At 31.7% G+C, this 288,358-nt stretch overlaps 6 protein-coding genes and 2 long non-coding RNA genes across 14 annotated transcripts; 3 read left to right on the plus strand and 5 right to left on the minus strand.

Moving 5' to 3' along the window:
* Positions 1–1,308: 1,308 nt before the first annotated feature.
* Positions 1,309–22,398, minus strand: LOC143085654 (transmembrane protein 272-like). 2 transcript variants are annotated; one of them, XM_076262136.1, is made up of 5 exons: positions 20,678–22,398; positions 10,297–10,413; positions 8,612–8,671; positions 4,670–4,876; positions 1,309–1,824 (listed from the first exon to the last, which is right to left on the minus strand). In XM_076262136.1, exons 2-5 carry the CDS (start codon positions 10,409–10,411, stop codon positions 1,607–1,609), a joined length of 600 nt encoding a protein of 199 aa, XP_076118251.1. In that variant the 5' UTR covers positions 10,412–10,413; positions 20,678–22,398; the 3' UTR covers positions 1,309–1,606. The 2 variants fall into 2 exon arrangements, with proteins under 2 accessions (XP_076118251.1, XP_076118250.1); XM_076262135.1 differs by having other exon boundaries at positions 10,297–10,447.
* A 146-nt stretch (positions 22,399–22,544) lies between these two features.
* Positions 22,545–31,033, minus strand: LOC143085655 (transmembrane protein 272-like). 3 transcript variants are annotated; one of them, XM_076262138.1, is made up of 7 exons: positions 30,819–30,925; positions 28,207–28,225; positions 26,202–26,231; positions 25,151–25,264; positions 24,193–24,252; positions 23,477–23,683; positions 22,545–22,752 (listed from the first exon to the last, which is right to left on the minus strand). In XM_076262138.1, exons 3-7 carry the CDS (start codon positions 26,215–26,217, stop codon positions 22,568–22,570), a joined length of 582 nt encoding a protein of 193 aa, XP_076118253.1. In that variant the 5' UTR covers positions 26,218–26,231; positions 28,207–28,225; positions 30,819–30,925; the 3' UTR covers positions 22,545–22,567. The 3 variants fall into 3 exon arrangements, with proteins under 3 accessions (XP_076118253.1, XP_076118254.1, XP_076118255.1); XM_076262139.1 differs by lacking the exon at positions 28,207–28,225 and having other exon boundaries at positions 30,819–31,033; XM_076262140.1 differs by lacking the exon at positions 24,193–24,252 and having other exon boundaries at positions 30,819–30,926.
* Positions 31,034–50,392: 19,359 nt separating this feature from the next.
* On the minus strand, positions 50,393–55,636 carry LOC143085656 (uncharacterized). Its single transcript, XM_076262141.1, has one exon. It carries the CDS (start codon positions 55,396–55,398, stop codon positions 54,058–54,060), a length of 1,341 nt encoding a protein of 446 aa, XP_076118256.1. The 5' UTR covers positions 55,399–55,636; the 3' UTR covers positions 50,393–54,057.
* A 4,041-nt stretch (positions 55,637–59,677) lies between these two features.
* On the minus strand, positions 59,678–74,011 carry LOC143085657 (uncharacterized). Its single transcript, XR_012981396.1, has 8 exons — positions 73,951–74,011; positions 70,199–70,320; positions 68,449–68,626; positions 66,939–67,139; positions 65,436–65,822; positions 63,148–63,228; positions 62,191–62,313; positions 59,678–59,905 (listed from the first exon to the last, which is right to left on the minus strand). It is a non-coding gene; the product is annotated as an uncharacterized LOC143085657 (long non-coding RNA).
* Positions 74,012–81,951: 7,940 nt separating this feature from the next.
* LOC143085658 (arginine--tRNA ligase, cytoplasmic-like) lies at positions 81,952–202,315 on the minus strand. The gene is made up of 15 exons (XM_076262142.1): positions 202,165–202,315; positions 200,106–200,252; positions 186,819–187,007; positions 185,985–186,074; positions 184,867–185,045; positions 184,080–184,263; positions 182,873–183,002; positions 180,959–181,063; positions 179,725–179,903; positions 177,601–177,710; positions 103,549–103,654; positions 100,467–100,580; positions 99,247–99,305; positions 95,813–96,060; positions 81,952–82,175 (listed from the first exon to the last, which is right to left on the minus strand). The coding sequence occupies exons 1-15, from the start codon at positions 202,204–202,206 to the stop codon at positions 82,066–82,068; spliced, it is 1,992 nt and encodes a 663-aa protein (XP_076118257.1). The 5' UTR covers positions 202,207–202,315; the 3' UTR covers positions 81,952–82,065.
* LOC143085659 (uncharacterized) lies at positions 132,278–152,143 on the plus strand. 3 transcript variants are annotated; one of them, XM_076262145.1, is made up of 2 exons: positions 132,278–132,490; positions 148,500–152,143. In XM_076262145.1, exon 2 carries the CDS (start codon positions 150,329–150,331, stop codon positions 152,078–152,080), a length of 1,752 nt encoding a protein of 583 aa, XP_076118260.1. In that variant the 5' UTR covers positions 132,278–132,490; positions 148,500–150,328; the 3' UTR covers positions 152,081–152,143. The 3 variants fall into 3 exon arrangements, with proteins under 3 accessions (XP_076118260.1, XP_076118258.1, XP_076118259.1); XM_076262143.1 differs by lacking the exon at positions 132,278–132,490 and adding an exon at positions 147,163–147,299; XM_076262144.1 differs by lacking the exon at positions 132,278–132,490 and adding an exon at positions 147,171–147,270.
* A 204-nt stretch (positions 202,316–202,519) lies between the features above and the next one.
* LOC143085661 (A-kinase anchor protein 17A-like) lies at positions 202,520–219,627 on the plus strand. Of its 2 annotated transcripts, none has more exons than XM_076262146.1 (5): positions 202,520–202,608; positions 213,099–213,940; positions 214,706–214,854; positions 215,835–216,075; positions 216,899–219,627. In XM_076262146.1, exons 2-5 carry the CDS (start codon positions 213,176–213,178, stop codon positions 217,196–217,198), a joined length of 1,455 nt encoding a protein of 484 aa, XP_076118261.1. In that variant the 5' UTR covers positions 202,520–202,608; positions 213,099–213,175; the 3' UTR covers positions 217,199–219,627. The 2 variants fall into 2 exon arrangements, with proteins under 2 accessions (XP_076118261.1, XP_076118262.1); XM_076262147.1 differs by lacking the exon at positions 202,520–202,608 and adding an exon at positions 203,810–203,882.
* Positions 219,628–280,800: 61,173 nt separating this feature from the next.
* Positions 280,801–285,208, plus strand: LOC143085662 (uncharacterized). The gene is made up of 2 exons (XR_012981397.1): positions 280,801–281,130; positions 281,751–285,208. It is a non-coding gene; the product is annotated as an uncharacterized LOC143085662 (long non-coding RNA).
* Positions 285,209–288,358: the final 3,150 nt, after the last annotated feature.

Consider the following 288,358-nt stretch of genomic DNA (forward strand, 5'->3'; position numbering starts at 1 on the left):
GAAGTTCATTTTTATTGTGATGGTTGGTTGCTGTGTTAAAGAATTTCTTTCAAATTTTATTTTTTATTTTTTAGTAACATGCTAGCTGACAAATAACTAATAACTTTGGAAGACAACAAATTGAAGTTTTAAACGACCTTTAATGGCTATAAAGACCTTGCACGGTCGGTACTTTGGCGGGTGTGTGCTTTCAAAATCTCATAAATTTTTAATATTCATTCATATGCATGTATAGAAGGGCTGCAATCGACATATATTTTTGATCTAAGGATATTGAAATAAGACACGATACTTAAAATCGATATTTGCTTTAAGACTGAGGAAATTGAAATAACACACGATACTTAAAATCAATATTTATTTTTGGACTGAGGAAATTGAAAGAAGACACGATACTGCTAAAATCTAAAATGAATGAACTAGAAAAAACAGCTGAATAAAAACAATAACAGAATTATAGACCATAAAAATAAGATAAAATACAATATGACTTTTATCATATCGCATTGACTGAGATATATAAACGCTATGCTACATTTCTGTACTTAAGAAAGGGAAATTTGGAATAAGAAATAAAGCTTAATAAAGTCGTAGACCGTTGGGTTTCCTGTTTGAATAGTTTTACACTAGTCATTTTGGGACCCTTCAAAGCACGTTGTTCGTAGTGAGTGAAGGCTTCGTGTTTAAGACCGCAATTTGACCTACAATGGTTAATTTTATGAATTGTGACTTGGATGGAGAGACGTCTCATTAGCATTCATACAATTTTTTCATATATATACTTGAAAATGCTTTTTTTGTGAAAAAGTTCGAAAATATTAGATAACACTTAAAGTTGTATGTTTGCGCATATATTTGACTGTAAACATTTGTTTTATCATATTAAAACCGAGTAGGGCTATTTAGTTTGACTTTTGTCGTATGATATTGACCACAGAATTATTGTTGGCTATATTAAGATTTAAGATAATGAAAACGTCAATATGACAATTGAACAAACTAATGCTAAAATACGTTTATTATTGTTTCTTAAGCAAATACAAGTAAATAATGAGTTGCATAGAAAATAAAAACAGACATGGTGTTAAAACGTTTATTACTTTAGATATAAAATACTCAAACAAAACTACGGAGCCCCGCTAGGGGCATGCAAAAAAAAAATTACACACATATATATATATATATGAGTCTGAATATATATATATATATATATATATATATATATATATATATATATATATATATATATATATATATATATATATATATATATATATATATATATATATATATATATATATATATATATATTGTACGCACAAAATAAAAGATTGTGCTCTTTTTTTATTATTTACATATTATAAACTCTTACATGCATAAGACAGATGGTATCTGTAGGAGAGGACATATTTGAATTCAATAATATAAAGTGTTCTATATCTATCCTTTTCTCCTTATTAATATTTCCACTCATCTTCTTATAATGAAAATAAATTGACTGATACTTTTTTATGAAAAAAAAACATCGCTCGTGTAATTCTAATGCCATAAATGCAGTGTCATGCACTAAACTACAAAAATACCAAATACTGTCACATTACGTTCCTTATACACCATATTCACTAAATGAATCGTATGAAGGCTTATTACTACAGCATACCATTGAAATACAACATCCACAGCAGAGGAGAATAATGAGTCCCGTAACTATGTGTGTACCAGTAATTAACCAAAAGGAGAAATAAAATAATGTTGGTTGACAATATTCGTCACTCGATTCATCTGTTGAGAAGTGTTTATACGTCGTATAAACCCAGTAATTACCTGAAAATATATGAAAAGCCAAGTAAAAATAATCCAAAGTTGTTATATACAGTTGAAATCTAGACAACAGTTGCAAAACAAAGTAAATAACCAATAAAACATATTCTGGTGCGATCTTTTTATATTAATGTCTTTAAAACACAGGTTGTTTCCAAAAAACGATATGATTAATCAATAGTCCTGAAGAAGATGATTACCATTATCTCCTAGAATGTCATTATCTAAATCACTGACATTTTAATCAATGATTTAACAAAAATGAATGCACCATATACATATTATTTCTTATTCAATGTAATGCATAGTTGTCAACCGGAAGTGGCAAATTATCTAAATTGTTTTATTTGAAATGTATAAAAAAAAATTATGTATATAACAAACACATTTAGTTTGCTTTAAATGACAGATAACAACAATTAATATTAATACCAATAAGAACAATATTCAAAGATCTTATTACAGCGTATAGAAGTTAACTTTTTATAAGATGTTTATGTAAAGGATCGATAAATTTACCAGGATCGTTCCTTTATTTTCAGGCAGTGGAAACAACATCTGCGTAAAATGGGGATGTGATATTTCGCTTGAAATAGGTTTTCAGGTATAATCGAACAAAACCAAATCTTTATATCAATGGAAATAGTCAGTAAACGTTTTAAGCAATTTGTGGTTACTTAATCCCTGACTTAATATAATTTACAACGATTATATTTTGTACATATTAATGTTGGTAAATTACAAGACACAAAAATCTAGCAAGAGTTAAAACACCTATCAGATAACCTAATAATTGACGACAAAAACCCAATATCAGTCAATGATGAATGGCAGCGCATACATGAAATCTACACTGAAGCCAATAAAAGGAACAAGAATTCAATAGACAAGTATACAAAGAATGGAAAAACACCTGAGACTTGGAAATCGATATATGAAATAAAAGAAGTGAACAACAAAATTTGTTAAAAACATTCTTGGAGAATTAAGGAAAAGCTGTGAACAAAATATACAGAATGCAAAAAAAAGGTAAAAACAGCAACATTAAAGAACAAGCGAGATTTTCTGGAAGACCTAGCAAGAGAAGCAGAAACTGCAGCTTCAAATCAGAGAATAGGACATATTTATCAAGTAACTAAACAACAAACATGACAAAGTGGTAAAACAAGCTACGATAACTATGCCAATTAAAGACAAAGAGAACAATAAACTAACACCAGAACGAGATCCATACTTCAGATGGAAGAAACATTCCATTTTCCACCTTCATAACAACAAATACAGAAAGCCTTTAAAAGCTTGAAAAACAAAAAGGCATCTAGCATAGACCAACTTAATGTAGAACTTTCTAAGATAGATCCAGTGCTATAGGAGGATACTTTACACCCAGTATTCCAGAAAATATGGAAACAAGCTGTTATTCCGAACAGTTGGTCTGAATGCAACATCATATATATACCAAAACTAGGAGACTTAACAAACTTCCACAACTAGAGAGAATCACCTTACTATGTATTCCAAGTGCTGTATTCTGCATAATTTTGATATCAAGGATTATAGAGTCTGTAGATAAGACTAGAATCAGCTTGTTTCAGAAACGAGAGAGGCTGCATAGACCACATATTTGTCCTACAAAACATATTAGAACAGTGCCATGAGTGGCAGAGAGAACTGCTTGTATTATGTGTGGACAGCTTACACCGGGAAAGTCTTTGGGAAGTTTTGAGTAGCTATGAAATACAAAATAAGATAGTGCAACGCATCAAGCAGTTTTATACAAACTTCTCTGACACTAGTTTCCTTGTAAAATCTGGAGTAAGGCAATGATGTGTTATATCATCTGTGCTTTTCATAATTGCCATTGATTGGGTAATGAGAACAACACTAGTACCGGACTTAGATAAACATTTTGTACCACGCTTGAAGACACAGACGATGCAGATGATACAGCAATTTTATCCAATACCATAGACCATATGCAAGAGAAGACTAAAAAGCCGTGGTGAAGTGGAAAGGGCATCAAACACCTTACACAAAGGTTCCTGGTTCGATCCCTGTTCCGGAGTGAACATTTCAGGGAGTAAATTTTTCGGCTATCGCTTGAAACCATGGTCTTGAAAATGATGATAGTTCGTCGAAATGGGACGATAAATTGCTGACCCATTGTTAAGAGAGAGCAATATCTCTTGCACGTGAAATAAACCCTTGTAGATTTTGAAAAGGAGCACACTAATGCCGCTACAAGGCAGCACACGCACCCGCAATGTAGAATGGGATTATTATAAGTTGCAATAAATTGTTTCCAAATACACTTAAAATAAATATATTTAAATAAAGAACAAAGAGCTAGAAAAAACTGCTAAAATGATTGGACTTAAGATCGATGCCAAAAAGACAAAGTTAATGTACTTCAACACAGAGAGACACCCTGCGTAAATCATTAAAAAAAACACGTTGATGACGTCAGTCATATGACAAAATTATGTCTATGAGATGATAAACAAAATACTGTCAGCCAATCATAAGTCACGTTACATGAAAAATTTGAATTATAGATTGTATATAGTTGTTATAAGTTGTTATCACTTGCATCCAATCCTATCGATTAATAATATAATCAGTAACTGGTAATAAAAATTCAATTTTCACATTATATTGTACCAAATATTTCCCTTTTCCCGTTGTTCCTTTTAAAAACAGGTGACATAAGTAATTTTGATTATTTTGTTTCAAAACGCCCTTCTAAGAATATGAATTGATATTGTCCAATCAGAACTTGTATTTCAAATTGTGATACCTTGCATTTTTTAATTTACGTATATGAATATATATTTTACTTGATACACACCTAGAATAAACCATATACATAGAAACAAACCAATGATTGCATCACATGCACCTTTAGGTTTGCTTTCTTCCTGTTCTCCAGCATTGTTACTGGCTCTACACTTGTCTCCCAAACTCAACAAAGCTTTCACAATGGCAAAAGCGCCAAATACGATGAGGTAAATAGGAATATATTTCTGTTTCGGACAGTCATGTAGGTATAGTCCTCCTGAATAGGAAAAAAAGGAATCAAGTTAAGGATATTTTCAGTTAATATAAAACTGTTTCCAAAGATTATATAAAAACGAAAACTTCAAGAATGTAATATGTGAAAATAGAGAATTGCCTTAGGGTTGGCTATTTTGTGTTGATTTATAACTCACGTGTTCTAGTGTTGTTTTGTTTTGTGATTTACACTATTAAGAGAAGAAACATTTTTTTATATGATAGATTGTAAAACTAAAACAAATCGTGTTATCTGTTGAACGTGTACAATAAAACGTAAATCGGTGATAATTAGATTCGAATGTCATGTAAACCATAAGATGATAACTGCAACGCTAACTTATAACATGTATTATGATGCCTTTTACTCTACAATTGCATATCAATCAAGAGATGTTTCGGTCGTCCATCTCTCAGATTAGCAATTAAAATTCTATGGCATAGAATGAAAATCTATACTATTAAACGAGAGGACCTCATTTTGTGTGTCGCTTCTCTTCCTTCAACAATAAACTAATCATTATACCTTTGTGTCCTATAGGTACCATGCATAGTCGCATTTGTCATCCTTGCTTATGAATATTCAGTTTGGGTTATTTTGGGTGAAAATAAAGGCGTCCGGATATTGTTACCGTCACCGGACGGAATTTTAAGTCATAGTATGTATGTATGAATGTATGTAGATCCCTCCGTCTACGGAGCACCCCTTGAGGGCTGCGAGGGTACAGTGGAATCCGTGTACACTACCTATCGTGATTAATGGAGATGTTTCATTATAGTATTTACCACGTTTAATTTTTACAAGGACAATCCCCTCCCCAACTCCAGGGAGTGGTAGGATTCCGGGCAGAATATGTTATTATGGTGGAGGAAGCCGAAGAACTCGGAGAGAACATAGACAAGACGTCCGTTTATAACTTTTAAATTTTTTAATTTAACAAGTACTTTGGGACTGGACTTTCATTTCGCGTTTTACTGTATACTATGATCATACATATATACGTATACAATACTGATTTGATCATGTATAAGTATACTATATATAAAATGTATTTGCTGTCTACTGTAAATTCCAAGTTTAATATCGAGTCAATATATACTATATAAGTGATTGCCGTGGAAAGTAAGCTTGGAATTTATAGTAAATATCAAATACACTTTATTCATAGTATATATATGTTCATAGTGACAACGCGAAAATAATTAAAATTAACAGAAAAAATAAGGGACTTTTGAAAAACGGGGCAGGGCCAACAAAATTGTCCTGTTCCCAAGTACATATGACTTTTTATAACTTTCCTGAAATTCTCCACTTATAAAATCATTTACAAAATTTCATCCTATAACAGTTAACATACTCTCAATCACGCTCTATATGCCCGCGATTTCGAGGGTTGACTATAGTATACTTGAAATACACACTTTGCCTTGAAAGTCACATTTAAAATTTAAAAGTCTCAATACCGATATCCGGTAGTTTAGTTATGCTTATAATATTAAAGAGAAGATGTGATATGATTGCCAATGAAACAGCTCTTCACAAGTTATCAAATGACAATAAAATTAACAACCATATGTCACCTTACGGCGTTAAATAGTGAGCAAAGCCCACACTGCATAGTCACCTATAAAAGACCCCGAAATGATAAATGTAAATCAACGCAAACGAGAAAACTAACAACCTTATTTATGTAGAAAAAATTAACGAAAAAATCAATATTTACCAATCAACAAATGACAACCACTGAGTAATAGGCTCCTGACTAGGGACAGGCATATGCATACAGAATGTGGCGGGGTTAAACATATTAGCGGGATCCGAACCCTCCCCAAACATGGGACAGTGGTGTTACAGTACAACATGAGAGCGAACTATCAAAATCAGTTGAAAAAGACTTAACTCAGCTTAGATGGCCATGATAAATGAAAATACATCTAACAATAACACAAAGTAGATGTCACCGGGTACTTATATATCGGAATAGCAAAAAGACAGGAAGTACTGATAAGAGAGTACTCGCAATTACTGACAGCTAGTTCAAAGCCACTAACAACAAATGAGACTAAATTATCAATCAGTATATATAAAACATCCCATGGATTTAGTGTAAAGGCGTCATACTCAGTCAGAAAAAGAAATGACATTGTGCAATGTCAAGATACAGATAGTAGATCCATGAACGTGTATATGTATGTAACAATAATATTTAGTTTGCTTTTAATTAACTGAAAAGAAAATCAAAGTTCAACCCAATCAAAACAATATTCAATGATATAATTACAGTGTTTAATTGGTAATCTTTTATAATACGTTATTGAAGGATTGATCGATAAGTTTACCCGGCTCGTTTTTAAATATCTGGGCACGATAAACAACATTTCCGTAATAATCAGTATGTGCTATCTCGTTTGAAGTAAGTTTTCTTCAAGTATAACAAAACTTCAAAACTAAATCTGAATATATCTATGGAAGAATTAAGTAAAGGATTTAAGTAATTTATGGTATCGAAATCCCTGGCTTAGTAATTTACCAGTAATACATAGATTACGTTCGGTAAAGTAAAAAACACGGGCATAGCGAACAAGTTGTGAAATATAAACACCGTATGATGGTGCCAAAGGAACTTCAATATCCAGAAAGAGAAAAGTAATAAAAGGGAACGCTCTTTTGTCGTAAATTTTAGTTTGGAGTTTCCTTTGTAAAACCGAAATATCTAAATCTAGGAAATGAAAGTATGACCGTTAAAAGTTGATTTATATAAAGTAAGTTCCTTTGTGTAACTTTCGGCAGTTTATTTAGAAAATTCTTGAATTTTTAACGAAAAAATATCATCAAGATAACGGTAAGCTGTTGAATGTTTTGTTTTTATATATGGCTCTCTGTGGAGCGCACGGACTTGAATGTAGATGAATATAAAATTTCACTCGTCAGGACGTCCATGTAGTATTTACGGCATACCACCGACACATTGGTGGCTGCTTCGTCGACCGTAACAAACATAATCCGTTTTGAAAAATCTTGAAGTTTATATCTTTTTTTGGAAATAGGCGTATCTTGTACCCTTTTATTTATTTCTACTTTATGTTTCAAATGCGATATTCTAATATCTACAACATCCATACTTTTATTTGAATAAGAATAAAGAGACTTTTTATCAGATTTTTCCCGTTTTCACCAATTCAATGTTCACAAAACGAGGAAAGAGCGACTTTAGTGACCTGAAGACACTTTTTCCAATCTATTTAAGATGGAAGACGATAATTTCGTCCTTTTTCCAATTATTTTTTAACCTCCCTGTCCTAGACGATAACGAGCCCCTCCCCCTCTCCCATAATAACATTGTCATAAGGATCATAGCCTTACTTCGATGATTCACAATTTCAAGTTTAAGGAGTATTTTGTTTCTACATTGACGTCTGATGTTACCGACGTATAATTAAAAATTAGACTTCTGCTGTTGTTTTTATGTGTATGAAGTAATAGGTACTTCTGTATTATCAAAATAGGAAGGTATAAAGTTTTAAACGGTAGAATCACAAAATATACTCAATAAGTTGATAAAATCAATACATCGGTTAATATATTTAATTTTCAGACAGTGCCGTTTATAATCTTCAATTTGTCGATACGCAGGAATATATTTAAAATTTTGTGTTTCTGCTCTTTGCATAAGAATTACAATTCTGTTTTGCTACAATTATTCACATATTTTTTTCATACAATAAAATGACAAATTACCTATTACTATGGCTGCTATTGGCACTGCTAAGAACACAACTAGGAAAACTGTGGCAATCACTGAAACCAAAGATAGACCAACGAAGTGAGTATTTCTATTAATTTATAGAAAATGCCACGAAATAGTAAATCTTACAAATAAAATACATATCAAACACAGATAAAAAGGATGAGAGAGATAACAAAAAACACCTTTATATTACTTAAGTTAAAAGCTAACTATAAATATTGTCGCATTTTTACACAGTACACTATGCCATTTGAGCACTAGAGGTTATATACATTTATTGAAGACTAAAGGGTTGGTTCCTAATCATATTAAACCAAAGATTAATTAAACGTCTTTACTATGTTTACTGCGTCTGATGTACATGATTCGATATAAGACAAACTTTGCTTGCTGGAGAAAAAAAACCTATAGTCTACAAATTAAATCAAAAGGAATAATCATTATGTTAGAATATACTAGAATATTGCCAAAGCAATCATACCTTCTTGATTTTTGATCGTCGGGGACTTACAGTCCACGTTAAATAGTAAGGAAATTCATAACATTGTTTATTGCTGTCAGTTTCTTAATAAGGAAATGGGATAAATTAGGTGGAGTAAACATTGATCAATGAAAGGTTTATTGTATTTTCAAATTGCAGTAAAAACAAACATGTTTAAATAAATTCTTTCAACTTTAAGAATTAAAATACAATGTTCATAAATACGTCGCTTTTACTTCGCAACCAATATAGAATCTTCCTAAAGAATGCCTTTATCAGTTGTTTCAGGATATTAACGTAATATGAACATTTAATCTAAAGATCTAGAGATGCACAAAACTAACATGAATATGAATGACCTGGTAAATTTAACCCTCTTAACCATTTATTTACAATAATCTTATCAAGGGCCTATCCAACCATTTAATGTATATTTTGCGACCATGCCCATATAATAAAAACAAAATGCTACCAATTCGCAAATTTACTGCGTTAATAAAATTCTTTTATACAAAAGCATCATAAATGATATATTTCAGATTAAATCATTTGTGAAAAGAAAATCACAAGAAATACCGACCTCCGAGGAAATTTCAAAATTGAAAGTCCCGATAAAATGGCAAATCAAAAGCTGAAAACTTATAAAACGAAGGGATTTTTGACTTGGTAATGGCATTTCATTATGTTGTAAATTGTGGATTAAGTCTGAATTAGAAGTAATTATAACTTTCACGTATTATTGTTAAAGAATTTGGGGGCTCGGTTGCCTACTGGTCTACAAATTACTATTAATGGTGGGGTTCGTGTTGCTTATTCTTATATGTTGTGTCATGTGTACTATTGTTTGCCTGTTTGTCTTTATCATTTTTAGCCATGGCGTTGTCAGTTTATTTTCGATTTATGAGTTTGACTGTCCCTCTGGTTACTTTCGTCCCTCTTTTACTACTGTAATAATTCGGCATTAATAACTGAGGTTGTGAGTACGAATCCCGCTCGTGCCTGTGCACTCAACTAAAATGTAAATTAACTAGGATTTTCAGTTTTCCTATCGAAGGTATTAGCGGTTTTCTACAGGCACTCCGGCTTCCAATCACCAATAAAGACTAGACGCCACAAATTAGCAAAAAAGTGGTGCTTAAAAGTAGCGTTAAAACATAAAAATCAAATCAAATGTTAATGAATTGTTATACTTACCCGAATTACACACAATTCCTATTGATTTACGTGCGAAATCGACATTCCCACCCGAAGTAACCTTTGCCTCAATAATTTTACAATATAAAGAGTTATAAGATGGTGGTGCGTCCATGTCTAAAATGTTTATGAGATGCGATGAAATCACAATCTGGAATAGAGGAAGAAATCATTATCTTTATCAATATTTTATACAAATTCATTACTCAAATTTATCATAAATCATGCTACTTACACTACAAACTGCTCAGAGTCTGAAAAGACCAGATTTTGTGCTCGACCAGTAAAATCAAGCACACATTTTACTCGACAAGTCTCGACATGTCTCGAGAGTACTCAGCTGTACTCGACATGGTCTCGACTATATGTAATAAATATGATGCAGTACTTGATGATCTTGGTGTAGACTGAAATGATCTCGGCCAAGGCTCGACCAGTTTTGACTTGTTTTGCTCTGTCACGACCTGTCTCAACCTGTCTCAATTCAGTCTCGACCAGTTTGGACCTGTTTCGACTAGTCTTTAAATGTAGTCTTGACTGGTATACATCAGCCCATCTAACTTAATTAGATATATATCTCACAAAATTATAGTTCATTTGGTGGTTTGGTTCATTGCTGTGAAATTAAAGAATTTTCTCAAAAACTCTACAGCTAACTCAATTATACTTTGATCTTACAGAATGTCAGGTTGTTTAGTAATTTGATTAATTGCTGTCAAATTTGAAAAAACGACCTGGGAATCAGAAGGATCAACATATAGCTAAGATAGCTGTATAGTTTGATGAGAATTCCAGTTGATTTGAAAAATTGATAAAAAAAAATAGGGTGTACGTTCTGAATACAGTCCGAACTGAAAATTATAGCTTTGTTTTACCTTGATACTGTTGAAACAATTTAGAGACTAGTCGAGTAAAATGTGTGCTCGATTTTCCTAGTCGAAAGCAGTTGTAACGTTATATCAAGCAAAGAATACTGTAATTGTACATTTTTTACGCGGGTACTTATTTTCGGCGAATTGCGTATTTCAAACAAGTTCGCGGGTATTTATTTTCGCGATATTTCTCGAAAATGTAAAAAAATAATTTTTTTACAGTTGTAATTATTGCCTCGTGTGTAAATCTGACCTGTATTTAAAGTAAAAGCGTAAATAGCTGTCGTGTATACTGTATTTAAGTAAATGCTTAAATAGCCGTCGGGTAAAATATTTGTAGTAAGAGTACCGGTAAAAGTGAACTGATTTCAATTTTAATTTATTTGTTTGTCATTCTTCATTTGAAATTCAACATGTTAAAAAGTTGGTTAATTCAGGAGAAAGACAAGCCTCCTATTCGTCAGTTTTTGCCTGATCCTCGTGAGGCTTCTACACCAGAGAAGGGTTAAATGGTTGTGTCAGCGGACGAAAACGTAGATAAAACTATGACAGCTTCTTCAAGTAAAAAACGCAAACGAGGTGAATACAATCATTATGACAGTGAGCAAAAGCTGCAAATGGCAAAATACGCATGTGAGCAGGTTTCGAAAGCAGTACGGCATTTTAGTACACAGACAGGAAAATCCATAAATGAATCTACAATAAGAACTCTTAAAAAGGGATACTTGCTAAAACTGAAAATCCAATCGTCTGACTCTGATACAGAAATATCACTTGAAAGTCAAAGATGTGGATAGCCACTGATTCTCGGAAAATACGATGCTGAAGTTTAGGAATACATACGAAATGTATGACTAGCTGGTGATATTGTTAATCGTCCAATTCTGGTGGCCGCTGCACGAGGCATTATAATGGCTAAAGACCGCCAGCTGCTTCATGAATTCGGAGGATGCATTGAACTCTCTTATTCTTGGGCTCAGTCATTTTCCCGGCGCATGTAATACGTAAACAGGAAAGGTACAAAAGCAGCACGTAAAATCCCAGATGATTTTGAAAAACAAAAGGATTAATTTTTAACAGCTATAGACAATGATAGAGTTACAAGTTCAGAAAGATAAAATTCCGAGTGAGCTAATCATAAACTTTGACCAGACAAATGTATATATTTAAGGTGGCACTGTAGTATTTGCATTCCAGAATTTAGGTTGCTTTTTTGTGTACCCTACTTAGGTAAATGTATCTAAACAGTGTGATTGGACAAAAAATACAGTATCAACTAAACATACTTTCCCAAACTGAGGGATGAATCAGGTGTAGAGAAATATGAAATAATTTTACATACAGATGAAAATGAATTTTTGAGAAATTTTTTTTTATTTTGTATTCACTGCACCATAAAAGACCTAAAAGTACTAGTGGCCTTAGGTTTTTGAAAATAGCAAAAAAAGTAAACGGTCATGATACATATTTAAATTCATTTCTGAATAGTAAAATGAAAGTACTTCAGTTAACTGTGAATGTAGAAATTTTTGCAGTGTTAGAAAGTGGTGAAAATTCTAAAAAGGCTATCATTGTCCCTTATGGGCAAGGAAATACTACCGTGCCACCTATACCTGTTGGTGACTATACTTTAGAGGAAGAAGGTAGCAAACAAGTGTCTATTACGGGTCTCGAGGACAAGCGACATATTACAGTTTTATTGGGTGAAACATTGAATGGGAAATTTATATCGCCACAATTGATTTACCAAGGAAAAACTGGTCAATGTCATCCTAACTTTAAGTTTCCTCAAAATTGGAACATTACACAGTCAGAAAATCATTGGTCAAATGAAACGAACATGCTCGAGTATGCTGACAAAGTCCTTATTCCGTACGATTAGTCCGTCCGTGATAAATTGCCGTTATCCAGAACAAAACAACCCGCTTTGTGTATTTTCGATGTTTTCCGTGCTCACAGAGTTGAATCATTCATGACTAAGTTAAGCGAGAATAACTTTCGCACTCGTTATGTACCAGCATCTTGTACAAACGAGTTACAACCATTGGACGTTTCAGGAAATGATGAGTTCATACAACTGGTGAAATCTAAGTTCACTGAATGGTACTCTGATCAAATCATGACTGGAATAAAAGCAGGCAAAAAAGTTAATGACATTAAAGTCGACTTAAAACTTTCTACTTTAAAACCACTACACGCTGGATGGTTAGTGCATGCATTTCAGAATGTAAAAGTTGACAGTTATAAAAGAAGTTTGGTTAAGACCGGTATTGCTGGAGTGGCACTCAAATGATTACAGTAAAGCTTTCAAAAACATTGTCTGCTACTATACACACATGTTTGTAAATCAATCAATAACAACAACAATAAAAAGTCATATGGTTCAAGGTAATCTCGAGTCATTATCGTTTCTTTGATCTTTAATTGGTTTTTACTTGTCACCTGTTGATATTAATCTAGTTTGTTTATTTATCGGATTAAAAGGATTGTAAACATGTCATGTCATCGATGTAAGGTCAAGTTTACATGCATTGATGGACAGCAAGTTTTTAGTCAAAAAGTTGGATTTAAATTCGTGAGTATTTATTTTCGCGATAATAAACCAACCGTGAAATTCGTGAAAATAAATACACCTCGAAAATAAGTACAATTACAGTATATGCCAAAGTAGTTTAGACAGTCGTTAATGGTACTGCCGGTATGAGAGGATTTGTGATAAGCATTTCATGTGTAACTATGACTTGTAACGTTTGTTTATTAAATTATTATATACAATTCATGCAATTGTATAAATCATTTTAAAAGTTGTAGGTTTGTGGTTTTTTGAGTGTTTTCTTAATCATAACTAATATTAACACACAGGTTAATAACTTGACTTTCAACAAATATCGTTCATAAAGTATTGATTTTATCTTAGGTGCCCTCTATTACGTTTTATGCATTTTTATGTGTTTCCATTTACCGGACACGACTACTTATAATACCAATAAGGAATATCTCCTGTGATAAACAACGTTTTCAAAACTTCTTTCTCGTCAATCGATCACGTCAATCGTTCATGAAATGCTCAAAATGGTAGCAAAAAGTATCAAAAGTAATAATTCTAAATTACTATTAACAATTTCAAGCCAAATCAAGTTAAGGAATACATATGTATCGAGAGGTTAACGATATAAACGACATCATTTATAAGTGCACAGCACTAATTACAGAGCGACCAATCCGTTTGGTGAGTTACAAAACACGAGAAGTGGTAATGTCTTAAGAGATGTTATGCAGGTAAAACAGCAAAAAATTACAATCAATAACAATATATTGACAATACCGTGATCAGAAGACAAAACCATCAGTCGTAGAAATACAGACAAAACCGTGACCAGACGATAAAACCATTTGTCGTAGAAATACAGACAATACCATAACCAGAAGACAAAACCATCAGTCACAGGAATTTAGAAACAACCGTGACCAGAAGATGAAACCATCAGTCGTAGAAATACAGACAATACCGTGACTAGAAAATAAAACTATCAGTCGTAGACTGTGACCAGAAGATGAAACTATCATTAGTAGAAAAACAGAAATAACCGTGACAAAAAGATTAAACCATGAATTGTAGAAATACAGACTATACCGTGACGAGAGGATAACACCAAAAGTCGTCGAAATATAGACAACGCCGTGACCAAAAGATTAAACCATCGGTCGTAGAAATACAGGCAATACCGTGACCAGAAAATAAAACCATCGGTCTTAGAAATACAGACAATACCTTGACAAGAAGATAAAACCATCAGTCTTAGAAATATAGACAATACCGTGACAAAAAAATTAAACCAGCATTCGTAGAAATACAAACAATACTATGGCCAGATGATCAAACATTGGTTGTAGAAATACACAAAATCAGCTATCAGAAAATAAATCTCCAATCGTAGAATACAGACAATACTGTGACTAGAAGAGAAACCATCAGTAGACGAGATACAGACAATACCGTGACAATGCTGTGACAAATGATTAAATCATCAGTCGAAGAAATACAGACAATATCGTGACCAGAAGATAAAACCATCAGTCGCAGAAATACAGACAATACCGTGACAAGAAGATAAACCATAAGTCATAGAAATACAGACAATACCGTAACCAGAAGATAAAACCATCAGTCACAGGAATTTAGACAAAACCGTGACCAGAAGATGAAACCATCAGTCGAAGAAATACAGACAATACCGTGACTAGAAAATAAAACTATCAGTCGTAGACTGTGACCAGAAGATGAAACTATCAGTAGTAGAAATAACCGTGACAAAAAGATTAAACAAATAGTCGTAGAAATACAGACTATACCGTGACGAGAGGATAAAACCAAAAGTCGTCGAAATATAGACAATGCTGTGACCAAAAGATTAAACCATCAGTCGTAGAAATACAGGCAATACCGTGACCAGAAAATAAAACCATCGGTCTTAGAAATACAGACAATACCTTGAAAGAAGATAAAACCATCAGTCTTAGAAATATAGACAATACCGTGACAAAAAAATTAAACCAGCAGTCGTAGAAATACAAACAATACTATGGCCAGATGATCAAACATTGGTCGTAGAAATACACAAAATCAACGATCAGAAAATAAATCTTCAATCGTAGAATACAGACAATACTGTATATAGAAGATAAACCATCAGTAGTAGAAATACAGACAATACCGTGACAATGCTGTGACAAATGATTAAACCATCAGTCGAAGAAATACAGACAATATCGTGACCAGAAGATAAAACCATCAGTCGCAGAAATACAGACAATACCGTGACAAGAAGATAAAACCATCAGTCGTAGAAATACAGACAATACCGTAACCAGAAGATAAAACCATCAGCCGTAGAAATACAGACAATACCGTGACCAGAAGATACAAACCATCAGTCGTAGAAATACAGACAATACCGTGACCAGAAAATAAAACCATCGCTCTTAGAAATACAGACAATACCTTGACAAGAAGATAAAAATATCAGTCGCAAAAATACAGACAATACCTAGACAAGAAGATAAAACCATCAGTCGTAGAAATACAGACAATACCGTAACCAGAAGATAAAACCATCAGTCGTAGAAATACAGACAATACCGTGACCAGAAGATACAAACCATCAGTCGTAGAAATTTAAAAATTTTGTGACCAGAAGATAAAACCATCGGTCGTAGAAATACAGGCAATACCGTGACCAGAAAATAAAACCATCGGTCTTAAAAACACAGACAATACCTTGACAAGAAGATAAAACCATCAGTCGTAGAAATATAGACAATACCGTGACAAAAAAAATTGAACCAGCATTCGTAGAAATACAAACAATACTATGGCCAGATGATCAAACATTTGGTCGTAGAAATACACAAAATCAGTGATCAGAAAATAAATCTCCAATCGTAGAATACAGACAATACTGTGACTAGAAGATTAACGATCAGTTGTAGAAATACAGACAATACTGTGACAATGCCGTGACAAATGATTTAACCATCAGTCGAAGAAATACAGACAATATCGTGACCAGAAGATAAAACCATCAGTCGCAGTAATACAGACAATACCGTGACTAGAAGATAAAACCATCAGTCGTAGAAATACAGACAATACCGTGATCAGAAGAGACAAACCATCAGTCGTAGAAATTTACAAATTCTGTGACCAGAAGATAAAACCATAAGTCGTAGAAATACAGACAATACCTTGACCAGAAGATAAAACAATTAGTCGTAGAAATACAGAGAATACCGTGACCAGAAGATAAAACCATCAGTCGTTAAAATACATACATTACCATGACCAAATATGTGGTTGACTTTATTTGTTTCCCTCATGACGTGCTCGATAAATATAAACTGTTTGAAGTGCTAACGGCGGAATATATTGTTAACAATAATTCATTGTTTGGATTATAAGGTGGGAAATCTAGACTACCCTACCATTCAGTTAAGCATTTTGAACTTGCGGTTTCGACATATAATGAGATGAAAAGAGCACGATTTAAAATTAACCAAATCCCATTACACTTTATGAGTAGTGAGATACGGAGAAATGCTCTGATTAATATCATCACCGACATCGAACACTCGGGAGAAACTCAGGAAAACATTGACGTAATTTATGAAAATGTATGCCCCGATATAATCACAGAAATGACCGATAAATCCCACAATTTTGTGACAATAACTCTAAGAAGCGTTTTCGAACCTTACTAGAACGAAACTTTGACTGAACTTTGGAAAAACATGCGTACATGTGAAAAAAAAGTTCTTTATGTATTCTGAGAGGAGAAATATTAGAACAACTTTGCGCAATATAAACTACATGAAAGCTAGAAAATGTTGTCGACAAAAATCTGAGACGGGCAGAACGTACCTACAAAAGGACAGCAGCGGAGGAATTAGAGACAATGTCGAGTAACATTCCAACTGACTTTTGGGAAGAAATACGTAAATAAGGACCTAGAAGTAACAAATGTATACCACAGGCAGTAGTTGATGATAACGGTACTATAACTAGATCTCAACAAAGGAAAGATGGCGTTGTGATTTTGAAAATTTATACAAAAAATATGGTTTGTCAAGTGATGAATTTGATTCAGAACACTATATTCAAGCTAAAGTACACAACAATCTATTAGAGGAAAATATGAAACTCTTGTATGTGCCGAATAATCTTTTAAATGTGAACATATCAAGAAATGAATTAAATTCTATAGTATTGCAAGCTAAAACGATGATCTGCAAGTGGATATGACGAAATACCATAACATTTTACTTTACGCTGATGGTATTGTTATTTTCGCAAAAATTGAGGATGAACTTCAGCAAATGTTGAATGTAATTCATAGTTGGTGTAAACGTTGAAAGGTTCTGATCAACACTGACAAATCTAAGTTCGTGCATTTTCGTTAAGGACGTTAAAATCAGAGTGAATTTGACTTTTCAATCGTCAATAATGGGTTGTAAATAGTGGACGATTATAAATAATTAGGAGTAACTTTTTAACTGTAAAGGTAGCTTTAATTTAGCAGCAGAGACTTTGCTAAGGGTGCAGAGAGAGCCCAAGATAAATTTATCTCGAAAATCCATAGATTAAAGGATTTTGGATATCAGTCTCATGAAAATTTTTTAATTCGTGTGCAATCCAATCCGCGACTATGCATCTGGAATATGGGGAAATAGGAAATTCCAATCAATAGATAACGTACAGAACAGAAAATTCGCTATAACTAAGGCGTTTACAAATTGGCATCAATTTTAGCACTGTATGGGGTTACATTGGGGATACCAATTCAGTTTCGGCATTAGGTAAACATCATTTGCTCCCGGAATAGTCTATAATCGTTTGAAGACGACCGATTAACGAAAGTGGTGTTCAATATGGATTATGATCGTTGCACAAACAATTGGTGTAGTGACACTAAAGATATTATCACTGAACTTAAAGTCATAAGAAACGAGTGACCGGTGAAAAAAAATGTTTATCCATTCTTGAACCATGTAAATATCATTAACTTAGACTTCTGTGCACGATTTTATAATTTTTTACTCAAACATATCGTGTAATCGTCTCTGTCTGTTATGAAGTGAAAATATGGTAGCTACTTAAATGTTGTGTTTAGAAACCAAAATTTGCCGATTGACATCTTAAAGTAAGCAATCAACAATTAAACGTGGATATTGAGCACGTGTTTAACATGTACAATCAGATAATAGTTTATTTTAAGGACAGATCCATGTGTATTGCAATCACCGGATTTTTACGAGGAGGTCACTTTGCATATGGAAAATATATCGGCGAAAGCAATTCAAATAAAGTAAACATCTTCTAAATATGAACAAATTAAAGATTTTTTTCAAAAAAAAAGTATATGTACATAAGTTTTATAATGAAAATTATCAATTTAGTTATAAAAAACATAAGCATTTTATTTTCTAATTTGAGGTTTCATATGAATTTAATATGTCACATTATTACGAAAGTAGAACATTGGTGGATTTAAAATCTTTTAAACAAATTGTACGAACTTAATACTGTGATATATGGAGAGAGTCCTTGAAAAATAAGCCAAAGCTACGATCTTACTTAAACTTTAAAACAAATTTCGAACTAGTGCACGATGTAAAAGTAAATCATACGAAACACGAGTGATCTGTGCGGTTTTAGATGCGAGATATTTCCGATCAGAATTGAGACGGGTAGATATATTTGGAAACAAGTAGAAAATTGAATATGTCGATTTTGTATTTCTCAAAATGCTGAAAGAGAGCTACATTTTCTTATAAACTGCAAATTTTTTAAGGATAATAAATAATAAATGCAATATTCATAGAGCGCATTATATAATAACAACAATTACTCTAAACGATTCACATTCAAAAATAAATAAAATACAAAATACACAAAACATGAATTACAAAGCACTTACTTAAAAGAATCAAACAAGCAGATACAAATTTATAAGATACTAAAAAAAAGAAGAAAACAAATAAAAAAATAAAACATGCATGTACCGTAAAATATACAAAACAATCTAAAACTAATGCAATCAATTAAAAGTATATAACCTCTACACATCTACAAGAAATCTTTAAAAGCAGTTCGAAATAAGTGAGTCTTGAGTTGCTTTTTAAAAACATCTTAAGAATTTGCACTCCCTCAAAGACGATGGCAAATTGTTCCAGAGTATAGGTGCTGCCTTGTCAAAATGCCTCTAATCGTAGCTTTTCGTTCGGACGTCATTCGGAGGAGGTATGAGCATACTTTTGATTAAGGATATCAAACAAACTGCTTTAGCGAAATATTAATGGTGGCCGACTATACGCAGCTAGATGACCAGGGACAGTTAACATTTCTAATGGTGAATCATCCAAGGAAAATAGCTAAACACTTAGCAACGTCCCTTTTCCGTAGAAAACAAACAGTCTACTATCTATTTAACATTCTTAAAAATTTTCACAAACTTTAAATGAATAATATATGAACTTTTACAAACGCTAATTTTTAAAGTCCCAAACTTTCTGTATTTAAATCTAAATTAACAATAAACACGTTATGTTAGAACATTTATATTGAATTAAAAATAAAAGGTGACTTATTTGTCCATTGGTCCGAGTGTATTCATATATGTAATTATATTTTGTACAAATTTATATATCCATGCTGATTTACATATGTGACTATAACAAACACTTACTAACAGAAGTTAATTCGTGTTTTTACCAAGGCGTTGTCAGTTTGTTCTCAGTCCTATTGATTTACTTTTGAATAACTAGTAATATAATTAATTTAGGTTTCGTACAACAGTGAAAAATTAAAACGGTGATAAACAATGCCATATTTTCATACAATGATTTTTGAATTATCATTCTAGGCACACACATGACCATTTAAACATAATATCAGATGATAAAACGATTTCTAACTTCGAACAGAATAAAAATGATAAGTTTTCAACACTGACCTTTTTCTTCTGATTCTTGTGTGTATGACTATTCTTATGAATGTGGTTTGATTTTTAAATACCTAACAGTTAAAAACATGTTTGAACCTTAATATTAGGCATTTACAAAAAGTCTCAGTTCTGACTATTGACTCCGACTCTGATAGCAAAAAATACAGGGGTCGTCTAAAAAACTAATTTAGGAGGCGCACTAGATTCATTATTAGTCAATAAACGGGACAAAATTTTCTTCACCGACAATAAAAATAAAAATTTGAATCAAGAGTTTCGTAACAGCACATTTCAATCGGATATGTCTATATGCTCATGCACATGTAAATTAAGCCTGATTCGTCATTTTGATTGTTTTTTCCCTTCATTTATGCCATAGTTCTATAAAAATGTATATATTATAAACTAATCTTTGATATAAAAATAAATATTTGTCCAAGTTGCTAAAAAAACTTTTTACAATTTATGTCGATAACACGTGGAACTATAGTAAATTTTATTTGAATGGAAAAGGGTGCACCCAATTGTCATTCCCGATGTATAATAAAAAGGATATAGGTTTCCGGAACTTTGTTTCAAACCACAAGTCCATGTATCTGCTCATCTATTCGAAAGTTGATTTCTAAAATAATGTTGTAGATAACAATGGATCATGTTAGAATACATTTTTTTTTGGAGATTTTTTCTGTTTTAAATCTTCACCCTCCTGATTCATCGGAGTGTCTGTAACTATTGATTCTTTTAATTCTTTAATGGATAACTTTTATCATAATCGGCATCTTGTAATTACGCCATTTACTGAACAGTAAATCAACAGAAAACCTGATCACCAGAAATGTCAGGGTAAAATTTAGATAAAAATTGCAAAATATAAAACTGTTGTCAAACATACCATGGGTGACTTTAAAAAAATAAAGTGATGGATACTTTGTGGAGGCACCCAAGATAAAACTCAGACAAATGGTGGAGACTTGTTTCAGGAGACAAAATAAATCGTTGTGTAAAATCTCGTTTATCTGTAATTTGCAAATTTTACCTCGAAAAGCTGATGTTTAGTTCCTTGTATTATTTTGAGACGACCCCCTTCATTTTAACTGTCAGAGTCGGTGTCAACAGTCGTTACCGAGACTTTCCGTAAATGTCTAATAATAATATCTATATTAGTACTTTAATATTTTTCTTTTAGATGTTCAACCTACATTTAAAGTATTTAAATAACCGTTACGGATCAACATTATTTCGTCAAATATTTCGGTCTAATTAGGTTTTTCCACTTATCTGTGGAAAAACTTTTGGTTTACTTCTGATTATTAAGTCTTTCCAGAAAATTGGAATGACCTAATTATAGACTATCAAATTAAGACCAATTACAATTATGATATGATATTGATATGCGGGAGAAAAACGTTTGCTTATAAAAACAAGCTTAAAGTACTTATTTGTTATATTGTATATATATTTTAAGATTTACAGTGGGATGTAAGAAAAGAATAATGTAAAACCTAGAGAAAGAAATTGAAATCATTTGTGTTTATTTGAATTTAATAATGATATATTAAAATATATAGCTGTCGTCGGGTTGTAGTCTGAACGAGGCATATACACGTCTTCTTTTAATCATGGTAACGCACATTGTTTGTCCAAACAACAGGGATATTTGAATACACAGGTACTTTATCAACACTAAAACAGAGACCTCTGAATTGTGATAAAACAAATATCAATCCAAAGTCACGAATAAACCGGAAGACAGATCGATCCCCGTTAGAAAAAAAAATAGAATTTAATTCAAAACGATGAAAAAGCAGAAAAGATTACAAACAAATACAGATATCATAAAACCAATCAACTACATGTGACAAATTATGTGAGACAGTAAAATATGATCAACTTTATTTATCAGTCATCCTTTGCACAACAAGCGAAACTGACACCACAGCAACACAAAAGACAAGAGATTCCAATAAGGATGTAAGTTGCATTGAGTAACCAAAAGGAGAAATAAAACAGTACTGGTTCACAGAAATCTGCTTTCGTGGAATCAGTCGAGAAATGGTTGTGTGTACTGTATATCCATACGTTCCCTGCAAAATAGAAAGGCAAGAAGATGAATATCCGCACAAACTTATTAACTTGACAGTCAAGTCATCTCGATCATAGTTCGTACTTTTGATATATTGTTGGCGTAAATTCAGTGTTAATACTTTTACAAATTGTGACTTGGATGGAGAGTTGTCTAATTGCCACTCATACTACATCTTCTTATATCTAATAATTGTGTAGATTGCTGTTTGACTAATGCCCAGTTGCAAATATGCCATGCATATTCAGGACGAAAACAAATCAAATAATGGCAATCATGCATTCAGTACAGTATACGAAACTGACTACCATCTAAAGCATGAGCTTATAACTTTACATTGGAAGGTCATATTTCTTTCCATTTTCTACCATTATCAGGGTTTCATTAGAAAGAAAAAGCAATTAAGTTGATGAAGCTTATACTATCGACGGTACTTTTATGTTACAGTAATGACACATGTTAAAATCAGGTAAAATGAGATGTTAAACGACCTTGAAATTTATCTTAATATAATTGCAATGCGTTTTAAAATGTATAATGTTTACAGGTAACGGATACGTGCGCTGAACTAATTATCATTACTTCTAGGAACAAAAGTTTTCCTTAATGTTGATGAAAATTTTATTTATCTAATTTTTAAATTTCGCGCTTTTTCTAAATTAACATTCATCGCGACAGTTCAATTTCAAAAATTTGGTAGAAAAGAATTTATAAATGTCACATACCACAAATAAACCAAGCAAATAGAAAACAACCAACCAATCCATCAAAGAAATTTGTTGGTGCACCTCCTTCTTGTTCTTCCTCAGTTCTCTTGGCTTTGCATTTCTGTAGCAAACTAGACAGATCTTTTACGAGAGAGAAAGCACCTGCTACTATTAAGTAGATAGGAATTAAACGTTGTGCTGGACAATCATGCAGATACAAGCTTCCTGAAATAAGTAAAGAACAGTCAAATTCAAACCGGTTATTACCAATCTCCATTCTATATATATTTAATAGTCATGTATATTGACAGTGATGAAATTAAAGTCATACTAATAAAGAAGTTGCATACTATTCTAGCTTATTCGCTCTGCTCATAATTGAATGAAAATTGTTTTCTTAAATACAAACCGTTACGTTTCAATTAACTTATAAGTAAAAAAATCAACGTTTAAAATCTTACTAATATTCTCAACTAATTTGCTGCATGCCTGTTGGATGTATTTTTGCTATTTTTTTTTTTGGAAGAAATCGTCAAATTAACTATGCACTGTCACCTTTCAATATAGCTAGCTGATTCACTCTACTAATAATTGGATATAAATTTACTATTTTATGAATTATAAAGTCTTTATTAAGTATATGTAAATAGACTTGAATATATATATATATTAACCACCTTTTTAATACAGGTGTTTGGTTCCCTCTGTTCATTTAGATATCCTATAATACATACCTATGACTATACAAGCAATTGGTATTGACAGGAACAGGACAAGCAGAATGGTACAGATCGCTAAAATAATATACATTTATTTACACGTCAATAATTTTACATTTAAAAGGCTTTCAAAAAGGAGTAGGGGCATTAAGTCCCCTTTTTGGCCTATTTTTTTTCGGAAATTTTAAAACACATGAAAAATTAAAAACTTGTACTTTTTGAATACTTTAGGATGAAAGCTTTAAGTTTTGATATTATTTTTCCAACATTTTTCGTCAATGACGTCACAATAACAACGTTTTCGTGCCTATTTAAGACGTTTTCCCGCAAAATTTATGAAAATTTGTCAAATTTACATTAAATAAACTATGTGCGCATGCAAGAAACAACTTCATATTTATACACAATCTTTCAAACGATTGAACACATAACATACTCAAATATCTTTTTGTTTCTTTCATGCGCACGGTATGAAATTTAACGGAATGTGAGCTGATTTTAAAGGACAATTGCACTTGTTAAACGTTGTCGTCAATTCACGAACAGGTTAGCCTATTTCTTAACATAGAAACAGTATGTATATCTAAAAAATACGGTGGTATTGTTGCCAATGCGACAACATCCGTTAAAGAGCGTACTAAGACAACCGCATCTTTCTAATAATAGTACTTATTTCAATGCCGATCAATACTTTTTATTATGACGAGAGTAAAAGGTTTTGACTCAGCAGAAGTAAAATACTTCAATTCTTTTTTTTTTTTAAATAACTTGTAATTTTTTTCTTCTGGTATTCATTTTTTTGGTGCCAAAACAAATGCAAATTCTTAAAAACAAATTATGTAAAATTAACAAACCTGCTTCTCAGATAAACGAAATTTTATCTCTAATTTTGATCAACGGGCTGATTTTTCGATAAACCGAATGACACTCTTAGTTATCATTGATTGGTTTTACACTAATAAGTGCTACTTACTAGATCCAAGGATGATTGTAAAACCTCTCTTAGCAAAACTAACATTGCCATCCGTAGTATGCCTTGCTTCCTTAAGTTGTCCGTAAATGGAATCGTACGAGGGCGGTGGCGATTCTACAATAATAGCATAGACCACAATGCAGCATAATTGGATGTATTTATTTCTAATGAGACAAACGGTCTAATGCATCAATATATCTTTAACTTAATAGTACCAAAAGTAAAAATTGAAATAGTTGAACTTTTTCTTTGTATATAGACTAAGGAAATACAATATATAAATGTTGTGCATCTATATTTTCACAGCAACCATGATTTTTTCCAATTTTCAAAATAACGAATTTTCATTAGTTATTTATCATACTGTATTGATGTTTATACATTTTACTGTTTTAATTGTAATCAAAGGCGGATCCAGAACCATGGCTTTTTATGAAGTGGTTGACTGACATAAAGAGGGACGCTCGGAGCCATCATGCTTCAGTGATTTACTATAAAATCAACCAAATTTTTCCAGGTGACAGACCGAGCTCCCAGCCACCTTCCCATCCCCTTGATCTGCCTTAATTGTGCATGTTTAAGAATGTTATTCTAATATTTTGTTATTTTTTAATTATTTACTATAGATAGCAAGAGTTCCACATAAGTTTATGCTTTAAACCATGTGTCGTGTGTTTCACATACATGTTAACTATGGCCGTTATATTTTTGTCAACTTAACGTTCTAAACAAAAACTTTCTTGATTAAATGATATTAAAGAAAGAAAAAGATATGGGTTATTTTTTCATTGAAAAAAAATCAGAACAAGCACAGCAAAAAACAATATATACAAGATTACTTTTAACAAATCAAAAAATATGTCAATTAAAGAACGGTGATTAAGTTATAATTAAGTCATGGGGGCTTGAAATTATATTCATTTTGCCACTGGTTAATCATTAATGCTAAATATTTTACCACGTGTGATAGAGAGGACAGATACTTTTACAATCTTTCCTCCGAGGTGCTATGCGAGGAGAAAAAAAAACACCATTTAATAGTTTTACTTACCATCTAATAGAGACATTCTGTGTTTTCAATCTGCAAAAAATGTATAACAAGTTTATAAGCAACGAAGAATACATGCATATGGTATAAGGCAATTGTATCCCATGACAAGTATGATATCATAAAGTACTTTCAAGTACACACACACATACGTATATGTAACATAAACACTTTTCGGTCATTAATATTTGTTATACGTGTATTTGTAATGATTCAAAATATGCATGATCCTATATATTTATCGAGTTCAGTAAAACAAATGATGTATTGTATTAGACTTTTTAATTACACAACATCAGATTAAAATAAGCATTCAGACGACAAAATATAACATGAGGTGACATAAATATATATTTTTAATATACCGCATTAAAAGATGTTTTCAAGGACACTATATCCAAAACTTTTAATAAATAGAGTTGGCGGCACTGACTGTCATAAGAGGGGGTCTACTACAGTCATGTTTCAGTGATTATTTCAACCAAAATTTACCCACGATAGGGATGAAGGGCCCCCTCCCCTCCCCTGGATCCGCCTATGAACTTTCTAAATACATTTGACACTCTAGCACATACATATATATGAGAGTTCGACAGCGTTAAAACTGGACAACGCAACCTTTTCAGTCAAATACACAACAGGATCTTCTTGGCAGGAAGGCACAAGAACAATCAATTAAATAACACTTAGTCTAGCAACAACTCTGTTGTTATACTCTAAAATTTCTGATCGGACGTTCCTACAAGAGGGAGTTGAAAATTTATATTTCATTCTTTTTGACGACTCTGTTTTTGTTCATTAAGAATCAAAGAGCAATCATATGAGTACCTCCGATTTCCTGTTAGTATCTGCGAGCATTCTTTAATTGGTTTGGGTTAAAACTATTTTGTTTATATTTCTTTTTTCCGTATCGCTGTTGATAAACACATTGTATTTTGGAAACGTTTATATGTAGAAATGATAGTAAAGTCCTTTCCCTGTAACAATATTCATCAAACTTTAATTTATGGACCTGTCGTTATTATATGTCTGTCCTGGTATATGAAAGATCGCGAAATGGTGACGACATATCTAACAAGAACTATCTTTAAAAAAGATATCCTACGTATTCAAATTTGAGTATATGTTTAAAACTATCATTTCGATAACCTTCAGAAGCACAAAGATACCATTTAAATAACGTTTTCTCTGTTTGTGTTCAGTATTCTCGGTCCTCGTATCTTTCTGTTTACATTCACCAAAACCCCGCGGAAATCTCACATGCGTAGGTGCGTTCTAAAAGTCATGTACGTTCGTACACCAAAGTTTACATTAAAAATTATATAATTGTTCCGAATAAACAGCTGTCACGGATGCAAAGAGCAATTGGAGAAACAATTATTTTAATAAAAATATAAATATTTGTAAGATCTAGTTTAAATATGTATAGTTTTTCACTTGCTTTCCATCACGATATAATTAACGAGACGTTTTTTCAAACACAACCAAATCACCCACCATGACAGCATTTTGTCCAATCACAGAAAGGATTTTCGAGCATGCGTATTCTGTTGCCATAATTAAGCGTCCTTAAGTTCAAAGGGCACAAACCGAAACTATACCGACTACGTCGGAAAAAGTATATGAAACTAATCAATTTTTCACAGTAGCTATTAAAACCTCAGTCGGAAATGGATCAAATATAATTTAGTCAAATCTAAGATGTAAAAGTTTCTACATGAAATAGCGCAATGTAATCATCATAGATATATGTATATATGATTTTTTTTAAATATATATATATGATAGGGTATGTATTATAACAGTACAAAACGGATAGGGCATTGGTGGTATCAGTTGCTCCCTATCCTACCACGATAGAATTGAAGTGTCCTTGCACCCCTTATATCCCTTCCTTGAGTGTATCATTGGGGTCATTGGTTCACAATGATCATTTTTTATTCACATGTTCACATGTTCGTTCAATACACGTAAGCATTTCTTCATTGAATGATAAATGTTTACTTACCCTTAATTTTTCGTTTAATCTACAATTAGAATCAGTTCTTATTCAGATATTGAATGTTATAAAATAGACAATCTAATACAAGTGAACATTTCCGTTCATTTTTTCACTTCCTGTTATTTGTTTTTGTAAATATTTTACTAGCGATAAATAGTTTAATCGAAATTTTTCAATTATTTCCATATCTTTTCCCTTTCAATTGATCTGCCCTAAAAAAAAATCTTTTTTTTTAAAAACGATATAGTATTTCTTGCATTCACAGCAGAACAATGCTCTGTGCCAAAGACTAAGACCGAAGTAAAAAAAAAAATGGCAAAAATTAAAAATTTGATTTCATCACATACGCTTTTGTTATTTTCATTTTTTTTTCAAATGATAGAACTTCTAAAATGTAAGAAAACATTGAAGAAGTTTGAAATATGGCGCAATTGGATAAATCTGGAATCATTTCAATCTAGGTTTAATCTGTGAGTCATGATTGAGAAAATCTTACGAATGCGTTTTAGTGGTCGCAGTTATAAAGAGGTACGAAAGATACCAAAGGGACAGTCAAACTCATAAATCTAAAACAAACTGACAACGCCATGGCTAAAAATGAAAAAGACAAACAAACAACAGCACACATGACACAACATAGAAAACTAAAGAATAAACAACATGAACCCCACCAAAAAACTAGGGGTGATCGCAGGTGCTCCGGAAAGGTAAGCAGATCCTGCTCCACATGTGACAACCGTCGTGTTGCTTATGTGATAACAAATCCGGTAAATAGTCTAATTCGGTAGGCAGGGTCGTAACTAGGGTTCTAATTCAGGAGAGGCAGGGATTTGGGGCCGCTGACTGAGTGAGGCCCCCAAGAGAGGGGGTGGGGGTGGTAAAATGGCTAAAAATAACCCGTTTTCCTTCGATTTCCTTACTCTAAGAGACATCAGTATTGCTTGAAGTTGGAAACAATTTTATGCAAAGACAAGCTGAGATTGCTGTTTGGGGTGAGCCAAGGCTCCTTCTTAAATGCTGTTATTTGGCCTATAATTATTAACATTAAATACATTGTGACCATGGATTTTTTTCTCAATATGGCTATAAATGACCCGTTTTTCTTCGATTTCCTAACTTTAGGAAATATCAGTAATGCTGGATCCTGGAAGCAATTTTATGCAAACAATTATTACCTGTATTTAAAGATATTTTTATTCGAAATCAAACTGGTAAGTTAAAAAAACATATAAAGCAACTAAGATCATGGAACGCAAGATAATTTTTTTATCGAGGACCTTGAATTTCAATATTGTTGAAAGCTGAACAGACATGTATATTACTAAAAACAGGGACTTTAATAACAGTCAAGTATATACTTAGTATAGAAAGTCCCTGCTACAACGAATGGGGATGAACTACTAAGGCATTAACCATAATGTTCTCGTACGATCGGGAGAAGCGGTTAAAACAGCTGATTCAGCCGGTAACGAATTCCCGATATCATAAAAGATTCACAATTCAAAGGGAACTTCTGCTTAATTGAGCCCCTAAATAAATATGAATAGTTAAGTTTTATTCAAAATTGTCGAAAGCAAAGTTTCTTATGTGTTTTCGTAAGAATACTGAATAACAGACGGACGGCCACACAAAAAAAAAAACAAAATACAAATACTGTAACGGTTCACTTTCGATCAAAAATCCGGAAAATGACACATATATCACGTATCATGATAACACTGTTAAAACTGTAAACTTGTGTTGTTTATTATATAAATTCAAGTTCTTGGTGTACATAATGTCAAAATTTCATTTTATTACTTCAAAAAAAAAAATTGGTGTAGAAATTTCAGGGGAGGCATTGCCTCCCCTGCCTCACAGGTATTTGCGGCCCTGGTAGGTCACATTCATGAAAAGGGAGGGGATTGTAATTACGACGTAAGGAACATATCCGATATCATTTGTGAAACGGTTATTCCATAACGGTCAACCAACTCGTGATGGCGTCCGTAAAATTTACGAAGGGATCGATGATTTCAACTTCACCATTTGGAACTCTTGGTTTAATAGCTTCCTTGTGAGCAGCAACCCTCTATCAATAAAATCATGATAGGAAATGCAAGAACGGGAATATCGTATCAATTGGGAGATATATACCGCGTATGTATCTCCCAATTTTATACAAATAGTATATTTAAAAATAATCCTAGACACGGCATATTAGAACAAAATTAGCTCAAAGTACCTTGACATTGGACTACATACACACAAGCTGTGTTTGTTTACCATGTTTACATAACACAATACCTGTGGAGTATCTAAATTGAAATCTGTCTTCATTCTAAATAAATGACAAACTCTTAATTTGGATAATTTGTTGTTTAAAGTCTTTCTAACAGACACAGGTGATATGTTGCAATCAAGTCATGATGTTCTTTTAAAAGAATCATTCATAAAATTGAATTATAAAATCAGACTAGGAAGTAGAATATGCCGAAAACTCAAACATTTGAATACGAAAGTAGATAGAAAGAATTTTGTAAAAGTGACTAGAAGGATAAAATTACATTTTTATACGTAATTTTCTTGATCATGTGTTATTTTTTCATAATAAGAAAGCTAAAATTATCATAAATTACCTATACGTTTCTTCCTCGACTACATTAAACTGGTGCTGTATTACATCTGTTAAATCACAATAAGATCTAACGTGTCATATCGATATAAAAGATTTCGAGGACAAAACGAAACTAGTCAACTCTAATCTAAAAACATTTTGTAAAACATGATAATGAATTAAATGGGATGTTTATAACTTTTCAGGCAGATTCAGTAACAAAGTTTCAATCATTTGTTTTCAAACTGATTTTTTAGTTACTCAAACTTACCAAAAACTTTATGAAGCGTTCCAAAACATGAGGCTGTTCGTGATAAGAAAGTGAACTACACCTAGAGTTTTACGAAACAAATCTTTTTTGAAAATAATGTTCTCATTTTTTTAAGTTGAATGTTGCCTCCTTTCTATACAGAGTTTTTAGTTAATATTTTTTGAAAATGAAATGAAAGTTTTATTTAAAATCAAATATCGATATATGACTACACCCAGTGAAGTTATGCATAGTGAATTATTAAAAGCAAAGAAAGGAACTATTAAACTAAGAGTATATACCAATTTCTAGCGACGCTGAGTAATAGCCCGAAGCCATAAGTCAGCATTTTTGTGTTGACATGAACATTATCGAGATGTTAATTGTCTTTACATCTAACGTTTCTGAAATCACGATTTATTGGAATCACTAAGGCTTTATAGGATCTGGTTTAATTTGTCCAACTTTTGGCTTGTTATGCTCATAAACCTTGTATTTTATTTGGTCCAAATTTAAGCGACGTATGAAATAACATCATCAATATATTAATCTGAGCACACAAGTCCGCATTTTTACCATATAAATGAAAGCAAGAGGGCTTCAATATGCAAGTCAATAGCTATCTTGATGGTAAATGTAGCCGGACAAGATTTGTTTTGTGTGATTTATTTTAAAGGTCATGCCTTTACGTCTTTATATGTAAGGGTCTCGTACTTTGCATGCATCAACCTCCATGTAAATCAACTCAGTTAAACTGTAATAGTCGGTAATAGTAATCGATAAAATAAAATTTCAATTCTTGTATATATATAATCGTCAAAGTCGTCGACAATACGTCGCTAAAATAATACAACAAAAACAAAGATAAAACTACTGATGACAGATTATATATGAAAAAACATTAACATTGGGATTCATAAACTGGTAATTTACCTTACATTCCAAACCAACGGCGCAACATGTAGTAAAAGTACTTGAAAGAAAAGTAAATGAAGTACGATTTGGTTTTTTTTTCAATTGATTTATGAATTTCGAACAGCGGTAAACTACTGTTGCCTTTATTTAAAGTAATACAATCTGTGACAAAAGTTTGCAGGCTGAAATGTATCGTTCAACTTCGTTGAACTCATATAATCACATGAGTGTGTGTCTAAATTCCTGGAAGAAAAGAAGGAAAATATCAAACGGGCATAACAAACAAAAAGAATGGAACAAATATTTGCAAGATATTGATAATTGTAAAGTACAAGATGATCATTTGGACAAGTTATGTATCTTCAGTGATGTTCGGGGTCAAAATATTTCAAAATCCGACAACTTAAACATACCTTTTAGCATATGTACTTAGGAATTAGAGAAATATGTGTTTACACTTAATCTTTTTTGCACTCTTCAATCGATGTCTGCACTTTGGAGCAATGTTCAGACAGCTAAGCAATACATCTTAAATGAACACATAACCTGCTGCAAAACCGATGATTTTTTTTAATGCAGGAATATAAAAGAAAAACATTTATTAATTTTCCAAAAGCACAATACAATATTACTGAAATAGAAACACTTTGTATAATCCTGAATAAAATCTTCTTTGTTATATAGGTGATTATAAAAACAATTATAAATCAATTACCATTACACAGCTCTTTTTCTTACCTTTCGAAACACATGCAAATACTCCTTGGTTTTGTTGGGTGTTTTTTTGTTTTTGGTTGGAGACGTGTTGCTCAGTGTAGGTGTCTATGTCATGATTTGTAGACTATAATTGTTTGTCTTTTCGTCGTGTTTTTTCCTGCCAAGGCGTTCTCATTTTGTATTCCATATATGAGTTTGGGTACCACTTATATATAAGAGAGGGGAGAGAGATACCAGAGGGACAGTCAAACTCATAAATGGAAAATAAACTGACAACACCATTGCTAAAACGGAAAAAGACAAACAGACAAACAATAGTACACATCATAATATACAGCATTCTTATGCTTAGTCTTGACATTGAATGATCCCTTAACGCTTGGACATATAACATTTCTTCAACTCGGTCCTTATTTGTACATCAAAATAACTGTATATAAAGGGATTAACTATGTGGATGAGAAGGTAGATATGATAAAATATCGGCGATAATTAAAGCAAAAAACATGATTGTTATTCTTTTTTTGACGAGGTCTTTCCTTATTTCTAAATAGCCAACCGGTTTAACTTCATTGTTTGGAGACATTATTTCTAAAGTTTGGGTGGTATTATATCATCCGTAGAGGGCTCGCTATTGGAGCTTATGTTTGAAAGTTCCTTTATCTTAAACTTCGTCTTTGTCATATCAATTCCGCTTGTTATTATTTGTTTTGATACAGACTTTCGTGTTTTGGAATCAATGGAACACGTATCGGTGGACTGAGAAGTCGATTCTGTATTAGATGACGTATCATGGTTTATGTAATACTTATTTTTCAACATCCTTCCAGAAAATGATACTTGTATTCTCCTTATAAGAGGAATGAGGAGCGCTGCAGTTATTGTGATATTGACCAAACTGATCAATCCAAGAAATCCAAAGTACGCTGTAATGTTTGGTGTATTAACAACGGCATAATATTTACAAAGCGTCGTTTGAACTGTATGATTAAGAAAAATATCATCCGTGGTTTTATTTCCTGATATTACTAAGAGTGGTGCAGAATAGAGCAATGAAATAAAACCAGCAGTTACAAACGATATCTTTTTCCAAAATAATGTAATTTTCGGCCCGAAAGGTCTGCATACTAAAAGGTTTCTTTGAATACAAATTACCAATAGAATGTGTCGTGAAAATCCTGCCATGAACGCTTGTAAAAAGGTTAAAATCTTCAATTATGTGAATTGGATGATTATAGTAGAATGTATTGTCCATTATATAGAACGGAGAACTTACAAAGCATGCAACCAAATCCACAATTGCCAGTAGAGGAATAAAATAACGCTCACCTCGCTACTTAATTCAAAACAAGTAGAAAAATATAACGACACAGTTTCCAAATGTGCCTATAATCGTTTCAATGACGATGTAAATTGAATTTCTGACATAAATAGAACGAATATCTGTTCCGGAGGATCTCGTCATTATCAGTATTATTTATCATGCTTGCTTGTTTGTGTTTACATACACGTGAAACTCTACGTTTATATATTATACATGTCAGTGTTAATATGCACCCATTTATGAATTACTTATAAAGACACTGCTTCATCAATTATTCGAGTTTTCTTTTCAACTTTTTCCCTTATATGTCTGTCCCTTGTTGTTCTACATGACAGCGGTCTCAATGTAATAGCTACTTAGTCAATTGTTCATACGAAATTACTGTAATGTAATAGCGAGCTAAACCAATAGCTTAACTAAACCTCCTGTTTTTTTTTTTCAAAAGTGCAATCTCAAGATAGGTACAAATATAGAATTTTGTAGTTACTTCCTGATGCATATTAGTCGAGAGTATAAATTATAAATCCCAACATGCAATGAATGTTTAGAAATCTTTGTCATATAAATACAATACAAGAAGATTTTGTTTTTTGTTTATTACGAATGCTTTGTTCTCATAACTATTTGGAAAGTGTTGCTTATATTAAAGATAGAATAATAGATATACTGGATATTACTTTCAAAATATGCTTAAAGGAAAATATCGAGAGAAAAAACGAAAAATATTTCATTTTTGATTTACTAAGAAATACTTGAAATATTTGATTCTACATTATTACAACAGGCATTCGATCATTATTAACTATTTAGTCAATTAAACTTATTCATAATTAATACACGATGGTTGTGGCATGCAGAGCAAAATCTGGTTACCCGTCCGGAGAACCTGACACCTCATTGCTGGTGGCGTTTGTTTTGTTCGGTTTTAAGTTTTTTTTTTATGTGTTTGTACACTGATATTTGTCGTTCAAAGATTTTCCTCTTTTGCTTGCCAATGTAGTGTCAGATTGTTTTCGACTAAGTTACTTTGAGCATCCCTGATGCGATAAGGTCTAAAGATAATATTTAGATGTCTCAGGTCTTTTGATATAAGGTTGTTTTCATATTGTTTATCCTTATACTTTTGTATTACGTCAATATAAAATTATCCAAAAAGTGGATAGGGCTCGAAGCAGAGTGTTCTAAGAAGTAAACATACTGTATCACTAGCCTGTAAACACTGATGTTGTAACATCAAATCCCGCACGTGGCAGGTGCACTTGACTCCATTCTTAATTGACAAGGATTGTCAGTTTTCCTACGTAGGTCTGTAGTTCTCGACAGGTACTCCGCCTTCCTCAACAAATTAAAACTGACACCTCAAAATGGCACAATTGTGTTGATAGTTATCAAAGGTACCAGGATTGTTGAAAGTGACATTAAACGCCTATCAATTATGTAAGTGTATATGAAATAATGTTTCACTATTCTTTCTGTTTGAAATTTAAAGCCATTTGTGTTTGTATGTGTTCTATTTATGTTCACACAGTTTTGTCCCTGGGTCTAAATATTTTACTGTATCTTCTATCATCATTAAAAAAGATTCTATTCTTTAAGTCTTTATCAGCTGTTTTTTTTTTTGTGTTTTTTAGAATTTCAAATCAGTTGTTTTTGTATGACTCTGATGTTTGTTTACACAGTTTTGCTTGGTACGTTTTATTGTCATTTTACTAATTATGTCAAATTGGGTTGCTTAACCAATTTTGTCATTTAAGGGAACAATAAACAACTGTTATACAAATTGAAGGTTGAGCTAACTATACAATCTGGTTTAACTTATCATCTTCTTCCGAAAGGTCTGCACCAAATCCGGCTTATGACAACTGTTTTTGTTATTTCCCTCAGTTGTTTATATGGTTGCGCGTTTGATGAGTTCAGGATTTATTGACTTCGTATCTTTCGGACAGTTTAAAAACGTATTACCATAAACATGTACGACGATATATTTGTCAAACTAATCATGATAAATATACGATTTCCTAATTAACTAATCAATGTTCCAATACTAATGAGCACTGACTACTCAATAGACAACTTTCGAGTTCGATGCATTTCCGTCAAAAACTCTGATTTTAGTGAACGTCATTTGTGCGTTTAGGGGCGTCGTCACTTCCATTCCAATGATGAGAGAGTGGTTGGAAAACTATAATTCTTTATTGTACGAATTATTCGGCAAATTGAATTCTCAAAATTGACAATCAGCATTGCAGCCATTAGGAAATTGTCATTAAGTACCTACAGAACAATCATTATTTCTAGTTTATCCTGCACAATGACAATCACTAAGACGCTTGATGAACGTTAATAGAGCAGGGATACAGACGACCCCCTCTATCTGTTAAATGACGTCATAAAGGCGCGTATAATTGACGATTTTTGTCCGGTGACGGATGAACTCGAAAGTGGTCTATTAACACAATTGTTTTTAAGAATTTTTATTTTCCATATTCATTGCTTTTTTTGTTTGTTTGAGAAAACAGAAAAATCTTAAGACATCATCAACATATATACACACGGAAAAAAGTATTGCAACACCTTGATTTTTTTAAACTTGAAAAATCAGTCTCTTATTTTGGATGGAATATGATAAAATAGTTGTAAAATAATATTGAAACGTAGTTAATGATAACATTGGCATTAAAACGATTAAAAGTGTATGAAAAAAATGTTTTATTTAACCAAAATTTTCATAACAAAATGAAGTGTTTTTTGTACCAAAAAATGCATTGTATAACTTTTACTGTAGTCGGACTTTACAATGTCAGACATTTCAAAATTAATCTTAAGATGATTGTTCACATGATGGTTGATCGTTATACACCAACGAATTAGTACTTTATGCGCAGCCTCCATTCAAACGGATAACCGCATCTTTACGTCTTCTGATTCCTGCCAAAAGTCGACTTATTTGTTTGCTAAGGTAGCAGCAACCATTCTAGACGAAGGTTATTGTTTATTTCATAACGTGTTTGAACTGGGTTGTCCTTTCGTGCACTTTACGCACAAAAGTGTCCCATATATGCTCGATATGGTTCAAATTCGGGCTACGATCGGGTCAAGGAAAATAAACCTAATTCCATTGAAACAATGGTTCTTCCTCCACGATGCTAATTTCCCACTTTGGTGAACTCTGCACTATATTTGATACGGGCAACTGTGTGTCTGTTCCTATGCAAAGGTCCCCGAAATGGTATTATTGCACGATAACCAGTAGCGATGAACCGATCCTATAACAGTTCTTGTTTAAAGGCTCATGTATGGTCATCGCTTTTTTAGGATGTATTGTTTGCAATGGGTTTCAATCTGACCAACCTTCATTATGCTTGATTTTCCATAGCAGATGTTATAGGGGATCTTCTTGATCTTGGAAGGTCTTTAAAATCGTTTGTTACCTGATTTTATTCTCAAAACGAAATATAGTGGAATGGTGATTGTCACAGCGACATACCTGCTTCTCTCATGCCGATTATCTGCCATCTTGCTGCAGTTATGAGTTGTGGATGACCAATCACAAGGTGTGAATCACATAACTTTATAAACGTGGTTATTTGAAGTGTTGAAAACAATGACGATAAAAACATCTGTTGTATTGTTTACGAGTACAGTAGTTGCATGTGCATATAAGAACTTATCGAGTCGATATCTATTGATTAAACGCAGGTGACATTTAAATAATGGTTCTATTTCAACAAATTATATCACAAACAAATAAAGATAGTTTTTTAATTTGAATTTCAATTTTGTGCTGCAATACTTTTTTCCATGTGTATATATGACAAAACGTACATTGCAAGCATATAACGTATTCTGTCAGCAAGGCGAGTATCTTGAAATTGAACATCTAAATCTTCTTATTAACATAATACATTTATATAATTACAGTTCATCAATGTATTTTATATATACAATGTACTTTACTGCTTTGTTATAAAAGGCTGAACAAACAAACGACATATACAGTTTTTAGTAGACAAATATAATTTCACTTAGAATATATATATATATATATATATATGGGGATGGGGGGACTTCAACATTACTTAAACTAAACTTCTTATTTGAAACAAAATTTAGCTATGTTACCATTCTGTATATTAAACATACCTTTATACATAATAGTAATTACAAACAAAAGAAAAATGGGGCTTACAAGTTGTTGAACAGCTATTGAACAAAACTAATAACTAACAAACATCATATCAACATAAAAATCATGTGCACATTAATTTCTGTTAGACGCCAAAATACTTGTAAATTCAACTGCTAAAACCAACACTGAAGAATTTTTGGTCACATTTTCTTTCACATATCCACACACAAAATGGACGATCTCTTTTACTTTTAGGTTAATCTGCACTCTGAAATTAATTGGTTTCTGCAGGTCTTAGTAATCTGCAGACAGAAACACCATTAATCTTACAGGAATACATAACCTGTTGCAGTCCCAAACATATTTTATTTTATTCAATGTGTTGAGTTTAAAAACAGCCCGTTATCAAATAGCTTAGTATATATTTTTTTTATTTAATTGTATATAATGATACACATGTCAGTATTATAAATACTTACTGATTTACTTACTATAGGTTGCACTTTGTAAATACAGCCGTTTATCTTTTTTTTTATTATTTTTATGTCTACCTGTGCGAATTTCAAACGCGCAATTTTACACCAGTAATGAAAACCTTCTATCATTTATGGGTAGACTTTACATAGATAAATTCAGCCGTATTTGACGTGAAACTGTACTTATGTATCCCGTCATACTTTGAACCACACCATTATTTTATTTATTATTTTTACTGTAAGTCTGTTTTTTGTTATATCTACTTTACGTGAGTATGCATTTATGTATGCCGTCATACGACAAAATTATTTTTATGTCTACCTGTGCGAATTTCAAACGCGCAATTTTACACCAGTAATGAAAACCTTCTTTCATTTATGGGTAGACTTTACTTAGATAAATTCAGCCGTATAGGAAAAGCAAATTGAGAATGTTGAATTTGATGTATGCCTTTTTGTGCTACTTTGTTACATTTGTTGTTTATGTAGTGATATTAAGATGATAACACAATATTGACTGTTGTACCCCTATTTTTGACATTTTTACTCTTTGAGTATGTTTGTTTTGTTCATGCATCGTTGACAATGTAATGGAATTTGATGCGACTGTCATACAAGTGAGAGGTTTAGCTAGCTATAAAACCAGGTTCAATCCACCATTTTCTACATTAGAAAATGCCTGTACCAAGTCAGGAATATGACAGTTGTTATCCATTCGTTTGATGTGCTTGGACTTTTGATTTTGCCTTTTGATTTTTGATTTTCCTTTTTGAATTTTCCTCGGAGTTCAGTATTTTTGTGTTTTTACTTTTTATCTAAACACGCCTCTTTTGGGGAGATCTTGAATATTCATAGAAAATTAATTTTGTTTACATACTGGTTCCCAGTTATGCTCTCTTTGTTCCATCTCACAGAGACATAACTTGGGAATGTTACCAGTAAATATATACGTGCATATTTTTTACATTGAAATCTGTGGTAACCTTTCATTCGAGGTAGGGGTAGTTAAGAAAATTTGTGTTAGACTAAACTCTGAGAAGTTCAGGGCATATATATAAACGTTGAAAATATACCGCACAGCCCTATATTTTGACCTTTGAAAAAAATTGTGGTGCATTTGAACTTTCAATTCTAGGATAAGATTTTTTTCAAAACTTCATAGTAAAAGTGGTACAGTTTTAGCCGTAAAAGGAGTTCCTATGGGAAATTGCATTGTCAATATTTACAGAAATGCAACCTATAGATGAATGAAATAAATCGGGACCAATTTAATTATACGATTCGGTCCCATTCTACATGTCTTTACCCCTAATAAATAGGTTGTTATTTCACATAATAATTTTAACCGTACAAAATAGTGTTTTAAGTGCATGTAACTAGGAAAAACATAAAATCCGACAAATTCTATAATTATGACACATTACAATAGCCAAAGAATAGTAAGCTTTTCGTTGAGGAAACGTATCAAGTACGTTTGGGGATGTCATTACACCCTTGCTTTGTATTTCCAATAAGCCGTCGATCATATTTTTATAATAAATATATTAGAGTATTTTTAAAAGGTGAATTTGCAAACGTATGACGATTTGATTGACCGTCATTACATATTTATTTCACAGATTCCGAAGGATTAGTTCAGTTGTCGTACGTACAATTCCGTAATGTTTTCCTTGAATGTAATATAGCGAAAGGAGACTTATCATCGCACTTGTACTTATATCAGAAACACAACCGTGGTAACATGTTCGGCACGTTATTCGTGTCCTTACAGAACACATTATATCACTCCTTCTTATTTTGGTTGGGTTCGTGTTGCTCAGTCTCTCGTTAATCGTGTTTTGTAGACTATCGGTTTCGATATTTGCAAAAGCGTTGGCAGTTTGTTTCTCACTTATGAATGTGAATGTTTACGAATGTCCCTTTGGTATATTTCACCTTTTAATTTTTTTTTTTTTAAATAGATTGAATTCTACAAATTAAGTTTTGACTTTGACTGATCACTTAACGTTTGCACATGCATGAAACATGTTTCAGTTCAGTTCTAAACTTTACATCGAAATAACTATATATAAAGGGGTTCACGATGTGGTTGAGAAAAACAATTCGGGAAAGATACGTCCAGGCAATTGTTTCACCCTCTGTAAATGTTATGAAATTAAAATCGGGTTTAGCATAGGCAATCATCAAATAAACAAAAGAGGGTAGATGTGATAAAATATAGGCGAGAACTATGACAAAAAACATAACTGTTATTCTTCTCTTTGCGAAGTCGTTTCTAGTTTTTGAAATGCTCTCCCGTTGGATTTCGAAGTTCGCAGCCATTGTTTCCTCACTTTTGGTGGTATCATTGAAAGATGTATCATGTGCACCAGCATCTGTTTTGTTTGTTGACCGACATAACGATTCAGTTTTAGATGATATTTTTTTGTTGCGGTTACCTTTTGCAACTTTTCCAGACAAAACGACTTGTATCCTGCTTATAACTGGAATATAGAGCGCAACAGTAATTGTAATATTAGCCACCATGACTAAACCAAGAAGACCAAAGAAAACTAATATTTTTGTTGAAGAATCTCCGGCATAAAATTTACAAACCCTGGTTGCAACTGTATGATTCAGAAAAATTTGATCTGTTGTTTTAGTTCCTGATATTCCTAAGAGCGGTATAGAATAAACGAATGAAAACACACAAGCGAGTGCAAACCCAATCTTTTTCCAAAATACTGTCATTTTTGGCCCGTAAGTTTTGCATACTAAGAGGTATCTCTGAAAACAAATTACCAATAGCATATGCCCAGACAATCCGGTAACGAACACTTGTAAAAATGATAGAATCCTGCAAACTATGTCACTTGGAGACTTATAATAGAATGTGTTGTGCATGACAATGAACAGGGAACTTGCTAAGCATGCACACAAGTCCACAATGGCCAACAGAGGAATAAAATAACGCTCACCACGCTCCTTAATTCGAACCAAGTAGAAATATATTACGTTTAGGTTTCCAAAAATTCCTATAATCGTGCCTATAACGATTAAAACTGTATTACTAAGATAAATTCCCGCATCTCTGTCACGGAGGACTTCGCCATAGTCAGATTTATTAACCATTCCTAACTATATATATTATTGTTCTTTAGGTAAACATGAAGTTGTATGTCTATATACCATGAATGTGATGTTAAAATACTTCCCAGATTATTCGTCCTGAAAACGTTCTCAATGTAATCACAAACGAAACAATAGTTTGATCGACATCTCGTCACTCAACAACCCACACTTTAAAATTTTGATAAAAAAATCATATTCTTATAGTTATAGTTATTACCAATATCCAGCGAAGAGATCATATCCGTTCCGTTTAGTTCTACTTCACGCTACATTCATGTATGAAACAGATATGAGCTCTGCGCCGGAGATTCGATTATTTCATGATGCAAACTCCTCATCCGAGTCGTTTTTTAATAATCCCACATAAATAAGAATCTTTAGAATATATAATATCAAAGGTGCCAGAATTATAATTTAGAAATTTGTATCATATTAATTTAATGAAAACTGTTTTTGTTTTAGGTTTCATGACCAATATCTTTATTAAAATCTTAAGGATTAAGGCGGAAATAACTAAATTTTGTGGTGGGGTTCGTGTTTCTTATTCTTTAGTTTTCTATGTTGTGTCATGTGTACTATTGTTTGTCTGTTTGTCTTTTTCATTTTTAGCCATGGCGTTGTCAGTTTATTTTCGATTTATGAGTTTGACTGTCCTTCTGGTATCTTTCGTCCCTCTTTTGAACATATTTTATTGTCAAAAAAATGGAAAAGGATCAGACACAAATTCCACGATATAGATAGTATTCTACCTTACAAATAAATAAGAAATAGATAAGAAAAGATTTTTAAAAATGTGAATATCGTCACACACAATATATTTATTGTGATATGAAATGAACAAGATTTGAATCGACGCAAATCATCGACTTTTAGGTCGAGTTGACTGTATATTCATTTAAAATGATCATTTACATATGCCATCACTGTTATTCCTCTATTATGTTTTGTAAGATTACAAGTTTTAAAAAAATGTGACTATTTTATTCTTTGTTTCAAATAGGGAAATACTATGCATGATTAACGTTTTATCCAGTCTAGTACTACAAACAAAATTTAACATAAAAAAAGTTCATTGCATATACGATAATACATGTAACTAACACTGGAAGTTAACCAATCAAATGCTCATTCCTTGTTTTCAATTTCAAAAACGTTAGTAACCATTTAACCTCATGTTTCCAAAATATTTATAGAATCACTAAATTAAAAAAAACGGGTACTTTGAAACTCCCAAGAATGAGTTCTCAACTAAATTTTCGAATTCTCATGTACAGTTTTTTTCATACATTCCGTGAAATAACTAGGAAATAGCATATTTCGATGAAAAGATGCTAATTTTGAATAATTTTTCAAAGTTTTTCTCAATTTTTTAATTGCTTTCATATTTTGCATAAGGTAGCATCTTCTTATAGTACGTATGCTGTGTGTTTTATTTTATATGCTTCCAGCATTAAAATCGATGTAGATGCTGTTGTTGAAATAATAATGTACTGGCGTATTTTACTATTACTGGGATGCTAGTTTTGCATATATATTTTTTTTAAATATTTTTTTATTTTTTGGGGATGCTGGATTTCCTATATATTGAAATGCTGGCATCCAGTCATATTGGGATGCTGGCATCCCGTTTTATTGAGATGCTGGCATCCCGTTATTTTGGGATGCTGGCATCCCGTTTTATTGAGATGCTGGCATCCCGTTATATCGAGATGCTGGCATCCCATTATATTGGGATGCTGGCATCCCGTTTTATTGAGATGCTGGCATCCCGTTTTATTGAAATGCTGGCATCCCGCTATATTGAGATGCTGGCATCCCGTTTTATTGAAATGCTGGCATCCCGTTTTATTGAGATGCTGGCATCCCGTTTTATTGAGATGCTGGCATCCCGTTTTATTGAGATGCTGGCATCCCGTTTTATTGGGATGCTGGCATCCCGTTTTATTGGGATGCTGGCATCCCGTTATATTGAGATGCTGGCATCCCGTTATATTGGGATGCTGGCATCCCGTTTTATTGGGATGCTGGCATCCCGAAAAAGCTGGATGCTGGCATCCAAAACTGTGGTCAGTGCAGACATCGCAAATATCCAAATGCAGTATAATCCTTCAAGTACTGTTTGATATAGCGTTGGCCGAATTTCTATAGATGTACTCCAATGCATAATTTTGTGTAATGCAAAAAATAAAACAACAACAAAAATCCGTTTGTTGTTTTCTTCCCAACACTTTATCTAATGACGTCAGGGATATTATGACGTAAGAGTTGGTTTACCATCATGCGTAGAGATTCGTGCAGACACAGTAAACATGATAATGAATCAATTCTCAAGAATCACTTATACCGATATAAATATTTTTTGAAAAGTAACTCAAACAGATAACCCTTTTAATATTCTCTTATTTATTAGTTTTTCTTATGTTTAATACTGAAAGCGCTTGCACTATTTTTTTTTACGCTAATTGCGGTAAATCCCACCCGCATGACGTCATGTAAAAAGAATGTTTAAAATCGGCGAAGTGGACATGGTTTCAAGGGGAAGGACGAAAAACACTTCTTTGGACAGTAATAGAACGCTATTCATACAGTAAGTAGATTTGCTTATATTTTACATGCACTTCGTAGTCCGAGATTTCTCAGATTTAGCCATTCATAAGGAATGTTCTACTCAACTCAACAGCTGTATCATGTATGTCTGTAATGGTTTCATATATATATTATCAGATGTCGAATTTTTCTATAGGAGACGATTTTACCTGTGCCCGTCCGAGATTACTCTGACTTCCTACGCTCATGGGCCTAGCTTGTCTGGCAAAAACAGCTGTTTGAAGTCCGAGTAATCTCAGACGCATATTTCAGTGACTTGATACGCCAGCCGGATAATATAATTCTGATTACTTTCCAGAGGGAAAATTACAGGCTTAAATGGTTAGGCAACAATGATTAATGTCAGTCGCCAGATTCTCCAATGTCGTCGGGGAGGGATGCACTTCGATCCGTTTGTGGTTGCAAATGGTGATTCTACAACTTTCTATAAATGGGATTTCTTTTTTTTTGGGGGGGGGGGGGGGGCACTGACTGCCATAACAGAGGTCCCCGCTAAAGTCATCTTTTAGTGTTTATCTGTATAATAAACCATTTTTTTTCCACACGAAAAAGGAGGGGGGCTGACCATTTAACTTGTGCCCGTCCGAGATTACTCTGAGTCTTGACTTCCTATGCTCATGGGCCTAGCTTGTCTTGCAAAACAGCCGTTTGAAGTCTGAGTAATATCTGAGTAATGGTATGATTGCTAATAAGACAACTCTCCACCGGACTGAGACCAAATAATATAGCACTAACATGACTAAGCAGTTTACAGTTAAATGTCAGCATATGGCCTCCAACAATGAACAAAACTCATACCGCATAGTCATATATGAATAAGAGTGAATGTAAAATTTGAAATACTATGTTTTAAAAGAAAGAAACGCTTACCATACATAACAGATTTACCGATTTCAAAATAAATTTACTCTAATATATATACATGGTCATACATTTGGTACTTAAGTTACCTTATTGGCAGGAATTAATATAAAAGGTTACATAGTTTTATCGGTCAAGCTAGTCTTACAAATATGCCTCGGAGTCATCTTTTCATTAATGATTTTAAGCTGATATTTTCGTGATTTGTTTCTTTTTTTTTTGTAAAAACGAAGCTCGGTGGAAGCTTGGTAATAAAAGAAATACATAGCATTTGCAAAATGAATGAAAAGAAAATACGAAAATTTAGGAAAATGTAAATATCGCTACAAGAGTTTTGTGTTCAAGGACTAGGCTAAAATTTAAAAAAAAAACACACAAATTAATGTGTTAACCGAATGCAACCTTAGATGGGAATTAAGGAGGTAGACCTAGGTTAAGGGAAATAACTCTTAAAATCATCAGTACGTTTGTGTCAACCATTTTCAAAAATATATTCTAAGCTTCTAGGTTACATAGATTATTATCAATCTGTTTCAGGTAAATGCTTAAAATACATGGATTAACTTGACTTTTACAAACGCTTAACTGATTTAAAGAGTTATCTCCCTGAACCAAGGTCTACCCCCTTAAGGGCATACGATACAGTTACAGGGGAGGTAATGACGTTGCTAACGTAAAATGTTATTTTCGCGACGTCAAACTAGGACATATCGGGAAAAGATGCATTTTTCTACTATTTTTTATCATTCAAACTGATTTAATTTGAAAACGAGTGCATGGACCCCTATTTGTTAAAATGACATTTTGTTTCATTTTGCAGGGAGATTATGTGGACCAAATTTTTTAAAACTGAAAATAGAGGATTTTTTTTAATTTTGATAAATATACAGCAAAAAAATACGATTTTTTCTTAATTCATGACCATTTGATAAATATGAGTTATTTCTGAATAAAAAATGCATAATTTTTTAGGATACTTATAAAATACAAAAAATACAAATTATCTAACAAAAAACAATTTGTGTTTATCTTTTAAAACAAAAAAGTTGTGGCTTTCTTTCGAAAGGGAAAATACGGCCACAAATCCGAATTTTGAGCAAATATACAAAATTTCGACCTCATTTAACTCAAAAAGTAGCACATGAAGGTATATTTTTTATTACATTTTTAATTTAAGCAGGCAAAAAATAGCCTATATGGAAATTTTCATCAAACTGTAAATACAGGTTCAAAACTGTATCTTAAATTTCACGAAAGTCACTAAATACATGTAGGATGTTTTTCTAAAAAAAAAAAACTTCGATGAAATTGAACACTTTTCTCCCTTTCATAATGTACAGTATAGATCTGGATGTTGTTCCATAAAAAATCAATTGAACTAGTGGTTCATATGTGTTTTGAATAGTTTTTAACGACTACGCAGAAACAACAGGCATATATTGGTGTGGAAAACTTTATTTAAAAGAAGTTTAAATGAAGATTTTCTTCGAATAATAATGCGTTTTCTCGTAGGGAAGGGGTGTGCAAGTATTTTATTTTTAATATCAACCACGAGTGAGAAAGCAATCTTTAAATTTAATTCTACATCATTATGACATCATACATGAATATTTACTTTTTGTTCCCTAGTGTTGTGATGTTACAACGAAAAATTATTTTTGATAATCTTTCATATAATTATTATTTCTCTTTTTAGCATTTGTAAAGAGTAAAGAAGTGGCTTCACCTTTCTGGTTACTATTCATGTGTTGTGTATTAATGTATCGCAACACTTTATAGTTATTGGACAGGTTAAACTCAGACGACGAATCATCCAAACAGCACCAGATCATTTGTGATTCCAGCTGATTTCAGATTACTAGCAATACATGATAATAGAAAGTTTGAAAGTTTCAGTTCGTGTAACTGATTTGATTAAATGATTAACAAATATTGAAATATCAAAATTCAGAAAAATAAGTTTAATAATGATTGTAATAAAGAAAATGTAAGTTTTGTTAATGAAATGAAAGACTCCAGTACTAGAAGATGCTGACATGATATACTGACACATTGGAAGATGTATACAGGAAGTCCAGATATACTGACAATATCCAGTACGTACAGATCAAAGACATTGCACCAGTATCGATAATAGATTTTTTTAAATATTGCATTGTGGTACATGTTTTATGGTATACAGGCAATAGTGCGGAAAACAAATCTCCTTACTTTATACATTAAATGCACCTCATACTTAGCATCTTCATAAAGGTACAGTCACCAATCTGTTTTGTAGAGTGTATGTCCTGAATGACTTAGTTAATCAGACATTCCAAAGGTTGATGGTCATAGGGCAAATTTATTTGATTGATAATATGCAATACAAAATGAGCAGCATTTTTTTTTAAATTTTGTCCAAATAATATGTGTGATTGTCCTGTAAAAAAAGGATCTAGTCCAGTAAAAAAGAATGTCCAGTTGATTTCTGAAAGCCTTGGGAACTACTAAACTTGATATGATTTCAGCCGGCAATTGCATTAAGCTTATTTTCAAAAAAAAATATTCTATGAACATTCGAAACATGAGCCGATTTGAAAATTGTAGTCCTGATGTCATCATATATAAATGTATTGTCTCGAGACCATTATACATGTAGTCAATAAAATGTATAAATCATGTCTTTCATAATGGTAATCAAAGTCAGAAAAATAACATTAAAATTGGCTAATTATTGTAAACTTACCGGTAGTACATTGACATAATTTTATAAATATCAAATTGTTAACATCAACATTCACATGGTAAACTAGCACTTTACAATTCAGACTCACTTTTTTGGTCAAGTATACATTTCACACTCTGACCTATGATGTCACATTCTAAATATGCATTAAACTGGCCACTGGACATGAACAAAGACAAAAAATATAATCTTCCCGGCATTCATCAGTAGCTTTATTTTTTATGTTTACTTGATTGTTTTCGTATGCATTCAACACACATCAAAACCTTAGGAAATGTACTGGGTGTTATATTGGTGGCTTAATACTAAAATCAATTGACTAGGAAGCAGCATTTAAATTCGTATGTCATAATGAAAAATGGTACATGTCTGCTAGTTGTGATGCCAGAATCCCTATATTTTTGGGATGCCAGCATCCGGATATTTTGGGATGTCAGCATCCAGATATATTGGGATGCCAGCATCCCGATATGTTGAGATGCCAGCATCCCGATATGTTGGGATGCCAGCATCCAGATAAACTGGGATGCTAGCATGCAGATATATTGGGATGCCAGCATCCGGATATTTTGGGATGCCAGCATCCAGATATATTGGGATGCCAGCATCCGGATATTTTGGGATGCCAGCATCCGGGTATTTTGGGATGCCAGCATCCAGATATATTGGGATGCCAGCTTCCAGATATATTGGGATGCCAGCATCCAGATATATTGGGATGCCAGCATCCGGATATTTTGGGATGCCAGCATCCAGATATATTGGGATGCCAGCATCCGGATATTTTGGGATGCCAGCATCCGGGTATTTTGGGATGCCAGCATCCGGATATTTTGGGATGCCAGCATCCATATAAATTGGGATGCCAGCATCCGGATATATTGGGATGCCAGCATCCGGATATATTGGGATGCCAGCATCCGGATATTTTGGAATGCCAGCATCCAGATAAATTGGGATGCCAGCATCCGGATATTTTGGGATGCCAGCATCCAGATATGTTGGGATGTCAGTTTCCGTATATGTTGGGATGCCAGAGTCTATAAATAATTTGAAGCCAGCATCCAAACGTTGAGGTATTCAATGGACTTCAATATGAAATTAAAAGAATTACATCAGCATCTATCAAAGGTGGAGATGCAATTTTAATTTTGTTCTTCATTATCCGCAGACGCTTTTCTTAAATATGCCATATACAGAAATAAGAAGTGCTTTTTATACAAAACAATTTCACAACTACAAAAGTTATTAATATAATCGAGAGAGCATCTATAATCTTTGAGAACCAATAAAATCTATAATGCAGCATCTACTATTCATAGAAATAAATGAATCAGTATGATTTTTTGTAAAATGAGCATATGTTGATACTAAAACAAATGAAATATAGTAGAAATATTCCAAATATGGAACATGGCCATAACATTTTCTCTGGACATTGAAATATTTAGTAGAATACAACATAATTTTACCTTAAAAGTTCAAAAATTGTCAAAAAATTATCTTTGAGCATATGAGAATTACAAAATTTAGTTGGGAACTCATTCAAGATATTAAGTTATGACTCCGAGAATTTTATTAATTCCAATGAAATGTAAATACAAGACCTATTGGTGTCCTTATGCTGTTGTCTGTTATATGGTCGGGTTGTTGTCTCTTTGACACATTCCCCATTTCCATTCTCAATTTTACATATTTACTTTGAATTGTATTAATTGCAAGTATTGCGCGCTTTCAAGATGCAGAAAATGTTTTTAAATTAACAAACAGTTGTGTATATAGAAAACAACACAATATGAAATGCTAAATAAACAAGTTGTATGTGTACATGTAGGTAAAATTTACCTTTTCTTTTTTGTTTTATAGATGGATGAAAAAATTCTTAAACAATATATTATACAGTACTTGAGCTAGTTCTTCCTTTCTCAAAACTTTATTTGGTGATAAGGAAAACACAAAATATCTTCATCCAGAATGTATAATAATAACACAAATCACATTTGCAAAAATATGTGAAGCTTTAAATTAAGGAAATATTTTAGGTTATAGTATAATCCTTCGACTTGCACTTGAACTATTTATTCTGCGTTTTCTATGTTTGTAAAATGAACATATAGAAGCAACGGTTGTAGTCATCCCTTGGAGAAGAAAAAATTACGACCACAATTACTAGTTCATTTAATGATATGGAATATCTGTTTCAAAGACTGGTAAGTTTTAATCTTTTCCTTCAATTCACTATAACAAACGAAAATTATACGAACAACACGACCATGGACCAGATGATTCTTAACCTAAAGTCGAACATTAGATCTCTCCTATTTATCAGGGTGGGTTTTGTGTTCTTCATTCTTTTATTTTCTATGTTGTGATTTTTAGAATTGTTATTCGTCTTTTCGTTCTTTGTCAAAGACCATTCAGTTTCTGTTTAACGTTTGAGCCTCAATATCATATTGCATGGCAACTTTCGCCTTTTTGGTATATATATATATATAACACTCTAAAAGTTAAGTTTTGACTATGATTGCTCACTTAACGTTTGTACATGAAACATGTTTTCAATTCTGTTCTAAACTTTACATCAAAATAACTATATATAAAGGGATTCACTATATGGTTTAGAAAAACGATGCGTGAAAAATACGTCCACGCAAATGTTTCACCTTCGGTTAATGTAATGACATTAAAATCCCCTATTGCATAAGCAAGTATTAAAATAAGCAAAGAGGGTATATATGATAAAATATAGGTAATAATTATGACAAAATACATTATGGTTATTCTTCTTTTCACGGCATCTTTTCTAGTCTTTGAATTTACATCCGGGTTAGTTTCATTGTTCGATGGTACTATATCCTCAGATTTCGTGGTATTATGGGACGAAGTTCCATTTTTTTCATCATCTGGAGATGGCTCTTTATTGGATTTAATGTTTAAAAATTCCTTCTTTTTATAATTCACATCAGGATTTGAAATGCACCTTGTTACACCAATTTCACATGATTTAATTTGGTTTGGTACATAATTATGTGTATAGGAATCAATTGAACACGTTTTGTTTAACTGAGGAAACGATTCCGTGTTAGACGACGTATTGCTGTCTTGGTTTATGTGATAAACATTTTTCCACTTCTTCCCAGAAAAAGATATGTTTATTCTTCTTAGAACAGGAATGAAGAGTGCAGCAGTAATAATGATATTTACCACACTGATCAAACCAAGAAATCCAAAGTACGCTGTAATTGATGCTGAAGTGTCTTCGGCATAGTATTTACAAAGCGTTGTTTGAACTGTATGATTCAGAAACAATTCATCCGTGGTTTTAATTCCTGATATTGCTAAAAGCGGTGCAGTATAAACTAACGACAAAAACAAAGCAGTTGTAAACGATACCTTTTTCCGAAATAATGTCATTTTTGGTCCTAATGGTTTGCATACTAAAAGATATCTTTGGACACAAATTACCACTAAAATGTGTGCTGAAAATCCTGCCACGAACGCTTGTAAAAATGTTAAAATCCGACAAACTATGTCACTTGGATAATTATAGTAGAATGTGTTGTCCATGATATAGAATGGACAACTTACAAAACATCCAATCAAATCTACAATAGCCAAAAGTGGAATGAAATAACGCTCACCTCGCTCCTTAATTCGAAACAAGTAAACAAATATAACGACACAGTTTCCAAAAATACCTATAAGCGTTCCTATGACGATACAAATTGAGTTGCTAAGATAAATGCCAGAATATTTGTCTCGGAGGATCTCACCATAATCAGTATTATTCCTCATTCTGAACTCTTTATATTTTTACTCCCTTCAAGCAAAAATGCAGCTGTATGTCTATAAACTATGCATTCCTGTGTAAACATGCATCCTCTTTCTGGATGACTGCTTCAACAATTATATAAGTTTTTGATGTTTTCTTTAAGATTTCCTTTTAAACTATTATTTCTTTAATTTCTTTACATGATTGAACCATATACATTCACTCTCATTGTGATAAAGAATAGAACAATAGAATTACCGAACTTCCTGTTATGCAACTCTACAATTTGAAGACAGGTACAAATGTATTATTCGAACGTTACTTCCTGATGCAAAGATGTCGTTAAATTTAATTCTTACATATAATGGATAGTTTAAAATGATTCAAACGGAACGTATCTATTACTTTAAAAAAATAATGTTAACTGTATACTGTCCAACTTGAATAAATATTGATTGCATAAACATAAGATTATCCAACTTTGTCCTTTGAATGCTTATGTATCTGTAGTCTGGTGATTAGTATTGTTGTTAAGTTATTAAGAATAATGGCATTTTTACTGACTTTATCGGCAAGAATATTAGGCGATTCCGAAAGGGCGAGCTGGTGAATTCAGCATTAAATCAAGGCCATAACTCCTTTATTCGGCAATTTATGCTAACTGTAGTTTATTGATTAATCCTTTTTTGGCGGAAAATATGAGGCAAAACTACGTTAATCTCATACAAAACGTTCGGATAGTTGTTTATTTGTATAAATGAAGTTGAGTACATTCCATCGATAAATTGGGCTTTCACATGTGACCTTGCTGCATTTATAATTTCGAGTCTTAAGTCCTGTTCATGATCTTAAAATGTCTGGCAGTAAGAACAAAGGGAAAATGTACAAATTGTCGATACATTGATTTACTACGTACTTTAAAAATGTAAAGTATAAATAGCACGTAACACAAAACATGCTTAAGGCGTAACACCATTAATTCAGGCCCGGCCAGAAAGCACATACCAGAAAGTAGTACATATTTAACACAAAATAGTTTCTACGCGTGAGTGTAATTTTCAAAAGATGTAGAATATTTAGGTATTTTTGGTATCAAATGAAAGCTTAAGGACTGGTGATCTTTATAGAACACTTTTGGACTTTTAATTTTGAATATTAAAACGACTGCACCAAATTTTAAAAAGAGGGTACACTTTGTCTGTTTGTCAGATCTGAAGTATCTGTGTTGGTACATCCGAAGTTCCGGGAACCAGTTCTTTTTATATGCCATTAAAGGTATGTTGATTTTTTTCAGTACAAGTCACCATAAAGTGTTGCTTTTAAATGCAATGATTGTCACTTTATTTGAACTTAAAACAAAAGAGGTGTACCTGCTTAAAATAAGAAAATTTAACATAGAAAGCAATGGGACTATGAATTAGTGGTGTACTTCCTAAAGATAGTAAACTTATTACTTGCACTTACATATACGATTCATAAGTGTAAGGATGTTGTTGAGTATCTAGTAAATCACAAGATCATTTATAGCAAAGAAACTAAAATAACAATTAATTATTTATTAGAAGCTACATAAAGATAAGATGTTAAAATTATGTTTAAGTTTAGATCTGAATTACTAATATTAACAGGGGAATTGTGTCTCGAAATTATACGTAACTTGGACTTTCAACTAAATTTTAATGGGTTTCGTGAACAACGGAATGCATGAGTAGATCGCCTTTTAAATATTTCCGCATGTTTGTCTGATAATTCTAATGGTTCATTTATTTTTGTATGTACAAAGGATTGTTGAATCAGAAACATATACATACTTGTGACCAAATATAAATTTGGTCTACGTTGAACATATAAACTCGTGATTTCCTTTGTATTAACCACCAATTCCAAGAAAATACAACGAATTATAATGAATCCACAGATTTACAAACTTTATGAATAACGGTTCATTTTTTTTTAAAACAAAAAATGGAAAATAGTCACTTTAAAACATTATAAATGACGATTGGCAATACATTCCAGATATTTAAAATACTACATAAATGTATAATGGATAACTATTGTTTGAAATTTGACTTCGTATGTTCACTTAGTGATTGACAATAGATAAGTTATCTAGAGGTTCAAAATAAAATATGTTGGTAATGTATTTCTTTCTTCTATACTATTTGTTAAATTGTGTACCCTTCAGGTACAACTGAATTTATGGTGAGGTAAGTGGAGGTCAGTATTCAACGTAATTTATTGTTCGGGCTGTTTGTATCTCTTAACTGTTTTCCTTTTTGGAAACGGAGATGTCCTTACCATTTGATTTCCAATTACCCCCTGAATCTCCTCTCGTATTTTTTGCAATGGAATAATCAGCATTTTTATCATCTTATTGGCATTTAAAACACTTTGTCAACTCTTCTTTGAATTTCAAATCAAAGTACCCGTAAATAAAGGGATTAACAATATGATTAATCAGCACGAAGCGCGCAATAAAAAAGAAAGCACACGTTTCACTCTTAGATAAAGTCACAAAATTAAAATCTGCAATAGCATATGATAAAATTAGCATGATGATTGACGGAATATAGGCAAAGATATAAGCAATGATTATAACGAAAAACATGATATTAATTCTTCTTTTAACTGAATCTCGTTTAACAGTACAAGAGTCTGTATTGTAACGCTTCTTTGATTCTCCTTCATTTGATTTGCTGTGTAAAGATTTCTCTGAAGATTGAGCTGGTTCGGCTATATCTTTTCGCTCGTTTTTGTTTTTCAAATTATGCTCAAGCTGCAAAGGAGAATTATTATTTGTTTTTGAATAAGAAGCTGTAATGCATCCTTCAGGTTCTTGAATATCAATTTCGTCGATTAGACAGGATGATTCACCAATGTCCTTTTCATTCCTTGCTTGCGTCGCATGTATATTCGATTCTGTGTTTGATTCTGTTGTGCATGACTTCATCGATTTGGAAATCGATTCTTTCGTGGACGTAAGGTTAGTTACATTTATTGCTTTAGATATATTCGATTCCCAAGATGTCACAGGGCCATTGTTGCACTTTTTAACACTGAAAGATATTTGTATTCTCTTCAAGACCGGAATATAAAGAGCAACAGTTATAACTATATTAAATATCATCAATAATGCAAGAAAACCGAAGTAGGCGGTAATTTTTGCTGATGTTTCCACTGCGGAAAACTTACAAATAGTAACTTGTACTGTGTGATTCATAAAGTTCTCATAAGATGTCTTTAATCCTGAAATGCCTAACAATGGTGCCGAATAAAGTAAGGCAAACAGAGAGACAAATGCAAAATACATTCTTTTCCAAAATAATGTCATCTTTGGCACAAAAGGTTTGCATACTAGAAGATATCGTTGAACGCATATAATTACCAGAATGTGAGCTGAAATTCCTGGAACAAATGTTTGTGAGAATGTTAGTATTCGACAAATAATATCACTTGGATAATCAAAAAAATATGTATTGTCCATTATATAAAACGCTGAACTAGTAAAACAAGCTACAAAATCCACACTAGCCAACAATGGAATAAAATAGCGTTCGCCTCTTTCCTTTATTCGGAAGAAGTAAAACACGATTATTATACAATTTCCAAATAAACCAATAACTGTACCGAATATGATAAGTATTGTACTACATAAATTCACATCGCTGTACCTATTTCGAAGAATTGTACCAAAGTCAACGTTCGCCTCCATTTTTAAAACTAAGGTAAAGATAAAGTGATATCCAAGCGTCTGTAAACTAATATAAAGTCAGCGTTGATTTTATGCAATTAAACTATTTTACACTGCGTAATTTTTAACTTCAACATTTACCACTTCCTGAATAACATAATATTACATACTTTGATTTCAAGAGATTGAAGTACATCACCGTATTTCATTAACAGCTAACCACCATTTCATATATTTCTCAAGTAGTACATTTACTATACATTTTGATAGAAATAAAATTTAGATTTTTTTTTAACATTTATGGGAGAGCTCTCTACGTACGAAAAAGCAGTTGACAAGATGAAAAATTATAATCTATGAAGAAATTACACATTAAAAAACAAAATTTGTATAATAATATCATTTTAACACAATAGATATGTTGGCATATACCAATGAGTTAAAAACTCAGTGACACTTATAAGCAAAATAACATTCAGTGGTCATCTTACGGTTTCGAAAATATATACGTGTCTATGACAATTATAACACACTCAAATCGTGCATTTAAATGATACATTTTATACATATCTTAACATATTTTTTAAATCATCTGCCAACCATTACCAGGATATTTTTATTTCATATTAACAAAACAACATTAACTAAAGGCATATCAAAATGGTGCACTTATTAAAATTCTGACTGAGAACAGACACATAAAAAAGTATGAAGTTTTGATGTACGATGAAATTAAGCAGTCCTACACTCTAATATAAACGGTCATTTACTGATAATATTAATGTTAAATCTATTCGAACTTGTTATTCTATCTTTCTTTCGTACGATCTGATTATCTTTAATTTTAATAGTATTATGGTTGCCGTTGATTGCGTTTACAAATAAAGAATGTCTTCAACTCAGTTCTAAACTTCACATCAAAATAACTATATATGAAAGGATTCACTATATGGTTGAGGAAAACAAAGCGTGCAAGATATATCCAAGCAATTGTTTCACCCTTTGTCAATGTAATGAAATTAAAATCATCAATCGCATAGGAAAGTATTAAAATTATCACAGCTGGAATATATGATATAATATAAGCAAGAATTATGACAAAAAACATAATGGTTATTCTTCTTTTTACGGAGTCATTTCTGCTTTTCAAACCTCCATCATGTTTATTTTCAATGTCTATGTCCATTATTTCTTCAGTCTTAACGGCATTATTGACATGGTTGTTCTTTACTAAATCATTCTGAAATGGCTCTTTATTAGAACACACGTTTGTAAATTCCTTATTTCTACACATCTCATTAGGCTTAGAATCATATTCCGTCGTTTCAACTACAATTTGGTTCGTCGGGTTCGAAACCGAGGGTTGTGTACCAGAATCAATTGAACTTGTCTTTGTTGGTTGAGATGTCGATTCAATATTAGACGACGTATTTCCATCGCTAATTTTGTAAAATACACTTTTCGTCGTCTTTTTAGATAAAGACATGTGTATTCTCCGTAAAACTGGAATGTAGAGTACTGCAGTAATAATGATATTGGCCACGATAACCAACCCAAGAAAACCGAAGTAAGCTGTAATTTTTGCAGAAGTGTCCACTGCAGAAAATTTACAAATCGTTGTTTGAACTGTGTGATTCAAATAATTTTCATCCGTGGTTTTTATCCCTGATATTCCTAAAAGGGGTGCAGAATAAAGTAACGGGAAGAAACAAGCAGCTGCAAAAGCTACCCTCTTCCACAATAACGTCATCTTTGGTCCGAAAGGTTTGCATACTAAAAGGTATCTTTGAACACAAACAATCAATAGAATATGTGCTGAAAATCCTGGAACAAACACTTGCAAAAACGTCAAAAGCCGACAAACTATGTCATTCGGATAATTGTAAAAGAAGGTGTTGTCCATTATATAGAACGAAGCACTTGTTAGGCATGCAACCAAATCCACAATGGCCAACAGTGGTATAAAATATCGCTCACCTCTCTCCTTTATTCTAATAAAGTAGAAAAATATAACAGTACAGTTTCCCACGATACCTATAATTGCTCCAATAACGATTAAAATTGTACTGCTAAGGGATATGTCATTATATCTGCTCCGTAGAACTTCGCCATAATCAGTATTATTATCATTCATGCTAATTTGATAAGTAATCTTTATCCTAAAACGTAAAGATGTACATACATGTATATGTGTATTTCATATATTTGACAGTGTGATACGACTTCCTCTTTCCGTGTGATTGATTTTGAAAGTGCGTCAAATATTTACGTTTCTTTAATGATTCGATTTTCTCTTTATTGTTATTATATACATTCCATTAAAACATAATTTGAAATATTATTACATTTTATTTTGATATGCAAGACAGGTAGACTATTTATATGGTTAAATTCGATGTCGTCTTTTAAAAAAAAAGTAATATACATATCGCGAAGTATTTGAAAAATATGAAAGTCTTCTTTATTTCATCTATCCTAGGTAAAAGGGCAATAACTTAAAAAAACACTTTTTGTTGTTTTAAAACTATTTATTATTATGTGAGATAAATGAAGGCTTCAGAGCAAGTACTATTATAATTCATATTCACAACGGCATAAATTGTTACAAATATTAAATCACTTTGAAATTGTCGAAGACATTATTGATATAAATCTCTGATATAAGTTTCATAAAATTCTGGCAACAATGTACACATGAAAATACTGACAATGCAAATTTCCTTATAATTTTATGTTTCATAACAACTGCCAAAGGGATATCCTTGATATCAAACCTCGTTTCTAAATTTCTTACCAGCTGTTAAACCTATTTCTCTTATGGTCAAAACTCTAAATGAAAAATTCCACGAATCTTTGATCTTTTGCATATTCCAGTATAACGTCATGTGTCCTTTTCAGGTGACACTTTAACATCAGACATTTTAAGATGTTTTCACGCTTGAGAATGCAATAAAATTTGATAAAAAGGAAATTGTCAGGTGAAATGTGCGAGTGTGTTGTATAACATTGAAAAACTTTCAAATGTCCTTTGCCATGGAAGAAATGTACTTCGTCTTAATCTTTGAACGTCATCTATGACCTAGCGAATAGCCAATGGAAATGCAGTTTAAACGTATTATGATGCTTGTTAAGCCAATCAAAGAAATGCAATCCCTTATGTCCGTTGCCATGGAAGAAATATACATCGTCTTAACCTTTGGAACACATCTATGACCTAGCGAATAGCCAATGGAAATGCCGTTCAAACGTATAATGAAGCTTGTTAAGCCAATCAAAGAAATACAGATTTTCGTATCACTTTGTCGTTTCACACTCTGTAATGTGTGATAAGAGAAATATATTTTCATGCAAGAAATATATAACAGGCCAAAACCATAAGATAATCAATATTTCAAAAGCGCCTAACTCTTTTTAAAAATAAGTCGTCTGCACTTTGTCTTGTCACTGCTAATATGAACATATGATTTAAGTTTCATTAAATTCTAACAAAATTTGTACACATTAGAGCGCTAACAATGCTTTTTTCCATATATCTAATGTTTTCAAGGGACATACTTATTTGATTTTGTAGTTACATTGTGGTCATTTGTTAATTAATATATATTCGTCATTTTGCTTAGTTTTTGTTTTTTTTTTGTTTTTTTTTTGTTTACCTTTTATGACACCAGACTCGAACTCTGCGTATTGCGGTATGTTTGTTTATTCTTCACTAGCTAGAGGTATAGTTGGAGGGTTGAGATCTAACAAAACATGTTAACCCCACCGCATGTTTGGGCCTGTCCAAAGCCCAGGGCATCTAACCTTTGTTAATCTTGCATGTTTTTGGTTTTTTTTAGTTCATACATATGTTTTAGAGTTTAGTGTGTTGTCATTTTTCACTGAACTAGTTCACATTTTTATTGAGCCGCAGCCCGCCTCCATTGGTGGCATTCGGTTGTGGTGCGCTTTGGTCAGGTTGTCGTCTCTTTGACAAATTCCCCATTCCCATTCTCAATTTTTTTTACAAACAGACAAGCATTTTTAGACAATTACATTAGTGTCTTATTTGAATGTTTTTGTAGTAGGAAATATCGTCTTCTATAAAGTTTCCAGAATGCAATTACTACATGTAGGTCTTAGTTAGCGATCACCAAAATACATAATCAATAATACTAGGATACACCCGGGAATACCCTGGGTGTGTCTGGCATAAAATATTCAAAGTTCTCAATGCTCTTTATATTCATTCTGTATTTGACCTTTGTCACTTTTTCTTTCTTTTTTAAACGATACGTGTGTTTGGCGTTAATAAATGAAATCCTGATATTAATAATGAGTTTATTTACATCGGGTGTTTTTTTCTCCAAACAAATGTTAAATTCTTTAAATCAAAATATATATGGGATAACTCCCCATTTGACACGCTTGCAGTATCTTTCCCAATCATCGCCGTATTTGTTTTTACATTCCTCAAAGTCCATTCGTTCTCGCTGCAACAACATTGATACAATCAAGAATGCGTTCAAGTGAGGAAGTACATTAGTGAAACCTGAAAAAGATATTAAAAAAAATTAAAATTAAAGTACGGGACTGTTTTAGTTTTAATGTTAATCTTATTAGGTATCGTATTCCATTCTCGTTTCAGAGTGTTGGAGTGTGGAGGGTAATATCTCATTGATTAAGACATTACCGAATTTGTACATGTGGGCTACCATATGTATAATAGTATCTGCTATTCCTTCCAGGACACCATATCTCACCCTCGATGTTTGGAGAGATTCGTGTTGCAAATTCATGCGGGTTTTTATGGTGTGGTTTGTATACTAGTCTTTGTCTTTTTGTTTCGTTTTTGTCATGTTTTACCCGTTACGACAATAATAACATTTTTCTTCTCGTATAAAAAAAAATGTATTGGATATACGTTCTGGAAATGTGCTGAGATGATTAAAGCTTATAAAGTTATCTTTGACAACGCCTATGAACAAAATAAAGGTTGATAGTATAATAAAAATTTATATCAACGATTATTTCAAAATTTATTTAAAAAAAAACCATGGCAACTCAAAAAATTGGACAATAATTGCTCTTTCCTTATTTATGTAATTTTATTTTCACACCGAAAACTTATTTCAAATACATACGAAATGAAACAATAACATAATTTCCCTTTGATTGGACGGTCATGTTCATTTGGCACCTTCTTAGGTATGCATGATTCCAAACTAGTCTGAAAATTAGTATTTTGATTCCTTAAATTACTCAAAACCCTTATCTGAATTCCTTTATAAATACAAAGACTAGGTTTAGAAATTGTGTTGCTCTAATTGAAATCATATTACAAACGAATTTCACAATTGCCTAAAGTTATTCTTCAAGGGTACAATGCATCAGGGTAAAATTGTAGTTTAGGTGTCAGACCACCAATAACTCCCTCCAATTGAGAACGCAACCTAAAAGTAGCCCTACTCTCTGACAAAAAATAGTGCTCTTGATGTCCTTGTTTACTTAAACTAACCAACAAATTTGAAGAAATGAAACTTTTGGTGAAAGGGAAATATATGTAGACCATTTTGAGCCAAAATTTACTTGTCTATGAGTTTGCATCAAAAATTGAGGATTAATGCGCTCCAGAGTATACTAATTTTTAGAAGGCTTTATGTTGAAAATTGGCATGCAGAAAGCTGATAATATGTACAATTCAGGATATAGCTGGTTTCTATGGAGTTAAACTTTAGGTAAAATATTAGAAAGCTGTGAAAATTGCAAAATTTGGTTGAGCAGAAAGGGGTATTTAATTGGTGGTCTGACACCTAGAGTCTTAATCGGTAAATTATTGATACTTTTATTAGTTTATTTCATAACTAAAAACTGTGTTAATATCAGTGATCCTACATTCTTATTATACTTTATTGTCAAAATGGCACAACATATTACTTCCCTCAGACTACTGATTTCGTATTTGGACAGATTTTAGAAGGGATGTGCAGAATAATATTATTTGTATCGGACAACATGGTTATCAGTTGCAATCGCGCGTTGAAATTGCTTGCAGTAGCTGCGATTACACATCGATTGGTACTCTGAGACATTTCTACTTTCATAAATTGATTTTCTAATCAGCATGATCATACACTTTTCAACAGAAACTAGCAGTTTAAGTTTTTGTTGCGCTGTAACACCGTGCTGCCCCAGTACAGTAGGGTAAACCTTCATAAGCAAAGTTAAGCCAGCCGTACTCTCTGTGTCTTATCAAGTGATTGTCGTTGATTCCTGTCGATCATAAATGTTTTCGTTTATCAAGTCCGTATATAAAAAAACACTTTTTGAACCTTTATGGCAATTCATTATCTAGGTTTTTTTTTTACAGATTTCTTTTTTTGTACGTTAGGAAATTGGTTTTACTTATTGTTGAATGGCCTGTGGTGACATGTAGTTTTTAACATCCTTTTCATTTGGCCTCAGTTATTAAGATAATGTTTTAATTGGTAATCATATCGCATCTTTTGTTTTTCTTGTACAACAAAACACTCATCACACAATATTTGTGAGATAATTTTTTGCTTAACTTATTTAGCGATGGATGAAGTAAGAGGCATAATTGATCGTACTGTTAATGAAAAGTAAAATCACAAAAATACTGAACTCCGAGGAAAATTCAAAACGGAAAGTCCCTAATCAAATGGCAAAATTAAAAGCTCAAACGCATCAAACGATTGGATAACAACTGTAATATTCTGAACTTGCTACATGCATTTTATTATGTAATAATAATGTAAAACCATGTCTTTCCCTACGTAATCCAAAACCGATAAGAATAAATAGATAAATACAAACCTGCAGCGAAACTCATAGCGACATGCATAATTATGTCTCCCAGGTAATTTGGATGACGAGATATCCCCCACCATCCAGACACCAACAAGTTCGTTTTAGATGCAGTAGTAATAGTTTCATAATCTAATAATAATACAAATTTAACAACAAAGATAGGAATTAAAAGTGATCAAAGAACAGCATTTTTTATAATAAGAATCCAATAGTTGGGATATTTTTTCAGAAAATTTTAGCATTTGCTCATCTAAATTGTTCGCTAATACATTATTGTGCATTTCAGCAAAGTAAGAACATGTCTCAAACTGTTTCAGATTATTGTTTTCCTTCAATTTATGTAACTTTATTCAAATTAGTTATTAAACCTTAAAATTTAAATATTTATAGTGGCCTTTACCTGGTAAGTTTGTGTCATTTTGGTCTCTTGTGAAGAGTTGTCTCATTGGCAATCATACCACATCTTCTTTTTTTACTATTTACTTCAGAATTTGTAATTCGTGCTGTGTTGATGAAGTAGAATGTGACCCTTTGAGGGTATGCCTTTTTATTTTAGAGTTATGGCTTTTGCGTATGATAGAACTGTCTAACCCTGCCGCATTCTGTATGTGCCTTTTTTAATTGTTTCTTATTGTACTTGGGTAGACACAATTTATTATTGTATCAATTCTATGGAATATGCTCATTTGTCAAAAAATATTCGTTAATTTAGCAATGATAAATTTCAACTGTTGAATGCCAGTTTGTTTTTGACATATAAGTTTGAATATCCCTTTGATATCGTTCGCCCCTCTTATGTAAATGCAAGTTGTGCCTAGCATTGTCTGCGTTTACAAACTTGGTTAACAGGACAAAACTATCAGAACAACTGCACATTCTCATCTTGATAAAAAAAAAGTAGTTGAGGGCTTGTACAACAAAATTCGCCTAAGTAGCTGTGATTATAGTTAAGGTGTATCTTACCTTTGAATCTTGGGTCATTTGGAGTTGATCTGAACAGAGATTTCTCGTTGTTGCTGCTCCTATATGTCCAGTATCCTAATACTGAATAAATAATAAGTTCAAATCAAGATAAGGCATATTAAACCAAAGATATTTGGTACTTTGACATCCCAACCTCCAACCCAACCCACAAGTGTTATCCACAGGTCATTTTTTCATATGGTCCGAATACGATATGGGATACCAGCCAGTTGTTTAAAGTATAATCCCAAAAGTACTGAACTGAAAAATTCAAAACGTAAAGTCCCTAATCAAATTGCAAATTCAAAATGTCCAACACATCAACGAATGGATAGCATCTGTCATATTCCTGACTTGGTACAATCATTTTTATGTAGAAAATGGTGGTTTAATATAAAAAAAAAAAAAAAAAAGATGTGGTAAGATTGCCAATGAGACAACTATCCACAAAAGACCAAAATGACACAGACATTAACAATTATAGGTCACCGTACGGCCTGCAACAATGAGCAAAGCCCATACCGCATAGTCAGCTATAAATGGCCCCGGTAAGACAATGTAAAACAATTCAAACGAGAAGACTAACGGCCTCATTTATATAAAAAAAAATGAACGAAAAACAAATATGTAACACATAAACAAACGACAACCACTGAATTACAGGCTCCTGACTTGGGACAGGCACATACATAAATAATGTGGCGGAGTTAAACCTGTATTAGATACTAGTATACAATGTGTATAACTATATCAAATCCTTCAGTTGATATTATCACTGATGACTAAATGTATAGCATCTCGTTTCATAAGAGGAAGGGTGTGTAAATCCTAATGACATAACATGTTTTAAAGGATGTCGTCACAGACATCTGTAAGTCAATGTATATTATATCTCCATCAAAAATTAAAAAAAGAATTCCTAACTGAAAAGCAAATCATTCAAAAAAAACGCAAGAAAAATAAAGCCACCTTATATATAATCTGGTCTCTTATTGATTGATAACTAATACGAATTGTTCAGATATTTAACAATGTGTCTCGCAATGAAAGATTATGTCAATGTTGCAATATGAAAACTATTGAAAATGAATATCATATTGTAATGATTTGTCCAGCCTATAGACATTTGCGTTTAAGATTTTTGCCTAAATATTATTGTTCTTGACCTAATATGTCAAAATGTTTATCACTTACTCAAACATGTTCAAGAACGTTGGTTTTAAAACTTTCTCTTTGTTGTTTTTAAATGAAAACTGGAAACTACGATCACAATTGACAAAGTAGATTATATGGTACTATTTGTTTAATGTATATTTTTGATATTATTTTGCTTACTGTTTTTATTTATATTGTGTCACTTACTATATTACAGATGTTGTTGATGTAATAGCATTATTTCATATGCTGATTTGCAATAAACTTATTACAATATCACTACGACGATCTTCCGTATTGCGTTTTTGATTTTAACCCTCTTTCAATGGAAAACCTAAATTCTCCCTTTTTTCATTAAACTATAAAAATGACTTGTAAATATAACAGAATTTGATGAGACTGTCAACAAAGTGAGAGGTTTAGCGCTATAAAACCAGGTTTAATCCACCATTTTCTACATTTGAAAATGCCTGTACCAAGTCAGGAATACGACAGTTCTTGTCCATTCGCTTTTGATGTGTTTTGTCAATTGATTTTGCCATGTGATTAGGGACTTTCCGATTTCTGTTTCCCCTGAGTTTAGTACATGTATTTTTGTGCTTTTACTTTTTCCATTTCTATCCATTGTTTCTCACTATCCGTTTTTTAACAAAATAAAAAGATAATGACTTTAAAGACATTTTATGTGTTGCATTATTGTTTCCAAAATAGAATTCCACTGACAACGGTATGTATAGTTACATAGTGCGCTAGTGACCTAATACGATAGTTAATCAACTACCATAAGTTTATTCAAAAACAAATGCCAACAACCTGTTAGCTTTAAATGTGTTGTATGAAATTAATTTCAATCGTTCAGTATCAATTCAATAGTCTGTTGAAACCTTTAAGATTTTTTCTCACCACTGTGTTGTTTGTTTATAGGGGCCCACCTCCCTTCTAACCTAATATGGAACCCTACTAACCTAATATGGAATATACACGGTCTCTACGTGGTTGCTCTTAACAAATCATACTCTTAGAAATGTATAGGAGGTAAGATAATAACCTCTACATGATTAGTGATAAAAATACAACAAATCATATTAATAAATTAAAAGTAAAATACGAATAACATGCATGCATACACTTACAAAAGAATACGGCAATACACACCAAACAATACCATGAAAGCTCATATTTGGTTGTTCCAACATAGCTGACTACCAAACCATATTCAAGTGGAATTCCGATCAAATAGACTAGCAAAGTAATGCCACATCCATCTCGACTCATCTCTCGGATGTACACGATATTCGATTCATTGTACAGATTATCAGCCGTATATACAAGTATCATTGCAATAGCTAAGAGAAGTGTGTAGTTGGTCGTCTTGTTGTTCTCATAATACTTAGCCAAGACAGAAAAATTCAAAAGTGCTAATGCACTCATGCCTGTTCGGGCAAACACAAATTTCAAATCTAAGAAACCTATGCGGGGACTTATAGATCTTCCAACTAGCCAATCTTCGAGTATGTTTCCTGAAATGCAATTGATCTATGGTTAATATATATATGAAAAGTATAGTGTCTTTCTTTTATACACATGCAATCCGATGATTCATCCGATATAACAAAATGTTTAAGCATTTCTACTTTCAGAAATAGGAAAATAAGTTTGTCAGTACATTTAAGGAAATATTTTTTCATATTTTGACGTGTGCTGGTCTTCATCTACGGATTTGTTTTCTGCGAAAATTAATGAATATTCACATTTAAAGAAAACATTCCAAGCATTGCAATCAAACCTATGAAGTTTGCCTACGATGCGGATATCCTTACTTAAAAGCACAAGCATGATAAATTATCAAGAAATTTTATATCATCTTATTCCAAATGGCTATTAAATCCGTCGTCTCAAATAAAAATTTCATATATCTGTACTGAAGGTTTAATTCATTTGCCATTCGAATCAATCTGTTTCTGGTAAATATAGGTTTGCATATTGGTAATTATAGTTATCAAAGGTACCAGGATTATAATTTAGTACGCCAGACGCGCGTTTCGTCTACATAAGACTCTTTAGTGACGCTCATATAAAAAAAATTATAAAGCCAAACAAGTTCAAAGTTGAAGAGCATTGAGGTTCCAAAATTCCAAAAGGTTGTGCATGATACGGCTAAGGTAATCTATGCAATAAGCTTAAAACGTACAACCTTCTCCTGAAGATCACCCCAAGTTTTTAGTTCCTGTTGCTTAGTGTTTAGTTTTCGTTGTTGTGTCTTGTGTACTATCATTTGTGTGTTTGTCGTTTTCTTTTTTAGCCATGTCAGTTTATTTTTTTATCTATGAGTTTGAATGTCCCTCTGATATCTTTCGCCCCTCTTTTTAATGATCAAATCCTCTCGATTAAAGAAATAAGCACTTGTTCACAGGACATGTTACAGAAATAAAATTTCAGTAAAACTTACATAATAAACTGACAATTTTTTGTCTAAAAAAATCAATTTGCTTCTTACTTTATATTTTATCTGGAAATAATTCATCTGCACAGAGCTCAAGACTATGCATAACATGATTGTGAGAATAATAGTTATAATAGAATGCATAAATGTTTTGTTCGAATGAAAATAATGATATGTTTAACTACAAACTTACCCCTATTCGCAACTGTATTGATGTTGTATTCAGGCAAATTTTCTGTCTTTTGTGTAAAAAGTAGTATAAAACTTATTATAAACTGTACCAGACAGGCAATCGTCACAAGCTCTGTTATCTTCTCAAATATAACAGCAACTTTAAACCCACATAAAGTGGCAATTAGGAAACCTATTATATTGACCACCAACGAAAAGAAACCTGTATAACAAAGAATAGATTTATATTTAAATGTTGTACAATGAGAACAAGCAGGCTACCAAAAAAAATCAACCGCGGAAATAGATAATTTATCATTCCCTTTTAAAAAGGGTTATAGATACATGATAATATTTAATCAAAAACTTAACCGAATGCCAAGTCTGAAGAGCAAAGGAAAACTAATTAAATGTAGACACAAGAAAACTAAAACAAAAAACTTCAGCCAGAGCAAACCAAACCAATTTTAACAAAGTTATACCTAGGGATAAACGCAGGCATTCACTGTGGATGTTAACAGATCTCTGGAAATATTTGGTTTCTATATCTAGATCTTATTTACAGCAGATCCTAAGTGGGTAGTTCAAAGTAGTCTTGACGGTCGGTTTTGGTTGCCAAAAGATGTAGTGCATACGGGAAAGTACTTCGTGAGTACAATAAAATATTATTCATATAGGCGAGACAACTAAACTCAAGTAGGTGCCGGTTGCCACGGGAGATAGTGCAAAATTTCGCCTCGTTTCACGATGACATGATGAAATTCCATTTAGTTTGAAAGTTATAAAATTGAGAATGGAAATGGGGAATGTGTCAAAGAGACAACAACCCGACCAAATAAAAAACAACAGCAGAGGGTCACCAACAGGTCTTCAATGTAGCGAGAAATTCCCGCACCCGGAGGCGTCCTTCAGCTGGCCCCTAAACAAATATAGTTGGTGGACGAAACCTGTATCTATCAAACAATTCCTCGTCATCTATAGACTTGAGTGGATTAAGCCTGTCCAGAAAAACTATTTGCCTAGGTAGGTATCTCTGACGACGATGGCGGTTTCTCAGACGGTGTACACGAACAACAGCCATTGTTTATATACTTTTAAAGTCTTGACTTAAGTATGGTTTTAGCTTTAATTAAATATTTAAGAATATACTGAAGTTTGAGAAAACATCTGAAATTTTCTTTTATGGCGATGTATTTTGCTGAGAATAAAAAAATTGAGAAAAATTCTCAGGCTAGGTAAAAAATTAACTCAAATAGTTTTATGGCGACGGGACCAGGTTTTTTTTTAATGTCAAATGTGTTTTTTTTTCTCTTACAATGTGTCGATATCATAATCCGTCAGAAAAAGAAAGGGTACTTTCGTCTTCTTTTTATGGTTTTGTCCTTGTTTAGCAAAATTCATTTGTTGTCATATATTTTAATTGAATCTGTTTGGAGATATAAAGTACAATTCACATTGATCAAGATTTTTATATATTTAAGCAACGTACACATGTTCTGGTTGTTGTTTCTACATTTTGTAAATAAACTGACCATTAAGTCGATAGTTTAGCCGCTTTCCTTGTTTCAGCACGGGTCCAGGGATAACGTCTCCAACATTTACCAAATACAACATCCATTGACAAAGCAGCCATGCGATATATACAACAGAGACATATAGATCCAGCCTTGGTCTCCAGTTGGTTGGAAAAGATAGCAAAGTATAGTTTTCCTAAAATACATATTAAAATTCTGAACTATTTACCTCGAATCGTACATGTAAAAATAATAAATTCTATTTTGTAAAAACCAATTCTGATTCAAACAAAATATATTCTCTGAAACTAACATTTTCTCGACGCTTGATTTATTTATTGACAACATATTTATTACGCTTGAATGAAGGTTTATTCAACAAACAATCGGCATACCAGGGGTGAAACTTTTTCAATGAGACTCACTTCATATTATAATAGGAACATCTTGGGAAGTAAGAGGAGAAGTTTTCAGTATACTTAAACTTTACTTTCCGCTATATAGATGATGTTCTATCACAAAACAATTCAAAATTTGGTGACTATGCTGAACGCATATATCCCATCGAACTTGAGATAAAGAATACTGTATACAGCAGATAGTCAAGTTTGTCACATATCTTGACCAACATCTTGAAATGGACAATGAGGGTCGGTTGAAAACAAAACTTTTAACGACAAAAGAGATGATTTCAGCTTCCCAAATGTGAACTTTCCATCTCTTGTAGCAACATTCCGGCGGCGCCTGTATACGGAGTGTATATCTCAAAGTTAATACGTTATTCCAGAGCTTGTACTTCCTATCATGATTTCCTTGATAGAGTTGCAGCTCACAAGGAAGCTATTAAACCAAGTGGTGAAATTGAAATCATCACTTCGTCAGTTTTATTGTGCTATCATGATTTGGTTGATCGTTATCTGGGTATGGAATATCCGTTTACAATTGTTGAAACTATTATCCCGTACCATTTCCCGAATGTGACCTACCAAATTATACTAATTCACGGGTTTGTACTAACATGAGCAGGTGCCACATATGGAGCAGGATCTGCATACACTTCCGGAGCACCTGAGATCACCCCAAGTTTTTGGTGGCTGTCGGTTTATTTTCGACTTATGAGTTTAGATGTAACTCTGCAAATTTCGATCACAGTGCTTGTGAGCACTGAATGGTAAAGATTATATTCAATTTTGCTGTTATCGCTTAGAATTAAACATTGCATTGATTTAAGACTTCGAATACCATTTTATGAATTTTAGATATCATTCTTTGTTAATATTTGTAATTGGTGCAAATACAATTATAGACAAGGAAAGATAATTCCAATTTTAAGATCTAATTTACTTAACTAAACGGTATATATATATGTGCACTATGCACACATTTTTTATGGTAACTTAAATGTCCCCAAGAATATATTTCATTGATTTTCTGAAAACGAACATGGATATGACGCTTAGAGTGTTGCATGTGGTCAATGCACGATTATTTTTTTCTCTCTCTTAAACATGTTAAAAATAGTGGAAAGGGCTGGAAACTTTAAGTAACATAGGGATTTTATCGCATGATAACAAGATAACCGACTTCATATTTACCAGCGACAGATTGTTGGTTGACTTAATCCTACATTTGTAACAACAAAATGAATGGATATAAGCATTTGATGCATTTTCTAGAAAATATCTTCCCTTGAAAATCCTTCGGTATTTTTCAGCTAATGAAACTTACAAATAATATACATGAATTGTACACACGGTTTGGTACTTACAGATTCCATTTTTGCAGCAATATAAAATGGAAGGACTAGTCCCATCAATAGCATTGGCACATTCTCTTTTATGATTGAGGACACCATTCTCAGTATAATAGCGACACCAATAATTCAATAATCTGAAATATGAACGAAATGATGTGCAGGTTACAAGTCGTCATTCATATTTTTCTTTGTATAATTTAAAAACTGCCTTTTTCTTTATCTGTTTTCCAGATTGAGATAATCAAAATGTGTTTTTAGTATTTACAGATGTTCAAATATATGTACCGTTTATATGAATAAGGATATTAAAAAAGACTGGGGATTCAAGAATATGACAATAAATTCCGTCTAATACTAGTACAAAAAAAACTATTACCAGTTTTTCGGCTTTTGTAAGACACACCATGCATCTGTAAATCCGAAAGAGAAAGGCAAACTGATTCAAAAGGTTTATTATTGTGAGGCAAAGATAGTTAAGAAATGGTTGAAACAGGTTTTACAAGAGCAGATTTCTTGATCGAAAAGATTGTTTACCCGGAAGGAGGTTTGGTAGGATCGACTCTAACCTATACATAATTATTCGCGTGCACTTGTAAAAGTAAGAATAGAAACCACGTAGCATGATAGCAAACTTTTATTTTATTGAATTGCTTTAATATTCTAGTTAATGTCATCGTCAATAATAATTATATCGTTATAAGTATAAATCCTGCCAAAATCAAGATTTCTTATAAATATATGTTTAGTATATTTTAAGAATAACATAAACGGCTTCCATTAGAAATTAACCGTATGGCTTTCATGGGCAATCCAGATTTTGTATCAACAATTGTTTTAATGTTTTAATATTTTAAGTTTGTTTACATTTCTGCAATTGTTATGTAATGTTTAATGCTTATACTTCAAATTGATAAAATAAATCTAACATTGTCTACAAAAAACGTCATAAGCAAAATGACACCTTCTATGCTTTTTCTACGTAGATCTAGTCATTAAACTAGGTTGAATTTTAATAAATTTGAGATAGATTGCACACGGATGTCATGCTTTTTAACGCCGAGAATTTAGTCCGGACAACCAAGGAGGTTATATTATGTAATATAACCTCCTTGGGACAACGAAGTATTTTCATAAATATTTTAATTAGCAGCATGTATAAAAACCGTATCGATTATTCTTGTAATTTTATTTGTAATTCTAATAATCTATTATAATAGAGATGGTACAAAAAGGTATAATTATACTAAAGGCTGAGGTTAACAAAGTAGACTGTAGGGACCTTCTCAAAAGATTGATTATCGGTTGAACCGGTAAAATTTAAACCCTAGGCTTTGTGTTGAGCACCTATCCTTCACTCGTGTTACAAATTGCAAATTGTTACACGTAAAATTTAGAATGTCGCAGTTAGTGAGCAATCGAAAGTAATAAGCATTGGCTGATAGCAATGCTTGTGAGTATAGGCCGTAAAAGGTTCAACGTTTGTGCGGGGTATGTAGATCTATGTATGTATGTACTTCGAGATTCCGCCAATTTAGACGCACCCCTTGATTGACTGCAAGGGTACAGCGGATCCATGTACACTCCCTAAGGATAAATGGAGATGTGTCCTTTACAATATTTTCCCACCACCAGAACAATCCCCACCCAACACCACCCGTTTGTGCTTTCTTTTTGTATAACAGTTTTTTGAAAAGTTCAATCTGTCGCTCCACGAAACACACACATACCACTTTAATACGGTTGATTTTTCTCTCCAATGTCTCCAACTGCCTCCAATGACTTTGAAAGTCGTTTCCACATGCACCAGACACTCCAATTTAAGCAAGCAGGAGCATATTAATAACGTTAGCTTATTGTTCCCATAACCAAGTTATTTTTTTTTCCACATTATATTCTTTATGCTTGTCCTATAGCATAATTTTTTAATTTTACGTGAAAGTGATATAAGGAAAATTACGATAACTCGAAACCTTAAAACCTTTTCTTTTTTAAGCAAAGACGAGGTTATACGCAAACAAACTTGAAATGAAAATAAAACTATAGGGTTTCTTCCAATTTCGAACGCTCACACAAGGCCGGACTCAGGTTGACGTAATGGCCGAGAAAGGGGAAATTTAGAGACAAAGACAAAGACAGGGAATAAAAAACCAAAAAAGAATAACATGGATCCCATAAAAGCTGGAGCAGACATCAATTATTATACTACATTGTACTAACAGTATCTTCTCTGAATGTACAATGCAAAACGTGTGAAGTTGAAACTGTATAAAAATAAAGGTATAGAAGGTCATTTAAAACAATCCCGGTTGAATGGAAAATACTGATACTAGCACAGATCCTAGTCAAAATTCAGCTCTTTCTTGTTAACTAACCACATATTAAACGGATGTAATAAAAGAGAAAAGCATTGCAGATAATTCCAGAGTAGTTATTAAGCAGATTATTAAAGTATAATTCTTGCTACTCTTTTTTGAAGTTTTTTTATTCTATCTGAATCTTTTTGTAATAAATTTCCTCAAACTGAACTACAATAGTCTATATAATTATGGTTGAATATATATATATATATATATGCATTATAAAATAGTTGTCTTGTGTGTATAGGCAAATATACTTTAATTTTTATACAAAAGTGATATTTTAGATGAGAATCAGATAATCTTACATATACGATCATCATGATCTAACCAGCTTATATAATTCATCAAATGAATATCAATGCCAAGTACTATAGTTGAGACTATAGTAATTTGAAAGAATGGATTATTCTCAATCTCAGTTCTCAGTACATGTTTCGTTGACGAATAATATATAATTCTGATAGTTTTGTAAGTTTTTGTTTGAAACCCAATTTCATACACTTTGTGTTGTTTTTTGTTCATATTTGTTTCGTGTATAGTTCTCAATACAATTATAGCCATAATTTTGGTGGTTCCAAGGCTGCACCAAAGTCGTTTACTATAAGCTTTCGTTTCAGTGTCGGATCCAGCCATTTTAAAAAGGGGGGGTTCCCAACCCAGAGTAAAGGGGGTTCCAACCTATATGCTCCCATTCAAATGCATTGATCGGCCAAAAAAAAGGGGGGTTCCAAACCCCCGGAACCCCCCCCCCCCCTTCTGGATCCGCCACTGCGTTTACAACACCGAATGTCTCCCCTATTTTAAAAAGACCAAACTATAGATAAAGCTTGAACAATATGAGAACAACAATGACAAGATTTAAAAGTTTAAAGAGCAAACGGATAATGAACATTTACTGTGATATATAAAATATAAATATAGCCAAGATCTAGGTTACCTGGAGTGGTTTTATACACTTTATAATAAGTGTACATACACGTGTATGTTGCAAACACAAGCGAGGTAAATTTGGTCATTAAAAATAGCCAGTGATCAAGTGGGTAATGGGGTTTAAGAGTGTTTGCAAATTTGAAGGCCGGCTGGAGATAATGATTTGATAGGAGGAATGGTGTAAGGGCGACAGTGTTTCGGAGGGTTGGGTTGGCATTTGGGTAACTGTAGTCAATTATCTTGTTTTGCCACGGCTTTTATCTTTTATATTTAACCAGTTCAGCTAATATTTTTGTTTGACTCAATGATAGTTAGGTCATATCGTATAGTGACAACGTCAATGGACAATGTAATTATATCATTGTTTAGTTGAATACTTAATGCAGTTAATATGGTAGCGAATATATAACATTAACAGATAACAGATTAGAAAGAAAAACATGCATGTACAAACAGTTAAATAAGTTCACTTACCGTTTGAAAAAATATTTAAGTGACGCTTAACATAGTAGGGTCATCTCAAAGCTGATTAAAAATAATTATTTAAAAGAAATACAATACTTGAGATACGAGATCGTGATTGGATAACTCAAGTTATTCGAGAATTAGAAACGTTTTTTTAAATAGTTTGTTTACTTTGGTCTGAACCTTAATTGCTAATTCCTTCAAGTACTTATTCCCATATATTATGAGGGAAAAGGGGGTGGGGTGGGTGGGTATCATGAATAAATATTGTTTAAACCAGCGAAATATATGTCTTTTGTCCAACTCGAACATCACCAATTTGGTATCAAGATAGATACAGGAGGAGACATCAATATGATATTGTATATAACGAAAAATAAAAATACAATACTGATATCTGTAAAGCTAAGCAAATAGATAAAGCCAACTGTGTACACGAAAAACTAGAAAATTAACTGGAAAAGAAATAAAGTTGTCTTTCTTTGCACCAAAAAGTACAGCCGAATGAGATATGACAAAAAATTCTGCAGCTGGCATGTCAGTAACTGCTAGTAGTCTTAACTTATGCAGCATTACCATTTTGCTTAGTTTTTCTTGTTACCTTTTCTGGCATTGTCCCGGCTCAGACTTCTTTAAAACCGAGTTTTACTTTACAACTTGCTGTGTGTTCGTTTTTTTCTAAATTGGCTAGATAGATGTATGCATGCATGTAAGGATAGGGTTAAAATCTCACTTGACATGTTAAACCCCACAAAACTTTTGCACCTGTCCCAAGTCAGAAGCCTCTCAGGTCTTTGTTATGCCCCACCTATGATAGTAGAGGGGCATTATGTTTTCTGTTCTGTGCGTTCGTTCGTCCGTCTGTCCCGCTTCAGGTTAAAGTTTTTGGTCAAGGTACTATAGTTTTTGATAAGGTTGAAGTCCAATCAACTTGAAACTTAATACACAGGTGACCCCAAATCACGGTCCACTGAACATAGACAGATAGTGCAAAGTTCAGGTTAAAGTTTTGTTAAGGCAGTGGCTATTTGACCGGCACCGGCAAAATAGCAAATTTGCTATTTAGCCGGCTCTGATTAAATTCTATTTCACTGGAATTAAAATTTAAGAATAATAATTAAATATCAAATTTTATTTTAAAAACTTTTGTTACTGTTGCTCATATAAACACTTAAACTTCTTATCTTAAAAAAAAATAAGAAACTATGTTGCGTACACATACAAAAAATTGACAAAAATGAAGAAAGAATAGAATAGAAGTAATAAGATATATTAAAAAGTGAAATACAAATATAATAGTCACTTTGTAGCTATACTACATTCCAGAACTAGTATACTCTTTTTATTTACGGAACCAGCATTGCATATGTGATTGTGTTGCCGATGCAATGACAGAATGGTCTTTCAGTACCATGAGAAGACTTGAGAAATACAATTATAATCAAGCAATTATCTGGCTAGTCTTTTGAACATAAACCGTGAAAAAAAAAATCATCTGACACATTTTATTTCAGTATAAGAAAGAAAAGGAAATGGTCCTTGATTTTATAATTATATTTGAGAATTAAAAGTTGAAAAAAGACTAAAACATAGAGAAATTATTTTTTTCATCAAATTTATTTATCAAATATTTAGTTTCAAAAGTGGATTTTTAACTGCTGAAAATATGATTATTGTGAGGTCATGTTAAGTCCCAGGAAATTGCGAGAATGCAGTATTTTCCCCTATTAACACCATAGCTTCTGGGGACCTTGAGCGGCCCCAAGAACCCTCGCCATATGACTTACCCCCGGCTTTGAGTACACATCATTTTGGCCACATGATGTAGATTCAAAGGAAGCCAGTGTAATGTGTAGTTCCTGTTTGGAGTGGCAAAAATTTTCTTGAGCTAGACTAAAACAACTTCCAAAGGCAAAGAATTGGTTTTATAACAATTGCCAATATTAATTCATGTGTCCAATTAAAATTCATAGCAAACAAGTTAACTATTAATATTGTCTGTCATGTCTGTTTTATGATGTAGTTTTGCATAACAATAGTGTTATCACTGGCAGGATATTTAAACCATAGATTTTACACAGATTTGAAAATCAACTTTTATATAAATATTTTAGAAAAAAATATTTTTAATAATGTATTTACAATTGTGTTTTCATGCTTTAAATTAATATTATAAAGTTATAAATTATTTGTTTAAGAACATCTTCAATATTTTATTTTTGATTGTACTGTATTTTTAATGCTTGATATTGTGATAAAATTATTTTAAATTATTATAAATCTTTTTTTTTCTACTAATCACACCAATGAACAGTATTATTCAGTGCCGGCTAAATAGCAAATTTGCTATTTTGCCGGTGCCGGTCAAATAGCCACTGCCTTTTGTTAAAGTTTTTGGTCAAGGTAATTTTTGATGAACTTGAAGTCACATCAACTTGAAACATAGTAAACACGTTCCCTATGATACGTTCTTTCTAATTTTAATTCAAAATTAAAGTTTTGACCCAAATTTCACAGTCCAATGAACATGGAAAAGATAGTGAGTGGGGCATCTGTGTACTATGGACACATTCTTGTTAGTCATGTCTGATTTTTAATTTTAATTCATTTATATGTCTTGGAGTTTAGTATGACATCCATTTTCACTGAACAAGTACACATTTATGTTTAGGAGCCAGCTGAAGCCTGCCATTAGGTGCGGGAATTTCTCACTGTGTTGAAGACTAATTTGTGGCCTTTGGCTGTTTTCTCATTTGCAGAATGACTGAAGGACTTCATAATTCTATGAAAAGTAGGTCCTTTTGGTTCAGCCCTAGGAACTCCGTTATGGCTAAATCTTGGCCATGTTTACTATGAAGTTTTGTTAAAATATCATATCTTAGAATGGAAAGTTCACTTGCTCTTCTATTTTTTTTTCGAAGATCAATGCATATTTTCAACACTTATATCCCTCAAACTTCAAAGTGTTTTTAATTAAGGTGGCTCGAGTGTCTTCCTCCATCTTGGATTTTGAAGAAGCAGATAACTTTGGTCTAGATATTTGATGAAATGTGCAAATTTAAAGATTGTATGTAATTTATGTAAAATACTTTTGAATTAAATATAGAAAACTGTGTGTTTTATCATAGTTACAGCTGTAATTACTGAAAAACACCTTGTTTGTGTTTGATTAGATTTTTTTCAACTTTGAAAAAATAAGGGGAGATACTCAGATATTAGAGATAAAGTAATATTTATTATAGAAAGTGTTATGCATTTACCTATTTTGATATGTAGCAAGAAAAAAGTTCGTTTTCTTTTTCTTATTTGAAAGCCTATTATATGAGCAATATTCTCACGTTTTATCTTAAAGTTCTGATCGAACGTTTTCTTTCTATCACACAAAATTTGATTTTCCATGCGTAATCTATACAAAATTTGACAATTTTGCACAACCTGTAGCATGAAAAAAAGTCCCGTGACCCATACTTTTTAACACTTTTTTGAAAAAAAACATAATGAAAACTTCATTTTGACAAGTTATCAAAAAAATCTATCAATTTTAATGAAGACGCCCTAGCCACCTTAAGCTTATACTAAAATTATATTCTTCCCCTCATTTCACTTTGGGTCTTTCTCCGAAATTCAATTTGGCCATTATTTATGTGTATTCATAGCATACTGGTAAAATTCCACAGTTGTGCCTGTATAAGATGAACTATAGAGATCCTATAGATCTGGGAGAACCATTAGGTAAACAAAAACAATATCAATGACTATTAATTTCTCCCTTAAAAGGTGTAATTTGTGAAACAGCTGTATTTACAAAGACTCATACATAACTGGGACTATTATCCGCAGGCCGCAGCTTTATACGACCGCAGAGGTTGAACCCTGAACGGTTGGGGCAAGTATGGACACAACATTCAAGCTGGATTCCGCTCTAAATTTGGATTGTGATTAAATACATGTAGTTGACACAGCATAGGTTTCGGACACAGAATGAATGTGGTCTAATGAACTTAAAATATTTTTTTTGCCTTTGAGCAATTCACTATGCTGTTGAATATTAATCCTCTCAAAAAAATGTTTGAAGAAATTTTTCTTTTTATTTATGAAATCTGAAATGAGAAAAATTTAACCCCCCCCCCCCCCCCCCCCACCCCCATTTTTTTCACATCCCCCTTTCCCTTTTTCCAAAACTGATCTCAATTCAAATTTCTAATGGAGTTTGCAACAATAATTACTCATTTAAATACATCATAAAATATTCAAATGTAACAAAAGGTGCTTGTTACCACTGAATGGTAAAGATTGCTTTAATTTATCAGTTGGTAGTAAAAGTGAATATACATTGTATACTGTATAAAACAATGATTTAAGTTGATTCAACTACTATTCTGGACAAAGAAAGATAACTCCAATCAATTGAAAATGTCTTGCTATTGCACAATATTGTGCAATTAGATATTTCTTGCTATTGCGCAATACTGTGCAATTGAAAATATTTGCTATTGCACAATACTGTGCAATTGAAGATTTCTTGCTATTGCACAATACTGTGCAATTGAAAATTTCTTGCTATTGCACAATACTGTATAATTGAAGATTTCTTGCTATTGCTGAATACTGTGCAATTGAAAATTTCTTGCTATTGCACAATACTTAATATAATAATTTTGGATCCTGATTTGAACCAACTTGAAAACAGGGCCCATAATCAAAAATCTAAGTACATGTTTAGATTCAGCATATCAAAAAAGCCCAAGAATTCAATTTTTGTAAAAATCAAACTCAGTTTCATTTTGGACCCTTTGGACTTTAATGTAGACCAATTTGAAAACGGGACTAAAAATTAAGAATCTACATACACAGTTAGATTTGGCATATCAAAGAACCCCAATTAATCAATTTTTGATGAAATCAAACAAAGTTTAATTGTGGACCCCGATTTGGACCAACTTGGAAACTGGGCCAATAATCAAAAATCTAAGTACATTTTTAGATTCAGCATATCAAAGAACCCCAAGGATTCATTTTTTTGTTAAAATCAAACTAAGTTTAATTTTGGACCCTTTGGACCTTAATGTAGACCAATTTGAAAACGGGACCAAAAGTTAAGAATCTACATACACAGTTAGATTCGGCATATCAAAAAACCCCAATTATTCAATTTTTGATGAAATCAAACAAAGTTCAATTTGGACCCTTTGGGCCCCTTATTCCTAAACTGTTGGGACCAAAACGCCCAAAATCAAACCCAACCTTCCTTTAGTGTTCATAAACCTTGTGTTTAAATTTCATAGATTTCTATCTACTTATACTAAAGTTATGGTGCGAAAACCGAGAATAATGCTTACTTGGGCCCCTTTTTGGCCCTTAATTCCTAAACTGTTCAGACCTCAACTCCCAAAATCTATCCCAACCTTCCTTTAGTGGTCATAAACCTTGTGCTTAAATTTCATTGATTTCTATTCACTTATACTAAAGTTATTGTGCGAAAACCAAGAATAATGCTTATTTGGGCCCTTTTTTGGCCCCTAACTCCTAAACTGTTTGAACTATAAACTCCCAAAATCATTCCCAACCTTCCTTTTGTGGTCATAAACCTTGTGTCAAAATTTCATAGATTTCTATTTACTTTTACTAAAGTTATAGTGCGAAAACCAAGAAAATGCTTATTTGGGCCCTTTTTGGCCCCTAATTCCTAAAATGTTGGGACCAAAACTCCCAAAATCAATCCCAACCTTCCTTTTGTGGTCATAAACCTTGTGTTAAAATTTCATAGATTTTTATTCACTTTTACTAAAGTTATGGTGCGAAAACCGAGAATAATGCTTACTTGGGCCCCTTTTTGGCCCTTAATTCCTAAACTGTTCAGACCTCAACTCCCAAAATCTATCCCAACCTTCCTTTAGTGGTCATAAACCTTGTGCTTAAATTTCATTGATTTCTATTCACTTATACTAAAGTTATTGTGCGAAAACCAAGAATAATGCTTATTTGGGCCCTTTTTTGGCCCCTAACTCCTAAACTGTTTGAACTATAAACTCCCAAAATCATTCCCAACCTTCCTTTTGTGGTCATAAACCTTGTGTCAAAATTTCATAGATTTCTATTTACTTTTACTAAAGTTATAGTGCGAAAACCAAGAAAATGCTTATTTGGGCCCTTTTTGGCCCCTAATTCCTAAAATGTTGGGACCAAAACTCCCAAAATCAATCCCAACCTTCCTTTTGTGGTCATAAACCTTGTGTTAAAATTTCATAGATTTTTATTCACTTTTACTAAAGTTAGAGTGCGAAAACTGAAAGTATTCGGACGACGACGACGACGACGCAGACGACGACGCCAACGTGATACCAATATATGACCAAAATTTTTTAAATTTTTGTTTGTGGTCGTATAAAAAAATAATACTAATAGTCCCAGTACACACACTTGATCTGTACATCATCATCTTATACTAATTAACCAAAACTGACCTTTATCTATATTTAGGCAAAATGAAAACATTATGGAAAAGTGTTGGAATACATGTGCACATATACACTGATGGAATTGGGGGCAGCAATAACACTTTATGGAGTTTAGGCATAAAAACGGTTGTGCTCTCCCTATGTATTTTCAATAGAAATGATAGTTATAATTTATATGTTCATATTGTATGCAATAAATTTGGTGAAAAAAATATTTATTATGTTGGTATAATCATCTCAGGAAGTTACCCTTTCCAATGTTTTCAACAGCAATTTACACTTTTGTGATGAATTAATGTAAGTGAGTTCAGGGTAATCATTTGTTTCAATAAACACCAAATACATGTAGTTAATGAAAACATCATGTATGAATTGCTCTTTGAAATGTTGATAGGAAGTATAATTCCATTGCACTTTGGATACCAAGGTGATTTAAGATAATATAAAACTATGCAGTGGCGGATCCAGCCATTTTAAAAAGGGGGGTTCCCAACCCAGAGTAAAGGGGGTGTTCCAACTATATGCTCCCATTCAAATGCATTGATCGTCCCAAAAAAAGGGGGGAATATTTGATTTCATGGTTTTGCCAATCTTTGCATACAAAGCCTATAGAAAGTTTGTAATTTGTTGAACATTTGAATTTGTGGTTCACCTGTCCTCCCAAAAATTGGTATCCAACGAATATAATGAATCCACTCTCTGAGAAAAAGTAAAATAACAAAGACAACAAACACCAAATTAAAAACTCAAAAAAAAAAAACCCTAATCAAATAGCAAAATTAAAACTTTGAACACAACAATTGAATGGAAAACAACTGTCATATTCCAGACTTGGTACAGGCATTTCTTTATATTGAAACTTGAAAATGGTGGATTGAACCTGTTTTTATAGCTAGCTTAAATTCTCACTTTTATCATGTTAATATGTCTCATATTAGTCTTTTAAACTTTTTTTTATGAACAAGGTTAAAGATGACTTACAGAACAAAGCATGAATTTAAATAAGTGGTACATGTATAAGTAAATCTTTTACTGTATCACTAGCCTGTCAACAATGAGGTTGAGGGTTTGAACTTAACAAAAGACAGGAGTGTCCGATTCCAATATTAATTGACTAGCATTGACTAGCATTGCCAGTTTCCTGTTGAATGTTGTGGTTCTCTCCATGCACTTCCTGACAGCTTCGATATCTCAAATAGTTACGCACAACAATCAATCAATGAAAATAAACATTTGTTCTGAAGGATAACTGACAATCCTTGTTTTCAAAATTCCAATAGGGAACATACCTTTTATAATTGTATAAATAAACCAATTGTTCAAGACGTTTCAGCCATTGGCCTTCTTCAGTTGTTTATTATTCCTCTAAACTACATGGCTGCCATTTCTTTTTTCAATCATTGAAAAGATGACAACTCAACCAAGACCATAAATAGTATACGGACATATTCAAACTAAAATAAACATTTGTTCTGAAGGATAACTGACAACTCAACCAAGACCATAAATAGTATACCGACATGTTCAAACTAAAATAAAACAAAGTCTTAAGCAAATGCAAGCACATTTTACTGATATGTCATGCTTAACTGCACATTTTGACAAGTAAATTTTAATAAGTTGATAATTTTTCCACTGTTAAAAAATGTTTTATTCTGTACAGGAGTTACATCCTTTCTAGAGGTTCAATTCCAAGTAAGTGGAAACCTGCAGCAATAACATTAGCGGTAGCTTCACACAACAGTAGACGATTCATGTTTACATTCACTATTTTACCTGCAAAAGAAATATAAAATTTAGTAACACAAATGTAGCATGTAAACCTATAAAATGTGATATTAATGAAACAAAGGTTAAGCGTTCCTAGATGGAATATTTTGTAATTTTGTGTTGCTGAGTTGCTGTCTTATACAGTATACCCTGCATCTCATTTAATTATAAATGACTATAAATTTGAACAGTACATGTCAAAATATAAAAAAAACAAGAATGTGTCCCCAGTACACGGATGCCCCATCCGCACTATCATTTTCTATGTTCAGTGGACCGTGAACATGGGGTTAAATCTCTAATTTGGAATTAAAATTAGAAAGATCATATCATACAGAACATATATACTAAGTTTCAAGTTGATTAGACTTCAACTTCATCAAAAACTACCTCGACCAAAAACTTTAACCTGAAGCGGGACAGACGGACGAACGGACGAACGAACGAACAGACGGATGGACGGACGAACGGACGCACAGACCAGAAAACATAATGCCCATAAATGGGGCATAAAAATTTCAGCCATTCTCAGTAGTAATTATCTTAAACCATGTCAACATAAAGACTATAATAAAACATTCAATGACACAGAGACATGTCCAATTTGGTGGTAAATTAAAAGCAGCAATTTGATGACTGTCACATGTTGCAGCCTTCATGTACCCAGTCTATAAATTTTAAAGTACATATGTACTTTTAAAGATTAAATATTAAAAGTTAACATTCAACAAACAATTTACTGTAAATTCAAGAGTATGATGACCTTCGAATATCCTTGCAAATGAGGGACATCTGTTCAGATTTTAATGAAATGAAATTACAAAGTACTTTTAAAAACATGTTTCAGTAGAAAATACTAAACATTTCAATAATTCAACAGCATTATAACAAAATGTTATTAATCTAGAATCAGTATTTTTAATGACTATATTTAAAAAAATAATACTCAACATTTAAATTAAAGTCATAGGAGCATGCTTGACTAGAATGATGGCGCCTAATTTACTGCATGTAAATGGGATATATTCCAAATATGATGTATGGTATGTTTTTATCTATATCAGGATCTAATAATAAAACTTTGAATGAGTGTTGGCAAATATGCCAATAAATTGACAGCTTTGTCTGCTTTATGGATGTTCATTCAGGCAAAGATACGTACCACCTTAAGCCTTGATACCAAAAATAATGGAGCTTGACAATATTCATCGGAAATAAATTTAAACTTAACATTGAAAATTGGTAATTTATTCAGCCACTACACCATGTCTTAGGGGGTAGGGCTTCAAAATCATACACAGATAGTGAATGCAACTTTATACAAAATATCATTGATCTGTCGCCAGTAGTTATGAATGAACCGACTTTAAGCAAAAAGCATAACATAGAAAATTTTTAATTGATTCAGTCTCTGGACCATGTCCTAAGAGGAAGGGCTCTAAAGTAGTCATCAAACAGATATACATTGTTATTAATGCAACTTGATATTACATATCAATGATCTATTACAAGTAGTTCTTATCAAACTTAAACTTAACATTGAAAATTGCTAATTAATTTAAAGTCACTGAATTATGTCCTAGGGGGGCTGGGCTTCAAAATAGTTGTCAAACTAATATGTATTGATAGTACCTAATGCAAAGGACAAGGTACGATAAGGCCTGTTTTAGTACCCCCTATTTTCTCATTTCAAATTCTGTTTTGGAAAGCTACTTCTAATGTTAAAATATTCCCTGATTCTTGAAGTTTGTTTGGATGAACTTCAAAACCACTAATTTTAGCAACTGGGTGAGGTCGAGAGGGATAAACTTTCTGTTAATATTCAAATATTGTAACTATTATTCACTTTGCAGGTGTTTCGTACAACTAAATTTTAAATGCCTGCACCAACGTGAGCCAGGATTTTTTTTATAACAATGTGTTGAGCACTGTTTTTGCTGTCTAAATCATCGTTATTTTCTGCGGGTCACATAGGTGCACCCTATTAAATTTTAAGAAACATTATGACCAAAAATCATAATTTTTCCTTCTTTTGATGTTTTTGCTACCCTTTTATCCCCCTCACAACACCCATTTTCTGAAATTAATGATATAGAAGTTTATCTAAACAAACTTTGAACCTAAGGGAATATTTAAACGTAATAAGTAGCTTTCCAAAACAAAACTGGAAAAATGAGAAAATAGGAGGGCCAAAAACAGACCTTATCGTTCATTGTCCTTTATATTATATATCACAAGTAAATCCTATAAAACTAACATAAACAGAAAATAAACAATTGTTACTGTCAATGAAAAAGCAATTCCTATGTCTCGCTTCCTTGCAATTTTCATTCCAGACCAGCCAAAAACTGACCATCACTTTCAAGCAAATTTGAGTCTGATTTTTAAAAAATACCTTAAATCGTATTTTATTAGAATTAGCTCTCACGTGTAATAGCCTTTTTGCACTGAGGCTGCGTAAAGCAAACACTAACCAACCAATCAAGTACATTCATTAAAAAATAATATTCTCACAATATGTTCTTTTTGGTTAAATTTATAATCGTACAAGATTTATAGATTATCGTTGATCAACTCAACGAGATTGATTTTCTCGATTGAACCATGACAGCGAAAGCAAGAAAGGCAATCGAGTTGAGATGACCAATGATAATCTGTTTATTGCTATTTTAGCTATGACGACGTGTCAATTTCATGTCAATTTCGTTAGCAACGCCATATGCCTGCTTAGTTTCTAGCGATAATTTTCCATCTCAAGCGAGTAGCATGATATGAATAATTATCACAAACTAGAGGCTCTAAAGAGCCTGTGTCGCTCACCTTGGTCTATGTGAATATTAAACAAAGGACACAGATGGATTCATGACAAAATTGTGTTTTGGTGATGGTGATGTGTTTGTACATCTTACTTTACTGAACATTCTTGCTGCTTACAATTATCTCTATCTATAATGAACTTGGCCCAGTAGTTTCAGAGGAGAAGATTTTTGTAAAAGATAACTAAGATTTACGAACTAGAGGCTCTAAAGAGCCTGTGTCGCTCACCTTGGTCTTGTGCATATTAAATAATGGACACGGATAAATTCATGACATAATTGTGTTTTGGTGATAGTGATGTGTTTGTAGATCTTACTTTACTGAACAGTCTTGTTGCTACAATTATCTCTGTCTATAATGAACTTGGCCCAGTAATTACAGTGGAAAATATTTTCTACAAATTTACAAAAATTTATGAAAAATGTTAAAAATTAACTATAAAGGGCAATAACTCCTTAAGGGGTCAATTGACTATTTTGGTCATGTAAACTTATTTGTAGATCTTATTTTGCTGAACGTTATTGCTGTATACAGTTTATCTCTATCTATAATAATATTCAAGATAATAACAAACAAGAGGCTCTCAAGAGCCTGAATCGCTCACCTGGTAAACAATGCCTTATTGAACATATTGAACCATGCCAGGCAAACATGTACAGCTAACAATTCTTCAATATTACAAATATATATGACTTACTGTTTATAAATAAAGAAAATGAGACCAAAACACAAACACTTAAAACTTAGCAATGGACTGTGAAAATGAGGTCAAGTTCAAATAAAACCTGCGTAACCGACATATAGATCATAAAATATTTTCATACACCAAATATAGTTGACCTAATGCATAAAGTATTAAAAAAAATTGAAAAAAAGTACAAGAGGTGAAATGTACAATCTGCTCAGTTTTCCCATAAGGGGCATGCTCAGTTTTTCTGTTTTTTAGGGAGGACAGACTCCTCAGGCTCATTTTCAATAGTATTCCCACAAGGGGCATTTGTTTTTCTGTTTTTATAAATGAGGGCAGACTCCTCCTCTCTGTCATCTACTGAGTGTTGGTCACCAGTCTTCGTCATTTGACCCCTATGTTCTATTTAAAGTAAGGGCGGCCATGTTTTTTGACGGATCAAAAATCGAAGCACACACTTTGTGCAGGATAATCTAAGGAACTATCATGCTAAGTTTCATCCAAATCCATTCAGTAGTTTCAGAGGAGAAGATTTTTTAAAGTTAGCAAATATGATGAACAAATTGTGAAAAATTGTCATTAAAGGACATTTACCCCTTAAGGGGTCAATTGACAATTTTGGTCACATTAACCTATTTGTAGATCTTACTTTGCTGATCATTTTTGCTGTTTACAGTTTATCTTTATCTATAATGATATTCAAGATAATGACCAAAAACTGCAAAATTTCCTTAAAATTACCAATTAAGTGGCAGCAACCCAACAATGGTTTGTTTGATTCGTCTGAAAATTTCAGGGCTGATAGATCTTGACCTAATGTAAATTTTTACCCCCATGTCAGATTTGCTCTAAATGCTTTCGTTTTTGAGATATAAGCCAAAAACTGCATTTGACCCCTATGTTCTATTTAAAGTAAGGGCGGCCATGTTTTTTGACGGATCAAAAATCGAAGCACACACTTTGTGCAGGATAATCTAAGGAACTATCATGCTAAGTTTCATCCAAATCCATTCAGTAGTTTCAGAGGAGAAGATTTTTTAAAGTTAGCAAATATGATGAACAAATTGTGAAAAATTGTCATTAAAGGACATTTACCCCTTAAGGGGTCAATTGACAATTTTGGTCATATTAACCTATTTGTAGATCTTACTTTGCTGATCATTTTTGCTGTTTACAGTTTATCTTCATCTATAATAATATTCAAGATAATGACCAAAAACTGCAAAATTTCCTTAAAATTACCAATTAAGTGGCAGCAACCCAACAATGGTTTGTTTGATTCATCTGAAAATTTCTGGGCTGATAGATCTTGACCTAATGAACATTTTTACCCCATGTCAGATTTGCTCTAAATGCTTCCGTTTTTGAGATATAAGCCAACAAGAGTGCACATGCTGAAATGTCTCGCCTTCTATACTAATCATTGATATTATGTTGATAGTCCTAAGTATAAAGCTTTATTACAACTGTCTCATAAACTTAACATTAACCAAGATAACTAAACACAGACCAATGAACCATGAAAATGAGGTCAAGGTCAGATGAACCATGCCAGGCAGACATGTACAGCTAACAATGCTTCTATACAACATATATAGTTGACCTATTACTTATAGTTTAAGAAAAATAGACCAAAACACAAAAAATTAACACTGTGCAATGAACCGTGAAAATGAGGTCATGGTCAAAAGAAACCTGCGCTACTGACATAAAGATCATAAAATATTTCCATACACAAAATATAGTTGACCTATGGCATATAGTATTAGATAAATAGACCAAAACTCAAAAACTTAACTTTGACCACTGAACCATGAAAATGAGGTCAAGGTCACATGAAATCTGCCCGCTAGACATGTACACCTTACAATCATTCCATACAACAAATATAGTAGACCTATTGCATATAGTATGAAAAAAACAGACCAAAACACAAAAATTTAACTATAACCACTGAACCATGAAAATGAGGTCAAGGTCACATGACATCTGCCCGCTAGACATGTACACCTTACAATCATTCCATACAACAAATACAGTAGACCTATTGCATATAGTATGAAAAAAACAGACCAAAACACAAAAATTTAACTATAACCACTGAACCATGAAAATGAGGTCAAGGTCAGATGACACCTGCCAGTTGGACATGTACACCTTACAGTCCTTCCATACACCGAATATACAAGCCCTATTGCTTATAGTGTCTGAGATACGGACTTGACCACCAAAACTTAACCTTGTTCACTGATCCATGAAATGAGGTCGAGGTCAAGTGAAAACTGTCTGACAGACATGAGGACCTTGCAAGGTACGCACATATCAAATATAGTTATCCTATTACTTATAATAAGAGAGAATTCAACATTACAAAAAATCTGAACTTTTTTTTCAAGTGGTCACTGAACCATGAAAATGAGGTCAAGGACATTGGACATGTGACTGACGGAAACTTCGTAACATGAGGCATCTATATACAAAGTATGAAGCATCCAGGTCTTCCACCTTCTAAAATATAAAGCTTTTAAGAAGTTAGCTAACACCGCCGCCGCCGCCGCCGCCGCCGCCGCCGGATCACTATCCCTATGTCGAGCTTTCTGCAACAAAAGTTGCAGGCTCGACAAAAACTGCATTTGACCCCTATGTTCTATTTTAAGTAATGGCGGCCATGTTTTTTGACGGATCAAAAATCGAAGCACACACTTTGTGCAGGATAATCTAAGGAACAATCATTTTAAGTTTCATTCAAATCCATTCAGTAGTTTCAGAGGAGAAGATGTTTGAAAAATTGTTAACGACAACAGACGACGACGACGACGACGAAGACGGACGCCAAGTGATGAGAAAAGCTCACATGGCCTTTTTGGCCAGGTGAGCTAAAAACGGCAAAATTTCCTTAAAATTACCAATTCAGGACAGTAACCTAACAACGGGTTGTCTGATCCATGTGAAAACATCAGGGCAGATAGATCTTGACCTGATAAACAATTAAACCCTGTCAGATTTTCTCTTAATGCTTCGGTTTTTGAGTTATAAGCCAAAAACTGCATTTTACCCCTATGTTCTATTATTAGCCGTGGCAGCCATTTTGGTTGATTGGCCAGGTCACGCTACACATTTTTTAAACAAATTACCCCAATGATGATTGTGGCAAAGTTTAGTTTAATTTGGTCCAGTAGTTTCAGAGAAGAAGATTTTTGTAAAAGATTACTAAGATTTACGAAAAAATGGTTAAAAATTGACTATAAAGGGCAATAACTCCTTCAGGGGTCAACTGACCATTTTGGTCATGCTGACTTATTTGTAAATCTTACTTTGCTGAACATTATTGCTGTTTACAGTTTATCTCTATCTATAATAATATTCAAGATAATAAGCAAAAACAGCAAAATTTCCTTAAAATTACCAATTCAGGGGCAGCAACCCTACAACAGGTTGTCCGATTCATCTGAAAATTTCAGGACAGATAGATCTTGACCTGATAAACACTTTTACCGCATGTCATATTTGCTCTAAATGCTTTGGTTTTTGAGTTATAAGCCAAAAACTGCATTTTACCCCTATGTTCTATTTTTAGCCATGGCGGCCATCTTGGTTGATTGGCCGGGTCACACCACACATTTTTTAAACTAGATATCCCAAAGATGATTGTGGCCAAGTTTGGATTAATTTGGCCCAGTAGTTTCAGAGGAGAAGATTTTTGTAAAAGATTACTAAGATTTACGAAAAATGGTTAAAAATTGACTATAAAGGTCAATAACTCCTAAAGGGGTCAACTGACCATTTTGGTCATGTTGACTTATTTGTAAATCGTACTTTGCTGAACATTATTGCTGTTTACAGTTTATCTCTGTCTATAATAACATTCAAGATAATAGCCAAAAACAGCAAAAATTCCCTAAAATTACCAGTTCAGGGGCAGCAACCCAATAACGGGTTGTCGGATTCATCTGAAAATTTGAGGGCAGATAGATCTTGACCTGATAAACAATTTAACCCCATGTCAGATTTGCTCTAAATGCTTTGGTTTTTGAGTTATAAGCCAAAAACTGCATTTTACCCCATGTTCTATTTTTAGCCATGGCGGCCATCTTGGTTGGTTGGCCGGGTCACGCCACACATTTTTTAAACTAGATACCCCAATGATGATTGTGGCCAAGTTTGGTTTAATTTGGCCCAGTAGTTTCAGAGGAGAAGATTTTTGTAAAAGTTAACGACGACGGACGACGACGACGGACGCCGGACGCCAAGTGATGGGAAAAGCTCACTTGGCCCTTCGGGCCAGGTGACCTAAATAAGATCAAAGGAAAAATGCAAAACATAGCGATAAATAATGCTATCTCTAATATCATTGCAATCTTGTAGGCTTTTTTTCAAAATTACAAGGGGCAAACAACTCCATAAATTGATAATACTTTAAAATAGATAAAAAATTCAACTATCTTAAAAAAATATGTATCTGTGTTTTATTCCTGATGTTCAATTTTTAATAATGGCAGCAGGCAATGTTATTGGTGTTCAGGATACAATCATGACATACAACAGTCAAACGGAGATTGAAGCCATGTTTGTTTATGACTGGTACAATTGTTTTCCAGAAGTTATTTGACAAGGAGGTCAAAATGGGATGACAATAGCTCAGACTTATTGTTTAAAACGAGCAAATGGGTCAAGCATCACTGAAATACAAGCCAGTCTTTGTTTTGTTTCCAGGATTATTGAGTACAAAATTGATACAGATTTGTCATCTAGAAAAAATGTTATTAAATGAAAACTGAAGTGTTGACCAGTGATGAAATATTGATTGACCCACACTATTGTAACAGAAATTTGTCTACAGGGTTGTAAACTTTACAGTAAATTAGTCACAATTCTTAGCATGCCAATCACATTTTTATGTCTAATCCAATATTTCTTTAGAATAAGGAAAATATGTGTCAAAGTCTAAGACTGCTTATACTTAAATCTGAACCAGCTTTATAATTACATATTCTGTATAAAAATCTAATTTATATAACAACAAATTTGAGTCTTTATTTCTTATAAACCTGCTTCAAGCAAAAGATTTTCCACTGTGACCTGAATAAATGCACTTCACTTCAATGTAAGTAATAAAGTCAATGTCTTTATCTAGGAAAATCTCTTTACTAAAATATTAGCAATTAGAATATAGAACCTTAAAGAGTTTCGATATTTTATCTTCTGTTTTCGTTTTTCTTAGCTGATTCATACTTTCCAAGGTTGGTTTGAGTATATGATTAAATTTTTTATCTCAAGTTCTTTTTTTGTCGAAATTCTGTTATGACGTCAACATTTTCTTGCTTTCGACTGAATTTCCGATTATGTCATCACAATAAAGAAAACCATGTTACAAAGAAAGACAAAATCTGCATTATATTGTAAACACAGAATTCCTCCATGAAGTCTTGTGCAATACCATATTTTTACATTAAAGGGCAATAAATTCATGTTTTAAATTTAAAATTGAACTGTCTGATGTTAAGAATTGAAATTTATGATCCCTTTCAAACATATTTTTGGGGTCCTAAATGGACTACCATATGACACTTCTTTTCTAGACAACATGAAAATTTAGAACAACAGCTATTAGAATGCAACATCTTTAAACTGCAAAGAACAATTAAGGGAGCTACCATTTGATTTTTATGGGGGAGCTAGGATGAAAAATTTTGTCCTGCATTTTTTTTTAGCTGTAATCTCTGTCCTGCCTTTTTATTTTTCACTCTGTTTGGTCCTGCTTTGTTTTGTCTTTTTAGCTTATCCTGACTTTTTTTTACCTAAATTGTCATGCTGACTTTTTTTTTTGGCAATTGTCTCATCCTGCCTTTTTTTTTTACTCAAAACTCCTGTCCTGCCTATTTTTTTCAAATTTCATCCTAGCCCCCCCCCCCCCCCCCCCCCCCCCCCCCAAATCAAATGGTAGCTCCCTAATGCTCATAGGAAATATTTAGAAGTTGAAGGAAAATATTCCATCTGACTTGAGATAAAGTTTAAAAAAATAATTGTGAAATAGTTTACTTAAAACAAATGTTGCTTAGGGACATGTAGTTGTAACCTGATTACACCGCAGACAGTACAAATCTAATTGTTACCATTAAAGGGATATTTTCTGAAATATTCCATTATGAAACCTCTCAAAATCTGTCGTACTCATAATGGTAAGTGTACTTTAATGGAAACAAATCCTTTTGACAGGAATGACCACAGACAGTCTTAACTCGTAAGATAAATACAATATGGCATCATTTTACCGATCGTCAAAACAACTGTTACATTTATCATCAACAAATGAGGTCAACAAATCGATATATTTTATCTGTTGATTTTAATACATGAGCTGTGTTGGATAGAAATGGAAGTGCATGTATAGATGTACATGTATAAGACTTAAATTTGATTGATTTTGGAACATTTAAATACGAAATAAAATGGTCTGGTTTATATATATATATGGTTATTATATCAACTTAATTTCTAAACAGTAACAGACTTTGCATTAGAAATTTAAAAAAAATAAATTTAGACTACAATAGATTTACATGTATTGATATTCATTTGGATAAGGTTAATTTCTATCCAACAAGTTATCAGTTGAAAAACTTGAAATTGGATTAATAACAAATGTTGCAAGATCCATGTGTTACATATATTACAAAACTCATTTTTCTTGCTTCTGTAATAAATGATAAAAGACCTGTTTTAATATTGCATGTGTTTGAATATCAGTAAGGAATAATTAAAAAAAAAAAAGATTCAGACTACAATAGATTAATTGTGTCATTTTGGTATCTTGTGGAGAGTTGTCTCATTGGCAATCATACCACATCTTCTTTTTTTATAACATGTATTGATATGCATAAGGTTCTGACACAGCTTACATGTATTAATCAACTGATTTAAAGGCATTTTTGCTCTGATTTAATTATCCGGCAAGCAATTCATAATGTCATGAGATAAACTCATACAACTAATGCAAAGATATTATGAAATAGATGATTATTAATAAACCTTCATCTGATGAGCAAATAAATTAGCAAAAGTAAAACTGATCATGGTTAACTGTATTTCTTTTGACAAGCAAGCTTAAGAAATGTCCAATTTGTTCTGCATTAAATGACAATTATGTAAACTAAATATAAATGTTTACCAATTGAAGATAAAAGTTAAAAGGAATCAAAGAGAAATAAGCTGATTATATAACTAATAGTTAATTCAGTCAACTTCCCTTAGTTTCATCATGCAGTATTTAAAGCTGTTGTTTTTATATTTCATAAATTGAATGTAAAAAGATCGATTGGAAATTATTCTTTACTGATATTCAAACACATGCAATATTAAAACAGGTCATTTATCATGTATTATGGAAGCAAGAAAAATGAGTTTTGTGCTATAGGTAACACATGCATCTTGTAACATTAGTTATTAATCCAATTTCAAGTTTTTCCATCGATAACTTGTAAATTATGTCAGCAGATACAAAGATGTTTGAAAAATATGGATTTGGTATAAAGACGGTGATGACATGATATTCAACAAACCTAATTACAAAAATATTTTCAACATCAATTTCCTGGAGTTCAAAATTTTTGGATAAAAATTATGGAAAGTTTGGTTTATTATCATGTCAATGTTTTCTAAATGCATATCATCCCAATTTTTCATTTAGGTAAGCACTATTAAATGCACAGCATGCATGTAAAAGATTATTATACATTTTAACACTTGACAAATATAACAATATATTGTACTATGCTCCTTGTGAGCCCATTTCATGAAAATAGAACATCTTCTAAATGAATCACCTATTAAGCAAATTGAGTAACTACGCATTACACGATATTGGCTAATCCAAAAAGGAAATATTCTACTGAGCACTAACCTCAGAAAGTTATTTTTGATGAAATATTTATTTATAATGCGTCTCACAGCAATTTTGAAAATCATAAAAAATGTTTGTTCTATAAACACATAAAACAGGCAAATATGAAATTTGTAGTATAGATGATGACGTCACTCATGCTAGTCCAGATAATCATGATGCTGGTTGAGGCTTTTAAATTTTTACAGAAAGGAGTCAACGCCAATGTCATAATCAAATTATAGTTCAAAATTGTCTTCTGAAAAAAACCCACAATAGTGAAACTATAAATGAATCAGCTATTAAGCAAATTAGATATAACTACACATCACATGACATTTCTCAATCCAAAACGGTAGAAGGAGATATTTGCAACTGTGAAACCCACTAACCTAAGAAAGTGAATTTTGATGAAATAATTATTTACTATGTGTCTCAAAGCAATTCTGAAAACCATAAAATTTGGTTTTATTAACAGGCAAATACGAAAATTGTAGTATAGATGATGACGTCACTCATGCTAGTCCAGATAAACATGATGCCTGTTGCGGCTTTTAAATTGTTACTGGAAAGAATCAACCCCAATGTCATATTCAAATTATAGTCTTAAGTTGTCTTCAGAAAAAAAACCCACATTAGTGAAACTAGATATCATTGAGATGGGAGCCATCTCTGTGGGCCCCGCTGTGAATAATGTGCATTAAAAAATTGTATCTTTACCATAGGACATGGGTTTGTCAACTGAAATCAAAGTTTTTGACCTTGACCTTTGACCTAGGAAGTTGTAAATAAATTATGACACACCCTTTGGTGTTGGTTTATAAACATGTCAAGTATAAACTTTGAAATGATAACGGTTCTCAAGATATAGAGCGGACACGATCTTTACCATAGGACATGGGGTTGTCAACTGAAACCAAAGTTTTTGACCTTGACCTTTGACCTAGGAAGTTGCACATAAATTATGACACACCCTTTGGTGTTGGTTTATATACATGTCAAGTATAAACTTTGAAATGATAACGGTTCTCAAGATATAGAGCGGACACGATCTTTACCATAGGACATGGGGTTGTCAACTGAAACCAAAGTTTTTGACCTTGACCTTTGACCTAGGAAGTTGTACATAAATTATGACATACCCTCTGATATTGGTTTATATACATTTCAGGTATAAACTTTAAAATGATAACGGTTCTCAAGATATAGAGCGGACACAATCTTTACCATAGGACATGGGGTTGTCAACTGAAACCAAAGTTTTTGACCTTGAACTTTGCCCTAGGCAGTCGTTTATAAATTATGACACACCCTCTGGTGTTGGTTCATATACATGTCAAGTATAAACTTTGAAATCATAACGGTTCTCAAGATATAGAGCGGACACGATCTTCACCACAGGACACAGGGTTGTCAACTGAAACCAAAGTTTTTTGACCTTGACCTTTGACCTAGGAAGTTGTACATACATCATGACACACCCTCTGGTGGTGGTTAATACACATGTAAAGTATAAAGTATGAAATCATAACGGTTCTCTAGATATGGAGCGGACACAAAGTGTTAAGGACGGACGGACGGATGGACGGACGGACAGACTGATCACTATAGGGCGACCCACCTTTTGCGGGGCCCTAATTATAAATGAATCAGCTATAAAAACAAATTAGGTAACTACGCATAACACGACATTTCTCAATCCAAAGAGTTAATAGGGAAATACACTACAGAGAATCCTACTAACCTCAGAAAGTTATTTTTGATGAAATAATCATTTATTAATGTCCCACAGCAATTTCAAATATCACTTAACTTTTGTTCTATAAATGGGCAAATTTGGATATTTTGATATAGGATTCAGTTGTTGATGATGTCACTTATGCTGAGCCCAAATAATCATGACGTCTGTGAAGGGTGTATCAAATTATCGTAGGACGGAGTTAACCTTACTGTCATACATTATTTGCAGTCCAAAGTTGTCTTAGAAAAAAACCCACAGTGGTGAAATTATAAATGAATCAGATATTAAGCAAACATTTAAGTGAAATTTTATGTGGAGAAAACCCCAAGCAGGGTTCGACTGACAATAATCAGAAATCAAACTTTGAATTTCTTAAAGTATTATCTATATGCAGCTATTCCTGAAATTTAATGTATGAAAACATATTTTTTTCCCTTCCATAACTTAATCTGTGAATTTACAGCACATGACGTTGTTTTTTTACAAGGTTGACTATAAATCTATTATCTCAAACAAACCTGTCTGTCTGTCCTTTTCTATGCAGTAACAGACATCATAAAATTCTGTAAACGTATTAGATGTTTCATACAAGTATTCACACAAGGTGTGTAACATCAGATCATCTAAACACTTCAGTATTATTTCTGGGAAACGGAGAAGACATTTAGCAAGTTTCCATTCCTTTTCATGGTCTAGTTGTATCTTGTCTTTTATTGCAGCTTCTTTTAACTTTTGTTGACTGACATTGGCATTTCTGGCAATTGACCTTGAAATAAATGTAAAATGTTTTTTAGAAAAAGCTGTAGTTTTCAATAATAATGTGGATTCTTCTTTTTGGTGACAGTGCTGCTTCTGTTGTATGAAGAGGAGGACCTATATTACATATACATGTAAAAATATTTGGTTCACAATTCAAATTTGATTTAAAAGAATAGCACAAAATAGCAAAAAAAAATAAATGAAATAAATAATGGTTTATGTTTCTTATCTTTCAAAGTAACACTACTTGTACAGAAGCACACAACATGAACAACACATTTACAACTAAAAAGTTAAAAATAATGGGAAAGGTGTAAACTATACGATTTGAGTGAAAGGTAAGCAACTCTCAGATATACTTGTATATCATTTATCAAAGAAGTGAAGAACTATAGGACATAAATGGAAATCCTAGTTTACAGTCATAATGGTGTGGATTATTATTTGTTGAATACCAATACTTGTGGGTTTTGTGGGTACAGGTCAAATGTTCAACAAATAACATATTTTCGATAGGCTTTGTATACTTAGATTTGCAAAAAAATCAAATATCCACAAAAATGCAAAGTTTCCAGCAATATCGACAATTGATACCCACGAAAATAAATGAATCCACAGTAGTATATAAAGGTCACCCATAGGACTGGACTAGACTGACCATAAGAAAGGTGACCTTCTGATTGAGGTTCAAAATTCATAGGTTTACCTATGGTATAGACTTTCCTTATTGTTATAGGTGGTACAGTGACCTAGAGGTGTTAGTTTATTTGTCATTAATGTTCTATTGGAGAGTTGTCTCATTGCATTGGAAATCATACCACATATTCTTTTTATATCTACAGGGGGATAAGAAGAGAGTGCCCTTAAAAAACATGTTTTTGTTTAATAGAGGTGACCTTTATAGTAAGTTTGGATGATTATTAAATAGCCCAAGGTTTCCTTCCTTATTATGGGGAACTGACAAAATTTACTGAAAGATATTTCCATAGTAATGTACATATAACTTACTACATCATTTGTACATCACTGCAGTATCTCAGAAAAAGTTCCAACTTCAGTTTCAAGATGATAGAAAATTAAGTCAATTTTCATGGTCACTTAGATCATACTCAGTAAGATTATCCCAAACAACCTTTTTTTCTATAACTTCCTTATCAATATCTCTACATATATTGTAAATTCAGAAATTATTCATTGCATTTATTATTGCCATTTTTTCATTTTTAGATGTGATTTGAATTTTCGCGATAATGAGGAAAATCCTATTTAATTCAATTAAAAAAAAATTAAAATGCGAGTTTAAATTATTGCGATAAATAACCATGTCACAATTTTAGGAATAATAAAACCATGCCAATAATTTCTGAATTTACAGTAAATAAAAGTTATGAGATCCACTTAAAAAGTGTTTATCTTTCAGTGTTCATATTTGTCTTTTTTAAGTTTTTAATGGTTTTGGCTTTTATGTTCCCACTTTTTACTATTATTTTTTTATAAATTAATTGCAAAATTAGTTCTTTGAATAAAAGACCAATATTCCATTATCTAATTTCTCATTTGTTCAGAGTACTAGTCATAATACATTTGTACATTCATTTTGTGATCAAAAGAAAACTTGTATAAATCACTGTCAACTTGGGGAAAAATTATTGCTTTCAACTGAAACATATATAGAATTTTCATAGATTTTGACTTTTAATGCCAAAGTAATGGGAAATTCACTTCCTACTTTCATGTTATTTTAGCAGGGAAAAGATAAAATATTATTCAAGGCATAAGCCATAACAAGGGAATATATCAATATCCTTTAAACTGAATGATAATAACGTCTTGTCCCGATTGAAAATTAACCAGTTTGGGAGACATATTTGGACTTACATCTAAACTCTCCTTCAGGCAGTGTAAAACAGTGACCCCCAGGGATAAAGTGATCCTCTTGAATCCCTTTTAATTATAACCAGACAGTTTCCTACCTAGATAAGACATAATGGATACTTTAAGCTTGATGCATGACATTTGCTGCTTGTAGAGTCAAATTCCATAAAAGACAATTCCAGATAGTTTATGTACATCAAAAATTAAAATGACATTTACAGGGTTATGATTTTAGGGTAGTGGGTCAATACAGAGCTTTCTGTACAAGTGGACATAAAATTGAGAATGGAAATGGGGAATGTGCCAAAGAGACAACAACCTGACCATAGAGCAGACAACAGCAGAAGGTCACCAACAGGTCTTCAATGCAACGAGAAATTCCCGCACCCAGAGGCATCCTTCAGCTGGCCCCTAAACAAATATATACTAGTTCAGTGATAATGAACGCCATACTGAATTCCAAATTGTACACAAGAAACTAAAAGTTAAAATAATACAAGACTAACAAAGGCCAGAGGATCCTGACAGGCGCAAAAGTAAATGACAAAAATATCAAACTCCGAGGAAAAGTCTAAACGGAAAGTCAAAGCAAATTCAAAAGTTCAAACACATCAAATGAAAAGATAAATACTTATTACTAAAATAAATAGATGACCTTTTGCTTTAGATTATTTATATACACTGTGACCTCAATTTTCTTGGGAAATAGATTAATGATGGGGATAGATCAAAGAAATATAAGCAATATCTTCCTAATAAATAGTAATTTGTGAAAACTTCTCAGTAATCAACAATCTACAATGTTGAAATACTACTAAACTCAAATACTAATAAAAGCTTTAAAAGACAGCAGTGATTTAACATAAAATGTGAATCAGTTCAAAAGAAAATTATTTGATGAGAAAAAAGAGAGAAATATTTTTATTATTTTGTGTGTTTTTTTCCCATACAGGTGGTGCAAAATCACTTGGTTTTTCAGAGATAATACAGGAAAAACACATTGCTTTGTCAGCAGAAAACTAGAATTTCCTGTCTACCAACCCACAATCATCTGAATGGAATAACCCTCACACTTGTTTATTAATATTAGTAAATTTATGAAAAAAATCTATCCCCAAGTTTTTCAATTGTTGATAACTGTTGTGCAATGTATTTTTTCAGTTTCAATCTGCTTACAGGATACAACTACCTTTGTTTTCAAACTTTATTATACATTATTTCAAGGGAAAAAACATTTGAAATTGTAGATAAATATTATACTAGGAAGATAACATCATTAGAAAATACTAGACAATATCTTCATAATAAATCCTCTCACCTTATTCTAACATAAGCATAAAGTAAATATGCAGCTGTGTTCCCTCGGTCATCCAACATCTGTAAACGAAAAAAAAAAATCATAACAATTTTTTTGTTTACTCTTTGCTCACAGATGACGGCCATTACATTTATGCTTTACACACAAATAAGGGCCAAAACAGTCTTTAACCCATGGTAGGCAAAACATCACTTTTATATAAATTTTCCTCAAAATGCAATTACTTTGGATTAATAAAGTAGTAGGGGCAATAAAGCCCATATTTGGCCCAAAAAGTTATCATACATATTTTTAAATTATTGTACAATGTCTAAGGTACAAGGTATTCAGAAAAACTAAATAATTTTGGACATTGAACAAGTTACCATGGCAACAGATAATGACTAAATTTGCATATTTTGTAAAATTTCTTGATTTTCTTTGTTTTTAATCAAATTTTTAAGTATATTTTAGACTGAAAAAGTATGTACGCACCCAAGAAACAACTTTATATTTAGTGAGATTTTGTCAATAGTTATAATAAAGCTTCTGTTCAATTATTTTGTTGTTTCTTGGCTGCGCACGATGTTTCCACAACAGAATTAAAGATAGAAAACTGCATAAATTCTGTATTTGTCATCATTTTTGTGAAAACAGTACATATAATGACGTAATTGTAACATCACATAAAAATCTTAATCTTTTTCATTGATATTTCTTGACCCTATGCATTTTTAAACATTATGTGACAATTTGAGAAAGTTATCAAACATTTTATTTTCTTGGGCCAAAACCAGGCCTCAATGCTCTGCTCGAGGGATTATATTGGTTGAGAGTTGATACGGTGTGTGATATTGAAAAAGCTTTATCATATACACTTCACTATATATTTTAAGAAGATATTTTTCGTGTGACAAAGTTTTATAGGATTAATAACACCTGTGCAACCATGACAGATATTTATGACATTTGTGTTCAGTGGTTGTTGTTTGTTGATGTGGTTTATTAGGGTTTCTTCTTTTTTAAAAAGGTTGGACAGCAGGTTTTACTGTTTGAATTGTTTTACACTAGTTATTTTTGGACCCTTCATAGCTTGCTGTTAAGTGTGAGCCAAGGCTCCATATTGAAAACCCTACTTTGACCTATAATGGTTTACTTTTTACAAATGGTGACTTGGATGGAGGATTGTCTCATTGGCACTCATACCACATCTTTTTATATCTAGATCCAGTGATACATACTTTGTCAAATGAAAATACATAGTCATTAGTTCGACTGTGTGATAGATCAGCGTATTTAATGCAGCCATAAGCAACATTCTCCTTTGCTGCTTTAAACTGTTCTTTGGTTAACTCCTACAAAAGATAAATTAACAGTACAGAACAAACAAGTATATCCAGAGCTTCTAAATTTTGAATACTGAAGAAACATTGATTTTCGTGGGGTTAAAATCTCGTGGTTTTGTCTCTACATAAGATTTCATGGGAATTTAATTTCCTGCTTTCCCTTAAATGGAAGTGATATTTTATGTAGGTTAAATTTTCATGGGTTTTTAAATTTCGTGGATATATTCTTTCTTAGAAATAAACTAAATTAAATCCTTCACGAAAATTTCTGCTTTTACAGTATGTATTTAAGGCGTTTATACATATCATAATGACAAACCTTTTTGACAATCTTGAAGATAAGACATCATAAAATACCTAACCTTATAAATAAACAGAGTTCAAAAAAAGTAGTGGTGGTCAGAATATTGACCACCACAATTTGAGAAGGAAACACACAATTTTGGTATTTTGCAATAGAATTAATAGTGAGGAGCAGATTTTCTTTGGACAAATGTATGTCTTGACAAGAAAAATGCTTATATATTAGTGTGTCAAGCTGCCCTTTACAACAAATTACAGCCCATTTCATTGAGTGTGTAGTTATTTTTAAGTGGAAATCAAAATGACAATCAATCAAGGTGCCACCCACTTTTCAGACCTGACTTAAACTTTTTATCCTTAATAATCTTTTATGTTTTCCCCAGTATTGAAAACCATCTAATAACCAATTAATCATCTAGAAACAAGTTACCATTCTGTGCTATTTCCTTTCAATAACTGCAAAACACGTAAATATTTAATCTGTTTACAGTGAAAATAGTAACTCCTTTGTCATGTCGATGTGACATGATCAATGCATTAAGCCTTAGTACGTAGCTTAGTTGCACTTTCAGAATTATAAATCAGGAGCCTGTAATTCAGTGGTTGTCGTTTGTTTATGTGTTACATATTTTTTTTCGTTCAATTTAAAAAAAAAATAAGGCCGTTAGTTTTTTCGTTTGAATTGTTTAACATTGTCTTATCCGGACCTTTTATATATAGCTGACTATGTGGTTTGGGCTTTGCTCATTGTTGAAGGCCGTACTGTGACCTATAGTTGTTAATATCTGTGTCATTTTGGTCTCTTGTGGACAGTTGTATCATTGGCAATCATACCACATCTTCTTTCTTATAAATTAAAGTTATCTAGTGTGACATTGTATTCATATTTTGTACTCTAAATTTATCTCTCCTGTATTATAAACTATGGACACAGAGATGTGTCTCACCTGTGTCATTTTGATGATAAAAAGTAAAGGTAGAAATTAAAATAACAATACTTTGAAATATAAAAGTATGCAAAATATTCAAAGTCCATTGAAGCATGAATGAAGATACAGAATCAAATAATTTGTGCGGAAATAAGAGAAGGCCAATGATTATACAACTGGATACCAAATATCATTGGCTTATCATAAGTTGTTCCCCTTGAACTGAACTTATCACTAACTATAACATGTAAACTATACTAAAATTTAGAGGTCAATATAGACCATGATGGTGAGAGCATAGCCAAATAATCTCTGTGAAAATGGGATACTCTAATGCTTAAACAACTGCATACCATGTATCAATGATTTCCCTTAAACTGACCTAATCAGAAACCTCACATGTTTAATAAGTCAGTAGACCATGACTTATTAGAGGGTTGCAATAACTGCCAAATACTGCATATCAATTCATTGCCAGTAAGACAAAACAAAAATAAATTGAAAAAGTATTGAATATTCCCTTATCACAAAGATTTAAAAAGGCTGCCATCTTACCACAATATTGTCCAATGGGAGAGGTATTGAACTTCAAGAAAGTTTAATACTATCTTTTTGAGCCAACTAAGGAAAAAATTTCCAGATTGAAAAAAAAAAAAAAACAGACTTCAGATAGAGTCCAACTTAAGGCTTTTTTTAAAAACTTTATACAGCAATAGCAGCAGCAAATGCCAATATTGTCTTATTGGCATTCATACCACATCTTCTTATATCTATTCAAGTCTTAGGTTTGACCCAGCTTGAGATCAAACACTCCAGCACTTGTCAAACATTCTACCAAGAGACAACAAATGTGGTGTCAAATATTCAAACAATTTACATAAATATAGAATTGGTGCTACTTTTCAATAATAATTCTGTGGTTAGCTTGTCGCTATTAGGTCTTCTGTTATTGAAAATCAATTTTAAAGTCAAACTCCCATTGTTTTATTATTGTATTGACATGTGAAATTTGAACTATGTATGCTAATAATGTCACAAAAAATTTAACATGACATTTTATACATGTTCTATCAAACATACAGATACCATTAATATCATATCTTTGATCAAACATTACTTCACTTTTGTTCTGAGTGAAAAATGTGTAATATCAATAGTTAATATTTAATTTTGAATTCGACTTGTGTTCTGATTGGTTGAAATTTTTTTGTATATCAGCTTATGGAAATAATTGTATCATGTGACCGTGATATCATCAATGTTTTTTCCTGTTTTACTCAATAAAAATGGAAATATTCAATTATAAGATATGACTGTTATATCTTTCCTATTTATTTGCGATATGTCTCAAAAATGTGGTGCATTTTTAAAGAACCATCTATGCAGGTTATCCAGTCGCAGTGACCAGTGTGCAACCCATTTTTTTATGTTATTTCTTCATAGACATAAACATATTAATTATACTTTTAAGGACTAAACTACTGGGATAAATTTTATATATATATCTTCATTTGGTATGATCACTTTTGGTTTTTGATTGGGTGTATGTTGCTCAATCTTGCATTTTCTATATTTTGTTTTGTTTCTGTTCTCTTGTTTGTCTTCATTGTTTTTAGTTTTTTGCCACAGGATTGTCAGCTTATTTTTTAGATTATGAATTAGAATATCCTTTTGGTATCACTCTTCTGGAGTCTTTTTTTCTACATCTTTTTAGATTTTTTTTAAAAATATATAAACATTTTCACCTTGTCTCTTCCTTTCTCTATCAATTTTTGTTCTGCCCTTTTCAGACCTTCATCCAATAAATCGACCAATCGGACTGTTTCTCCAGATCTTGTCTTTAATTTCTTTCTGAAAGTATAAACAATATATCTCAACATCTTGTAAGTCCTTATATATTAATATCTTTTACATTCCTGTGTATAAGATTTTTGAATGGCATTGTTTTTTTTTTTTTATTTTCTTACAATAATTATTTGATTGATGTCCTGAAATTATATACACAATATTAGCTCATGCATCATCTGGATTAAAAAGACAGCATTAACTGGATGCTTTATACCATTAACAATTCCATTTGGTATAAAGGACAACTCAGAGCTGCATGTTTGTGTAAAAAAACCATTGGCTTTGTTAAGAACCAGTACTTATTAAAATAAGATTGTATAGTTGTGGAAAAATTCAATGAATTCAATCCATCTTTACAGAGCCTTCTTTTGATTATTTCATACTAGAAATCAACAAGAAAATAACAGAAGAATCATGGATAGAAACACAGCTTATACTGTCAAAGGCTTATCTTATTATATATATCATAATCAGCTACAATTTTCAACTGATGCAAATCCAGAATAAAACCATATTTAGACAAGAAAGTCAACAATAAATATATAGAGTTACATGTTATTTGCAAATATGCATTTCTTTGCAATTCAAAATAATAATTGCATGCCTTTGAATCAATTTGAACTTTTAGAAAGAACTGAAATAAAAGACAACAGAAATGCATGAAAGTCATAGAAATTATGAAAGTTAAACTCATTTTTGGGGCCCTTTATTAAGCCAAGACTCTGTGTTGAAGACACTGTACTTTGACCTATAATAATTCACTTTTACAAATTGTGACTTGGATGGACAGTTGTCTCATTTGCACTGACATACCACATCTTCTTATATCAATTACAATAAATTCCTTTAAATTCCTTTATTATTAATTAGTACTATTTATAAAAATTGGGTCAGAATTGAAGCCTGACAATAATTTATAAGAAACATTAAACACTTTGAAATTTCTATTACAATGACATAAAAATTGTAGCAAATGATAAAACAGTCTTTAGCTCTGTCAACTAAAATTGTCACAGCAGAAAAATATAAAGCAATACACTTCTGTTTTCTGTAACTTGACATGATTTGGATCTTGAAATAGTTTGCAATATTATTATGTTTTCAGTAACACAGAAAACAGCTCTGACATGGATTTTTACTCTGTCTATTAAGCTGCATGCATAGAATACATAAACAATCAGATTTATGGCATTCTGTTTGTCATATAATTCATGGACAGATTTTATCTGATGGGGTTTTGTAATCTTTAAATACTCACAACCAATATATAAATAAAATAACCACTTTTCTGTGCATTAAAATACATTACTTAAGCATTTAGCATTAACAGACTGTCTGAACTTTCCATATGTTGTTAAGTAAAACATATCCATTAATGCTAATACTATATTTTCTGACTAATGGTGTCACTAGATTGGAAACAATGTCTATATAACATTATCCATCTTTATAAGACAGAGTTTTCACAATAAGATACTATAGTGAGACAAAATTTCAGTTTTCTGCATTATAAAATTTAAAATGGAAATGGGGAATACGCCAAAGAGACAACAACCCCACCAAAAGGCAGAAAACAGCCAAAGGCCACCAATGGGTCTTCAATGATAGGGAGAAAATCCAGCACCAAGAGGTGGGTCTTGAGCTCTTCCTTCATTCCAAACTCAAACATAATATTTGATGATGCATACATCATGTGAAATTTGGACTTATATTCTTGAAGTTTCATGAAATCTTTAAAAGATCACTTTCAAAATTCATATTTTTTTTCCTACAGTTTTTTTGGCCTCCAACTTACAGTCAGTTTTTCATTATAAGTTTCAATCTTTCAGCTTCATACATTCATCAAAAGTACAAAACTACTTTACCATTTATCAATGACAAAAATGGACAAATCTCATAAAAAAGTTGATCGTCTTTACAATGCAATTGTCAGTAAGATCATGGCTGATATCAAAGCGATTCCAGAATAAATGACACTTCAAGAGAAATGTCCAGCTTAGACATGATTTATGCATAAACAAAAACTGATATTTGCATTTTGATTGATAAACATTATCAGAAGTACTTCAGGGGAATATTAAGTAGAGCAATATGACTACTATATAAACACATTTCCATCCCTGCATATAAAAATAACACTTCTATTTTCAGTTTACATCTCTAGCTCTCTCTATATTCTGGAAGCTCTTGGCCTTGACAATTGTGAACAGCTTTCAACTTCCTTACTGTTGTGATGCTATAAAAAATTTAATTTACTATTTATGTTCTACTCTTCGCAAATATCTGAGCGAAACTTACAAAATTTTCTGAGTTTCTAATTGATTATAGGATTTGATGATGATTGCTTTAAAATCCCAAAAGGAGTAGGGATCATGCAGTAACATTATTGTCCTATTTCAAAGAAGAAAAAATCTTATTTATTGTTTTTTTTTTTACCTCACATCTAAATTTAAAGCTCTGAAAATTTAAAATAAACCTAAAAGAGGATCAGTAAAAAGTTCAGTATAGATAGTAATGATGAGGTCATATAAATCTCCATGAAAATGTATTAGGTTCAAAATCTCAATACCACTGCATACCAAATATTATAGACTTAACCATTAATGGTGACATCTTAAACGGACCTTAAATCACAAACTGAGTTGTAAACTATTCATAAATTTCAGTCTATAGACATGACTGAGGAGGCTGGGCCAAACAATCTCATTGGAACTGCACAAAACAAGAATGTGTCCTCAGTACACGAATGCCCCACTCGCACTATAATTTTCTATGTTCAGTGGACCGTGAAATTGGGGTAAACCCTCTAATTTGGCATTAAAATTAAAAAGATCATATCATAGGGAACATGTATACTAAGTTTGAAGTCGATTGGACTTCAACTTCATCAAAAACTACCTTGACCAAAAACTTTAACCTGAAGCGGGACAGACGGACGAACGAACGAACGGACGGACGAACGGACGGACGCACAGACCAGAAAACATAATGCCCCTCTACTATCGTAGGTGGGGCATAAAAAATATCATTGATTTCATCAGGTTCTATGGTAAGGCCGGAAAACAAATATATGTTGACAGAACTAATGCACTGTTAATGCTGTTTAAGTTTACTTTTCTAAATATTAAAATAAGAGGATGTGGTATTATTGGGAATGACACAGAATTTCCACCAAAGAACAAAAGAAATGCCAACCATCAGCATGTGTTTGTGGCAGTAATATTTGTTTTTTGAGATAAACTTCTTTAAAAGAGCTTAATACCAATTTTATTCGAAATGAATTACACTATTTCTCCATTTAAAAAATATCTTGTCAAAAGTGCACTTGAAGAAAACATAAGAGGCCAGAACAATGTAAATATTATAGCATTTATTTTACACAAAGTTTTTCTTACAACATCTACTTGTTTAAACTACCATATAATACACTGATTTTAACATTTTAGAAGTATTTGAGTCACAATCTGTATTATCTACAAGTCTACATTATAGCACTAAGTAGAAGAATAAAGCGTGTTCTCAGTAATGACAGAAAGTTTTTGTATTTAACGCTGTAACAGACATATATGTTAGATGTGTCAATCAGATATGCCAGAAAGTATCAGGGATTTGTTTGCTAAAACATCTATCTTGAAATATATGGAAGAACATCAATCGATATATTTAACTAGTATATAAGTACAAATATGTCATATATAAGTCCTCTTCAAAATCAACATGGTAAACTGAAGATGCTGCACAATTCGTAAATGATCATAAATATTTTATTTCTGTAAGTCTTTTTAACAACAACCAGTTATTATCTTATAACAAGAGGCTGTCAGAGAGGCAGCAAACTGGATTGGGTTTGTTTGTTTGTCCGTCTGTCTTCAACATGTGGGACATTAACTCAAAAATACTTCAACTAATTTGCATACAACTTTGATGAATTGTTTATATCTCTCGAGGTGTCTCAGCTCCCTTTTGTTTTTATTATAAATTTAAGATTTTATGTTTCCTAGTTATGGTACACAATTTTTCAATCTTTCAAAAGCCGTAACTCAATTTTTATTCTTTCAAGAATAAATCCAGATTGGTGAATGTAAAAATCATGAATATCAAACTTGACCACCATTTTGTCGTCAGTAACAACATTTAATAAGCATTGGTTGAACAGTTCATGAGTAAATGCATAGACAGGACTGGAAACACCTTTTTTTTTTTTTAAATATTTCAAGAACTGTAAATCCTTAACAGTAAAAGTCAAAATTGTCATTATTGAACTTGACCTCCATTTTGTCATCAGCAACACCATATTTTAATTTGAAAAGCTTTGGCTGAACGGCTCATGAGTAAATGCATGACACGACTGGCAACACCATATTTCAATCTTTCAAGAACCAAACTCCTGAATGGTAAAAGTCAAAATTGTCATTATTGAACTTGACCTCCATTTTGTTGTCGGTAACAACATAATAAAAGCTTTGGTAGAACGGTTCATATATAGTAAATACACAGACAAAATTTGGATGCCACCCTCCCAGCCCCCTGCTATTCAGAATGACCGCCTGCCTGCCGTACATCCCCAAATAAATAACCGACATTTTTGTGGAAAATCCAGTTAATAAAATGTATCTTCATAAGAAATTAAAAGTCAACAGATTAAAATTTTAATTATCAAAATTCAACAACAATTGGTGGTAATAGGTAAAACTAAACCCCTGATTAGAGTTGGAGCTACAGAAAAGTGGTGGTACATGTAATAGGTAAAATTATATCCTGATTAAAAGTGAGCTACAGATGATATTCTAAACTTTTGTAATTATGGTGAACAGTAAGAATTTTATTATAGATTTCTCATATAGCGTATGTCTTTATATCTCCTAAAGAAATAAATAATTCAAGTGTCCATCTTTAATATATATGGCTTTATGACTTTCATGGTCTTCTTTACAAAGAGAAAATTACCACTGGTCAGATTTCTCAGGATTAAACCGTCTCTATTCTACAATAATGAGTTTCTCCGTTGACAGCCGTAAATATAAAGATTATCCTTACAGCCACATATAACCACAAAGAACCTTATAGAAATCCTATTAAAAGTGTGATACGGTTATTTTCTATGTAATAATGTCTAATTGTTGTTCCAAAGATCCTCAGGAAATTATCTTTCTGCAAGACATTGAGTGAATCTCTTTGGTAAATCAATGTCTTCCAAGGTCAAAAACACAGTTTCCGACATTGCAGTATTTTCAATTTATCTCGCTGGAAAGTGCAGTAATAAGTGATATTAACAAGAAGTATTCTGACAGTTTTATTTTCATTGTCAAATTTTTATCTGTCAAGTTCACTAGCTTTAAGTGAAATTGGTCAACTAAGACAGTTAAAATAGGTTTAAAAACTTGATTAAGTAATTTCATCTAAATCTTCACATAGAAATATTCATTATAACATTCTGTCATAGGTGCATTGTATGCATGTCTGAGTTCCACTGAACAAATGCAATAACAAAGAACACCAAACAAAGTCTATTACCTAAGATCAATATAATCCTGAAAAAAAAAACATATTTCCCTCAGATCTGTTTATAGTATTTAAACTTGAAGAACTTGTTCAATATCAACATTTTCAATATTCAACATTTTTTATTATAATGATAAAACATCGTCAATAGGTTTCAAATAACAACGTGTAACGTACATTAAGAATTAAACAAATTGCCACTACTGGAGCTCAAAGGTTTAAACTTATATTCACTTACAAAAGCAATTTAGTTCAGTCAAAGTGTATCTAAGTTTTTCAAAGTCAATTAAACTATATTTTATCTTAATTTACCAAAACAAAAGACAATTATTGTTATATTCTGTATTCAGAGAAAACAATTATCTAGTAACAACTAAATATCAAAATCAATTGTGCGTCAAACCATTTTTCCTTTACTAACATGTAAGTGCACACGACATGATTAAACCCAGTGCATATCGATTACTAAGCCTTTTTTCTTTACATTGCACCTAATGATGCTTATCATTTAGCGTATAAATATAATGTCAGCCTTTTCTTAAAAAGAGAGAAAAAAAAGGGGGGTGGGTGGATTTCTGAATAATTTATAAACAGACATTTACTCCTTTTAAATGTAAAAATTACAAACAATAGTTCACTTAGTCTTATGAAAAATATTTATAATATGTCTGTAACAGTGGATGCTGGACATTGTCCATCATCTGTCTAGACCATCACTGTCAAAATGTCAAAGAATATCAAAGAGATGTCCATCTGACATCACTAATTAATTAGCCTCCATTTATATCATGTAGTGAGGGCTCTTTATAATATGTCCTTGTGTCAGTACCCTATAGTGTCTAGTGATGCACAAGGCTGCTTTGATGCCATTATGTGTCCAGTAATGGACAAGACTTATTTGATTTTAAAATGTATACAGTGACAACCAGACTTATTTGATGTTAATATTTAGTGTCCAGTGATGGATAAAACTTATTTGAATGTATATGCAGTGATGGACCAGACTTATTAGATGTCATCAGGCTTCCTGTGATAGACCAGACTTATTTGATGTTATTAAGTGTCCAGAGATAGGAAAAGACTGATTTTTGTCATTGCAAAATCCACTATATCTTTTTGTGTCTTTTTTTTTGTTGGTTTGCTTGTTTACTTGGATTGCTGTCTTAAAATCACAGTAACTAACTGACACCTCAACTTGATTGATGGCACTGGCAAATATCTCATGTATTCCTAACTGTTTATATAAATTTAAAAACTTGAGAAACCTTTGGATGTTTGTGAATCTCAAGACATGGAATTGTTTCTGTTATAGGAAATTTAAATAATCTCATTCTATACTTTAATGGTTATTATTACGCACTAAGAGAAAACATTTATTTAAAAAAATCTATAAATAAATGACAAAAGGATCCAGCAGTCCTGTATTAGTTCAAGTCCTGGACAATGACACAGTTAAAGAAAAAAAATCTTGATAAATTTATATATAAAAAAGAAGATGTGGTATGATTGCCAATGAGACAACTGTCCACAAGAGACCAAAATGACACAGACATTAACAACTATATGATATGATTTTGTTAGATACCATTTAAAACCACTCTCATATATGCCTGAATATTGACTTGATTTTCCCTATTTCCCTAAACTCATAAATCTGTGCTCAAATCTGAGCAACAGCTGCATGACTTTAACACTAGAACAAAGATGTCAGTGTCTATATATGGCTTTACTAAATATAGTGATAATAAAGAACAGGAATGTAGTTAAACCAGTATAAAAAGGTTAAAAGATTCAAAGCTTGATAAAAAGACAGGATTTAAACCTTTTTAAGGAATCAAAGATTTTCATGAGGAAGTTTTCTAATATTTTCAAATAAATTTGACCATTAAAGCATATAGAAGGTCTCTTACTTTTATTTCTCACATTGAATGAGTATTAGGCCAAATAAAAAAAAGTTTGTTTCCTATTACCCTACCGTCATTATCTTTAAAGCTAAAAATAGCCTAGGGAACCTTAAGTTTTTTTTGTCAAAAAAAAAAAGCACTGTTAAAGTCAGAATGTCCCTCCTGTAGAATCAATATAAAACAAATACATGTAGTTAAATAAATAAAAAATCCCTACGTAACCTACTATTTTTTTCAAAGATGTAATTAGGAAACACACATTTGAAGGACAATTTTTTAATATGTCTTAAATTGTTGAATGTCAATTACTTGGCCTTTGCATAGTATGGTCATAATATTTAAAATGATGGAATAGAGTTCCTCACATAAAACTTTTAACTTTCAAGAACTTTTTCCGGTGTCTTCCAAACTGACGCAGTTGCCATTAATCTGTTTAAGCTCTAAATAAATATAAGAATATTAAGGTGTAATTGTTTGATTGTTGGTGTTGTAATGTCATTTTTAAGCACCACTTTTGGCTATTTTGTGGTGTTCAATTTTTATGGTGGATGAAGCTGGAGTGACCAGAAAAAAACACAGATGCTCGATTGGAATACTGACAGTCTAAGTTAATTAAGATTGGAGTTGTGTACCCACAAAAGCGTGGTTCCAACTCACAACCTCACAGTATTGACTGGCTATAGTGATTATAGTGGTAGAACTTCTTAGACCACTTTGCCACCAAGGCCCCCTATTAAGGTGTATTGAGTGTTTGTATATTATTAGTACTATAATGGAAAGTTAGGACATAAAGCAATGGAAATAGTTCATATGGTAATTTGAATGTAAATGAGCTAAAAACATCAATTCTTTCAATCATGAAGAAGCAGAGTCCATAACAATGATCATCAATGCATCATACTAATATCATACTCATCCTCTCAGTTGCGTTTGAGATGAATTAATAATTTTGTTTCTCTTAGTTTTTTTTTAACCTATATATATTGAAAACATGTCTCATTTACATTTTTCCAATTATCATTCACGTGGTATTGACAATTATTATATAACTGAAGTAGTAATTAGTCTTATTAACCAATTATTTTTAACAATACACATTTTCACCAATTCTGCTGCATCTGTGCTTTAAAAACTTTTGATAAGATTTTCTATAGAATATAAACATGCAATATTCATACATTTTATTTGACAGACTTTAATACAATGAAGAAGTCTGTATGATGTTAACCTTCATTGTAAACTATCCTCTTGTCATAAGACTCTAATGTCTATCATAATAGAAACTGATTAGGGACTTTCCGTTTTGAATTTTCCTTCCTCAGAGTTCGGTATTATTGTGATTTTACTTTTTCATGATTAAGCTGTAATTGTGACTAAATAGCTATATCTTGAAAAACTGCAGCAATTTGAAGCATTTTATAAATACTTGTAAATCACCCATGTTATTTATTTATATAGCAGTGTATATTTACACTTCACTTATACTTTATTTATGTAGTATATAAAACATAATAAGTAGGGCTGATTCTGTGCTACTTGAGGTGAATGTAAACAATGCCAAAAGAACAGAACTACACTAGCAGATTAAATTTTCATGTGCATATTATTTTCAATAGTTGGTATAGTTTTGATAGAAAATTTCTTTTTGGCGGTTGAAAATAAACTGACAACGTCATGGCTAAATAGATTAAGACCAACAGACAACCAATAATATACAAAACACTACAATATTAGAAAACTAAGGACTGGGGGTGATCTCAGGTGTTCTGGAACAGTTACAGCAGAAACTGCTCCACATGGGTTATCTATACATGTAATTTTTCGCCTGCCATGGCAGTTTTCAGAAAAAAATTATATTGAAAGATCATAGTATAAATGCTTAGTCAATGGATGAGAACTCTTTGGTTGGTTCTGGTTCAAATCAAAGATGTGAAAATTGGTAATTGCTGATTCTTTGCTGAACAACCAGGCTTTAGGAGCCAGTGAAACGTGATTGTCCTGGAGTCAGATCGATGTGTCCAGGTAGGGTGACAAGTCTACTTGCAGACTGGTTAATTTATTGTGAACTAACAGATTAAAAATCTCTGCATGTTCAAAGCAGGATTTATAATCATATCAGTAACATCATCATCAGTTCTAGTCCTGATAAATATGTTACGTTATGCTGCTAAAAAACATCAAAATGACCTCGACCATTGGCCTCTGTGAATATCAAGCTTTTCAAAAGTCAATACAACCAAATATGTACCTCATCAAAAAACATGCAGTAATTGTATGTTGTTCATGTTGAAAACTTGTTGCATTCTTCCCTTCATCTACTCTGAAATAATCCCCAATCATTTAACCTTTAAGAAAGGGACACCACCACTACATTAAAGCTATAAACTAAAGCAGATTGTCAGGCAAACTTATGGAATCTAAACAAATAACTTGATAATTCTCACTGTTAATGATAATCTCTTCCTACTTAATGTGATTATAAGTGAGAGATAATTTAGCCTGTCAATCCATCAGTATTATCTCCATCTTAACTGAAGCTGTGAGATAAAACAATGAAAGGTAAGTTATTAATCAATTATTAAGACTTAGCAAGGTTAATTTATAAATCATATTTTTATAATTGATTTGGGTAATTCTATACTTTGTTTGATGAAATTGTTGATTATTTTTAACCTTGATATCTTTTCAACAGAAGACTTCAAAAACATATTCTTTACAATTTTTTTTTTTAAATGGATTAAAAATTATAGAAATATAACCTAGTATATTTTAAGATGATGCAGCTATTCTTGACAAATATAGCGGTGTGGGCTATGATCATTATTGAAGGTCATACAGTGACCTATAGCTGTTAATTTCTGTGCCATTTGTTCTCTGATGTCAAGAGTCATCTCATTGGCAATCATACCACATCTTCTTATTAATATAAATGATAAAATAGATGTGATTGAAGTGTTCAAATGTTGTGAATGATATATCTTTGCAAAGCTGTTGTGACTACTGTGAGAACAAAATGTTGCAATGTAACTTTTTATCATTCAATAAGACTGCATTGGTATTTAAAAACCATCATTGACTGTGATATTTTTTTCTATACTGGTTAAAGCTCATATGCCAAATTTTATTCCAGGCAAAACTCAATATTTCTGAATAACAGAGACAGTCATTTTAATATCTTTCTCCTTTTCTGAATTTTTCATAACTTATCTGACTTGAAAAGATTTTTTTTAATCTTCAGATACTGATAACACTGGCCAACTTATCATGCCAATTGTTCTGGTAAACTCTGTGACACCACCAGATCAAATAAACACAAAGCATTTAATGACAATCCTGAAATAGACTGTTCTGATGTTGTTAAAATAAATAATATAAATAAATGATCACATTGTTATAAAACTGAAATTGAAACACAATTTTTTCATATCTGAAACCTTATTCAATATAATCTACTGTGTAACATTGCAGTCAATAAACCCGGAGGATCAAAGGCAACCAAAATTAATAACTTACAGACTAATTTAAAATATTCAGCAATCACCAAGTAATTTTCACTATTTCTCTGTAAAATGTCATTGGACCAGAGAAGCAATTGGATATAATACCACTAGAGATTCTACACAACATATTTCAAACAACCACTCTTTCTTCAAAAAGCATCAAGGTTCCTTAAAACACCACACCAAAATATTAAGAGTATTATATAATCTTTTAGGATTCCTAACAGGCTTTCCTTTACATATTAAATTTTAAAATTAAGAAATGTGGTATGATTTAATTTGCCAATGAGACAACTCCACAACAAAGACCAAATGATGTTGAAGTTAGCAACAACTGGTCTTACATGTAATTATGCTTCAATTTCTTTGCATCTTGAATCAAATATTAATATTTTATCTCATCAATAGTTAGTTAATAAAGTTTTGTATCTAGTATCCAATTGAAAAACAAATAGCAAACAAAGCAACACAATACAATACTGTAGTGATCATATTTGCTTGTCTTATCAGGGTCAATTGTCTTCTTTTTTTATATAGAAATTAGTTCAACAGAAAAAAGCTCTGCATTATTGAAAAAAAGAACAAACTGCAGACAAAATTTGAAAAAAAAAAACATATCATACAGGTACCTGCATTTAATAAAAGGATCATTCAATTATTTAAAGTACACTCTCATATTATGTTTAGTTGTACAAATCCTTTATCATATGACAAACAAACCAATGAGTATTGTGTTTGGCAACTTGCAGTAAGACAGATCATTTAATATTCCACAAACAACAGTCACAATATTCTGATAAGATTCTGGAAGTTTCTGACATAAATATGAAGAAGAAAAAGAAGTTTGTGCAAATTTTTAGTCATTCTTAAAAGTTAATTTTCTAATCCCAGAATTGGAAGTTACCAATACTCTAAATTAAGGTCATTAAGTGCAAGATATGACCAATTTCCTTTCATCAATAATTATAGTTAATACAATTACAAGACACAGAAAAATTAACTAAAACTGAGAGCATCATCATCACTGCTACTTATGATGATCTCTTGAAACCCTGCTTAAAGATGTTCGCTATTCTGTTTCAAATTAACAAGCTTTTAAAAAGTCTTTTATACATTGATAGTATATAAGCAAAAAAAAATTATGGGTCAGTGTGCTTGTTTTTTTGAGATAGCTAAGCCATTGAAAATTTGGCGGGAAATAATTCTCTCTAGACTTTTCATATATTTAACATTGACACCTTTTTTCTTTCAAAAACAATGAAAAAAACCAAGGATTTTATAAGATTTTCAAAGATTAAATATTTTAAACTATGTTTAATCAAATAATGAAAAAACAAGAGCTGTCAAAATGACAATAAACCGGATTCTTTAACATTTATTTGTGTTCTGGCATTTATCAATATTACAAGGACCAAAACTCCTAATAGGAAATTTTAAAAGGTTTGGTTGAACGGTTCATGAGTAAATGCACGGACACAACATTTTTGAAACTTTCAAGAACCGTAACCCCTGAACGGTAAAAGTCAAAATCGTCATTATTGAACTTGACCTCCATTTTGTTGTCAGTAACAACATATTAAAATTTTAAAAGGTTTGGTTGACTGGTTCATGAGTAAATGCATGGACACGACATTTTTTAAACTTTCAAGAACCGTAACTCCTGAACGGTAAAAGTAAAAATCGTCATTATTGAACTTGACCTCCATTTTGTTGTCAGTAACAACATATTAAAATTTTAAAAGGTTTGGTTGAACGCTTCATGAGTAAATGCACGGACAACATTTGGTTGAAGCCCGCCCGCCCGCCGTACATCCGCAAATCAATAACCGACATTTTTGATACAAAAATCCGGTTAAAAAGTAGGGGTTAATGGGGTCTTTTTTAATGGCACTACAATGGATAAAACCAGAGGATTCCAAATATCTAGCAAAAATTCAAAAACATGAGGAGTGAACTTCCTTCAGTTAAACCATTGTGGTGACGTCAGCCTATTCATTTACTGTGGATTCTTTTTCTAGAATCAACGCTTCCCAACTCCGTCGCTGAAATGGACTCACCAGATTATTTTCTATTGTTTCTTTTGTGTGCCTAATATTATTAAGTTTGAATTGACTAATTTCCTGATTTCTGTTCACTAATGGAATTATTTTTAAAAACTTCCCTTTAATTTTTGTGATTTCTATATGCCTTCACTGGGAATCGAACCCGTCCATAAGTTTTGTAACTTGTTACTGAAATTAACGTATCGACAAAACCTCTGGGCTACCAATCGGTTACGATTTAAAAGTCTATTTTACATATCGTCGCTGTTATGCAAAAACCTCGTATCTAAGGTTTTGATAATTTTACACCAGGCAGTAAAAACTGAAATCTTTTTATCGATTATTTAGAATTAAATATGTATGTTCCACTGTATGCAAAAATATCTGACCTTCTAACCAATCAATTACCAAGACGAGCAAAAATTTCTGCACCTATATATTGTAATTTCAAAGCTTTTCATTATTTCTAAGCTATATTAGAACCTAAAATTGATAAAACTGTACCTGTTATAATGTCAGCTGCCGTGACATGTGTTTTTCTTTTGAGATACGATATTTTCGCACAACAAAATGTGTCATCAATCCGACTACACTTTTTCGTCACATGTCAGAATTCGGGTTAATGATTGGTTAGAAGATCAGATATTTTCGCATACAGTGGAAGATACATATTTAAATTCTAATTAATCGATAAAAAGATTTCCGCAAAAAATTGAGATACGAGATTTTTGCATAACAGCGACGATATATAAATTAATATATGATATACATCGGTACAACGGACACACATGGCTTGTACCTTAATATATACATAATAGGTAATCGTATAGTATGAGTTGGTAGCCACAAGGTTTCGTAGTTAAGATAAATGAGTTAAAGCTAAGGACTTGTCTGTTTAGGTTTGAATCCCTGAATTCTCTTTGTTGTTCCAATAGTCTAGATTTCCAGTTTTTGTTTTTGTTTTAAATGTTATTGTGGATATTTTGTGTAAAAAAAAGCAATTTTGGTCGTTTGTTATCGGATAATGGTTGGCTATTCTGTATGTTTCAAAGAAAACAAAAATGGATTGCATAATGTTGGTCCATTTTTGTTTTATAAATTAATATTATATGATTTCATCTGTTTTACTACATAATTTAACAAATTTTAATTAGCAAATTCCTATGCTAGAAAATCGTGATATGTCTTGTATTAGGCTTATTACTAGAAATTTCGGAAACATACTTATCATATGCACTATATATAGTGTTTTTTGTCGGATTGTTGTCCCTTTGACACATTCTCCATTCCCATTAAGATCAATTCAAATAGAAATAAGTTCGAATATGTCTTATTTTGTAAAAAAAAACAGATAGCATTCGGATGCCTGATGATATGAAGATCTTTAAGGGCAGACGTGTTGTGTTATAATATAATTGTATTTTTTAAAATATTTAATTGTGATATCTAATTTATTGTAATGGATCGTTTGACACAATATCATGGTTAATTAAACTCACTTACAATACCTTCTAATTAAGAATAGGCGTTAATTTTCAAAAGACATTATCACAATAGTTTAAGGGAGCTACCATTTGATTTTTATGGGGGGGCTAGGATGAAAAATTTTGTCCTGCATTTTTTTTTTAGTTGTAATCTCTGTCCTGCCTTTTTATTTTTCACTCTATTCGGTCCTGCCTTTTTTTTTATTAGTTTATCCTGACTTTTTTTACCTAAATTGTCATCCTGCCTTTTTTTTTGCAAAGTGTCTCATCCTGCCTTTTTTTTTTACTCAAAACTCCTGTCCTGCCTATTTTTTTCAAATTCCATCCTAGCCCCCCATAAAAATCAAATGGTAGCTCCCTAAGTGATAGATACAATGGATAAGCGTTGATTCTTGAAAAAGAAACCATGAGCCTCTATATCACTTACTATAGACTTTTCCCACATATTGCAATACTGAGTAATGTGAAGGAGATTAACTCCATTTAAACATGTTGGACAAATATTATATTCCTTTATGCACATTCCCCCTCCATTTTGTTTGGGGGGAGGATATATCCGTCCAGATGGATGGAAAAGGTAACTTCTATATACTCCCCTTGAAAAACTCTGTTTCCACAGGGTATATCAATATATAAATATATTTTGTAAAATTGACAAACGAATAGCACTGTTCATATGTCCTATAAATAAAATTGAGGTCATTACTTTCAGTGGTTTTTACTTCTTAAATAGATTAAGTACTGAATCATCAACTGTTAGTATTAATAAGTATCCCTTGAATACTAATGCTAAGTTAGGATCAAATTCAATGTCAGATTTGAATAATTTCTTTATAAAGTTTAATTGACGGGTGAACTGTTTAATGCTACAAGAGGCCAAGTGGTTGGAAAATTCCCACTTACAGTAACCCTGATAATCACATACTGGATGGTTATTTGTGAATACCAAAATTGATAGATGAATATAAATATTTCAAACTTCAGAAGTATCATTATAACTGTCGAACCTAAGGTAAAGGTCACTGTAGGGATCAGAACAACTGACCTCATTAATTACATATAAAATCATTTTTTTTCGCTTTTAGGTTCCCAGATAAGTCTTAGAAAATTTTAACATTTTGTAATAAAAAAAATATTTCCAGTCTAAATTGCATGTAAATACATTCACTTATAATTGCAATAAGGGGAGAGAAGTGGACTACCTAAACAAGATTAAACATTCAACGACAGGAAAATAAATCATTTCTAAAATAAAAATATTAATGGTCTTGGTGGTAATTTTGTATGAAGAGTTTCCTGCTCTTTGTCTCAACATGTATGTTTTATAAATCATTAGTTATACAAACAATTTAAAAATCAATTATAAATACATTAGCTTTTTATTATTGCACAGAATAAAATCATTTCTGCTATAAAATGGTTATATTTTATTATAATGGCATAACAATCAGTTTTTGCCAGATGTACACTTCATACACAAATCTGTTGTATTTAAGATAAATAATTTTTTTTATAGTAAGACTGGAAAATTTCCTGTGACACCTGACTTTTCATCTTTTTGGAAATTAATTACATTCATAGTAATCAGCTTGAATCATTCGTTATCATAATTCTTCCAGATTGCATTTTTTAAACTGGAATTCTTTCCATCAATATGATTGCACTAAATAGATTTTGTATAAACTACACTAAACAGAAGAGCAATAAATGGGGAAGTTACAATTTAGTTTCTGTTATGCAAATTACTTAAAGCCTAATTGTCTCAACAGTTGATATGAAAAACTGCAAATGATGATTATTTAATTGGCATATCAATGCATGATAAATATTCAACATGTAAAGAGAAAGACAACTTAGAGTTCACCAACTAGACTATGACTGACTTGACCAGTAGTCTTCTGTTGCACATATACTTTGTTAAATGTCATATTGGTATTTGCAGAGAAAAAACAAATATTATCTTTGATTTTTAAACTCAAGCTCCTCTATCCTCATCCAACACAAGACCCTCCCCCTGAAAAAATAATATAATTAGGGAATTTATACATCGGACAAATATGATGTACTCACTTGCATATATCATTAAAAAGGGATATAACTCAAGAATGATCAAAGGGGAGCTATCCAAATTAGTACTTGATTAGAGTTTTGTGGTAATTAACAGTGTGTATAAGTTTCATAGCATTTGGTTGAGATAAATTAAAGTGAGAGAATTTGAAAACAAAACAAATTAGCAATTATTCCATTTGTAAAGGGATATGTAACTCTAGAAAGGTAAAAGTGATGACAGTCTGTCTAGATCTGCCATCTTGATCTGTGTATTGTGGTGTATGAGTTTCATAACTTTAAGTATCGAGGGGCAAACAAAAATTAGAGATAGAAACTAATTTCAGTATCTTACAAAGACAGACAGACAAGGGTAAAATCTCATGCCACCTCTGCTACAGGGGATGCATAAAAACAACACAAAAATGTGTTAATTCCATAATTTGTGTGTAAATGATCTGAAATTATCAATTGAACTCTGAATGAATGTCCATTGATTTTATTTTTTAAATATTCCAGATTTTCCAGATTGTAATGTTGTCAAATGTCAACTGATATAAAGCTTTTGAACATGTAAGTGACAAAGATATTGAAATTTTGTTTTAAACAAATCAGAATATATTAATTATAAAAGATGATAAAGATATATTCAAACAGTATCCTTTTCAATATAGTGGTGAAATTACAAATTAAACAAATATGTATTTATGAATAATAATCAAAAGGAAGCACTTAAGCTTGGACAACTATATAGAGATATTATAAGCTTTTAAAATGATGAGTGTTATTTAAAATATAACAATATTTGTGAATGACATCAGAAGCTTTTATTTTTTATGGATTGTGGTGAGTTTTCTAAATTCTTATTTAAAGAGCATAGTTGTAATAATGAGCCAATACTAAAACCGTTTTATCTGATAAATACAATTAACCTTCATGACAAAAAAACAGTAAAATATCTTGCCAAATAAAGCTAACAGCAATTTTTGGTGCATGACTATGATCACATGTACATTTTTATTATTGACGATAAAAACCAAGTATTAAATTCATTAAAAAAACCCAACAGAAACAGTAATTATTTGAGACCTCTGACAATCACTATAAGAATGCTTTGACAATTCAAGATAAAAGTTTTAACCAATTCATTGACACAATCAGTAGTCCAAAAGGACTGTTCATTACGCCTGACGGAAAAAGGCATTCACCTCAGTGTTTTTTTTCTTTTTTTTCAATTGTATTTCAAAAGGTTCCATTATATTTGACGAAAATAATTTTGTAAAATGAAATTGAACCAGATTTATACCACAAAGTGTCATACATTTTTTTTCTACAAAATAGACTTGTATAATTGTATAACAAAAATAGCATTGACACAATAATTTGTCAACACCTACCAATATTTTGAATTTTGAAACTTGTTAATCCCACGTTGATTCTATTCTATTGTGAACACTGTGTCAGACAGTGAGATACTTTGAGAATATAATGATGCAATTATTGAAATTCTATCTTCAAAGCCGCAAAGTCAGATGGACAGTCACACTTTAATATTCCTGGGAGGTTCTGTTAGATTATTGTAGTGTTATAAAAGGCTAATTATAATAGCAATCTATATTCTCAGCACAAACCTTTGCACACTGTTTGTTTACTTAATGTTATGTTCTGTTTTGAGGTCTATTGTTGGTCTTATTGTAGTAATTTCTATGGGTATGATCTGTTGTCTGACCTTTTTTAAACTGATGAGTTATAATATACCGTCTGGATATCTTTTATTTTTTATCTTCAAAAAGGGGTCAAGCAGTATTCAAAGTACCAAATTGAATTTTAATGTCTTCACAATCTGAAGGAGTTATTCTCCATGACTATAGCTGACAATTGGCAGAATTATATAAATTGTATATTTATGAGTTTCAGTTATGAATCATTGCAAGAGTAGCAAGTTATAAAGTAAATAAAGTGGAGGTTTTTGAATCATTAGTTCAATTTTGCACATTGTTAATTAAACACATTTTGAAAGCTATTTGTTGAATATCAGATTCTATGATGTTAAATTACAATTAAATATATGAAAAGCAGTCCTATGACTCAAGTAAAAATCAAATTACAATGTATCATCAAAATCAGTAACCCCCTTCTCCCTGTTATAAATGATGCCCCCAGATAATGCACTCTCCTGAAGATAAATACTCATCAAAATAAACAAATTTTGCCTTCAACTTTTATACCAACCAATAATCTGCATGATTCAATCAATGAATGGACCATTCCCAATTATTAACAATATTTTATAATTTAAAGACTCTGATAATTTCGGTTGATAATTAGGTAATGAATTTTAATGGTGTCTTAAAATATCCCAATTCATACCCCATGTCAATATTTCTTGAAACAAAAATGCTGAGATGATTGTCCTTATTTAAATTAAGCTTAATCTGTATCTTATTGTGGAAACTAAAAACTGCATCCTTAACAGCATGACACTCTCTGCATCTTACAGAATATAAGATTCATATGCAGGCTCAGAGTATTGATTTTCTTTCAAACTCATCAGAAAGATATAACATGCAGTTGTTATCGCCATGGTGAAATATAGCATTTTTGAAAAATCAGATTAATATTTAAAATTTTTAAAAAATAAGTTAATGAACATACTGATATATATTAACCATAATGGAACTTTTAAAACCTTTTAATCTCCTTGATTAATTGGTTTAAAAGGAAATTGCATTTACTACAGTTAATCTTGTTCTAGTATAACTCTCAGGCATAACAGCAGACAGAACCACTGAAAGCTGTTAACACAATTTTTTTGATTTTTTAAAAACTCTTTTGAAGAGAAATCACTGGAATGCAGGGATAAAGGTAAGATAGCATTGGGAGTAAATTGCTATAAAATGTCCAAAAAATGCAGGAAAGCCTTAATCTACAACTTTTTTATTATAATTTTGGTCTACTATGTGACCCAAATTTTGAATACTGCATGGAAAGGGGTCACTGGAAGTTCCAGTGAAAAGTTCCAGTGAGACCAAATGTAGAGAATTCAGCCATTTCTAAATACTCAGTTTTTGACATTTAAGAAGTGAAATTTTATTAACTAGTTATGACCTTTGGAAATGTACAGCTGAAATTAAAAATTCATGAAATTTTTAAAGTCCAAAGCCTGAAATTTCAGTACAAATCAGGGGAGTCTGAAGGGAATCTTTAATTTGTCCACATTTAGAAGAAGTTTACTTTTTTTAATAACTAATTGTTCCCAAGAAGCAATTTGCCGACATATTTTCCATATGCAAGTGACCGTAGGGTGACCCTTCTCATAAAAATCTAGTGATGACTATACGCATGGATCTGTCATTGAAATAAACTTTTTCCTGATTGTACATATTATACACATTCTCAATATCTATGCTTCTTTGTTGATTGTTTACTGTAAGGTGACAATTGGTAAACTGCAGCTTCAAAACACAACAATTAAGTTGCTGCCATATTTTCAAATCATAACAGACAGAGAGAAAAAAAAAATAACGATTATACGATATGTTTGCACAAAAAACTATAAAACTGTGCACAGAAGACTAAGTTTATGATATATACATGCATTGGTCCAGAATTGGATAAACATTAGTTTTCACCAGTCACTCGTTTCATATGACTTTAAGCAAGAAAAACTATTATAAAATAAAGTATTTAGATTTTTTGTAAAAAGCTGCTAGATATGAAGAATAAGTGGGAAACGTGAGTCAGCTGCCAGTCTACAAATGAAAGCAATTGCTGAGAGATGAGTTAGCTATTTCATCCTTGCAACAGGCTTACAAAAATATGTTGTAAGGGTCTCCTCATGAAATGAAAGCATTGTGCTTCATAATGAGCTTTGGGTGAAAAAATGAAGAAACCATCATTAAACGAAGAACTGAAGAATTTATAATTAAGTTATTGATATTGGTAATGAAGTACTGAAGACATACACCAAAAACAATAAAAAAATTCATTTCTCAACTGTTTTTTCCCCACGCAAAGCAGCTAAAAGAAAAGAAAAATCAACCAAAATAAACAATATACCAAAAAGACTGAAGATGAAACATAGCTGTCATCAAAGCCTGAAAAACACACAACTTAAACAGAAACAAATATATCTATAATGAAGTTATGTAACTTCATAATAATTGATAGACTAAAAAATCTAATAATTAAGTTCTGTCATCATTAACAAATGTGTTTCACATCTAAAAGAAACTGCTATGATAAGTAAGACAAGAGAAATGTTTACAAAGCTATTGTACAAGCTGCTCCTTAATGGTATGATGTTCTTAATTTAATTTCCACAATCACTGTTATTAACGTCCCACACAATAATGTCTAAAAAGATTTGAATCAAAAATAATGTGACTTTAATTATTTAAGTCTCTCTGTCTTTTGGTCTTTGTCTTCATACACCAAATTTTATCCAACATGAATTATTTTATTCACACCTTAGGTTTTACAACATTTAAACACAATCTTGAAACCTTCAAATTATTTTCCATCCTTACATATTTTTCTACACCTAAATGGAGAAAATGCATTTAAGCTATTGCTCAATTAAAAACTTCAAGGATTTCAGCAAGGTTGTAGAGTTTACTAAAATTTCATAATATATCTTGAGTTTTCCAATAAGATGGTGACTGTTTGAATTTCAAATTTCTAAAATTCAGAGTTAAGAAATAATTTCTAATGACATCCTTGCCAGGTCAAACATTGTCAAACTTTTATTATAGTCAAATCATTTAAGGTAGATGGGGGTCTAAATCAAAATCCATAGAATCTTTTAATACCTTGTCAAAATGGAATTAATGTCATGCTTTTTCCAAAAAATATGATACAAAAGACGGGACTCACAGGGCTTATTTTTTTGCGCTTAACAGCCTACCGATTGTGCTTAATTGTCAGTTTGTATAGATTATGCATGCAAAATATAATTTTGTGTGATAAAAAATTAAAGTACACCATAGAATTTAAAGATAAAATATGTGAAGATAGCTCTTTTGATAGAATGATTTCAGACAACAAAAAGAAAAAAAAAAAAAAAAACAGAATTGGATCACCATGCTCCTTTTCTTGCCACATAATAAAATATGTAACTTCTCAACAGAACCTATTGTAAAATTTCTTTATCTGAGTTAAGTACCTTAACATCTGTGTTATTTACTCTTATGTGGAAAAGTTGGAAAAATATGAATCAAACAAAAACATTGTGTTTTTTGTAAAATACAATTGTATAATTATCATAAAACACGTCATAATTTTCTTATATCAACATGAAAATTTTTACACACAAATAACATTCATTTCATTAAAGATCTAGACCAATTGTTATCTGCTATTTCAAAATCCAAGATGGTGGAAAACACCATTAACTACCTTAACATAGATATAAATGTTCCATTTAAGGGGAAAATTCGACCTTGAAACCTTTAAACTAACTAGAACACACCCGTGATATCACGGGTCCGTGACTGAATTAAAGTATATAACTATGCGCAAGCCTTATTTTAGTATTAGTATTGTCATCTGATAAAGTCATGCCGATTATAAGATACACAGTTTTTCTCTGCTTTCAAGTCTTTCTGTTTGAACCCGTCGAACTGAAACAATAATATTAATTATTTGGAAAACAAAAGGTCATGGAATGGAGTATTTTTTAATCAACAGCATTGTCCTATATAAGTTATAAATAAAGTTGAATTCTTTGCTTCGCTGTTTTACGTCATGCCCACTAACAAATTGAAAACTGTACCTATACGCCTTATTTTTAGTCCAGATTTTTAGTATTCGTATTGTTATCTTATAAAGTCTTACTGATTAAAATACTACAATAGGTAACAATTTGACAATTTAGTAGTGTCAACCCTGTGGTTATGACCCGTGTATATAGCATATTCATCCTGAATACAACGTTTGGTGGTGCGCCTGTCAGATGCGGAACGTACAGATAAGGTAATAGGTAACAGGTGAATATACTACTGGTATCGGTAGCGGACTCGACCCGGAACTTCTTAATTATTGGCAATATTAATTACGTGGAAAACAAAAGGGCCTGGAGTGGTGTAATTTTTAATCTACACCTTTGTACTATATTAGTTATATATAAAGTTGAATTCTGTGATTCGTCGTTTTTACGTGATGACGGCTGACAAATTGGACCTCGTAATTTTAGTATTATAGATGATTCTTACAGTGTTGATTGTATTTTAAAAAAATACAGTAATTTATATCTTAACAGTATAAAAGGAGTTCTGATATGAGGAAATATATTCCTTTGACAGTGGAGTTATGATATCCACAATAAAGAATATGCCCCACAAGGTCATAAGAAATTCTAAAACCATACCTAATAAAATTTACATACTTGCTCAAATTTCACATCTATAATCAACTTTAATATCAATAAACTGTGGTGAGCAGCTGCTGTAAAAGATTTTATCAAAAATCCTAGAAGTAATTATAACAAAGAGTTAATTTATTCTGAGAACAAATAGTAAATCAATGTGAATCTTGCAAAAAACATGTTTTATACTATAAATAGACAAGGTAAAGATTCCCGAAACGAAAACTTGCATAGAAAAATTTGAAGAATTATGTATAAATTTAAATCCTGAATAAAAGACAACTTATGTAGAAGCCTATATGAGTGAAAGATCTGAAAACACACTAAAAGTATAGCTAAGAACTAATCATATCAAACCAGATCAGAATCAGTAGATGAAATCCCCCTACTTCCACTTTTAATAGTTCTTGAATATCTTTTTAATAGGGTATATTTTTGCAGTATTACATGTCATAGGCCTGCTTAGGAAGATTTCTATTCTAAAAATACTCAATGTACAGAAAAAAACATCCTATGTGCTGCAAAGTAGATACATCATATTTTATATCATTGTAATTTTTTCAAGTTGGTTTAAATTAAGGATTTAAGGACCCAAAAGTTAGTTTTTAGACAGACAGTCTTATTTCAATATATGATTATATATTTGGTGTGAAGACCGTACTGTGACCCTAAATGGTTTACTGTTACCAATTGTGACTTGAATGGAGAGTTGTCTCATTGGCTGACTCATACCACATCTTCTTATATCTACTATTCTAATATGACGTGCTTCTTTCGCTTTGTAAACAATTCCCTGTGATAAAATTCTCGATATATCTATACTTAGTGCAGACTCAGAGATAAACATAATAATGGCTGTTACAATATACTTCCCACGTAAATCTACATGTATTGGAACCTATTTGCAGACCCTTTGGTGATTTTATTGTTTTAAAAAGTGCAATTAAAAAAAGACAAAATAACTTTTATTCTTATTTGGATGCATAATAAAAAGAACGGATGCACAAGAGCTCGGAGAAATTAACAAAATAAAAATAAAATAAAATTCCGCCAAATTCTACTAATGTTTTTAGCGCATTTAAGTCATTTCAAAACATGACTTCATACAAATGAAACCGCTTAAGTTGAAAGTTTTCTGTTACGTGAACCATTGAAATTCGTATGAAATTGTATTAAAACGGATTTTTGAAGTGAGGTTTCGTTTTATTATCTATTTTATTGCATTATTCACATATTTACTGATTTCAGCAAATCAACATGGCGGCTCCTTAGTTACGAAATGTCAACTTTGGATTTGACGGAGGCTTACGAGAAAATAATGTAAATCAAAAATGGCAAATGTTGGGTTTAATTGGAATTAAAGGAATTAAACAGATTTTTTATAGCGGTTATTCACATGTATCCATGTAAGGTACAGATTTATTAGAATATTTGAGCTTTATCTAACAGGGAGTAAAAAAGAACAGCCACACACACAGCATAACTACCCTCGCTTCAGTTTTTTAATGACCGTTTTTGTCCTATTAGAATCATAAAATTCGAATATCATGACCCAGGCCATGTGTAAATTTCCAACAATCTATGGCTTCCATGAATTATTTCTTAAACAAACTTTGTAGAGGGGGATACATAAGTCTTCACAGTATACTTTAAGTTCTGTAATTATTGTGTGCATTTATATATTTGATATTGTCATTTCAGATTAAAATACGATTTATATTTTTGAAACAGAGAAAAATCCTGTTTAATTCATATAAAAAATTTCAAAATGTGAGCTTAAATTATTGCCATTACAAACCAGCCGAATTTTTAGCAATAATTAAAACATCACAATAATTTCTGAATTTACAGTAAATTAAAAGATGTGGTATGAGTGCCAATGAGACAACCAAGTACATCCAAGTCACAAAAAGTTAACAATTATATTCACCGCCATGATTTATAGTTCTGGTTTAATTTTGATAGTTATGTGTGTGTCTGATGTATGGATATAGAAGGAGGTCAACCATCCATTATACCTCCTCCTCTATTGCCATGTGGATATCTAAATAAAGAAAAAGCACCCACCAGGGGCTTTACCACAATTTGATTATAATTATACATGTTCAGTGACCTTCAGCAAATAACTACATCATTGGAACAATTGAATATTAAGGCAGTCTGATTTCCCACACAGAAGTAAATTTGTAATTAAGCAATATGATGGTAAATAATCAGCTTTTTGTATTGAATGTTAAATAATTTATGGATTCTGCCACAATAAGATAGCTATCAGCTTGAAACAATGTCCCTGGTGATTTTTATTATCAACTTTCTTCATACAAACAATGTTTTCAAGCTGTTTTAGAATACAAAAGCATTAAGAATCATCTTCAAATGTCAAAGACAGTTCAAAGTATTATAATCACAGGAGCTATAAGTAGTAGAAGATTTCATATCTTATAATTAAACCATTTCTATCGAATATAGGTATACATTAATTCACTTCATTATATTAATTAGAATGTGGTTCCTTTAGATCTTCAATAATTTTCAGATTCCTACTAATTTTTGATTCACTAAGATTCAGGTATGTCTAAAAGCAACTGTGAGGATAAATTGATTGGTGTCCATTTTACATTCAGCAGGCAATCTTTCAACCATATATAAGAATAGAAGGTGTAAGAGTATACACATCATATTTTGAATTGGATTTTTCCTTGAGCAAAAAAGTTAACTTTAAAAAAGAAGATGTGATATGAGTGCCAATGAGATAACTCTCCACAAGAGATCTCAATGACACAGAAATTAACAGCTTTAGGTCACCATACTGCCTTCAACAATGAGCAAAGCCCATACCGCATAGTCAGTTTGCTGGTATATGATGTACCTTTGTCATTGAAATTGTGCCATGGAGACTACAGTAAAAACTTGTTCACCCTTCCCAAACATGACCATCATTGTTGTTTTTACGAATAATTATGGTAGAGACTACTGTAACTGTCTAATGGATGTCAAGTAACAATTAAGTCTGTCTTAAATTTGTTACTCCTATCTACTGAAAAAATATTGCTCATTTATTGCAAACAAAAGCAGTATAACTACTGATTCCAGAAATTTTAGATTTTTTTTGGGGGACTCCATAACCCATAAACCATTAGGGGGTTTTTATTATTTCACAACTGATATGACAAAAGCGCTTAAATGACAGAATATTTCACTTCTACTAACCATGTAAAATTAAGGATGTATTCTTCTCACTTTTCAGTCTCGTTCAGTCTCGTTGAAATCTCGTTCTTGAATTATTTCCAAAACATGTGATAGAAGTGGAAAATATCAATGAATTTTAAAAATATTATAAGCAAACATAAATCTGTGAAAAAATTGTGTATTTACAATGAATGGTTTTTGCATAATCCAGTTTTCAAATTTTACGACCAATCCGACGTGACGTCAGTATTTTTAGCCAAAATCTTGAGAAAATGGGTGAGGGATACAAAAAATGATTTTACAAGAATCATGTACATCCCATATCATTTTGGTCTTTTCAAATTTCTTAGATATGTCTTTTTTCATTCATCTATAACAAAAAAGTTGAAATAATATGCATTTTGTTCTTAAAACTGAGAAAAATCACAAAAATACAAAATTGACAGCATAGTAAATTTTACACAAAAAAGCGTCAAAATATGATAAAACTTTCTTATATTAACACCTACCTATAGTTTTTGTAAGTAAAATTTATTCAGATTGGTCCACTTCATCTTTATAGAAAGTATGAGAAAAAGTTTAATTGTGGAACTGTGAATTTTTTCATGATAATAGCCCCAAAATAGGTAAAAATCGATGAAAAATGGGAAAATCATCAAAATTGGGCATTTTCAAAGGGCCGTAGCAAAAAAAGAAGTGCACCACCATATGATTTTTTCTTCACCAATTATTTTGTTACAGTCTTATAGACCCAAAAAATCAGGTTAAGAAAAAAAGTTTAATTCTAGAAATTTTTGGCTCCTCAGAGGTGTACATCCTTAATATGCTTGAATAAAATAAAAATGAAACAGCCAACTCAAGTACAAAGCTAAATAGCATTGAGGACTATAAATATTTCAAAAAAATTATCCACGTAAATTCTGCTGTTTTAATTTCTTCTAAATATCAACAGCAGGGAATTTAATCTTAAAAACTTCATAAAATATATTGCATAACAGCTTTAAGAACCTTTTTAAAATTCACGGTTCCTCTGATCCACCGATTAAATGATTTAACAATACATTTCAATTATTGTTATACATCTAAGTCTTGTTCATTCTTCCTGATACAAAAACAGTGCTTATCCCAGGCATGGATCACCTTAGCCGTATTTGGCACAATTTTTGGGAATTTTGGATCCTCCTTGCTCTTCAACTTTGTACTTGTTTGGCTTTATAAATATTTTGAGCTCACTGATAAGTCTTATGTAGACGAAACGTCTGGCATACTAAATTATAATCCTGGTACCTTTGATGGTGTCTTCCTCCTATTCCCACTTTTTAAAAATACTATTCCTTCTATTCCCACTTGCAAATAACAATAGATGTTTTGATAAATAATTTGTTTTTATAACAATCAGGGTTAATTAGAATTTCACCTAAGATTTACCTGTATTATTTTTAAAGCATAACATATTTGGTACACTGTTTAGGTATAATACCTTGTTTATTTGTAATATGTTTCTTTTTTCATCAAATAAATACTTAAAAATAGAGAAAAATTATGATAAATAGATTGGAGTTAGATTTATATTTAAACTTTTGAATGTGTACTTCAAAATAAAGAAAAATTATGATAAATAGATTGGAGTCAGATTTATTTTTAATAATTTTTGAATTTGTAACTTTAAAAAATTGTCTGCTTTACTAATAAATCATCATATAAATAATATTATAACCAAGTATAATCTTATATATAGATAAATCTTTATTCTCACAAACCAAATAACAGAAAGGTATAGAGATAATTTTACATATTTCAATACAATTACATAAATATATAATGTACGAAAGTAGATAGAGGCATTCACATTTGTTCACCCAGAAAAGTTCAATTTGTTATTGATCTCCTTAATAAGTTTACAAAGTTCGTTCAGTTCTGTACATTTTGGAGAATTCATTAAGTCATAAAACTTCAATGTGTTTGTTCTATTTCTATTGTAAAATGCAATACATTGTTTCCTACAATTATCGAAAGCTGAACAATTAAAAATGTAATGGTATTCATCACCAATGGCATCTGAATAACACAATACACATTTTCTGTTTTCTCTTTCTATGTTTTGCCATCTTCCAGTTTCTATTGGAGATTTCATGTTCAAAGTTCCAAATTTAAGAAATAAGGATATCTGTCGGTCATCCAAAATAAATATTTCTCAAACTCCAAAGTAACTTTAAATTAACGATAATTTAATGCTTTTGGTGATTCCTGTTGGCTTAAGATGTGGAATAAAAGTATACTTTAAAATATAATTACTTGGACCAATAATCAAAGATATAAAATATTGGGTGAAAACTGTTAACTTTACTTCATTATTTATTTTGTTTAAAAAAAAACAGAATTCATACAGATGCAAAAATAACTTATTACCTGTTCTAATAAAAAAAAACACTGGTCAATTAACAGTTGATTAAAAAATGTTTGTACAGTATAATCCTTTGTTTGCACTAGTTTTCCTTCTATTCCCACATGAAATTTTACCTTTTCTTACCAGATTTATAAAAAGTGGGAATAGAGGGAATGAACCCCTTTGATAACTATCTATACTCATGTGGCTAATTACTGCCACAACTTCTCTTGAAAATAATACAACATTAAAAACTAACTTTACTTAAAACACATCGTGATAAAATATGGAGAAATCCATTTAAGTTTGTCAGTTGTATTGATCATAAAATGCTATATAAGGCTTACAATCTTTTACTCTAGTCATCACAGCTAACAATACCATATCATCATATCTTCGTGGAATAAAAAACATGCTTCAAGGTAAAATACATTTTATTAGCATCACATATAGGTATAGGTACGTGATATTGATGTGATTATATATTTAGTTTTTATTGTTATAATTAGAGAAATAATGAATTAATTCTAATTTCATCCTTTATTTACTGTTTAAAAATAAGGTAACTGAATTATTTTAACAGAACTCAATGTAAATAAATTTTAAAACCAGAAACGTAAAATAGTATTGTCAATTTTGTCTCCTATTTGATTGTATGTTGTAGACTTTTTACAATGTTGAAAAGTCATTATTCCTGAAGGAGTCCTTAATCTGTATATAATAGTGTTTGTAAAAGGCCCAAATTTAAAAGCAAGACATATAAACTTTATAGTGAATGCCAGATCTTGTTTTAGAATTCCTTATACTTATTTATGGTGGTTTTTTATTGATGATGTCATATTACAGTTCCTTTAAATTAACTTGTACAATCATCTTAAGAATCTGTTCAATTTCAAAATTTATTTTCATTTGAAGGGTTCAAGTTCAGTCTAGAATTTCTCATTATGATTTTGTATGCATTCAGATTTTTTCCCCGTTTTTTTTAGTGTGTATATATCTAACATGTCTTAATGATACATTCGACATAATATATAAGTTCCTATAACATTGTATAAAAGGAATTTTACAAAATATTGACGTGCAAATTGAAAATTTAATTATGTGACCCAATTGTAGAATTGAAGGCTAAACTTAAAACATTGACTTCGCACAGGATTATCAAATTCATAACAATTGCATCTGAATGATGAAAGGATTTCTACAATAACTGATGAATTTACAATCTTGTTTACTAAACCTTTATGGTTATAATGGTTTTTGCATAATGTGCTTCTTTTGATGTTAAATTTTACCTTGTGTGTTAAGAAGATTATGGTCGTCTTTGATAGTTTGTTGAAAATGAATAAACCAATATATCTACTGGAATAGGATTTGAAAAAAAATATATCTGCAAAATCTGCATTTTTTTAATTTTTACCGAAATATTTTATAACTAATGCAATATTTATGTCATATAACACATAAGAATTAATACATTTAATTTAAATAAATAAATATGGCATGCTATGTTGTATGGATATTGTCCATTGTTGAAGGCTTCACAGTGAGTGACCTATAACTTCTACGTCATTGGGTATCTGTTACATGTGGATAAATCTTCTCATTGGCATACTACATCCTATGATTCTAATATGGTAATATCAGCCAGCCAACCCACACTTATAGATTAATTATTTATTGGTAGGTGTATAAATAGTTATTTACTTCATTTCAATATAATATTTTTTTTTCTAATTTTTACACAGATTGTGACTTTATCATATAATATTAACATTTATTTAGGAACTTAATAACATGACACTATTATAGCCGATTTCAATGAGTATTTAGTTAAAGGTAATTAATAACTATCTTTGGTTTGCTTGCTTGCTAGCTGAACCATTATTTAAGTCATTGTTAGGTAAGGTATAATACCCTCCTTACAAATTAGCCTAGTCCTAGAGACAGATAGATTAGTTATCTGTTGGACTAGTCTACTTTTAAAGAAGGGTAGTTTACCTAACCTAACAATGACTTCATGGTTCAGCTAGTAAGCAAGCTAACCAAAGATATTACCTTTAACTACACTCTCATTGAAATCAGCTGTAATACTCAACACAGTATTGTGCTCTTAAATGACGGTCATGACCCTAAAAGAATTATTAAAGAAACTATAAAGGGGCTACTAGTAGTATGAAAAAGGAACTGAAATTTTGCAGTCTTATGTAGTAAATAACCTATGCTTTCAGTGGGCCCTTACTGGTACATAACCTCCATTTGACTAGGAAAATAGAAATGGGAGAACATTTTATGTATTGAGACCACTGTGACTTTGAAATTTCAATAAGTATAAAATGAAATTTTAAAACTAACATTCATTGGATTATTGTTTCCTGAAATTAAACCCTGTAATCAACAGTATACATCTGATTTCAATGTGATAGACAGAAGCTTCAGTCTTTCAATACTTAAGTATACCTTAGTAGCTATAGCCTATAATGAAGACAAAAATGTCAGACTTTTTGTCATTCCAATCGTAGTCAGAAAAAACCTGATTAGACGTATCAAAATTTAAAGGGATATAAGTATAAAATGAATAATCAATATCAGCCCTTCCCTATGATGTTGAGCTCTAAGTCATGATACTAATTATTAAGAACAACGTTGGAGTAAAGTCATTAATATTTCATTTTTGTCTTTAATCTGGCACATTTACCTTATAAAGAATCAATGACAAATTTTCTTCAAATCTTCATTAAGCTACCAATGAGAAAAAAAAGTTCAAGTAATCTTTGCATTGGAAATTAATCTTGTGTTCATGGTTTTCTGTTCTATAATACACCTGAGCCCAGTCATTAAGAGATAAAACTTATTGCTGTTTCGCTCAATAAAGGCAGAACAATTCTTTTATATCAAATACTTCAGTATAAAGTCTGTGTCATCCAGAGTCCATGTCATTTGTTTTATGTAGTATTTTACAGCTCCAAGTAATGAAATAAAGTACAAACAAACAAAGCACAAACTATTGAAACTGTTTCCATTAGCTCCTCCACTTATTTTCAGCTTCTAGCTATCAAAGAAGTACCAATACAACAGACATTCCCCATGTTTTATATGTAATTGAACTAAAAAGCTTTGAATTAAAAAAATATACTCATTATTAAATGATTCCAAAAACAATTAAGTCATCTGAGCAAACCAAATAAAAACTTGAAAAAGCTGTTGCAATAAACAGGTATGCTTGCATGCAGTGAAAAGTTGTTTGCACCTCTAAAGGCAGACCAATTACCTTGCTAACACTAAGAACTTAATGGAGGAATCCCATCCACCAACTTAAAACACAAATACAATAAAGAAACTTTTGGTTCCATTATTTTTGTTGTAAAAAGCTGGAAACATTGAGTTAAAAAATAAAACTAGCAACCTGAATTTTACTATGGCAATGAACTAAAAAATAAATATAGCAGATAGCACCAATGACAACATCTGAATTAAAGTCATAAAGTTAGGATTCTTGCTTTGAAGAGGCACATAATGTGGCCATTTGGTTTCTTGCTTTGAAGAGGCACATAAAGTGGCCATCTGGTTTTTTGCTTTGAAGAGGCACATAATGTGGCCATCTGTTTTTTTTTGCTCTGAAGAGGCACATAATGTGGCCATCTGGTTTCTAGCTTTGAAGAAGCATATAATGTGGCCATCTGGTTTCTTGCTTTGAAGAGGCACATAATGTGGCTATCTGGTTACTTGCTTTAAAGAGACACATATAATGTGGCCATCTGGTTTCTTGCTTTGAACAGGCATTGGAGTTGGCCATCTGGTTCCTTGCTTGAAGAGGCACATAATGTGGCCATCTGGTTTCATGTTTTAAAGAGACACATATAATGTGGCCATCTGGTTTCATGCTTTAAAGAGGCACATATAATGTGGCCATCTCCTTCCTTGCTCATAAAATATGTACACTGAGCACATAAGAAAGAAAATGAGACATTTAAGACAAACGACACATTATAATAAAAAGTTCACTAATCTAAGATTTGCATACCTTAATAAAAGCTATTTTGAAGCCCAAATTAAACCATTCTTCAATACTCAATTAGAACACCTTCAACCCATTTTGTGTAAAGATGTTCACCATTTAAATACTGTAAATTCAAAATTATTGTTTGGATTTTATGATAACAAATACATTATGTTTCTCTGAATTAAACACTAGCATTATTCAGTCAGTATCAAACTTAAATAGAAAGCAAATGTTACATTTTCTAAAATGTTTGTCTTACTTATGACTTAAGGGAATGTACTAGGATGATAAATCACTACAATATGATGATGTTTTATAGGTATATCCCACATCTTCTTTTATTAATTCTCATCAACTTAATTGCTTCATGCCATGATAATCCTCAAGTTCTATCAAAGATTTGCATTTGTCACAAAAATTACATTCACAGCAGGCAGCTTTTTATCTTAAAATTGTATTTGTAACTTTTTTATGTACTGAAACAATTCTGGATTAGACATCATAACTATTTAGTTCAACAGCACTTAACAAAATACAAGCAGTTTCTACTTCTTTCTTACAATTATATCCTTACACACACCAGCTGAAGACAATCTGGCCAATACCTCATAAAAATGTTTCCTGAGTTCCATAGACTCTTTATAAGTAAAGATCATGATACCAACACTTTTGAGCCAGTCGCCTTATAGCTCTCTGTATAAATGGCAAAGCTTAAATTGGCCCATGTAACACACTCCTTATTCTTTTGTCATATGCAATCAGTATAGGTACAATAAAACAAAACTTATTTCAATTAAAATTAGCTCTATTTGGCCCAACTTTTAGGAATTTTGAGTCCTCAATGCTCTTCGACTTAGTACTTTACTTGGTCTTAGAGTCATTGAGTGTTACTGCATGACAAGTCTTTCGTAGAGGAAACAAACTCCTGTTTTACAAAATTTCAATCCTCAGATATCTATGATGAGTTAATTTACATAGCAGATGAATGCTTGAGTTATTAACTGGACATAATGAACATTGTGCTATTGGGAAATGATCATAATTTTCAAATAGTAAAATGAATATAATAGAGCTTAATATTACTTAACATACTACAGGAATGGAATGCACTGCACGAACTATATCTCTTGATCAACAACAGATTTCTGTACTTTTATCATTTTAATAATTGAGCACTTGTAGAAAAATGTCCCCTAGGAAAAGTAATGCTAGATAATTTTTAGAAGTATTATGCTCTCATTATCCAAAGGATTAAGTGTTTTGCATTTTTACACTGTTTTCCACTATAAAGATTAAAAATCTGGGCAAAACATATTTGCAACTGAAGACTTCACTGTTCAGTCAGGCCATGAATTAAATCTAGTTTGTATTTAAAACAAGAGGCTCTCAAGAGCCTGAATCGCTCACCTGAATTTTTTTGGTTTAATCTCTCATCAATGATTATTTTGGCTTTTCAATTTATTTAAATGTTCTTTGAATCGTCCTATTTTCTTCAAAAGCAAAAAAAAAATCATTTTCTCCTATGTTCTATTTTAGCCATAGGAGCTATGTTTCTTGACATACAAGGAAATGAAATATAAAATTTATACTAGATACTCTGAAACTCTAAAACTCATTTAGCCTAAGTTTGGCTGAAATTGATACAGCAGTTTCAAAGGAGAAGATTTTTTAAAGTAAGTCAACATGATGAACAAATTGTGAAAAAAGTCTTTAAAGGGCAATAACTCCTTAAGAGGTCAATTGACAATTTTGGTCAAATTGACTTATTTGTAGATCTTACTTTGCTTAACATTTTTGCTATTAACAGTTTATCTGTATCTATAATAATATTCAAGATAATGACCAAAAACTGCAAAATTTCCTTAAAATTACCAATTAAGTGGCAGCAACCCAACAATGATTTGTTTGATTCATCTGAAAATTTCAGGGCTGATAGATCTTGACCTAATGAACATTTTTACCCCCATGTCAGATTTGCTCTAAATGCTTTCGTTTTTGAGATATAAGCCAAAAACTGCATTTGACCCCTATGTTCTATTTTAAGTAACGGCGGCAATGTTTTTTGATGGATCAAAAATCGAAGCACACACTTTGTGCAGGATACTCTAAGGAACAATCATGCTAAGTTTCATTCAAATCCATTCAGTAGTTTCAGAGGAGAAGATGTTTGAAAAATTGTTAACGACGACAGACGACGACGACGGACGCCAAGTGATGAGAAAAGCTCACATGGCCTTTTAGGCCAGGTGAGCTAAAAATGTTTAAGCAATGAATAAACATATGGAATTAGCTTTGTCTTTTGATAACACTGATGCAGAAAGACCTTTTTTTTTGTTCTGTACTGTAAATCATGGAAAATTATTTTTCAACTGATTTCATTTTTCTTGCTGACTTTTATTAAATGTTAAAATTGAGAATGGAAATGGAGAATGTGTCAAAGAGACAACAACCCGACCATAGAACAGACAACAACAGAAGGTCACCAATAGGTCTTCAATGCAGCGAGAAACTCCTGCACCTGGAAGTGTCCTTCAGCTGGCCCCTAAACAAATATCTATACTAGTTCAGTGATAATGGAAGTCATATTTTTATACCTTTTTTAACTTACAAAATGTAGCTGATTAAGATATTAAAAATAATTTTTGACAATGATCATGAAGATTCGCCTCACTTAAATTTTGACACGAGGGACATGATTGAAGATTGAAGTAGCACAGCTCCCTTCACTTCAAGATGTTTAAATACAAACTTAGCGGCGGATCCAGAAATTTTTATAATTGGGTCTACTCACGTCATGCTCAGGTCGTGTTCCCCCCTAAATTCGCTGTTGAAACTAAGGTAAGTGACTTTATCTTCAAAGGCATCCTTGTGTGTCACTGTGTCTTTCATCCTCGACAACTTATTATTGAAATAAAAACAAGCTTAGATTGATTGTTCTCTGGCAACCACCGTTGTTCTGTAACATCATGACTCTTATAACAAGCCTTTCAAGACACTACAGGTTCAGTAGTTATATAACAATTCTAATTCTTTTATATACAATTTATGAGTAGTTATCTTATTTTGATCGTATAAAAAAATTATTCTTCAAAGATACATCCATTGAAATCTGTCAACTTTTTATTTCTCAGTCACATGTTCAAGATCTAGATGAAATAAATGACTTCTAATTTATCAAAATAAGATGCATTTTGTCATAATCAATATATAAACACAAATTTGTCAACAAAGAGATTTTTCATTTCCTAAAGGCATCTATTTTGGCCAGAAATAGCAAACCAACTTCCTCAAATAGCAGCCAATAACTGTTAAATTATAGAATCAAAGTAAAAAGAGTAGAATTTGTTTTTTTAACGATGACAGGAATACAATGATATAGTACACTGATTACATTGTAAGGTATCGATGATGCCTTCTGAGGATTCTATGATTAATATTTACTTCCGCTAATATCATTATATCCCTGTTGTACATCGAACAATGTTACTAACTGTTGATTAGGTTTAAGTCACGTAAGTTCTGACTAACAAAAAATTATTACATTTTTAAATTAATTTAGTGTCATTTCTTGCATGTAATATTACTTTAAATCATAGAAACATTTGTGTTTAGGGATTTCGAAAATGAAATATTTCTGCATTTCTCCAAATTGTTTTTCATATATTGCTAGTAAACAATTTCTCTTCAAGGTAATTTCAATTTGAAAGCTGTGCTCTGAGACAATATATAAATACATGTATATATAGTTCTGACAAATAGCAATTGTATTTTTTCTTTTTTCTTTTAATTTTATATCTATACAATTCTTAAAAGCAGAAAACACATGTAATACAATCAATCCATTCCAACCTGTAAACCCAGAAGCCAGCAGAGACTCAATGAGTATATGTCTATAACTAACCCAGGAATAAGTGGTGATGCTTAGGGAGATGGTTGAGCATCTAAAAACATGCTCTTTTTGTATCTTTTTTTTCATTTTTTGATTGTTACGTGTAAATCTGTTTCTTGATTTTCTCTTTTGACCTAGGCATCATGGTCATTCATTAAGCTTTGTCTCCAACTTAATGGTGTAGTTTGTACAGTGTACTTTGATTATACTGCATTCACTATGTGCACATTATATCAAGTGAAACCAGTCCATTTTTTTCATATTCCCATCCTATCAGCACATTGTTAGTGGTATAAATATCCAGCTTTACATAGTTGTACCAATTCATAAAAAGTAAAGAGATACCAAAAGTGCAATTCAAAACACAAAATTTGTTTAAAACAATAACCCCAATCAAAAAGACAACAACTGGACCAAAGACCAGATAACAGCGTAGTCCACCAATGGGTCAACACAGCAAGAAAACCCCGGAACCACAGAGCAGATAACAGCGTAGTCCACCAATGGGTCAACACAGCAAGAAAACCCCGGACCAAAGAGCAGATAACAGCGTGGTCCACCAATGGGTCAACGCAGCGAGAAAACCCCGGACCAAAGAGCAGATAACAGCGTAGTCCATCAATGGGTCAACACAGCAAGAAAACCCCGGACCAAAGAGCAGATAACAGCATAGTCCACCAATGGGTCAATGCAGCGAGAAAACCCCGGACCAAAGAGTAGATAACAGCTTGGTCCACCAATGGGTCAACACAGCAAGAAAACCCCGGACCAAAAAGCAAATAACAGCGTAGTCCACCAATGGGTCAACTCAGCAAGAAAACCCCGGACCAAAGAGCAGATAACAGCATAGTCCACCAATGGGTCAACTCAGCGAGAAAACCCCGGAACCAAAGAGCGGATCGCAGCGTAGTCCACCAATGGGTCAACACAGCAAGAAAACCCCAGACCAAAGAGCAGATAACAGCATAGTCCACCAATGTGTCAACTCAGCGAGAAAACCTTGCACCAAAGAGCAGATAATAGCGTAGTCCACCAATGGGTCAACTCAGCGAGAAAACCCCAGACCAAAGAGCAGATAACAGCGTTGTCCACCAATAGGTCAACACAGCAAGAAAACCCTGGACCAAAGAGCAGATAACAGCGTAGTCCACCAATGGGTCAACACAGCAAGAAAACCCCGGACCAAAGAGCAGATAACAGCATAGTCCACCAATGGGTCAATGCAGCGAGAAAACCCCTAACCAAAGAGCAAAAAACTGCGTAGTCCACCAATGGGTCAACACAGCAAGAAAACTCAGGACCAAAGAGCAGATAACAGCGTAGTCCACCAATGGGTCAACTCAGCGAGAAAACCCTGGACCAAAGAGCAAATAACAGCGTAGTCCACCAATGGGTCAACACAGCAAGAAAACCCTGGATCAAAGAGCAGATAACAGCATAGTCCACCAATGGGTCAACACATCAAGAAAACCCCGGACCAAAGAGCAAATAACAGCGTAGTCCACCAATGGGTCAACGCAGCGAGAAAATCCCACATCCGCAGGTTTGTTCTCAGCAGTGGCCCTAAATAAAAATATATCATCGTTCAAAATGCTTTTGCTTCCTTAATCTAATGCATTTATAAATATACTTATACATGATATTATGTAACATGTAATTGATCCTAGCATATAATGTGTTCTCTGACATTGCTCCTCTAAGAGAAACATGACTTTGGAAGCATCTTAATTACTTTCTATCAGAAACAAGAATCACGTTTCTGTCACGCTAATTACAAGTTATCAAATATAAGACATACACAAAGGGATTTAAAATCTAATTAGAATTCCCAAGAAAACCAATTGACAACCAAATGTAAAGATATATTTTATATAACTGCCATATTTCCTTTTATTCATGACTGTTGGCATCAAGTACCAAAGTGAGGTACATAATAATTAGAGTTAAAAATGTCCATTCTCTACAAAGAAACAATCTTTCCATAGCAGACCTCTGTATTGATCTTACTTACTGAAAAGTAACATTGATACCTGGCTGATATCAATGTCTGATTAAGGTATGGGCACAGAGGACAATCGAGACACCATTAAAAAATAAATTTCTAACCATTATGTACAATTACCCTCCACTTTTGTTCTCATACCCTGGGTCTGTCTGAATGTTATCTGTAAATAAATTCAATCGATTCCCCCATATTTAAAAACTATAAACCAAATGACATACCAATTTGTATTTTTTTTATGAATGCATTAATTATGACAGTTGAACCTAGGTCAATTGGTCTAAATAACATCATTGACCAATGGACTATAAATGTGAAGCAGACATTGTGACATAATTGAAATTGTTGGGGGAAACTGCACATATGTGGAAGACATCTATTTGGTACAACTTACAGATGTTGGAAGTAAAACTACTTCATTAAATAATACTGAATATATATATATCCAACGCAATCATAGGTTTGAACGTAGTTTTCAATTTAGACTCGTTTATATTTTTTCGTTTGGGCTTGTATCATATTTTCCATCCGGTTTATATGATCCGTTCATCCTACATTGACTCTTAAAATTCAAGAGTCTATCTAAAAATGAGGGTACTTTTTATATGGCCTTTCAAATACCGTTTTGATCCCTAACATCACTGAAGAGACATTTATTGTCGAAATCCGGATCTGGTGTACTAAAAAATATTGACACCGTATGTTTGTGGCATAACATCGTGGCCACAAGTTAAATTTTTTTTCTGTTTAGTATTAAATTTATATTAAGATCCATTTTGTTACATCTTGTGATCAATTTTATTTGGAAATCGCCAATGGCAGTCAGCAGGGTTAAAGAACATCAGTTGTTTGACTTGTTAGTCAAATGCGTTTTGTTTAAATATACTTTTTCACTTCACTTTTTTTGGTCTTTTGGAAAATGTTGTTTGTGCTGTTTTTAGACCCTTCTACAACGAAATTTATTTTACATGCACACGTATAAAAGTTGCGGTTTTTATCCAACGCAATCATAGGTTTGAACATAGTTTTCAATTTAGACTCGTTTATATATATATATATACTGATGTCAATTTAAACAATATGTTGATAAATACCTAATGTAGTATGAATGACAAATATGTCTTGTCAACAACTTTGCCTTATTTCCTGAAGTCATTTGAGTGGTATTAAAATAGATATGGTTTTTCCATAAATAGAACATATCAATAACATGTTTACAAATAACCATCAAATAATCAAAAAATTCTAATCATGTTTTTTTTCTCTGACACTGATGACAGTAATGACTATTTTCTATGGTAATTTAAAAGAATTTAGAAACCAAATTTTTAATGTCAATTTACACATGATCAACACATCAGGTTACAGTTGCATGTAAATTAAGCTTATGGCTTCCTTTTTTGTTCAATTATTGTAGGCCTAATTTATTAACATGAAATATGCAAATAATTAATTCATTATCTATTTCTAAATCAGCTGCAGTAGCAATTTACTTCTCATTTTAGCTCCATTTTAAGCATATTTTCTTTCAACATCAACATGAACTATCATATTTGGTTCAGATGGGTTGAGCTATTTGGGTATCTGAGGGTGCTTAACAATGTTTGATGGGGATTTTTTTTATGTATCACCTCACAAACATTGTGAATACCTTCTATATATTATAAGTTCATTCAAAATTATATCTTACTTCTAATAATATTTCAATTACCAGTTATCAAAATCCTCTTTTTAAATATTTATGCCCCCTTCCCCCTAAAAAAATATTTATACCAAATACAGGTATCCTAATTAAAAAAAATGTGAACTTCATAATCATTACAATCTGAGTGGTAAATATTTTCTCTTCTGTTTACCAAATCAAATTGATTATTAACAACTTATATTTCACTTTCCCCATCTGACATAAGTCAATAATTCATTCTAGAAAGGGTAAAGTGACAGCTAAAGTGTGACATTTTACAAGTATATTAACAAAGACAAGTGTTAGAAATCCCTGGAAGTATAGAGAAAGGATAGCCTTGACAACTGTAATTACAATAATATAAGTGGACTCATTTAGGATTTCTCTATGAATTCTGTTGAGAGCTTAACAAATAGGGATTTAGATTTCAAATGAAAAATAATATTTATCAAAGCTAACAGATTCAATACATCGATCAGACCAGTGGCAGATCTACTGAAATACTGGGGGCCATTGACTGCCTATGAGGGAGTAGAAGTCGCCGTCCGATCCTGTCATGCTTCAGTGATTCCATATATAATCAACTAAAAATTTCTTAGAAAAGGGAAGGCCCAGTGGACCCCTGTCCCCTCTAATAATCCACCTCTGAAGACTAACCCAAATAATAATCAAGTACCTCCCTGTGATTGACTCTTTGTGACTTGTTAGAGTGTGACCTCCAATGACAACAAGAAAGTGTCCATAGAACAAGGATGGCCCATTTTCATTATCATTTTCTATGTTCAGACGTGAAATTTGGGGTATAAACACTAATATAGGGAACATGTGTATTTAGTTTCAAGTTGATTTGATTTCAACTTCATCAAAAATTACCTTGATCAAAATCTGTAACCAGACAGATGTATGGAGGGACGGACGCACTAACCGAAAAACATAAAGCATAATAAAAACAAATCCAAGATTTTGTTTGACTTTGCATTGATCATAACCACACTTGAGCACACTACTTACATGTTGAATTGAAAAGCTATATGGTATCAGCAATTTTTTAAAATCATTTAGACAAGTGATAAATTGATCTTTTACCCTTTATTCAACAGCTCGATAGATGACGGACAAGAAAAACCTTAATGAATCTTGATTCAGCAATTATTTGTGTCTCAAAGTATTTCAAACTTTATCAGACACTTATTACTTGAGCTCAGAACTGAAATCAATCACGAGCTTGCTTTGCTGTTTTCATATATTGTTCTTATTGGTCTAAATGACTTGTGGTTAACATTGTTGACATTCAGCATTAATGATATTTTCCTCTTTGAAAACTTTTTCACGTAGCGGAAACCAGTAATTTTTCTATTGAATGGTATAAAATCTTTGCTTGTTCTTATCCTTACTAATGACTACTTCAAAAGAGAATTATGTAATACTTGGAAAACTGGAAAATTTAAGCGAATCGTCATGGAAAATTACCAGGAAGGAAAAATGAAATAATTTTCTGTTTATCAAATGACAAAACATTCAAATGTAATGTTTGTTCAATATTGTTGTCAATAGTACTAATACATGTATTACCTTAAAATTTATTATATTTTGAAAAACAACACAAATATGATATATTGTTTAATCGTGTCTATGTTGTTTGAAAGAGCATACGTTTAGTTTAAATTCCGGACAAAACTTTGTATTTGTATTCATTTTTATAAGGGAATGTAAAGTTGAACTAAGTTTGTGACCATGACCTTGCAGATGTGAATTCCAAAATTATTTAAGTAAATGAAAAGTTGAACAAAGTTTGTGACCTTGACCTTGCAGATGTTAATTCCAAAATTATTTGATACACACTGCAACATGTGCAATGTACATATGCTTTTTTAAAGACATCAATGGTCTTAAAAGTTCTGAACTGGATTAAGATTTCAGAAAGGGAGACAATTAGAAAATACCATACATATTGATTCCCCTATACCCCTCATATTCCCACCCTAACGTAGAAAAGATTTTATTTTTTTGCCAAAACAACTGTTATATTGTGACTCACAGCTGATATTTTATAACACCAATGTGTAAAACCCCAGATAACCGGTGCTAAGCACCAATCTCATCTTAACCAGTTTTGTTATTTAGGTTAAAGAACAAATTTATTGGATACATCAATAAAAAACTTGAAAATATTCTCTCAATTGCAAAACTGTACTGCATAAAACACTCCATATTAATTCTGATGGCTTACTAATGAAATGAAAAAGCTCAATTTTATGCCTATAAATTGCTTAAATGTCAATCTGCTTAACGGTATAACCAACAATAATGCAGTATCTCTATTCCTGATAATAAACTCCATTAGGCATGCCATTATTTATTCGACTGGTGCCTGATCTAGTTCGTCACTGATCCTTCAAACGATTAGGAGATCCGATTAATACAAAGTCAGTTTGTTGATGATAACATCTGAATGAAAAATAAATTGAATTTTTCTCATATTTCTGTCATTTTCAGTAGGAACATGTTAAATTATGTCTTTGATAAATCACATTAGGTTTTTCTGAAGGATATTTCTTAGATTGCAATATATTTTGGGTTAAGTTACATTACAGTGTGGGGATCAATTGTCGTGGATTGAAGTAAACATAAACTTCTACATCATTTGGTTTATGGTGGAGTCAGTTGTCTCATTGGTTAACATACCACATCACCTTGGTATTTTTATATGGTTAATGTTCTTAAGAGGTGAATTAATACAGTAACATTCAAGGTGCTTGTTAATGTCTTCTGTACCATCATTAAAACATTTTGGTAAGGAGAATGCATTTCCATTGAAATAACTTATATGACAGACAGATAGATGGGCAGACAGGCAGGCTGATGGACATGCACTGCTTAGGCTGTAGTAGTGACCATTACAGAGTGACATATTCTTTGTCTCTAAATGTGTTAACATTTGAAATGGTCAATTCTTCATATTATGAATCATAACTTTTTAATAAAGATCTGAGTTATGCAGCTTCATGAAGCTTAGCTTGATCTGACTTATCATGCAGTTACCAATTGATTGATTGGTCATTAATGCCAATGACAGTACTATTGGCTATTTGGTTATGATCAGTTTTTATAAGTGGAGGAGTTCTGTGTTGTACCAATGGTAGCTAGTATGAACATTTTCCCTGCATATATTTTCTAACAAACACTCCCACTGTACTAGTAGAGTGTTACATATATACAGATCAGTCACTACAGTTAATAGTTTTTTTTTTTATCTATATACCAATGTTTTTGAAAACCATTTATTGTCAGGTTGCTAATTCTCATCAAAATTTTTACCAAATAATCCTATTTCATCTTCTTATATATATAAACAAGAAATCTACAATAATCAGATCATATTTAACAGTATGTGACTAGTTACTAAGAGTGCTAATTCGCTGTATTATAAACCCTCAGCCCACACTTAATATGTGTCATTATACAGCTATGAACTTTACTTAAACCTTCATTGAACATCCTGAGTCTCACAAATTTTATCCAATCTAACTGTGACATTTGAAACTGTCAGTTTTCATATATATATCCTAGTTTTTTCTAATGTTATGTTTAATTGTTAATGTTGTGATCTTTACTGAACTTATTGAGGTAAGAATTAGTGGGAGTGAAAACTGAAGGTAAAACATTGTTTTATTATTTTTTTATTTTCCATATTATTATTGGGATTAACCAAGAACATTGTCATTGTCAAACAAATGAAACTATTATGTAGGTTTCTTTATGGTTAACAGTATTGGCATAAACTTTTCAAATGTAATTTTTGTTTATTTTATAGAAAATAATTATAATAGATATTAGTTACATTTGTGATGATGTATAAGGTTGCCTTAGTTTAATTTCTTTTCGAATTATTGCCTGACAATTGGCCAAGCAAAGTAATTCAACTTTGATGGTGAATATAAAAAAAGAAGATGTGGTATGAATGTCTGAATGAGACAACTCTCCATAAGAGACCAAAATGACACAGAAATTAACAACTATAGGTCATTGTACGGCCTTCAACAATGAGCAAAGCCATACTGCATAGTCAGCTATAATGGCCCTGAAATGACAATTTAAAACAATTCAAAGGAGAAACTAACGACCTTAGCTTATCTTGTACTGTTACCTCATATACAAGTGTTAACTGGTCAGACCCTGAGGAAAATTGCATTAAATGGTAGATGGTTATCATATTCTGCATCCCTTTATTTTAAATTTCTGAATAACCTGGGTTTTCTTATAATTTGAAAAGCATAAATTGTCTCTGAGAAAGCAAATTGATATAATGTTACATTATTTTGATCAATTATTTTGTATTATTCCTAGCTATAGACTTTCCAACTATAATAAATACCACAGATTTGTCATACAAGTATAAATGTAAATATTCTATAGCTTAATAAGTAACAAAATGTGTGTAGGATGTACCCTGAAATAAGTATATATATGTTTTCTATAAGCTTTAACTTTTTTGTAGACATTCTACAGTTCAGTACTGGCATTTGCTGTTTTGAACAAACTAGCAGGATATTACTGAAATTTCTTATAAATCAATTTAAACTCATGGTTTTGACATTATAAAAGCCATGTTAAATTGCTCTGTACGAAGATTATGTAACTTGCACTCTAACGTTATAAACATTATTTACAACAATATGACAGACAATATTGTTATCTAATGATATTGAAAACTAACGTCTTAAAATTGTCAACCATGATCGCATAATGCCACATAAAGACACATTATATCTATATCCTAAGATCTATAGAAATGCCCCCAGTTGTAGACTATTTTATTCTATTACATTTCATCTCCATTTATTTTTATTTTACAGACAGAGATTGTGAGACATCAGCTATGGTTGTGACAAGTAATATGAAAACTAACTAATCTTGTCACCCAATGAAATCAGGAGATTTTTATCATGTTATCCATCAAGCTTCCCAAATGATCCATCAGTTGTCTTTATTGATTTCATAAGAAATTATTCAATGCTTGTGAAAACTGAGAACTGTTGAAGTATTGGGAAAATATACATGTTGTGGAAAGTATAAGATATGACATATCATCAACATGAAAAAAGTATGTTATTAACTTTCAAATACTACAGTACTTATATATACCTGGAATCAGGAAATATAAACATCGTCATTTAATCGGAGATGAAAGAGGACAATTGGATAGTGCAGCTTAGTTATTTAATACCATCTAAGTAAATACAAGTCAGTTAGTAAAGATTTGAAAATCCATCAGGAATTTTATAACTGTGAATGAATAACACAAATGTGATGCAAGTTATTGAGAATTTATTTAAATATTGATGGATAGCTTATGAAACTTGTGTCATATTGAACTACGCAAAGTTGTCAATGATTACAAAAGAAATAACATAAATTACAAGTTGATGACCAAGACTAAATCAATCATTTCTTTTGTAAAAAAGAAAGAAAAACGATTGTGGACCATTGCAACTATCTGGAGAGGATCAGAGTCAGTTATCGTAGGTTCGTAACAGGTTTTGTCTTATTGAGTTTGTCGACGTTGAAATCAATTACAGCTCAACCGATATTGAATTTGTAGCAATGACAGTATTATAACTAATGATAGAACAGAAATCTACAAATAAAGAAAAATGACAATCAAACTTATATCAATATTGCCAATGTGTGTCCATATCGTCATAAATTTATAGATCATATCTTTTTTTATAACAAAACTGGCTCCAAAAGAAATATTATATTTCTGAACTGAAATTAACATTCAGCAAACACAGTAAATTAAAGGAAGGATAAAATTCAATTGGAGAAAACAAAAATGTGTAAATATAGAAATGGATATTTTAATGAACCATCTGTTAAAAGTTAAAATCGTGAAAACTGACGAATGACTACGTTAGACATCAGATATGATTATTGATCAAATTATTGACAAGTTACTATACCAGAGTCATTAAACTTGAACACAACTCATTTTAAAAAGCTAACACTTCTCAAGGAGTTTAATGCTGTTATTGTGTATGCAGCTAGACATTTTTAACCTTTCCATAAGATTTAAATGCAATTTACGGTAAGAAGACAAAAGTACAGGACACTATTCTACTTTATAAAGAATTTGCTTTAATAAGAATTAAGCTGAATTGTTGCAGTGCATTGTTTGTTGTGTACTAATAGATAGAATCCAGAAGTGTTCAGCAGCTATTTCTTCAAGATATTTGTAAGCGCAAGGATAAACTCGTTTAGAAGCATTTTAGATAGTCTCGAAAGCATTTGAAATCTACGTTACATGGGAATATGTTCATTACTGTTAAGCATTATCATGGATTGCTTTGATAAATGTGTGTCTGAGAAATGTTGTTCTAACAGTAATCTTTTTTAAGTGTCTCATACCGTGATTACAGTTTCATTGTGACCAGGCAGTCAATCACGTCGTCTGAACGGACTTGATTTCATTATTTCGTTTCTACCATTTCCGATAACTTTACAAATTCCAGATCGGTTCCATTTTTAACTTTTCTTTTCCATTATCAACAGCTTAGCAAAGGATGAAAAAAGGAAATACAAGCTTTCCTAGATCAAAAGACATTATATGTTGAAATAAACAAACTGCAATAAGCTTTACGATCAAGTACAATTTATAGCATACAAAAAGAGACATTACAACAAAATGGCTGGTGCAGGGAATGTAACTAGTGTCACTCAAGTAATGGACACTGAAATTGAACTTTATTCAGTGGTGCTATCGTCAACTACGTTGTGTCTTGCCTTATTTTTTGGAAGCGGTGGAAATATAACTATTTTGTTAGCAATGTGTTTTAATGGACTGATGTCCCGACTACGATACATATTTTTGTCAATATTACTAATTGTTTGTACATTATATGATTTGTTGTGGTGTCCACTAGAGATATATCATCTTATACATCATCATCATTCACCGTACGATGTAGGATCAAAGGTCAAGTTCGCAGGTCAGTGTCTATACATGTGTCTATTTACTGGATTATTCTGCAGTCTAGTTATGATCAGTGTTCATAGCTTGTGTGTACTGATGGACAAATTAGGACGGAAATATTCAAAGCTAATAATTCTAGTCAGTAGCGTTATTGCAATCGTATTGGTTACTGTAAATACAATTGGATATTCAGTCCTATCTACAAAATATGAAATATCTGACTCATTGTCTTACTTAATTCTTAACAGTTATTCCTACATATATCGTGTAACATGTTACAGTATTTGTATAGCCTCTTCTATTATTGTTATGGTGATAATGATCGCCATGGTGGTTTATAAGCAAAATGTTCGTTCAGAAAAAATAAGTGAAGAATCTGACTACTCAGAACCACCAACTCCTGAGAGACTAAATATAAACATACCGAGCTTACTCATTAAAGGTGCTGACGATGACAATGAAAGTGATAACGAAGAGAATGAAAACAACGAGAAAAAATCCATTCATGATTCAACAAAACATCTTGGTCCACAAGATGTTTCATCAATAAAAGATGACAATACTTCTACACTTGGGGAGCTACCCTCTCCTTCGCGTAGCAAAAATAATCACCTTAGTGTCAATATGGCAGCCATTTTAGGCAGACGTCGACATACGATTGGCCAAATAGGGTCCACAGGCCTGGATGTAATGGAAAAGGCTAAACAATACAATTATGTAAGAAAATTCTCTGTGGATATTCAGGCCCTGCAAGCACAATTAGAAAATCCTAAAATTCACGGAGGAAACTTTCCATTTAGATCTGATACTGAATTACAAAAGACTGCCCAGAATGACAGGAAAGAGTTTCTTATACGTAGACCACAAACTCCAACGTTGGATTCAAGAATGTGGGAGAAAGATTTCTCTGAAAGCAGAGAAGACATATCAAAAAGTAATGAAGAATGCTGTAGGACTTCAATTCATTCTCAAAAGTCTACAAAATCCAACAGATCTAATAGGTCATATAAATCGAGCAGGTCTAATAAATCAAGTAGGTCAAATAAATCAAGCAGACGCAACTCTAGTCATGACACAGTCAGTCCTCCAATCATAACCCTATCAGAAACAACGGCAGAAGAACAACATGTCCTTGACCTTCAAGAAGACAAAGGACCAACGTACATAAAACTTTGTTGTCTATTAATAGTAACATTTATATGTTGTTTACTTCCCATGTATATAACGGAGACTGTTCGTCATCGTTTATCATCTGCCGCGTACATAAACATTGTAACGTGTACAATGGCTCTGTCTGTTGTGCAGACAATTATATATCCACATGTTTTATTTTGTATGGATAACTTTATACATAATTCTGTACATAAGTTTTTCGGTAAGTTTCACAGCCAAGTTATGTTGGTGTGTTATGAACGACAAGCAGTACCTACGGACAACATTGATATTACAGTTACCCAAGTGTAGTCTATTTATAAATATATTATTTCTATTTCAATATCCTATTGAATTATATCATGTATATCTGTACTTTAGTCCATTTTATTGCCTTTTACTAAAGAAACCCTATTTTATACCACAAATGTATATCCAAAGCAAAGATTTCCATATAGATACATTGAGGTGTCTGAGGTATGATTGCCAATAAGACATCTATCTATCAAAAATGGACAGACATGAATGAGAATCGGACAATGTTACAACCTTCAACCAAAGAGTAAAACTCAAGCAATATTGTATTAGTTATAAAAGGCATCAATATGACAAATGAAAAAATAATTCAACTTTAAAACTGATGGCCTAATTTTTTATAACAAAATTTAACTACAAAACTATTGTTGACCTAATCTATTTGATTGATTACATTAGGCTTCTGGCAAATAACACATATAGTGGGGTTTTGTTTGTTTATGAAAGCTCAAACCCGTCTTAACTTATTTTGATCTGAGCGTCACTGATGAGTCTTATGTAGATGAAACACATGTCTGGGGTATCAAATTATCAGCCTGATACTTTTGACCCATTAACCCCTTACCCTGTACAGTGGTCTATAACCGCACAAGATAAGAATATAAGAAATGGCTTCACTCATGACAGATCAACATGAAGTACATAAAACACAGCACAATAACAACTTTGTAGCATTATACTAAAGAAATTTACACCCTAAAAATATCTCATTTTCTACAATGACATGTTGGCAATAAATGTTAAAGGATTTATTCTACAATGTATCAAAGCTATTTGCTAAGAGTGTTAACATCTCCTTCTACAAATTAGTTTATATCAACATGTTAAGTAGCTCAATTCCATTAATTGTTTATAGGAGTACTCCATTTTTTAACAACCATGTTTTAGATGTTAGACTGAAAAACGTACATGTAAGTGGATAGTTAATTTTGTGGTTTTGTCAAAGTCTGCATACAAGCCTACATAGAATATGTCATTTGTTGAACACTTAATGGTGTGGTTCACTTGTACCCAGGATTGGTACATGTATCTTATGAATAATATTGTCCTCACAGTATTCCAAATTTAGAATATGTCAGACCAATGACTTTTTTCCCCTCAATATTGAAATACAAATAGAAAAATTATAACACACAGAAAATAATAAAAGGAAAGTAACCTGGACAGACTCTTCAATATCATTACAGAATATTGAAAAATTGTATTCACAATTAATTTGATTAAAAGTTCAGTGAAATTACATGGCATTTGAAGAATGGCAAACCAAAATGAAACATGAATACCAATACGCTAAATCTTGGGCATAAACTGATAGACCTCAGTTCTACAATATAATCTAAATTCTAGTCATTTGTAGAAGTCGTTCAATTACTTTTGCTTCAACTTTAAATCTGACAGAGGATGGTTAAATGTCCCTAATAATGCCATTTAACATGACAACTTAAGAACACTACTTGCTAACGTTCTCCTATAGAACTGAAAAAATGTTACTTTGCATCGTTTTTTGAGCTATCATTAACATCAGATTTATATGAACAGAAAATTTTACACCAACTTATTTTTGTGGCATTATTTACCATGGTAACAGACATTCTATCTCCTTTAATTCATAAAATTAAATTAAAAATCAACTAAATCCAACCATTTTGGTAGTCATCAGTATTGTATTTTACAAACAACCTAAATATGTAAGGGGGAATAACTGCCAATGAGACAGTAAATCCAACAAACATTTTTGTAAGAAGGTGAAAATGAACAAGAATTAGCATGGGTTGATACAATGGCAAGTGTCATTATTATATTAAAAATCAAGGAAATCATACAAAGGTCATGCTGACAAATTCATGATCATTCATCAGTTCTTTAGCGTTCATTCATAAAAAGATGTGGTACGAGTGCCAATGAGATACTCTCCAAGTCACAATTTGTAAAAGTTTTTACCATCACAGGTCATAGGTCAAAGTACATTCTTCAACATGTGCACAGAGCGTGGGCTCACACAAAACAGCAAGCTATAAAGGGCCCCAAAAATGACTAGTGTAAAACCATTCAAACCAGAATAACAACGGTCTAATCTATATAAAAAACGAGAAACAAGAAACACTTATTAACCACATCAACAAACAACAACCATTGAACATCAGGGTTCATGACTTAGGACAGGAACAAACAAATGAAGCAGGTTCCCTATGATAGGAACCAACTTTCACCCTTACCGGAAACAATAGTGAAACATCACAACATAGAAAGACTTACAATAAAATATTCACTTTGGACATGTTAGAGTAGAAAATTTCTAACAAATTTAATCAAATCTTAAACCAAAAAGATGCTAGCCTTGTCCTTCAACTAACTTCTATTACATACAAAAAATCTTATTAGATTTAATTTGAAATTCTAATTTCTTCAGTCTTTTTCAAAATTTTAAGACAAACAATTCATCATTTTTGGTTTTATAAAAACATCGGCAAAACAAGAGAATTAATGTGTGCATTAACAGCTTAATACAGTGTGCCAGTCATTGAGAAGATTTTTTTTGGCAAAAAATATAAATCTGCTATAGTTAGAGGAATATGATTCTTTCTCTAATTCTATGGAAATTTATCCCTTTCCGAACCCATTGTATAAAAAATTTAATCAACGTGTGGTTGCCGGTGATCTAAAAAGATCATTGGATGATTTTAAGGATCATGACCATTTTACCTAACTGGATGAATCAAAATATGCTTTAACAGCTGTTAATGAAATTGACAACTTCGTGCAATGTGAAAGGCACTCGAAGGGGATTTTCGGTTAACAAAGAAAGAAAATGTATTTTTGAATCATTAGAGAAACACATTCTTACATAGTTACTCGTGGATTATCGGATTTATCCAATCTCTATAGTTAAATTATAAATTTTAAAGCCGAGGCTATCGAGATTGGATAAATCCGATAATCCACTTGCATCAATGTAAGAATCTATATATACATCTCTTCCTGTGAAATATAAATTCAATATAATAGTAAACATAATAAAGCTGTAATAAAGCCCTACTGAGGATATATCATTGCAATCAGCAACAAAGATCATATTTCTTTAATTTCAATACAAATATAGTAAGATCTTATACAAGATACTTGGATAACATCACTGAAGGTGTGGTTGATATCTGTAATCTAATGCACTTATCACCACACGTCTATTATAATCAATCTCAATAATAGCGGTTTGATTCATATCACTTCCATAACAAGACAGTCTCTTTTAAAATACACCTACTTTTGAAGTTATCTACATGTTTTATAGGCAAACTGATTCCTGGCATCCTTTAACTGACAAGGTCATCTTATCTGTTAAAAAAATTTCTGAGCATCTCCATATTCTGATGTACGTATTTCAACCACAGTTAAGATGTGCAAATTAATAAGTGCTATTTTCATTTACACAACTATACCAATTTTATCATTTGTTGTTTTATCTCAGCCCTGGAAATTATCCCAACTTTATTTGAAACCACTGTGTTTCATGCCTAAACCAGGTGCTCTGCAGGGCGCAGCTTTATACGACCGCAGATGTCGGACCCTGAGCAATTAGGGCAATTATGGACACAACATTCAAGCTTGATACAGCTCTGAATTTGGATTGTGATCAAATATTTGACATAATATGAGTTTCTGAAACAAAACAAATGTCAAGATCTTACTATCTATTGTGCAATATTGTGCAATTAAAGATTTCTTCTTCAAACTTTTCAAAAATTTTGAATTTGAGAAATTAGGGAACAAAAATTGAAAACTACTACCACCACCCTTTTTTTGCAATTACTCCAAACCTGACATTCCTTTATACATAATTTACAAGAAGTGCTTTTAAATTGTCTTAATTGTTTATTGACCAGAAAAACCTAGTTTTCACCCCTTTTTTGCCTTAATTCCAAAACATTTTGAGTCATAATCCCCAAAAGTTAATACTGACCATCCCTTCATGATATGGAAACTTGTGAAAAACACAAGTTATTGTTTTAAAACTGCAAAAATGCTCATTTTGGGCCCTCTTTTTGGACCCTAATAACTTAACTATTAGGACCATAACTCCCAAAATCAATCCCAACCTCCCTTTAGAGGTATTGAATCTTCTGATTAAAATTTATAGAGATCCATTCATTAAAACTTAAGTTATTGTACGGAAACTAAATGAGTCTTTGGACGACGATGACGACATGATAGCATTATACGACGCAAAAAGAAATTTGTGGTCATATAAAAAAATGCACAAAGATGAAATAAAATAAAACAAATAGTTTGATGTAAAGATATTTGTTGGAGGATAAATAATGCATTTTTACTCCTGCAAATATGCATTCATTACAAAAATAAGGAGATGTGCTATGATTGCCAATGAGGCAACTTATAACTTACCAGTGGTTAAATTACTGGATATAAGCAATTCAATGAAAGGTCACCCCAACGACGAGAAAAATCTTTACTTTATAGTTATAAAATTCCCTAATTAATATAAGAAACATGAAACAATTCAAACAAAAAATATTTTTTGCGGTCGTATAAAAATAATGACCTAATTTATAACAAAACAATTTAAGAAAATCAAAAATGAAAGGCAGTGTACCAATGACAACTACAGGCTTGAGACTTGGGATTAAAGCACATAACAAATGTGGCAGGGTTTATCCTGTTTTAGAGACCTCAACCCCTCCTGGACATTCATGTTATGATACAAACAAGCATCTATTTTCTAACTTTCAAACATATTTCTCCTTTTGGTCTTCCTTATATAATAATATCAATTTTCTAGGGCAAGGTTCTCCGTCAAATAACATCTCAACCGAATATATATATGTCACAATGAATGGAAGTGTGAGTTTTGATCTGAATTATTTATGCATTTCCTGTTACATGTGTTGATGTTTTGAAAACTAAAGCGAATTATATATGAACTGAACCAATATTTTATTGTACTTATTACAATAATTTGTATTTTAATGAAGACATGCATAATGTACATGTATGGACAATTTTCCTCTTTTTAATGACAAAAGATGTCAAAAAATTATTTATAGATGAGTGATAAAATTCATTAAAGGGACAAGAAAAAGAAAAAAATTGCATAAGATTGATTTATTTTCCAAAACAGTAAATAGTTTTTATTAAAAATTGCATTTTAGTCGTCAACTCTGAATTGAAAAAGTATTTAACACAACGGATATATTTATAAAATTTTTGGGTTGTCTGTTTTATTGTTGGAAAATTGAGATGACAATTATTAGAGACTAATAAACCCAAATGCTAAATTAAGTCAAAATAAGTTATGAAAATCTCCCACAGTAGGTACATCATGTGCTCCATTCCTTATTTTTACAATGCAAGCAAACCATGCAATGGCAAGACAGTGCTAATTATGGTACAATTAGATCCATATCGTTACAAGTGTCAACCGCCTTACTTAGCCACTCATCAATAGAAGATTCTCGACAAGGCTAAGTACATCACAACTGAACAGCTGTTAACAGGATTAGTTATTTGTGTAGTAGTATAAACTTGTTAGACTAAGCTGACCGTTGATTCAAAAGTTCATTGATCCAATTATATATATATATATGTAGTTTACAAGAAATCGAAAGTATTATTTTTATTTCCATTTTTATGTTCAGCTGATTAAGTTTTTGAGGTTTCACTGTCTCATACTTCAATCAAATAAACTAATTTGTCTCAGTGGCTACCAGTATCCTAACTATACAAAAACATAAAAGTAAGAAAGGTAAATTAAAAGTACAGAGTTGTCTAGTGGGACAGACAGTTCATGTGATTTGATATGGTTTGCCCTACATAATCAGTATCATAATAATTTAAATGTGATTCAGTGATTGGATATCAAATGCTTTAGTCTCCTGAAAAGACGTATGTGGTTAGGAATGTATACAACACTTCTTCAACTTAAAGATCAAATAAATAACTATGTCCATCAAACCCCATATAATGCCATGTAAAGAGAACAGAAACACTGCAGGTGTAACGTTTTGTCATTTAGGAAAGTTGGATAATAATGGCAGATAATTTGCTTTAACCCTTTCCTCCATGGAATTTTTTTTCGCGTACTTTACAGATTCGCATACGATTTTTCAATAAAATGCTGAAAATATGCTTTAGAGTATTAATGCATTGCACAACAACAAATATTTCATCAAATAAATTTAAGTCAAATATTTTTATAAATATCCTTTTCATATTGGATACAAATTTTATTAAGTCTGATGCAGACATTTTGAAGTCAGAGCGCTTCAACTGAGGTACTACACAGGCATCAAAAGGTGTCATTATGGAGTAAAGGGGGTGGCATCAAAAGGCGTCATTATGGAGTCTATAATTCACTTCTTTTTTTAAAAGCGAGATATATTACATTAGATACCTGTCTATTGCATGTTCAGAATCATGTGTGGTTGTCTTTTGTTTTTTTTGAGTTATTGGGCAGCTCATTATATATAAGTCTCACAGACATTTTCCTAACATCTCTTTTATTCAGATCTTAATAAATTAATTAAGATTTAAGATTTTAATCCATTAATGTACTGCAAGCAATTACTTCACTAAGTGCTTAGTCAATTTTAGTTATCAAATTTTGCAGAGTACGTTCTTTTTTAACCATTAATTCAGAAAAGACAGTAGAAAAAAATGTTGATGCTACCAGATGTATTCAACACGATTTTCAATGCTCATGAGAGATTGAATCCTAATCATTCCACCACTCAAAAGCATCATTTTCTATTTTTGGAGTTCGTTTTTCCCCTGATACAAAAGTATACAAAAGTACATATTCGTATATATCTATACAAAGAAAATGTGTTTGAACACTTAATAGCTGTCTATCTCCTCAATCATAATACAATAAACCACCAGATGGTGGTGACATCAGCAGATTTATTTTTGTAAAACAAACCGGCTATATGTCACAAACAAAATTTGAGTAATTACAAATCTATAAAAAAAATCCACCTTTCTGTATCAATTAAGCTATAGAAGTACACACAAAGTACTAGCCTATTGTAGTTAGCTTGACCTTAATCACACTTTCTAATTATGGTCATAATGAAGCAAATCATTGTCACTGGACACTTGGTAAGAGTGACTACACTGGCACTGTAATACTAAAATATGATAATTTTAATACTTCAATTACTACTCACAATATTATATACAGTCAATAAATTTAGAATGGGGCCTTAAAAAAAGAATAGGTTTGTTTGCCCAAACCCTACCTACCCAGAAAAAAGCTGCCTTCTCAAATTCTTTTACTGTCCTGATTTGAAGAAGTTTTTTTTTAATCAGGTAGGCATGAAGACTAATAAACATCCAATATTTTAAATTTCTTAAAAAAAAAAAAAAAAAGAAAATGCCTACCTACTTCCCACTGTCTCAACCTTGGGTAGGGTTTGGGCAAACCAAAATATTTTTAATTGTGGCCTGGAAATTGGAATGTGTCATCAACCTGACCAAAGAGAAGAAAACAGAAGAAGAAGGCCACCAATAGGTCTTCATCACAGCCACAAAACCTGCATGTATAAAAAGTTTTGTTTGCTAAATAGATGAATTGTCTTTATGGCAGGGTTGACTGTTGACATGTTAATTAGAGAGGCAAACAATATACCAAAGGGACAATCAAACTAAAAATTAATTGACAATGTAATAACAAAAAGTTGAACATCTGAGTACAATTAATCAATAAATCACTCATAATGCACATGGATAGGATCTGAAAAATAATAACCTCCCTGCATTATGTTGATCTATGTAACATTTGTGCTCTGAAATGTAGTGATAGGGTCAGGAAATAGAGCTATAAAGCCAGTGACAATTGGGTTTCGATTGCATCCCAATTGCAATCTTTATCCCCAAAAAACTAAAGAGATGTGGTAGGATTACCAGTGAGATAAATATCCACCAAAGATGTCAACAAAAACAGGTTACAATATGTGCCAACTAGCTTTCAACAATTAGCCAGAACCAAAACTGCATATAGTAAGCTATGCAATGTACAAGTGTTACAAAATGTAATACAATACATCTTCGAAACAAACAACCTGATCTATATACAATGCTAAACATTTTATAGTGGTTGAAGTTGTTGTAAACTGTTAGATTATTTTTTTAATAATAATAATAAATGGAGTTTTAAAGATCTTGTAAATTTTCAAGTATAAATATTCTATAGGTTTTTACTGTTTTTATTGTCGAGCCTCCATCCTTTTTATAATGAGTTTCATTTCTGCTACAGACAATCAGTGCAAATTAAAGGTAAATTGATATATCAGATGTCTGTCAACGGCACTAAAAATCACAAAACCATATGGTGAATATTACTACATTTCCTACCAGAAACAATACCCAGATGACATTAGGAAATCATTTCCCCCAGATGAATCGTTCTCTTGCCTAGTCATGCAGCCGTACAAGAGACATCCCCATACAATTTCCTGCTTGTTTTCATCTCCGTTACAATTGGCTTGTCTTAACTATTTCTTGTAGGGATTGACGATACTACGATCGGTAGCAATTGTCTGAGAAATTAGAGGCTCAGACAACATAATAAAACGATTTCAGCTATTGTATATAAATAAGCTAATTACCTGACAGACAATAAAAGAAGAATTGTAAATGAGCTACAACTGTTCTAATAACACAGAAATTAACAAATAAATGGTTAGATCAGCTTTTTTCTATTTTTCTTTGTTTTACCAGATAACAGAAAAAGAATTGTTTAGTAGGAATATTATGAAGAAATCTAGTTATTATTCCAATATATGCAAATGAATTTCTATTTTTAAGCTGATTATTCAAACCATAACTGTGTGTACAGATGTATATATTAATCATCTTTTGATATTTAAGTCAAGAACAGTTTATTTATACTATAAATCCAGAAATTATATTATAAATTGATAAATGTGACTAGGTCAGTCTCCCAATAATAAGATCTCACATTTGAAGTCTGACATATATATTTGTATGCAGTTTTTTCTGATCACAGCAATTATTCTTACATTTTGGTCTCTCATGTCAATATCAAAATAATAAATGCATACAATAATTTCAGAATTCACAAAATTTATACAGCACATAGTGGAAATAACATTCACAACTACCAAACAAGCCACTAGTTTGCAGTTATCTAGAAAGCATCTTCATATCAGTGTGAATTTACTTTCTTTGTTCAAATTCCAACTTCAGTCTTTCTTTCTTCTTTTTTTTAAAGTCTGACATTCAATTCATTTAAAATGATAACATGCAAGGATAGGATAATTATACAATGCCATGTTGTAAACTTCAATATTGAAATTATTCAACGTTGAAGCTCTTCTTAAGGTGCTATGGGAGTCTAAAATAAAAATGACAGTATTTGTTCATACTTTGCCAAAACGTAGTATCTATTGATATATGTTCAAAAATATAATAAAAATGATAGGTCACCGCGCATTTTCTCAAGCTACAGGTTGTGACAAAATGACACATTTTGTATGGATTATACAGGAAAAAACACCATTTTGTAATTAAAAACTAAACAAAATGATGGAATTGTAAAATAAATTGGGAAGGATAGCCCCCAGACAATGCTTTGAGAATATCAAAAGACAAGATAGGGTCACTGTACATTTTTCCCAGCTAAAATACAAAATAGGAAAATTCCATGTAGAATCCTTCAGAAAATGCACTGTTTTAAAGTTACCTCCCCTTAAAATGCCAATTTAAAAACATTTAATAATAACCAAAAACAATCAACACTTGTAAAAATATTAATATCTATAAGTTATATTATTATAAATTGGTTCTTTTAAATGAAAATTCATATATAATATCTGCATTCCTGCATCAAATTTTGCTAACTTGAAAGTAAAATCCGGACCTTAGGTTCTCTGTTTTTTACAATCCAAGATGGCGGAAGAAACCCATAACACCTTAAAGACAAACCATTTTGACATAACTGGACCAATACAAGAATAACTTAGTCATTTTATATCCCTTCCACAACTACCTCTTAAAAGGACTATCACATTGACTAAATGCTGGATACAAATCTAACTCAACTTCTTGAAACTTGATTAATGATTTTTTTTTTTTTTACATAAATAAGACTGTTAGTTTTCTTGTATGAATTGTTTTACATTGTCTTATCGGGGCCTTTTATAGCTGACTATGCGGTATGGGCTTTGCTCATTGTTGAAGGCCATACGGTGACCTATAGTTGTTAATGTCTGTGTCATTTTGGTCTTTTGTGGATAGTTGTCTCATTGGCAATCATACCACATCTTCTTTTTTATAATGTGTTAAAAAATGCTCACAGCTTTTATGATTTTATTTGAGAGCTTTTGGTACTGTACTTTACAGAGTTGAACAGAACAGAACAAAACACTAATGAATTTAAGGAAGTTTAATTGAAGATTTTTTCTTATTATAAATTTATAATTTTAGTTTTTCTCTGCTGGATTTTAAATATACCTGAAACTTGATTAATATACACAGTGTATTATATAAAAAAGCTTTCTTTTTATGTATATATTCCTTTAGGAAATATACTTTTGATGTAAATCTAATCTGCTTTAATTTTTCTTGCTTTTTCATTACAAAAGATGATATAAGATTTACTCATTCTGCTTATGAAATTAACACATAGAAACTACACCAACAACTAGAACTATTGGCTACCATCAGAACAAATAAAGATTGCAATCCCAACCACTGATGACAATATTTGATATTCAAAATTAAAGCCATGACTGTTTTTATTTCTACAAATACTAATATGAGACATTAATCCTTGAGACTGAGTTATGTTGGTGACAAATTTGTGTGCCAATATATGATACATTTCTATAAAATGACATATTAAGTGTTTTTATACAAAAGCCCCCACAATAGAAATTGAATTTCAATGAAAAGGTCAGATTTGTAACAATAATTCTACATTTATTTATTCCTGTCAATAATTCTCTAAATCCTTCAAACAATATGACTATGGAATGTTTCAGTGTAATATTGATAATCAAATAAATAGTTGCCACATTAAAATCCTACTAAAGCCATTTCTGGGAAACATTTGATAGTAATGGATCTTGATTAGTAACGTAATCACATTACAATTACAGCTAATAGGATTGATAGGGATGGCTGTCCAAATTAAATCATATTGCTAACTTTTACCGTAGATTTCTTTTCCGTTCCATTTCCGGGTTAATGTTCATAAATTCTTTCATCTTTTCGCATACAGACCAAAACAATTTTTAATTATAATTAATACATTTTCCCCTGACTTTTGGCTTAATTGTATAAATTTTTAATAGCATTTTTTTAAGGGTTCTCTTATAGATTTGATTGACTTCAGAGGTTATACATGAATTCCTTAAATAAAAAGTTTTCTGAGAGTATTACATGACAACACATAGTGCCTTTAACCGGTTAAAAATTCATTGTTCAGGAACAAAATGCTAAAATCATTTACCATGCAGATATCAAAACAATATCTTCTAACATGACAGAAAAAAGAGTTGGTTTACAGTTATTCAGAAAATATCTGAATCATGTAACTATGTGGCTGGTCAGCTCAGAGCTGGACTCCAATCATGTATGTGACTGGTCAGCTCACAGCTGGACTCCAATAATAATTCACTAGTTCATATTGTCATTTTTTCAGCCAAAGATTAGTGGTTCTCTCACTCTGGGCATTTTAGTTTCCTCCTCAAATAAAAACTGACCACCACAAAACAGAAGTAAGTATCAGTCACATTAATTCATATACATGTTCTGGAAAAAAATTGTCATTTGCCTTAGTTCATCTTAATGTCACAATTGCTGTCCTTGAGGAGCAAAACATCTATCTCCAATATTCTCCTTAATCTACTTCCAATCTATTCATTAAGACAAGTCCATCAGATCCAGGGTTAATCATTTTATTTACAAGATTTAATCTAATGAATATAATGATGCTAAAGATACCTCATTAGAACTTTTCTCCTGCAATCAGCCAATTTTTGTACAAATAACAGGAATTACAAGTTTTTTGCTTTATTTGTATAGTGATTTTATAAACAAAGTCTCCTAAAATACTGATTATTTGTTGAGCAATAGGTAATGTCAAAATTGCAGTTTACATCACAGTTCATGCAGGGATCCTCTTGAACCTCAATTTAAGCATTAAAGCCTTGTCTATTTCTATAATAAACTGTTGACACAGAGATATGATGTCTCCCCTTTATCATGTTTATATAATTTTGTGAGTAAAGGGAAGAAAAAGATATCAAAGGCATATTGAAACTCATATGTGCAAAACAAACTGATGATGCCATAGCAAAACCAGATGCTCTGCAGGGCGCAGCTTTATACGACCTCAGAGGTCGAACCCTGAACAGTTAGGGCAAGTATGGACACAACATTTAAGCTTGATCCAGCTCTGAATTTGGATTGTGATTAAATAGTTGACACAACATAGGTTTCTAACACAGAATGAATGTGGTCTAAGAACTTAGACTTAAAAACTTAAAAATTTTAAATTGGACATTTACCTATTATGGTCCAATATCCAAAATCTAAATACATGGGTAGATTCAGCATATCATAGAACCCCAAGAATTAAATTTTTAATGAAATCAAATACATGTAATGTTCAATTTTACACCCTTTAGACCTCAATGTGGACCAATTTGATAACCGGGCCCAAATATTAAAAATCTAAATACATGGTTAGATTCAGCATATATTGAAGAACCCCATATATTCAATTTTTGTTGAAATCAAACAAAGTTTAATATTTGACCCTTTGGACCTTTATGTAGACCAATTTGAAAATGGGACAATACTGTGCAACTGAATATTTCTTGCTATTACGCAAAACTGTGCAATTGAAAATTTCTTGCTATTGCGCAATATTGTGCAATTAGATATTTCTTGCTATTGCGCAATACTGTGCAATTGAAGATTTCTTGCTATTGCACAATACTGTGCAATTGAAGATTTCTTGCTATTGCCCAATACTGTGCAATTGAAAATTTATTGCTATTGCATAATACTGTGCAATTGAAGATTTCTTGCTATTGCGGAATACTGTGCAATTGAAAATTTCTTGCTATTGCACAACACTTAATATAATAATTTTGGACCCCGATTTGGACCAACTTGAAAACTGGGCCCATAATCAAAAATCTAAGTACATGTTTAGATTCAGCATATCAAACAACCCCAAGAATTCAATTTTTGTTAAAATCAAGCTAAGTTTAATTTTGGACCCTTTAGACCTTAATGTAGACCAATTTGAAAACAGGACCAAAAATTAAGAATCTGAATACAGGGTTAGATTTGGCATATCAAAGAATTCATCTTTTGATGAAATCAAACAACGTTTAATTTTGGATCCCCTTTTGGCCCCTAATTCGTTGGGACCAAAACTCCCAACCTTCCTTTTGTGGTCATAAATCTTGTGTTAAAATTTCATAGATTTCTGTTCACTTATACTAAAGTTACTGTGCGAAAACCAAGAAAATGCTTATTTGGGCCCTTTTTGGCCCCTAATTCCTAAACTCTTGGGACCAAAACACCCAAAATCAATCCCAACCTTCCTTTTATGGTCATAAACCTTGTGTTTAAATTTCATATATTTCTATTACTTATAGATTTCTATTTACTTTTACTAAAGTTAGAGTGCGAAAACCAAATGTCTTCAGACGACTACGCCAACATGATACCAATATACAACCAAAAAATTTTCAATTTGTAAGCAGCTGTAACTTACTGTATAGCCTTCAACAAAAAGCAACATAGGTAATTGTAGGCTGATAGTTTATATCAAAAATGTATTTTTAATTACTAATAAAAATATCATGTAGTACACAATCTATAGACAACAGCTAATAAAGACATAAGATATATTGGATCTACCACCTTCGTAAATACTGCATGTGATTTTCAAAACAATATATCTTGTCTATAGGTAGGAAGATCACTCAAACAATTCTATATATTAATATTCCGTCATAACACTCCTTATAAAGACAATAGTAAGCCCATTCTTGTCAACAATTTATATCTTTATAGTAACATTTATAAAATATTTATCACATATCGCCCCAACATATTTTAAAATTCATCTGCTATAGGTTGGAAAGTTTGTCTCAGAACACTATTCATCAATACTGCATCTAATTTCAGATGTTTGACAGTACAATAAGAGATGGCTGATGCCAAAGAGCAAATCTGATTATTGTTTGATCTAAAAAGATCAAGTTTCTCAGAATCTCCAATCAAGTGTCGCAGAATCACAAGCATTGATAAGGTCATACAAAAAACTATGGTATTAATTCCACAAATCAAGAGGTTCAATTACTGATTTCATTCTTTCAAGTTGCTCTGAAACTATCATCAGAGTCCATTGGCCAATATATCTGGACAAAAATGAAAGTTTTGTTTTACTGACTAAAAAGTTAAAACCATTTTCAAATATGACGGGAGTATATAAGTATCCCTACACAAATATTTATCAAAATGTTTGCTTTAAATGTTGATATTTGCAACACTTTCACAATGACCAAGGGGATACATTTTGTATTTGATCGTAATGAGTCATTGTGGTCAGTCTATATACAATTCATTTGACCTTTCAGCATTTTTTTCTTGAATTGAAACATCAAATAAATTATGAAATTCTAAGTGCTCAAAACAATCATGAAGCTGCCTGTGTAGGCTGGTTGATTTTTAAGATAACTTTGAACACAATTTCACATACAAATCCACCATTTTCATGAAATCACAAAATAAGATAATGGTGTTACATCAAATAAATGGTAACATTTCAAAATATCAAGACATTTCTATTCACTTATGCCATTTAATGAAAAGACCAACTACACATTAGTATTAAACATATCTGATATTTTAGCACCAAGCAGGCACTTCAATGATGTTTATAAAGTTCTGTAAAGAGCCATGAAACACATATAAATGTAAAGAATTAAAGTGAGAATAACATTCATATTCACTTTTGGTATTTAAAAATTCATCAGAAATCAAAATTTAGAAAGGTCAATAGAGAATCATGTGGGAAATAATACAATAAATCTTGTAATGAAGTAAACTTGTAACACTGATGAAATACTATTCTAAAATATCATGCAAGTACATGTATACTGTAAATTCAAAAATTACTGCAATGTTTTTATTATTGCGAATGCAACAGGTTATAATCGCAATAATTTAAACCTGCATTTTGAAATTTATGGGTTAATCAGGATTTTTCTCCTTATCGCAAAAATTAAAATTGCATATTGGTCTAAACAGACAAAATCACAATAATAAATGCATGCAATAATTTCTGAATTTACAGTAGTGTTTCTTCCACCCAATTACTGTGCTACATACTCATTGCTTATTTATAAGGTAAAACTTACAAGGAATGTTATCTCTAAAGTTTACCATTTTGAAATCTTCAAATACTTAATTGATAGGGGGTGCTGCCGGGGTTCTGTGACCCCAACTCACTCACTAAGATTGACTACCCAAAGTCCCAAACTGATAGAATAACCTGAAGAGGAAAGGGTGCTTCCAGCTTAACCCTTTAGCCCCAATCCCACCTGTAGGCATGATAGCGACAACCATTCTTTGGTGGTCCGTATGACCCTCCATACCTTTTTGAACTGCCCCAGCTGCCATGAAAGAACGGACTTCAACCAAGCAGTTCATGGTCCATTTACTCTTCTCAGATGTCTATTCATGAAAATATGGCACTTTGAAAGTCGTTTAACAGTTCAAAATTGGAAAAACGTGAAAAGTAGCCAAAATCAGGTGGGGGTGGGCATCACTTGATGGCCACTACGTAACTGGAAGTGACTGTAGGTATAAACTATTATCATAAATGCATGCATAGGTGGTACAGGAACACAACGAGGTATAATATGGCCAATAGGAATCTAGTCTGTAAAATCTAGGTCATCGTTTTTTCAAAAATCAGTAAAAACAGACATTTAGGCAGACCTGAATGAATGGACTGCTGTAACTATAGGGTAATACTTGAATGACAGAAAAACACAGTCTTGTCAATGTTCACCTCTCAAGTTCGTTTTAAAATCAGAAAATAGACGGAAAATTACCATTTTTCAGTGGGGGTGGGAAAATATCTATTGTACATATAACTATGATTTTCAACAATTTATCAAAGTCCAAAGCTCATAATTTAGGCAAAAATTAGCCGAACGGAACAAAACTTAATCTTGATCTGTAACTCATCATGGTTAACTCACCTACTAAAAATCAGCCTAATATCTGAAAGCTTTTAGAAACAAGAGGCTCTCAAGAGCCTGAATCGCTCACCTGAATTTTTTTTGTTTAATCTCTCATTAATGATTATTTTGGCTTTTCAATTTATTTAAATGTTCTTTGAATCGTCCTATTTTCTTCAAAAGCAAAAAAAAATCATTTTCTCCTATGTTCTATTTTAGCCATAGGAGCTATGTTTCTTGACATACAAGGAAATGAAATATAAAATTTATACTAGATACTCTGAAACTCTGAAACTCATTTAGCCTAAGTTTGGCTGAAATTGATACAGCAGTTTCATAAGAGAAGATTTTTTAAAGTAAGTCAACATGATGAACAAATTGTGAAAAAAGTCTTTAAAGGGCAATAACTCCTAAAGAGGTCAATTGACAATTTTGGTCAAATTGACTTATTTGTAGATCTTACTTTGCTGATCATATTTGCTGTTTACAGTTTATCTTTATCTATAATAATATTCAAGATAATGACCAAAAACTGCAAAATTTCCTTAAAATTACCAATTAAGTGGCAGCAACCCAACAATTGGATGTTTGATTCATCTGAAAATTTCAGGGCTGATAGATATTGACCTAATGAACATTTTTACTCCATGTCAGATTTGCTCTTAATGCTTTCGTTTTTGAGATATAAGCCAAAAACTGCATTTGACCCCTATGTTCTATTTTAAGTAACGGCGGCCATGTTTTTTGACGGATCAAAAATCAAAGCACACACTTTGTGCAGGATAATCTAAGGAACAACCATGCTAAGTTTTAACCAAATCCATTCAGTAGTTTCAGAGGAGAAGATTTTTTAAAGTTAGCAAATATGATGAACAAATTGTGAAAAATTGTCATTAAAGGACAATAACCCCTTAAGGGGTCAATTGACAATTTTGGTCATATTAACTTATTTGTAGATCTTACTTTGCTGATCCTTTTTGCTGTTTACAGTTTATCTTTATCTATAATAATATTCAAGATAATGACCAAAAACTGCAAAATTTCCTTAAAATTACCAATTAAGTGGCAGCAACCCAACAATGGTTTGTTTGATTCATCTGAAAATTTCAGGGCTGATAGATATTGACCTAATGAACATTTTTACTCCATGTCAGATTTGCTCTTAATGCTTTCGTTTTTGAGATATAAGCCAAAAACTGCATTTGACCCCTATGTTCTATTTTAAGTAACGGCGGCCATGTTTTTTGACGGATCAAAAATCGAAGCGCACATTTTGTGCAGGATATACTAAGGAACAATCATATTAAGTTTCATTCAAATCCATTCAGTAGTTTCAGAGGAGAAGATGTTTGAAAAATTGTTAACGACGACAGACGACGACGACGACGACGACGACGGACGCCAAGTGATGAGAAAAGCTCACATGGCCTTTTAGGCCAGGTGAGCTAAAAAAGTGAGTATAACTGTGATTTTCAACAATTTATCCAAGTCCAAAGCCAGTAATTTTGGCAAGAATTAGCTGAGCAGAACGAAACTTAAACTGTAACTCATCATGGGTAACTCACGTACCAAAAATCAGACCAATATCTGAAAGCATTTAGAAAAAAAGTCAGTATAACTGTGATTTTCAACAATTTATCAAAGTCCAAAGCCCGAAATTTTGGCAAAAATTAGCCAAGTGGAACAAAACTTAAACTTGATCTGTAACACATTATGGTTAACTCACATACCAAATATTAGTCCAATCTCTGAAGGCATTTAGAAAAAAACTCTGTATAATGGTTTGTTGCGGAATGACGGAATGATGGACAAGGCTTTAATCACCAGGGTAAAACTCTATGGCACCGAGAACTTATTTGTGAGTCCATAAAAACTACAGGCTAACAGTCTATAAGCGTAAAAGAACAAGTTTTTGCTTGACCAATTAATATTCAACCTTACATACCCAAAACAGCCTTATACCTAATTAAATGTACAATTCTAGCATCAAATGACTAATATGGCCATAATCATTGTGTATTTATCTTGTAAAATATCATTATCTTTACTTAGATAAAGATTACTACCCTTAATACACCCCATTCATAAAAATGACCATGCAGACATAATTACAACCCACAGATTTTAACTCATTAGTTATCTATACAAAACATAATTTTCTGCTTCAATCAACCAATTTTCCATTTCCTTACTTAACCAAATTGCAGTAGAGATTACTATAATTTTAAAGTCTGCTCTTTTATATTGAAAGCACTTTTAGACATGGTACAAAATATCCTCCAAAAATGTTTGTTAATTATGGTTATTATGATGATTATTAAGATCTTCTAGGGTTTCATTGTATTTTCCAAGATAAATATTCAGATTTTCTAGACATATTGAAGAATAATAATGACACACATTGTATCATTTTACTTTACAATACTCTTTCATAAAATTGAGAATGGAAATGGGGAATGTGCCAAAGAGACAACAACCCAACCATAGAGCAGACAACAGCAGGTCACCAACAGGTCTTCAATGCAACGAGAAATTCTCGAACCCGGAGGCGTTCTTCAGCTGGCCCCATAACAAATATATACTGGTTCAGTGATAATGAACCCCATACTAAACTCCAAATTGTACACAAGAAACTAAAAGCTAAAATAATACAAGACTAACAAAGGCCAGAGGCTCCTGACTTGGGACAGGCGCAAAAATGCGGCGGGGTTAAACATGTTTGTGAGATCTAAACCCTCCCCCTATACCTCTAGCAAATGCAGAAAAGTAAACGCATAACAATACGCACATTAAAATTTAGTTCAAGTTCTTTCATGCATTCATAAGTGAAGAATACATTAGTTCATTGTCTATATGTTGGTGACCAAGAGAAGACGAGAGAACCATTGCACTAAAGTCATTATAAAGTTTAACATTTTTTTCTAGAGGCAATTGGTGTGTATACTGAACAGCTGACTCTAAAACTTGAAGTATTTCTTTTATACCTAGATTTGTTGTTTAACATATTCTGCCACAAGTCTAAACAAATTTATATTATGTTGATCATTTTTTTTAAAATTTAAAGTTAATATGTGTTTTGTGGTAATAAGCATTGAGTAAAACTTTCATAACATTTGATTGAGGCAAACTAAAGTTAGAGAATGGACACCCAACTTTGGACTGACAAGGGTAAAACTAAATGTCCCCTTAGCCATGCCGTGGGCATCATATGTTGTTCACATAGATACCCATGAACTATATGAAAATATAAAGAATGATCTAATAGTATGCACAGATTTGTGTTATCAAAACAGCAAGTATTGGTGTTCCCATCTGTTGAAATATTAACTACATAATTCATGTTTTGACAGATGGAAACAGAAATAATATTCATTGTTTTGATAACAGAAATCTGTTAGTGTATTGCTTGTATTGTTGGAAGTTACAGCACATTTAAAACAGAGATCTAAAATGTTTCAAGGCTTTTGATGAGTTGAATACAATTTACAAATAACATAACTCCTTCTACTTTCTTTTACCCATCAATTCCCCAGCCTAAATTCTATCATACTATTATACATTTTATTCTGTTGTCTATCTCCCTATAAAATTAATATTGAGAATGGAAATGGGGAATGTGTTAAAGAGACTAATGGGTCTTCAACACAGTGAGAAAATACAGCATCCAGAGGCGAGCTTTAGCTGGCACCAAAACAAAAATGGGTATTTTTTTTTTTTTTTTAAAATATAGATTAGATCGTTGGTTTTCCTGTTTGAATGGTTTTACACTAGTAATTTTGGGGCCCTTTATAGCTTGTTGATCGGTGTGAGCCAAGGCTCCATGTTGAAGGCCGTACATTGACCTATAATGGTTTACTTTTATAAATTGTTATTTGGATGGAGAGTTGTCTCATTGGCACTCACACCACATCTTCCTATATCTACTTACTAGTTCATTGAAAATAGAAGACATACCTATATTTAAAATTTAATAAACTATTTGATTGATGGATACTTAATTTATTTACTTGACTAAAGCCATAAGTATCAAGTAATACATTAACATTGTCAGGTGGGGTCAGGAGCACTATGATGTTGAACAAGGTTGTCAAAAACATATTTTCTTAACACTGTCATGAACAAAAATGTAGGTTAAAGCTTTAGCATTTGCCATGAAATATCTTCTTATATAGTGATGAAATACTTGCAAGAAAGATTCAAGCTATATTTCAATCAGAAAACACTTTATTAGATAGATTGTAAAAGAAACAGTCTGTTGATACAAAGATGACAGATGGATGAACATGACAAAAGTAACATGGCTTATGGTATGAAAAAATACGGAGAAAAAGGAATGTAAATTAGAATTGGACATCAGCTGTCCGTAATCAGGCACAAGATCAAACTAAACAGCAAAAGAAAATATACAAATAAAATTAATTAATCTTAGAAATGAAAATGTTTAATCAATAACACACCATAAATTACAATTAATTCCAACTAAAATTTTCTACTTGAATACTCATTTCAGTTGATATCTTACATTCTTAATTATTATTCGAAAATAGGCCTTCACGATATTCATAAAAAGTTCTTATCGTGACCAGCCAATTAAGGGGACATCTTTAATCAGTGGCGCACAAACGAAATTTAAATCAAGAATCGCTTGATAATGAGCCTCCCGTCTCTTTGCGACAGGTCAATATTTCTACGACTGTCAATTCTGATAAATCACATTCATTAGTCAGCAACGATAACACAATAGTTAGATATAGGTCCCCCTAATTACCTTATATGAGCTATAGAAAATGGAAAATGGAGATTTATATTGAATTTGATAGTAGGAAGTTGTCAGATAGTATACCACTAAAAGATCTGATATTGCTAGGTTGTTGTTTCATTAATACTATAAAATTTCAGTGAAGATAGATTAAGTATTCCCAATTGTATCTTTAAGTATGTAAAAATCTTATTGTTCCCTTGAAGAGAAATCTCTATGATGTACTTAACTGACACTATATTTAAGAATGAAAAAATATTAAATAAGACAAAAATCTTCAACACAAAAAAATAGACATGCAGAGTTTGACTCAGAATATTGTACAACAGTAAATATCTATATTATTTGTTTAAAGCTTTAAATCACCTACATTTGTCTAAAAGTCAACAGAAACAACAAAATTCTTTAAAGGAAAAAGAACTCAAAATTTTTGACAATTGACAAAGAACTCGAAATTTTTGACAATAGACAAAGAACCCGAAATTTTTGACAATAGACAAAGAACCCAATATTTTTGACAATAGACAAGCACTAACAAGGACCCTCTATATAAACAAGTATATCCTCTTTTTCTGAAAGGATTGAAAAAACTACCTGTTACCAACACATTTCTGAGTTATCGCCCCTCCTTTTCAGCATAAGAAACTTTAAAAGGTATTTTAAAAGTTTTTGATACAGTTAGCTTTACACATTTCAAATAGTTCTATGATAATCTTAAAATTAACCCTAACTCTAAATGAAAAGCTCTGAAGTGCTTGTAGATTATGTTTCGTTTTGGTATTATAAAGTGATACTATCCTGAATGAGGCCAATCACAGAAACAATTAATCTATTCAATCTTTACACCCTCTTACAATTTGCCCCCTCCTCATCCCCAACCCTAACTAAATCTATCAATAAGATACATTTTTTGTGTTTTATTTGAAGTTTGTAAATCCAATGCCATAAGTTTTTCTAAGTAATTACATATTGTAAGAATCACTGTTTTCAAAAATACAATCTTTTCCATCTTAATGAATGGTTTTAATCATGAAATCTATTGATTTTCAAGTTCAACATACCTTTATCAGCATTTTGTAATTAAGGAAGAAATTCATAAGAGATAGTTCAAGGAGAATTTTTTCAATATTAAAATGGTCTCTGCAGTAAAGATAATTGTTTTTACAATAAATATCACAAATAGCTGCATTGAACCATATCATTTTTGTTGATGATAGCAGAAAAAAACGTATAAAGGTCCAAGGATAAATCAAAAGGAACCTTGGAATGCAAGACAATAGCAAATGTACAGATGATAAGCCATAATTTTAAAAGCTATCATTTAAATGTTAAGCAGCTTTGCCAAGATGACATGTAATGTGCACATTGAAGTTGTTTAAAAACAAAAAAATTTTGAAGGCATTTTTATCAAAAGCAAATAAAATGGCCACAGAGGTATTGTGGCATAAATGACTGTTAAAAGTTCCATTACTCTGGAATGACACACCAGAAACTTTTAAAATCAAAAGCAAGCCTACATTCACAAATCTCAGCATACGTGTTAAGTTTGTAGTTATTTGATCCGTGCATGCTAGACCTCATACATTACATTTAAAAAATGCCTTTCATTCATCTGAGCATCCAAGTCCTGTAACTCTGGAATGACATATCAGATGAGGTTTTTTCAATTCAAAAGATGGTTCAACAATTCCAACAACTATACATTGATTCATTGTTCTGGTTAATTAATCCAAAAAACTCAAGTTATGGTACTACAAAATTACTGAAATATGACACTTAAAAGTCTTGTAACTCATTAATCACAAACCATATAATTTTAAAAATCCCAAGGGAGCTTCCTTTTAGCATTCCCAACAATAATGCAATATTATAAAATTTGAGAAAATCAATACAGGCATAGTGCACAAAGTGAAAATTGTCTGATTTTAAAGGTTAAAGTCCAGTAACTCTGTAACAATGAACCTCAAAATTTTCAAAATCCAAAAAAGCTTTTTTGTTTTAAATACCATGCCCAATATTTCAATGCAATACATCACCTAATCAGATACCATTCATTTAATGATACACCTCACTTAACAATATCAAAGGACCAGACAACAAAAATAAACAATAAATAACAATCGCTTATCAATAATTATAATATTCAATGACATTTAGCTAGTAGTAAAAACAATTGTGATCACAATTTACCGCCAATTTGTCACTACAGATACGATGTTTACCTTAGATCAGAAAATCAACAATATTCTCTAAGCATAACGTTAATTGACTCCCAATTAATATTGATCAAAGATAAACAATCAACAAAAATAAACATCAATGAAAAAACATTGCCAATCTGGTTAATCAATAGCTAATTTAGAAAACAGCGTTAATTTCTTTGTTACAAATGATGTTGTCAACCCCCTGTAATTAGAAAACGTCAACATGCAACATTTGTGTATTCAAAAGTACAAATTGTGAGTCATGTTTTATTCAATGAAATCTCCAATTTAAAATAATTCAATAATTTTAATCCATTTATTGAACAGAATATGACATTTAATCATCAAAAGTCAAGTTTTATTACTAGTTTCATAAATAATGTTTGATTTAAAGATGATGGTTAATTTCATATTTAATATGCATGTGAAAGTATTACTAAATGAAAAACTCTTTTCTATTTTTTTCTATCTTTTCCATCTTTATAAATGGTTTTAATCATAAAATCTTTTGATTTTGAACATCGAATTAATTCTTATCAGAATGAAATCTACAGTTGGTACATAATCTTTGTTTCCAAAATTGAAACTGTTAAACTAAAATTTTGAAATCATAGGGACATTACAATTATTTGTTTTTATCCAATTAAAATTGATCAAATGGAACAAAATTCATACATCAACTGTAACTTATCTAACCAAAATTTCCAAATCAGGTCAGACATATGTAACATACACAACAGGAATATGAGTTTATAAGACAACATGCCACAATCACACCATCACATTTTAGAGAAGATGGAAATCTGGGCAATATTTCTAAACTGGCAAATATTTTTTAAGTTAACATCAACATATACAAGTGTATCAAGTTTCAAGTTGATGTGACTATAACTTCACGGTTAACTTACTTTAAGAAAAAGTCTTTAACATGCCTCAAACAAGAACTTTGACTTCATCTGGGCCACAACCTTAGTTATGAATAGTATTTACATTATGAAATTGTGTACTAAGTTTCAAGTGACCTCAAAAGGGGCTATAATTCCATTCGTAATCAATCAATTTGAACTCCATTTAACTGAATATAATTACAGTAGAAAGTAGAAAGTTGACACATCACCAATGCTTTACATTGGAGTATATAAATCATCAATTAAAATTCTTAGCTTATAAAATCTTTTGTTTATTATGCTTTGATTCTAAGTAGGCATTTATACATGAAATATTCAAATTTCTAACTGAATATTCCAAGACTGCACAATATTGAGTTTGTTTGTCAAAATTTCAATAAAAAAAATCAAGTATTCTCTTCAGAAGCAAATGCCTTCAATCATGTCTATGAATACAGAACATAATAAAGATGCTCAATAATATTTTTTTTTTTTTTTTTTTGGGGGGGGGGGGGGGTGTTCAGGTAGTAAACAAAGGTCATAATGATTTCATGGTTGACCTAGACATAGAAAATTGACTTCCCTATTTCTTTGCACACAATAAAGTAAATGTAAAATGCAGTACACAATTGTTTTAAATATATAACACCAGAGTATAATTTTCAGTCAATATACAATACAGATACATACATTTTGTTCAAGCTATATTTATCGTCGCTGGGCTTCTAAAATGTTGTAAATTACAAATATTTCAATAAAAAAATATCTCACAAACAGGCTTTAGAATTTTTGGCAAAATGCATGCTTCCAAAATGTCGTATGTGAACTTGAACATTTTTGTAAATAGCAGTGAAATAAAAACTTTGACATTTCTGGATCATCCAAGAACTTAAACTATTTTCACAGAAATAAAGAAATGTACAATTATTTTTCCCAAAAGCCATTCTACAACGATTTTTAAGTTTTCATACTACATTTGGAAGCAAACTTTACAAACAACTGACATTGGCAATTTTGTAATATGTCTAATTTCACACATTTTGATTGGTCTAACTGTATTCTATTTTTTAATACCAAAGATTTCCTCCCGCCAAGACCATTGGTGTCAAAAAGTATTTTTAGCCAAAAAAGTCATATACGACATTTTAGAAGCCCAGCAACGTTATGTAAAGTTATAAAAAAAAAATCCAATTTTTATATTAAGCAGCAGGGACATGATGGAGGCAAAATTTAAGGTCCCTTTTTCCATTTTTTATTCAAAAGCACATAGAATGATAAAAATGCAATATTATTGTCTCCAATTGCATTCAAATGAAACAATGTTGAATTTAAGTATTGGGTAACCAACATATTTCACATAGCATATGGTTAAAGGAAGATAACTCTAACCCATTTAGGAGAAAAAAAACTGACTTACTTGTCTTCTCCGAGGACAACACCAAAACCAACATGTTCTACTCTTTTTAAATTAGGATTGTACCATCCAGTTTTCTGTGCCGCTGAGTATAATATATCAAAATGTGTACCCTGTAAAATATTGCTTTTACATGTATATACACAACATGCTTACTATGTGGCTAACAAATAAGATTTTATATTGTGCCACATATATTTTCTTTTTAAAAGTGCTTGGATGAAAGAAGAAAATCAATAAATTTCAGATACTATATCAGAAATTTAGACATATTCTTTTTCAGACAAAGATACAGCTGGAACTGTTTTAAAACATGCAGAAAAATCAATCAAGAGGCAAGTACAACAGTATAATTTCATTTGTTCACTCTTGCTTTAAAATTGAAATTTAAAAAAACTGAACAGTTAACTTGAAAAAGTGGAATAAGACATACTTAAGGATGTACTTAGGTGAGGTTTTGGAATTTGTGTCAAATATTCAGACTCCTTGGTGTTTTTCCATACAATACAATGTAAAATATTTTGCCTCATAACACCCATTTATTTTTTCATATAAGACTTCATAGCTCATGAAAGGTCATTTATCAAAATTTTAGAAGATTCTTGATTTTTTTCTTTTGTTTTGAGACCAATAATAATACCAATGCAAATATAAGGTAAAAGTCTGAGTCAGCCTTTTCCCGCCATATTTTTAATCTCAAATATCTCGAAAAGGAGGTCCATGACCTATCAATATTTTTAGCTTATCTTTATCCTTAATTGATGCTCTACCAGCTTATAGCATCAATTTTAATTTCTTAATATCTTAATTTTTACCTAAACTCACCTAAGTTCATCCTTAAAGTCATATGAAACGAGTGACTGGTGAAAAGTAATGTTTATTTAATTCTTGAACCAATGCATATATATACCATAAACTAGTCTTCTAAGCACGATTTTATCATATACAAACATATCATATAATCGTCAATTTTTTTCTCACTGTTATATTGTAAAAATATGGCAGCTCATTAATTGTCGTGTTCTGAAGCAGTAGTTTACTGATTGTCACCTTATGGTAAACAACCAACAAAAAAGCATTGATATTGAGCACCTGAATGACATGTACAATCAGAAAATAGTTTATTTCAGTGACATATCCATGGGTATTGCGATCACCCGGTTTTTACGAAAAGGGCCACACTAAGGTCACTTGCATACAGAAAATATGTCGGCGAATTGCTTCCTGGAAGCAAGCAATTAAAAGAAGTTAACTTCTTCTAAATGAGGACAAATTAAAGATTTTACTTCAGAAAACAGTATATGTACATAAGTTTAATAATAAAAACTATCCATTTTGTTATAAAAAAACATCTGCATAATTTTTTTTTAATTTGAGGTTTCATATGACTCTAACTATATAAAAAGATAATACACTTTTTTTAAATCATTTTAAAATCTAAATCTTTTGAATGGAATTCTATCCAATGATATTTGTGTCTGAGATTATTTAATTGTAAATTGTAAAGGAGTAGGTCTGGTAAGGGCCGATTTTGGCCTCAAATTTCAGGTTCATCTAACGAAAGATTTTAGACACTTTTAAACACCTAAGTGTCTATTTTAATTGTTCGATAAGTTTATGTTAAAGATTTTAACTGATTTAGTCATCAAAAACGCTTTGATTCAAGCTAAAATGTGCAAAGTCTATCAAATATGCCAAAAACGTCATTTTTCAGATGGTTTTTGTCAAAAATGAAAGTGGCCGCATCCGTGTTCATCCTCAACTTTTATATATGTTATGTATTATCATCAAATACAATTTACATTTCAATATTATGAATGAACACAAATGCAGCCACTTTCATTTAAGACGGAAACCGTCTAATAATGAACTAAAATGCTAAAATTGTGAAGATTTTAGTAATTTAGCATGACTTAATGATGCTAGTACCCGATATATGTAGATTATATTGTCAAAAAAAGCCCACATTTATGTAGCAGAAGCATTCTTCTTTCCAATAAATAGCTCAAAGATTACATTTTCACAACTTTGTAAAACTGCTATATTTTGGGGCCAAAAAAGGGTCTTACTGAACCTACTCCTTTAAATCAAACCTCAGTATTGTAACATAACTGATTATACACTAACCTGTCCAGCATCCACTACATAAATCAGCCAATCACCATTCTCATCAAACAGACGATTTTTTATAGCGGCCATGTCAGATGTGTCATATGTAAAGCCACCATCAGATTTCACTAATGTTAGTGGCACAGAACAGCCAGGTGCAAACATGATTTTTCTGCCATCTTCAACAAGTGTCAGATCTAAATAGAGAAAAAAATTACAATTCTTACATCATATAAATGAAACAATGAAATTGGAAATGATATTTTGATTGTTTATCCCCAAAAAAAATCAAATGCAATTTAATTTAATACAAACAGTTATTTGAAAACCACAAAGTGTTGACTGTCATATAATAGGAATACGGTAATCCCTTGAGCTTCTTCAGACCAACTATAAAACCTGTATCTAAGTGGGGCATACGTTTGGCTATGCTATGTTTAAATTTGCAGCCACATTTAATAAGATTTGAGACATTATATCTGATTTCTTATGTAGAAGGAATTCACGCTCTCTGCACATTTAAACAAACCCTTGCAACAAGTCTTTCAGTGATCTGTATGTGGTATGGTTTAATTACTTTCCCTTCCAAAACACCCCCATTTTCCATTTGCATTTCAAATTTTGCATCCTTTATTCCAATCTACCGTATGCCCCCTCTACTATGCATGGGCATAAAAATTGTTCATTTGTTCTCATCCTGACCATGTATGAAATATTTGCAACTGTATAAAACGCATTTAAAATAATAAATCAACTAGTTTGAAAACAGATTTGCAATTAAACCACAATTATTCTTGATACTAAACAAATCAAAATCCATTTGAATTTACATACTCAGTTTTTTCACCTGTACCAATGAAACAATTTGGAGAGTATGGTAAGGGCTACAAACAACCTGACATAAAGAATGAAAAACAGAGGGTTGACCACCCATCATGGAGGACACAGCGTCAGCTTGGTGGTTTATTCAAAACAGAGGGTTGACCACCAATCATGGAGGACACAGCGTCAGCTTGGTGGTTTATTAAAAACAGAGGGTTGACCACCAATCATGGAGGACACAGCGTCAGCTTGGTGGTTTATTAATAACAGAGGGTTGACCACCAATCATGGAGGACACAGCGTCAGCTTGGTGGTTTATTAATAACAGAGGGTTGACCACCAATCATGGAGGACACAGTGTCAGCTTGGTGGTTTATTCTTTTGCTGATTAATGTGAGAAGAGAGTCTTGATTACTAAATATCTACTTACTTTTGTCATCTAACTCTTGAACAATGTTTGGCATCATTTTATGATAATAAGATTCTCCCCTTTCAACAATAGTAACTCCAAGTCTGTCATATACTTTCTTGAACTCTAAAAAAAAGGCCTAACATTTTACAGATCAGAAAACAATAATCAATTCAAGCAAACAAGCTTTCAATATGTAAATGAGATGATACTGAAATATTTTGACAAATACTCTGAAGTGTGAGCATTTGTCTTTTAATATACATTAAAGGACTGATACTTATATCATTTTTTTTGTTGTTGATAGTATATTTTCTTTGTATGCAGGAGTTCATAAATTGGTATGTTCATTTTGGAAAAGTACTAATATGAATCCCCCCTCCAAAAAAAGAAAACTGACACAATGATATTTAGATATTTCCCATGATTTTGGCTGTTCTATTAAGATCTGGTTTGGTCATATGGTCATATAGCTCCAAATATTTGTTTCTGTATTTATTCATCCTCGCTTCCAAATGTTCATGTTTTCGCATTCTTGTTAAGGCTAATCCAGAAAAGCATTTCAGACGCATTAAATTTTATAGTGTTGTTTTCATCTGATAGCATGTAAAAGCTAAGAACAGTTCATAATCTTATTCTTTGCCAAAAACTGTTGTCTCTAGCAGTTGCTTCAATATGTATGTTTGTTTATTGATCTTTAATGTAGAACAACATGTGATAGAAAAGGTCATACAAATATGGTTCACTGTAAATTAAATACATTGTATCTGTTGGACAGTTGTATATGGTTCACCGTAAATTAAATACAATGTATCTGTTGGACAGTTGTATATGGTTCACAGTAAATTAAATACAATGTATCTGTTGGACAGTTGTATATGGTTCACAGTAAATTAAATACAATGTATCTGTTGGACAGTTGTATATGGTTCACAGTAAATTAAATACAATGTATCTGTTGGACAGTAGACTATCAGAAGGATGACTGTGAACACAAATATTAGTTTATGCAGATCATATGATGGCTTTTTCATATAAGTGAGTACATGGAGTATGTCAACTATTGGTAGTACTAGTCAGAATTAGGAATCAACTTATAACATTGTGAAATTTAAATGCAATATCTTTAGTTACTACATTTTAGTAAACACTGACCCTATTTCAGAGCAATCAGATTAATGGCCTCCCTTATGGTTATCAATGACAACAAACCAATAGAACAAATAAATAATTCCATGTTTGTGGAAGACTAAAAAGACAATAAGTCAGGAATCTGATGTTCAGTAGTTGTCATTTGTTGATGTGGTTCATAAGTGTTTCTCACTTCTCGTTTTTTTTTCATATAGATTAGACCGTTGGTTTCCTGTTTGAATGGTTTTACACTAGTCTAGCTTGGGGTCCTTATATCTTGCTGCTTGGTGTGAGCCAAGGCTCCATGTTGAAACCGTACTTTGACCTATAATGGTTTACTTTTACAAATTGTGACTTGGATGAAGAGTTGTCTCATTGGCACTCATACCACATCTTCTTATATCTACTTACTATTATATCCACTACAGTAGTGAAAAGATAAAGTAAGTTCTACCAGTCAGGTAGAAGTGATTCAAGTAAGTGGGTCTCATTTGGGTCTAAGTGTGACGCGGGATTGCCGATTTTTGGTAAGCGTGACACGTGAAAGTCAAATTATTGTGTCGTGAAAATGAGGTCTAGCGGGACCCGAGAAATGACAAAAAAATGAGAATTGCTTACGTACATAGAGTAAGGGGGAGACAGGAATCTGACAAAACAGTAAGCGGGATCCGGGATAGGAACCCCCCAATGAGACCCCCAAGTAAGACCACTTACCATCTAGGACTCAACACAAAATCACCTTAAAATATAACCTACGTTTGTATGTCTTAGAATTAATCATGTTTATCATTAAAGAAATTTTACCAATTCTGGATACATCACAAATTAGGTTCCAAGCCTTAATATGACTATCCTCATAATTCTGTAGTTTAACAACAGCCTCATAAGCTCTCTTCTTGAATTCTTCATCATTATCAAACCTCACTTTGGATTCCTTTAAATGTTAAAATAAACTGTGAAATCTGATTTAAATTTATATCATTAGAGCATATATAAGGTGACAAAGCATTTTAAAGATAGAAGATATAAATGCAAGAAAAAATTCCAGTTTTCATGGTTATTCTTATTGAAATGGATGTTATAAGTCATGCAGCTTTCATAATTTCACCATTTTTGCTATGTATATTTTTGTGGAACAGCCAATAGTTTAAAATTTTCTTCAAGCATTTCTTTCTATGAAATTTGCCTAATTGTACATGTTGTAAGAAAACAGTCATGACAGTGAACATGCAAAATTCAAATTTAACTCTATGTAAAACTTCACAGATTACAAACATGACACTGTACCTTGTATACATTAGATGCAGAACTGCTTCCAAACTTTTTTATAAAATTATGAACAAACCTTTTAAATTTCTCAATAAATGAAGAATAAAGAATAGAAATATAAAGTAATACGACATGCATATTTCTATCACCAGTACCTAAAAATAGACCAGATTAACACTGATACGTTATATTTAAAATAAAAACAAGTTCTGGATGAACATTGATGAATGGAAAGGTTTTCATATAATCAACCAAACCTATTTTCTTGCAAATAGTCAATTTCGTAAAAAAAAATGACAAAATGTCTTTATAAACAGAAAGCTACTGAAATCCATAGAATTCTATTCAAATGTAATGATAATCCTTATAAATAATACATGTGTGATTTATGGTGCAATTTTCAGAAGACAATCTAAATTCAACTATATTCAGAGTAGGGTCATGTAGCATATGGATATAGTTCTTAAAAGGCTAACTAAGAAAACTTGAGATTTCTATGGAATTTTTTTATTTTTTCAGATTTCCATACATCTATTGTCAATAATTAAATGACCTACAGAAACAAACTAGTCCTTTTAAAAATTCTTACTTTTGCTTCTCTTTTCTTTCATCATGTTCATGGGTGTAAAAAAATCATCCAAAACAAAAGATATGTCACTTTGACAACCCTGCAGCTTTTTTAGCATCAATCTGTATATTTGAAAACAACAGTATTTTCTATCGCTTTTCTAGTTCAATTTACCTTATAGAACTTCTGCAGGTCACCTATAGGTGGTGACACTGTAGCATAATTAGGAAACTTGTCTTGTAAATGGGCAATCAACATTCCAAACTGAGTACCCCAGTCTCCAAGATGGTTCAATCTGAGCACATCATGCCCTACCCATTCTAATAGACGACAAATACTCTCTCCAATAATTGTGGATCTGAAATAAAATTAAAGGTGCCTACAATAATTCCGGTACATACAAAGCATCCTTGACAATTAGCCCTTGCAATAAATTTTCAAATTATTCACATTAATTCCAAGATCTCAAATTTAGTTTGAAATTTGATCCAGTATTATTCCAGCCTCTTTGTTTACTTGGCTTTAACATTGTGTTTTTTCCTATGGTGTTTACACATTTATTCTTAGAGCTGTTCACAAATTTTTCATCCGACCAAATAACTTTGATAAGTTTTATGATGTTGTTCATCCTGTGGTTTCATCCTTCATGTGATACCAATTATCTTCGATTTCATAGGCAAAGTTGAATTCAAATGTTCAATGAAATATAAATTTTTAAAGGATTACATGCAGACTTCAGAAAAACCACAAAATCAAATATCTTTGAAAATACGAGTCTCCCTAATTCCATGAATATGGGTGTCCTCATAAATAAATGAATCTATAGAAGTCCATTTGTTGTTACTTTAAGCAGCAATTGTTTGCAAAATATCCAGAAATAAATCAGTTTCATGAGTATTTACCTAGGATAATTACATTTTTTGATAGAAGCTAAAAATATTAAAACTTGTAAAAGTGATACCTTAAATGGCCAACATGCATTTCTTTGGCAATATTTGGTGATGAAAAATCTACAATAGGATGTTTCTTTACTCGTATAAATGGTGGTCGGACTCCGTTGTTAAGCAACTCGCTCATTTGCTCTGCTACATAGGATTTGTTCAAATAGATGTTTATGAATCCTGGTCCGCACACTTCAAGCTATAATAATGAATAATGTATTTAATGACGGTAAACAAAGCTAAAATTATCAATAGGCACCCTTTAATAACTTTGAAAGCTTTGCAATTTTCCAAGTTAAAAGGGGCATACATTGTAGCTCAAGAAGGGAAGATGACGCACTGTCCAAATTCAAACTATGTCTGCAAGTTTTGGTTTTTAACACTGTGTATGAGTTTTGTAAATTTTTATGAGTAATACATGTACTTTAGTGAGAGTGCAGAAATGATATGGAACAGATGGAAGAATGGACAGAAATACAGTCAAGGTTAAGATTTAATGCCTCCTCCGCCAAGGCAGGGCCATAAAACAACACAGAAATTTGATAGAATTTCAGAATCATCTTGTTCCTTTGCAACAAATATATGACAATATTCTTTGTTGTCTTTGGATATGATCAACACCATGACTTCCCCGCCTTTTAAACATGTCAAATTGGATATTTGTATGTATTGTGTTGAGACAGAGGTAAAGGGGAAGATATGCAATTTGAGGAATGTAACATGTAGGTCCACAGCAGTATTCAGAACTTGTTGGGACTGCTTGGCTAATTTTGTGTTTGTTTACATAATTTGTGTTTCAAATAATATAATCACCTTATATAAAAACTTAAAATAACTTGAGTCTTTGTTTTTCATTATCAATAGGCTTTATATGTTTTGGAGTTTAGTGTGACGTCAATTTTCGCTGAATTAGTTTATATTATTATCAAGTTGCAAGCTGAAGCCCAACCTCTAGGTGCCCGATTTCATTGTTGTGTTGAAGACTCATTGGTGGCCCTCTGCTATTTCCTTATCTGTGGTCGGGTTGTTGTCTCTTTGACATATTCCCTGTTTCTATTTTATTTTATACATGTTATATGACAATAATAAATAATGTTAATAAATAATGTTTCAATTTTCATCTGTATTGCATACATACCTTTTCAAAGTACTGTGTTTCAGGCATATTTTGCATAATAGCATCAGCAATTTGTCTGGGATTTGTGTTTACTCCTTGACTTTTCAACATCTAAAATGAAATAAAACTTTTCTTTAATCTTTCAGTTATCTATTAATGTAATGCATTGCAATATAAGCAGAGTTTTAAATAACAGATGTTAATTATCTGACATTGCTTTAAATCTCCCCTTTTTTTTAATAATTGTAATTATATTGTTTTATAGATAAAGTTTATTCCTTCAGTGTATGTTTACTTTTTTTATTAATGAGTGAAGCCATTTCAATTGATATTCTATTGTGTGTCTTCCTATGTTGTAATGTTACAGTATACATACTATTTCAGGTTAGGATAAAGGCATGTATTCAAATGTTTAAATTGTTGCATTTGTTTACACCTGTCCTAAGTCAGGAACCTGTTGTTCAGTGGTTGTCTTTTGTTGATGTGGTTCATGGATGTTTCTTGTGTACTGTACTTGCATGACTTACTTCACTATGAATTTTTATGGAATCATTAAGTGTGTGCTTTATTGATTTGTCAAGTTTTTTTAACCAATAATTTTCTGGGAACTGTACATTTAGCTTACTGAGCTGTGATGGTTTTGCTCATTATTGAAGGATCTACACTTATCTATTTTTGCTACATCTACATCGGTGGTTTGTGGTAGATTGTTTTGTGTCATTTGCAATCATACCACATCGTGTTATATTTCAAAAAGACCTGACCGAATTTTTACTAAATAATTTAAATTTTCTGTAACTGTACATTAATTACATGTGATTTTTAAGTGAGTCCTTTTCAGCGATATGTACTTACTTGACTTATATTCATGGCAGCATTACATTGGTAATCATTCTTCATGGTGTGTTTTCCTTTCTGGATTGCTACAGGGGGATTCTCTAGGTCAGGGAAGGTCTTACGTATAGCTAGGCCAAACACATCGTCTATTATACCAATCACACTAACCATGTTCTGTCTACCTTTAGTTTTCTCACCATCAATATTCTGTAATTAAATGAGCATCAATTCCAGTTTTTCATACAATATCACGTTCTATGAAAATGATGCAACTTTCCTCAATCCACACAAATAAATGTAATTACACAATATGTAACATGAGTTCTGCCTGTACAGTACACCCTAAATACACAACATAAAGGAGCATTAAATGTTGATTCCTACTAGACATTTTATTTGACTGGGGATACTTATGATATATTTCCTGTGAAAAGTGTAGGACATTATCAATGTATAACAACTGGAGAACAATCCAAGCAGACTTTAAATATAAATTATATATATATTAAACTAAACATGTTAAATGAGAAATAAAAGTTTTGATGTAAATAATACAGAATAAAGAATAAATTCAATTTATAGACTTTTGATCACTGGTTGAATAACAAAAGGCTATTATATATAGCTATATAAAGATGTGGTATGAGTGCCAATGAAAGAACTCTCCATCCAAATAACAATTTATAAAAGTAAACCATTACCTTGGCTCACACCGAACAGCAAGCTATAAAGGGCCCCAAAAATTAGTAATGTAAATAGTTATCAAACACTACTGGACGAAAAAACATCTGTCCATACCAGTAACAGTCGTTCTAAGACTGATAATGTTTGTTAAAGTTGTAACAGTTGTTAAATTTCACTGCTGCAGTTATTTTGTAACTGTCCCAACTTTAAAAGTGTTTGTCTACCACATAAATCGACTGCAACAACGCAAGAAATAACTGCCACTGTCATTAAAGGACTGACACAACTATTTCAAGGTTGTAACAGTTGATTTACAACTGTCCCAACTCGGAAAACGTTGCAACAGCCATAAATAAACTGATTAAACGCCTAAAGGGTTGTCACAGTCGTAATAAAACTGATGCAACCATTTGAAAGTTGAAACAGTTATTTTATTACTGTCCCAACACGGAAAACGTTGAAACAGTCATAAATAAACTGTTTAAACGCAGAAAAAGTTGTAACAGTTAAAATATAATAGCTACAACCATTGTATAGGCATAGCTAATTTATAAGCGTAGCAACTTCCAAACATTGATCTTCATGTACACTTAAAAGTCACGGATACAAAATGTCTGACAGTCAGGCCCGGGATAAAGGTTAAATTATTTGTAAAACAATTTTACCGTGTGAAATATAAGGTTTTGAATAAGAGAAACAACTTTCATTCCCATTTAATACATTAATTTTAGATAGATATTGATTAAAAAAAAATAGTATTTTGAAATATTTGCCGCTGAACACATTTTTATATTCCTCGGTTATTTAGTGAATGTACTGAATTTATATATTTTTTAACACTTCCTCGCCCTTATCTTTTCGAACAAATAAAATCGGAACCAGCACTAGATACCTGCAATTTCACTAGATAAAATATAACTGCTAACAGAAAAATCGAAAAACGTTACCTAATATATTTGTAACCAAATGTATCTTTATAACTGAATTAACAGTTGACAAATTTTTATATTATTTATTTTTTATTAAATTAGTTAGGTGTGAAATCATTCATGCATACACAATTGTTTTCAATACCCGTAGTTTTACGAATCACATTACTTCATAATAACGCTCAATATACATGATATACTCTAAACCTAGCGGGGAACTCCTAATACACACACTTGTCAAACTTATCCCCATATAAAACTGCTTTATATTTTCTTGAGGGCTTATTTCAGACACTTATTCTGAGCTTTTATTCGGGGCTACATTTTTTTCTTTTAAAATTATAAATATTGCCTTATTAACCATTTTGATTTCTATACATGTAAAAAAAATAATCAAAGCTATCACGGACATTTAACACATCTTTTGCAGATATGGAAAACAAATTTTAAATCTATCTAAATTTAATTTCTTTTATTTTATCGTATTTTATTTTAGAATAGTTCAATATTAACTCGACTTTGTACTGTATATTGTACGGAATGGTATATTTGAAGTTCAATTGTAATTGATACACATGATACATGTAAATAGCACGTCAGCATTCATGATTGAGGTAAACAAATATTATCACTCGCGAGAAAAATTAATATTTTCACCGGATTTTTCGCAAACAATTTACCATACATATATTGTACATTTGTAAATACTAGTAGATGGACATGATGGACGTACTGTACAAGACCCGACAAAATAACTAGCGCAAGTGAAAGTTCAAATGTTCAAAACAAGAAAATTTGCATTGTTTCACCAGGGAAATCAAATCTCCTTTTATTTTTTTCACATCACGGTTTAGAACTTGATGTACTTGGTCAATTCTAAAGACTGACATCGTATTATCTTATGTGGTTTCAGTTGATCAGATGTCGTACTAATTACGTTTATCCAAAATATTTTCCCTATTTCAATTGTTCAAATTCAAATTATTTAATCCTGTAAATGCTTGTACAATAATGACATACTATTCAATTAGTACAGAAAACTAACAATGTTACTAGATGTACAGACAATATTCTGGGTCCCTTAATATTTTTTTTTGTTCTGTGTAAGCCGAGGCTCCGTGTTGAAGGCCGTACATTGACCTATAATGGTTTACTATTATAAATTGTTATTTGAATGGAGAGTTGTTTCATTGGCACACACACCCCATCTTCCTATATCTTTGACAGTACAGTAATGGAAATTTTTAAAATGGTCACATCTATAAATTACGAAACGAAAATAGGTCCGATATTCTGAATATACAAATGATATATACACCTTAGAAAAAAAATTAAATCATAAAAAATTGTTGGACTCACTTTAAAAGAAGGATGAACTGAAAACCAACCTTGATCGATTGCATTACCTGTTCTTTAGTCATTTGATGGACAAGTTGCAGTTAGTTTTGGTTTTTAATCAATATAAAATGCAAGTGGGAAAAGAAATGTGGTCATTTTGGTCTTTTTCCGACTGCAAGTAAACCCTTGCCAAAGTTGGATATACATTTGTTTGCGCAGGATGTATAATTTTTCACAAATATCAGAGTGGTAACATTATATCCTGGTTCTTTGCAGGTTAAAAACCATTGAAACAACTCTTTGTGGGGCCGTCTGTAACCTCTTGTCTAAGACTGCTGAATGGCAAAATTCTGACCGTATTCAATATAGTAGTTACTTTCATTGTCCATTCTCAGTCAAAGATTCAGTGACTCGTTTCATCCCAGATGGCAACTATTAAAGAACCTACCAAGTGTATTTAGTGTAAATTGTTTTTGTCCTGAACATGCATGTCATATTTGCTACTGGACAATAGCAAATTAAAACCACAAAAATATGCTTCCAAACATAAATATTATAATTAAATTACAACAAACAGATCACTAATAGCACATTATACATGTATGACTTTGTAATCTTATTGTGTTTATGGAAAACAATGGAAAAATGTTGCTTAACATCTTGGGTCATATATTTAGAAGGCATTTATTCAAAAGCAGATAGAATGGATTTGTAGAAAAAACATGAATAACATGAATAAGGGCAGAAAATCACCTATTATAGTACAAGTCTTTGGTTAACCACAATATATTTGTCATCATTGATATATCAATGTTGTTTTTGTATACATGGTATAAAAATCAAACTTGGGTTTCTCATCTAAACTTGTTTACATTGTGTTACATCATCCAATATGGCTAGGTTTGTTATAGATTTTTCATTATCACACTTATGTCGAACTGATTTTGCTCATTGTTGAAGGATGTACAGTTACTAACAATTACCTCACTTGGCTTAAGGTCGTCTTATTGAAATTCATACCACATCTCCTTATTCTGGTTATCATACAGTATACATGTTATACATGTACAATACCTAGTATTATCAAATGAATTATAACAATTGTTAATAGTTGTCAAAAAGCAGCTACATGTGTATAATCGATATGGTAGACATGATTAATGGTGTCAAATATTAACAAGAGTGACTGCAGATGCTGAAATGTCATGTCTGCTTTTTCCTACATGTATGAAGGTTTACTACATGTACAAGTATCACTCAAACTTTCCATTTTCATAACCTTTGAAAAAGAAGTCACAGTCAAATTAACCATGCCAGACAGATGATGTACACCCTACAAACTGACATTCCATACACAAAATTTAGTGATTTATACTGTCTGTGAAATAGACTTAACATTCTTAACACCCAAACCATGAAAATTAAACATTGCCCAATGAAACATGAAATGAGGTCATGGTCAGATTTAAAGCCTGCCAATCAAACTTGTACACCTTATGAATATCCAATAATATGCCAAAAATAGTGATCCTATACATTTCATGCATGTACATGTAGTTTATACTGTAGCATCTGAGAAACATTTGGAAATAGATCAAACCACAAAAACTAAGCATTGTTCAATGAACCATGACATTTTCATTGAGGTCAAAGTCCCATGTAAGTCTTGCAATTAGACATTTATTCACCTCACTCATTTCATACACCAAATATATATAATTGACCTACTTTTCCTACTGCTTGTAGTATTTAATATGTTTGAGAAACAAACTTGACAAATTACATGTAACTGAAGTAACCATAATTACTGATTCATGAACTGAAGTCAGGATCAGGCCAACCTTGCCTGACAGACAATGAGACATATAGACCTTTCAAGATACCTATATATATATATGGGTATACCATAAAAATTAATCCATGTTATACATGTAAGACTTAGAGTGTATTTCCCTGTGACTGTTCAAACAGTAATATTTATTTTCCCAAACAGTTACATGTACATGTAGCATGATGTAGTGTACCATGAAAACTAGGCAAAGTGCAAGGGACAAGTCACTAACAGAAACGTCATAACATAAGGAAGTATCCAGGCCTTTCAGCTTCTAAAATGTATCTGGTGAAGCTTAAATACAAAACGGTACGTTGTAGCCACTGCCAGATTGCAGAGCTCCAGATAAGAATTCACAAATTGGGGTTTTTACCCACCATTTTCTTATATAATTGGGTGATGAAGTTTTTTAATTGCATCATCAATTCCAATTCACCCCTCAAGTTAATACCAAATTGGGTTTTTCACCACCAAGCTCCTTAATGTATTGGGTTTTTTCATCAACACAATATTGAATATTTAGGCAATATCAACCCCAGATTTTTTTCCACCTTAAATATGTCATGTTGTACATGTATGTTTCTTTCTTTGTTTAGCTGATTTATTTGGTTTAGGGTTAGGGTTATTTGCTAGCTGTTTTATTTGGTTTATTCACTGAGGAGCAATTGTAGGTTTAATTTGTGTCCCGTTTCAAACCTTCTGCCAGTTTTGTATTTTCTCACAAAAACGGATATGTGTATTCACAGGCACTCCTCTTATACCTTTATATAATAAATTCTGAGACCAGTGCCTGTGTGTATATATTCATTAATAAACCTTAAAATGAAAAAAAAAAATAGTATATAAACTCTAATTATACTTAAATGTTTTTGTTTTATTCAATTTACATAAATCTGGGTTTAGTTGTCTTTTATTGGAACTTTTGGTTTCTGATGCTTTATCATGTCATAATTGATTTGGCCATTTCACTTTTTCCAACTGATTTCGTTTCATAACTTTCCCTCAGCTTTTCAAAAGAAGCAGAAAACATGCTTCTATTCAATATTTTTACCGGACATTCACTTTCGTTTTAATTCTATGTATGTTATGATAAATCCCGAGCAATGCGAAAAAAATATGACTACATGACACACGCTAATTGGATAAACGCCGAGAAGATCGAAATGTTTTCAAAAACACGTGTACCTATTGAGCAAGGGAAAACTCTAACAGGGACCCATTTTAGCTGCTTGATGCAGGGATCTATTTTTAGAACGAAAGGAAATTTCCAATTATAAATATTATAAAAATAGATTTACGTGACGACTGTAAACAGATATGGGTAAATAACACAAACGGTAGCCAATAAAAGGGTTGAGAACTCGTGGTTTTGGCATATAATTGGGTTTTCCTTTGAATTAATTGAGTTATTGAACCCTGCAATGGGAAATTGCATTGGGTTTTTTATTATTTGTATTGCGTGATCACGCAAATACGCAGCTTATCTGGAGCTCTGAGATTGTAATACCAATTTCTTGAATGCATGTACTTCAACTTTTGTTGCAGGTGGGATAATAAAATTATACTTTAAAGTACATGCATGGTTTATTTGTTTCAAATACTTGGCCACTAATCATGCTAATCAAGATCTTTATTTAATTCTAATTCATACTTTAATAATTTATAAGTAAAGCAAGCAGTCATTTGACACTAAACAATTGACACGGACTGCACGAGACCCTCATAGTTGGTTAAGATCTTTTTACACACCATGGACACGCTGGTGGTAGTTAACAATTGCAATGCCAACATAAACTTCAGATCTGATATACATGTACTGTTTTGTAAATTTCACTGAACTAGAAATTCACATTATCCATATTCATGATATCGTTATTATATTAAATCCACTAATTAAAAGTATTCATGAATTCAGATATGATGCACTATTATTAGTAGTATTCACTGAAACTATGAATTTTCATTATTCCAAATTGCTATTTCAAATGAATAATTATCCTGGGTATTCATGGAATTCAGAAACAATGTACATGTATGATTGCACTATTAAAATGCACTGCAACTACAGAATTTTGTTATTCCAAATTCACAATTGATCATGATTGATAGCAAATTAATAATTATCATGATAATCCTGTATTTAGTCCTCCAGTAATGTGGTCCTCCTTTAATACAATATGTAAGTTTCCTATTTGTACAAGGTACAATTTTCTTCTTGTTCAATTTAATCAGAACATCACATCATTATCATTGAATAATGCTGCAAGCCCTATTCTTTATTTCCAAAAACAATAGATAACTAGCATAAAATAATGAATTAATCCATTGTTTCACAATTTGCAGCTATAAGAGCGACTCAGTGACATCTATATTTCCTATGCATCAAAGTGCACATGTACTAGCAGGCGTCATATTCTAAGTGGGAATCATGGTCAAACCAATACATATTCAGTATGATTCTACAAAATAAAATATACATTTAGACTCAAGTACAGTAAATATTTAGCTAATAATAAATATATAATACTACATGTATATACATTGTGCAATAATAAGAAAGTTAATTACAATAACTGTATTTACCTAGATAAAACTAGCACTTCTCATTTGATTGACCAAAAAATTCTAGCACTAATACAATTCTCTTTTCAAATCCCTATTAACAAGAAAAATAAATCTTTTAAGGCGGTCTAAATTCTATATAGTGTTGTCTTTTTTCCTGCATTAATTATTTTTTAAGTGTGATTGTGTACTTTCATTGAAGGGTTACTGTCTTATTGAGGCTCACACCATACTTTATTTCATCAATTCTTTAAAGTTTGACATCATGACATAGTTTATTCCTCTCTAAAACACAACAGGTTATTTCTTTTGTTCATTTTAATTATGAAATATATTGATACTACAAACATGACAAAGAAAAGTTTAAGGAATGAAAAAATAAAATAAATAAATAAATGCACTGTTACTATATATACATGTATATGATATTGACTTTACCTGTGTCCACTGCATATATAATGAATAAACCTTTGTGATGTAAATATATTGTTCCAAGACTTAACCATCCCAGTTAATGTTTTAAATCCTTGAGTTTAATAATGTTTACATCTTTTGTGTTACCCTGAATACTTTTTACTTATTCATTTTTTATTACAGCTTGCATTAAATAATGCTTTGCAGCTCAGACAATACTTTTTTTATTTAATTTAGTTATTTACCCAATTTTATTTTAATAAATCAATATTCAGATTACTTTTAAAATTTGCATTTTTATATCCAAAATAATAGTATATCCTGCTGTTTCATATTTTTCTTAAATTATAATTTGTTTTGAAAAAGTCATCAAAATTTTGAAGGGGACAATTTTAATCATGATAATTTGTGAACATTATTAAAAAATCATATCATTATACCAATGACAGATTAAATATCATCCCCAGGGCAATAAACTATTGTGTCTTAATTTGTATATTAGCTACATCATGTATATAAGAATTTCTGATTATTACCTATCCAGTCTTAACATCCTGATTATTACCTATTTTAATGTCACATTTGCATGGTCATATTCAGTAAATATTTTAATTATTTATTTTGAATTTGAATAAAAATTTTTTTTAGACTAAATTAGTAGATACAACATGTACAATGCAGTTAACACAGTAAATTTTATGCCAACTTACTGGATAGTACTATATCTATAAAATAAAATACTTAAACAAAGTTTTTACAATGTTAACATAAAAAAATATTTTTTTTTGTTATGTTTTCCTGACATATTGAATGTTAACATAAAATAATTATCATGATTATGTAGGAAATCTGCAGTCGCATGTGAATGCACATGATCAAAGGAGATGTTGGATATATCAATGATGCATCAACCCAACAAAAAGGCAACAATAAAGTAACCAAAACACAATTGAATGCATGTCAAAAAATATGACTCATGATTAGAAGGTCCTTAATCATTGCGGAATAAATAAAAAGACCATTGAATGTTACTACTTGTAAGTTAGATAACAAGTAAAGTATGGCACAAATGAATTTTGAAAAACAATGCTAACAGGGCACAATTTATATAAAAATTCCACATGAAAATATATAGTTGAGGACGGTTTAAAGAATTAACAAATTATAGTGATATAATATAGATTCTATGTTAAATCTAAAAACGAATAAAAGTATGATGCTAGCTTTGCTTTTTTAATACATGTATGTGTTTTTTTTAAACAATGTAGTACATGATAAAACAATTACTAATTGAATTAGTACAATTTGTTTAATCAACTGTGTTTAAATGGCAACTGTTTATGACTCTGTGCCTTGTTTCAGGAACATTAATTTAATACTATTGTTTTATTTTGATGATTAATGCTATTTTAAACCATTTTTAAAATACCTATTCACTTTCAATGCCTGATATTAACAAATATATATTAATGTTTTGTTGTCCATGATTTGAAAATTATTCAAAATCTAAATGTAAGTGGACACTTGCTAAATAAGTCACTATTTAATCTTAAAGTTAATAATTTTCATAACATTTTATGATCAAATCATATGTTTTTGTACTATGCATGTTTTTTTTTTAAATTGTGACATCACAATGAATTCTTAATAGAAGAAAAACTATCAGCTGATAAAGCAAAACCAGGGAAATACTAGTAATCCAGCATAAGCATAATAAAAAACACATTTATATCATGTATATGGATACGTACATGTAAAGATCAGTTGGTTGTTGGTTATATTAAAATGTCCAGTGACAAGTATTTCATACAAATTTAGGACCACATACAATATGTACACTAAATGATGTATAGGTCAGTGGCAGATCCAGAACTTTTCATAAGGGAGAGAGGCCGCGGACTGTCCTAAGGGGGAAGATCCAGTCATGCTTGAGTGATTCCCTATATAATCGACCAAATTTTTCCCACAAAAAAGGGGAAGGTATAGACAATAGAGTAACCTTTTTTGTATTCCTCTCAGGGTGATGTATGCAAAATAATAAATGAAATACACATGATAATAGGGGGAGGGGAACGGTGTCCTTTATGACTTTCAATGATTTAAATTATGATGCACATTGAATTTTAACAAGCTCAAACTCAAAGCCTATAGATATTTTCCCTGGAATATGCAACTATGCACAAGTGTGGTAATATAGAACTTCGATTCATAGCTATATAGCCTATCATAGTATCTCAATATAGATTCCGTAGGATCAGTTGCGGATCCAGCCATTTTAAAAAGGGGGGTGGGAGGGTCCAACCCAGGACAAAAGGGGGGGGGGGGGGGTCCAACTATATGTCCCCATTCAAATGCATTGAGCGGCCAAAATAAAAGGGGTGGGGGGGGGTTCCAACCCTCGGAACACTCCCCCCCCCCTGGATCCGCCAATGAGAACAAATTGTAAGGTCTGTAACTTGTAAGTTGACAAATGAAATGTGCACATTTTTCCCTTCAAAATTATGAATCCATGATTATTCGATAAACATGCTTTAAAATATTGATAATTTCTACTCACCGATTGTAATTTCCAGCTCAGATTAATGAACATGTGGTCGAACATCTGTAGTTACCTGTGTAAAAATTTAGTTTGCCGACCTGAGGTCCGTTTTTGCCGACAAAAAAATAAAATGGGTAAATCGTTTACGGTGAAGAATTGTTATCCGTTTTTAATGAAACTTGACAGATTTTACTAATTATTTTTTTAATCATCGGAAATGTACCTCGGGGTGTTATTCGGATTAAAACTGTTTTATTATGCTGTACAATATTGGTAACTTAGTCATAATCTTTAAATTTATTTCAGGTACACCCTTGTACATTTTTCTATTGCTAAGAATTAATTAAAACTTTTTCAAGTATAAATTTGAATGAATCCATTACCATCTTCTCATTCTTCTGCAATAATATTACAACTCTTTTTTAAACGAAAGCTTTTGGTTTTTAAAACCAGTTATGAACGAAAATGTTATAAAACAGATATTATAAAATAAAAAGTAAGGATATCAAAAGGATTATTTAAAGTCAAACGCACATGACTGCCAAAAATGAACGGACAATGCTACGGCAATAAATGGAAAACGACAAAAGACAAACAACGATCGTAAAATAAATGAATAAACAGCAAAACAAGTTTACAATCGCACAATAGACGATAATAGTATAAATAATGGAATATTTCACAACAAAATCAAATCTTGAGAGCCGGGTGAGACGTGATTTTTTTACACTGATGGACTACCGTTACGCTAAAATATTTGTATTAAAACATTTACCGACTGTATCAACCTATGAAGTGTTTGTTTTAAACATTTAACGACTGTGCCAACCTTTTATAAGTTGTAATAAACATTTAATGACTGTGCCAACCTTAAGAAAGTTGTAATAAACATTTAACGACTGTCTCAACTCTAAAAACGTTGTGACAAACATTTTTTGACTGCATCAACGTCTGAAAAGTTGACACAAACAAATTTGAACTGTCCCAACTATTAAAAGGTTGGGACGGACATAATGCAACTGCCACAACTATTAGAAAGACTGTAATGAATAGATTTTGACTGTGACAACACCGTTAACCACTGCAACAGTTCTGAAATGACTGATGGTAGCATTTTTTGACTTTTACAACCCGTAGAAAAGTTGGGACAGACATAAATGAACTGTTGCAACGAAATATGACCGATTTGACAGTCATTACTTGTCTTTTACAGACTAAGACAGTCGTACAACGACTGTTACTGGTATGCATGGACAGTTGTTTTTTCGTCCAGTAGTGAAAGGTACCAGGACTATAATTCAGTACGCCAGACGCGCGTTTCGTCAACACAAGACTCATCAGTGACGCTCAAATCCAAATATGTATAAAGCCAAACAAGTACAAAGTTGAAGAGCATTGAGGATCCAAAATTCCAAAAAGTTGTGCCAAATACAGCTAAGGTAATCTATGCCTGGGATAAGAAAATCCTGAGTTTTTCGAAAAATTCATAGTTTTGTGAACAGGAAATTTATAAAAATGACCACATTATTGATATTCATGTCAACACTTCGGTGTTGACTACTGGGCTGGTGATACCCTCGGGGACAAAAATTAGTAATGTAAAACCATTCAAAAATATATATATATATTCATGATGTATGCTTTCGTATAATGAAAATTAAAAGACGCCTGGTGTGTAATATTTCTAAACATGCTAAAGAATTATTGACCATATTTGCATACATATATATTTTGGCAGAAACACTTACAAATGACTTATCCTACCGTAGTCTTAAATCGTTCATCTTGTCAGTTCGTTAGGTATTTGTGTTTGAACCTAACACACGGGGAAACTACGTAGTGACGTCACTATGCTACTTCCGGCGTAGAAAAACAGTGCAGAATACGTTTTTTCTGCAATTTTGAATAAAAAAATATTTCTTAAGGTAAGTTTTCATTGTTGTTCTCAATTATTGCTAAAAAATGCCAATTTTCTAATGCCCGTTTCAATCCCGACTTCTGCATGTCTAAAAACATTCTAGAACTTCACCAAATCCCACTTCCGGCCTCCATTGCTTTATGTACATTCCATTCAGCATCATCAATCTTGTGGCAGGCAATATAGGTCAAGCAAATCGTATTTTTAGGAATTTTAAAATGACATGCTCCTTATGACTTTCGTGATTTTCCCGCGAAAAAAGCCCAACCAAAATGAGAGGAAAACTATATAAAAAAAACGATGTCCATGCCATAATTTTGTACAGGAATATAGAGTAGGTTAATAACAAACAATTTACATTTATTTTTCATGGATTTTTTTTTTTATTCATTATAAAAAGATCGATATTCTGACCATCATGACTGTAGGTAAATATTCATACAAAATTCCATTTATGTCGAAAGGGATGGCAAAAAATGAGGTTTCCTGTTAAATAAAACCCAAAATTATTGCAAACTATTTTAAAGCAATATCCCACAAAGAAATAACGTAATTGCTGTAGACTGAAAAATTCCCCAGTTGACAGTAGAGCAATTTGATTGGGTAGAACGAATTGACATCACGTGATTTTGACGCCATTGAAATTTGATTGTAAACAAACAAGGTCAGAAGGTTCAGTATGGGGACAGCATCGTACATTGAGTTACTAAGAAACAATTGAGAGTTACCAAGCTTGACAATGCATGGTAATAAAAAATGAAAGATAAGTCTACAGAAAAAATAAGAAAAAAATAGCCTTAGGATAACGACTTATCAACACACCTGAATACTTTAAAACTTGGCTATCATGGTGTATCAAAAATTAACCAATACCACTTTTTCCTTGATGCCCCATTTAAATAAAAGATGGTCAGACAATACGAGAAAGAGGAATTTCTTATCATGCTTATCATGACTACAAAATCTACATTGCATAAAATGTTAAAATGATAATTACATGTCTGCTAAAAACATAATCAAGCTCTTCTTTATCTTAATTTGATTCATAATCATATCTCAATACAACATGCATACATCAATTGTAAGTTACCCTTTTAAGATGATTGATTTGATATCGCAGTTTAGCATTTTCTGATCTCAATTTCTCTAGTTCAGGGGAGATAACTCCAGCTGCTAATGCTTTTTGTGGGTCTTGTAGGATTGCTATTTCATCTTCTAATCTAGTTATTTCAGCTTCCTGTAAAATATATAGAATTGATTGATTGATTGATAAGTAGGAGTTTAATTCCACATTCAGCACTAATGCACTATTGTGTGGATGTCAGTTTTTATTGGTGGGGGAACACGGAGTGACCAGAGAGAACCAGGTCCTGCAGTAAAGAAAACTGATATTCCTAGTCAAATGAAATTGGAGTATTTAAACTCACATTCTAACGTGTTTAATAACAGGCTGGTGATAAAGTCATTCCACTACTTAGACCACTGGGCCTCAGGCTTCTAAAAATATATGTCTTCATTGTATACCTTTATGTCACATAAGGTTATTAACAGATATTCATGAAATTTTCTCCAATGATATTTGACCAGGAACCTTGGGGTATGAACATACATATATGGCAATAAACTAAGGTTTTAGCTTCAACTTTCATGCTAGATTTTCATCTAGTTTTGTGACACTTTCATACATTTGTACCTCCTCCCAAACTAAGAGAGGTGTAAAACAAAAACTAAACAAATAATCAGTATTGTACTCTAGTACATGTATGCTAGACCAGATAATCTGCTGTGTTTTTTCTCTATTTTTTTTTTTTTTATCCCACAAGGCGTCAAAACGAAAATTAAAACAGCCTTCCAAGGCGTCATAATTATTTGAACTAAGCACATTGTACTCTAAATAGCACTAAATATGTAGAGCTAACATAAACATGATAAAACTATGGGTTTTTCTCATTGTTGAAGGCAGTACCATCATTGGCCATTGTCTTTCTATAATTGCTTACATCCATTTCTTTTGAAGGGATCCCCTAGCGGGTTTTGATCTCAGATCCCGCTTACTGTTTTGTCAGATTCCTGTATCCCGCTTACTGTTTTGTCAGATTCCTGTATCCCGCTTACACTCTGTACATCAAGCAATTCTCATTTTTTTGTAATTTCCCATGTCCCGCTATACAATGCTAGACTTCATGACCTGTTTTCACAGCACAATAATTTGTGACTTTCACGCTTACAAAAATCGGCAATCCCATGTTATGCTTAGACCCCATGAGACCCACTTTGAACTTTGGTGGATAGTTGTCTTGCATTGTTAACAATCATACCACGGCACATGTACATAAAATTGTATTTTTATAATGTCATTAATCATGTCAATAGTCTCTATATAGCTAGTGCTAGTCCAAATAGTTATGACGTCTTGAAATGGATTAAGCTTCTATTTTTTTTGCAACCATAGATATAGGAAGATGTGGTATTAGTGCCAATAAGACAACTCTGCATCCAAGTCACCAATTATTTTTATGTAATCCATTATAGGTCGAGGTACAGTCTTCAACACGGAGCCATCATCCATCATCATGATCATTGATACTTTTTACAAATTCCATTTATACTGATTAAAAGTCTATATAATTGATTCCTTATCATTTATTATGGGCCAGAACGACGTGGGCCTGATCGACTTGGGAGGGATCGACTTTGGGCCGGATTGACTTGGGAGGGATCGACTTTGAGCCGGATTGACTTGGCGCCGGATCGGTTTGAAGCCGGACTGGATCCCCATTACTACCCTCTTTCTAGTCCAAATAATTATGACGTCTTGAAAGGCTATTATAATTTTTTTCTTTGAGTAAGGCGTGATAGAAAAAAATTATAATAGCCTTTCAAGACGTCATAATTATTTGGACTACCCTCTTTCAAGTACTTTAGTCCCTTTTCATGTATTTCTATGTTATTTCCATAGTTACTTATAGCATGCGGACTTAAATTATAGTGCAGTCAGATTTATGTACATTGAATCTGTCAGTTCACTTATTATCCCTCAATATACCAAGTGTGCAATGTATGGTGAGTTGATGAACAGTTGAATGTTTTTAAAAATTATATTGAATGTCGTAGACAGATTTTGAGAACACCTTTTGATGAATACTCACAGCCTGTTCTGCATGAGCTGTTAAAATAGATATATCTGACATTTTTAGTCGAGGAAGGTAGTTTACAGGTTGAGTATACTATTCTGTATTTTTGACAGACGAATTTCACCACGTTGAATAAGCCGCTTCCGGTTGATGAAATTCATAGTAAACGATAATAACGTATTTAAAGAAGTAAATAATTCTTTATGTTAGAACATACTCACTTTGAAGTACTATTTCAATTCATTTTTAAATCAATTTTTGAAATAAGATTTATATTGGTATCTCTTGTTTTGAGATACATACAAATATTTTCATTATCATGTAGTTCAATTTTCCGAAATTTATCCTACTTTAACTTGAAAATTAGAAAAAGCACAAACAAAGTTCGACTTTCATTTTCGAACGTTTTACAGACGATGTAAGCCTAAAGCTTTGAAGACTGAACAGCTGTCTTTCTTGGTAATTATTTTTCAGTTAGTTTGTGTTGATTATAGGAAGGAGACATCTGTTAAAGAGGACAAAGTTAAATATCAAGCATGGTGTAAAATTTATATGATTTTTATACAACAAAAACATAAACATCAATTATAACCAAGGATTCTGGTTTGTCTCTGTCTGTATTAATACATGTAGAATCCTGTTAAGGCTTTTATACACCATGAAGAAGAGGGCAGTTGTTAAGGAAGGTGTTCTTGTAGGGTGGTATAGGCTCTACAGAACCTGCATGCACAACTTTATCTGTCAGTTAATTCCAACATCCAGTGAATAGTTGTTTCCACGTAAAATGAATGTTTATACTGTGGCTTGTTGCTGCTTAGTATTTTAAGCTCTAGTTATTAATTATTTGACGTTCAATAATAGTTAGGTACACAGTTTGGATATACTTTGTCTTTGATAGTTCATTTAATTCGTGCTGGTGTGACAAAATTGTCCGCTGGTAGAGACAGCACAAGACGGAGGCTGTGTCTTCTTTTCTCTAGCGTCTCCATTTCAAGCTGGCTTCTCGTGTTGGTTATGGACCCTGTTTCTTGATTTGTATTCAAATGCTTGTTATAACCATCATATAATTTATACCTTTATACCTTTATTTTCGGGTCGTTACATAAGCCAAAGGCTTCTACTGCCCCCTCATCTTGGATTTTCGTATATATGATTTTTCATCTCATAATAATATATTTATATATAATATATTAAACTTCTCGAAAAATGCTTATTTAGGTGTGCACAGCTGAAACACTTAACACGACCATATGAATTTATATAGGTTCCAATTTTCGCCATTTAATGCAGACTTTAAAATTAAATTATTCAGAGTCTTTGCCATCACCGTTAAAAATGTTAAATCTGACAGGTTATTCCACTGATCCACTACTCTAATTGAAAAAGTATTTAGTCTATGTGTGGTCTTTATACACTGTTTTTTAAAAAGTTTTGATGAATGACCTCTAGTATTATTAGATGGTGCTAAAGTAAATAGGCTCATCCAGTCGATGTCATCTACACCATGCAACACTTTTTAGACTTGTATCATATCATTTCTATCCCTACGATATTCCAATGTTGGCAAACCCAATGAACGTTGCCTGTCTGCATAATTAAGATGACAAATATTTTTTACCAGTTTTGTGGCCCTTCTTTGTACAGATTCAAGTTTGTGGATGTCTTTTTTAAGATACAGTGACCAGATACATGTCGCATATTCTAGCAGTGGACGCACTATTGATTTATAAAAAGTAAGAAACATATCTTGATCTAAAATGTATGTAATCAAAAGAATGATGAATAAGAGACAACACTCTCTGCACTTTACTATAGATATCACTTACTTTTTTTATATATATATGGGCAGGAATTCGCTAATGTTACTTTAGTGTGACATTGTAAGAAAAAAATTAAAATCATTATAAGCTTCCAAATTTTTTACAAATTATTGCTGCAAATGGCGTCCTTCTATTTGTAACCAAAAAAATCATTTTTAAACTTGCGTCAGTTTGGAACCAAAGCAATTAATGAATTTGGAGCATGTAACATGGACACTTTTCCAAATTGAGATTAATGATTCCATGTAACTCATTCAACATTCAATATCATATATATTGATCACAAAACATTGCCTATCATCTAAACTCTAAAATGTGTATTTTCGTTTCTTTCAGAAATTTTGTGAAAACAGGTTTCCTCTACTTTTCTGTCAATGTTACATGCAATGTTTAAGAGATAAATACAGTAAGAATCATTTTCTTTCTGAACATGAAAAGGCTCTTTTTCATTGTGTTACCCTCACATTAAAAAATTGTATCAATATTTTTGCAATTATCTCTTTTCTGTCATAAAATAGTGATGTAAATGTTGCATGTAACGTGGACACAAAAAATATGAATAATGAACCATGCCAGAATTGGCCTTAAAAGATATAAAAAGCCTCCAAACAACCATCTGAATGTAAATTATACAATTATACTCCCACATATCTCATATATGATATTATTTAAATAGTGGTTAATACCGAAACCATTCACCTAAATTTCAGACAGCAGACATATTTTTTAACTATAAATCAGTAGTTATGCTTGTTCATGGTGGTACACCATGGAAGGCTAAATTAAAAGATATTCAAATGTCAAAATAACCAGAAAAATAAAACTAAGACCAAAGATAGATCAATTGATGAAGGAGTCATCCAAAATTTCCACAACATGAAACATTTTTATATCAGTAAGTAAGCAACCCGTTTTTTTTATTCACAGGAATGAGATTGATAAGAAGACAACCACACAGCCATCAGCATCCACATGTTTCTCACTCAATAACTAATACTGACAAAGTAAGGGTACAAAATGATTACATGTATCCCTCATTCATGTGGCACAGTTACACTTAAAACTAATAGTATGAAAAACCAAGGCAAAATATGGACAAATCTACGGGAGGTTGATACAGCTGCATTTATGAAGAATCTTATTTTTAATTGTTTACATAACTTCTATAAAGCACAATTTGGGTTTCATTTTTATACGACCGCAAAATTTGAAAAAATTTTCGTCGTATATTGCTATCACGTTGGCGTCGTCGTCTGCGTCGTCGTCGTCCGAATACTTTTAGTTTTCGCACTCTAACTTTAGTAAAAGTGAATGGAAATCTATGAAATTTTAACACAAGGTTTATGACCACAAAAGGAAGGTTGGTATTGATTTTGGGAGTTTTGGTCCCAACATTTTAGGAATTAGGGGCCAAAAAGGGCCCAAATAAGCATTTTCTTGGTTTTCGCACTATAACTTTAGTTTAAGTTAATAGAAATCTATGAAATTTTGACACAAGGTTTATGACCACAAAAGAACGGTTGGGATTGATTTTGGGTGTTTTGGTTTCAACAGTTTAGGAATTAGGGGCCAAAAAAGGGCCCAAATAAGCATTATTCTTGGTTTTCGCACAATAACTTTAGTTTAAGTAAATAGAAATCAATGAAATTTAAACACAATGTTAATGACTACAAAAGGAAGGTTGGTATTGATTTTGGGAGTTTAGGTCCCAACAGTTTAGGAATTAGGGGCCAAAAAGGGACCCAAATAAGCATTTTTCTTGGTTTTCGCACCATAACGTTAGTATAAGTAAATAGAAATCTATGAAATTTAAACACAAGGTTTATGACCATAAAAGGAAGGTTGGTATTGATTTTGGGAGTTTTGGTCCCAACAGAATAAGGGGCCCAAAGGGTCCAAAATTAAACTTTGTTTGATTTCATCAAAATTGAATAATTGGGGTTCTTTGATATGCCGAATCTAACTGTCATGACTGTGTATGTAGATTCTTAACTTTTGGTCCCGTTTTCAAATTGGTCTACATTAAGGTCCAAAGGGTCCAAAATTAAACTTAGTTTGATTTTGACAAAAAATGAATCAGTTAGGTTCTTTGATATGCTGAATCTAAAAATGTACTTAGATTCTTGATTATTGGCCCAGTTTTCAAGTTGGTCCAAATCGGGGTCCAAAATTAAACTTTGTTTGATTTCATCAAAAATTGAATAAATGGGGTTCTTTGATATACCAAATCTAACTGTGTATGTAGATTCTTCATTTTTGGTCCTGTTTTCAAATTGGTCTACACTAAAGTCCAAAGGGTCCAAAATTAAACTTAGTCTGATTTTAACAAAAATTGAAATCTTGGGGTTCTTTGATATGCTGAATCCAAAAATGTACTTAGATTTTTTATTATGGGCCCAGTTTTCAAGTTGGTCCAAATCAGGATCTAAAATTATTATATTAAGTATTGTGCAATAGCAAGTCTTTTCAATTGCACAGTATTGCGCAATGGCAAGAAATATCTAATTGCACAATATTGTGAAATAGCAAATTTTTTTTTAATTAGAGTTATCTTTCTTTGTCCAGAATAGTAAGCAAGAAATATCTAATTGCAAAATATTGTGCAATAGCAAGATTTTTTTTTAATTGGAGTTATCTTTCTTTGTCCAGAATCAACTTAAATCTTTGTTATATACAATATACAATGTATATTCACTTTTTACTACCAACTGATAAATTAAAATAATCTTTACCATTCAGTGATAACAAGCAGTTTTTTTACATCTTAATATTTTATGATGTATTTAAATGAGTAGTTATTGTTGCAAACTCCATTAGAAATTTTAATTGAGATTAGTTTTGGAATAAGGGAAAGGGGGATGTGATTAAAAAAATTGGGTTCAATTTTTCTCATTTGAAATTTCATAAATAAAAAAGAAAATTTCTTCAAACATTTTTTTGAGAGGATTAATATTCAACAGCATAGTGAATTGCTCTAAGAGAAAACAAAAATTTTAAGTTCATTAGAACACATTCATTCTGTGTCAGAAACCTATGCTGTGTCAACTATTTAATCACAATCCAAATTTAGAGCTGAATCCAGCTTGAATGTTGTGTCCATACTTGCCCCAACCGTTCAGGGTTCAACCTCTGCGGTCGTATAAAGCTACGCCCTGCGGAGCATCTGGTTGAGGTTGTTGTCTGATAGACATTACCTCATATCTCGTTTTATTTCTGCTGGTAAATCTTACATTTATGATAACTTTTTAAGGTTTAAACAATAAATTTTATTTCAAACATTCAAAACAAGTTTCTTGTTTCTTGTTTTCTGTCTCCAACATCTTCAACTATCTATCTGAAAAAAGAAAAAAACAAAACAACAATTAATCTACCCTCAATCAGAACCAAAATCAAATGCATAGATTATAAAATTTACAATAATATACAAACTCTCAAATTTCTTGTTTCGATTTTTCAATGCCATTTCATCTCGAAAATTTGTTACCAAAACTACAGGAAGCCATAATTTAAATGGCCCCATAATGACCAGTGTAAAACAATTCAGAAGAGAAAACCAACACCCACTAGACCACAGTCCTGTTTTCAACTTTATTTGGCCTTCTTTTACTTTTTTGATTCATTAGCGTCACTGAAGAGTCTTTTGTAGAGGAAAAGCGTGTCTGGCCTACAAATTTTCAATTCTGGTATCCATGATGAGTTTATTATTATTATTTTGAAATCAGAAGAAGCCAGAACCTCTTATAATGCAAAAGAAATTCTGAAATGTCAATTATTGGCATAACAAATTAAAAAAAAATGTTACAAATTGACTTCCTCATGATTTCTATAATGAGCATCAGTAAATACATGTGTTGACTGGTGATTGAACATGTTGAAAAGGGATAAATAAACAAGATTTTGAAATAACTATCTTCTACACTGCTGTAGAATGGTCAAATTGGAGATCACTAGTATGTCTGCATACACAGTCATCATCATCATCTGGTTTTCTGACACAGACAAACACTACTATCTGACTGGCTGAAAGGACCGTCACCACCTGACTCAGTAACAGGGACCTTATCAGACTGGCTAACACAGACATCATAATCTGCCAGGCTGACAGGGACATCACCATCTGACAGGCTGAAAGGGATATCACCACCTGACTGGCTGACAGGGACATCACCAGCAGACTGGCTGACAGGGACATCACCATCTGACTGGCTGTAAGGAACATCACCATATGACTGACTGACAGGAACATCACCAACTGACTGACTGATATGAACATCACCATCTGCCAGGCTGACTAGAACATCACCATCTGTTGGCTGACAGGGACATTACCCTCTGACTGGCTTACAAGAACATCACAGACTGACTGACTGACAGGAACATCACCAACTAACTGATTGACTGATATTTACATCACCATCTTCCAGGCTGACAGGGACATCACCATCTGTCTGGCTGGCAGGGACATCACCATCTGACTGGTTGACAGGGACAGTATTTTTTTTTGCAGCATCTTCCTGAGAGTTTTCTTGGTCACATTTATTGCTGATCCTCTTTTTCTTTCTTAGGTTTATATTGCCTGTAGATTTTTTTAATTAAAAATTGCATGTAAATTTTCAAGACCGACACCAATTTTGTTGTCAATGAAGAAAATACACTTCTAAAAAGAATATCTATATTTAGAAATAAAGATGAAGTTTGATGGTGGTAAAACAAGTTAAATTATCAATAATCTCTTTATAGAGCAAAGGAGTTAGTAAATGTTATCAGTTCTGTTCATGCGTGTAACATTGACAGAAAAGTAAAAGGTTGTATGTCAATGTTACATACATGAAGACCATAAGATGAAAGTGTTGTGCTTACTAGTCAGCTTTGGAGAAATAATATTATTGCTGCCCAGTAATATCCAATTAATCATTTAGGTTATAAAATGTTATATAAAAGTCTGACTTTAAGGAAGTAATACCTTTACATGTAACATAAAAAAATCTTGACACAAAATATTGTTGTCAATGTTACTAACTAGTGTTAAAAGACAAATTAAACAGAAAAACATGAAAACGCTTTAATTTTGTAAAATAAAAATAAAATAATAGCTCCATATGGCAGTAAGTTTTGTTTACGCAATGTAACACTGGCCTGAACATGTAAAAGTCTAAATAATAGACTCTGTCAATGTTACATACACAATTTCTTAATGAAAAAAACTTTAATTTGGGTTTACTTTATACATTTTTTTTTTTAAATAAGTATCTTTGAATATTAAAAATCAGATTAACTGTTGATTTTAATACAGTAAAATGTTCTCATGTAACACAAAAAAGACCTGATACGAAAATTGCTGTCCATGTTACTCATAAAGTTATCATATAAGCATCAAAGAAATTGTGTGATGACAATATTTCAGATGTTAGTCATTTATAAACTCAGATAAAAAAAATTTAAAACTCATATCAGAGGTTTGGAAATCAATGCTTTTAAAACATTATAATTCTGGGTTATGCATGTAACATTGACAGGAACACCAACAAATGATGAGGAAAAATTGCTAGTCAATCAGGAAAAAAATAAACACAAATAATTAAAACTCATTTATTTCTTTAATATCATATTTATGAAGCAAATTTAAATTTCAACAAGATTTTGTTGATTGAATAATTGTATGCACATTTATTAGGTTGTAGCATGTAACCTAGACGCAGAAGATGTGTCAATGTTACATGCCGCCTTTAAACGATAAGAATTACAAGTAAATATTGTAAAGTCTAGAAATCAAGAAAGATCAACAACTTCTCTGTTAAGAAATTAGCATAAATTTATATTTGATTTAATATTATGCACTGGCCAATTATGCATTAAGTGTAATACTTTTAAGTAATATTGTTTTTATTCTGGTGTCAATGTTACATTTTATGTTTTCAAATTAAGTGGCCAGTTATCTTTATAATGCTGAGAAAGAATACAAGTACTAGTTAATCAAATTGGCAATTAATCTGTGGTATTTCATGTAAAAAATTAGATTGATAAGGCAATCCGTACAAAAAAAAGCTCTTGCATGTATCATAGACACCTTTCCTTGGTAAATATTTTCGTGTCAATGTTATGTACAGAAATCTTTTCAGCAATAAAATGAATATCGTAAAGGTCAAACCTGTTTAAATACAAGATAAACTTATATTTTTTGACAAAATTGCAAAGCAAGTCACACATCATTATCAAAGAACCTAATTTACTCAGAAAGTGCATGTAACACTTCATAGTGAGGTCAAATTAACCTTGTCCCACTCTCTTATCATCTGCTTGATCACTGGTAGATGCCAAGTGTGAAAGATGACAAAGCCACCTTTTAATGTAATTGTCAGTGGGTTGAAATGTGAAAAAAATAATTATGGTAATGCTTACTATAAAAAATATACAACTGTTATAAAAAGATGAGTATTATTGGGCAGTATTGCCACGAAATTGAAATAAATTTTCTTACCTTCTATATTTTTCAAACTTCAGTTGATTGATAAAAATGATGAAATCCAAATTGTACCCATTGTTGACACCTTTCAAAACTTGCAATGCTGGACCAATAACTTGTTTCCAAAGCTAATTAGCTAATGAAAATGTGCATGTAACTTTTGTTGACGGGAAAAGTTACATGCACTTGTCCATTTTCAAACGTATTTTATTTGCAGCAATAATCGGATTCTGTACAAAATGGGTTTTCTAATCGATAGACCAACCATTTTGCAGTTGATTTTCAACTATTACATTAGAAGAATTCTTCAGGCATATTCTAAATATGACTTGGGGTTTTGCCACTGCAGAAATGTCACACTTTTTGTCTACAGTTTTCAACTGCCGGCACATAACAAGTGCTGATTTCTTGTTGATTTTTTTAATTGGATCCATATTTTTTGCATGTGGCAATAAAGATTAACCCACTTTGATATTAAAACAATGTTTATTCTCCATATTTGCATGATTTCTTTATTTTTTTTATTGGATAAACACTATTGACCCTAAAATTTCGTTAGCGAATTCCTGCCCATATGTTTTTCAAATTTCAAATTAGACTCAAATGTTACTCCCAGATCCTTTTCTTCGTTCACTGTAGATAATGCAATAAAATTTCTGGATTCATCCAACATGGTATAACGATATTGCAGGTCATTGTCAGGATTAATATGCAAGACTTTACATTTAGCAGCATTAAATTTTAATTTCACATATAATCTGACCATTCACATAATCTGTCCAAATTTTCCTGTAACTTACATCGCTCATAATCTGACAAGACTTTAGAATAAACTTTACAATCATCAGCAAAAACTTTCACTATACCCTCTACTACATCAGGAAGATCATTTATAAATGTTAAGAAAAGAACTGGTCCTAAAACCATTAAAACACTTCCCTGAGGTACACCTTTATACCGAATAGAAATGCATCATTAGTTTTTTTTTTTTTTGCTCAATCAAGAATGAAATGCAAATAGTGAAATGATAATTAGCTTTTAGTAGCCAGTATGGTTCCATTTTGTTAAAATAAACTATAAAACATTGATTATGAATTATTCACTTGCAAGTGAATACTTCAACCTCATTGATTCCGTATTCATGTGAACTTCAATTTAACCCCTTAGTTTAGTTGGATAACACATGAATTGTATGTGTAAAGTTATTTAACATGTTTAAAGGAAAAGAATGTCAAGATTGAAATTGAAACAAAGATAAATCATTTGATTGACTGATTCGATCCACAAAAATTCATTCTTCGTATACAGGTAAAACAATGATTAAAATTTATTTTTCATCTATAATATGAAATTAAATAGACCTAGAATAATCCAACAGCACAAGTTTGCTAAATCTATTTATATTTTTATTTATTTTACATTGTTATAAATCATTAAATAGAATATGAGAATTTGATTAAAATTGGTGAACATGAAGTTGACAGCTAGTGCCCCTTTAAGTTTCAACAAATTATAAACAGGTGGCTATAGAAGATTAAGGAGGCTGCATTGCAATCTACATGTATTATCAGTCTCAGACTTTCTGTATCATTAGATTAGTCCACCATTTATCATGTTTATACAGTCATGACAGTATAATGATAAATCACAGGTCCAATATTGTCTGGTAAACAAAAATGTTTGATCCCAACAAAGTCAAGTAACTATAAGGAAGAAGATGTGGTATGTTTGTCAGTGAGTCAACTTTTCACATACATGAGACCAAGTGACACAGGAATTAACAAGTATATAATAGGTCACTTTACGGCTTCAACAATGAACAAGGCCCATACCACATAGTTGGCTATACATTTAAAAGGTCCCATATGGACAATTGTTAAACATTTAAAACAAGAAAACTAACAGCCATGACAGCCTTACTTATATGTACAAAATAATGTACGAAAAACTTAATGTCACACAATAACAAACGTCAACTACTGAATTACAGGCTTCTGACTTGGGACAGGCAAATACAGAACATGCAGAATGTGACAGGTTAAACATGTTAGTGGGCACCCAACCCTCCCTCTAACCTGGGACGGTGGTGTAACAGTACAACATTAAAACTAACCATTGCTAACTATAGAAATCATTTGAAAAAGTCTTAACTTTTCGTATCAATTCAAATAGAAATACATCAAACAAAAACACAGAGTTGATGCATATGATAATGATGATGGCTGGGTACTTGTACATCCAAACAACAAAAAGACACTAATTAAAGTTCTGAGATTACTATGAGTACTGGCAGTTACTGACTGCTAGTTGAAAGCCAATAATGACTATTATTAAAAAAAAAAATCTTTCACTGAAGACGTAATAAAATAGTTTTTTTCTCTCTTCCATCATTTTGAATAAACCTTCAAAAGTCTGTGTATTAAAAATGTATATATATATATTTATATTTCATACTTTTACATTTTATGATAATGATGATGGCTGGGTACTTGTACATCCCAACAACAAAAAGACACTAATTACAGTTCTGAGAGTACCATCAGTACTGTCAGTTACTGATTGCTAGTTGAAATCTAATAATGACTATTATTAAAAAAAAAAATATATTTATATTTCATACTTTTACATTTTATTATATTGGTTAATGTTCGTATGTTCTCTTTCAGATACATGTCATGATGAATTGTTACAAGAGAGGTATTGTCTAGTTGACCTTAGTTCTTTACTTGTTCAAAGCAGCACAATGGCAGGAAATACAGCTGCTTGTAGTGACACTTCAGAAGCTATAGATTTGTTCAAACCTCAGGGACTTTATCTAAAACCAATAGCAAAAATTAATGTCTGTGTTCAACTTCCTGTATTGAAAGAACCAGGAAAGACTATTTCTAATTGGGAAGTCATGGAAAAAATCAAACACATGATTAAACCTCATGTTTTCTTGTCTCTCAAAATAGTAAAAAGTACTCTAGAGTTCATTCGACTAGAAGGTGAATTGGAGAATAAATCTTTGATAAAAACCTTGATGCAGAGATTGGAAGGCAAGACCATCAAACTCAGTGGGTTTTCAGAAACACTGAAAGTGAAAGCTGGGGAAGCAAAAATATCATTTCCTCTCAAACATGACTGGGATTCTTATTTTAGAGATGCAAAACACATGAATGAAATGAAACCAGGTGAGAGACCGGATACAATACACTTTAAAGATCTGCCTAGTAGATGGTTTGCGTCGTATCACAGTAAAACAAAAGACAAGCCATGTGAAATGGTTTTACGGAGAGTGTTTGAGGGGTTTGGTGAAATACGTTGTGTAGATATTCCAATGTTGGATCCATACAGAAAAGAAATACTCCCTGGAATCCAGACATTTTCATTTGGACAAGATCTTACATTTGAATCTTATGTGCAGTTTAAAGAATATATTGGGTTTATGAAAGCAATGGATGCCTTGAGAGGAATGAAGTTTCTGTACATTGGAGAAGATGAAAAAGCCTACACTGCCAATGTGAAGGTATGAGCTGATAATTATGAGAATTCATGTATCATATTACTTGTGGCAAATGTACCATGATTTACATGAAATATATGTTGTACATGTTATAATTACATGTAAGAGAACTGCATGGTATTAAACTCTCACACATTTCACTTTAAAGCTTGAACCTGTAGTCTGCAAATAAAGGCAACAGTAATAAGTAAACTGCTGTTCGAAAGTCATAAACGATTGAAAGAAAACAAATCTGGTGACAAACTAAAACAAAGAGAAACACATCAACTATGAGAGAAAAAACATCTGAATAACAAAAATACAGAAGTGTACACTTAGGAAAAACAATTTTCCTTGACATGCTCGACAGATTCAGAAAACCACCATGTATTTACATATGTATCATAATTTTAGACTTTGCTTTGTTTTTGCCACATTTTTTTGCATTGTTGTTGCACAGAAAAAAGTTAGTTTTCTATGTTGTGTCATGTGTACTATTGGTGTATGTTTATCTTTTTCATTTTTAGCCATGGCGTTGTCAGTTTATTTTCTATTTATGAGTTTGACTGTCCCTCTGGTATCTTTCGTCCCTCTTTTAAGCTATATATACATTATATACATGATGTACCCTAACAGATAACTGCATCTTCTTTAAGTATTACATTTTCTATAAAGTTTACAAAAGGCAGTGAAGCATTTCACAAAGAATTTTACTATAAAAAAATGATGAACTCATTTCATTGTATATTAAGTATTTAATGATTTATTATTATTGAATTTAACTTTCAGGTTGACTTTGATAAGTCAAAGCATTTATCAGATAAATGTATTAAGAAGAGAAGAATAGAAAGGTGGAAGTTACAGTTACTTGAGAAAGAGAGAGAAGAAAAAGTTAAAAAGGAGAGAGAGGAAACAGAGAGAAAACAAGAGGAAGAAAGGTACAGCTAACATGACTAATTTGATTCATCTCATAATGTAATATATGACAATACTTGTGAGTTGTCATGTTGACAATTATACACGTTCTAATACCTGTATACCATGTACATTTAACTTATATGATAAGACTTGTCATAATCTTGATAGTCACTGGGGTAAAGCTGATGACGGTCATCTAAAGATGGCGGACACAGAATTGGGCTATACTCAATATTGTCTGTTAAAGTGATTCTATGATATATATTCTTTATAAAGTATACATTGGTTTTGTATAAACTTATAAAAGGTTCACACAGAAAACACAAATTAATACTGTGAAATGTATATGAAACCGGAAATTTAATTCAATAAAATCACTAAGATGACTCTAACTCATCATCATTATTTTTTTCAAGATAACTCTATATAGCTAACATATAAACAAGGATGACCGTGATTCCATAATCCTAGCAACAGATAATGTATGCCTTTTAAAATTAAGAACCAAGACAAAAATAGTAGCATATCTTGTTATTTATCATTTATGTTGTACTTTTTTTCTTCAATATTTAAGGAATGACTGTAATATTTTTTTCTGTCTATGAAGAAATAACATAAAAAATGTGGTGCGTAGCAAGTTATTTTGAAGTGTGCACCACATTTTTTATGTTATTTCCAATAGACTGAAAAAATATTATAGTCTTTTCTCATAATTTAATTCTAAATTTCATTTTAAAACGGAGTAAACCATTTGTAAACCATGAAAAGATGTTGATGACGTCACAGTCACATGACAAAATTATGTCTATGAGCTGATAAACAAAACAATGCCAGTCAATCTGAAGGCAGGTTACATTAAAAATTAAATTATATAATTGTAGAGATAAAACAAAGTAGATCCAGTCTAGTAAAAGAACCTTTAAAACACTGTGTACAAGATTACTATGTAAAATTGCTGCATATGTTTTTATTTGACCCTTTGATTTCCTTTCCTGTCAAGGTTAAAAAAAGAAAATGATGAGAGAGAGAAAGAAAGAAGAAGAACAGAAAAAATTGAAAAGAAAGAACTAAGGAGAAAAGAAAGGGAAGAAAAGAGACGATTGCAAAGATTAGAAAAACGTAGACTGGAAGATGAAAAAAAATATCAGATTAAATTAGCATTAGAAGAAAGGAAGTTTTTAATAGCTCAGAGGAAGCTAGAGTCTATCAGACTATTAACAGAGTTATTTGAAAGAGTTAAGGTAAATAAAAATCCTACAACAGAATTATAAAAAGTAAAAAAAAAAATTAAAATAGTAAAGGACTAAGGTCAAAGAAATCTGACAATCATTGAAAATAAAATGAAAATACAAAAAATTTTGCTGCAATTTTACAATGTTTACTCAAGTGAAAACATAAACAAAGCAATAATGTTCTACTAGCATGACTAGTTTATATATATATTTATTCTGAGAAAATCTTTGTACAAAAAGACATAGACAAACATTATGATATAATAAGACATATGATGAGGTAACAGCAAATGAAGACTTCTTAGAGAAGAAAAGAATGCATGGGTTTGACTGCTTACATTTCAGATATTACTGTAAACCAACTAATTTTCGCAAGCAATATATTTTTCGCGTCTTTGGCGAGTAAAAAAGTATCACGAATATAATCGTTGCATATATGTTAAATTTGGATATTTTCTTGTTGAACTTCATAAAGCAAAATTTGAAAATTGCTTAACTAGATCGTCATGAAATTGGATAGTAAGAGCTAAACGGGAAATAAAGTATCCACGTAAATAATTTGGTTTACAGTATTTATGATTTTAATATGACTGTCTAATGAACTAAAACAACTGTTTAAATTTTGATTGTTTTGAAAAATTATATTCTATCTGTGCATTCTTTGCTTCCTTCTGAAAAACATGTACAATCCAAAAATTATAATGAAATTCATCTCCAATTTCATTTCTATAACACAAGTTACATGCTCGATTTTCTCTGGGTATGTTTTTCCATCTACTCAAACTTATTGGTTTAATATACTTTAACAATTTTGTATTTTCCGTGATTCTAGGAAGAGAAAGTGAAAGAGGACTTAGAAAAGCGTGAAATAGAACTTGAAGATGAAAGGAAGAAACAAGTAGAAGCTGAGGCATTGAGAAAAGCAGAGGAAAAACAGAGAAAAGAAGAACAGAAAAGAAAAAGAAGGATGGATTTAGAACATCAAGAATATGAACTCAGACACAAAATACTCAAAAATGTTAAAGCCAAAGAAGAGAAAAAAGAAGAAGAAATAAGAGAACAGTTGAGAAAAAAGTTAGCAAAAAAGAGAGGAAAAGTGAAATTAAAAAGTGCTATTGTCCTGAAGAAATGACTTGCCATAAATCTTAATATTGGTGCTTTGAACAATGTATTGTCACCAGCTTAATCAGTTGACAAATATTTTGAATGTGTTATTGACCTTCTAAAGGTCAAAGTAGGTGTGTGTAAAAGTGACTCAGAGATATTGGCATGTAATACATCATGTACTATTCTGTTGTCAGTGGAGGTCCCTTTGATTCTGACAAAAATAATGAAACAGCGGTTTGTTAAGGCTTGGCCCAGAACATTCAGACAAGCAAGTGTTGTGACTGTTAGATGGAATTTAAAAGTTTATTATCAAAAATATAGGTATACATGGTCATGATGGTAAAGTGATTTGATCATTTTCAATCAATGTTCTTATTAATGCCAAAATTATGAATGGTAAAAGTTATTGAGGTATTGTGATTTGATAATCAATGTTCTTTATGTCAAAGTTATGAAAGGAAGAATAGTTTGAATGCAATTTTTTAGGCATGGTAACTCATTTTTTTTCATCTGTGTACATTTGTATATACTTATTCTGCAAACTTACAGGTTTATTTGTACATACCTACTGATCAGAGAGACTGATTCAATATGTCTTAGATGTTTTCTTATGTCTACCAAGTTGTGATATTAAAATCAATACAGAGTAAATTGTTTCCTTTGATGATTTATTTGTCTAAGCACATTGCAGTTTTCTTTTGTAACAAAATGCTGTAATTATGCACATAAAGGACTGGTTACCTAATGTATTCAAATAAACTTATCATAGATACCTCGATTAAAATTTCAAATATACGCCATACACATGTTTTGTCTACAAAAGACTCATCAGTGACGCTCGAATAAAAAAATGTTAAAAAGGCCAAATAAAGTACGAAGTTGAAGAGCATTTAGGACCAAAAATTCCTAAAAGTTTTGCCAAAGCTAAGGTAATCTATTCCTGAGGTAGAAAAGCCTTAGTATTTCAAAAATTCTAAATTTTGTTAACAGTTAATTTATAATATGAACATATCAACGATAACTCAAGTCAACACAGAAGTATTGACTACTGGGCTGGTGATACCCTGGGGGAAATAAATCTCCACCAGCAGTGGCATCGACCCAGTGGTTGTAAATAAACTTATCATAGATACCAGGATTAAAATTTCATATATATACGCCAGACGTGTGTTTCGTCTACAAAGGACTCATCAGTGATGCTCGAATAAAATATGTTAAAAAGGCCAAATAAAGTACTTCTAATAATTACCGAAAACACTGTTTACAGTTTTTTACATGTTAAAGTATCCACTTTATGTGAACAAAAAGAACACATTAAGGAACAAATGAAAGTGATGTTTATTTATATTAAGTGTTATGACTGTTTCAGTGATAAACATGTACAGTGATTTATTAGTTTACTGCAGTTGCAACTCACTGTACAATATGTATCATTTATCTTGTACATTATTTGTTATCCAATGTATCTTATTGTAATATTTTGATGACATGATCATTTACAAAGAGTTTCTACTGCATTAACTGTTTTGTCTTGAGTTGGATACATGTTGTTTTTTAATTTCTGTTTGTCTCACTTGTTATTTTGTTTTAATTATTCTAATGTTTTACTATTTTAAAATGTTACAGTTACCAGAAATGGGACCAACAGATCTGATGTGTTTGGTGTATTTAATGTAAAGAAAAATCTTTATTTATCAATTGTAACAAATTCAAAACTTATAAAAATAATCATGTAGTTTTCAAACTTTTGTCTAATTTGAAATTGATTTTGAAATAACTTTTCTAATGAGAAATTTAATTTTGGAAAGATTTCAGGATTTGTCTAATTTGAAACTAGTTATGAAAACATATTTCTAATTAGAAATTAGTTTTAGAGTTCACATTGCAAAAAACGGTTAGCTATTTATTTCTTCTAAACATTATAAAGTTGTTTTGTATCCACAACCCCTTATCCTTAATATAAGCTTGATTTCAGTTTTTATTTGCAGAACCCTAATTACCTCATGTGCAAGTAGCTAATGGTAGTTTAAACCTATTCAATTTTTATTTGACACATGTTTGGGGTATGTCATGTGTTTGGTATGTTTGATATTTTTGGTATGTCATATGACACATGTTTGGGGTATGTCATATGAACTCCAACCTATCATTACTAGTAGGCAGAAGAAAATATGAATATCTATGGGATTTCTGCTTTCAATTTTCTGATTGTAGTTTCCTTAAGGTGTTAAGGTGAATAATCTTATATACAGTACACTGTAATGTACAAGACATGCATAGCTTTGTCAAAGATGATTGTAAACTATGACTTAAAGTAATTGTAGTATGATGTATTAATACTAAGGTATTGTTATTATTATTGTGTTTTTGAAACTAGAAGTTACTAGTATTTTTATGTACACAAATTGTTTTATATTGAACTTTGAAGAATAAAGCCATGTTGTTTTGTTATAATGTGCTGCTGTTATATATTATAATTCTGCCCAATAGCTAGTGGATACATTTGTCTTTTCAAATACAAGTATTTAAATCACATTACACAGACTGCTTGAATAACTGACTTGAAAACTCAACTTACACCCAGACACTACCAAGAAAGAAATCCTGTTAGTCTGTACTAGGGTTCTTTTGGAATTTGGACTGGAGATGAAGAGCTGGATCTTTTATCACTGTTTTGAATACCAAAATTACAGAAGTGTCTGTACAATCAATTGTTGGTTCTTCAAAGTGCTCCATGAAACCTCTTTTTTTATTCAAATAATCAACATCAATGTTATCATCAATTAAAACTGAGGTTTAAAGTTATAGTGAAACTACTAATTTTAAAGGAGGTGTGAATTAGACGTGGATACTAAAGATCTCTTGGAGTACATACAATCTGAGACTATTTCATCTTGCAAAAGTATCAAAATATTCAACCCTTCACTCAATTATTCTAAATACCAAACTATAAGACGAATTGAAGGAATTGGTACTGTTTTGTTTCATAAAAATATGGCCCACGTCGATGCAAGAATCTTAAATTATGGAGGAATAAATTGACTAAAAAAAAAATCACTGACTCAACCCTAAAATTATCTGAAATAACATTATCAACATGCATGATTTCTTTATTGACAACTTAATGTTAGCATTTAGAGGACATCTTTTTTCAACAAATAATCGGCCTTCTCTTTAAATATGAGGTCGACCTTAAACGGAAGCTTTTAAGTAAAAAAGATGGGTAGCTAGCATTACTCTTTGACAAATTGACATTGCTTTCCCCTATTTAGAATATGTCCTCTCACTAAATAATTCACAGTGTGTTGACTGTTGAACGCATCTATCAATCGAAGTTGATATAAAGGATACACCAACTAGATACAGGAAAGTCTACCTCATATCTTGACTTTCATCTAGAAATTAATAATGCGTGTTGGTTGATAAGAAATCTTTAAAAGACAAAAGGTATATTTTATTCTCCCACTAGTGAAATTTTCATTTCTATGTAGCAACATTCCAGCAGCGCTTACATATGACAATAATTTCACTTAGCTATAGAGGAAATGTTATTTCAGAGCGTGCATTTCTTACTATGATTTCTTTGATAGAGGGTTGCTTCTCAACTGAAAGCTATTAAACCAAGTGTTTTTAGTGGTGAAATTGAAATAATCCTTTTGAAAATTGTATGGACACCATCACGAGTTGGTTGACAGAAATGGATTATCTGTTACACAATAAAAGACATTTCTTTCAAATTGTCGTAACCACAAATAAGAAGATAACATTTGGTGATTTGATTGTCGCAAATTTAGTTTACTTGCGACTTGTTAGCGGAGCCAGTAAACGGGTATTTTCGACCATCAAATCACCAATTGATGCCGTCGAAGCTTAAAATACAATATTGTTATCTCCATTCTAATGAAACTCACAAAAACAATGTTAAATCATACACTTAAAATCTGTCATACGTCGTCTGCGCTTGCAAGTTTTCATAGTATCAATTGTGAATTGATGCCATGCAATTGTTGACGACATCCCACCTGAATCATAATGAACGTAACAAATGATGTTGTATTTGGATAATTCTTCTTTTCCTGGATTGTGACCTATTCAATAAGAACCATGGACAGGTTTGTACTTCCATTAACAATACGACGAATGCCACATGTGGAGCAAGATCTGACTACCCTTTAGTAGCACCTGTCTAGTTAGATCGCCCACGTTTGTTTTTTGATTTATGTTGCCCAGTCAAGTTTCCTGCATTTGGTTTGTATTCTGTTGTTTTTCATTTGGTCTTTTTGTTTTTGCAATGGATTAGTCGGATTATTTTCGACTATGAGTGATTTTTTTCTGTGTTATCTCTTGCCTCTCATTTTCAATCGAATATTTTTATAATATATTTAAAATAATTTATTAGAAAGTTGTAAGCACACAGTACCGTTGTAGAATATCTGGGTCTCAGACGAACATTTTTATTTTGATCATATCTTGAATTTAATAGAAGTAAACGTTTATTTATATAAGTACTAACCTTTATTTGTTCTACAAAACATGTACTAATGACGAATCAATCTCACGGGAATCCTTCATTTTCTGATTTTAAAATATTTTATATATATATATATATATATATTGTAGGATGATAAATATCACCCATTATCAAATACTTATTAACATTTAGCATTACAAGGAAGTGCAATTCGAAATTTAAGGAAATAAGCATGGTGTGTGAAACAATAACAGAACACAATTTGTAATTCATTTATTCAACAGGGATCTTACATGTCAAAAGATTTAATCCTATAATCAGTTATTGTGCACACAGAAACAAAATAAATCTACCAATGAAAGATACATTATTTTGCAGTAATAACTTGTTTGATGTATGCATGCATCTCATTTGCATTGTGTGTCCATTGAGAAATGACGATTGAAAACTAGCTTAATCGCGGGAAAATTAATAACCAATCATTATTTTTCAATATTAATAAATAGGTATTTTTTTATATTAATACATTGGTTTTATTTTTTAATATTAAATATTCGATTTATTAATATTAAAAAATAATTTGTAATATTAAAAAAATAGATCTTATTTATTAATATTAAAAAATATGTTTTTGATATTAATAAATCATTTTTTAATATTAAATTTCTAATACTAATAAATAGTCTTATTTTTAATAGACTAACTAAATTTGGAGTATGGTATTATTGTTATGTGTAGTTTGTCTGTCTGCTTTGGTTTATATGACATTGACCAATTAAATATCTTACAGCTGTGTTGTAAATTAAAAGTTGGACAAAACGTTTGGCTGACTTGAAATTGCCAAAAAAAAAGATTCATCAACTGTAGTACAAACAATGTTCTGAAGTGTAATGTGTTCCTTCGTTGAAAATTTAGTGATATGGTGCTTTCGGTCCGAAATTTGCTTTTTGTCCAATAATTTTGGTTCAAATTTGGATAACGCTTCTTACCATTGTGGAGTCCTACCCTAACCCAATAGTTTTATTGTCAAATATAGTTTGTTTAACAGCATATATACAAAAGAAGAAGGACATTGCTCCATATTATGAGAGGTCAATGAAAGTGGTCAGCACTCTTATTTTTATCTGTTCCTTAACAATAACATATTCAAATAATGAATCCTCATTCCCTCATGAATGCTAATGTCCAGCTAGTGTATTAATATTCATGTTTCTAAAGATGCGTAAGAAGATTTCATAGAATAATATAAATTATTATACTTTTATTCCTTGTCGTTTCATTTCAGTTATCATATATAATCCCTGACATTTCTAGTGATTATGCATAATTCCTGAAAATGTTAGTAATTATGTAGTAATTACTAACAATATCGGTCACTAATCATAATCCCTGAAAATCACAAGAATTATACCTAATACCCAATCGTACCAATTTACTATAACATATATATGATAACATAAGTCAGTATTGCATATTAGCCTTGCTCTGAAATAAAAACATAGAGATATATAAGGAAATATGATATCAGATCTAACTTCCCACGTCGAAAACACAGAAAACAAAATTGTTAAATAGCGAATAGAAGGACAAACCATATATTAAAGGACATTATCTCCCCTGATACATCATATAGCTTTTGCATTAGAACACAGCCATATGGACAAGCTTATCTTCAAGATGTTGTTTTAGATTTTTGGATATGTCATGGATTGAACTTGAAAAATAAACTTTACTGGTAAGGTTTCCTTAAGTTACACGAGTGAAATGGTCAACAAATAGAAATCTCGAAAGCCTTTCTTAACATTGCTGCAGTCTTGAATTAAAAAGAGAGTACAAAATTAGAATAATGAAATATATTTTTTTTAATGGATCATTCATAAATCAATAATGATGAACACCTTTTACATATTATACAGGCGTGTTGTAAATGGAAAATTAGACAACATTTTGATCGACATGCATTTGCTGAGAAATAATATACCTTAACTCTTTCACAAAACATTTTCAAAACAGTTTTAACTTATGTAAAGCACATGACAATTAAGTATTCTTATCCTAACCTATACTTTTATTATTGCCCATCATCATTTGTTTAAAAGAAATAAAGTACGGACATTGCTCCAAACAGTGAATGCTCAATGAGTGTAGTGAACACTCCTATTTCATCTGTGCATTAACAATAACGTTTAAAGCTTATAAAGCCTAAGCCGCGCGTGTTGGTTATATTTACCATTCTAAAGAGATTTTAACTACACACACAAACACACAACCTTCACTAAGCAATATATGATATATCTTTACCAATTTTCATATCCATGATATACATTGTAGTCAACAGAGTTCTTCCCAGTGACATATAATTAATATTGATAGCCAACCATAGGAAATAAGTATTTAAACGAGTTGCAATTGAAAGTCGTAAATATTTTTAAAATCAATTTAAAAAAATGGAATTTATAACATGAACGGTATCAATTTTAATGCACCATATTCGCATTTCGACCGTAAATGTCTCTCCAGTGATGCTCAAGGCGAACAATATTTAAACTCTAAAATCTAATGTATTGATGCTCAAGGCGAACAATATTTAAAATCTAATGTATTGATGCTCAAGGCGAACAATATTTAAAATCTAATGTATTGATGCTCAAGGCGAACAATATTTAAAATTTAAACTCTAATGTATTGATGGATGTAATGATAATTATTTACCATTGAATATAGTAAAAATGTTTCCGTGTACATTACAGCTTTTCTCGCGAGTCCTATGATCATTGATTGTGAATAGTGAACTTAAGATCATTTATATCATAGGGATTGTTCTGTTAAGGATTAAGTTTATGTTCAACAAAAAGGTAGGTTATTGTAAAATATTACATATATTTCGAGGGAAAGAAAGTTCGTGATGTTTTTTTAATAAAAAAAAAAAACCCAAAATCCTGAACAAACATTTGGATTGCAATCAAATCTAAATATTTTATTCCTTTTTCAGGAGAATGAATATAGTTCTCATCTAAATAGAAAAGCTTGGAAAAAAGAATACTTTGTATAAATCCAAATGATGTTTACAAATTATGAAGAAATATGAATAAAAGGAGATGCTAAGAAAACTTAAATGATATAGAAACCAAACGTACAAGTTGCCCCAAAATAAATGTCTGAAGATTAAACAATAATCATTATGGGCCTTTTACTTTTACAACGAGAAAATTTCCTCATCGAATAGCAAGTCTTTAATCGTTCATTGTCTAAAAGAAAAATCAAGATTGTTTTCTAATGAGTAGACTAAAGGGTTAGGTGAATAAAACAGTCTAAAAACATTGAAACCACCAAACAACAGTGACATTTAATGGTGAAATGTCATAGTAGTGCAAGGCCGATTGATTAACTACGATACTTGTTTTGTGGTATTCATGAACATCAAAAATGAAGAAGAAAATAAAAGGATATGATCAGATACAAACTCAAAAAAGATACTAAACTTTTAATTTTTAAAGCAAAACGCGCGGTTTGTGTATGTACGACTCATAGAAAATTATATTTCTAACACAACGACATAAAACAATTCTGCTACCAGTTTAAAGAGTTTTATTATCAACATTGTAAACATTCTGTACCATTTTAAAATATTCCAAAAGAAAGTAAATTATAAATTATATGAATAAAAACTACTGAGAATTGCTTTATGCATCTTTTAAAAGATGTCTAAGCGAACAACGCATTATTTTACGTGAAATATATCTGTGCCGTCAAGATGTATGAACAATTTTCTTTTTATTTCTTACTTCCAGAGTCAATTTAAGGACTTCTGTTTAAACCTACATTAATTTGAATGCTAGAGAGTTTTAAAAGATTTCTCAACAATCTTTAATACATAATTATGTATCGACAAAATCATAACGTTATTCAATAGTACGCTCATCTGTTGGATGCACTATACAAACCATCAATTTGAAAGTGTTATTTTCTTTTTAAAAATTGTATGAGGACATCCTGATCGAAACAAAGTCATTTGTATCCGGAACTTGAAACAGCTACATGCCCGATATAATTGTGCTACCTCCACCTATAAAAATTGACTGCCATTATCTTATCTTTCATAACAAAGAGTTTACCTGAATTTCTCTATGTTTTTTGTTTTTATTTCAGACTGTTTGGATAGGTTACCAATGAATACGATAAGTGAAACATCATCGAGTATCGTTTTTAGGAAAACCAATGATAGTATTGATGAAAATATTACAGAATTCATTCAGAAAAGTTGGACAAGGGATGTACATAACAATATAATTGCAAATGTTGTTGTACTGTCGTTGTACTTTGTAATCGGTATAATTGGGAACGCATTAGTTCTGGTTGTATATAAAACGCAATTAAGACATGCATCTGTCGAAAGGTACTTTATTCCAGTACTGGCAATTTCAGATATGTTGTCAACGATTTTTGGAAGTATAAATAATATGGCGTGGGATTTAATGTCAGATAACTTCACAAACAATGCATTGTGTAAATGTTTTCTATTTACCATTTCCAACACGGCATACATGTCAATTTTATTATTACTTTGTATCGCTTTCCAAAGGTATCTACTAATATGTCGACATCATTCCCTGAGCCTGAAGCATCGTCACTTAATGATTGGTCTTTCTTTTGTATTTGCTAATGGTCTTGCTTTGCCATTTGCATTCTTTTATGGCGTTAATGACTTTTACAATGATGGTAAATTAATAGGAACCAGATGCGGAAGACTGAAAACTGGTTTATACTTGCCTGGAGCAATTTATGCCATTTCGTTTGTTTCTCTTATGGTACTGACAGTTCTTGCTCTTATTTTCTTCTACGGACGTATCGCATGTACAGTATTTGAACATTTCAAATCAAAACCATCAAAGAAATGTTCACTTAATCCTGTGTCCAAATGCTCTAATAATAAATATAGATTGGATATAAAAGATAACGCTGTATATCGACATTCTCATAGCAAAACCGTCCATCAGGAAAGCACTAATGGTATATGCGAAAAAGATAACGAAATAAAAACAATACAACTATCCGATCCGATACAAATTGATAGAACCGAATTAGAAGGCGATGCATATAACATTGAAGATCCATGCAATGAATTGCAAAGGAAACCAGAAATGTCAATTCAAGCTGATATGATAGAAATAACAAACGACGCAGAAATGATTTTCGAATTAAAACGGAGGAATGTAATAACTGAAAACGAACCCGTCAATATAGAATCACCGAGTTCTGAGATCGAAAAAGAAAGTGTAAATAGCGGTAACGAAATTGTTAATGGAGAGATCATTTTTTCTGAAATATTGAAAAGCGTTGAAAATACTAATGGTGCCAGCAAATTATGGATTGAATTACCAGACTTTCAACAAAATTCCGAACATTCAACTGAATCAAACACATTTGAAACGGGATACAGATTTGAAAAAAATAGGACTCCGGAAGCTACCGTGGAAAAATCAAATATGAATCGAGATGACGAGATCCATATTTTCATTCAAGATATTGATTACCAATCTATAGATATTGCCAGTGCGAACGGAATTACACCTCGTAAGGATATTAGAGAAAGCAATTCCGATAAAACAAATGCAGAACTTAAAACAAACTCTAACCTCTGTTTGAAAGTGGCGGAGGACCAACCATCTGATATTTCTTCAGGATCAGAATCTCGTACTGATATAACTAATGTCACTCCAAATGAAACACCAATGAAAAAGCTGTCGAAAAACGATCATCGCAACAAGCGAAATCGACAATTTAGAAATAAGTTTTCTATGATGTTTATCGTCATTACATCTGTGTCATTGTTCTGTTATATACCTGTAGGGGTAATTGTTCTTTTAGAAGGTGTTTTCCCGGATTTTTGGGACAAACTTTCCAGTACAGAATTTATTGTAGTCGCCTGGCTTTATCACACGTACATAATTAACAGTATTTCAAACCCAATAGTGTATGCTTTTCTTGATACAGAATTTTATACAGGACTGAAGGCACATTTTACAAGATTCTGTAAATAGAGAAAATATATTTCAGATACATATTAAAACTGTGTTTCTGATTCATTGTGCACAAACTAGTGACGTTTAGAATAGAAGAGCATGAGAACATATCTGGGTTTTATGTTAGATTATACATTGATAGATATAGGAAAATGTGGTATGAGTGCCAATGAGACAACTCTCCATCCAAGTAACACTTTATAAAAGTATCTCATTATAGGTCAAGGTACGGCCTTCAACACGAATCCTTGGCTCACACCGAACAGCAAGCTATAAAGGGTTCCAAAATTACAAGTATAAAACCATTCAAACGGGAAAACCAACGTTCTAATCTATATAAAAACGAGGAACGAGAAACACGTATGAACTACATAAACAGGCGACAACTAATGAACATCAGATTCCTGACTTAGGACAGGTGCAAACATTTGCAGCCGGATTAAACATTCTAACGGTACCAAACCGTCTCCCTTTTCTTAAACAATAGTATAACATCACAACATTACTGCATCGAAAGACAGTTTATTTTAAATATTAATTAAAACAAATCATAGGATGTCATCCCCAATGATTCAAATCGTTACGAATACTATTGATATAAACGATAGCATAGTTTTTTACATGGATGGAGGTCATTGAGCACGTAATAAGATATAAGATGATTTTATATGAGTGCCAATTAGTCAACATGGACGACTCTCCATCCAAGTCACTATTTGTAAAATGTACTCTATTACAGGTCACAATACGTCTTTTAACACGGAGCCTTGTCACAGATATAGCAGGTAAACTAAAAAGAAATGACTAGGGTTATTCCATACAAGCAGGAAAACCAACGGTATTAGTTACATAAAAACCGAGAAACGAAAAACGCTTGTGAACTACATAAAAAAACTGACAACCACTGAACAAAAGGTTTCTGACTTATGACAGTTGCAAATAAATGCAGCGGGTTTAAACGTTTTAACAACATTCACTATAAGAACGTTTAGCGTGTCGAAGGATTTTTATCAATTGTCAAACAATATACATTCTTGCAAATGACTGCAGCTGGACACCAACCAATTATAATAATGAAACAATATTCTGATTCCATGGACATTTTTTAATTTTAATGATCTCAAACCCGCATACTATTGAGAAAAAAATGAAAACCGCATTCTTTGTGTTTTCAATCAATGGAAATACAGAAAATTATGTCCTTACTTTTAAAATTATCTGTTTCGTCAATGAGTAGCATGTCATCTATCTAAAGGACCATAAACTAAGAAACTCTCCAAAATTTTAACCCATTTAGATATTTTAAGGTAGTCATATGAAGAGATCAAGTTGATTGTTGTCTAGTTTGCTTTTTTACAGCATTGTCGTAGATCACATAAGATTTAACTACTCCATCAACAATCCTTTCTCGTCAAAACTATGTATTTACTATTTTTAGAGATTATTTCTTATGTGTTCTTGTTTAATCTTTAGAGGTCTTTTTATACATTTAAGTGCGTGTTTTGAAACATTTTAATCACTATGTTTCTTTCTGTTTAGTAAAAATGACGAGACATGCTTACAAGCTCTTAATGAAAATGTCTATGGATATACAATATATTGAAACAATGGGAAAAGTGTCTCCACTAACACGAAACTTGCTTGCAAAGATACAAAGATACAAAAAAGTGCATGCTTTTCATTTATCTTTTGTAATGAATTGTACTGTTTCAATATGTTTCTATGCAATATACTAAGCTCCATTTTATCCCGAACCCATGAGTTGAAAATGAATGTATCAGCACAAACAATCAAAGATCTGCACCTTTTCTGAAGGTTGCATTTCTGTAAATATTGACAATGCAATTTCCCATAGGAACTCCTTTTACGGCTAAAACTGTACCACTTTTACTATGAAGTTTTGAAAAAAATCTTATCCTAGAATTGAAAGTTCATATGCACCACAATTTTTTTTCAAAGGTCAAAATATAGGGCTGTGCGGCATATTTTCAACGTTTATTTTCCCTGAACTTCTCAGAGTTTAAACTTACACTAATTTTCTTAACTACCCCTACCTCGAATGAAAGGTTACCACAGATTTCAATGTAAACAATATGCACGTGTTTATTTACTGGTAACATTCCCAAGTTCTGTCTCTGCGATATGGAACACAGAGAGCATAACTGGGAACCAGTATGTAAACAAAATTAATTTTCTATGAATATTCAATTTCTCCCCAAAAGAGGCGTGTTTTGAGAAACAGCTGTATTTACAAAGTGCAACCTGAAATGACCATAATGATTAAAATATGACATAAAAAACACAAACCAGGGTCATGATGTACACAAAAACCTTAGTATGTGACAGATTGAAACATGTTATTTATATCATGGCATGGTTAGTTATATTGAGGTTTAAAAAAAAATCTGAAGTTTAGAATTAAACGAATGTTTCAAGTATTGTAGTAACAAAATCCTAGACATAATAAACTAACATTCATACACTTATTACGTTCATTGAATATTTGACGTCACTACGAACAAATGGGAATTACGAATTAGTTAATATTTACATACACAGTAACATGAACCTAATTCAACATCAACGTCCATAAGGGACTATATCAATAACATTTGTTTTTAGTCTTTATTTATTTTCTTTATTGTTTTTCTAGCTGTGCAAGACTGTTTATCAAATTTTATTATATCGGTTTCTGCGCACACATATGAACTAAATCGTTCGAGTCAAAACACGTATGGACAAAATGAAACGTTTGAGAGATTTAAACATGACATACATATGTGCCAATCTGCACAGCATTACGTACTGACGTTACACTGACATTTCAAATGCAAGTTTAAGGTCAATTGCCAATAGTAAAATCCTGTATACAATTTAAAAAAAATCTTTTAATATTTTTCACCTTGTTGACATTTTCTCGTCACCAAAGTCTTAAGTAAAAGTAAGTTTTGTAAAAATAAGATGCACTCTTAATACTTTAAGCCAGTTTTGATGAGAAATGATAAATATTAATGAGGGAAAATGTAAACCATGCTGAAAATCTAGATATGTTACTGCAAAAATGCATTCATAGTCTTGATGGACATTGTACCTAATCTACAGAACGCTATCTTGGACATACACTCTCTGATAACACATACTGTATTAATTTCAAAAGGAAAGTATTATAAGGTCACTGTTTTTGAAATAAGGTTCAAACCACCCTTTTTTACATAAGAAAATGTCTATATCAAGTCAGTTGTTATCTTTTCGTTTGATGTATTTGAGCTAGTCTGTAGTTCAATGGTATTTATGATTTTGATGTTTAGCATACATATTGGCAAAATGGCTTCAAACTTCTATTATTTAGTGAAAAACTACAAGAACCACAAAAAAGCGTCAGTTTGAGGTCTCATGCTATAATGTTTAGATATGAACAACATCTCACATCAAACAGAATTTTGCTACAAAATTTATTTTCCGAAATGTAATGTGCATATATATTTTTTGAGGTAATGCGTTTGCTAGTATATATTTTGACAAAACAACTGTGAAAGGGCAATTTTAGATCAAGTACGTTAATTAAGGAATGACTGTAATATTTTTTCTGTCTATGACGAACTAACATCCAAAATGTGGTGCACAATGAACAACCCGCGGATTATTTTAAATTGTGCACCACATTTTGGATGTTATTTCGAATAGATAGAAAATAATATTACAGTCATTCCTTATGATTCAATTCTAAATTCCATTTAAATCAGGAGAAAATCATGAAAAAACTTTGATGACGTCATGTTCACATGACAAAATTATGTCTATGAGCTGATAGACTAAACGCTGTCAGCCAATCAGAAGACGCGTTACATCCAAAATTGAACTATTTGTTAATAACGTCAAAAGGACACCGCAAGTGACATTTCTGCACTATAATTTTGATAACAATTTATCAATAAAACGTAAATAATCATAGTAGGCTTGAATAAATTTTCTATTTTTTCAATTCCGGGGGACAACAGCTCTTATTTTATATCCTTCTTAATACTGAAAAAAAAATATTTATTATTTGATTTGTGCATACAAGAAGTTCAATATTTGTAATCTATATTAACCACAATGGTCTGTGCAATCCATTACTAAAAACACACATAGCAAAATTCTGAGTACTGAGAACAATATTGAATTATTCACGCAAAGTTATTATTTCTGTGCTTTGAAAAAGATTACATTATTGTAACATGTTCTAAGTCATGCATTTTAACAAAGATTAACGATAAATAATATATGCCAGGATTATAAAGGTTTTACCAACACTTTTCTCCACACGAAGACATCACTGTGTAAAGCCTACTAAGATTGTGACAGAAATATATAATCTTTGATTTATTATACCATGTGTACTTTTATTATTGATATTTTTGTTTCCTTCTAAAAGAAAAATTATTTCGAAAGAAGCATTAACCTCTAATATTGCACACAGCATTATGATAGATTAAACGTATTAAAAGAGACACACTTTTATGATGAATGTGCTCATGTCCTTACATCTTAGCATTTTTTATTTATTGATAGAGGAAACCAAAATATAGTAGATAAAACACGAATCATGTAAGACAATGATAAACTATTGCATGAACGAAGAAGTTTTGCTTCTGATCATATAAATGTCAGAAATGTTAGGCTATATATAACAGGAAAATGTCCACCATCAGATAGTCTAGTCGTTCGTCAAGGCAACGATTTTAACTGCAATCATGATGATATTTCTATACACATAAATTATGGACACAAAAGTTTTGAAAAAATTATAAATCCAAAAGATTTGACATTAAAGAAATGAAACCAACGAGGAATCTTTGGATCACCAAACAAAAGTGACTTCAGAGGGTGTGGTCCTTTTTGACGCTTCTAAAGAAGAAACAAAGATAGCAAGTGCCTACATATTTGGCTGGCATGCTATTTACTTTTCGTTTTTATCGGTTTAAACAGAACTACTAGAAAACACAGACTCTTTTCAGAAACCTTGATATGCCAAAGTGAACAACACATGGAACATATTAAGAAGACCGTATAACTTAAAAGCAATAAATGAGGTTGTTAAATTTGATATATGCCTTTTTGTGATTCCTTGTTACATATTTTATTCTTTAAAGTGATTAAGATTATAACTCAATGTTGACTGATGTACCCTATTTTTGACATTTTTACCTATTATATCAGTTTGTTTTGTTCACGCATCGTTGTCATTATAATGGAATTTGATGCAATTGTCATACAAGTGAGAGGTTCAGCTAGCTATTGACAAGGTTCAATCCACCATTATCTACATAAGAAAATGCCTGTACCAAGTCAGGAATATCACAGCTGTTATCCATTCGTTTGATGTGTTTGAGCTTTTGATTTTGACATTCGATTAGGGACTTACGTTTTGAGTTTTCCTTGGAATTCACTATTTTTACGACTTAACGTTTTATGCATATTATTATTGCAAGCATGAGCATCTTTTGAAGGTAAAACATAACTGATTATTGAAATAAAAGATTGAAACGAGAATCGTCATTGATAGGAAGATCAATTTTTTTTTTAACAATTTATAAATCAACATTATATAACAATTGTAAATCCGTGTAGCGTTAAACAAATATATTAGTATCATCCATATTAATAATAACAATTAATCATACAGGTGTATTCAAAACCACTTACCAATATCGTTAGGCCAAAACCATTTGCATATTGCTACGAATATTGCTTTCGTTATTTACAGCCCCCTAGCGTCAATGAATAATTTTCAAAGGTGTTGTTTACTTGTTTTGTAAGGTTGGATTAAATACCGCCGGCTGATAAACAACTCAACGATTTTGTAGCAGTTTGCGCTATATAGGTAGTTCAAATTTGAATGGATTGGATAAAACACAAGTTGATGAGTAAAATGCAATAAATTGTATTTTTGTAGATGCAGTGGAACGTGTCATTTATTTTGCAGACAATCATATGATTATAAGGATGACTTGTCAATTACCTAATTGTACTATCCATCACTGAGGCATTGTAATTAATTGTAATTCGTATGCAATGTTGATATTATTTAGATAAGATAAGATAAGAAAATTTATTTTAAGTCGGGTTACATGAAATACTACAAACATAAGCTCTGTAGAGCTTTTTGCCGACATTAATAACAATAACAACACATACAGTATTAAGACATATAGGACATATACAGCACACACAATAGACAAAATAGAGACAGCTATATTGCATAAGTATAAGCAAATTTCATATATATAAAAGCATTACAAGCACATGCAAAGCAGACAAATAAATAAGCTAAACTAGTTCTAAAAGAAGCATAAAAAAAAAATTTAAGAAAAATATAAAAAATCAAAAGCTTTAAGATTTGCAAGAGCCACATCTGCATGAATTGCCTTTCCAGTTGTTGATCATACTTTTAAACTGGTTCAGATTCGACTGCGCACGTATCGCGTCAGGCAGCTAATTCCTGAGTGTAGCTCTAATGTCATGGAGATACACTGGTGACTCTTTGTGTAATATTTTAAAAACTTTTATTGCCATTATACGTAGACGTCTTATTTTTAAAGAAGGTAAACCAGACTTTAACAAAAGAGTTTCATAGTCACTACTTAATTCTTCATATATGAACCTCAAGGCACGTTCTTGTATTTTTTCCATTTTTTTTAGTGTTACCCTCTTCACAAAAATGCCAAACAACAGGACAATAGTTGAAATTTGACATAATATATGAAAGATAAATAGTTAACCTTCCCAATTTAGATAGACGTTTCCCAATTCTTTTTAGTACATTTTACTGCCTTGATGCTTTTTTACAAATTTCAGAAATATGTCTTTTAAACTTGAGTTGATAATCTATTGTCACTCCCAGGAGCTTAACCTCAGTGTCACATGAAATTTCATTCCCATAAAATTGAATTTAATATCCCCACTTTTAGATTTATTGCCAATGGCAATAGCTTGAAATTTATCCGGATTAGCTTTCATTTTGTTATTAGCAAACCAATCTATTAAAACTGCACTTTTCTTTTCCAAAGATTTAACTAATCCGTTTAGATCTGGTCCTGAGTGTGACAATGTATTATCATCTGCATAGTTGTACAACTCATTTTCATTTATAAAATTGAAAATGTCGTTTATAAAAATATTGAAAAGCACAGGACCCAATATTGAGCGCTGCAGTACACTTTTATAAATGTTTTGCCAGGTGCTGAAACATGCACCCACTTTAACACATTGTTTTAGGTTAAACATTCTTTTTGAAATCTCAACCCTCCCCTTATACATCTAGCCAATGTAGAAAAATGTTTAAGTTTTATCAGACAGAATTCATGTTATTATTTATGATTCCAATGAAGTGACACATCATTTTTAGTTTTGATTGTTTTGAAAAATTTATACCAGCTAAAAACTTTAGGGTGTTGACATGATTAACAGTCAGGGGACTTACTTAAATGAGTGATTTTCTGTATCACTGATTCAAGTAACATTATTTCCACAAAGGTTGGAAGTAAGAGTTGTCTTTCTTTAATAATCACCTATGTAAGTAGTACAAACAGTCAGGATTCTACTTTGTCAAAATTATCTCCCCATTACGCCAGTTCATTTTCAAAATCGTAGAAATAGAAGCCATTGTAGGGATGACGCGCTACCAATTTTGCTCTTAGAAATCGATAAAATTATCCACATTGCACCATTTCGATCCTTATATGTCAATTGTCTTTTAACAGACAAATGTATCAACTAGCTAATGACCATCAGTTAATGATCTTGTCTGCATTGATTCAACTTAAAACTGTTGTCTGATCGGTTGTCAGGTGGAACTTTCGAAAATTCATAAACATTTAAAAAAATTCTAATTAAATATTTCGTGGAAGGGCAGACTAGATTTTTTTAGTATTAGAAGACTGTAAACCCAAGTTATCACACACAAAAAAATATTATTTTTCGAAGATATGCATTTTCATCATCCAACTTGAAAGACTGTCGTCAAGTACTTTCAGTAAAAAAAATAGCTATTCGAACACACCTACTCTGTTTTTGTGATTCATTCGATAGGTATTTCACTTGACCCATATATTTCATCTTTTAGTACTGTGATTTTTTTATGTTATAAAGTCAACCTGTAGCTTTGATTTATAAAAATGATAGAATCTGAAGCGAGTCGATGTATGAATTATTCTGATCGTACAAGACAAAGCATTCAACTCAAACACGCCCTAACATAAAAAGGTGCACCCGATTTTCTCTTTTCGATACAATTTTATGATGAATGTGCTCCTGTCCTAACACAGGTCAGGAACACTGCCTTATATGGCTATGCATGAATTAGCATACTTCTGTCCTCGCACATGTAATTGTTTTACTTTGATTTTATTTTTACCTGGGGTTTTGACCAATCCAATACACGATTAACAATGCACAATGGACTACTGCATGCTTACAATCAACCGAGAACACGTGTTATTTACTGAAATACAAAACATTTTTTCATAAATTGCGGGATTCACAATTTTGCTTAGTTTTTTTTTTAATTTTTTGTATACACATATACATAGTTCGTGATATAAATTATTCTTTCCATGCTCAGATTAAAGAAGAGTTGTTTCTATGCAAAGAAACGAGTGTTTGAATTAGCCGATATATAGCCATTAATATGATTGATGATGACACGGAGATCGTAGGTATTCGTGCATAAGACAGCAACGAAACAACAGTGAAGAACACAATTATCAAGGCGATTAGACAAACTAACTAGTGTAAAGCTATTCTTTTATAACAGTCGGTGCTAATATTCACGAGGACACCAAATTTTGTAGAGAAAGTTAAAAAAAGTAAGGGATCATTGCATTTGGTTTTTGTAAAAAAGGGGAAGACTTAGAGTGTGTCAAATATCTGTTGGGGTCATTAACATTTCACAGTTCAAAAATTATGATATTGTACCTTCTTTTATAATTAAAAAGTAATTCAAATCGAGGAAAAGTATTATTTTTTAATTTGTCCTTAAGAAACAACAACGTATAATCCGGGGAAATTTGTAGCCGATTATACGTACGGTACCGGTTCTTCTTATTGTTGAAGGCATTACGTTTGCCTATCATTACTTATATCCACTTCATTTGAACTTAAGGTGGATAGTTGTCCCACTGGCAATCATTCCACATCTCCTTATTTTTGTAAACACACATCTTTCAGAAAAGTCGGTTTTCGATTATGAGATATTTACTGTAGAATACTTTTAAAATAAGTAATAATTTCCTATTTAGAAGTAGACAGGTGCAGAACATGCATAAAGCCTATATCATCAATAATATTTTTTCTAAACTGAAAAAGACATTTGTTTTTATTCTTATCTGACAATGTTAACAAAATCTATAAGTATTGATTTTTAACATATATAAGTATTTTGGACTTCTTTTTTTATTTCAAACTGTTTCCTTTGTTCTGAAGGTAATGAAGTAATGAGTTGTAGTTTCATTTAGTTTAAGTATTTTCAAAGTTCCTTTTTTTTCTTTCTGATGGAAAAAATGTTTTTTTTTATATTTTGAACGGACTCGGACATTTGCCAACCTTAATAAAATCATTTATGATGTTATCCATGTATATGTGCGACGAGGACGTGAACTTTGACATGTTTTGGGAAAATTGTGGCATTGGATCTAAACCTATTATACTTTTTTTGTAGCATACTGAATATCATGATGTCCTTAAGTTCAAGTCTTAATAAAAGTTTACACATTCAGTTCATATAGTATTGTTTCTGTGCCGGTTCTTCGTGTTTTTCGAAGCAGAAATGTTTTTGATATGTCAATATATAGGTTTAAATAAGCTCAAAAATTTGTCATACTGGACAACGTGCACAGGTACAATGCACTCAGACAATGCATAACAATGGTAAAAAAACCTGTTCAACTACTTTTACAAGGCGAAAAAGAAAATTAAATCGTGAAGCCAGTAAACAATACTTTTTAATCTGAGCATGCAAATTGAAGATTATGTTATATATTTTACAGTAAACATATTCGCAGAACAAAAACATGTATTAAGAGAGTCCCGTACACTTTATTAGTCGACAGTGTTCCCATTCATGCCACGTGTTTTCAAGTGATAGTAAAGTCGTAGTAGCCCACAAACTAATGCGTTGTAGGTCATTGATTCGATTGGTCAGTTTTTCAAGGCCATATTGGCCTTGTGTTTTGGAAATTACTATGCAAATATGTTTTGACGTCAGGAAATCTAGAGTTCTCGATCTGTTACATCTTAGCATTTTTTATTTATTGATAGAGGAAATCGAAATATAATAGATAAAACACGAATCATGTAAGACAATGATAAACTATTGCATGCACGAAGAAGTTTTGCTTCTGATCAGATAAATGTCAAAAATACAGGGTACATATAACTAGAAAATATCCACCATTACATTGTCTATTCGTTCGTCAAGGCATCGATATTAATTGCAATCATTATTATATTTCTATGCACTTAAATTATGGACACAAAAGTTTTGATCAAATAATAATTACATTAGATGTATGTTTCATTATAATACGTTATTCTGATTGGCTAACTGCACATCACGTGTTAATCCTTAATCAGTTGCATTACACAATAAAGTTTACCATGCATGATGACACGAGGTCCCATAATAAAGTGCACAGGTAAATTAAATAAAAAATTGATGTAAATCGTGTTTTCATGATACTAGCTAAAAAATGTAATTATAAGTATTGAATGCTTCTTTTTGTAACTTCATAGGGTTGTAAAAACGTTGACCGTGCGCACATTTTTAGAATGAAGCGCTTCCGCGCTTCATACAAAATGTACTTCGGTCAACGCTTTTACACCCCAATAAAGTTACAAAAAGAAGCATTCAATTCTTAAATAAATCCAAAAGATTTTATATTATAGAAATATGACCAACGCGGAATCTTTACATCACAAAACAATAGTGACTTTAGAGGGTGCTGCCCTTTTGATGATTCTAACGAAGAAACAAAGATATCAAATGCCTAGATATTTTAGCATGCTTGATGTTTACTTTTCATTTTGACAGGTTTAAACAGAACTACACTATTTTTAGAAACCTAGATATTCCAAAGTAAACGACACACGGAACATATTTGGAAGACAATGTATTTGTATCAAAGAAATACCCCTTACAAAATTCCCCATCTAGCCATATTAAACATGTTTTACCTGCTGTTTAGCAGTAATAAACTAACAACAATGTTAAATTTTAACGAGTTGTTAGGCTTCACTAGTCGTTAGCTTAACAACACTTTTGAACAACTGGGCCCTGAATCTTTATTCAATAGGCTGGCAATGGTTTCCTATTATCAGAAGCAGCTTCACAGACAACAGAATCAAAGGAAATGTAAACTTGTAAAATTGTTTTTGTCAGAAAGAAAACATAAGAAACGCGTGTGTATAATCGATGACAAGCGACTGGATTATTTTCTTTTAATTTCAATTTCAGCAAACATTCTTTTCATGCATATGCATCTTTTGAAGATATAAACATTATTATTATTGAAAAGGAAATATTATGAAAAGAGAATCTCCATCAAAAGGAAAATAAATAATATTTGAACAATTTATATATCAAAATTATTTACAATTGTAAACCCGTGATATGCTAAAAAGAAATGCGATTCTAATCCATATTAATAACTGGTGTATTTAAAACAACTAACCAATATCTTGAATCCAAGTTGTTTGCTCTCGTTATTTAGAATCCCAGGCCACTGAGATATTATGATTAATTGTATTCTTATGTAATCTTGATATTATTTAAACCTTACATCTACAATGTTATTAAGGTTTTTTTTCTCTAGATGTGTCTCATTCTAAGTGAAGATGGTCATATTATGTATCGCAATCTGATGCACGTTTATTCAAATTTAATTAAAAAACTTTAAATTGGAACATTGAAATATTTTCACTAGTATAGTTATAGATAATGTCAATTACTAATTGTAACTTTACCATTTGTATTTGAGTGTGTACAATAAGTTGAAAGAAGATTTTCGTTTAAGCTGGGCCAGACTTGCTGTCGATGATGAACTGTGAACAGTCGATGTAGGATGCTTCAATTATTTCTGGAAAAATTTTCCAAAACATTTAGGGTAAAATGTTAAAGAGGTAAATTGGGTTTGCGAATTCTAATAGTCTTTCTGTTTTTAGATACATTTTTTCGAAAAACACTTTAACTCGTTTTAGATCATGTTGAGTGTGTGCCAACTAGGCAGTTTTCATGAGACATTTACAACTAACAAATATATACAAGCTTTAAAATCTTAATGTAGAATTTGTCAAGCTTTTAACTGTCCCAAGTCTAAAAAAGTGGAATATGAATTTTACTTAAACTATCATTGATCTGTCAACAATACTATACTGACAAAATGACAAAAAAAACAACCTGCATTCAACATATAACAAAAGACGACAAATTACGGAGGTTCCTGACTTTAAACGGGTACAAGAACATTGGGCTGTTGCCAAAAGTGATAAGAATTAGATTGAATGATTGTTGTTTGCTGACTCCCCCTCTCCTCCAGTGGCCAAATATGTCTTGCATATTCAGAATGATAATAAAAAAAGATTAAATTGATTACTGGAACAGACATATTTCCATTTTAAAAGACCAATACAGATCATATGCGTAAAAGAATAAACAATTAAAAATGCATGTCAGTCATTCATGCGTAGTTTAGTCTAGACACCGTCTAATTTACTACAGAGATGACCTACGAAGACTGCCGATGGTCATCTTATCCCAATAAGAACATAAATATAAATAGATATCGAGCATTTGCAACAGAGTTTTTCTAGGTATATTTCATTTCATGTCAAAGTTTGAAAAAATGAAACATCGTTTTTATGCTTTGTTTTGTGGATCGAATCATATTTAGAAATTGCTAAATTTATTTCACCTTCAATGTTCACATTCCTTTCATTTGAATAGTTGAGCACGTCTATGCCTATGTCATCTCCTGCTAAGGGTTTGAAAATGAAGATCACATTAATACGGATTGATTGAGGTTATATCATTGACTTGCAAAGCAATACTACAGCAACGATGTGTTTGATTTTACGTAGAAAACGACTGTCAATTACGTAATATTTTTCATGTGTACACCTGTAGAATTTTGTTGATAGACTTTAAGTACAGGTAGATTTTAGAAATGCTGGGGCTATATAAACTCATCATAGATACCAGGACTAAATTTTGTATATACGCCAGACGCACGTTTCGTCTACGAAAAGACCCATCAGTGACGCGCGAATCCAAAAAAGTAAAAAAGGCCAAATAAAGTACAAAGTTGAAGAGCATTGAGGACCAAAATTATGCTAGTGCTAAGATAAAGTCTTATGATACAATTTTCTATGCAGTATTGTTTCTGTATTGTCTTCAAAAACATCAGGTTGCGCTATAAAAATTTTATATGTGAAATGTTGTATAAAATATTCTAATGACACACTTTAACAATAAAACTGTAGAAGGTTCAACATTTTTCAGTTTTGGACTTGCAGTTTAATAGATATATTTCACATGCAAAATTGGTCAATTCTCCTTTTCTTGGCAGAATTTCGAGAATTTCTTTAACTGAACTTTACTCGTCTATTTAAACATATTCCGTCCAGTTGATTATTGAGTCTGACTCAATCTTACGAAAATTGTTCTATTATATTTCCAATAGTGAAAAAGCAGAACCATAAGACATTTGTTATTTATTTCAAAATGAAGATGTGATTGAAAAATGATTGTAAAGAAGAGACTGAATAAGATATATAAAAGGAATGCATTATGACCGTAGAACAAAACAAAATATGGGGAGTTACACGGCAATTGTTTTTCTACTTCTACTATAGGGATGTATGATGTGAATAAAGCATGCACCCTCAATTGAATCGTTTTATATTTTTCATGTCGATGTCTTTGGTATCCAACTATACGGTATGGGTTTTTCATGAATGAAGTCTGCTGTATGGTTGCCTACAATTTTTTAACATCCACATTTGAACTTTAGTGTAATGTTGTCTCATTAGCAATCATACCACATCTCTATAACTTTATTTTATACTACCGAGGGACGCATTTTGCTGTTCTGTATGTACTGTTAATTTAGCTGTAGCTGAGCAATTTTCCCTAGTGATGTTAACCTTTATTCACAAAAGGATGTTGAAAGGATGATGTAACAATACTAGTCCTCTATTTTAGCATGGCCAGACGATGTTAATCATTCACATAGGATTATATTACGTGATTTCCGTTTTTTATTGACCTGGAATATTTTCCTTTTCAGTGAAATTTTAAAATGTACTAGAGGAAATGACCATGCACGTATCAAGAGTTAAAAGTTATTAATATTTCTAAAATTAACTTTCGAATGCGGAATTAAATGCATTAACGGAATGACTGTAATATTTTTTTCTGTCTATGAAGAAATAACATAAAAAATGTGATGCACACTGAATAAATGGCGTAGCGGGTTATTTTAAAGTGTTGACTGCATGTTTTATGTTATTTCGAATAGACAGAATAAATATTAGAGTTATTATTTATAATTTAATTTTAAACTCCATTTTAAACCGGATTAAATTATGAGAAAACATTCATGACGTCACTGTCACATGCCTAAATTATGTCTATGCGCTGACAAACAAAACAACGTCAGCCAATCAGAAGACGCGTTTCATCTAAAATTAAATTATTGATATATGTTTTATTCTTATTTATTGTAAAATCGTTCCGTTTATATATCAATATAGTGTTTCTTGCCGACTGTCTTTCATCAACAATTGTGCACACCGAACAATAGACAGTCTAACGACTATGAAGCATACATTTTTACTATTCAGGATTTAGTTGAAGAAGTATGTTATTATCAACATTATTCCTTACATATAAAAAAAAGCTAACGTATCAAGTTATATTAACTTTTATATATATAACTTTTATAAACAAATAAGAACCATAATTGGTGAATCTCATTTTTAACCTCTGTTCAATGTTAGTGAATATACTTTATGAAACAAAATAAATCATATGAAGATATAAACCTAGCATATCTCAATATAATTTATTTTGATATCATCTTTTTATTTTGATATTGTTTTGCACTAATAAAAACATGAAAAAGTCATGTAGCTGAATATATCAAAATTCAAAACTAAAGGAATTCAAAGTCATATGATATGGTACATATTACCAAAATATGTTTGTCTTCCTTAGTTTGTTATTACTTATCAGGATGTATTTTGGATGTATCGCGTGATTCGTTTTCATAAAATCACTTTGTCTGAGAAAAATAAAACAAGTGTTAATGACGAATATGAATTTATTGATGGGAAGATATTTTTTTTTATGGAATATCAAAACACTTTAAAAATGTCAATGGTGCATTCGCAAATTATGGATCGAATTATATAGATATATATAATGACTGTGCGAATGGATTTAAGCACATAATGATATCAGATAATTGAGTTCCGATAACACAAATGCAGAATTTAAAACTAAACTACTCTCTGTTTGATTGTGGAGAAGGGGTACATCATGCAACATTGTGTTATAATCTTCATCACTATTAAAAAAATCGATTATATAATAACTAAGAACCCATTGAACTAAATGTTTCAAGAAGGGCAGTTGAAATCATCCATCTGTAAATTTTATGCATGGTATCAGGAATTGGTTGACCGTTATGGAATATCTGTTTCACGGAACAACGGATATCTTCCAATTGTCCCGAAGTGACCTACCGAATTGAATTTGTCATCGGTTTTGTACTAACATTACCTAATAGACAGTTCCTGCTTTCCCTTCCAAAGCACCTGAGATCATCAGTGGTTTTGTTGAGGTTCGTGTTAGTTTATAGTTTTCAGTGTTGTGTTTTGTGTACTGTTGTTTGTCTATTTGTCTTTATTTTAGCTATGGCGTTGTTGGTTTATTGACAAACTTATGAGTTGAAATGTCGCTTTGATATCATTCGCCTGTCTTTTCCTGAGTCATGCATTGTAACGACAATTAATTGTAAGTTGTAATATATATATACATATATATATAGATTATTAGGGTATAACAAGCGCCTTTTTTCGCACGAAGATACCGTCATGTTTACACAAGTAGTTCCTTTCGTGATATAAGATTGTTTAGACAGAAATTTATAATCCTTGGCTTATCATACCTTAATCATCTTAATCTTTCTGACAAAGCGTACGTCATAAGATTTTAAAATTACAAGATCACTCCACTTTTGATGCTGTGTTCTATGAAGATGTTACCAATAATAGTTTAAACCGTTATGATTGTTAGCCAATAAAATGAGGATTGCTATCATGATTTCCTTTGAAGTGTTGAATTTTTGTATGAGGATAAAATAAAGGGACCAAAGATACCAGAGGGACAGTCAAACTCATGAATTGAAAATAAACGGCCAACGCCATGGCTAAAAATAAAAAAGACAAACAGACAAATATTAGTACAGAAGACAGAACATATAAAACTAAAGACTATGCAACACGAACCCCACCAAAGCTGGGGGTGATCGCAGGTGCTCCGGTAGGGTAAGCAGACCCTGCTCCAAATGTACCACCCGTCGTGTGTTGTTTATGTCATTACAAATCCGGTAAATAGTCTAATTCGGTAGGTCACATTAATGAAAAGGGAAGGGTATTGTAGTTACAACATAAGGAACATATCAGATATCATCTGTGAAACAGTTATTTTAAATTCATAATTGGTAATTTCTTGGGGTTACTATATGGTATGAAAATACAATGTTGAAGCTAGTGTTTTAACTTCTAAATATGTTCCGTGTGTTGTTTATCCTTTGCGGATAATTGATTCTGAAAAGGGTATAAATTACACTATATCATGGAAGTAGTATATTGACTTTTATCTTACTTTCATGGGTACCTTTGATGTTATTTACACCACTGGGTCGATGCCACTCCTGGTGGGGGTTTCGTCCCCGAAGGTATCACCAGCCCAGTAGTCAGCACTTCGATTGTGTCAAGAATAACAGTTATGTGGTCATTTTTATAAATTTCCTGTTACAAAATTTTGACTTTTTTGAAAAACGATGGATTGTGTTATCCCAGGCATAGATTACCTTACCCGTATATAGCACAACCTTTTGGAATATTCGATCCTCAATGCTCTTCAACTTTGCACTTGTTTGCATTGGCTTTACAACTTTTTTGATATGAGCGTTACTGATGAGTCTTATGTAGATGAAACGCGCGTCAGACGTACTAAATTATAATCCTGGTACCTTTGATAACTAATTATATACTACTAGTATAACATGAATAATATTTCTACCTTATATTTCGTCGATATAAATAGTTTTATGTCTACATTTCGAAATCCGTAATCAGCCAAATGTAAAAGACATGTACATTTCATATTCAGACAACAACACGTTCGTGTCGATAATAAATTTTCGGATACCTTACAAATTTAGCAGATTTTAAATGTTAACAGCTGAGTCCTTATTGTATGGTATAACAATGGTTTGCAAAACTACATAATATATTCTTTGGAGCAGCTTCACCGACAGCAGCATCAAAAGGGTTTAAATTTTGTGAAGTGTGAAATCTGATGAAGTTAGTTTTGTCAGAAAGAATACATAAGGACGCATGTGTTTAATTATTGATCGGTTAATTATTTGTGTTCTAAATAATAATTCAGGAAACATTGATCTGAATACTGTTAACATCTGATTATTGAAGAAAAACAAACCGTTTTGAAACGAGAATATCTAGATTCTTGTTAGTCAGAAGAATAATTTAACAAATTTTGATCAATAAAAATAGATGTAGAGTATACGTCCATCAACAACTACATATACAAACAACAGACTTCTATAGGTCTTCAAATGTCATTTCAATATGTCAAGCTCTTAATCGTCTTAAGATTACAGAGGCTATTTTGAATTTAACAGGAACGATTGAAAATCTATTCAATAAAATTTGTCTAAACTACAGAAAAAAATGACATTTGAATAAACAAAAAAACGACCAATGAAGGAGAATTCGTGGACATGGGACATACAGGTCAACATTTGGCCGCAGCGTCCTACAATATAGTAAGTACTACTGGCAAATACATTCGTTTAGTCTATCGTATGTGTCAACTAATTTAATCAGAGAATCAACTATCCTCCATAAAAGAATAACCCAATAGAAGTACGAGGATATCTTCTTTTGCTAAAAAAAAAGGTAAGATATTTCAATTGTATAATTACAATAAAAAAAAACACACTTCATAAATTTTAAGATGAATAGAAACAGTACAAAAATAGACTGGTTTGTCTATTTTTAATGTTTAAATTAAGAAGATGAGTTTTCCAAATGCCTATTGGACTATTGGAAACAAAGACTATCGACTTGGTAAATCCCAACAACTTTTCTGGATTAACCTCCATCAGGAAGGCTCCTAGTATTTTGAAATTAGAAATAGTATTTAAGCGACATAGTTTATAAGGAAATATCAAATTGTAATACATGTATATGTATATGCAACACAATGGAATACAATTTAAACCTACATATTTTCAATTGTTTCATCATGTTATATGTACAATGTAATACATGCATACTATTTGTAAATATTGTGTCTGGTTGCTAATTCTCATCATATTATTTCAGCTCTGATATCAAGGCCACAATAACTGATACAGGACAATGATGCTATTTCCGATCAAACATCCCAGTCTGAAAAACTAGAAAATGAAGTATGAGAACGACACTTATATCACATGTTAATCGTTGGCAGAACAAAATTTTTTGGACGCTTGTGTTTTTTCTATAAACGATTGCTTTATGATATTTTGTATCAATAAAAAGAAGGTCGGGTGATACCATGGGGCAAAAAAAAAGAAAAGTCTACAACCAGGGCATAGAAAGCTATACTATAGAATTAGCAACACAAAACCTACCTCAACAAGAGTAATATAGTTGGCTTATCTTATTGCAAACATGTGTTGTTTTATTGTCACTTTGATGTATATTGAATTTTTGTCTTAAATTGGTCATTTTACATAAAGTTTGTGACAACAGAAGTATAAGCCACTGCCTCATTAAAATAAATGTATTTTACCCACATTGTCAAATTTGGCGGAATTTAAATTACATCTACGGGATTGGAGGATGTTGAAAATACCACCGGAGTTACGACGTCGCGTTTCAACATGCGGGACGTATCCTTAGCATTCATAATATAATTTGGTATTTAATGCTCTTCAACTTCGTACTCTATTTGGCCTTTTAGACATTTTTTAATTCGAGCGTCACTGATGATTCTTTTGTCGATGAAACGCGCGTCTGGCGTATATATAAAATGTTGATCCTGGTATCTATGATGAGTTTATTTGTATATGAATTAATGTGTTACAATATAGATTTATGTTTATATTGCGGTAGTTGATTTAGCCCCGAAATGTATTGTTTTTTGTCTCTTTCGATATAATAAAACACTTATTGACTGGCTATTCATGGAAAAGTAAGTTTATTGTCCGTCCCCTTGGATACAATTACTCCTCAGTAGGGCAATAATTGCATCTTGGGGGACTATTATCTCACAATTCCATTCATATCCAGTCAATTAGTATATATTTTTTGATAGATTTAAAGCACTGTTGGATTCCGAATTCAAGGGCCGAGATACAGTCTTTATTACAATGTCTTGTTCTGTGCAGTACTGTTACGCTTTTTACTTTAACCGCCTTAATATATAAATATTTCAATCTAATAGATCGATTGATTGGTTGTTGGTTGATTAACGTCCAGTGTCAATCTAATAGATTAAACTATATTATGAACACTTTTCAAATAAAGGCAAAAGTAGAATACCGGTGTTCAAATGTCATAAATCGATTGAGAGAAAACCAATCCGGCTTACATACTTAACCGCGGGAAATATTTTGATTTCAGTAGTTTCAACTATTTCTGTTTTGGAACCTGCTTTTTGATACATAAAATGCTCATAGATAATTAGTAAGTGCTTGTATACTGAATTCTGAATCTCTTGGAGATTAAAACTTGTTTCTTTGTGATATATTGTCCACATTTTGTCGAAAATCGTTCTATCGTCTTCCAATACTGAAGTTAATATGTCTGTTCATAGGTATGAAAATTACACTAACCGTGGATGGTTTCTTTTTGACAACTTTCGATACTTATATATCATTTGCAATCATACCACATCTTCTTATTTTTGTGATAAATAAAAAATTTAGAGAGTAAATAATGGCTTCAAAGAAGGATTGAATAGAAAAGCAAAAGGGAACGAACTATGACTGCAGGAAAAAAAAACATAACATAGAGGGCTTTCGAATCTATAACCTTAATACTATGGAACGCACTTAACTCCTCTTTGGTACTGATAACGTAACTTTCTGATTTCCCCAGTGATATCATATGATATTCAGGTCTCAGACAGGGAATATACCGTGACATTCCCGGCTTAGAGTTCGGCTCAAGGGACATAAGCCCGAAGCCGGGAATTGGACAGTATATATCGTGTCTGGAAATTGCATTACACACATATAACAGATTACCCATGTCTTAATGTTTTTCCAGTGCAAGTATACGTAAACATTAACAATACAGCATGTTAGCCTCTGACATTCTTTAGTGTTCTGTATAGCTTTTGACTACGTCACATTATAAAAGTGTTATGAAGATAAAAACGTGGTATAACATATCCCGGCAGTTTGTTGAGTATATACTGACATCTCTGTTTTGTTATCCAATCACAAAACTCGACACATTGTAATCCGTAATATATATATATATATATATATATATATATATATATATATATATATATATATATATATATATATACATTTGTCATTCTCAATAGAATGTAGATATGATGATAACACAATACGGGTTTTGTATTTTAACATAACCAGACGATGCAATATATTCACATAAAAAAATGTTATGTAATTTCCATATTCTAATTTAGTGTAGTAGTTTTCGTTCCAGTGAAATACAATTATTTTTGAGAAAAATTGTCAGGCACGGATCAACAGTTGAAATTCATTTATATTTCTAAAAAAAATAATGTTTATTGTGGATTTAAAAAACATTGAAAAGTAGTTAACCTGAATCATTGTAAAATCGGTCACATTATATTCAACGGAGTTCCTCATCATGTGTGCCATTAACGTCAATTAAAAAAAACACTGAACAGAAGAAAGTCTGACGACTATTTATATTACGATTCTCAGTGAAAAGGATTAGTTGATAGTCATCCAAAAAGTATGTTATTGTAAACATGATTCCATACAAAAAAAGCTTCATGGTTTCTTCCTTGGATAAAGAAAGATGAACCTTTGAAATACAGGTGAGTCTGGATTTTTTTGGCTTTTGTTAAATGATATAAATATACTTTTAAATGCATGCAATTAAAAACTTAATGTTAACTCTTTCAATAACTTGTTAACAATTTTAGATGGTTGATTGTAGGGTGTAATTTTTTTTTGGGATAAATAAACTATCAATTTAATTATTATATATATAAGTTTGTAAACAAAAGAGAAAGACACCATTGACTGGATATTTTCTATCAATAAAAAATAAATCAAGAAAGAAAATATTTAAAACCTAGAAAGAAATGACTAAACAGCAACAGGACACAAAATAATTTTATGCATCTTATACTTTTATGATCTATAATGGTTATCAAATGATATACCAAATGGTTTGTAAATGAAGAGAGCCAGTGTTAAGTCTGTGTGTATGTCTTAATATCCAATAAAAATAATCCTAGCAAATAACCATATCTTTTAGACAGAGCCTTAACCCTTTTTTCGTTTTATTTTTCAGTGTACATTTAAATAGTTGCCAATGAATTTTACCAGCGGAACACCACCAAGTTTCGTTTTACAAATTACAAATGATAGCATTGCCTCAAATATAACAGAATTTCTCGATCATGATTGGGCAAAGGACGTGCATAAGAACATTATCACGAATGTCGTGGTGCTGTCGTTGTATCTTGTTATTGGTGTAGTTGGTAACAGTTTAGTTCTTGCTGTGTATAACACGCAGTTAAAACATGCATCCGTCGAAAGGTATTTTATTCCAGTATTGGCAATTTCAGATATGTTGGCAACGATTTTTGGAAGTATAAATAATATGGTGTGGGATTTGATGTCAGAGAACTTCACATACAATGTGTTGTGCAAATATTTTCTATTTACCATTTCTAACACAGGACTCATGTCCCTTGTTTTATTACTTTGTATCGCTTTTCAGAGGTATTTACTAATATGTCGACGCCAATCACTAAGCCTGAATCAACGTCGCCTAATGGTAGGTCTGTCTTTTGTATTTGCTAATTGTTTTGCTTTACCATTTGCATTCTTTTATGGGGTGAACGAATTTTACAATGATGGTAAATTAATAGGAACACGATGTGGAAGGCTAAAAACTAGTTTATACTTGCCTGGAGCGATATATGCCATTTCTTTTGTTTCCCTTATGGTTCTAACAGTTCTGGCACTAGTTTTCCTTTACGGACGAGTTGCATATACAATATTTAAGCATTTTAAATCCAATCCATCACGAAAATATTCAATCGATCCTTTGCCCAAAGAATCAAATGGAAAGTATAGACCAGAAAGCAAAGCTAATGAAGCGGAGTATCAGACAGAAGATAGTAACACACAGAACAAGATGGAAAATATCAGAAAAGATAACAAGACCCAGATTGTCGTTGTAGGTATAGATAATCTATCAGTGGATGATGTAACGGACGACAAAATTCAAGCAGAAGATACCAGGAATAGTAATTCTGACAATGTAAAGGCACAGTTTAAATCAAATTCTATTCTGAATGTTAAAGTAGGGGATGACCAATCATGTGTTTCATCAGGAGACGAATTGTATACTGATATTACTAACAGCACCCCAAGTAATAAATCATTGAAGAAAGTGTCCGCTAAAAAGTCAAAAAGCAACAAACGAAATCGACAGGTTAAAAACAAGTTTTCAATGATGTTTATCGTCATTACATTTGTCTCATTGTTCTGCTATATACCTGTAGGGGTAATTGTTCTTTTAGAAGGTGTTTTCCCAGATTTTTGGGACAACCTCTCTAGTACAGAGTTTATTGTAGTCGCCTGGCTTTATCATACACATATTATCAATAGTATTATTAACCCAATAGTCTATGCCTTTATTGATACCGAATTTTATACAGGACTAAAGACACTTTTTGCAAATTGTTATAAATTGTAAAAATGTTCTACAGAGTCATTTTGCTGTTAGAAATGACGTTTTTACAAGATTGAATATAATTATGTTTGTAATGCATCTTCAGTTTTTATATTGAAATTAGATTTTTAGATGTCAAATTACAGATTCATAGCATACTATTCTCAATGATTTCATTGTAAAAAGGTACTAGCCATAAAAAATAAACTGGGAACATTTGATAGGTTCTTTTTATAATACATTATAAAAACCTTTTTTAAAATATGCTATCAATAAGAATATGAAATAACAAAATGCAATATCATATTATCCGGTCGAGCATATATGATATTTTACAAATAATACATTGCAACTGTCATAAAAGTGAGAGGTTTAGCGCTATACAACCAGGTTCAATCCACCATTTTTTACATTTGAAAATGCCTGTACCAAGTCAGGAATATCACAGTTGTTGTCGATTCGTTAAATGTGTTTTATCATTTGGTTTTGCCATTCGATTAGGGACTTTCCGTTTTGAATTTTCCTCGAAGTTCAGTATTATTGTGATTTTACTTTTTGCAATTCCAGGAGACAACAGCTCTTATTATATCTCCTTCTTATTACTGAAAATTAACCAAATTTATTATTTGATGTTTGCATAAATGAAGTACAATATTTTTGATCTATATTAACTACAATGATCTGTGCAATTTATAAATAAAAGCACATATAACAAAAGTCAAAACAGTACTGAGAAAAATATTGAATTATTTAAGCAAAGTTATCATTTCTGTGCTTTGAAAAAGATTACATTATTATGATATTTCATAAGTCATGCATTATAACGAAGATCAATGCTACATCATAATATATGTCAGGATTATAAAGATATTACCAACACTTTTCTTCACACGAAGACATCATTTTGTAAAGATTACTAAGATTGTGACAGAAATATATAATCCTTTTACTTATATGTATACTTTTATTATAGATATTTTTGTTTCCTTGCAAAAGAAAATGAATTCAATAACAGCACGAATGGCATATACTTCTAGTATTGCACACAACAATGTGATAGAACAAATGTAATGAAATAGACACACTTATATGACGAATGTGTTCCTTTCCTTTCATCTTTTCCTTTTTTATTTATTGTCAGAGGAAATCGAAATACAGTAGATAAAACACGAATCATGTACTAAGACAATGCTAAACTATTGCATGCACGAAGAAGTTTTTGCTTCTGACCATATAAATGTCAGAAATGTTAGGCTACATATAACAGGAAAATGTCCACCATTACATTGTCTTGTCGTTCGCCAAGGCATCGATTTTAACTTCAATCATTATGACATTTCTATTCATATACACTATGGACACAAAAGTTTGAAAACATTATAAATCGAAAAGATTTGACATTAAAGAAATGAAACCAACGAGGAATCTTTGCATCACTTATATAATAGTTCTTGAAAAACTGGTCATTATCGTGATATATGGACTGCCCACAGGACAGTGGTATTGACTAAGATAGTGATAGGAATCGAAGGCGAGGTCATTATCGCTGCCGCAGTCAACACCACTGCCCTACGGGCAGTCCACGTATCACGATAATGACCAGTTTTTCAAGAACTATTATGTTTATTTCAATGAGAAACCATGTTTTGGAAAATTCTCATAAATTAAAAATGCCTACAGCGAACTCGAGTTGTTGTACGATTTCTATGGCAAAGAGTGAAGACCAGTCGTTGTAATACTGCCATTCATTTTAGTGCAATTTTTCAGTATATGAATACTTATTAATCAAGTTATCTTTAATTTTATAATTAACGAAAACATATAATAAACAATTCAACAACTTAATTATAATCATATATTAAAAACAGGAACAAGTTTTATAAAAGGTACATCTCTGTAAAAAGAGAAACCACGCCCCACCGGTCATTAACAAAGAAATCACGCCCCCACGGTCATTATCAGACATAAACCACGCCCCAACGGTCATTATCAGACGGAAACCACGCCCCACCGGTCATTGTCATGTAAAAGTTCGTTAACGACCGGTTTTCTGGTCCGTTTTTTTCTGTTAATGACCAAAGGAATTTATTACTGAAGAATAATGAATGTCATGTGACCCCTTTTCATCCAATAAGAGAATCTTATTCTCAACCGATATGAAATAACAAACAATAGTGACTTCAGAGGGTGAGATCCTTATGACGCTTCTAAAGAATAAACAAATATAGGAAGTACCTACATATTTAGAATGCATGCTATTTTCTTTTCGTTTTTATCGGTTTAAACAAAACTACTAGATTACAATATTTTCAGAAACCTAGATATGCCAAAGTAAACGACACACGGAACATATTTGGAAGACAATGTATTTGTATCCAAAAAAATACCCCTTACAAAATTCCCCATCTAGCCATATTAAACATGTATTTACCTGCTGTTTAGCAGTAATTAACTAACAACAATGTTAAATTTTAACGAGTTGTTAGGCTTCACTAGTCGTTAGCTTAACAACACTTTTGAACAACTGGGCCCTGAATCTTTATTCAATAGGCTGGCAATGGTTTCCTATTATCAGAAGCAGCTTCACAGACAACAGAATCAAAGGAATTGTACTCTTTGTAAAATTGTTTTTGTCAGAAAGAGTACATAAGAAACTCGTGTGTATAATAGATGACAAGCAACTGGATTATTTTTCTTTTAATTTCAATTTCAGCAAACATTCTTTTCAAGCATATGAATCTTTTGAGGATATAAACATTATTATTATTGAAAATGAAATATTACGAAAAAGAATCTCCATCAAAAGGAAAATAATTAATATTTGAACAATTTATGTATCAAAATTATTTACAAATGTAAACCCGTGGTATGCTAAAATGAAATGCGATTCTAATCCATATTAATAACTGGTGTATTTAAAACAACTTACCAATATCTTGAATCCAAAGTTTTTTGCATTGCTACTAATATTGTTCTTGTTATTTTAGAATCCCAAGCCACTGAGGTATTGCGATTAATTGTATTCTTATGTAATCTTAATATTATTTAAACCTTACGTCTACAATGTTATTCAGGTTTTTTGTTCTTCAAATGTGTCTCATTCTAAGTGAAGATGGTCATATTATGCATTTTGATCTTTTGAATGAATGGCTATTATCTATTTTGAATTTATTGAACCATAAAACTAATTTTTGACTCTTCACATTAAATAATCCGCGAAGCATATATTTAAAAAAAAATTAGTTTTATGGTTCAATAAAATCAAAAAAAAAAATATTGCCATTCATTATAAATAAATTTCTATCAAAAATAAGGCTCAAAGAACTTTTTATATTATTTATATTAACAATAACAACTACACACGACATGTTGGCGTATGAATACACAACGTCAGAGTGGGCGTGTCGCTATCAAAATTGACAACATTGAAAATAAAACTAATAATTTTGACCAATCAGAAGACAGCAAAAACACCAAATTTATTTATTTGTCATTGAATTGCAATCTGATGCACGTTTATCCAAATTTCTTTAAGAAACTTTAATTTGGAACATTGAAATGTTTTCACTAGTATAGGTATAGATAATGTCAATTACTAATTGTCAGTTAACCATTTGTATGTGAGTGTGTACAATAAGTTGAAGGAAGAGTTTTATTTTGGCTGGACCAGATTTTCTATCGGTGATGAACTGTGAACACTCGATGTAGGATGCTTCAATTATTTCGGGAAAAATTTGCCAAAACATTTAGAGTAATATGTGAAAGAGGTAAATTGGGTTTGCGTCTTCTAATAGTCTTTCTGTTTTTAGATACATTTTTTTCGAAAAACACTTTTACTCGTTTTAGATCATGTTGAGTGTTTGCCAACTAGGCAGCTTTCATGAGACATTTACAACTAACACATATATACAATCTTTTAAATCTTAATGTAGAATTTGTCAAGCTCTTAACTGTCCCAAGTCTAAAAAGATGGAATATGAATTTTACTTAAACTATCATTGATCTGTCAACAATACTATACTGACAAAATGACAAAAAAAAACCTGCATTCAAAATATATAAAAACGGAAAATGACGGAGGTTCCTGACTTTAAACAGGTACAAGAACAGTGGGCTGTTGCCAAAAGTAAATTATATTGAATGATTGTTGTTTGCTGACCCCCCCTTTCCTCCAGTGGCCAAATATGTCCTGCATATTCAGAATGATAATAAAAAAAGATTAAATTGATTACTGGAACAGACATATTTCCATTTTAAAAGACCAATACAGATCATATGCGTAAAAGAATAAACAAGTACCAATGCATGTACTCTATCATATGAATCAGTCATTCATGCGTATTTTTGTCTAGACACTGTCTAATTTACTACCAAGATGACCTACGAAGACTGCCGATGGTCATCTTAACCCAAGAAGAACATAAATATAAATATAAATAGATATTGAGCATTTGCAATAAAGTTTTTCTATGTATATTTCATTCCATGTCAAAGTTTAAAAAAATGAAACATCGTTTTGAACCTGTATAAGTATGCTTTGTTTTGTGGATCGAATCATATTTAGAAATTGCTAAATTTATTACACCTTCAATGTTGACATTCCTTTCATTTAAATAGTTGAGCACGTCTATGCCTATGTCATCTCCAGCTAAGGGTTTGAAAATGAAGATCACATGAATACGGATTGATTGAGGTTATATCATTGACTTGCAAAGCAATACTACAGCAAAGATGTGTTTGATTTTACATAGAAATCGACTGTCAATTACGAAATATTTTTCATGTGTATACCTGTAGAATTTTGTTGATAGACTTAAAGTACAGGTAGATTTTAGAAATGCTAGGGCTAAATAAAGTCTTATGATAAAATGTTGTCTGCAGTATTGTTTCTGTATTGTCTTCAAAAACATCAGGTTGCGCTATTTAACATTTTAATCTTATTGATTTATGTAAAATGTTGTATAAAATATTCTAATGACACACTTTAACAATAAAACTGTAGAAGGTTCAACATTTTTCAGTTTTGGACTTGCAGTTTAATAAATATATTTCACATGCGAAAATTGGTCAATTCTCCTTTTCTTGGCAGAATTTCGAGAATTTCTTTAACTGGACATTACTCGTCTATTTAAACATATTCCGTCCAGTTGATTATTGAGTCTGACTCAATGTTACGAAAATTGTTCTATTATATTTCCTATAGTGAAAAAGCAGAACCATAAGTCATTTGTTTTTAATTTCAAAATGAATATGTGATTGAAAAATAATTGTAAAGAAGAGACTGAATAAGATACATAAAAGGAATGCATTGTGACCGTAGAAGACAAAAAATATGGGGAGTTACACGGTAATTGTTTTTCTACTTCTACTATAGGGATGTATGATGTGAATAAAGCATGCACCCTCAATTGATTCGTTTTATATTTTTCATGTCGGTGTCTTTGATATCCAACTATACGGTATGGGTTTTTTCATGAATGAATTCTGCTGTATGGTTGCCTACAATTTTTTAACATCCACATTTGAACTTTAGTGTAATGTTGTCTCATTAGCAATCATACCACATCTATATACCTTTATTGTTTACTACCGAGGGACGCATTTGGCTGTTCTGTATGTTCTGGTAATTTAGCTGTAACTGAGCAATTTTCCCTAGTGATGTTAACCTTCATTCACAAAAGGATGTTGAAAGGATGATGTAACAATACTAGTCCTCTATTTTAGCATGGCCAGACGATGTTGAACATTCACATAGGATTATAATACCTGATTTCCGTTTTTTAATTCCATTGAATATTTTCCTTTTCAGTGAAATTTGCAAATGTTCTAGAGGAAATGACCATGCACGTATCAAGAGTTAAAAGTTATTAATATTTCTAAAATTAACTTTCGTATGCGGAATTAAATGCATTAAAGGAATGACTGTACTATTTTTTCTGTCTATGAAGAAATAACATAAAAAATGTGATGCACACTGAATAAATGGCGTAGCGGGTTATTTTAAAGTGTTGACTGCATGTTTTATGTTATTTCGAATAGACAGAATAAATATTAGAGTTATTATTTATAATTTAATTTTAAACTCCATTTTAAACCGGATTAAATACTGAGAAAACATTCATGACGTCACGGTCACATGTCTAAATTATGTCTATGCGCTGACAAACAAAACAATGTCAGCCAATCAGAAGACGCGTTTGATCCAAAATTAAATTATTGATATATGTTCAATCCTTATTTATTGTAAAATCGTTCCGTTTATGTATCAATATAGTGTTTCTTTCCGACTGTCTTATCATCAACAATTGTGCACACCGAACAATAGACAGTCTAACGACTATGAAGCATACATTTTTACTATTCAGGATTTAGTTGATAAGTATATTATTATAAACATTATTCCTTACATATAAAACAAAAGCTAACGTATCAAGTTATATTAACTTATATATATAACTTTTATAAACAAATAAGAACCATAATTGGTGAATCTCATTTTTAACCTCTGTTCAATGTTAGTGAATATACTTTATGAATCAAAATAAATCATATGAAGATATAAACCTAGCATATCTCAATATAATTTATTTTCATATCATCTTTTTATTTTGATATTGTTTTGCACTAATAAAAAGTCATGTAGATGAATATATCAAAATTCAAAACTAAAGGAATTCAAAGTCATATGATATGGTACATATCACCAAAATATGTTTTTCTTCATTAGTTTGTTATTAATTATCAGGAGTTTTAACTATCAATAATTTAATTTTGGATGTATCGCGTCTTCTGATTGGCTGACATCCCATCGTTTTGTTTATCATATAGACACAATTTTGTCATGTGACCATGACGTTATCAACGTTTTTCATGATTTACGTCGGTTTGAAATGGAATTTAGAATTAAGTTATAAAAAATAACTGTAATATTTTGTCAGTCTATTCGAAAAAAACATAAAACTACGCGCGTTATTCCACGGCCAACACTCGGCTAACCGAGAGATTGGTCGGTTAATCTATATTGAGTATGCGGCTATATCGGCGGTTGGTCTGTTAATCGGGTTGGCTAAAGTTTGTTAATCAGGTGTTATCGAGAAAATCATTGAAAGTTCAGCATGATTCATTGTATAACTTTCTAAATATACTTTCATCATAAAAAGTATTCATGTCTAACAAAACAATTCAATATACTGAATTTAGTGGTGTAATTATTATTTTTCTAGCTTCGATGTACGATCTATAAAATGAAAAGGCGGGTTACTCATCATTAAATTTATACACATTTTACGCACATAAAATGTACACAAAATGACACATTGGTTAAATTTACTTGCATTCAATATTTTTAACATCGAAAAAAGAAAGGCATTATGTTTGTTAACCATATTGATATCATTTTATGAAAAATCTACACGAAAATCTGTATTTTGGTGACATAAATCAATCTTTATTTAAAACCCGGTCTGTAAATTGGTCTGTTAAGAGTTATGAATGGCAATAAAAGTATAATTTTATTGCTATATGGGGTGTTATCTGATCAAATGAGTGGGCTCAAGACGAGCGGCTACAATATACGAAAACAACACATGAGCAATGAAACATAACATATACGGAAACAACACATGAAATTGAAATTGATAAAAATGGTTTCAAAAAGTGTAATATTAAAGTAATATTAATTTCATCCAAGAATGATCGCATATATCATGTTGATTCTGTTTAATTGTCATGAATGACACAAATTTGTCATCTACATTGGTAACCAGTATATAAATCAGAGATAGTAACTAAACATCAGTAAGTAAAATATATTGGGATGACAAAATATGAAAAATAAAGAAAGAATAATGAGTAAGATAAATAAGATGTAGAAAAAAATGACAAAACAATTTAAAGAATACAGAAATAAACAATACCCCCCTCCCCCCCAATCCGGACCCTCATGGTATACACAAGAATCTGGATGGAAACGCGGAATAAAGAATAATATATAAGGACAGAAAAGAGAGAAATATAATACTTGTTTAAGAATACAAACATGAAAAACCGATGTCTGTTGAAACAGTAACGGATTGCGATGTACTTATATTGGTGACAAATTCTAGAAGTTTACATGCGGACAACTATGGTGGCAGGTTAATGCCATTTTGCGTTTTAGCGTTTTCACCTTACATATTCTATATAACGAAAACGCGAAAACGCGAAACCGATTTCTCGTTTTCGACTTCGCGTTTTCGCGTTTTCGACTTCGCGTTTTCGCCCTATAGAATATGAAAGGGGAAATCGCGAAAACGCGAAATGGACTTCACCGGCCAACATAGACAACTGTATTTCTCCTCTGCACTTATGTAGAAAGGAACTAAACCGAATAAAATGAATTGAATCTTAAAATAACCAAATGTAGCTGCATTCGGCCCTTTCCGTTTACTTCTTTAGAGTGATTTGTAAACAACATATGATTAAGTAATAGAAGAAAAGAACCAATTGGATGATGCTGACGAATTAGGGTTTAACGTCCAGTGACAAATATCATGCTCATATGTGAACGAGACATGTTATATGTACCCTGATTTGTATTAGAAAGACACTTTCAGTCGGAATTGAGAACGTGCTACTTCGAACAGACACAAAAATTAAGGCTTATTCAAAACGTCAATAAAAAATTCATGCATATTCCAGAGGCCAATCCATATCACGCTATATTGAAGTGACACACCCTTCAATAAAATGCAAAGAAAGTCAAAATAAAAATGCTCTTTCTAGGATACTAGGCACCGTATTGTCATTTTTGTTTACTCAGGAACATCTTATTCTTAAATTTTTCAAGGGGAAAATATTAAGGTAGCAAAATTATTGTCGTGGCTAAATAACTCTTAACTGACACAATTTCAATTGTCCAACCCATTAACAGACTTTATTCCCATAATTTTCACTAAAACGTGGTATTATTCACGTTATTTTACAATTATGAAATATTTACTAATGTCAATTTATTTTTTAGAACCACAGTACTATTTTTTGTCCTTTAAATGATATTTAAATTTGTTTGTTTCGCCTTTTATTAAAAAAAATTGCTATGCGTATAAGCACAAATACTACATACTTGCGCGACGCCTTTTAGTTTTACTGAAAACTGCGCAGACTAAGAAATGTTTTTACAAGTGCAAAATGTTCTATGATAGATATCATTTTGTCAGACACTTTTCTTTTTTTGATTTGGTTCTTATAACATGCCAAAAAATCTGTATATTTAATAGAGTTTGACATTAAATTAAGCGTTTTACTCTTAACAGACGTATAACCAACCCGATTAACAGACCAATCGCCCATATAACCGCATACTCAATATAGATTAACCGACCAATCTCTCGGTTAGCCGAGTGTCGGCCGTGTATTCAGTGTGCACCACATTCTTTTATGTTATTTCTTTATAAAGACAGAAAAAATATTACAGGCATTCCTTCATGAAATTTTACATAGGACAATTGCATACTAGGTTGAATAATTTGATATAAAACTAAGTGGTTGGTTACATGGTGTCCTTACAAAACAGATCCCCGGTAAGATCTTTCCATTTAATCTTAAAAACAAACGAATTACTGGCAATGACTGACTATTTGGTTTTAGAATTACTAAATCTCAAAAATACACATTCACATCACAAAAGAAATAATTTTACAGCAGCTGGACACTATATATGCTTAATACTTATATGATCTTAAAATGAGTTTATAATGTGAACATCATCTATCTTAGTTACAAAAAATGTCAATGATAGCTTTGACTAAAATATTATAGAATATCTCGAACAGGATTGGTTTAAGGACATGCATAAGCACAAATCACAAACCACGTGGCATTGTCCCCTAGTCGTATTATTAGTGTAACTTGGGACAGTTTAGTTCTTGCTGTATACAAAATGCAGTTAAAATATGTATTTGTCGCAAGACAAAATATTCCAGTACTGGCAATGTCAGATTTGCAATCAAAGATTTTTGTTTTTTGAATATTAATAGTATCGCGTGGGATTTAATGTCAGATAACGTCACAAACAATATTGCATTGTGTAAATATTTTCTATTTACTTTTCAAACACAGCATACATGTCAATTTTATCATTGCTTTGTATCGCTTTCCAAAGGTATTTACTAATATGACGACACCATACACTAAAAGCCTGAAACATTACCGCTTAATGATTGGCCTTTCTTTTGTATTTGCTAATGGTCTTGCTTTGCATTCTTTTATGTTGTTGATGACTTTTATGATGTTGATACATTAATAGGAAACCAAATGTGGAATACTGAAAGCTAGTTTATACTTGCCTTGAGAAATATATGCCATTGTGTTTGATTTTCTAATGGCTAATTGCTTTAATTTCGTCTACTGATGAATCACATGTACAGTTTTTGAACATTGCAAATCAAAACTTAATGTTTTGCCTAAAGGCTCTAAAAAACATATTGGATATAAAAGTTAAGGCTGTAAATTCTTATTGAAAAAGACGTACATCAGGAAAACACTAGTTATATATGCCTAAAGGAAAATTAAATGAAAATAGTACTACAAATCGAAACTTCAACCTTGACTAAACACATATTGATAGAACTAATTCAGGAGTAATACAATAAAGAGGATTTACGAATTGAATGCAAAGGAAACCGGAAATGTTAAATCAAGCTATTTGCAAATGACGAAGAACTGGTCTTCGAATTACAATGAATGAAAGTGATTCGTTTTCATAAAATCACTTTGTTCTGAGATAAATAAAACATGTGTTAATGACGAATACGAATTCATTGATGGGAAGATATTTGTTTTATGAAATATCTAAACACTTTAAAAATGTCAATGGTGCATTCGCAAATTATGGATCGAATTATTAGACTTGCAACATTATACTGAAAAATGTAGTGAATTAAAAAAAAAATCACAAAAATACTGAACTTAGAGGAAAATCAATTCGGAAAGTCCATAATCACATGGCAAAATCAAATAACAAAGCCCATCAAAAACGAATGAACAAGAACTGTCATATTCCTGAGTTGGTACAGGTATTTTCAAATGTAGAAACTGGTGGATTAAACCTGGTTTTATAGCGCTAACCCTCTCAATTTGATGACAATCTCATCAAATTTCGCTATATTTAAAACATATGAAACAGTCCATTTATAGATAATGACTGTGGGAATGGATGTGAGCACATAATGATATCAGATAATTGAGTGCCGATAACACAAATGCAGGATTTAAAACTAGACTACTCCCTGTTTGATTGTGGAGAAGGATCGATCTTCTGATATTTCATTAGGATCGGAATTACGTACTAAAATAACTAGTAACTCTCCAAAGGAAGGATGAAAAACATGCATAAAATGATCATCTCAGCAAACTTTATTTCAAATATTATTTTTTAATGATGTCTATTTTAATTTTGTCTGTGTCATTGTTCTGTTATATACCTTTTGGAGAACTTTTTCATGTAGAAGGTGCCTTTTCTAGATCTTCTGAAATTTGATTCCTTGCTGTCGCCTGGCTTTGTTATACGTATATTTCCAAAATTATAGTTAACCCAATACCTTATGCCTTTCTTGATACAGAATTTTATTCGGGACTGAAGGTACTTATGTCTTTTATTTTTGTTTGTGTGCTGCTTTTTTCATTTATGAGTGTCTTTATGCTATTTTGTTTGTTTACAGATATTCAATTTTATAGTGGTTAAGATCATACAAAATGTTGACCGCTGTACCACATTTTTTGACATTTTTACCTGTTGTGTCTTTTTGTTTTGCTCACACATTGTTGTCAATATAATGGATCTTACAAGAGAGAGGTTAACCTTGCTATAAATCCAGTTAAACTGAGATGAAGGATTTAGTTTTTTGTTGTTATTGGTTTTGAACCAGCTGTCAGTAAGTGTGAGTAGTCTTCGATAAGTACTTAGAGTTTTTTTGTTGCTTGGACGTACAAGTACCCGGCCATTTTCAGTGTATTTTTCTTAGATGTATGTCTCCTTGTATCCATCTGAGTTCAGCCTTTTTCAATCATCATTAGTTTTGTTGAGGTTCGTGTTAGTTTATAGTTTTCAGTGTTGTGTTTTGTGTACTGTTGTTTGTCTATTTGTCTTCTTTGTTATTTTAGCTATGGCGTTGTCGGTTAATTGATAAACTTATCAGTTGAAATGTAATATTGATATCATTAGCCTGTCTTTTCCCGAGTCATGCATTGTAACGACAATTAATTGTAAGTTGTAAAATAAATATATATAATATATATAAGATTATCAAGGTATTACAAGCGCTTTTTTTCGCACGAAGATATCGTCATGTGTACGCAAGTAGTTTCTTTCGGGATATAAGATTGTTTTGACAGAAATTTATAATTCTTGGCTTATCATACCTTAATCATTTTAATCTTTCTAACAAAGCGTACGTCATAAGATTTTAAAATTACAAGATCACGCCACTTTTGATGCTGTGGTCTATGAAGATGTTGCCAATAATAGTTTTATGTATTGCAAACCGTAATGGTTGTTAGTCAATAAAAAGAGGACTACTATCATGATTTCCTTTGAAGTGTTGAATTTTTGTATGAGGATAAAAAAGGGGGACGAAAGATACCAGAGGGACAGTCAAACTCATAGATTGAAAATAAACTGCCAACGCCATAGCTAAAAATAAAAAGACACACAGACAAATATTAGTACAGACGACAGAACATAGAAAAATAAAGACTAAGCAAAACACTCCCCACCAAAAGCATAGGGTGATCGCAGGTGCTCCAGCAGGGTACGCAGATCCTGCTCCAAATGTGGCATCCGTCGTGTGTTGTTTATGTTATTACAAATCTGGCAAATAGTCTAATTCGGTAGGTCACATTAATGAAAAGGGAAGGGTATTGTAGTAACAGCACAAGGAACATATCAGATATCATCTATGAAACAGTTATTTTAAATTCATAATTGGTAATTTCTTGGGGTTACCATATGGTATGAAAATACAATATTGACGCTAATGTGTTGCTTTCTAAATATGTTCCGTATGTTTTTTTTATCTTTGGCGGATAATTGATTTTGAAAAGGGTACATATTACGTTATATCATGGAAGTAGTATATTGACTTTTATCTTACTTTCATGGGTACCTTTGATGCTATTTACATGATTTACACTCGGTCGAAGCCAATCCTGGTGGGCGTTTCGTCCCCGAAGGTATCACCATCCCAGTAGTCAGCACTTCGGTGGTGTCAAGAATAACAATTATGTAGTCATTTTTATACATTTCCTGATACAAAACTTTGATTTTTTTTTAAAACACAGGATTTTCTTATCCCAGGCATAGATTACCTTACCCGTATTTGGCACAACCTTTTGGAATTTTCGATCCTCAATGCTCTTCAACTTTGTACTTGTTTAGCTTTACAACTAGTTTGATATGAGCGTCACTGATGAGTCTTATGTACATGAAACGCGCGTCAGACGTACTAAATTATAATCCTGGTACCTTTGATAACTAATTATATACCACTAGCTATATAGTATAACATGAAGAATATTTCTACCTTATATTCCGTCGATATAAAAAGTTTTATGTCTACATTTCGAAATCCGTGATCAGCCAAAGGTAAAATATATGTTCATTGCATATTCAGACAACAACACGTTCGTGTCCACAATAAATTTTCGTATAATAGGATACCTTACAAATTTAGCAGATTTTAAATGTTAACAGCTGAGTCCTTCTTGTATGGTATAACAATGGTTTTAAAAACTACATAATATATTCTAGGGAGCAGCGTCACCGACAGCAGCATCAAAAGGGTTTGTCAATTTTGTGAAGTGTGAAATCTTATGAAGTTAGTTTTGTCAGAAAGAATATATAAGGAACGCATGTGTTTAATTATTGATCGGTTAATTATTTGTGTTCTAAATATTAATTCAGGAAACATTGATCTGAATACTGTTAACATCTGATTATTGAAGAAAAATAAACCGTTTTGAAACGAGAATATTCAGATCCTTGTTAGTCAGAAGAATACTTTAACAAATTTAAAAAAATAAAAATAAATGTAGAGTATACGTCCATCGACAACTACATATACAAACAAAAGACTTCTATAGGTCTTCAAATGTAGATCAATATCTTTTCAATATGTCAAGCTCTTAATCGTCTTAAGTGTACAGAGGCTATTTTGAATTTAACAGGAACGATTCAAAATCTATTCAATAATTTTTTTCTAAACTACAGAAAAAAAACGACATTTGAATATAACAAAAAAACGACCAATGAAGGGGAATTCGTGGAATTGGGACATACAGGTCAACATTTGGCCGCAGCGTCCTATGATAAAGTAAGGAGCACAGATAATACTGACTACTGGCAAATACATTCGTTTAGTCGATCATATGTGTCAACTAATTCAATCAGAGAATCAACTATCTTCTATAAAAGAATAACACAATAGAAGTATGAGGATATCTTATTTTGCAAAAAGGTATGATATTTCAATTGTATAATTACAATAAAAAAAAAACACACACTTCATAAATTTTAAGATGAATAGAAACAGTACAAAAATAGACCGGTTTGTCTTTTTTAATGTTTTGATTAAGAAGATGAGTTTTCCAAATGCAGTGACTATTGGAAACAAAGACTATCGACTTGGTAAGTCCAAACAACTTTTCTGGATTAACCTTCATCAGGAAGGCTCCTAGAATTTTGAACTAGAAATAGTATTTAAGCGACATAGTTTATAAGGAAATATCAAATTGTAGTACATGTATATGTATATGCAACACTATGGAATATAATTACAACCTAGATATTTTCAATTGCTTCATCATGTTATATGTAATACATGCATACGATTTGTAAATATTGTGTCTGGTTGCTAATTCTCATCATATTATTTCCGTTCTGATATCAAGGCCACAGTAACTGATACAGGACAATGATGCCATTTCCGATCAAACATCCCAGTTCGAAAAACTAGAAAATGAAGTATGAGAACTACACTTATATCATATGTTAATCGTTGGCAGAACAAAAATTTTTGAACGCTTGTGCTCTGTGTTAACTGTGACAAAAACGTTTCTCGGTGCATCCATTTTTTCACCAAATCCTGTTAAATCTTACAAATAAGTATGACTGATATTATGTAAAGCTTTTATTCAGATAATAAAATGATCGCTTGTGACATAAGTAAATTGTCCTTTTCTATAAACGATTGTTTTCTGATATTTTGTATGAATAGAAAGAAGGTCGGATGGTACCATGGGGCAAAAAATAAGTCTACAACAACGAAAGAAAGCTAAGCTAAACTAAAGACTTAGCAACACAAAACCTACCTAAACAAGAGTCACTTTGATGTATATTAAATTTTTGTCTTGAATTGGTCATTTAACATCAAGTTTGTGACAAAAGAAGTATAAACCACTGCCTCATTAACATAAATGTATTTTACCCACATTGTCAAATTTGGTGGAATTTAAAATACATCTACGGGATGTTGAAAATACCACCGAAGTTACGACGTCGCGTTTCAACATGCAGGACGTATCCTTAGTATTCATAATATAATTTGGTCTTCAGTGCTCTTCAACTTCGTACTCTATTTGGCCATTTAAACATTTTTTAATTCGAACGTCACTGATGATTCTTTTATCGATGAAACGCGCGTCTGGCGTATATATAAAATTTTGATCCAGGTACCTATGATGAGTTTATTTGTATATGAAATAACGTGTAACAGTATAGATTGATGTTTATATTACATTAGTTGATTTAGCCACGAAATGTATTGTTTTTTGTCTCTTGCGATATAATAAAACACTTATTGACTGGATATTCATGGAAAAGTAAGTTTATTGTCCGTCCCCTAGGATACAACTTCTCCTCAGCAGGGCAATAATTGCATCTTAGGGGACTATGATCTCACATTTCCACTCATACCCAGTCAATAAGTATATATAATTTGATAGATTTAAAGTACTGTTGGAATCCGAATTCAAGGGCCGAGATACAGTCTTTATTACAATGTCTTGTTCTGTGCAGTACTGTTACGCTTTTTACTTTAACCTCCTTAACAAATATAAATATTTCAATCTAATAGATTGACTGATTAGTTGTTGGTTGATTAACGTCCAATGTCAATCTAATAGATAAAACTATATTATGAACACTTTTTAAATAAAGGCAAAAGTAGAATACCGGTGTTCAAATGTCATAAATCGATTGAGAGAAAACCAATCCGGCTTACATACATAACCGCGGGAACATTTTAATTTCAGTAGTTTCAACTATTTCTGTTTTGAGACCTGTTTTTTGATACATAAAATGCTCATAGATAATTAGTGAGTGCTTGTATACTGAATTCTGAATCTCTTGGAGATTTAAACTTGTTTCTTTGTGATACATTGCCCACATTTTGTCGAAAATTGTTCCAATACTGAAGTTAATATGTCTGCTCATAGGTATGAAAATTACACAATCCGTGGATGGTTTCTTTTTGACACCTTTCGATAGTTATATATCATTGGCAATCATACCACATCTTCTTATTTTTGTGATAAATAAAAATTTAGAGAGTAAATAATGGCTTTAAAGAAGGATTGAATAGAAAAGCAAAAGGGAACAAACTATGACTGCAGGAAAAAAAATGACATGAAGGGCTTTCGAATCTATAACCTTTATACTATAGAACGCACTGAACACCTCTTTGGTACTGATAACGTAACTTTCTGATTTCCCCAGTGATATTATATGATATTCAGGTCTCAGACAGGGAATATATACCGTGACATTCCCAGCTTAGAGTTCGGCTCAAGGGATATAAACCCAAAGCCGGGAATTGGACAGTATATATCGTGTTTGGAAATTACATTACACATATATTACGGATTACCCATGTCTTAATGTTTTTCCAGTGCAAGTATACGTAAACATTAACAATACAGCATGTTAGCCTCTGAATTCTTTAGTGTTCTGTATAGCTTTTGACTACGTCACATTATAAAAGGGTTACGATGAAATGTTTTGAGGTTTCAATTTGGGATAAAAAAAAAAAAAAAAAAAAAAAAAAAACGTGGTATAACATATCCCGGCAGTTTGTTGAGTATATACTGACATCTCTGTTTTGTTATCCAATCACAAAACTCGACACATTTGTAATCCGTAATATATTATATGTAATATATATATTCGTCATTCGCAATAGGATGTAGATATGATGATAAAACAATACGAGTACTGTATTTTAACATAACCAGACGATGCAATATATTCACATAAACAAATGTTATGTAATTTCCGTATTCTTATTTAGTGTAGTAGTGTTCGTTTCAGTGAAATATAAAAAAAATCGAGAAAAATTATCAGGCACAGATCAACAGTTGAAAGTCATTAAGATTTCTAAGAAAAATTAATGTTTATTGTGGATTTAAAAAAAAACATTGATAATTAGTTATCCTTAATCATTATAAAATCGGTCACATTATCTTCAACGGAGTTCCTCATCTTGTGTGCCATTATCGTCAATTAAAAAAAACATGTGCCATTATCGTCAATTAAAAAAAAAACACACTGAACAGAAGAAAGTCTGACGACTCTCTATATTACGATTCTCAGTGAAAAGGATTAGTTGACAGTCATCCAAAAGGTATATTATTGTAAACATGATTCCATACATTTCGAACAAAAAAAAAAGGTTCATGCTTTCTTCCTTGAATAAAGAAAGATGAACCTTTGAAATACAGGTGAATCTGGATTTGTTTGGCTTTTGGTAAACGATTTAAATATACTTTTAAAGGCATGAAATTAAAAACTTAATATTTTTAACTCTTTCAATAACTTGTTAACAAAACTAGATGGTTGATTGTATGTGGTATATTTTTTTTTCTGGAATCAAACAACTTTCAATTTAATTATATATATATATATATATAAGTTTGTAAACAACAGAGAAAGACACCATCGACTGGATATTTTATATCAATAAAAAATAAACCAAGAAAGAAAATATTTTAAACCTAGAAAGAACTGACTAAACAGCAACAGGACACAAAATAATTGTATGCATCTTATACTTTTATGATCTATAATGGTGATCAAATGATATACCAAATGGTTTGTAAATGGAGGTAGAACCAGTGTTAATTAAGTCTGTGTGTATGTCTTAATATCCAATAAAAATAATCCTAGCAAATAACCATACCTTTTAGACAGAGCTTTAACCCTTTTTTCGTCTTATTTTTCAGTATACCTGTGAATAGTTGCCAATGAATTTTACAAGCGGAACACCACCAAGTTTCGTTTTACAAATTACAAATGATAGCATTGCCTCAAATATAACAGAATTTCGGAATCAGGATTGGGCAAAGGACGTGCATAAGAACATAATCACGAATGCCGTGGTACTATCGCTGTATCTTGTTATTGGTGTAGCTGGGAACAGTTTAGTTGTTGCCGTGTATAAAAATCAGTTAAAACATGCATCCGTCGAAAGGTATTTTATTCCAGTATTGGCAATTTCGGATATGTTGGCAACGATTTTTGGAAGTATTAATAATATGGTTTGGGATTTAATGTCCAATAACTTCACAAACAATGCGTTGTGCAAATATTTTCTATTTACAATTTCAAACACAGGATTCATGTCCCTTTTTTTATTACTTTGTATCGCTTTCCAGAGGTATTTACTGATATGTCGACACTATTCATTAAGCCTGAAGCATCGCCGCTTAATGGTAGGTCTGTCTTTTGTATTTTCTAATGGACTTGCTTTGCCATTTGTATTTTTGTATGGCGTCAACAAGTTTTACAATGATGATAAATTTATAGGAACACGATGTGGAAGGCTAAAAACTAGTTTATACTTGCCTGGAGCGATATATGCCATCTCCTTTGTTTCTCTTAGTGTTCTAACAGTTCTGTCACTTGTTTTCTTTTACGGACGAGTTGCTTGTACAATATTTAAGCATTTTAAATCCAATCCATCAAGAACTTACTCAATCAATCCAGTGCCAAAAGAATCAAATAGACCAGGAAGCAGAGCTAATGAAACGGAGTATCAGACAGAAGATAGAAGCATACAGAACAAGTTGGAAAATATCAGAAAAGATAACAAGAACCATATTGTCGTTGAAGGAATAAATAATATATCAATAGATGCTGTAACGGACGACAAAATTCAAGCAGAAGATATCAGGAATAGTAATTCTGACATATCAAGTGCAAAGGTTAAATCAAATTCTATTATGAGTGTTAAAGTAGGGGATGACCAATCATGTGTATCATCAGGATACGAATTGTATACTGATATTACTAACAGCACCCCAAGTAATAAATCATTGAAGAAAATGTCCGTTAAAAAGTCAAAACGCAACAAACGAAATCGACAGGTTAAAAACAAGTTTTCAGCTATGTTTATTGCCATTACCTCTGTCTCATTGTTCTGTTATATGCCTGTAGGAGTAATTATTCTTTTAGAAGGTGTTTCCCCGGATTTTTGGGACAACCTCTCTAGTACAGAATTTATTGTGGTCGCCTGGCTGTATCATACACATATTATCAATAGTATTATTAACCCAATAATCTATGCCTTTCTCGATACCGAATTTTATACAGGACTAAAGAGACTTTTTGCGAATTGTTGTAAATTGTTAAAATGTTCTAAATCTACAGAGTCATTTTGCAGTCAGCAATGACGTTTTTACAAGATTGAATATGATTATGTGTGTAATGCATGTTCAGTTATTATATTGAAATTAGATTTTAAGATGTCAAATTACAGATTCATAGCATACTATTTCCAATGATTTCATTGTAAAAAGGTACTAGCCATAAAAAATAAACTGGGAACATTTGATAGGTTCTTTTTATAATACATTAAAAACCTCTTTTTTAAATATGCTATCAATAAGAATATGAAATAACAAAATGCAATATCATATTATCCGGTCGAGCATATATGATATTTTACAAATTATACATTGCATCTGTCATAAAAGTGAGAGGTTTAGCACTATACAACCAGGTTCAATCCACCATTTTCTACATTTGAAAATGCCTGTACCAAGTCAGGAATATCACAATCGGATATGTTCCTTACGTCGTAACTACAATCCCCTTCCCTTTCCTAAATGTGACCTATCGAATTAGACGATTTACCGGATTTGTTATCACATAAGCAACACGACGGGTGCCGCATGTGGAGCAGGATCTGCTTACCCTTCCGGAGCACCTGAGATCACCCCTAGTTTTTTGGTGGGGTTCGTGTTGTTTATTCTTTAGTTTTCTATGTTGTGTCGTGTGTGCTGTTATTTGTTTGTCTTTTTCATTTTTAGCCAAGGCGTTGTCAGTTTGTTTTAGATTTATGAGTTTGACTGTCCCTTTAGTATCTTTCGTCCCTCTTTTGTTGTCGATTCGTTTAATGTGTTTTATCATTTGATTTTGCCATTCGATTAGGGACTTTCCGTTTTGAATTTTACTCGGAGTTCAGTATTATTGTGATTTTACTTTTTGCAATTCCAGGAGACAACAGCTCTTATTATATCTCCTTCTTATTACTGAAAATTAACCAAATTTATTATTTGATGTGTGCATAAATGAAATACAATATTTTTAATTTATATTAACTACAAAGATCTGTTCAATTTATAAATAAAAGCACATATAACAAAAGTCAAAACAGTACTGAGAAAAATATTGAATTATTCCAGCAAAGTCATTATTTCTGTGCTTTGAAAAAGATTACATTATTATAATATTTCTTAAGTCATGCATTATAACGAAGATCAATGCTACATCATAATATATTTCAGGATTATAAGGATATAACCAACACTTTTCTTCACACGAAGACATCATTTCGTAAAGATTACTAAGATTGTGACAGAAATATATAATCCTTTTACTTAAAAGTATACTTTTATTATAGATATTTTTGTTTCCTTGTAAAAGAAAATGAATTCAATAACATATACTTCTAGTATTGCACACAACAATGTGATAGAACAAATGTAATGTATAGACACACTTATATGATGAATGTGTTCCTTTCCTTTTATCTTTCCCTTTTTTATTGATTGTCAGAGGAAATCGAAATATAGTAGATAAAACACGAATCATGTACTAAGACAATGATAAACTATTGCATGCACGAAGAAGTTTTTGCTTCTGACCATATAAATGTCAGAAATGTTAGGCTACATATAACAATAAAATGTCCACCATTACATTGTCTTGTCGTTCGCCAAGGCAACGATTTTAACTTCAATCATTATGCCATTTCTATTCATATACACTATGGAAACAAAAGTTTTGAAAAAATTATCAATCGAAAAGATTTGACATTAAAGAAATGAAACCAACGAGGAATCTTTGCATCACCAAACAATAGTGACTTCAGAGGGTGTGGTCGTTATGACGCTTCTAAAGAATAAACAAATATAGGAAGTACCTACATATTTAGCATGCATACTATTTTCTTTTCGTTTTTATCGGTTTAAACAAAACTACTAGATTATATAAAAAAGAAGATGTGGTATGATTGCCAATGAGACAACTATCCACAAAAGACCAAAATGACACAGACATTAACAACTTTAGGTCACCGTACTAGATTACACTATTTTCAGAAACCTAGATATGCCAAAGTAAACGACACACGGAACATATTTGGAAGACAATGTATTTGTATCCAAGAAATACCCCTTACAAAATTCCCCATCTAGCCATATTAAACATGTATTTACCTGCTGTTTAGCAGTAATTAACTAACAACAATGTTAAATTTTAACGAGTTGTTAGGATTCACTAGTCGATAGCTTAACAACACTTTTGAACTGGGCCCTGAATTTTTATTCAATAGGCTGGCAATGGTTTCCCATTATCAGAAGCAGCTTCATAGACAACAGAATCAAAGGAAATGTAATCTTGTAAAATTGTTTTTGTCAGAAAGAAAACATAAGAAACGCGTGTGTATAATAGATGACAAGCGACTGGATTATTTTTCTTTTAATTTCAATTACAGCAAACATTCTTTTCAAGACTTTAAACAGGTACAATATTATTGGGCTGTTGCCAAAAGTGATATGAATTAGATTGAATAATTGTTGTTTGCTGACTCCCCCCTCTCCTCCAGTGGCCAAATATGTCTTTCATATTCAGAATGATAATAATAAAAGATTAAATTGATTACTGGAACAGACATATTTCCATTATAAAAGACCAATACAGATCATATGCGTAAAAGAATAAACAATTAACAATGCATGTACTCTATCATATGAATCAGTCATTCATGCGTATTTTAGTCTACCAAGATGACATACGAAGACTGTCGATGGTCATTATACTCCAATAAGAACATAAATATAAATATAAATAGATATCGAGCATTTGCAATAGAGTTTTTCTAGGTATATTTCATTTCATGTCAAAGTTTGAAAAAGTGAAACATCGTTTTGAACCTGTATAAGTATGCTTTGTTTTGTGGATCAAATCATATTTAGAAATTGCTAAATTTATTTCACCTTCAATGTTGACATTCCTTTCATTTGAATAGTTGAGTACGTCTATGCCTATGTCATCTCCAGCTAAGTGTGTGAAAATGAAGATCACATGATCATGAATACAGATTGATTGAGGTTATATCATTGACTTGCAAAGCAATACTACAGCAACGATGTGATTGATTTTATGTAGAAAACGACTGTCAATTACGAAATATTTTTCATGTGTACACCTGTAGAATTTTGTTGATAGACCTAAAGTACAGGTAGATTTTAGAAATGCTAGGGCTAAGATAAAGTCGTATAACGGAGTGTAACAGGGTAAATCAAGAGAAGCTTGGACTATTGGTGAAATTTGTAACAAGCAAGATTAGATGAATGAATATTATTATGTTGTTAAAAAAAAAAAAAAAAGATAAAGTCGTATGATACAATTTTTTTATGCAATATTGTTTCTGTTTTGTCTTCAAAACATCAGGTTGCGCTTTAAAACATTTTAATCTTATTGAATTATGTAAAATGTTGTATAAAATATTCTAATTACACACTTTAACAATAAAACTGTAGAAGGTTCAACATTTTTCGGTTTTGGACTTGCAGTTTAATAGATATATTTCACATGCAAAATTTGTCAATTTTCTTGGCAGAATTTCGAGAATTTCTTTAACTGAACATTACTCGTCTATTTAAACATATTCCGTGCAGTTGATTATTGAGTCTGACTCAATCTTACGAACATTGTTCTATTATATTTCCAATATTGAAAAAGCAGAACCATAAGTCATTTTTTTTTTTAATTTCAAAATGAAGATGTGATTGAATAATGATTGTAAAGAAGAGACTGAATAAGATACATAAAAGGAATGCATTATGACCGTAGAAAAAAAAACAAATATAGGGGGTTACACGGTAATTGTTTTTCTACGTCTACTATAGGGATGTATGATGTGAATAAAGCATGCACCCTCAATTGAATCGTTTTATATTTTTCATGTCGGTGTCATTGATATCCAACTATACGGTATGGGTTTTTTCATTAATGAATTCTGCTGTATGGTTGCCTACAATTTTTTAACATCCACATTTGAACTTTAGTGTAATGTTGTCTCATTAGCAATCATACCACATCTCTATACCTTTATTTTATACTACCAAGGGACGCATTTGACTGTTCTGTATGGACTGGTAATTTAGCTGTAGCTGAGCAATTTTCCCTAGTGATGTTAACCTTCATCACAAAAGGATGTTGAAAGGATGATGTAACAATAATATTCCTCTATTTTAGCATGGCCAGACGATGTTAAAAAATCACATAGAATTATACTACGTGATTTCCGTTTTTTTATTCCATGGAATATTTTCCTTTTCAGTGAAATTTAAAAATGTTCTAGAGGAAATGACCATGCACGTATCAAGAGTTAAAAGTTATTAATATTTCTAAAATTTACTTTCGAATGCGGAATGAAATGCATTTAAGGAATGACTGTAATATTTTCTTCTGTCTATGAAATAATTACATAAAAAAAAAAATGTGATGTACACTGAATAAACGGCGTAGCGGGTTATTTTAAAGTGTTGACCGCATGTTTTATGATATTTCGAATAGGAATGAATATTTGAGTTATTTTTTATAATTTAATTTTAAACTCCATTTTAAACCGGATAAAATTATGAGAAAACATTCATTACGTCACGGTCACATGCCTAAATTATGTCTATGCGCTGACAAACAAAACAACGCCAATCAGAAGACGCCTTTCATCCAAATTAAATTATTGATATATGTTTTATCCGTATTTATTGTAAATCGTGCCGTTTATATACCAATATAGTGTTTCTTTCCGACTGTCTTATTTAATTCAGGATTTAGTTGATAAGTATGTTATTATAAACATTATTCCTTAAATATTAAAAAAAAAGCTGAAGTATCAAGTAATATTCCTTTTTATAAACAAATATAAACCATAATTGGTGAATCTCATTTTTGACGTCGGTTCAATGTTAGGCCGTGTTCACACCAAATTCCATGTACAATAAACTTGTTTACAATTAGTTTAATGAACTGGACATTGGTTTCACATTAAATTTGTTCACATCTATACACCTTGTTTAATTACCTGAACATAAGATTTGTTCACATTTGTAAACTCTATGTCATTTAAAAATGTTTATTACGTAGAATCGAATGAAACGATTTCGGACAACTTTTCTAGCAGCAAGGGAACGACCATTTGACTCTAAATAGGGGGGATGGAAATATTCCGAACCCCAATTGGATAAAGAAAACAATTCTGGTTCTACAGATGATAAAAAATATTCTGAATCGAGAGTTTCCCCACACATTATAGTGTTAAATGTTGAAGAGAAAAAAATTGATTACCAGCATCGAAAAAAAAACCGGAATAAAACGTTTGCGCGGCAAAATTCTGATAATTAAACAAAATGCCCCCCTTTTTTTAAGTTAAGTGGATCCTTTACTATAGATAATTTAGCTGATCTGTAACAATAACATCTTCATACCTTCGCTGGCCGTGTGTTACCTTTCCTCGTCAGTTTTAATCTAGCGGCGTACTACAGTACATGATATATAAGGCATGAAGATGTTATTGTTACAGATCAGCTAAATTATCTATAGTAAAGGATCCTACAAATTAATGTAAGATACAGTCACAGAAAATAATTATATTCATAAGTACGTCTGAGTCAGTGACAACCCTACAACAGATGTATCCATCGGATCGCCATCAATGATGGTGATACATGGCTGTGTACATAATGTATATATATATATATATATATATATATATATATATATATATATATATAAGATTATCAAGGTATTACAAGCGCCCTTTTTCGCACGAAGATACCGTCATGTGTACACAAGTAGTTTCTTTCGTGATATAAGATTGTTTTGACAGAAATTTATAATTCTTGGCTTATCATACCTTAATTATTTTAATCTTTCTAACAAAGTGTACGTCATAAGATTCTAAAATTACAAGATCACGCCACTTTTGATCCTGTTGTCTATGAAGATATTGCCAATAATAGTTTAATGTATTGCAAACCATAATGATTGTTAGCCAATAAAATGAGGATTACTATCATGATTTCCTTTGAAGTGTTGAATTTTTGTATGAGGATAAAAAAAAGGGGGGAACCAAAGATACCAGAGGGACAGTCAAACTCATAAATTGAAAATAAAAAGTCTTATGTAGATGAAACGCGCGTCAGACGTACAAAATTGTAATCCTGATACCTTTGATAACTAATTATATACCACTAGTATAACATGAATAATATATCAACCTTATATTTCGTCGATATAAAAAGTTTTATGTCTACATTTCGAAATCCGTGATCTGCCAAAGGTAAAAGACATGTACATTGCATATTCAGAAAACAACACGTTCGTGTCGACAATAAATTTTCGTATAATAGGATACCTTACAAATTTAACAGATTTTAAATGTTAAACAGCTGAGTCTTTATTGTATGGTATAACAATGGTTTGCAAAACTACATAATATGTTCTAGGGAGCAGCTTCACCAACAGCAGCATCAAAAGGGTTTAATTTTGTGAAGTGTGAAATCTTATGACGTTAGTTTTGTCAGAAAGAATATATAAGGAACGCGTGTATTTGATTATTGTTCGGTTAATAAATTGTGTTCAAAATAATAATCAGGAAACATTGAGCTGAATACTGTTAACATCTGATTATTGAAGAAAAAAAAATCATTTTGAAACGAGAATATCCAGATCCTTGTGAGTCAGAAGAATACTTTAACAAATTTTGATAAATAAAAATAGTTGTAGAGTATACGTCCATCGACAACTACATATACAAACAAAAGACTTCTATAGGTCTTCAAATGCAGATCAATATCTTTTCAATATGTCAAGCTCTTAATCGTCTTACATGTACAGAGGCTATTTTGAATTTAACAGGAACGATTCAAAATCTATTCAATATTTTTTTTCTAAACTACAGAAAAAACGACATTTGAAGATAACAAAAAAAAAAACGACCAATGAAGGGGAATTCGTGGAATTGGGACATACAGGTCAAGATTTGGCCGCAGCGTCCTATGATAAAGTAAGGAGCACAGATAATACTGACTACTGGCAAATACATTCGTTTAGTCGATCATATGTGTCAACTAATTCAATCAGAGAATCAACTATCTTCTATAAAATAATAACACAATAGAAGTATGAGGATATCTTATTTTGCAAAAAGGTATGATATTTCAATTGTATAATTACAATAAAAAAAAACACGATTTATAAATTGAAAAATGAATAGAAACAGTACAAAAATAGACCTGTTTGTCTTTTTTAATGTTTTAATTAAGAAGATGAGTTTTCCAAATGCAGTGACTATTGGAAACAAAGACAAACAACTTTTCTGGATTAACCTTCACCAGGAAGGCTCCTAGAATTTTGAACTAGAAATAATAATTAAGCGACAAAGTTTATAAGGAAATTTCAAATTGTAATACATGTGTATGTATATGCAACACAATGGAATATAAAAAAGTAAAAACACAAAAATACTGAACTCCGAGGAAAATTCAAAAAGGAAAATCAAAAATCAAAAGGCAAAATCAAAAGTCCAAGCACATCAAACGAATGGATAACAACTGTCATATTCCTGACTTGGTACAGGCATTTTCTAATGTAGAAAATGGTGGATTGAACCTGGTTTTATAGCTAGCTAAACCTCTCACTTGTATGACAGTCGCATCAAATTCCATTACATTGTCAACGATGCATGAACAAAACAAACATACTCAAAGAGTAAAAATGTCAAAAATAGGGGTACAACAGTCAATATTGCGTTATCATCTTAATATCACTACATAAACAACAAATGTAACAAAGTAGCACAAAAAGGCATACATCAAATTCAACATTCTCATTTTGATTTTCCTATACGGCTGAATTTATCTATGTAAAGTCTACCCATAAATGAAAGAAGGTTTACAACCTAGATATTTTCAATTGCTTCATCATGTTATATGTAATACATGCATACTATTTGTAAATATTGTGTCTGGTTGCTAATTCTCATCATATTATTTCTGCTCTGATATCAAGGCCACAGTAACTGATACAGGACAATGATGCCATTTCCGATTAAACATCCCAGTTCGAAAAACTAGAAAATGAAGTATGAGAACTACACATATATCATATGTTAATCGTTGGCAGAACAAAATTTTTTGGACGCTTGTGCTCTGTGTTAACTGTGACAAAACTGTTTCTCGGTGTATCCATTTTTCACTAAATCCTGTTAATAAGTAAATTGTCCTTTTCTATAAACGATTGTTTTATGATATTTTGTATGAATAGAAAGAAGGTCGGATGATACAATGGGCAAAAAATAAGTCTACAACAACGACAGAAAGCTAAGCTAAACTAAAGACTTAGCAACACAAAACCTACCTAAACAAGAGTCACTTTGATGTGTATTAAATCTTTGTCTTGAATTGGTCATTTAACATCAAGTTTGTGACAAAAGAAGTATAAGCCACTGCCTCATTAACATAAATGTATTTTACCCACATTGTCAAATTTGGTGGAATTTAAAATACATCTACGGGATGTTGAAAATACCACCGGAGTTACGACGTCGCGTTTCAACATGCAGGACGTATCCTTAGTATTCATAATATAATTTGGTCTTCAGTGCTCTTCAACTTTGTACTCTATTTGGCCATTTAAACATTTTTTAATTCGAACGTCACTGATGATTCTTTTATCGATGAAACGCGCGTCTGGCGTATATATAAAAATTGTGATCCAGGTATCTATGATGAGTTTATTTGTATATGAAATAACGTGTAACAGTATAGGTTGATGTTTATATTACATTAGTTGATTTAGCCACGAAATGTATTGTTTTTTGTCTCTTGCGATATAATAAAACACTTATTGACTGGATATTCATGGAAGAGTAAGTTTATTGTCCGTCCCCTTGGATACAACTACTCCTCAGCAGGGCAATAATTGCATCTTAGGAGACTATAATCTCACATTTCCACTCATACCCAGTCAATTAGTATATATGTTTTGATAGAATTAAAGTACTGTTGGAATCCGAATTCAAGGGCCGAGATATAGTCTTTATTACAATGTCTTGTTCTGTGCAGTACTGTTACGCTTTTTACTTTAACCGCATTAACAAATATAAATATTTCAATCTAAGAGATTGACTGATTGGTTGTTAGTTGATTAACGTCCAATGTCAATCTAATATATTATGAACACTTTTTAAATAAAGGCAAAAGTAGAATACCGGTGTTCAAATGTCATAAATCGATTGAGAGAAAACCAATCCGGCTTACATACTTAACCGCGGGAAACATTGTAATTTCAGTAGCTATATAGGTTCAACTATTTCTGTTTTGGAACCTGCTTTTTGATACATAAAATGCTCATAGATAATTAGTGAGTGCTTGTATACTGAATTCTGAATCTCTTGGAGATTTAAACTTGTTTCTTTGTGATATATTGTCCACATTTTGTCGAAAATCATTCTATCGTCTTCCAATACTGAAGTTAATATGTCTGCTCATAGGTATGAAAATTACACAATCCGTGGATGGTTTCTTTTTGACACCTTTCGATAGTTATATATCATTGGCAATCATACCAGATCTTCTTATTTTTGTGATAAATAAAGAATTTTGAGAGCAAATAATGGCTTTATAGAAGGATTGAATAGAAAAGCAAAAGGGAACGAACTATGACTGCAGGAAAAAAAATGACATGGAGGGCTTTCGAATCTATAACCTTTATACTATAGAACGTACTGAACACCTCTTTGGTACTGATAACGTAACTTTCTGATTTCCCCAGTGATATTATATGATATTCAGGTCTCAGACAGGGAATATAGCGTGACATTCCCAGCTTAGAGTTCGGCTCAAGGGATATAAGCCCGAAGCCGGGAATTGGACAGTATATATCGTGTCTGGAAATTACATTACACATATATTACGGATTACCCATGTCTTAATGTTTTTCCAGTGCAAGTATACGTAAACATTAACAATACAGCATGTTAGCCTCTGACATTTTTTAGTGTTCTGTATAGCTTTTGACTACGTCACATTATAAAAGGGTTATGATGAAATGTTTTGAGGTTTCAATTTAGGATAAAAAAAAAAACAAAACAAAAAAAAAACAACGTCGTATAACATATCCCGGCAGTTTCCTGAGTATATACTGACTTCTCTGTTTTGTTATCCAATCATAAAACTCGACACATTTGTAATCCGTAATATATGTATATAATATGTATATTCGTCATTCGCAATAGGATGTAGATATGATGATAAAACAATACGGGTACTGTATTTTAACAATATATTCACATAAACAAATGTTATGTAATTTCCATATTATAATTTAGTGTAGGAGTGTTCGTTTCAGTGAAATATAAAAAATTTCGAGAAAAATTATCAAGCACGGATCAACAGTTGAAAGTCATTAATATTTCTAAAAGAAATTAATGTTTATTGTGGATTTAAAAAAAACATTGTTAATTAGTTATCATTAATCATTGTAAAATCGGTCACATTATATTCAACGGAGTTCCTCATCTTGTGTGCCGTTATCGTCAATTAAAAAAACACAGAACAGATATTACGATTCTCAGTGAAAAGGATTAGTTGACAGTCATCCAAAAGGTATATTATTGTAAACATGATTCCATACATTTCGAACAAAAACAAGCTTCATGCTTTCTTCCTTGAATAAAGAAAGATGAACATTTGAAATACAGGTGAATCTGGATTTGTTTGGCTTTTGGTAAACGATATGAATATACTTTTAAAGGCATGAAATTAAAAACTTAATATTTTTCACTCTTTCAGTAACTTGTTAACAGAACTAGATGGTTGATTGTATGTGGTATATTTTTTTTCTGGAATCAAACAACTTTCAATTTAAGTATATATATATATATATATATATATATATATATATATATATATATATATATATATAAGTTTGTAAACAAAAGAGAAAGACACCATCGACTGAATATTTTCTATAAACCAAGAAAGAAAATATTTAAAACCTAGAAAGAACTGACTAAACAGCAACAGGACACAAAATAATTTTATGCATCTTATACTTTTATGATCTATAATGGTGATCAAATGATATACCAAATGGTTTGTAAATGAAGGTAGAGCGAGTGTTAATTAAGTCTGTGTGTATGTCTTAATATCCAATAAAAATAATCCTAGCAAATAACCATATCTTTTAGACAGACCTTTAACCCTTTTTTCGTCTTATTTTTCAGTGTACCTGTAAATAGTTGCCAATGAATTTTACAAGCGGAACACCACCAAGCTTCGTTTTACAAATTACAAATGATAGCATTGCCTCAAATATAACAGAATTTCTGAATCAGGATTGGGCAAAGGACGTGCATAAGAACATAATCACAAATGTCGTGGTACTATCGCTGTATCTTGTTATTGGTGTAGCTGGGAACAGTTTGGTTGTTGCCGTGTATAAAAATCAGTTAAAACATGCATCCGTCGAAAGGTATTTTATTCCAGTATTGGCAATTTCGGATATGTTGGCAACGATTTTTGGAAGTATAAATAATATTGCGTGGGATTTAATGTCCAATAACTTCACAAACAATGCGTTGTGTAAATATTTTCTATTTACAAATTCAAACACAGGATTCATGTCCCTTTATTTATTACTTTGTATCGCTTTCCAGAGGTATTTACTGATATGTCGAAACTATTCATTAAGTCTGAAGCATCGCCGCTTAATGGTAGGTCTGTCTTTTGCATTTGCTAATGGACTTGCTTTGCCATTTTTATTTTTGTATGGCGTCAACAACTTTTACAATGATGATAAATTCATAGGAACACGATGTGGAAGGCTAAAAACTAGTTTATACTTGCCTGGAGTGATATATGCCATCTCCTTTATTTCTCTTAGTGTTCTAATAGTTCTGTCACTTGTTTTCTTTTACGGACGAATTGCTTGTACAATATTTAAGCATTTTAAATCCAATCCATCAAGAACTTACTCAATCAATCCAGTGCCAAAAGAATCAAATGGACCAGGTAGCAGAGCGGAGTATCAGACAGAAGATAGAAGCATACAGAACAAGTTGGAAAATATCAGAAAAGATAACAAGAACCATATTGTCGTTGAAGGAATAAATAATCTATCAATAGATGCTGTAACTGACGACAAAATTCAAGCAGAAGATATCAGGAATAGTAATTCTGGCATATCAAGTGCAAAGTTTAAATCAAATTCTATTATGAGTGTTAAAGTAGGGGAGGACCAATCATGTGTATCATCAGGATACGATTTGCATACTGATATGACTAACATCACCCCAAGTAATAAAGCATTGAACAAAACGTCCGCTAAAAATTCAAAACGCAACAAACGAAATCGACAGGTTAAAAACAAGTTTTCAGCTATGTTTATTGCCATCACCTCTGTCTCATTGTTCTGTTATATGCCTGTAGGAGTAATTATTCTTTTAGAAGGTGTTTCCCCGGATTTTTGGGACAACCTCTCTAGTACAGAATTTATTGTGGTCGCCTGGCTGTATCATACACATATTATCAATAGTATTATTAACCCAATAATCTATGCCTTTCTCGATACCGAATTTTATACAGGACTAAAGGCTCTTTTTGCAGATTGTTGTAAATTGTGAAAATATTCTAAAGGTACATTTTCATTTAACAATTAGCAATGACGTTTTTACGAGATTGAAAATGATTATGAATGTGATACATGTTCTATATTAGTTATCAAATTACATTTTTCGAAATAAAAACTACAGATTAAAAGCACACATTTTCAAATGATTTCAACGTTAAAAAAGGTTTTCACCCATCAACTATGAACTGTATTAATTGATTGACTGTCAACGAGCTTTATAATGTACAAAAGGTTCAAATGTTTTGATTTTCTGTATAACGATGTTCTATATATCTGAAGTTGTTGCGCTTTTTCGCAATCAAATAATCAAACGCCCAGGTCAAACTCCTTTATAAGGGTTTCAAGTAACTAGTGTTGATGTGGTTAACGTCATGTTGCCGCTTCCCTCAATTTTGTTGGTCTACTTTAGAGGATTTTCGGATCACGTCAAATACGTCTTTCCCAGAAAATCCCACGTTTAGAAGACTGAACGAGTCTTAGCTAAACTTGTAATATACGTCAATAAGACGGCGGCAACACACATAAAAACATATAATCTAAGAGTTACCGTTCAACGTACGATTTAAGAAGTAGATAGATACCTTTTCAATATGTCAACATCTAAATCAACATGAGTATAGGAAGGTAATGAATTGATTTTAACAATACTACCATGGGCCATCGACATCAAGGTCACAAAAATGAAAACAAAAATACGTTACGGTTTGAGAAAAGACAACCACTCACGAGATTCCTGATTTGAACCAAACACGTGAATATGTGGAGTGTTATTTGCTATGTATCAACTACCTCTTTTCTTTAAATATGCTATCAATATAAGAATATAGAATACTAAAATGCAATATCATATTTCCGTTCGAGCATATAAGATATCACACTTTGTATCAATAAGATGGTTTGTATGAGTGTTGATCTAATCAGATCACATGACACAAACAGTCGTTAAGAACGAACCATCCTCAATTAAGAACTAACTTACTGTTGACAATGTGGTAAGCTTATTAATCAGGTTGAATTAACCATCCCTTAAAATAGTATATAAATACAACAGATAATGTATGATACAAGCCATTACGTCAGACGTTCTAAAGCCTTAACAAGTATATTAGACAAAATTCAAGTACAAAAATCGGATCCTGATATCTGATAAACTAGTATGGCGTTCATTATCACTGAACTAGTATATATTTATTGAGGAGTGTTTGGATGGGGTTGAATGATTAAAGAATAATGCCCTTAAAATGAAGATTAGAGAATAACGGGCAAAAAAAATGAAGATTAGAGAAAAAAGGGGTTAATTTTTTGAAGATTAGAGATTAAAAGGGTTAATTTTTTAAAGATTAGAAAAAAGGGTGAATATTAAATGTTTACAGAATAACAGACCCCCATCCAGACCCTCATTTAGGGGTCAGCTGAAGGACGCCTCACAAAAGTTCCCGTAAATGTTGACGTCGTCATAAAAATATCTGACGTCACAATGGAAAGGTAAACAACCGATACCGGAAACACCGGAAGTAACTTGCACGAGAGGCACTATTATGGGTTTTGTGCACGAGATGCACCTGATATGGGTTATCAGCCCGGGTGGGAAATTATGGCTTGTGTACTTCCGTTCGTTACACATATGCAAAAGCTATCATATCAATGCTAAGTATATGATAAATCGATTTATCATATAAATACTTGCATCTCGTGCACAAAACCCATAATAGTGCCTCTCGTGCAGGTTACTTCCGGTGTTTCCGGTATCGGTTGTTTACTTTTCCATTGTGACGTCAGATATTTTTATGACGACTTCGAAATTTACGGGAACTTTTGTGGGGATAGTTTAGTACTTGCTAACAAATGTCATTGACAAGTATGAATCATTTTATAGTACAACAAACATGAAGTAATAGTGATCATAAAACTCTTCCAAATTTTCAATGTTTCAAAATGCCTCTATAGGAAATGTTACCATAAATATATATTGAGGTAGCGATGCTGTTGTTGGACAATTATAGTATATTTGATTCATAATTTAACTTCTTAATAAAGTTTTTGACTGTTTTAGTTATTGCATTTCTTTATTTTCCTTACATAAAACTATTGTCGGAAGTATATGATAAAGCGATTAATACATGGCCTTTTCCATATCAGCCTGGGTATCATCCCTCGACCCATATCAGCACCTCGACTCCGTCTCGGGCTGATATGGGGGTCTAGGGATGATACCCAGGCTGATATGGAAAAGGCCATGTATTAATCTCTATATTAAGGATCGGGAACATATTGATTATTAAAATTGAGAATGGAAATGGGACATGTGTCTCAGAGACATCTTTTATAACAATTTTGTCAATGTAACGGATAATTCCCTTGTCGTGATTGGTATTATTACTGTTCTTTATGTCATTTTGATGAGCTATAAAAGATTCAACCATGATCAATTTAAATTTGACAAACAGTATATTGACAAGCAAACAAATAGTTCTATTGCTACTCAGACTTTATAAAACGTCACCGGTGTCTGAGCACAACCAGAGTAATGTCAAAAACGTATCGTCCTTCGTTAAACAAGTTTATCGGAAGATATCAAGACCTTTATTGTAGATAAATATCCTAGATAAATTTCAAGTAATACATGATGGTCTTGAAGTGAAGATTTTAGTTGCTGACGAGTTTTGTTATCTAAATTATATGTTATAATAGTGCTATTTTATTAGTCTTTGAGAATTATTTACTTTAACTATTTAGTCAATTATGGTAATATCAATTGGTGTGGTTCGGTACCTATCTATCCCGCCTAAGTGTTTTTATGCTGTGGTCATTTTCTTTTTATTCTTGTCGTTCATTTTTTTTATTTGCTTTGTCTATATGCCATTTAGCTTTTCTTTGTTCACATATTTGTTTGTTTTTGCATGTGTGATTAAGATCATACCATAATGTTGACTGCTATAAATTTATTTTTAATAGTTTACCCCTATGTCTTTTTGTTTAGTACACATTGTTGTCAATATAATGGAATTTTATGCAACTACCATACAAGTTAGAGATTTGCTTACTTGCTTAATCATGTTACTTCTTGGTGGGGCATAGGCCACCAACTATATTTCTCCACCTTGTTCTGTTTTCTGCTAGTCTCTCCAGAGCATGCCACTTGTACCCTTCTGTCTCCATCTCTGATGCAACGTTCCTTATCCGTGTATATCTTGGTCTGCCCCTGCTACGCTTTTCTTGCGGGTTCCACTGTAAGGCTTGCCTTGTAATGTTTTTCTTTGGCTTCCTCAGTGTGTGCCCTATCCATCGCCACTTTCTCTTTTTCAACTTTTCATCAACTGGGTTTAGGTTGGTCTTTTCCCACAGATCTTGGTTAGATATCTTCTCAGGACATCAAATGTTAAGGATGCACCTGAGACAGTTGTTGATAAAGACTTGAGATTTTTGAAGCAGGTTTTTTGTTGTTTTTCAAGTCTCAGTTCCATATAAGAGTATGGTTTTTACATCTGAGTTGAACAAGCGTATTTAGTTCTAGCTTTGCCACTTCTGATTTTTATATCTTTATCTGAACCACTAAGATTATCCACTACGCTTCCATGGTATGTGAAGGAGTCCACTTCTTCCAAAGCTTGGATGTTAACCATCAGACTTGCTAGGGACCTTGTGTTAGAGACTTAGCTAGCTATAAAACCAGGTTCAATCCAACATGTTTTACATAAGAAATTGCATGTATCAGTCAGGAATATGGCAGTTGTTTTCCGTCAGTTTGAAGTGTTTGAGCTTTGATTTTGCTATTTGAATTTCCCTTGAGGTTCGGTACATGAGTTATTTTAATCAATATCATATATCTCTGTACAAATATCACAAAACTTCAAAATTCTACCGCATTACAAAGTGCCAAAGATGAAATTGAGAATATGTGTACGCTAGTCCTTAAATATTGTTCACACAACTTTAAATCTTGAACGCTCAACTTTAAATTTGCGCACAACTTTAAACCTTGTGCACATAACTTTAAATCTTGAGCGCACAACTTTAAACTTGCGCACATTTTCAAGTTAAAATAATTCTGAGACTTTAAAGTTGTGTTTGTCCATGTAATACGTAAAGTATTAAATGCTGCTCACATTTGTGTAATGAATCGTGCATCAGTATTCCGATTTGAATTCAAAATATATACCATCCTGACTGTTGACTTTAAGATGTTGACACGTTACGAATTAAAGTTGATGCAATATCAACATCGCTTTTGTTTAGTAAAAAAAATGTAATTACGAAGTGTGTGGTACTTTCAATACATTTGTATTTGCTTTTAATATCACTAATAGCTGACGATCTCTGCAGTATCCTATGAAATAAAAAAACATACCTATTAGCCTGTCTGTGGGATTAAATGATGAGAGTACTGAATAAAAGAAAGCCTTACTTTGGCAAATACTATGATTAAAAGTAATTTTGAAATCACATTTATATATTTGAGTTAGTTATCTGTTAGAGTTACTGAGCTATTTAAAAAATAAATGCAAATTAATTTTGTTTTACTGTCATCCTTCATATAAACAGTCGATTGACGCTTTTAACTGTTGTTTTTATACTAGTTTTTGATGTATATTCATTTAAAGAAAAGGAAGTTCTTTCTTTGACAGGAGTGGTACTAAATTTGGAGCAGGATCTACTTACCCTTCTGGAGCACATAGATCATCCTGGAATTTTTTGTGCGGATCGTGTTGCTCCGTTTAAGTTTTCTATCCTGCATTTTGTATTTTTTTGCATACTGTTATATTAATATTTTAGTCTTTTCTGTTTTTTGCTATTGCTTTGTCATTTTATTTTCGACTTGTAAGTTTAAATGTCCATTGAGTTTCTTTCAGCTCTCTTTTACGTACACAATTTGTAAAGAATAGCTTGCAGGCCTAACATATGATAAACAAGAATGTGTCCAAAGTACACGGATGCCCCACTCGCACTATCATTTTCCATGCTCAATGGACCGTGAAATTGGGTAAAAATCTAATTTGGCATTAGAAAATTAGAAAGATCATGCCATAGGGATCCCGGAACATGTGTACTAAGTTTCAAGTTGGTTGAACTTCAACTTCATCAAAAACTACCTTGACCAAAAACTTTAACCTGAAACTCGCACTTTCATTTTCTATGTTCAGTGGACCGTGAAATAGGACTCAAAAGTCTAATTTAGCTTTAAAAAAATAGAAAGATCATATA

Source organism: Mytilus galloprovincialis, chromosome 8 (assembly GCF_965363235.1).
Source record: "Mytilus galloprovincialis chromosome 8, xbMytGall1.hap1.1, whole genome shotgun sequence".
Lineage (NCBI taxonomy): Eukaryota > Metazoa > Mollusca > Bivalvia > Mytilida > Mytilidae > Mytilus > Mytilus galloprovincialis.

Coding starts and splice junctions, on each gene's coding strand:
- LOC143085654 (XM_076262136.1), bottom strand. CDS start 10,411: ATGGACGCACCACCATCTTATAACTCTTTATATTGTAAAATTATTGAG. Junction 4,877..8,611: donor AATAGCAGCCATAGTAATAG/GTAATTTGTCAT, acceptor TTTCCTATTCAG/GAGGACTATACCTACATGAC. Junction 1,825..4,669: donor ATGTATATGGTTTATTCTAG/GTGTGTATCAAG, acceptor ATATATTTTCAG/GTAATTACTGGGTTTATACG.
- LOC143085655 (XM_076262139.1), bottom strand. Junction 24,253..25,150: donor TACAATCATCCTTGGATCTA/GTAAGTAGCACT, acceptor ATATTATTTTAG/CGATCTGTACCATTCTGCTT. Junction 23,684..24,192: donor AATTGCTTGTATAGTCATAG/GTATGTATTATA, acceptor TACTTATTTCAG/GAAGCTTGTATCTGCATGAT.
- LOC143085656 (XM_076262141.1), bottom strand. CDS start 55,398: ATGGAGGCGAACGTTGACTTTGGTACAATTCTTCGAAATAGGTACAGC.
- LOC143085659 (XM_076262145.1), top strand. CDS start 150,329: ATGGCTGGTGCAGGGAATGTAACTAGTGTCACTCAAGTAATGGACACT.
- LOC143085658 (XM_076262142.1), bottom strand. CDS start 202,206: ATGTCAGATATATCTATTTTAACAGCTCATGCAGAACAGGCT. Junction 185,046..185,984: donor AAACACAGTACTTTGAAAAG/GTATGTATGCAA, acceptor TCATTATTATAG/CTTGAAGTGTGCGGACCAGG. Junction 179,904..180,958: donor TCAAGAGTTAGATGACAAAA/GTAAGTAGATAT, acceptor TTCTCTATTTAG/ATCTGACACTTGTTGAAGAT.
- LOC143085661 (XM_076262146.1), top strand. CDS start 213,176: ATGGCAGGAAATACAGCTGCTTGTAGTGACACTTCAGAAGCTATAGAT. Junction 214,855..215,834: donor AGAAAACAAGAGGAAGAAAG/GTACAGCTAACA, acceptor TTTCCTGTCAAG/GTTAAAAAAAGAAAATGATG. Junction 216,076..216,898: donor AGTTATTTGAAAGAGTTAAG/GTAAATAAAAAT, acceptor CCGTGATTCTAG/GAAGAGAAAGTGAAAGAGGA.